At 42.1% G+C, this 288358-nt stretch overlaps 5 protein-coding genes across 17 annotated transcripts; 2 read left to right on the plus strand and 3 right to left on the minus strand.

Annotated features, from left to right (window-relative positions):
• Positions 1–9070: 9070 nt before the first annotated feature.
• On the minus strand, positions 9071–20367 carry MRPL39 (mitochondrial ribosomal protein L39). 2 transcript variants are annotated; one of them, XM_033146867.1, is made up of 10 exons: positions 20230–20366; positions 18373–18585; positions 17310–17449; positions 16599–16698; positions 16135–16202; positions 13560–13672; positions 12232–12297; positions 11352–11505; positions 9796–9843; positions 9071–9196 (listed from the first exon to the last, which is right to left on the minus strand). In XM_033146867.1, exons 1-10 carry the CDS (start codon positions 20276–20278, stop codon positions 9131–9133), a joined length of 1017 nt encoding a protein of 338 aa, XP_033002758.1. In that variant the 5' UTR covers positions 20279–20366; the 3' UTR covers positions 9071–9130. The 2 variants fall into 2 exon arrangements, with proteins under 2 accessions (XP_033002758.1, XP_033002759.1); XM_033146868.1 differs by lacking the exon at positions 12232–12297 and having other exon boundaries at positions 20230–20367.
• Positions 20368–28148: 7781 nt separating this feature from the next.
• Positions 28149–52378, plus strand: JAM2 (junctional adhesion molecule 2). 3 transcript variants are annotated; one of them, XM_033146870.1, is made up of 10 exons: positions 28149–28310; positions 37475–37540; positions 42498–42608; positions 44131–44283; positions 45024–45229; positions 46385–46487; positions 47243–47350; positions 49525–49540; positions 50827–50854; positions 52192–52378. In XM_033146870.1, the coding sequence occupies exons 1-10, from the start codon at positions 28256–28258 to the stop codon at positions 52222–52224; spliced, it is 879 nt and encodes a 292-aa protein (XP_033002761.1). In that variant the 5' UTR covers positions 28149–28255; the 3' UTR covers positions 52225–52378. The 3 variants fall into 3 exon arrangements, with proteins under 3 accessions (XP_033002761.1, XP_033002760.1, XP_033002762.1); XM_033146869.1 differs by having other exon boundaries at positions 28150–28310; positions 50824–50854; XM_033146871.1 differs by lacking the exon at positions 42498–42608 and having other exon boundaries at positions 28150–28310; positions 50824–50854.
• A 9335-nt stretch (positions 52379–61713) lies between these two features.
• ATP5PF (ATP synthase peripheral stalk subunit F6) lies at positions 61714–68094 on the minus strand. Of its 5 annotated transcripts, none has more exons than XM_033146877.1 (4): positions 67975–68094; positions 65839–66030; positions 63001–63125; positions 61714–61858 (listed from the first exon to the last, which is right to left on the minus strand). In XM_033146877.1, the coding sequence occupies exons 2-4, from the start codon at positions 66006–66008 to the stop codon at positions 61830–61832; spliced, it is 324 nt and encodes a 107-aa protein (XP_033002768.1). In that variant the 5' UTR covers positions 66009–66030; positions 67975–68094; the 3' UTR covers positions 61714–61829. The 5 variants fall into 5 exon arrangements, with proteins under 5 accessions (XP_033002768.1, XP_033002770.1, XP_033002766.1 ...); XM_033146879.1 differs by lacking the exon at positions 67975–68094 and adding an exon at positions 67754–67808; XM_033146875.1 differs by lacking the exon at positions 67975–68094 and adding an exon at positions 67702–67803.
• A 252-nt stretch (positions 68095–68346) lies between these two features.
• Positions 68347–86444, plus strand: GABPA (GA binding protein transcription factor subunit alpha). 3 transcript variants are annotated; one of them, XM_033146872.1, is made up of 10 exons: positions 68347–68432; positions 70393–70493; positions 72443–72587; positions 74342–74426; positions 75434–75679; positions 77233–77427; positions 78066–78122; positions 80360–80500; positions 81171–81363; positions 84266–86444. In XM_033146872.1, exons 2-10 carry the CDS (start codon positions 70417–70419, stop codon positions 84492–84494), a joined length of 1368 nt encoding a protein of 455 aa, XP_033002763.1. In that variant the 5' UTR covers positions 68347–68432; positions 70393–70416; the 3' UTR covers positions 84495–86444. The 3 variants fall into 3 exon arrangements, with proteins under 3 accessions (XP_033002763.1, XP_033002765.1, XP_033002764.1); XM_033146873.1 differs by lacking the exon at positions 68347–68432 and adding an exon at positions 69034–69056; XM_033146874.1 differs by lacking the exons at positions 77233–77427; positions 78066–78122.
• Positions 86445–90189: 3745 nt separating this feature from the next.
• Positions 90190–229969, minus strand: APP (amyloid beta precursor protein). Of its 4 annotated transcripts, XM_033146880.1 has the most exons (17): positions 229723–229968; positions 193811–193978; positions 170295–170424; positions 154090–154202; positions 151883–152076; positions 146891–147093; positions 138365–138532; positions 129278–129411; positions 125681–125755; positions 124038–124196; positions 117925–118053; positions 114902–115001; positions 106836–107057; positions 101817–101870; positions 97022–97122; positions 94047–94193; positions 90190–91184 (listed from the first exon to the last, which is right to left on the minus strand). In XM_033146880.1, the coding sequence occupies exons 1-17, from the start codon at positions 229780–229782 to the stop codon at positions 91083–91085; spliced, it is 2259 nt and encodes a 752-aa protein (XP_033002771.1). In that variant the 5' UTR covers positions 229783–229968; the 3' UTR covers positions 90190–91082. The 4 variants fall into 4 exon arrangements, with proteins under 4 accessions (XP_033002771.1, XP_033002772.1, XP_033002773.1 ...); XM_033146881.1 differs by lacking the exon at positions 101817–101870 and having other exon boundaries at positions 229723–229969; XM_033146882.1 differs by lacking the exon at positions 138365–138532 and having other exon boundaries at positions 229723–229967.
• Between the last annotated feature and the right edge of the window lie 58389 nt (positions 229970–288358).

Genomic DNA, 288358 nt, shown 5'->3' on the forward strand with positions numbered 1-288358 from the left:
AAATAAAATAAAAATGCAGTATTACAATCCCTCCCTTAAACTGTTTTATAATATTAAGGTAGCACTCTCTTCGGTTTGATGGAAGTTCTGATCTAGGGTAGCCACACATTGCAGAAAAAAAGGAAAGGATTTTTGTTACCATGTGTTAATTTATAAGTATAGACACACATTTAGAAATAATCACTATAAATAGAAATACAATGCACCTCACCATAACGGGGAAAGGTGTGTCCAGGTGACCTGTCTGCTGACCAGGTGCTGCTAACTGTTGATGAGCAACTTCAAGGCTCCTGTTGTCCTTTTTTTGTTTCCTCCTCTTTAACCGTACTTGGACTGGATAGTCCTCAAATAGAGGACACCTTCCAATAGAGAGCTATCCTCTGACAAACCATCCAATGAGGGGATTATCCTTTGTAAGGTAGGACACATGACCACCTTAGTCATGCATTAGTCCCATTGAAATCAACCCATGACACCTGAAGATGACTTTCCAACCTTCCTCTGTATATTTCCAAGGAAGGGAGCTAATAGGTCAGATCATCGCTTACAGAGAACCATTAACGATTTAGCTGCTTAGTTTAAGAGGTCAACCTAAGGCATATTTTATTGGCCCAAACTACCCTTGACATGTGACCAAGTATTATGTTCTTCTGATCTTTGCCCATTTATATTCTTACCTTTGGTTTTATGTACATTGCTTTGAGAACGTATTTTTCTTTTTCTTGATTTAGTGCTTTAGAAATGTATGTCTAAAGTAAATAATAAATAGAAGCAACCCATTTGTATTCATTACTCTTTTTTAAAATAGCCTACAGAAAGTACATAGTCTACAGAAAGTACACAGTACATTTTCTAACATTGCATGGGATTTTTGTCACACACACACACACACATTCTGAGAAGAGTGAAAAAAGAGGTCAGGGGATTTACTGAAAGCAAGGGGATGAGTCACCTTCATGACTTATAAAATGTCCCAAGGTTGTGAAGGGCTGGCTTTCTTTGCTTAACTTGTGCTACAAGGATGCACAGCACAGGGTCAATGCCAGCCACTTCCAGGGCACTGTTAACATGTGCTTTCTTTGTGTATGTGGGCTTTTGTTCTTTTTCTCTCCCTTCAAGAGAGGGAGAAAGAGAAAAGAAAAAGCACACTGTGTGATTTTTGGTGCGCATGAAGTGGGTCGAAAGGAAGTCTGTGGCCTCTTTGCTGAACTGCATGTATCTGAGGAAACAGCCTACAACAAACAGGTAGGAGTATTTATGTTTTTTAAAAGAGAGAGAGAGATTTTTAAAAAATACAACACACAATGAAATATAGAGTGGGCCAAGGAACTAGTGCATGGGGAAAGAGTCAAGGTGGTTAAAAATCAACCCCTGCGATTGCACAGACATATGTAGAACTGACAGTCTTAAGACAACATGAAAACATAAATATAAATAAGCTCTTAATAATATGGGACTGTTATACAAACCAACAATGTATATAATTTGAGGTGCCCTTTAAATTATATTATGTCAATAAATTACATTATGTCAATAAAGCCAAGAACTAGGGGCAATGCTTTAAAGAACTGTTCCAGTAACAGGTGGGTAGCCGTGTTGGTCTGCCATAGTCAAAACAGTAAGGTGCTACTGGAAAGAATCTTTTATTTTGTTTTAAAGAATTGTGTTAAAGTAACAAGCAACAGACAGCCTTGGGGGTCTTGCAGGTGATTTAACATTAGACCATATCTACAGAAGTGACTATGCAAACACAGCATATTTTATTTGTTTTATAAGGTGATTTTACAAGTTTGCTTTAGCTTGCTACATATTAGGACCACAAATCAGTACACCATGATCCAGTTACAAAGGATGTAACTAAGACCCATGGGAATTATTGGGATTTGAGGTAGTCGGAACTAATTTGCCCTGTTGATTTTAACAGGACTCATGCATGGTCCTCTCGAGATGCGACTCCTGGTTGCATCATTCCTTTATCAAAACCGTCCTTTAAAAACTCGTTTAGAACATGTAACCATACTTATATCTTGAGGGTGATCTTTACAAAAACATGATTTATAATATTAAAATAACCAAATGCCCATAGAGGTTTCTTATAGTGTAAGACAGTGAATTCAGTCCATAAGTGTCTTGATTTATGGGGAAAGTACCGGTTGAGCATTTACTATGATAAAGAAGGTTGTAAGTTTGCTGGTTACTCCTGAGTAAGCATGGCTAAGCCCATATTTTGTGCTTGAAATATTAATGAAAGTAACTTCAAAAGGTAAGGAAATGCAGTTTTAAGTACATTGTTGTCACATAATGTTTAATAATGTATTCAGAGACATATATTAGAGAAATATCCCCAGCAAATAACTAATGACTAGTTTATACCTGCAGCAGAATCAAGTAGTAAAACTTTTCCTGGATAATACCAATTCATGCTTGAATTGGAACTGAGAGGAGCCTGGCTGCATTGCACGTTTAAATGGGTGGAAATTGACTCCATATAAATAGAAAATTAACACGCCAGGGTGAAGACTAGGATGAATCCATCTCCCAGACATGCTGAGATTCTATAGGTGAAAAGATTCATTCCTCTTTGAAGCAGTACTGTATAGATAAATGCAGTCTTTCCATGTTGCAACCTGAAATGATATATCCTAGACACAGCTTTACTACTTGATTCTACAGAATGCTTTCAGCTAGCCCTTAAGCTTTGGTTAGCGAGGAAAGAACATCGGAAACCATGGTTTCCTATTTTAAAAATGCACTTTGGACTGTTTTTCATGGTGGATTTGCATTAGTACTGCAGCCTTTATCAACTCGGTGAACTCCAGGGGTTTTTTGAATACAATTCCCATCAGCTTCAGAAAGCACACCCTATCCTGGCTGGGGATGATAGGAGTTGTAGTCCAAAACATCTGGAGAGCACCAGGTTGGCAAAGGCTACACTTCCATTCCAAGTACAGCACATGGTTTTCAGTGGCGCCTCCTACCCATTGCAGCTCTTTCTACCTGCAAAAAAGGGGGGGGGGGAGTCAGAGGATCCTCCAGAAGAGTATGAGACATTGTGCGGAGAATTGTGGTAGGGAACAGGAAACCAGTGAAATTTGTGGCATCTGCCTTGCACATGTGCTTTTTGCTAGCACAAAAACACTGCTGGATAGAACCCTTTGGGTGCATCCAGACCAATTATACTCCAGTACCCCAGTCAAGCCCAGCCCCACTCATTTCAACAGGGCCCCAGCCAGGGCCCCTGGAAGGTGAACTATACCATTTAAACAACAGCCCCAGAGTCCATCTTTTATGAAAGGAAAATAAGGTGTTGACCTGTTTGGGTGAATTCCTATGCATCTGAGCTGCAGAACTGGTGGTGGTGGCAATTGTGGAAGGAGAGCTTCATCTTCACATTTTCTTCACTAGGACTAAACAATCCACTGTTTCCATCTCCCCCACACAGTAGTTGGCCGGTTTTGTTTTAATGGAGCCATGCAAGCCTCGCCTCTTTTGTGGGATTTTTTGTTTGCAAGCGCTGTAAGGTAGCATGAGGCCAGCTCTTTTCCTCCCATCTGCCTGAGTGAGGCGGTAGATCACCACATACTTTGGGATGAGTGTGAGGATCATCTTAGCTATACCCGAGGAAGCCCAGTGACTTTTGTTCTTAAGAGAAGCTTGATGACTTTGAGGGCCAAGTTACAGGTGGATAGCCATGTTGGTCTGCCATAGTCAAAACAAAATAAAAAATTCTTTCCAGTAGCACCTTAGAGACCAACTAAGTTTGTTCTTGGTATGAGCTTTCGTGTATCTGAAGAAGTGTGCATGCACACGAAAGCTCATACCAAGAAGAAACTTAGTTGGTCTCTAAGGTGCTACTGGGGGAAAAAAATTATTTTGTTTTGAGGGCCAAGTGATTAATGCATTTGAGTGGGGGGTACGGGGAAATTTGGTTATTCTGCTTATCAGAATAATTAATTTCTCAAGTTTCTCAAAGGAAAAACAATACAATATAAAACAGAGAAAGGGGAGGGAAAGTACCTCCTTGATCTCCTTGTCAGTGAATGGGTGACTCTGAATCCTAGCATTGACTTAGTAACTTTATTTGACACTCCCTTCAGATGCTGTGTCACCTGCAGTGCATTTGTTTACATGACTTCCTCATGCTTGGCGACAGCCTCTTCCGGGCCTTTGCATGAGTTGAGTCTTGCGACTGCATTTAGCTGGCTTAATTTAGACTGAAAAGAGGAGGCAATTTCCATTTATCGCTTAACTCACCGCATCTTAACATGACATCCACTTCCTTGTTGCTCTTCAGTCATGATTTAAGGGCTGCTATGAAAACTATATGCAATTCACTTCCTTTAGAAAAGGAAAACTTCTGAAGACAAGCATTATTTCACAACTAACTTTGTGAAAGCTCCGCACAGCAATTTAGGCGCAGGCCACTCACCCAAGAGGCAGATGGCAAGAAACTCACCTCAAGCAAACTTTGAGGTCAGCCCAGCTGCACACAAGCTGCCTTTGAAACCTGGGTCAAGATTGCAAGTAGGTTCCCAAATGCAAGACCGAAGCTGGGAAGGGAGGGGAAAAATATTAGCCCTCTATAGACTATGGCTAGCTACAACCTTTTATAGGTTGTAGCCAACTAAGTTCTATTCAGCGTATACCCACTGAAATTGATGGACCTAAGTTATTAATGTCCATTATTTTCAGGGTATACTGTGAGTAGGGAGGTGCAACCCATTCCCGAGTAATTGCAACAGGAGTAATAATTGCCCATAAAGTCTGTTCCCTGTACCAAAATTCTTTTCCTGCCAGAATGCATTTCCTCCTTAAGTTCACAGCTCTTTTTATGTTATAGGTAAAATCAAAGAGAAGACTGCAGCAGCTCCAGCAGCTCAGGACTTCATATTTCAGGCCACATGCTGTTAATGCTAATCGTGATAGGGGTTTTTTTTTATTTCTGACTCCTACGTGTTAGCATTAGTGGTGTGTGGTGCTTATTTCCAGAACTGAGATGGAAAAACATCTGCCATTGGTGGAAGAAAAGCAAGAAACACCCACTGTGGGCCACCTTGATGCTGGGAAGACAGAAAATAACTACTTCACATACAGGTTTGTTTGCTCAAATGTATGTGTTTTCCCACAACAGAATGAAACCACTTTCTCAATAAATCTTTTATTAGGACCACGGACACGCACAAGTGACTATGACTTTTTCTATTCATTTGATAAAATGTGGGTTTTATTTTCAAGTCACGTGACTGGGCATCTTTCATTTTGCCTGATGCTTGGAAGTGGATTTCAGGCACTAGTGTAACCACAGAGATATTCCCCATGACATTTCCACAGCACTTAAGACACACACACGCCAATAATTTTGCAATCATGCAACTGGCTTCTTCCTTTCTTGACCACTGTCCATCCTGGCTGGTGAAAAGTAGTTCAGGTTGGGAGATGGGATTGACCAGGTGGATCCATGAAGTGGTGAATGTGTCTTTGTGCAATGGAGTGGCACCTGCTGTCCTTAAACAGGCAGTAGTATATCCACTTTTGAAGAAGCTCACACTGTACTATATGTTTTTTTTTACTAGCTGCAATTACCCCCTCCTTTGGTAAGTTGGTGGAGAGAATGGTGGCTGGGCAGCTGCAGAAGTTCCTGAAGGACATGGATTATAGAGATCTGGTTCAATCCAGGCTCAGACATTACTTTGAGGCTTGATCGAAAGCAAGATAGGGGGAATACATCTCTGCTTCTCAGTCTCTCAGTGGCTTTTGATACCACTGACCATGGTATGCTCATGGACCGGCTCTGTGGGATAGGTATTGGAGTCACTGTTTTACAGTGGGTTTTTTTCCTACCCACATGGTCATGCCCAGACAACAGCAATGGGAGATGGTTTCAACCCCTTGGTCCTTGTGCTAGAGAGCATCTGGCCATGATCTGGTCTCCAGTGCTGTTCAGTATCCACATGAAGCCACTAGGTGCAGTCATTAGGAGTGTAGAAGTGAAGTGTCATCAGTATGTTCACAGCTCTTAATTGACCGTAACATCTGAGTCAGGGGAAGCTGTGCATGATCTGGACTGTTGTCTGGGTACAGTGGTGGATTGGATGAGGGTCAATAAACTGAGCTTAACCCCTGGGAAGATGCGAAGCACTGTGGGTGGGTGGTTCCAGTAGGTGGAAGATTGATCAATTGCCTGTTCTAGGTGAATTTGCATGCCCTCTGAAAGAACAGGTTTACAGTTTGGAGGTGATCCTGGTTCGACCTTTGTTACTGGGGTCTGAGTTAGCCTCTGTAGATAGGAGACCTTTTACCAGCTACATCCATTCTTGGACTAGGCTATTCTGGCCACTGTGATTAATACATTGATAACCTCAAGACTTCATTATTGCAATGCAGTCTAGGTGGGGTTACTCTCTTGGGCCTGCTGAAGACGCTCCAACTGGATCAAACTATCAATGCCTACTAGCCATGATAGCTATGTTCCACCTTCAGTGGCAGAATCTATATGCTTCTTAATACCAGTTGCTGGGAATTGTAAGGGGGGTAGAGTGTTGTTGCACACAGGTCTTGGTTTCAGGATTCCCATAGGAATCTGGTTGGCCACTGGTATATAAAGCTACTGAATACAAACATGTGAACATTGCAACTGCCATACTCCTCTACAATAGCACAGTATGCATAAGCACTGTTGACAGTACCAATGTCCTAAGACGACTGAACATCACCTGAAGGTAGAAGTGGATACCCACAATAGGGCACAATACAAGCACAACTACCTGTAGCCCATGTGTTTACAAAGCAGATATCACGTCTGTGGGGCAAGGAAAGAGAAACAGCACTGCTACCGAGTTTGTCTGCATTAGTAAACAAGTAACTCAGGATTTGATGCTGGGGAAGTTCTTTCAAATACTGCAAGATACGTAACTTAAAAAGGTATATGGCGCAGGAGAGTAATCTCAGGAGCTTGCCAAATATATTGTTCCTGCAACATGATGGTCAAATACAGCCTCTGCATCCCACTCACTCATATTTTTCCATCTTCTCCATGAGATAAATTAATATATATTTCCATACAATTGTGGAAAAAATTAAAGAGACAATCCAAGTGGCTGGGCTTAATGGAGCAGCATAGCAACGACTGCATTCACAGCCCCTGTTCAAATCGGCCTGGGCGGGAGTGGAGGAAAAATGCCTTTTTGCTACACCAGCTCTCAGGTTGACATAGTGAAAATGCTCAAAACACATTTCTTACCATCATGTGATAGCTGCAGAGCTGGCTCAAGGGGAAAAAAGTATTGCATATTGCAGGATTTCCATTTCTGTCATCCACCCCCTAAATAAACCCAGTTTTTCCCCTTCAACTGTTTCAAAGTTTCCAGAAACTTTACACTCTAGACCCAGCAGCAAGAAAGGCCCACCACTATGGAAATGAAGGTGGGCTTTGGGTACTAAAATTAGTGCAGATTTCAGAGTAAGCCAAGGCTTGATGCAGATGTGTGCATCTACAGTACATGTGCAACTACAACAAGTTCTCACATACATGCCCATGAATGGAAAACCACTCTGGTATGTTCTAAACGGGACAGTCTGAGCAGCAGGAGATGCAATGAGCTGTCTACCTCAATGATCCACTAAAATTTTAATTCAACCTCACAACCAGTCACCTTCCTCAGTAAGGAGGGCTAAGGGGCTAGGTGGTTAGTCCTCCCCATCAACAAATGGTGTCAGCCATGCACCTGATATATAGATGCTGCCACAATACAAGGAGGCAGACAAGAGGGATCAACTACTGCTGATGAGTCAATAGTATGTAGGGAAAGATGAGAACATGACTGGGAAAACAAATCTGTGTGGTAAAAGTGAAAGTTGGTCTGCATATATAACGAGAGCTGATTTTTACCATGTGAGTCAATGACCAGCATCAGCTCTTCAAAACCTCAGGCAGACATCTCCCTCTGTCCCACTAGCATGGATTCTATTTCCAGGGATATCAAGGGCTGCAGCTGATAACCCAGCTTGCCAATTCTGTATGCAATAATGAAGAACCTGTGGTCTTCTGGATATTGCTAAATTACAGCTCTCATCATCCTTGACCATTGGCCATGATGGCTGGGGTTGGTGAGTGATGGAGTCAGTCATCATCTGCCATTACATGGAAATGGAGGTAAAGTTCAGTCTTACTGAAAAATGGGGGCAGGAACTGCTCAAAATACACTCTACTGCTACGACAGGTTACAGCATTGCCCTTTGCATTTTTGAAAGACAGATCTGTGTTCCAGTCTCATCATTTCTTTGACTGATTGTCTCCGGCTGGATCTGAATGTGTCCTTCAGGTTTATTTAAAACACTGCAATATGCATATGTTTAATTGACTTGTAGAGAACACATCCACCATGACAGCACTGTAGCAGCAACATCTACCATGAACTGAATTTGAACTCATTCAACACAATTCCTGACGCAGAAGTTTAAGTCACCAAGTTACCACTCTAGAGAACGTATAGTTTAATGTCACTCTCATGGCCCTCATTTGGTGATGATGCTTCAGGGCTTCATATCCCATGGTAATATAAAATACATACATAACCCAGTACATACATGTATCAACTGTAAAATGTGCTCAGACTACATGCTATGGACAGACATTATAGATGAGAGGGGACATCATTATCTAACTGGATTTGAAACCAACTTTCCCAATTCCTATTGCAGCAATTCTGTTGGCATACTGTAATTTAATGGAAGCTTTCAGGTGTGCCAACACATAGACTTAGAAAACTGTAGAGTTGGCAGGGACGCTGAGGATCATCAAGTCCAACCTCCTACAATGCAGGAATATGCAGCCATCCTATATGGGGACTGAACTGGCAACCTTGGCATTATCAGCACCATGCTCTAACCAGCTCAGCTATCCAGTGAACTTTCCCATCCGTAAAACTTTCATTGATGTTTTTACATTTACTCCTTACTTCTGATTTGATGAAGTAGGAGCAAGGGCCAACAAATACTTTTCTGTCCGAGTCTATGAAAACCTACCGTCAGAAGTCCTCTTTGGGGGATTGATTCAATAAGGAAACGGTACTTTACAAAGAAAACACAATTTAATGTTGACAAGTTTTACCCATATGCAAATTAGAATGTCTTAAGCTGATTCAGTATTTGAGATTTCATTTTCATCTTTTGCTTCTTTCATTTTGTCTTCACTGATCTGCAAAACACAGTAAATAATTTACTGGAAGCATATATTCTCATATGCTACTTGTACCAGCTCCTAGTCATTCTTGCTCCTTCATTTACAGCAAATGAAGAAACATTGCGCTCATATTAAACAACCTGTCTATTAGCAGCCACTCTTTTCTCAACATGGAGATTTCTCAACAAAACTGTGCTATTTGATGTATGAATGGCAAAGACACAGCATAGCTTTTACCTCCCCTGGGAAATGCTAATTTCCTCCCTCTTAAGGCATTAACACTTTCTCACTGAAAACTGTTCTATTAATACACACCATATTGGAGGAAACTACAGTTCTGTTTTAGTTACATATGCAAATTGGGATTGCAAAGCAAAGTCCCCATACTTTTTGAAGTTGTACAAATAAGCAGCAAAACTTTCAACAGATGGGCTAATATGGATCATGTAAAACCAATAATTTAAAATTTGCATTTTTGTATACATTTTGATCCTTAGCCCTCTAAGAAATAAAACATTAAAAACCCAAAGATAGCATGTCAACAATTTAAATTACAATAATAATAATAATAATAATAATAATAATAATAATAATAATATTGCAAATAGACTTACTAGGTTTCGAGACCTTTCCCGCAACCTGTGCCATATTGTGTGATGAAGCTGGAATGTGAAAGGGTACAGTCAAGTATATAGCCAGACAGATGTCTACTTTAATGGCCTATGACAACAACTACTCTAACAAGAACTTCCGTCACTCCAGTTTCACAATTACTACTCAAAAGGGTTTTATCCAACTTAGTCATACTCTTAGCTGGCCCATTGTAATCAATGGACTAGTTAGCCATAACTAAATTAAGCCCACTGATTTCAATGGCTCTCTCCAGTATGATTTAGCAAGATAAAACCTAAAATGTAACAGTATTTCTTTATACTGCATGTATTTGGTTTATTTTGTTTATTAATAAAATATAATGGAAAAAGGGAAAGTAAGTAACACTTTGGAAAGTTAACTTTAAGTGACTGTAGAAGAGTATCAATTTATTTCAAATATCTGTATCAACTGCATCACGCTGCCTTTTATTGTAAGCAACTTTGTAAACTGAGTTTTTTAAAACCCCAAATAAATAAAAACCACTTGTGGTGCGTGTGTGTGTGTGTGGACATAAAATGATTCCTAAATGCAAGCACATGCTTGTAACAAATTTATTTAAGTATGTACAGAGAGATTTCTTTCAGCTCTCGACAAAAACTGCCAAGGGAGCACTAATCCAACACACACAAGCTGTTTAACACCTTTAACAAGGTTGTTCTCTACGCTATACAAGAAAGATCTAACTATTGTTGCAAATGGACAACCAACAAATAGTATTAAATGGTCTGGTTGGGGGAAGTGGGGAACAGACCCCTTTAGGGAAGCATCCAACATCAAATAAACATAATTTCAATTGTGTGACAGGACCTCCCCTTCTTCTCTGCTCATACCCTCCCTGCCTGCCCCCTGCCCAAAATCTGCTGCAGAGGGCATCTAGGTTAGGAACCTTAAAGAGGCTGTCTGCTTTTTATGCGTCATTAAAAGGAACAGATGGTCGTCTATATCAAATTTATATTTATATACTGAAAGTGATTCAAGTTGTTATTTATTTAATTAATTAAATAACATTTGCACCCAGCCTTTCCCTTAAAAAAGGAACAAAAACCTAACAATTAAGTTAAAAAGAAATGTAATTAACACAGGAAGGCTCCCTATGACAAAACTTAAAAAACAAGCCGTTTAATGGGGGCGGATACTCCAATTTGTTGGACTTCCCAACAGCCCCAGCCAGCACAGCCAAAAGTCAGAGATGATGGGATTTGTAATTCCACAACAGTGGGAGGGAAACAGCACTTCTATGACTGCTGTATAACAATTTTTGGTTTCCTCCTCTTCGTGCCATTTATAATTCACAGGTTTCTAATGAAAGAGTTTCTACTTACTCTGAGAAAAAGAGTAGTGGTAAACACATTGGAACTAAAAGTGCCATATCTCATGTCTAACGGGATAACTGAAGCCCCTTATGCTGAAGCCCTGATCATGGGGGGGGAAAGTAAGACAGACGCATCCACATAACAAGCATCTTTTATGTCCCTTACTTCAATCACAAATATCTATAAACAAATTGATGACTTACCTTTAAGTAAATTGGAACAGAGAGACCCTGGAATCTCCGCATAAGCTCAGACTCAGCGCTTGGAACATTATGAGCAGCTGTCACCTCATACTGGTGACACAGGCTGGTTCTGGGAATCTGCGGGCCTTCGCTAATGTCTACAAAGTCACCTAACCTGATTGAAAGCAAAAACAAAGAAAGATTAATAACTTTAATTATTATTTTTAAAGTGTATTTCCCCCAAAAAACAACATTTGTCTCATTTACTGCAAAACAAAAGTCCTGCCAATGTGATGCACCAATAGTCAGTAGATTTCAGAACTGTTCTTATAGAACACCTGATGTTGTGAAGCTGTTTATAGGAGGAACCAAGAAGTATATGTGCTATTATCTGTGTCACCTGCATTGGCAGAGGAGATGCATCTTTTGGGAACCCAAAAGGGAAGGTACCAAATTATTGTGGTAACACCATAATAAACCTAGCCTATGGAATCTAGTAAATAGGACAACTGACACGTAGCAGTTTGATTTTTCAAAGTCAGTTTAAGGCATTTTGAACATTCTAGGCAGAAGAAGTCAAAGCCCGAGAGATCTGCTCTTGGAACTCTAGATCCAACTCACAAGTACTGAATATTACATACGAACACATTTAAAATGTGATTCATTTCTATGCCGCTCTTCAATGTAAAATATTCCCACAGAGTCTCACCCCATGACTAGAATACGACTGAAAACTGTTAAACAAGTTGCCTATTTGTACCTTCATTGTATCTGGGGAAGTTCAAATAATTTTTGTGACTTGATGACAGGTAGCTCACAGTTACAAGGAATCCTAGTGCTCTCTCTCTATATATATATATAAACTTAGTTATGAAACAAAGGCAAACAGGATTTTGCTCACCTGTGCAATTTTACTATTCTTTCAGAGTTCTGTGAAGCTTGCTGTTCAATTAACTCCCTTTTGTACCTACAGAACCAGAAAAGAGGCTCATAATTCAACATCACAAGGTATAAAGTGGAAGATCATAACCAAACTGGAAGAATACACATTACACCACACTTCTTTGCATATTCATAACCTTATATTTTTCCTTCCTAACTACTAGGTTCAACTGCCCTCTTTCCAATGAGTTCTTCTCAAGGAATTGCCAAAAGAGCATCTTTCTTACAGTCCACCAGTCCTGGGTAAGCAGTAGGAGACGGCTTCCTCCTGTTAACTACTCAAATCCACAAAAAACAGCGACAGTGGAGTTAATATTGTGGCGTTACAAGCTCCACAATATTCTAGCATTATAGATACCAATACGTTCAGGCTTAAGCACATTGTTTCTCTTAGACAACACATCTCCCTTTAATTATACTCATTAACACTCTTTGTAGTAGATTAATTTAGACTATCTACTACACAGCAAAAAGTAAGTTACGTGTGTAAGCTCTCTCACAGGTATGCATGACATACCGTATATGGCTGCTTGGTTGACCTGAGTTGTTCCACATTCCTTTAATTACCAGCAACAGACTGTAGTGCCATCTACTGGCAAAAACGATGAAAAACTTCAGGTCAGTACCTTAGTAACTGAAAATTAACATAACAGTGGAACCTCTGTTTAAGAACAGTCCTGTTTACGAACAATTCGGTTTACTTGTACTTATTCCACAAAACCGGATGTAGTGTCCCAGTTTGAGAACTTTACCTTGGTCTAAGAACGGAATCCAAACTGTGGAAGAGCACTGGCAGTGGGAGGCCTCATTAGGGAAAGCACACCTCGGTTTAAGAACGGTTTCGGTTTAAGAACGCATTTCCTGAATGGATTAAGTTCGTAAACCGAGGTACCACTCAGGTTACGTACGCTTTGGGTTGCATACTTTTCGGGTTACGAACTCTGCTAACCCAGAAGTGCAACCCGACGTGCGCGCGATTTGCGCATGCGCAGAGCGTTTTCGCAGTTTTTTCCGGTTGTTTCCTGTTTTTTCGGTCTGCACATGCACAGTACGAATTGTTCGGGTTACGTCCTTTTCGGGTTACATACTGTAACCCGGAATGAATTAAGTACGTAACCCGGGGTACCACTGTAATTGTTTAATGTAACCAATTGGACCAGCTTTAAAACTCACTTAAATTATATATAAAACTTATCTTGTGAAACACAATACACAATTTCAGCAGAAGATACAGGTGGCCTGCTTTTAAACAACATGTGCTATTAAACATAATATGGTAATACTGACTTGTTATGCTGAAAAATTTCAAGCGCCACTTTTGCATCAACATCCAGCATTTCAAATGGAAGGTCTTTATGAATTAGTTTGTTAACATCTTTTGTAAGAGAATGGAGACTTTCCTTGGAAAAGAAGAAAAAATATATGTATACACAGACAAGCAAGGAATACAGAATGCAAGTTAGCTCAGATGACTGAAATCCATGGCATGTAAGGGTTAGTCCTCATCCTCCAGTGGATTTTCCAAGGCCAAACCAATTAGGATAAGTCTTGCCTATGCTCAGCCTTGGAAGACGATGCAGTATATAGACAACACATATAGTAAATATTAACCGTTCCCAGTGATTTTTCCTGGTTGTAATGTTTCATTCCCCACCCCCCCATAGACTGTAAAATTATTTAGCTTCTTTGGTTTTACAGCCACCCATGAAAAGTGCTCTCACTACTTTACTTCCAAGCAAGGCAAATAATAGTCACAATGGAACCAGCCTGAAACTGCATTTACAGATTAAATAATAGAGAAGAGCTTTACAAACTCTTCATGTTGGTGACATACTTTTTAGATATACATCATTTTGCGACATGGTAATTCAGTTTTACTAGCAAACCGGAGGTTAAACTGCAGCCGACACAAATGTGTTGTGACACGAAAGTTCAGAAAACTCTGTAATAGACCTTCTCTATTATACAAGCTCTTGCATGGGAAGGTCAATCTCAGTTTATAAAGACTAATTTGTAATTAATTAATTCTCATTTTCACTGTTGAAACTAATACAAATACAAGGGGAGGAATCATTTCTAGAGAATCATTTTTACTGTGCACATTATAAAATGAGGCATAGCTATTTTGATCTTTATCTGGGGGCCTTTTTGTTTCTGCATTTATTTAGCTGTGTACAAAATTGGTCTAAAATCAATTTCTTTTAATGCTTAGAATCATAGAATTGGAAGGGTCCACAAGAGTTATCTAGTCCAACCCCCTGCAATGCAGGAAACTTCTTTCCAACATGGGGCTTGAACCCACAACCCTGAGATTTTAATTTTCATGCTCTACTGACTGAGCCATCCACAGGGTTATCACTAATTAGAGCAAATACCAGAGCAATAACAGGAATAGGTGAGCTTCCCTATTCATCACAAGGTAACGGCCTTCCTCAGCTTACTCCAACTGCCTTCAGTCCCAGCCTCTCTATGCTCAATGGCCAGAGATGATGAGACTTGTAGTCTAAACTGCCTGGAGGCTGGGGAAAGATTGCATTTTAGCATCCAACCAGTACACTTGTGTTTCCTTGCATATATGTAATACATATTGTGCACATACACAATACCCTGTACACAATATACTGCTACCCTTGTATACAGGAATATACCCTGTATATTCCTGTACACAGTATACTGCTATCCTTATACCATATAATACAAATGCTTGAGTAATTCCAGATGCCTTGTTTTGCTCAGTCAATAACAGGTATGTTGGAAAAGGACTAGCCTAAATAAAGTTTTGCCAATGCAGACCTAAATTTCCCCAAGATGTGACTCCAAGCCTGAATTCAATGCTATGGCTTGGATCTTAAGAACAGAACAGAAGAGCTTCTGGAATTCATGGATCCAATAGAAGACCCCATGCGCTGAAGAGAAATAAGCATTTTTCACCTATTTCTCCTTCCACCCTGCAACCTTCTGTGCTGCCTCTCATATTGCTCTGGAACCTTTGGAACAGATTTTCTGGGGATGAGAGACAAGGGATGGAAGAAGGAAATGGGCAGGTCATCTTTGCTGGTGGGAGCCAACTCATGGTGGACTGCAACAATGGATAAGCAGCTTTCCTCTCACCTCTTCCTCTCCTCCGTCTTCAAGCATCCTATGTGCCCCCAAGATTTGTTTCGGAGGGTCCCACAATCCTCCAGAGCAGATTTTAAGGGCATGAAGAAGAGGAAAGGAGAGGAAGGGGAAATCCTGATGCACAAGCAGAACTCTCTTCTGCTCAGGAACAGGCAATGTTCGAGAATATTACTTGCCCAAAAGTGGAAATTACAGGAATTACCAACAGTTGGTGAGTGGCAGACGAAGATGGTGGAATATGCGGAAATGGCAAAACTGACCGGCAGGGTCAGAAACCAGGAGGACTCGAGGTTTCAAAGAGACTGGAGTAAATTTTTGGAGTTCTTAAGATTGAACAGAGGAAGTTTGAAGACACTTGTAGGATTGGAATAAACCTTTGACATAGTTTAACACTGTTTTATTGTGAACTGCGCGACAAGAATGGACAAGAAAACCTGCTGACGTGGGGGAGGGGAGTAAATAGCTCGGCAGAGCATTGTTTAAAATGTATTGCATTTTGATGTTGAATTGGCTGTAATCTGATATATTTGGAAAATAATAAAAATTTATTATAAAAAAAAGGAACAGGCAATGTTGGATACAAGCTTTAGGATCCTAGCCAACGTCTGCTGGACAGTATTTGCCGGCAAGTAGACCTGTGTTTAGTGAAAATTTTCCCTGTATTTTGTAACATTGAATAACCGATTATCCCCCAAATAAAGAGTACACTGGAACATGTCTAGTGAATTATCATCATACTTACCACAGTTGGTTTCCAGTCGTCAAGCCTGCTGTCCAAGATTACATCGTAGCAAAAAGCTCCAGATATCACTGCATGGCAAGTCAAGATCCAAAAGAAAATGACTAATTTTTGAAGTTAAGTCTGAACTAAACTTATTTTGCAATCCTAACTAGCTTATAGAATTGTCTGCTACAAGATATGGCAATGGCCATTAATGATGCAAACAGATAAAAATGATTTGATCCATTTGCGAAGCAGGTTTTCTCTTTCCCCAAATCTCCTCACATAGGGCAGGGGGCCACTACAGGGCTGGGGAGAGGGTAGGGAAGTCCATTCCTACGAGATTAGAATTACCCCAAATTACCAAAGCTTTTGAAATGCATATATTAAGCAGACCTTTAATCAAAGAAGCTTCTACATGTGTTCCAATATAAAATTCATCAACTTTCAATAACAATAAAAGTTTGCAACAGCAAAACATGTACCTGGCACTTCCGGAGCTCTAACAAGAGTGACTGGGTATTCATCTTTAAATGCCTGTTCTAATACACAGCCCAGCATCATAGCACAAGAGCGCCAATAGGCCTGTAACAAAGGATTTCAAACAAACTTTATCTATTCAAACATCATGCTATGCCAAGACAGTTCAGTTCAAGTGCAAACATAGTGTAAAAGTCCCAAAAGATGCAAGAAGACAGCTGCTAATATTCATGGATATCTCTCCACCTTGCTTCTGACATAAACAGTTTGCTTGCTGGTAGAGAAGTGGAAATGTGAGGAGTGGAGCTGTCCTCCATTTCCACGCACTGTGTAGGGCTAGTAATTGTTGAAAGATATGAAGCCCTCTAGAACAGAGCCACACATACAAGATCTTTCTAGAAATTGTTTGCTATATGGTAGGATCCAGATTTCACATTAGAGGAATGGCCAGGCACTTTCCATTTTTGGAAGGCACCAAGATCCAACAGAGACTCTCTGATAGAGAGAAAGGAGAAAGCGATCTTCAATGATTCCTCCTTTGTCCTGGCTCCTCAAGCTGCTTCCCACACTATTCCAGAGGGTCTCACAATTTTCTGGAGAGCTTTCCAGGACACACAGGGTAAAGAAGAAATTGGGTAAAACAGTAAGGTTTCATTCAAAAAAAGCTTCAACTCAAAGGGAAGAAAACACTGCGAAGAAAAATGGTACAAACATACTTTGTTCACCTCCTCTGGATCCTCACTTTTGAAAGTAAGAAACTGAATTTCACAGGAGTGAGTCAAAGGCCTGTACATATCCCAGATTTGTCCATCTACAAGGGCAAGTACCGATCTCTTACTGTGCCATTCACTTAAATCTAGGAATGGAGAAAAAGTACAAAAAGTACAGCAAAATAATTATGATAGTATAATTGTACTTTGTTTACAATCATCAGCCAAACAAAAAACCTGCAATTAAAAAAGAGTGAGCAAAAGGAGCATTCTCCATGGACCAGCTGTTGCACAGCCTTCTCTGTCAGACACTATGAGAGCTCAAAACCATCAACGAGAAAAGAGAGGACCTAGTCAGCCTATTTTTTTTTCAGATCACCTTGTAGAATGTTGTAAAGAAACTGGATGGATGGAGCAGAGTATACTTCTCCTTAGCTTGTTAGGAATTCCGGATAGATGTGAAATTAAAACTCAGACAGGCATCCTTATGATGGCCAAGGAAAGGTAGAACTAACAATATTGGAGATTAACAAGGGTGGGAAACCACTGTACCTCAGCCTAATTTCAAAAGCCTTCTGGAAGGGATCATTCAAGCCCCTGGAAGAGCAGTCTATCTCCCCATGCAAGCAACCTGTTCGGCAGGGAAGAATAGGATGCAGGAGAGAAAGACTGAACACCTGAAAGCAAGAGAGAGGAAAGGGTGGTTCTGTCTTCCATTGGCAGGTTACTCCTAAAGGAATGGAGGCCTATGACAGGGGAGGAAACCTCTACTCTCAACATACCAGACTGCTAGGCCCCATTAATAGATGATAAAATATAAAGGGATTCGTGGTAACCTATGGAGGAAGAGATTTCTGAATGGGATACAGGAGCAACTGGGTAATGGAATTGATTGTACTCCCTTTGGAACAGTGAACTAGATTTACTAAAATGGGAACATTTATCACAAGGTCATTCTTCGTCATATAAGATTAGCTGATGTGCTGTCCATCTTTTAAAAAGTGTGGTTTTGATTTGCCATTTGGCTTAAGGGTGACACAACTACAGCCCTCCATTTGCAAGTACTTACGCATAGCACAAGTGTGAGGAGTGGAAAGCCCTTTGTTCATTATAAATAAAGTGCCTGGATGAGGTTTGCCAACATATTTAACTTCAATCTTCTCAATTCGTGGATAAAGTGACAATTGTCTCTCTTTCTCTTTTGTGAAGAGCTCATTGCGCATCTGAGCAATCTCAGTTACTGAGAGTTGAGGAGCAGGAGCAGGAGCTGTTGAAACAAGTCCTGGAAATAAAAGAAGCCTCATCAAACAGCATATTGCTTCATTTTAGTAAACAAAACAATCCCATTCCAGAACAGTTCCTTGGGAGCAAGCTCTAAGTGGAATAGTAGATAATTTATATATTATCAAGAAATGTTGCAGTAAACAAGTCTTTGACAAGTTTTGAAACTAATAGGTATGTTCATTACTCACTATCAATATCTATAATGAATAAACAGCATAAGAAAAAAGTACTTCATATTTTCAGAAATTCAAACATGTTCTTTAAATATGCAAATCTATTAGACCTTACCAACAAGTCGGATCTAAAAGCAATACTGCTGTGCCAGTATTCAAGGGCCTTTCCACGTATCCGTATTTTCATAGCTAGAACTAACTTGATCCAGATTAATAGCCTTATCACCACATGCTACATTAGGGAGAGGGGTATCAGTGCTGTAGAGGAAATTACTATTAATATGTTCACTGCTGTAACTGAAGGAAGGGAGGAAATTTTCATCATGGTGTAGTGGTTACAGTATTGAACTAGTACTGGGGAGAACTAGCTTTGAATCCTCACTCGCATCATGAAACACACTTGGTGACTGTGGGCAAGACACACTGCCCAACCTAAACTACCATACAGGGCTGTTGTACGGATAATTGGGAAGTGAGAGGTATGTACCAGCTTGAGCTCTTTGGAAGAAATACATAAAATACAATTCAAAGTCCGAAAAATAGTGCAGGAGTTATGGCAAACCCTTTTAAAGTTGTGGGATGAAATAATCACAGTGTTTTTCCTCCTCCCACTTGCGCACAAAACAAAATGCATTTTTGTAAAGGCAGGCATGTCCCTGTAAATGTTTAGGGTGCCACTATTATCTGTCCACTAATATATGCCAGTCAAATTATTCAGGCCATACAAAAAGGATGGGCCCTGCTCACAGCACAAAGCTTCTGCACAAGAGCACGTCAAAAAGTGCCCTACCCAGCAGCACACACTGCCCTATCCACAAATCAGATTTCCTATTCGTCCTATTGAAACCTAGCAAAACATAAGGTTTACCAAGCTGCAATATCTCTGGAGAAAAATAAAAAATAAAAAATAAAAATCCTTCCAGTAGCACCTTAGAGACCAACTAAGTTTGTTTTTGGAAGTGTGCATGCACACTTTTTCAGATACCATGCACACAAAAGTTCATACCAAGAACAAACTTAGTTGGTCTCTAAGGTGCTACTGGAAGGATTTTTTAAAAAAAATATTTTGTTTTGACTATGGCAGACCAACACGGCTGTAATCTCGGGGGGGGGGGGGGAAGGAGCATGGCGCCACCCACAAAGAGCAAAACTGGATTCAAAGCTCAAAACCTCTGAACTCGTTATGAACCGTCAGGGTTCAGCTTGAAATATATCAGGCGCCTACCTCATTTGGCTTAAAAAATTAAAGATACAACCGGGCCTCAGCGTGCAAAGAATGATGCTTTCGAAGGGCAAAGGGGTGGGTGGGTGGGTGGGAAACCAGCATTTATCTCTTGGGAAAGCAAAGCACTGCAGCTCCCCACGTGCTGAAATGGGACGCGCAAATCAACTGGGAATGGGAAGGGGCAACGTTTCTCTCCCCCCCCCCCCACCGCCAGCCTGACCCAGCCATTCCCTGGCGCACTCACTCCTGCTGCAGCCTCGCCACAGTCCGCGGCTCCTCCAAAGAGAAGCCATCGCCAGGCAGATCCTTCGCCCCTCGAATCCCGGCGCAAGCGGAGCACCAACAGCCGTCGCCTTCCGGAAAACAGCGGCCGCGAAAGAAAGGTTCCGCCTCTCTTTCCCAGCGCGGCTCGTTAACGGCTTCTTTTTTTGCCGGCAGCTTCTGGAGGAGGGGGGGGGGGCGCTCGTGAAACGGTCCCTCGTGGGCTATGGGTTTGGAAGGAGCGGGCTTGAGGCGCCTGCTCGAGCGATTCTTTCAGCCCGTTTTGACAGCTGCAGCTCGACAGGCAGAAATGCAAGAGGTGCAGCAGTGGGCAGGGCTACTACATGCCTATTTGATTTCTGTCCGCTGTGCAGCTGCTGCAAGGAAACTGGACAGGAGACGGAGGGGTTGCAAACAGGCCCTTTCGCTATTCATATAGTGGTCCCCAACAGCGCCGGCTTTAGTATATAAGCTAAATAAGCTATAGTTTAGGGCCCCACTCTCTTGCGGTCCCCCAAAAAATGTAAAGGGGGAAAAAACTGGATGTACATTTCCAAAATATAAGATAAAAACAAATAAAATAAAATCTCCATACAGCTACAGTGTTTTGTTTTGTGTTGTGTTGTGTTGTGTTGTGTTGGCTCCTATGATGTAAGTCAGGGGTCGGCAACGTGCGGCCCATGGGCCGGATGCAGCCCACGAAGACCATTTTACCGACTCACGAGCCACCCCCAAACCGAGCTGCCCGCTTGGAGAGTCCCCCGTGCGCTGTGCTAAACTGGTGCAGCATGGCGCGGGGACTCACCAAGCGGTGCCAGAAATCGCGTCTGCACATGCAGGTACCAGAAATCGCTTCTGCACATGCCCAGACGCTGAAAATCGCTTCTGCACAGGTGCGATTTTTGGTGTCTGGGCATGGGCAAAAGTGATTTCCGGCGCTGCGGACATGCACAGACGCAATTTCCGGTGTCGCACTGCGACAGTCCGGCCCACGGACGCTCTCCGTGGGAGAGATCTGGCCCATGCCCTCATAAGCCTTGCCAACCCCTGATGTAACTAATGGACCCCGTCTGCTAGCCTGCTCCCTAAAATATCACTGGTTTGCTCATTTCTTTATATAGGGTGCCTACATTCTGCATGGACTGGTTGCATATCAACATGTGCAAATGGCTTTAGATACCTATTAGGTCCATAAATTACCATATAGCATATATTCAACACAAAAAACTGCAACAATTTGTTGTTGACAAAGGACAGCTGGGCATATAAAGGGCCCCATTACCTTCAGCAGCTTAGGGCCTCATCACACCTAAATCCGGCTCTGGTCACCAACCAGGTGCCTTGGCACCCACAAAGGCTTTCACAGATGCCTCAGGTGCCCTAGACGCTGAGCTTTCTTTAAAAAGAAAAAGTCTGTAACCCTAGAAAGTTATAGGGCAAAACGTGCAGGTACCATCTAAGTGATTTCTGTGAAATGTGAGTGTGTGTGGCATGGCCACTTTGTGTATTTTTCCAGGTACTGGGGGATGCTGCCTATTGCTATTCAACAGCAACAGTGTTTGTGGAAATCGCCACAATATTTATTTTACATGCACAACCAGGACTAGCAGAACATAGCTGACATCCCATGGTAAGCACAAGGAGCATCAGGAGCAGCTGTCTCTAATTTTGTCTTCTGCCAGGCTCCCCATGGCAACTATTTCATGTAATGCCATTTCCCTCCCCCCAACAATTATTTTGCAACTGGCGCACCCAGCACTCCCAAAAAAGTTGGCAGGGGAACTCCTGGCATACATTATATAAGCACTGACTGGTTTGTAGAGGCATACTTATGTGTCCTTGTGTCCCACCACCACCACCAAAAAAAACAAGCATAATTCAATCACAAATGACTCATAAACTGGGCATTTAACAGCACAATCCTATAAATGTCTACTCAGTCCCACCAAGCTCAATGAGGCTTACCCTCAGGAAAGCAGGTATACAGGATTGCAGCCTAAATCTGGCAAGCCGGGGAAGAAACTTCTGATCATACTGTACCTCACTTGCCTTTTTGTTACTTCCAACAAGGATTTAAGGGAGCTTGACCAATTCAGTCACACTGGACGTGGAGCCTTAAGGGTGCTACAGGGGGGTGCGACAACTATTATTTAGAATGGAGAGCAAGAGGTGGGAGGGGCACCAGATTTTGGCATCACACAAGGCGTTGCTGAAATTTTAGATCCCATGGTGTGCTGCTGACTGTACGTAGTGTGAATGTCTGCAGGGACAAAACCTTTGTACATAGAACTGTACTGTACATATGAAAGCTTCCATGTTATCCAGAGCATGAAGCAACTAGGAAAGGTAAAAAATAAATATTCAGAACAGAATGTAAATTCAAGCAGTTATATCTGACTTCTGCATTGTCACACACAGCAAGTGAGATGACACCATTAAATTGGATCAACTGCGCTGGACAGTTTTGGATATTGGAAGCAAGTTTTCAGATTGCACACAACTCTGTCAGACAAAGGCAATCTGAAGAAGTGTGCATGCACACGAAAGCTCATACCAAGAACAAACTTAGTTGGTCTCTAAGGTGCTACTGGAAGGAATTTTTTATTTTATTTTGTTTAGACAAAGGCAATGTACTCATTAGCAGTTTAAAAGACAATGAGGTCATCCCCTCCCCAAATCACACAACATTTAAATTTGCTTTTTAACATTGCTGTACATACCAGATTGGGGGGGGGGGGTGAGGATTTCTTCACCTGATGTGTATTACCTGATTGGTTGCCCTGCACCAAATTCCAATGGAGCTGTCATCTCATGCATAATGACTGTCTCAAATGTACACACTTCAGCTTAACTGTGACTTAAATTTTCAGATCAGATGAAAGCTAGTTTGAGGGGGAACACATCTAAACACAGGAAACTACAGGATCGTTTCAAGAAACTACAGGATACATATGGATTGTGGCTAACATCATGTGTACTTGGCTTCAAACCCCAGTGGTGGGAGCACATTGCAGCTGGAATAAATGTGCACAGCCTTAGTTTAGGAGACCAAAATAAACATTGAAGATGCTAGATAATGGGCCTGATCATTATCCAGTTACAAAGGTTTGCTGCTCAGTGCTGTTGACATGGAGATATCCTAGACTAAATCAAAGATGGCATTCTAATGTCTTGTATGATGTCACAAATGGGATATACTCAAAGTCATTATTATTATTATTATTATTATTATTATTATTATTATTATTAATACCCCGCCCATCTGGTTGGGTTTCCCCAGCCACTCTGCGCAGCTCCCAACAGAATATTAAAAAAACATCACACAATAAGAAACAACTTCCATGAGCCAAAGGAAGCCAATGTTTGCCCCAAATAATGACCACTTCTTCACAACTTCCATGAGATAGAACTGTTTTTGAAATTTTGACTGTTTGTCAATATTTATGTCCTGGACGACACTGAGGTGTGTTTTTTATGAAGGACAAATCTGCAATAATCAGTGGAGCATTTATAAATTGGCCTTTTTGTAGATGATGGAGAAATGTAACATCTTGAATGGCAAAAGACAAACAGCCACACCAGCAGAAAAAGTGATATAGTTGTTAAGAGACATTGTTTCACACACACACACACACACACACACACACACCTTCATTTAGGCATGCACCTCTTAATTCCATGGTACAAATTTTTTCATGGTTAAGAGTTTGTTTTGAATAGTTTGTTTTCATTATATATTTGGATTACGGTATATTATAATAATTGTAATGTTTGGAGATTTTGAATTTATATAATAAAAAATAAAACTTGTTTTTTCTTTTCTTTTCATAGACTTTTATTGTTGCAGGGTTTTTTAAAAAAATTAATTCTTTTTAAAATTATTCCTTCTCATGCTCATACACAAAAGTTGTTCATTATATTTGCCTTTTACCTTAGATTCTTATGCAGAAATTCTCCCAACACAATCTGTAAAATGACCAAGTTCCAACAGCCTTTGATCAGTTTGGCTGGTACCACAGCTGGCATATCTGACTAACCTCATAACAAAAGTCAGCCACTGATTACAGGATGGAGACCACAATAGGAACCAAAATGGCATGGTTTGATATTTTAATGTGTAGCTAGGGCAGTTTTTTAGAGGTTAGTTGTGAGTGTGCCCCGCTCTTCCTTATAAAAATACAGGAATGGCTTGCTAGTCTGTGGTCTTGGGATCAGGAGTAGATAGCTCAAAATTTCAAGTATCCATTGGATCCATGCTGGGTAAATAAATTGGCACCTCAGGTGTTTGCAGGCAACAAGTAAATATATTTATGGGGACAAATTCAGACAATGGTATCTCTCATCCTATATAGTGTCCTTTCACCACTACCCCCAGGTTGTCTCTCATGGCGCACCAGTACAAACCCATCAGTGGTTATAGTCTCAGCTCTCTTTTGTTGCTCCTCCTCTGCTGTTCTTTCTTAGCCTCTGGCTTTCTGTGATAAAGAGCCTAGTTCTCCAAATGTACGCATATATAAGCAGCTTTCCCGAATGTGCATTTTTATACCTTCTTTTCATGAATATAAAACATTTTCATGCACACTTTACCCTACCACATGCATTTTGCAGTGACCTGCATTGCCAGATTTGGAGATGTGTGAATTTCAAAGAATGGTTGGCTGTCTTTTCTCTCATGTAATGTTTTGGAACATGTGAAATAGGCAGGTTCACCTTTAAATATGAACTGAATCAAATTTCTCCCCAATCTCTAGGTCAAGGCTTACCTACTCCACAGAAGGCAGGTGGGTAGCCTGTGGCCCTTGGCTCAATTTCATGCAGCCCTTAGCTTGATTCCATGTATATGGCAAGGAGGGAAGAACAAGGGGAGAAGAGATAACATAAAGGGAGAGAATGGTGGGTGGCAGAAAGTTGGAGAGGAAGGAGTGACAAAAAAGAGAGAAAGCAAAGAGGTTGGGTGGGGAGAGAAAAGGGGGGTGCCAAACCCAGTTTTAGCTCTGAGAAGTTAACCCCAGGGGAACGGTGCCCTCGACAGAGAAGAGGTTGCCCCCAATGACAAGAACAAACATTGGTCTTTTGTTATCATTTAGTGCAGGAACACCCAATAGCAGTGAATTTCCTTTATTTCTCATCCAGGCCAAATCTTTTTCAAGTGGCAGACAATTTATGGCTTTAGGCATTTTGCCAAAACCTGATTCTTTAGGAAGGCCTTGAGCTGAAAAACTTTTATTTCCTCACTATGAATAGGTTAAGGCTATTTTCCTTTCTCTTAAGTTCTGGGGTTTTATTAGTTGCTTTCAGCAGAGAGGGCTAATTATTGTTTGGGGATTTTGTGTATTTGTTTCAGGGGGCCCTCCGGAGCAGGTTTTGAGGGTGTGCAGAAGCATATAGGCTGGAGGAGAGGCAGATGAATTCCCATCGCACAGAAAGAAGCCTGTTTGTGCAGTGTTGGATTCCACCCTATTTATATCTTAATATGTTAAAATATTAATATAGAAACTTATTTATAATTAAATTTTTAATTAAAATGGATTAAAGCACTTTGTTGCTCTGGTACAGGTGGGGCCAATGTGGTGTCGTCAAGATGCTGATGGACTACAACTCCCATCATCCCTGACCATTGGCTGGGGCTGATGAGAGTTGCAGTCTGTCAACATCTGGAGGATGCCACAGTGGCTATCCATGTTCTCTAGCAAAACATACTCACTTTAGAAAAGAAACATAGAAAAGTATTGAGGAAATGAATGAAAATGTGGGGAATGAACGAATCAAACACTCTGCAAGCAAATCAGGATGAATGCTCAATGAAGTCCAGATATAGTCTAACTTCAGGCTTTGTGCAAGCAAATTGGGATGAACGTTCAGTGAACAAGTCATTGGGAGGAGCCTTGTAAGACAACTGTACCGTTACAGTATGTGATGGCCACCAATTTGCATGGCTTTAAAAAAAGGATCAGACACAAATTCATTGAGGAGAAGGCTGTTGATGGTTACTAGCCAAGGTGGCTCTGCTCTGCTACCACAGTTGGAGGCAGTGATGCTTCTGAATACCAGTTGCTGCATTCTACAGGAGGGAAGAATGTTCTTGCATTCAAACCCTTATTGCAGGTTTCAAACAGGCATCTTGGGTGGCCACTATGGAAACAGGATGCTCAACTAGATGGGCCATTGGCCCAATGCAGCAGCAGGCACTTCTTATGTTCCTAAAATGAGAAATGTTCTCGTGTTGCATTAAAATAGCATGGGACTGAATCCAGCGCCATCAGTCAATGCAGCACTGTGCACTTCAACTAGTGCCAGCACATGGCAAAGTTGGATAGCTGCCTCCCAAGAGCTGAAGTTTGGAGAGCTAACTGAAGTGTGTCTCTGACATGTTAAAATCCCTAGTCCATTTCTGATGCAATCCTGACCATGCCTACTCAGAAGTAAGTCATATTGATGTCAGTGGAGCTTAATGCTAGTTGACAGAGGTTAGGATTGCAGCCGCAGTCTTCCAGGACCAGAGAATCCAGTCTTGCTTTCTTTATTGGAGCACCATACACACACACAAAGGAAAGGAAACTGGTGGTGTTCTAGGCAATGGGAATGAGAATTTGGTGTTGTTTTTTTTTGAAGTATTTTTATTAAAGGTTTCTTGATTTACAAAAGTATGTGCAATGTCTCTCTCTCTCATATTTTTAACATGTATTTTGATGCAAGGTGGACCATCAAAGGTGATGGGGTTTGCCTGGCAGGGTGTACTAAGAGGAACAGCAAGAATGCTCACTGGAAACAATGGGATGCAACTGAAGGTGCACAGGAGATAATGGTAGCTCCTGATCATTTGTTTCAATATATACCTGTTGCTTCTTTTATGGGCCTTAGAAAAGGGGGACTGACCTTTGGCCAGTCACCGTCTTTCAGCCTACCTCACAGGGTTGTGAGGCAAAAATGTAAAGGGAGAAAGAAGAGGAGGAGGAGGAGGAGGAGGAGTTTGGATTTGATATCCCGCTTTTCACTACCCAAAGGAGTCTCAAAGCGGCTAACATTCTCCTTTCCCTTCCTCCCCCACAGCAAACACTCTGTGAGGTGAGTGGGGCTGAGAGACTTCAAAGAAGTGTGACCAGCCCAAGGTCACCCAGCAGCTGCATGTGGAGGAGCGGAGACACGAACCCGGTTCCCCAGATTAGGAGTCTACCACTCTTAACCACTACACCACACTGGAGAAAAGCTGGGCTATAACTACATAAAATAAAACATGCTAGATAAAAATTAAGCCCCCCACAGAACAATAATACCCGATTGAATGGGAAGCTAGACGCAGCATGGTGCAGCGGTGAAACGTGTCGGGCTAAGAGCTGGTTGGCGACCAGGGTTCAAATCCCCACTCGGCCATGATGAAGCTCCCTGGGCGACCCTGGGCCAGTCACTGCCGCTCAGCCTAACCTCCCTCGCAGGGTTGGTGTGGGGATTTAATGAGAAGCAGGAGAACCACGTGCGCTACCTCGAGCTCCTTCGAGGAAAAGGTGGCATATCTATGCAACAAGGAAGTCTGGTATGGGCTTGTTGCCCGGCAAAGCGGCAAAAAGCGCTGTCTCTCCACTCTCCAGCGCCTTCAAAAAGCAGCGCGATCCCTTCACTCTCCTCGGCTGCTTCTGGCCGCCCCTTCTGCTGAGAAGTTGGCAGCAGCCTCGGAGTTAAAGGAAACACCCGTCGATGTGCAAAGATGAGGGGGAGAGGGGCGGGGGCGAGGGAGGCGAGGGGAAGGGAAGGGGGAGGTTGAGCAGCTCGGGCTCGTCCCTCTCCGCCTAGGACCCAGCGGAAACCCCTGCCCATCTACCCGGCCCGACAGGAGAGGCGCCGTCCCACTCCCCTGCTCGAGGTGCCCAGCCCAGGCGGAGGGAGGGAGGGTGGAGCAGGAGAACGCGACCCCCCGCCCCGTCCAGCTGCGTCGCCAGGCTCCCTTTCCCCGCCCCGGCCCCTTCCCTCGTGGGGGCGAAAGGAAAAGAGGCGAGCCAGCTGTTGCTGCGAAGATGGCGAGCCACCGCGTCTTCTGGCTGCTCTTCTGGCACTTGGGCTTCCTGGGCTGTAAGTCGCTTCTCTGTCTTCGCCTCTCTTTTCCCCGTAGAGCAGCGGCTCTCCCTCTTTCTCTCCTGGGTGGAGAGGGCGCTCAGCTCTCCGGAAAACCCCCCAAGCCCTTCCTCGCCTCCGCGCAGCCAAGTTCGCCGCCGCCGCCGCCTTCTCGCGAGGAGCATCTGGTTGTTTTTTTCCAGGGAGCGACGCCTCTCTTTTCGCTTACAAAGGTCCACCTTAGGGAAGAGGAACCTCGCCTCTCCCGGTTTTTCTGGGCTGTCTTTTCTTTCTCTCTGACTCTTCCCACTAGGCTGTACTGCCGCGAAGCAGAGGACGGGGCTCGCCCTCCCCCGCCCCGGCCGCCGCTCGATTTGATTTGATTAGCGAGGCCGGCTGGAAACGCGCTGGCGGCCCAGGAGGCAGGCGCACGCGTCGGGGAAGCCGAGGCTTATAGCGGAGCGGCGCCTGCTGGGGGTCTGTTAACCAGGCAGGGCAGCAGGAGGGCACCGGGGTCAACTGGTGTCAATTCCCTATGCGCGCTTTAATTGAGAAAGCTGCAATCTTAGGATGCTCATTAACCCAAGGCGTCAGACCCACCGCGTTTAAGGTGCATGGGCGTGTCACTTGACACTTGCCTTGCTTCTTAGCTTGCATGAGAATTGGTTGGAAGGAGATTGCTGTGCACACCGACTGTGGGATCTGGGTAAAGATAAATATTATGAAGAAGGAGTTTGGGGTATTTGAGAGATGGGGACCAGTGGCTCTCATGCTTTTGTCCTCCAGCTCCCATGAGCCACAGCCAACATCACCAATGGTCAGGACTATTGGGAGTTGTAGAATTGCAAAGGCCTCAGTTTCCCCAGCCCTATTCTAAAGTGTGTGTTAAAAGTGGCTAAAAGCCTTGTTTTGCAGTTTTGAGACATAGAAATCTGGCTTTATTTTTCTACTTTGTTTAGGAGAGGGGAAATCCTGTACATTTTTACTTGCGAGTTGGCTCACCTGAGCTCAGTGGGACTTAAGTTCTGAGGCAACATGCCTAGGATCTGGCTATAAGACTTATTCCAGGCTTCCTCAACCTTTGCCCTCCAGATGTTTTTGGCCTACAACTCCCATGATCCCTAGCTAGCAGGACCCAGTGGTCAGGGATGATGGGAATTGTAGTCTCAAAACATCTGGAGGGCCGAGGCTAAGGAAGCCTGTCTTATTCCTATGGAAGATTGCAGCTGTGACACACAATCCTTAAGACTGGATTTGCTCCCCTGATTACTGTGGACTCACAGCGTTTCCAGTGCTGGGTTGTAAATCCATACTCACACAAATTGAAGCCCAGATGTGAACAACTGGAGTGGGGGAAGCTGTGAAAAGCACTGTCGGGGGAACTAACTCCACTGTAGTCTAAGACTGTAAAGTAAGCACACCTGAAGTTCCACTGAGTTCAGTGGTGCTTACTCCCAAGTATAGGATTCTGCAGCAATGCACCATGAACCTAAACTTCTCACTTGGGACTAAACCTAAAGTTTAATGGAACCTGCTCTCTGATAAATGTGCCTTAGGTGGTTGACTTGGAAGTAAAATATGTATATCGAACATATTGGTTGTATGTTGTGTGAAGAAATACAAGAGAGACTCGTTGGCTTGGCAACTATATTATTTATTACTTGACCTAAAGGAATTGTTGGGGGGGAAATGCAAAGGGAAAGGTGCAAAAAGTGAGATTTTGATGTGCCTGAAACTGAAACTTTTAAGAGACTTAAAATTTTATACCGCAATTCACAAGATTATTCAAAATGATTTGTGCGCTAAAGCATTTTCTTTTGTATTTCAGAAAGATAATCAGGCATTGTTGTGATAACTTAATCTTGCAATTCAAAATAAATTCGGCAGTTTCAGATTTTGTGCTTTTCATCTTTTCTAGAAGAAACCTGTTTTTGAAAATTGAAGTTAGCCGTTTGGGGGAGAGTTGCATGTAGTTAGTCTTGCCTAGGGTTCAAAATAACCTGGCACCGGCCACTGCCTTTAAAGCACATTCAAAGCACATTATTTCCCTCACAGAATTATGGACACTGTAATTTACTCCTCACAGAGCAATTCCCAGCAACCATTAACAAACAACAGTGCTCCAAAGGACTGGTCTTCAACTCGTGGGTCACAGCCTGGTCCAAGGTGGGTTGCAACAGGAGCACTACCACCCTGCAAATGTATGGTAAAAGATTAAGAAATGGCTCCCCAAATGCATGTTTGGGTTAAAAGTCGGCCCTAGGTCTGAAAATATTGAAGATATGCTTTAAAAGTATAACAACATCTTCAAACATCCACATCAAACTGGTTAAGGAATCGAAACATTCATTCCTTTTTAGGAGGGTTATGAAACATATGGGGGGGGGGTTGTTTTTATTTTCTCTTGATAAATATAACTTCAATGAAGATAAGAGGGGGGAAGTGGAGAAAAATGCCCCACCCAATAACTGTTGAACACAGATAGGTGAAGCCAAACCACACAGCTGTGAAAACAATGTGTATTAATATGTCGGATATCTGACTAGTAAGTTTGTTAAGCTTTAATTCCCGGCAGATTTGGTACTTTGTACTTGTACACTGTCTGAGGGATGCAGGTGGCGCTGAGGGACGCTGGTGGCGCTGTTGTCTAAACAACAGAGCCTAGGGCTTGCCAATCAGAAGGTCAGTGGTTCGAATCCCCGTGATGGGGTGAGCTCCCATTGTTCGGTCCCAGCTCCTGCCAACCTAGCAGTTCGAAAGCACATCAAAGTGCAAGTAGATAAATAGGTACTGCTCCAGCAGGAAGGTAAACGGCGTTTCCATGCACTGCTCTGGTTCACCAGAAGTGGCTTAGTCATGCTAGCCACATGACCCAGAAGCTATCTGCGGACAAACGCCGGCTCCCTCTGCCTATATAGTGAGATGAGCGCCGCAACCCCAGAGTCGTCTGCGACAGGGCCTAATGGTCAGGGGTCCCTTTACCTTTACTTGTACACTGTAGTGATTTCAAATTGATGTGATTATTGGAAGATTTGATATGTTTCTGTTTTGATGGCTTAATATAATTTTAGAAATGGTTCCCCCTCTGCATTTTCCCTGTCCCAAGATCCTTCCATAAATCAGGATTACACCTATTAATGAGAGATATCTTCCTCATAGCATTTTTCACACAAGGTGCAAATTACTTTGATATTGTGTTGGGAAGTGATTTAAATCTCAATTAAGCTTTGTACAGAAAATAATTGTTCCAGAGCCATCCAAAGTTTATAAGCTCAAATTGTACTGTTATGAATCTATGGGTGCAAGACACCTTGAATTCTGGATTAAATTGGTGTTAGAATTTAATTAAGGTTGGGCTGTTGGAACAGGGAAGTCACAAGACCTGTGTGTGTTTAAGTTGTGTGTTGGCTGCTATTAATTCTCTGGAATTAGCATATGTGAAGAGTTAATTAACCTAGGCAAAGTACAGAAGTTGTGTATCAGCCACCCTCTTTAATCCAAGGCAATCAACACAAAGCTAGTTACAAGTAGGTAGCCGTGTTGGTCTGCCATAGTCAAAACAAAATAAAAAATAAAAAAATTCCTTCCAGTAGCACCTTAGAGACTAACTAAGTTTGTTCTTGGTATGAGCATGCACATGAAAGCTCATACCAAGAACAAACTTAGTTGGTCTCTAAGGTGCTACTGGAAGGATTTTTTTTTTTAACACAAAGCTAGTTTTGTTTGAGGCAATAACCTGGGGGGTAATGATCCATTAGCACAACAAAGCATCAAAGAGCTAGGTGTAAGAATGCAGATAAGTGGGCCTCTCTCTGTCTTTCTGACTGGCCTTAGGCAAGCTGCAGGGATGCTGATGCTGCTTTTGGAAGAAGCTGGCACCACTTGGGATGTGATGCACGAAACCCCCTCCACAGTAGGCACAGGTTTTATATGTGTGTAAATAAACCATTTATCATAAAGACACCACAGTGGAATGCATCCATTGTAAAACTTGAGAGTCCTAGAGCTGTATCCAGCTAAGTTCTACTCAGAGCTGTTGTTGGCATCTCTCTTTCTCGGGGGGACAATGGAGTGTGCCTCCAAAGGTGAAGTCAAACCACTGGAGAATCACAGAAATTAATGGACTAGCTACTACTATTTTTAAGAATGCTACCAACTTGATGGACACTTTCAAATTCTGCCAGGCTAGTAGTTGCCAGGGTCTTGGATGCATTGCATTGACAAGCCGTTAACTCTCAATCTCCAGTTTTTCAACTGTAAAAAAAGATATTATGATGGTAATGATAATAATGGTTGTCAAATAATGCACACTTAAAAGTGCTACATAAATATGGTAAACCAGGATAAGTCTTGCTACATTTGACAGTACTGTAGAGTACAATTCTCTTCTGCTTTGTTGAGAAGCTTCATGGGCTCTCTTAAGTACATACTAATCCTGAATCTGAACAAAGAAAAGTTCTCAGCATTTTTTGTATTGCCCAGTTTTGTTGCAAACCTGAAGTAATGCAATCTGCTGCAGCTTCCTGAGTCTAAAGCCCTGCAGGGGGAAAAAGCCATGAAGGTTGGTGTTCTTCTTCTTTGTAAGATCCTGGGTCAGCGTGCTAATATTCATGAATGGTTTTTCTACTTTACTGCCTTTGTAAGTGTTTGGAGCAGAGAGCTGCATAGCAACAGAGGCTTCCTTAGAGATTCACCTTCAGCGGCAGGCTCTTCCTTTTGTATAAAAGAACGGAAGTGAAAAATGCAACAGTTGATGCCACTTAAAAGTAGCACTGTTAACCCAACAAATGAGGTACAGAGCAAAATGCAGTGCTGCTGTGCGTTTTCCTGTTTGCCTTGCCATTGTTCTGTGTCATCTGTATCCTATCTGCCCTGTGTGCGTTCGCTTTTTGTATAAACAGTTGTTTTTAAAAAGACCTAAATAAGGGCAAGAGGCTTGAGTTGAAAGTTTGCAACTGTTAGCTTACTACAAAAGGTGCCAGTTGATCTTTATCATACAAACATTGCTTTCTGTTTTTAAATTTATTTATTTATTTTAAAAAAGGTAGATTACATGACGTTGTTTTTGCATTATTATGTAAAACTTTAAGGGTTTAATTCTAGATTCCAACAACAGTTCAGGGCTCTGCAATGCCTGCGGAAGGCAAGCTGTAGCTCCACACTGGATCACATGCTTTGCAAGCACATAGTCCAATGCTCAGTCCCCCATATGTCTCCTTCAAGGACAGCTAATGTGGCTTCCTCAAATGTTGGCAGCAGGGCCAATGGTCAGGGTTGATGGGAGTTGTGCTCCAACAATGCTTGGCAGGCCACATGTTCCCAATCCCTGATGTAGTGGGTGACATTTTGGTTGCTTAGTTATTATGATTTTTATTATTACATTTCTATACCGCCCTTTATCCAAAGATCACAGGGTGGTTTACAATATAAAAACGCAAAAATCACATATAATAAACACAACAACAACAACAACATCCAAGGTATAAAGGCCCTAGATTATTTAATTAGCCAAAGGCCTGGAAAAAGAGGTCTGTTTTTGCCTGGCACCTAAAGATATGTAACAGAGTCAGCTTGGCTGCAGTCTGTTTTGGAATTGATAAATTACTGACTACTTGTTGTAGCGTGGGGATAATGATTTCAGCAAGTGATTCCAGCTCTCTGACATAGCAGGCAGGAGACAGCTTCTTTATGTAACACTCTTTATTCAGGCGAACAAGACTGGGGAACTGAGGAGAGGGAAGCTACATTTATAGGGATCTGGCTAGAAAGGATACATTTTCGAGAGAACAATCTCAAGCAGTCACAAAGCTGCCTTTTGGTGGGAACCAATAAGACTGAGGATCCAAATGCAGCAACTTGAATGAACCAATAGTAGCTGTTCCTTCTGGAACAGGAAGGCAGTTACTTTCCCCTAATGTGAATACAGACAATAGTAATACAGATATGACAACCCTTGAATCAATACACAACACTACCAGTGCACCAACAATATCTGAAGGGCCCCATATTGGCTAGCCTTGCTCGAGTCTAGTTAAAGCATCTTCCATGGCGTAGCTGTAGAAGAGACGTCTGGTGGGTTGCTGCCTCTGAAGAAGCTGTTCTGGGTTTGATGTTTCCAATGGTATGAGCAGTATAACGTGTACAGAGTCCAGTGTACTGTGTATTGAAGCCAGAGAGCCTCTGTGCTGTGGCCCAGATGGCTTCCATAATCTAGTCAAGGGGTTTCATCAAATACTGCTGTTCCACTAGCACAGGAGACTACACTAATGGGACTTTTCTCTCCTTTTCTTCAGTTTCCCATGCACCGTCAAAATCTGCTCCAGGGAATTGGAGAACTCCATGCCCCAGAGCAGATTATGAGGTTGTGCAGAGAAGAGAGAAGAAAGGGAAACCCGATTGTACAAGTAGCATTCTGCACGCACATGTGCACACACACAAAGTACCTGGGAGGTGTAGCAATTTGGCAGTGTGTAGGATGGCTATAGTCAAATGAGGAAGTAGTTCTTATATCCGTAGCTGTTGTACAGGTGAGGAAATTCTGGCCACTGTATCTTTCCCCAGCACATCATGCACCAACACAAAATTCTTTCCTCTACACAATTATCGTACGCATGATACATGTGTTGTACAAAGGTGCAACAGGGTTTGCAATCCTAGTGGATCTTGCATTCCTGTAAAAAAAAAAATTAAAGACATGATGCATTTTAGTTTTGCAGCCATTTGGACAACATTTGCATTTTTAGGCTTCATAAATTGGCAACATTTCCAATAACTTTGTTGCTATGTCAATAAACTCTGTGCAGCTCTTACAATAGCAGTGTAAGTCGATTATTTGTGAGACACTAAGCTTTTTAAAAGATGCCTGGCCCCCATTTTCCTATTCATTGCCAAGAAACAGAAGAGGCAGCAAAAATCTCAAGCCTGGTTCAAAATTAAGTTTGGGCATTTTTATCCTGTTGATACTTACCAAAAGAATCTGAAAAATATTTATTCAATTTATAAATCAAAAGCATTGTGGGAAGAAAAAGGATAGTTGTGCAGAATCTTCAGAGTTTTTCTGTTACTGAATTGTGTCCTTAATTCATAGGTATATGTAGTACTATTGTGCTCAAGGAACTCAGTGTAACTCACACTGAAAACAAGTTGTTAATGAGGTTGGATGGGTCTTGAAATTTCAGTTTCTCATTCCACCCCCCACCCCCCCCCACCCCGGTTCCGTCTTAAATTCATTTCACCACATTCCTATATCAGTTTGTGGTGGTGGTTTTTTTTTAAAAAAAAAATTCTCTTGAAAATATGTATTTTAGTGCAGATTTCTCTTAATATACACTTTGCATGCAATTTTGCCTTATAGGGTGTCTTTTTCTTTGGCATTTTCACCAATGTAATGCATTTTGTGTATGTTTTCCCCTGATATGCACATTTTTAATACACCTTTTTGGGGGGGAGTTTGGTTAACTGCATTGCAAAATATGCAGGACTGTGAATTACAAAGGATAGCTGTGCTTCAGTTTACTTGCTCTTTTGGGAAGTGAGAATTGGGTAGATCCAGATTAAAATCCAAACCAAGCGGAATTTCTTCCCCATCCTAGTGGTTGATAGTGTGTGCTGGTAAAGGTCCAAGCCTGCAAGAACAGTGCACATACATCTCAGGTCCAGGATGCTTTTAAAATACATATATTAAAAAATGCTTTACCTTCCGTGTGATTTTGTGTGTGCATGTATTGCACTCAGAAAGGTGGTTCATGTGAGGTCTGCCCTACTGGATTTGCAAAAAATATATTTAAAAAATTGTTTTAGCTTTGAAAAGTTCTAGTCAAAATTTCCCCACCCCACCTTTGTCTGAGCTTTCTTGTTATTTAATTCTCAGTGATGTGTATAAGGACTCTTCCAGTTACGTTTTTTTTATAAATGTCTCTGCTCAGAATTCTGGAACACACCCATAGTTCCTAAAAATGTTTCCAAAGTAACTGAAGACAAAGGTGAAAGTTTGCATGCATCTGTTTTTTCTCCAGAAAATGGCAAACAGGAAACCATTTCAATGGGAGGTGGGGGTGGGGAAGAGTACTTACTAGCAACCAGCAAGAATAGTAGTAGAAAAAATGCTGATTTTTGAATATATGTATATTTATTTCCTTCTAATTTAACTGCCTATATTATTTAATAGCGGTAGCAAGACTAATGGAAAAATTGCATAGTGGAAACACACATTTTACTTAATGCACAAATACATGCACACATTTCCTAGATAATTTATTTATGTTAGATCAAAGTAGAAAAATAGTGGGGAAGGGGTAGCCAGAAAAAATGCTTCAGAACTTTAGATGAAAACGTGTAGTCATCTTTAGAAGCAGTAACCTTTAGATGAATTGCTGGTATTCAAAAAGCCTTATGCATGCAGCCCAGACTGGTTTCAGTGGGAACGAAGTGCAACAAACTTGGCCTGGATCCAACAGAGCTGTTAGCACACTCAGATGCAGAGTGTCATTAGAGGGAGGGCTTATATTAATATTCCATGTGGAATCACCACATTTGGCATGGTTTGAGCTGTAAATGGGAGCGAATCATAATATGGGATCTGAAATGCAGCACCCTAAATTGAAAGGTTCTCAAGACTTTCACCATCCCTATTGGATAATCCTCAGTCTTCCCCCGAAAAGACCAGAGAATATCATTTCCAGTTGCACAACTTGGCCGCGCAACTTAGAATCATTGTTGAGCTGTAGTCATAACATGAAAATTATAACCTTCCCCTCCCTCTGCCTTCTTTAGCTGGTTGAAGTATCGATGTTGAGAATTGTGGGAAAGGATGCTGTGTAGTGCAACAGTAAAAAAAAACTGCTTATCCCTGGTGTTGCTGTAACCTGAGTGATCCTTTTAAGGGCAATTTACGTTTCATCTGATGGTTAAATACTATAATCCAGAACTGTACCTAGAGTTAAAATACAGTGGACATTTGGCACTGATGCAGGTGTATGGAAATAAGAATCACACTTGTAGATTAAAAGAAGAATAGGACTCTGAAATACATTTGCACATGCATGGTTAAAAAAACTTAACTGTAGGCAACATGATTTAAGCAAACAGCCCAACTGTATGACTGCAGAGGACATTTATTTGATTAAAAAAAACAACAACAGTGAATGGACATTGCAATGTAAAGGATTTCTTTTCCCTTTCAGATTATAAAGCATATGGAATTGTCGTAGAGACAGACACGAAAGATGTTACAGCAAACGAATTTGAGGGTACAGTATGTGTATGACTGTGTACGTCTTATATCAATGGATAAGTGAAGGTCCGGAAATGAATTTTTAAAAGGCTATTTGATAAAAGTGCAGTGGAGTGATACAGTGGCAACAAAATGAAGTTTCTGGATTGTATTTTTTAAAAAAGTAATCCCATTTGTCCCCCTCAACTGAGTGCCCCAAATCTATTTTATTCCCAAGCCTCCGGAGCAGATTTTGTGTGCATGTGCAGTGGGGCGGGTTCAGAGAGAGAAAAGCAGGAATAACTTTGGTTGCATAAGCAGAAGTCCTTGCATGAACAGGGTGACTTTGTTACATACAAACCTGTGGGTGCTTCCAGACAGGTGTTTGGTGTGAAACTGATGTTTCACGTTTTTGCAATGTCTATACAATATAATTGGCATCAAAATGCCAGCCTGTACTATTTCCTGGGGCAAATCCAAATATATATATATTTAAAACAACAACAACATACAGTTGAGATTTCAGAACAACCCTTTTTTTTGCAGCCCATCTGATCCAGCAGGACTTAACAGTTTTTAAAGTTCCATTGATTTTAATGGGTGAAATTGCAATAAATGCTTAACCCCATCAGTTGAAACCATTAAGATTTGATAGTGCTCGACATGGGTCACATTGTAACCACTTTGGGTAAGTTTCAACAGACAAGTCCATATCATTGTTCTTTGGGAGCGTCCCACAAATTACAGAAAAGATTTCTAGGATTATAATATTAAGAATCCAACCAATTTCTGGGGAGGGGGGCAGCCATTGGGAAGGCCTTAGCTTTTTCTATGTCCCACCACACTGCCCACTACTGAATTTATTTTGCTGGAATATTCAGATTCAGTTTGGCTTTTCTTTTTTGGAGTGTGTTGTTTTTTCGTCCTTCTAGGCAACATGTACCGTGGACTCATGGTGACTGCTTGCTTGCTTCCAATGCCCTGGAGCCCAGGGAAAAGGGACTCTTAGAACTCTGTAATGGAGGCATGTTACTCCCCCCTGCGTTAGGGGAGAAACCTTTTAGAAACACCCTCTTTTATGTTCTGAATTTCAAGTGATCTAATTTTCTAATCATACCACTTTTTTTAAAAAAATTCTATCACTATACACCTCTTCTTGATTTTAACCCACTCTGCCTAACGTCACTTAAAAATTGTTATACAATACTGGTAAATGGATTATTTGCATTTCTGTGAGAGAAAGTGAGGCGCAAATGCGTTTTACAGGGCCAAATTGGGGGGAAATTCATTAATTATTGGGCATTAATTATAAGGACCTATGCTTAGTACCTACGGTTTCTGAAACTTTTGAAATACAAACAAAAGAACTGGCTCAAGCTGTGAACCTAGGGGGTAGGAAATATGAAGGATTGGCTCCAGGCCTCTGTACACATACTATTAATATTCTCTACCCGTGCACAGCCACAGAGAATGTTCATTAGGGTCACAATTCATGCAGCGTAAAGGTAAAACTGTACAGACTTGGCTGTTGCCCTTCGTGAATGGAATGTGCCCCCAGGAACGCTTCCAGAATTATCTGTAACATGAACAGCAGGGATGGGGGAACGTTTTCAACTTGGGGGCCACATTTCCTGCTGGGCAGCCTTCCAGGGGCCAGATGCCAGTGATGGGCAGGGCCAGAGGCAAAAGTAAACAGAGTGATAAATGTGAATTCTGTATTTGCACAGTAGGCTAGCTTCTTCACACACTCTCACACCCCTCTCTGTCCTCCATTTGTACAAGCAAGAGGCACAACCAGAATTAAAGAACTTACTCTAGCCCAGCAAAAACAGTCAAGGAAGGTGTGAAGCAGGGCTGACAAGGGCTGTGGCCTGGGGTGTGAGGGTGTAGCTAGAGAGGGTGTGTGAGTTGAGGAGAATCCCATGGACCAGATACAGAGTGTGGGGCGTCATATTTGGCTGCAGGTCTGAGGTCCCCCACCTATCATAGACAGACTTCATTGCAGATGTGCATGGATTCATTGACAAGAGAGGTCAATATGAAAAGCTAGGCGATGACTCTAAAATCATGTACGTGACATGTGGCATGGAGACAAAAGCAACAAGGTGCCTTTAATATAATGAGAAGAAGCTATAAAGGGAACGTGGACTTGCAATGCATGGAACTCTGTACACAACCCTGTAGAGCTTTGGGTTATTGTCAGAATCATGTGCTTTGAGTCTGTTTTAACAATTAATCTGTGAACAAATGTTTTCTCGCTCTCTCTTTCTGTATTTTTCTTTTCATTTCCCACCCATGTGTGTTTTGTTTTGTTTGAGTATCTTTATTGGCTGTTCTGCTGTGGACTGCCAAGAAAGGTCACTTGGCATCGTTTAGGCTGTTATCCCCTTCCACAGCATTTCCCCTTGCCAGAACAAAATGGGAACTAGTACAGTGTGCCAACTTTGTTCAGCTGTAACAAATATAGACGACCCGATGTGAAATAAAGAACATGGGTCCTCTATGGAAGAGTCAGTAATTGTGTTAGTCCTATCATTTTCTGAGTTAGTGGCTTTGCATTTGCTGTGATTGATTTGAAAAATATTAAATCCACACTTAACGTTTGTTGCATGATTTCTACACACGGGTCTGATGAGTTTTTCTTTCATTCTGCTGCTTTCCCTGGGAAAACCCACTGTTTACTGCTGAATCAGAACAAACATCAATCCACGGAAAACCCTATTGATGTTTGTTCTGATTCAGCAGTAAACTGCAGGTTTTCCTGGGGAAAGTGTTGGAGCAAAAGAAAAACTTCCCAGACTTATTCCTAGAAATCACATTACAAACAAAAGTGAAGATGAATCTTTAGACATTGTACTTCCTCTTGACAGTTTCTTTCTTATGTCTTTTCTGGATCTATTTGTTACTGTTTCCCCCCCAGAAATATTTCCATCTGTCCTTATCCACATTCCATTTTATCTTTATTGCCAATTCTCTCATCCACACCCTGCTCAGATTTGCATTTTTGTTTTTCTTCTTGAGTGACCACCCATGTCAGCTATTCATTTGTGTGTGTGTGTGTCCCTGTCATCTACAGTTTTGTGCTTTTATCTTTCTCCCAATACAAATATAAAAGTTTAGGAACCCTTTCCCCCCCTGGAGAAATGCCAGGGAGAAACCATCTTTGAAAAGGCTGCATGAACAAGAACAAAATATCTTCCCCACTGTGCAGATTTGAGGAAAGATTTGTAATTCTGAAATCCCATATCCCTCTCCTCGCTTTTTAATCCTATAATATTAGAAATAGGAGAATCAGCCAAAGAAAATACTTGTAAGAATAGAACACAGTGGTCTTGTAACTTTCTTTCTCAAAAGCATAATAAAACATTAAGAAAAGACTACTTGATGCAGACATTTCAGGAAAGACACCACCTATTCCGCTCAATCACAACTTCGGAAACAAGCGCATTTCCACTGCTTTGCTGTGGAAGTCTGTCATATGAATGTTGTTTATGATTTCCTGGAGCAGGAGAAGATCCCATTATTAGAACTTCTTTTAACATGCTTTTGAAATGCAACAAATGTTCTTTTGAGTGGTGTCATATGGGGCTTACATGCACATTGCATGAGCAATATGGGGTTACATCTAATTGATTGAGAAAGTTTCCAAAATGGCCACAATAGTGCGTGTGTGAATAAAGTGTCCTGCTACAATTTGCAGGCATTAATAATATAACATAATAGCTGGCCAATTTCACCACCTAACCTTGTAGCAGCTTTTATGCTCAGAATGTGTAATTGCAGAGTCATTAAGTACTGTATGTCTTTCATTCTTATTCTTTGAACATTTGCAACATGGAAAGTTGTAGGTGTGAATGAAGAAATGAGACTTTACATTGAGTTAGACTTTAATTATGGGGAGCCAGGCCAGGCCACTGCTGGTACCTGCCACTGTACACACACATCATGTGTGCATAAACAGGGAGTAAAAACTATTGGGTACAAGATCATCTCCCACTATTACCTTTGCAGGTTGAGACATTGTGGGTTTCCCCCCACACTAATAGACCACAGTCAGAAAGCCAAGAACCTTGGCTTTACATCATAGTTTGTTTGGAGTCAAGCAAACTATAATTCTTGGTTCTGACATAATCCTAAATCAGAGATTGTGGTTTGTTGCTCCTGCTTGTGATAGGAGAGGGAGCAAAGTGGGAGCCTGTCTGCATGTTCACAGTACACGTTAACCATGGTTTACCATCATGTGTGAACACAGCTAATCAGGGCTGACCCAAGACATTTTGGTTCCTGAGGTGAAGCACAAAATAGCGCCCCTTCCCTGCCTGGGAAAAAGGCGGGAGTGAAGCTGTACATTAGGAACAAGGGGTGAATAAAAATCTACATGTGATCCTTTTCTTGAAGCCCAGATCTGCTGCTGGTGTTGATTCTGCTGCCTGAGCTGATTGCCTCACCTTGCCTCATGGATGGGCCAGCCCTGCTGCCAATGAATTCCTTCAAATTCCTTGCTTCTTGAGTATCAATTGGCCTTTAGAGATGAATAATCAACATGGTCTTAGTGAGAAAGATGAAGACTGTAAAATGCTTGATGATTCACAACTTGTTTAGTGCTCTTGATGTTTAGCTTTTCTGATGTTTAGCAACTGCATGGCTTCTTTGGATTTATTTTTGTACTGCTGTAAACTTAGGGGCACTTCTCATCCCCCATGGTGTGTTTTTATATGGACTTCTTTGTGTAAAATTCCCATGCCACCTGCAGAATCTGAAAGGCTTGGGGCCAGATATCTTAAGGGTTATGCGCCAAAATCCTGAATGGGTGCACACTTTGGGCATGATGAGAAGCTTGTGCATTCTGTACCCCAGTGTACACAAACACAAAATGTATATGGACCGTTAATCTGGAGAGTCATTCTACAAAAGTTAGTTCTGAAAGTGTGCCAGTTGTTTGTAGTGTATGCCAACTCAGAGCACAAACAATGACGTATTTTTCCCCTTTGCAGAGGCATTTCTAAGCTGTAAACACAATGAAGGGAAGGAGACTACAAGAGTAGAATGGAAAAAAATCACCAAAACTGGTGTTATATTCGTCTACTTTAAAGGTTCCTTTGTTGGTAAGAAAATGCTTACATATATATTTGTGTGTGTTTACTGTGCTGTTGAGGGTTTGTTTCCTCCATGTGAAATGTTCCCATGTTCAGGATTGCATGGAGAAACCACAGGATGTACACTGTACATGGATTTATTTTTTACTGTTCTATCCAATTCTGCTCCCAAGAAGGTCAGGATGATGTACATTGTTCTTTCCATTTTATCTTCACTCAACCCTGTGAGTTAAGTTAAGCTAGGAGTTACCAGCTGGCCCAAGGTCACCCAGCAAGCTTCAAATCTGAGAGGGCATTTGAACCCGAGTCTCATGGATTGAGCTTGTAGCGCTAGCAGCCATTTCCATGATTGTGACATCACAATCAACTGCAGAAATAGCTGCTGCCTACTTTGCTGAACAAGTGGGTTCCTTTTAGTCATAGGCACATTTCTGAAGACTTAATAGATAAATCAAATAAAATTGATTTGACTGTCTGACGTAAGATTTATTTAATTGAATGACATTCCCTGTATGTGTGTGTTTGTGTGTGGAGTAACTAGTTAACAGAACATACATATTGCATTCTGCTGTTGTAGAGTTCTTGTGTGTCACTGAAAATCTCCCATCCTTTGTCCCAAGGGTTGATCAAACACTTGAAAGGCAAAGTCGCACATATGTGGCTTTCCTCCATTTTCCATTCATGTTCCTGACTGTCCTGGCTAACCCTTTTTCAAACAGCTAACATCCACACTCAAGCATCCCACTCCATCTGTATCTTGGCTTACTCTGTCTTGTAGTGCTGTCTGCTGTTGTAACGGTTTTGAGGGAGAAAGGAGAAAAGCATGCATCTCATGTGTGAACCTGCCTTTAAGTCACAAATTAGGTCTTGCACAAAATGGCTCCTCTGCTTTCAGTGGTGCCATTTTGAGTATGCTCTAAACATCTGTATGGGGGAGATAATGGGGTGGGAAATCAGGAGATGAGGAATTAAAGGGGGGATACTGCCAGCAGTCACAGCCCTGTGGCAGCAACCACAAAACATATCCTGACAACCACCAGCTGCTATTTTGCTCTGACAATTCCCCCCCAGAAAAGGAGTAATATGATTAGGATATACCGTATAACAGAGGTTGCCAACTCAGTGCCTGGGAATCATGGCACCCACAAAGGCCTTCATTTGGATTAATATTGGCATTGATAATAAACAGGGTACTTGTGCCTGTAACAGCTGTATAACTGATAGTGGCTGATAGTTCTCATTTGAAAACATTCTGCTGCAACGTATGAAAGCTTACAATATATCGAAATTGCATGTGAAATATGTGTTTGAGACACCAAATCCCTTAGTAAACTAGCTCATTTGAAATGTAGTCTTGGAAGGGTCTTCGGGAGAAAATAAATATTGTAGGGAATGGCAGGTAGAAAGCCAAACCGGCATTGTATTCTGGAAAACCAGTCTCTCCCCCCCCCCTAATTGTTCTATACATTTATAAAGCAAACTTGAGGAAGTTCCTTTCTAGCCATCACTCTCTGTCTTGATTGTTTTGCAGGTGATTTTAAAAATCGAGGAGAAACAGTGCAATCAAGCATCCGCATTAAAAATGTGACTAGAAAGGATTCTGGGAAATACCGTTGTGAAATTAGTGCATCCACAGAACATGGACAACAAATAGGGGAAGTTATAGTCTCTCTCTTAGTGTTGGGTAAGAATCTAAACAAAGCTATTTTGAGGTAACTCTATTCAGTAGTACAGCTACATTTCTTCTTACATTTTGTTTGCCACCGGATTACAGAAGGGGTACAATAAAGTACCCAGTCTTTTTTGTGTGTGTGTGTGTGTTGTCTTTAAAATAAACCCTCTTTAAAAATAATGTTTCATTTTATATCATTATTTTACTGTTATCTGAAATGTACACATCCATTTGGCCTGGGATATTTTTCGTTAAATTAATGGTATGAACCGGACTTTAAAGCCAACCATTTTGTAAAGAGAAAAGTAGCTTGGAACTAATTTTAGACATTCTGAAATAGATTATTTAAAATGTATGAATGGTGTTGTATCCAGAGTGGACTCACTGAAAATACATGACTAGGTACATTGATTTCAGTGGGTCTACTCTGAGTAGTATTATTTAGTTTGATACAACTGATTATAATTTATCTCTAGTTGTGGAATAGAAAGTCTGGACATAATGCACCTCAGATCAGTATTTCGTTTACAACTAATGATTATATTACATTTGCTGATTCATTGTTGAAAAATCTTGAACACTGGCTTACATCAAACTTCTATTGGACAATGCCAGAGGCGAGGAACAGTACGCATACAATGTGATACATAAAGCACTCAGTCTGGCTGCCTTTATTAGAGCAACTTGTGAGCAAACAGGCAGGTTTAGCCATTCAGATATTTTACTTTGAAACAGATCATGTCATTTCCTAGTCCCACCAGCTCCTCCTGCTTGTGAAGTGCCCAGCTCAGCTATGACGGGGACAGTAGTGGAACTACGCTGTAAAGAAAACAATGGTGTTCCTGCGTCGAAGTACAGATGGTATAGGAATGGTGTTCTTCTGCCAGAAAGCCCAGCATTGCGGAGCATTAAAAAAGAGAGACTTCCTTACACCATGAATGCTACAACTGGAACTCTGGTTAGTGAACCCCTGCACAATACCACTTATCATTGGACTTTACTTAGCCAAGAAAAGGCTAAGTAGTACTGAGGAAATTCAACATAGTATCAGGACCCTACTGTGTTGTTTTGGGGTTTTTAGCCTCACAGTTGCAGAGATATAGTAAAAAGGACCTCTTTCAGTCCCCTTGCATCCTAAAGGTTGTATATCTTTTGATATACAGTATAGCTCAGCACCAGTATGATGTGTTGCTGATTCACCCATAGGATGATAAAATAGATTGACGAGTATGAGAAAATGTTAGGAAAATGGGATATATTTTACAAAGCAGAGATATGTACTTATCTCACCAAATGTCTACTGCAGTAACTGAATTGGCTCATCCACACTTCAGTTTGTCTGGCGATTTCTAAGTATGAATCTAAGAGGTTTCCTCAGGAAAACCTGCTATTTACTGCTGAATTGGAACAAATGTCAACCTGCAGAAAACCCAACTGATGTTTGTTCCATGAGCACCTCTTATTTCTGCTACACCCCGATTTTCAGAACTGTTTCATTTCTCCCCCCCCCCCCCCCAAAAAAGGTTGAAAGCAGTTTGGCCAAAAATACTGATGTGCTGGCACTCCTTTGGCCACCTTCTCCCATCCTTTAGATCAGTTGTCACTGTCAGACTGGACAATCATTTTGCAATCTGGAAAACTGTGACATACAGTCATATCTTGGTTTTTGAACAGCTTAGTTCTCGAACGTTTTGGCTCCTGCACATCGCAAACCTGGAAGTGACTGTTCCGGTTTGCAAACTATTTTTGGGAGCCAAATGTCTGACGGGGCTTCCGCGGCTTCCGATTGGCTGCAGGAGCTTCCTGCAGCCAATCAGATGCCACACTTGGGTTTCAGAACGTTTTGGAAGTCAAACGGACTTCCGGAACGGATTCCGTTCGACTTCCAAGGTACAACTGTATTCTAAATCCACTTCATTGATGATGTTGGTGATAATAATAGTAATAGTAATAATAATAATAATAATAATAATAATGCTGCAATGGCATAATGTACTAGAAATGTTGTCTCAGTTTTGACTGCTCATTCCCATTTTTTAAAAAGCTGGAATATTCTACTTCTCTCTCTCTCTCTCTCTCTCTCTCTCTCTCTCTCTCTCTCTCTCTCTACCAGCTATTCAATTCTGTTTCAAAGAATGACACTGGAGAGTACTACTGTGAAGCTGACAATAAAGTTGGACGGCCTCAGAAATGTTCTGTGAAGCGAATGCAAGTTGGTAAATGTCAAATTCCAATGTGACCAACCAACCTTGAGATGAGAATGTCTTAATTACAGGACAGAGTTAGGAAACTAAAAAGTGTTAGCTCACCTTCCAGCTTCAAACTCGGTTATGTGGCACATCTTTAAAGGGCCAGTTTGGATGATTAATAAAAAAGAGAAAATATTTTAAGCAAAAAATACATTTTACAGGACACTGCCACAATTTAAAGTAAGTTTTCTTAAAAATATATACTGGGGGGGGGGGGAACCTAAGAGGACGGCCTGCACCTAAATCGTTTCCTTAAATAGGCTAGGAGTGGGCAGGTCACAGCCCCTAAACCCTTGCCTCTGATTGGCTTGGCAAGAGTTGTCCATCCTTACCTGGCAGCCTAATGCGGTTGGAAGTGGGCATCACTAGGTGAACTTCACCTCCCCCAGCTGCGCCACAAGAAGGTGGCCTCCCCAGATCCAAGTGGTCAGTGTAACACCATTTTTAGAAGGAAGGATCCAGGGTAGTGAGGATTGCAACTTGAAATGCCTTTAGATGCACCTTTGCAGATGGAAACACAGGGAGCATATATTTTCACTAACTTCTGTTACTGGACCAGCTGTGTAGAGTGATTATCCGGCCATAGTTATTGTAGTTTAACAAACAGACGCTCTTGCCAGGGCTATACCATGCCCTATTTGAGAGTGTATATATATCGTGAATATTGTCTTCTATACTCAACCTCCAATTTGAAATTTTATTTGTTTTGCTTTCCATTCTAGATGACCTTAATGTAGGTGGCATCATTGCTGCGGTGGTCATTGTGGCTTTGATAATGGCTTCCTGTGGTCTCGGGGTATATTATGCACAAAAGAAGGGCTACTTTTCAAGTAAGTGAAACTACATCCTTCCCTGATTGATCAGTAAGTCCCCGTGCTTAAATATTTGTGAACTGTGTGCGGTTGCGGGCCGGTAGAAGCAAAGGTGGTTTTGGAGCAGAGCTAGCACACATCCCAGATGGAAGGGGGTGATAGGAAAATAAAAGGAAAGACAACTTTAGTCTTGGAAATAACAGCAGAACCAGCTGCCAGAAAGCAGTACTTTTGGTCTGCATTGAAAGCTAATGTTTTTTCCATGTGGGTGGATAATGAACAGTTCCTGTAAATAAAAGATGCTGCCCTTGTAATAACAGAGTCGGAATCAGCGTTGCGTGTTCTGTTTTCAACCTAGTTTTTATTAGAGGGTGGGTAGAGAACTTATGATATACAATATTCTGAGTCTTTATTGGAAGGCTCTAATTTTTTTTAATCTTTAAGCTGGTGGCAAAATGTCTAAATATTGCAATTTCCCTCAGAAAATCTAGAATTGCTTTCTGACACCCCCCCTTTAAACAATGTTGGGTATTTTATATTTGTAACTGGTCAATTTGTGGCGAGGTTCAGCTAAGTTTTATCCAGAGTAGGCCTATCGAAATTAATGCTCTTAACTTAGTCATGTTGATTAATTTCAGTGACTGTACTCTGAGTAAAACTTAGCTGACTACCTAGAGCCAGCCCACCCATGAGGCAGGGTGAAGTAGCTGCCTCAGGTGGCAGAATCACAAAAGGCAGTATCCCACCTGCCCCACCACTTCTGGTACTTGGTGTTGCCGCTTGTCCACCCTGCCCCTGGGGTGGAGAAGATGAGTGTCAAGGCACTGTGGAATGCTTTCCCTCTTGATAAGTGTTGGCAAGGGTGGTGTTCCGCCACCAATGGAAATCGGAGGGGGGAGGGCACAGTGACAGGGGGACAAGGGGGCCACATTCCCATTTTGCCTCAGATGGCAAAATGGGACAGGCTGCCCCTGTGACTACCATTCAATAACAAACAGTCATGGGTTGGAGTACACTAAATCTTAATCTACAATAGACTGCAGAATTTTACCTCGATGGATTTTTCACAAGGTGTTAGATTTAGGTACCCTTTAAGGCCAAGATACCTGCAGCCAGTTCAGGCATCAGTGCAACAGGCTGGGAACCTGTTCTCATGGTCTTCTTTCATGCCAGTTGGCATATAACTGTATGGAAGATCCACATGGGAAATGAGAACAATGCAGCTCCCAAGCAAAGAGATTTCTACCTGGCAATATTCACATGGAAAAGAAATTGTTGTTTTCACAATGGTTGCTGTTCTCTGTATCTGATGTTACTGGCGCAGTGTGGGACTGAAGCATGGGACTCCCAGCTGCTGCTGAAGTTGCATATGAGGTGGGCTTAATGCAACCGAGTCAAGTTTAGTACATTTCCACAGCCATTGTAAAAAAACCATCAGCACACAGAAAAGACAGCAGTTTCTTGTGGGTTCATTTGCAATATGCAACGAAATATATTTCAGTTGTCTAAAAGGCAGTCAGTACATGTAGACAGTATTTCAGTAAAAGCTCAAACACCATGGTTTCTGCCCGTTATACCACGTTGCTGATTTTTGGATGCAAGTTTTGATATGACATTTCTGCAGAATTTGATTAGCCAGCTCCCTCTGCTGGGTAACAATGAGAGTGCATCTCCCTGTCCCCAAAAGATTTTTCTCTCACTTTAGAACAGGGGTCAGCAAACTTTTTCACACATGCAGCAATCTAGTGAGCTGCAGGAGGGAGTGACTGAACATCTAGTCACAAGCCTACATCAGATCAAGCAGTGAAGTAAACTACAGATCACATAATATAATTAGCTTCAAATTATTTAACCACATCTTTCTCACAGAGTAAGGAGAACTACATAAAAGGTGGGTGAATGTATGGAAATGCATGCTTTAAATTGTATTAAATTGTATGCTTTAAATTGTAATAAATCTTTTAGCCATATAACTTTTATTAACACTTAGCTGGGTGATCTGATTGGGAATATCTGGAAAACGTGATGTTTGTCTGAAAGTAAATCTCTGCAAGATCAGAAGGAAATATGTGATCATATTTTTATGGCAGTTGTCCCAGATAGAATGTTGTAAAGTGTGCAGTTAGGCAGCGTGAAGTATGGAGAATGACACTTGCTTATCTTTCTTTTCCTGTTTTTTTTTAATCCCCCAGAAGCACATTCTTCAGCGTAAGTATATTTATTTACCTTTCTGTTTGCCACTTTTGAACAGCTGAAACATTAACTAGAGTTGCAGCTATTGATCCAAGGAAACTACTATTGTGTGCAATCCCTTGCATCGGTTATATCGGGTCGGATCAAAACTTCTCCTTCCATCCACAGGTGATTTTTGATCCTGGATGGAAGGATCCAGCTGACAGTAGAGGGCGAGGAGGCAACTTTTGCCAATCCCCCTCCAGTACCATCTCCCTCACTGTTTTGCTTGTATGTCTGCCTGTTACAACTCCCTGAAGCATTTCCTCAGAAAGCACAAGGGGATGTAGGGGGGGGGGGAAATTCCCTTTCCCCCTTTTGCTAGCCGGAGCAAAATCTGGATCCAAGCCATTTCATTTCCTAGCCTATAATATCTAAAGCTGGGGTCAGTTGGCTAATATTTTAATAGAGGCTACTAATTTTAAGAAGCAATAAGGAGGCCTTGAACACTTTTCCTTATTAGGGATTCCACCATAGAATCATAGAATTGTAGAGTTGAAAAGGACCCCAAGGTTCATCTAGTCCAACCCCCTTCTCTGAACTGACTCACTGAAACCAGTGGATCAGATTTAAATGAGTGCATTCTCAGTAGAACCAAACTAAACACCGTACACATTCAGTACTTCCCTCACTGAAAATGTACAAGGCAATTTCTTTCAAAGTTCATATGTATATATGCTGATGTTTTCTTTGTTAACAAGAATACAATGCAACAGCTACTTTTGCTATAGGGCTGGTAAAGCAATATTGTCTATACTGTATTTTGAAACCCATGTAACAGATGTATCTGGATAAAATTACTTACCGGTATGTTTAAATGAAAAATAGTATAGGGTTTAATTCAATTATAATGCGATTTATAATGTGATATTGTCGGTTTTTTTTCTGTAACAGTTAGACAAAAATTAATTTAATGTTAAACCCTAAATTTAGAAATAATACAATTGACTTCTTACATGCAGGCAAATTTCCCGTGATGGGGAGCCTGTGGCCCTCCAGTTCTTGTTGAACTCTATACTCTCATCATCCCTGAACCATTGGCCATGCAGGCTGGGGATACTGGGAGTTGGAGTCCAACAGCATCTGCAGAGCCACAGGTTCCCTTATCCTTGCTCTAAGCACTGAATCAAACTTAAAAAACAAACAAACTAACAAGCAAATTCAGTAGAAACATGAATGTATGGAAAACAAAGCTCTATACAAGGTGCATGAAATGCCCAGATATAACAGTATACTTTCTCCCACTTTTGTTTTGCTAGCAGGAAGAACAAAGCTGCAAATAGTGAAAAGGTGAGCATTCTGTATCCATGCGGTAGTGGCACTGGCAGGATTCATTCACCCATTATGTCTGCTTCGGGAAGGGTGGAGATAATGTACTTTCCCTGTGTTTCTCATGCCACAACTCTAAAGTACAGAATGGCTTAGAGCACAGCTATCCACCCAGACAAAATGGTCAACTGGACTGCAGCAATTCAGATGCAGGGAGCAAGGAGGGAATTAACTTTGAACATTCTTCCATATAAAAGTGTCCCATAAAAAGGTGGCTAGCATATTAGGGAAGAAAACTATGCATGGCTATTATTTACAGAAAGTTGTTTTGAATTATGTCCCATATAATGTCCCATCTGACCTAGTAGAGAATAGCAAGAGATGCATCAGATTATTTCTGTTGGCATATTACTCAGCTGTTCGCTCCTCTATACATTATAGTTATGGAAAGGAGCATTTGCCAGAAAGAGGCTATTTCCAGCAGTCTTGTTACATACAGTACTGAATACATACCAACTCTCAGGAAGGTGCGTCTCCATCTAGTGGCAAGTTCATGAATTTCTATAGCCTTACCCAGATTACATATTAAATACTGTTGTTTCCCCCCACTCCTGACTTGTATGATCAGTGTTGACACACAAAGCAGTTATAGATGGCAGCCATACTAATGTTTTTCACACTGCATGACACCGTGAGAGCTGGCTAGATAGGATGGTTTTCACCAAACTCCCTTCCACATATAAGATCACGGGGTGGGGGTGGGGTGGGGGGACGACTTCAGTGGGAATCAGGCTGTATACATGGAGGAAGCTTTGTTGTTATTTTTTTACCATCATAATGACAGCACAGAACCACTGAAATGGCAACAAGCTTAGGATACAGTCCACATTGAGGTTTATTCAGCTGATCTCATGCTCAGGTGGGGATGCATGGATTAAAGAGTGCTTGCTTCACATATGTGAGCTAGCTTGTAGGAGGGGGTAAAGTTCTTTTCACAGCGATATGGATGACACAGAAAACTGCTAAACCAGAGGTGGATAACTTGTGGTCCTGCAGATATTGCTGGACTTCAGCTCCCATCAGCCATGCAGATGGACATTGTAGTCCAACATTTGGAGGGCCGCAGGCTTAGCTACCCCTTATGTAATGCACAGGACCTTCCAGATGTCTTTGGACTTCAATTCCCATCAGCATCAGTCAACACTGCCCATAGTTAGGGATAGTTGGAGTCTGCACCATGTTTGCTACTCCTGCTGTAATGCTATATGGGGTGCTTTCATGATTATTGGTGGTGAATGGATACAAAATCTTCTACAACTATCTGAATGATCTCAACAGTTCTTCTTTCTGTTCCTTAGGATTTCAAACACACCAAGTCCTTTGTTATTTAAAAGAAACCCACCCTCCGAGGAACACCAAATGAGCATTTTCTGGAGCAGAATATCAAAGGGATGCTCGGACTCTATTATATAAATATTAAGAGTGGTACATGCAAAAAATAAACCAACGGCAAAGCCAAGGCACTATTGCTAAAAGCTGAAGACACGCGATTGTTAGAAGTTGTTTTAACGTAGTTTGATAGTGCTTTTCTAACCTGGTGGTTGTAGATTACGCAATTGTAAGGGGTTTCTTACTGTGTAATGTCCCCAAAAGGATAGGAGAGCAGGTGATGAAGTGCACAATTCTAGTTGCCACATCACAAAAAAGTATACCATGCAACTAGAAAAGGTGCAACCAAAAAGATCAAAGGACTGGAACAACTCCTCTATGAGGAAAGGTGACAGGTTTATAAAATGGTTGAGGAAGTGGCTGAAGTACCGCCCCCCCCCTCATAACTCCAGAACTTCTGTGCCATCCAGTGAAGGTAACCGGAGAGTGAACAGAGAAAAGGAAATAGTTCTTTACACCATACATAGCTAACTTGTGGGTTTTGCTGAGAGCAAACAGTTTTGATGTCTTTAAAAGGGAGCTATACAAACTCATGGATGATAAGACTTATCAATGGCTATATACTCTTTTATGATGCCAGTTGCCTGGAAATAAGTGGAGAGGGCGATTGCCTTCATGCCTTCCTTATTCCTTATGGAGCCTTATTTGCCCCTACGGGTTCCCATTGTTGCGCCCGGTGAGAGAACATGGAAGTAAAAAAAAACCTGAGGCTTCTGGCTTCAGAGAGAGAGAAAGATTTAATTTCTGCATGCAGAGGTACCTGGGTGTTTAGATAGCCAAGCAAGTACAAAAGTTAGTCAGTTTACCAGCAGTTCTTATACAGTTTTCCAACTCATTCCCCCCACCTTCGGAAAACTTCCTCTTGTCCATATAAGGAACATTTCCTGTTGTACATATAAGGCAAATGACATTTAGCCAGAGTTGGTTCATGTGCACTCCAGCAAGGCCATCCTATCTCTTGACCTAGACAACAGTTCCTCTCAATGAAGGACAGCTACAGTACTCTCTGCGTAAGGTCTACTGTTCTTATCTCCAGACACTTAGTAAGGCAAAGCTTGCCAGAGAGAAGTACAATGCAGATCAAAGTTCACAGCTTTACAGAGCAGTTTCATACAGAAAAGCTTAACAGGGGCACTTTTATACTTAATACATTCACTGGACTAACAATACATTCAGGTAAATATATAGGTTAGCTAATTAACCCCTTCCATTCCCTCCTCTTCTTCGGACCGCTGGAATTCTTTCTCCAGCGCGTCCCTGGGAAATGACTGATATTCTCTAGCAAGGGCAATGAGCTAAAGAATCCATGACACAACTTTATAAATCACCATATGCATGCATTGCTTTAAGCAGAGAATACAGAGGCTTAGAAGCAAAATAACAATGGGGGACACAATATCAACAGATACAACTAAAGATCTTTTACATCGAATATTCCTAACACTAATTACAGAAACTGTTCAACTGGTCACATTATCTGGTAACTGGTCAACACAAATTAAGGCAATATGATCACTCAGTCCTCCCATTCAGTGTTCTTTTCCTTCCCTTTCTTCTATAGGTGTGCACAGGGCCAATGGCCCCTCCCCTGTGCATTGGCAGCAGGTTTGTTGCTTCTTGGCCTTTGTTGCTTCCCTGGATCTTCATCTTCAAGGGATGTTTCAGCACACTGTGGCAGGTCCTGTCTCTACATGAGGAGGCGGACACCAGCCACTTTCACCACTGGCAGTGTTGTCATAAAGACTCTGCAGGATCTTTGCCACTTAGGTTTCAGAATCGCTGCATAGGGATAAAACTGGCTTAGCAAAGCTACATGGCATTAGGGCACCTGCTAAAAGAATAGAAGATAGTTACAGAGATTATATCTGCCCTTGGAGGGTGGTGTCTTGGGCCCCTCCAGCCTTTCTTTTGCCTCACAGATTAACCTCACAGGTATCGATATTGATCACACCTCAGTCCTCCTCCCTGTTGGAGGTAAGCTAGAATAACCCAATCAAATAAGGACAGCCTCCCATACACTCACAAGATATTACTGACCATGCCGAATCACTATCTCCTCGAAATACAATATTCTTCCGCAATAATTATCCCATAGCTCTTTGGTTCTTTGGTCTACTTCTTTGGCCCAGAATAATAATTCAGTTCATTTTTCCAATCCATGCAAACACTCTAAACTTAGAATACACACAAATATAAACAAATACACAATACAATCATACTATCACCACAATTTCAGACCAATTTAACATAAAACTCTGCTAATGTCAGGGAACAGAAAGAAAGATACAATTTTTCCCCAAATAAGATCCATTTCTTCAACATCACCTTCCAGACACACTACTAGAGCCATTGCAATTCTCACTATCTTGACATCCTTCAGAACATTCTCCTTTTTTAAAAAAACTTTTACATAGCAACTAATCTTTTCCAATATAACATTGTACAAATGATCTAGGGTGTTTGGGTATAGCTATTTTCTCCTTACTGTCTTCTTCTCTTTTCTAATGTTCCATTTCTCCATCCCAATTATATTACCAGTTCCAACAGCCATATCAAAAACTAACTTTCCCTCCTCTTCTCTTTCCTGCATCCAAGCACCAGCCATTGATCCTTAGTACCTAATTTTCTACTTACCACCTCACCAAGCCTATCAGGACCTAGTGTCCAAGAATTAACTCACCACCAACCTATTTTTGACCCTCAGGAGGACTTAAGGTGGAAACAGGGCAGTAGGGAACAAATTCTGACAGAGTTGGGTTGTCAGACAGAATAGAACTTGGCCTATTTATCTCGCTTCAGACCCATCGGTTGGTCACTCTCATCATCTCACACATGGCGGCCAGCTTAGCAAAATTGCTAACTCCTCACAACGGTGTTTCATTAGGACAATGGAGTTGAACCCTTGATGTGCTCATTCAAATAGTGACAATTTTCAGGCTTCTTTTAGGTAACAACAAATTATGGACAGGCAATAGGGAAAGCCCCTATCCCCTTTAAAACAATCTTTGAAGGGCTTACTATATCTACCACCTCTGAAGCAGAGCCATCTTCAGGCCTCTCTCATTGTCTCATGCTTCCATGGCAACAACCTGGTGGTCCTCTCCATGGTTTGGACAATGGATGCACCCCCCTAGATGTGCTCTGCAACCTTGGCATGAAGGGTGGTGTATTGCCTTCAATATTGTTTCCTGCTGAGCAGGGGGTTGGACTAGATGACCCTTGGGGTCCCTTCCAACTCTATGATTCTATGATATGTATATCTTCACTTTATCATCAATTTTTCTTCCAATCATTCCAAAATTTCTGCCCCATTTTCCTCCTGAGGTTCAAACTTACTCCAAATCCTAACTTACACTGTCAGGGCTACACTGTCAGTTGCTAACCATGAGCCCCTTCCCATTCTACTTCAACATTCTCTTCTCCTTCATTCTACATCCCACAAACCTACTTCTACATTCCCAAATAACTTTCTGCCAAGAAGCCATTTCTTCTGTTTCAAAACCTTCCCCGAAAAACTTAAAACCTGGGATATAAAATAAAACTTTTTCCCTCTAATCAACTTCTGTTGGAAACAATCAAACTGCTCAGAAGACATAATCTTCTCCTTCTCCCCCCCCCCTTGTGGGTGGCAAATTCCCTTCCTTTGCAAGATTCACTGCTGCAAAGAGAAAAATCCTTGCTGTTTAAACTAAGGCTTCTCTCCATTTCTGTCCCCACTCTCATTGCTTTACCAAAGGTCAATTAAGAAACAAAATAAGACTGTACCAACTTTAAAAACAAACTAACAAACATTCCTGATTGCAAGAGCAGCCCTCCTTTCAATGCTTCAGACACACTTTTACATTCACCTTAACATTGCAGAGAAATACTTTTACAGCCCATTCTATTGAAGGGACATACCTTGGCACACAAACAATTTCCAAAACACACTCACCAAACCCTGGGGTTCAAACAGATTCCTTGAAGGGACAGCAAAACAAAACAACAAATACAAATTGTGCAGCCACATATACAAGGAAAAAACAGACTTCCCAGACTTCGTTGGCAATGCAGCAAGAAATGAAACAATTTTAGGAACACAGAGTTTGGGAACACACAGATTAGGGCTGCTTTCTGCACCACCTTTCCAAAATAAATGCAAGCCTCAAACAGGGACCAACACACACACACACACACAGGCACTACAGATACAGACAAACTCACAAAAATCACACTGCACAATCACTGCAAACACAGATCTCATACAACACACACATAGTGAAGGAAAAATCATAAAATTATTACAAGTCATAAATTTTTACACAGCAACAAAAATTCCAATTCCCCATCTCAGCAAGCTCAGGTTCAACCTGGGACAGTGGGACACTCCTTCCACCTAACCAGACTTTTTTCATGCACACACTCTCCGCTTCGCTAGGGACACTGAGTTCCTGCGTCTCATTCACTCAATACATCCACTGGAGCGTCCCCACACCATTCCCATACACAGAGTAAAATCACAGAAAAATTCTTAACCCCCTTCTCTCTCTGAAAAATTCTTAACCCCCTTCTCTCTCCTCAGAGAGGGCACCCCCCTTCTTTTCCCCACAGCCAACGGCACTCTTTTGCTCTCTGCTGGCTCCTTCCTGGCGGCCCTCTACGGCTCACGGCCAGGCTTCTGGCGGCCCTCTACGGCTCACGGCCAGGCTCCGGTGGCAAATCTACTTGCACACTACCGGATTTTAGCGGCGGCCCTCTACGACACACTGCCGCTGCAGGATCGATCGCATCCTGCGCTTCCCCTTCCCTGGGAAGCTGCTCCCCCTGTGGAGCTTACCTGTCCTCTGCAGATCTTACTTCCCTTCCCCCCTGCGGCCGCTTGTCTCTTTCTCCCGTCGCCACGGTGCAGTTTGGCTCTCCCCCTGGGGTAAGCCAGTCCCTTCCCACAAACAGGCAGGAAGCGCGCTTGGGGCCAGCAAACGCCAGATCAGGAGAGCCTTTTCTGCTGTGCAGCGACGCCTCGGACTCCCTGTTTTCTCAATCCCGGGGAACAGCGAAGGGTTCCCGGCCAACGCACCACGTTATGGAGCCTTATTTGCCCCTACGGGTTCCCATTGTTGCGCCCGGTGAGAGAACATGGAAGTAAAAAAAAACCTGAGGCTTCTGGCTTCAGAGAGAGAGAAAGATTTAATTTCTGCATGCAGAGGTACCTGGGTGTTTAGATAGCCAAGCAAGTACAAAAGTTAGTCAGTTTACCAGCAGTTCTTATACAGTTTTCCAACTCATTCCCCCCACCTTCGGAAAACTTCCTCTTGTCCATATAAGGAACATTTCCTGTTGTACATATAAGGCAAATGACATTTAGCCAGAGTTGGTTCATGTGCACTCCAGCAAGGCCATCCTATCTCTTGACCTAGACAACAGTTCCTCTCAATGAAGGACAGCTACAGTACTCTCTGCGTAAGGTCTACTGTTCTTATCTCCAGACACTTAGTAAGGCAAAGCTTGCCAGAGAGAAGTACAATGCAGATCAAAGTTCACAGCTTTACAGAGCAGTTTCATACAGAAAAGCTTAACAGGGGCACTTTTATACTTAATACATTCACTGGACTAACAATACATTCAGGTAAATATATAGGTTAGCTAATTAACCCCTTCCAGTGGGCTACCTAGAGGTCTCTGGCTGGTAACTTTGGGAAACAAGATACTGGATTATATGAAGCCAACCTTCTAGGAAGAACTGTCAGGAGTAAGTAGCCTGATCTGATCATTACTGCCCTTGGCTCCCTTGGGAAGGGCAGGATACAGATTTAGTAACTTAAATAAATTAACTATTCAGGGCCGATGTTTTGGGCTGGGGCATAATGCCTGTAGGGAAGATTTGTCCGTTTCTCTATTGTGCAGGTCAAGACAACTGCAACTGTTACAGTACTTGTTAATGTAAGAGGGTAATTCTACTATCAAGTCAGCCAGCGGGCTGTGGGAAAACTGTGCAGTAGGAGCAGTCTTGACTTGTTCACCTTATTTTCTCTACTCCTACATCTTGGTCCAGGACAGCTAGAACCTTAGAAGACATCATGTGTAAGAGTGAGTGAGGATTTTTCCTTGTTCTAGAGTACAAGATCTACATGTGATGTTTTGCCCTATAAACAACTTTATTCCAGCCTGCTTGTAAGCTAACTTTAAAGGCCTTAATGGCGGAAAGGCAATATATGAATCAATCAAATAAAGAGCTCCGGAGTTTAAGAGCTTTTTACTCATAATTTTTGTGGAACATGATAGGTGTTCTTATAACAGCCAAGATCAGAATAATACTGTTCAAAGCCATTTTTGCCTCCACTATTTAAATGTCTTGACACTTTCAGTTTATCTAATCAGTAACAAAATTATGCAGGTATAGGTCTGTTGAAGTGTGGTGCATTCTTACCACTGCTCATTTTTCTCCCCTTAAACCCTATTTATGATTTATTTTCTGAAGACTGTACATTTTGCCTGAGAAGAAATCCTTTCCACCACTCAATACTAATGAATGCCTTAATGTTTTTTATAAAAATTTCTTGGATGGTATTATAAATAAATAAATAAATAAATAAATAAATAAATAAATAAATAAATATCACATATGCTTTGTTACTAGTGTGATCACGATGCTGATGCTTAAGACAAAACACGGGTATGAATGTTAGGTTTCTTAAATAAATAAATAAAAGCCAGACAAATTCCTAAGCCGGATTCTCATCTCCACCCAAGAACCTTAAAGCTCTCGCAACTGGCTAGTTTCTTGCCCTAACTTTGTTCTGTCAACATTGTTAGCATCACCATATAAGTATCTTATTAGAGATGTGAGAAATGTGATTACAACTCCTAGGCTAGGATGGGGAGCCTGTAATGCTTTAGTTGTTGTTGGATTGTTGATGGGCCCAAGACAGCATGGTCAATGGGCACAGATGAGAGCTGTAGTAATGCAACATCTAGAAGACCAAAGGTTCCTCATGCTTCCTACAAGCATTAATAGTGTAATGTGATGCTTTTTGTTTCAAGTATAAAACCTTGTATAGGAAAATCTTAGATCCAAATAGAGTGGTACCTCTGGTTACGAACGGGATCCGTTCCAGAGCCCCATTCATAACCTGAAAGGTCTGCAACCTGAAGCGCCGCCTCTGCGCATGTGCACTATGTGATTTGGCGCTTCTGCGCATGACGTCATTTTGCATGTCTGCGCATGTGCGAATTGCTGAACCCGGAAGTAACCCGTTCCGGTACTTCCGGGTTCGGTGTGTTCGTAACCCGTGATGAACACAACATGCAGCGTTCGTAACATGAGGTACGACTGTATAGATCTCAAATTAATATGCAGCCAGTTCTGATCAACCAAGTAATCAATTATCTGCATTATAGGCTTGACTATGACGTAATTAAGTTGTCAAAGGTAGGCCAAAGCTTCAGGTACTATTTACACAATTTTCCTGTGTAAACTACTGAATTATTTCAAATTTCTTTCCTAATATATCAACTATTTTCAAGCACATTTGCTTATACCAGTTGGTGTGGACTTTTCAGTTATTCATGTTTTTAAAGCATGCCACCAAACTTTCAAGAACAAGTACAGTCATACCTCGTGTTGCGTACGCTCCATGTTGCGTACATTCAACTTATGGACCCCCGTGATCCGGAAGTCTTCTGCGGAGCGTGCGCGATGCACGGGTGAGCAGAAGTGTTCTGCGCACGTGCAGAAGCGCAAAAACGCACAAACCTCTGGGTTTTTTCTTTTTGGGGGGTGGCGTTCATGTTACGCATGCCCGTGTTACATAGCGCGATCTGAAACGGATTGCATGCGTAACACGGGGTACCACTGTATGGAGTTAAAAACATTTACTATTAATCTTGTGTTCCTCCAACTCTGTACACATTTCCTTAGAAGTAAATCCTACTCATTTCAATGGCATCCATTAAGTAAAGGCAAATACAGTGGTGCCCCGCTAGACGAATGCCTCGCTAGACGAAAAACTTGCTAGACGAAAGCATTCGTCTAGTGGAAAGCTGCCCCGCAAGACGAAAAAGTCTATGGGGCTGCCTCGCAAGACGAAAAAAAAAAAATTTGGCGCGAAAACCTCCGCGCTCCATTGCTGCTTCGCTAGACGAAAAATTCGCTCTACGAAAAAACTCGCAGAACGAATTATTTTCGTCTAGCAGGGCACCACTGTATTATATAAGGGTGCCAGTCAACAGTAAATCAATGAAAGGCAAAGAAACAAACTTAAAACATTTTATATATTATTTCAACTATTTGAGGAATTTTATTTTAACAAATGTAGTCTATTCAATAGTCTGAAAGACCACATTTTCCATCTACAGGATTATATAGACAGGCTCCTGACTCTGCTTGTATGAAAGAAATGAGCAGTGTTAAATGAAATTAATTACTGACTCACCCTGTATTTCAATTCAATTCATTGAGTGATAGTAACCAACTGGAAACAACCACATACTCAGAATGTGCTGGTACCTCTTTGTGTAACTCTAGGTTTTTTGGAAGCACAAAACCCTTGAGTCCACCTCCTAAAACTCCCCAGCAGTACCAGAATAATACAACTGTTGACAAAGAGGCTGAAAATGGGGTGGGAATGGAATGGCTAGAAAAATAAGATGGAGAAAAAGATGTTGAGAGAATCATCTTATCCTGAAAGGATAATTAAAAACACTAAAGCTATTTTTGAACAGCCTTGGGACTGGAGAGTAGAAGGAAAGCGTGCTGGCTTCTACCACTGGCCAGAAGACCTAGGGCCCCTGGGAAGCTATCCCCACCCTGCCTACTAGGAATAGCATCATGGTAAGAAGATGACTCACCTAGCCCTATCCACTAGCCAGAGGAGGAGCTGCAAGGCACTCACCCTCCATCCACTGAAGAATATTCAGCTCCAACCACCCAGTTGCCCTGCAGAAGCAAGGGGATATAATACTCTGACCTCATCCATTGGTCAAAGGAACAAGAGCTACCAATTTCATTTCAAGAAAGAACACCAGCAAGAGAAGATCAACCTGACTTGAACTGGATACAAGTGCCCTCTTACAGCTCACCCCTTTCATCTGGCATTGGAAAACTATCCTCTACCTTTCCCTGCTCCCACTTGCCTTTCCATGTGTGTGGTGTTCTTTTAGTTTGTAAACCTGATGGCAGGGACAGTCTCTTTTTATTGAAGTGAGCCACTTTGAGAGACCGTTTCTGTCTGAGAGTGCGATAAAAGCAGTAAATGATAATAAAAGGGGCAGAAGCAATATTTTAACACAGCTGAGACTGGAATCAACTATGGCTGCTGCCTAATCCTAAAGGGGGAAAAACCCGAAACATCCCAATGAAGTCTGAGAATGCAGACTGATTGTTGGAGGAAAACAAGGTGAGGGACAGTGGAATGAAGCTGTCTTTCCAATGAGCAAACAAGGCACAGATTTATATTCGACAGAATTCAAATATTCACATTTGAACACTGAACTGTTTATTTAGATTACAACCGTGGGCCTATTCAACACCTCCAGGCACATTGCTGCTGCTTGAGTACTTGCTATCACATCACTTCTGCTCCTCTTCAAATTTGGGCTCTGTCATATGGGAAAAATGAAAGGAAGTGTCAGTTTATTTTCAAAATAAAGTTTTATAAATAGTTTTACAACTTGATTCTATTGTCAATTTGCCAGAAATTAAGAACTGCAGCTTTAGCTACATAAATCTGCAAGAGAGGAGAGGACCCATCAGCACTCTTGGAGCATAACACTCATTCCTTTAAATGCAGGTTGTCCACAGATGAACAGAGTCTACTTCAATGTAAATGGTGCAAAAGCCACACTTGCTTCCAAGGCAAGTTCCTACCACATGTAAATATTAGCTGCTTTACAAAGAGATGCATAGAGAGGATGTGTATAGTTTATTGTTTTTGTTTCAGCCATCATGATCCTATCAACCACAGGGGAAATATATACACTAATGCAATACTGAGGAACAACATCAACAAAAATATCTATTTATATTAAAATATACAAATAACAACAACAATTTACTACACAAAATATATAATATACCAAAGATTAAGAAATAATAATAAATTAAAATACAAATGGTTCAAGGAACTAATAATTAAAATCATCCAGTTGCATAAACCTAGAAAACCAATAGGAAATAAATTGCTTAAAAATAAAGATGTTACACTGTCTTTTTGCTTGTTGATCTCAAATTTAAAAACAATGTATGAATGCATAACAATATTACTGGAAACAGAACCGACTGCTAAGATTACTATGTAGAGAACAAGAATATGAATGTATCGCCATAACATTATATATATGTGTGTGTGTGTGTGTGTGTGTGTGTAAATATCAGGTACAACATTTGGGCCCATTTACACACTCACTCACTCATTCTCACTAGTTTACTGAAATATGTCTAAAAGCCAATCCTGAATATATCTCATAAGTCCCATCCCACAAAAGTATGCTCTAAATATGTGAAAACATCTAGGATTACTGAATGCAACCAGTTAGTAAAGGTTTTTTTTAAAAAAGCACTTATTTTATTTAACATGGCATTTTCACAATACAAATGTAGGTGGAGAACAGCTTTAGTTTCATTTACTGAGTTGTAAAGTAACATTTCTTATCTGTTCTAGCGGAGCAGCCAATTTCTAATATTTCAATTATCCACTCGTGTTTTTACATTACTAAACTAGTCATAAAACTTAAAAACTTACCCTCAAATTTGAATTCTGGAAATTTGGTCATATCTCCACCACCATAAACCCGCTGGAGCCTGACCATTTGTTCATGCATGCTTTTTTCATATTCTGGACCAGCATCAACAGGGCCACCAGTTTTCCTACAAATGCAAGTGTTAATTGAGCTTTGTTATATCTAGAGTGACAGATGGGGAAAGAATCTAAATAAATCACAAACACTTGGCAATCAGAGAACTTGCAGCACAAATAGAACAATTCAAGTATAGGATCTTTAGTATACAGTGATGCCTATAATGAGTTTTCACACTACATGAATTGTAACCCTTGTTACAGTTACAATAACTTGTTACTGAGTAATTTTAAGAACTGTTATTACAAAATGACAAATGATTCCATAGGCGAGAGTCAGCAATGTGTAAAGGTGAGAGTATTTGACTTAGATCAGGGTGGTTCAACATGAGACCCTTGAGGCCTTTTTGGGTGGCCCTTGGGTGACACCCCCTGCAGCCCTTTAGCTGCCTTCTCAAAGCCAGGTAAGCGAGGTGCTGGGCTTTGAGAAGGAGGTGTGAGGGCTCTGACGGGATCCTAGAGTCCCCTCTCCTCCTTCCTAAAGCCTACCTAGTGGTTTCCCAGCTTTGGGAAGGCAGCGTGAAGTGTGTGTTTGTGTCAAATTTTGCTCTTGTTCCCTGCCCCCACATGGCAAGACAGTTTGCAGTCCTCGGGTTCTGTGCTGGAGTACTCTTGTGCCTTACTTGGTATGAAAAGTTGGGTCACCCTGACTTAGATCAAGGAGACCTAAATTCAAATCCCACTCAACCCTTATGCTGACTGGGTGACTGGGAACTGATCATATACACACACAGCTACTTTAGCCTACCTTCTAGAATGGTTGTGAAAATAAAATTAGAGGGGGATCATGGAGTAATTTCACAAAGAACATATAAATCAGGGGTGTGATATTGTTGGGATTACAACTCCCATTGTCCCTGTTCATGGGCCATGCTGATTGGGGCTGATGCGAGTTAGGAATCTGCAGAGCCACAAAATATAAACATACAACAAATCTAGGCATTGGTTGTATGATAGTTTTATAAGGTGGCCAATATTGTGACTGATGTTAAAAAATGCCAGAAAATGCCATGGATTTGTATTCAGTTTACAGCGTTATGGAAACTATTTACCAACAACCTTCTGTGGAAGTAAATGAAATCTGAAAGAACTGGAAAGGAGGCAGGAGCCAGGAAATCTTCCTTTTGATATTAGCACAGCTGCAGAAAAGTAAATATAAGCAGCTGTCCACAATGAAAGAGCATGGGGAAGATTTTCAGCCAGGTGGTATGGGTTTTTTGGGGTGGTGTAGGGCGCGTTAAGCTTTATGATGTTGCATTTAGAGCAACAACTCTGGTTAAGAGTGTCAGACTATGACCAAGGAGAGCCAGAGCAAATTCATGCTCAAATCTTAAAACTCATTGGGGTAACCTTGGGCCAGTCACAATCTCTCTAATGTACCTCGCAGGGATGTTGAGAGCATGGAAGGTGAGGAATAACCATGTATACTGCCTTTAACTCACTGGAGAAAAAGTGAGATATAAAATGGGATTAATAAATAAGTATGGCTGAATTCCCCCCCTACACTAAACTAAATCCTATAGCAAAAATACAGACAGCACAACTTCCATATTTGCACTTTATTGTTTACCTAATAATTTGTGAACTTTGTGGAAGAGCAACAGTTCAATGTTGAATAACTTCAGCATCCCATGAACACTTGTTATGGCTGACTGTAGCAACAACTGTGCGTGCAAGACCATTACGTGGGAAATAGCATTCTGTTGCTTTTATTATATGTCAGGTAACAACTTCAAATAATAAGCTGTGTGCAAAGTTGAATCCAAATCATGCCTGTAAACAAATGAAGTGGGACTCACAGAGAGCTCCTTTGGTGCTGAGTGTGTCACTGATCAGACAGTTGGCACTGAAAACATGCCTTCAAAGGGGTTTGCATTCAGTACTGACAGCAAGTGCCCTCAAATGGAGGCCCCCTAATGCAGCTGATCAACAAGTCCTGAATGCAAAGAAAAAATTTTGAAGCTCACTTTAAGCTGCCAGTTGTTCTTTTGCAACCATGTTCTTACTTGCTCTGCAGCAAACTTTACATATACTGTTATGAATACTGTAGGCGGCATTGTCATGGTAAATTAGGACCCCTGCCAGTCCTAACTGGCCCTTGCCTGCCGGTTCCTGGTGTCTGCTTTTATATATTTAAGAAGATTTACACTCTACCTTTCAATTTAAAAGATTTTTAGAGGCAGCTTAAAAGACATTGTACAACTCAATGTGGGAGGAGCTGTTAAGAGATATCAATTACAATATCATGCTATGGACTAAAGGACTTTTAAGCTACAGCCCTAATATGATGTATATTATGTGGAGGAGGAATGGAGTGCTCTGTCCATTCTCTGTGCCCAGCATAGAAATACTGCAGGCTGCTGGAGGAGAGACAGAGCTTTCCATTGCTCCTCCACTAGCCCCCACCAGGCAAGTAACTTTTGAAAACTTATTCAAAAGTCTAAATTATGTGTCAGATTTAAAGCTTTAGATAAATTTACTCAACAGTTACCATATGATGCAGAACTTGAGTACTTTCCACAAGCAAACAATTAACGTAAGAAATACATTTATATCCATATATATATATCATAGCAGGCTGTTATTACTGGAAGTCAAGTACTACAAGTCCTGTCCAAGAACCAACTTCCAACAATAAAAAATTAAATGGAAAATTATCAAAATGCCAACAAGATAATCAAATGACTGGAACCTTGAAATTCTTCATTTACTACATTCACTTACTGGCTCTTTGTTTTATATTCTCTGATCTTGTCCAAAAAGAGTTTCTGCACAGGATCAAGTTCCTTTGCCTTATTAAAAACAATGGCAGAAAAGCCAATGTTTCTATGCAAGTGGAAGGAGATTGCGGAACGGAAAACAGAAGAAAACCTGAAGAGCTGTTGGAGAATCATGATGTATTTGTAGAAGTTTCAGCTAGAAAGACAAAAGGATCTATCAGTTACATCTTACACACTTCTATTCCTATCTAAACCTCCCAACAGTTGGAATTCCACTGGGGAAGCCCACTTTCAAGTTTCAGCTGACTGGGACACCACAGTAGTTTTGACCAGATGCAGGGCATTCTAAGTTAGCACTGCACCATTTTGCGGCAGGGGTGCAATGGAATATGTACTGATTTTCTGTTTTGTTTTAATGTTTCAATATTTCTTTCTGAAACTATCTGGTGACAAGCAGCATATAAGATTTGATGAAGAATTTGTAAGATGCTTGACACTACAACAGATAACCTAGTCCAGAGGTATAGAACCTTTTCCAGCCTGAGGGCCACATTACCAAATGGGCAACCTTCCGAGGACGGGTGAGGCACAGGTTAAAAGGGGGCAAGGTTAGAAGTATAAGTGGGGAAAACAACAAAAGCAGCCCTTAACCTAATACAACATACTACATTCCAACAATGGAAACACCAGAGGTTTCCTTAGTTCATGGACACAATCCAGCCAGCCAAAACCATTTGAGAAGGGTGTGGAGCAGGTCCAGTGATGGGTGATGGCTGGGAAAGAGTACTCAGGGCCGGATGGGCCTCATTTGACACCTCCCTGCTCCCCAGGCTCAAGGTTCCCCACCTTCATCCAGCCGAAGTTAATGGGGAAAGTTAAATTTCCAACAGACTGCTCCCCCATGCTCATTAATTTGAATGGAACATTTTCACCACAGTTCGTTATTCTAATGGCTAAAATGAAACATTCTTAGCTTTTAAAAACAACGGATCAATATGAAGTTCTTTTCTTGCATTCTCCTGACTCAAACAATACTCCTTTAAAAATGCTTTAAAATTCTGTAACTGCTTTTTAAGGGTATTTAAGTCAGGGCGCCCACCCCACGCATTTGCAAACACAGGGAGAGGCTGGACGCCTCCATGGGGCCCCAATGGAGGCTTCACCTGGAGCAAAAAAAGTGACTAGCCCCTCCCCCCATAGCTATGGCTTTGCTTAAGTAAACATCTCAGTTTAGACTATGCTCATGTGCAGAGTGACATTCTGGTTCTTCTCAGGGATAGCGTTGTTTGGGGGCAAGTGGGAAACTAGGTCAGAAAGAGAGTACTAAGCAAGAGCTACAAGCAAAACAAGAGCGTTTGCATACAGGGCGGCAGCGCTGTTGGGCATCTGACAAGGCCCACTTTACAGGGGAGTGGGCGCACTTTCAATCCCGATACTGCTGCTGCATTTCCTTGCCTGTTCATCTGTCCTCTTAACAGGTGACTGCGGAGGAAATGCACCCACACTCAGAGAGCATCCTTTATAAGCTAACCACCAGCTCCCAAAAATCCCTCGGGAATCAGCACTGGTCCGTCCTTGCCCAATCTAGTCTAAATCAGATAGGTTCGCATCTTGGAGGTCCAGTAAAGCTGAGGGCCGACCCATGAAAGTACTGCGACTCCCTCACTTCGGAGACTGAAATTCTCCAGGGGAGCTGCGCTTATGGTTGATTTGCTACCATTCCCCCTCCTGAGATACCGCAGAAGCCGGCTAATTCAAGGGCCCGGGAAGGCGGTTAAACGCGGGTTAAACTCGAAGGCGGTTTCGCACCGACTGAGGCGAACCAGCAAGGCCCAAGCAAACGCACCCGCCCGCTCGGCCTCCTCACCGCCGCGCTCTCTCCTGTCCGGATTCAACCCCGCAGAGGAACCGCCGGTCACCTTGCCGGAGCCCGCAGTCACAGGGAAGGCCCCGCCTCCACCAGGCGCAAAGGGCTTCGGGAGTTTTCTCTTTTGAACCCCCGGCCTTTCGCGTTCCTCCCCAACACAATTCTAGGCCGCCTCGCCGTACTTAAGCCTCGGATTCCCTTGCACTGGCCCTTCATAAAAGAGAAAGCAAGCCCGTTGAAGGGGGGGGGAGCGCCTCAGAAACAGCGACGTACCTCCTTTGCTTCCCGTCCCCTCTCCACCGGAAACGGATGGATTCACTTCCGGCTTCAAGTAGGCGAGTGGGAAAAGAGCAAAAGCTATTTTGAGTTTGACTGAGGCGCTTTCCTCAGGAGGCGGCGGTAGTTTCGCAAGGGACGCCGGGAGTTGTAGTTTCCGCCCCGACGCGGAGGGGGGGGATATTGTGTGTGTGCGCTTTTCCCCCGCCAGGGCCCCGCGCGCAGCTTTCTCTGCCCGAGTGTGAGCGCGCTGCGGCCTTCTTCCCGCAGGGGCGGCGTGAGGGGCTCCGGTGGGGCTAATCCAGCCGTCGCGGCTGGAAAGTTTTTTTTTTATTTAAAAAAAAAGGCGCGGGGAGGGGAAGCGGCGGACGCTGCTCCGCTTGCTTTGGCGGGTTAGCGGGGTTTTGCGTTTTGTTTTGTTTTTGTGACGGAGGCTGAGGTGGCGGCGGCGGCTGGTAAGTCCTGAGGCGCGAGACTTCGGGGCGCGCGGCTGGAAAGGGAGGGGGGGAGGAAGGGAAGCGCCTCGCGCTGTATCCGGGGGGGAAGGGGGGGTCTCGTGGCTTCCTCGCTTCTTGTGTTTTGTTTCCGTTTTCTACCCCGCGCGGCGCGAGCCTCATTTCCGTTCCGAGTTCAAACAACAAGGAGGCGCCGCCGTGGGCGGAAGGGAGAGGAAGGCCTGGGCTGAGGCGGGATGGAGCCCTGCGCGCCTCAAGGGCCTCCTCGGCGCCATCGCCACCGCGGCGGCGCTCTTTCCTCTCCTCCTCCTCCTCTCAAACGGCGGGGCGGGAAAGAGAGACACCCCCGTCCCCGCTCGCCCTGCTCGTCACCCGCCATGGAAGAGGCCGCCGGAGTCCAAGACCGCCTTCGCCTCCCCTGGGAAAGAGACGGGCCCTGCGGCGGCGGCGGGAGGATCCGGCGGACATTTCTGGACCCTTCCCGCCGCCTCGCTCAGTCCGTGTAACCTGGCGGGGTCATCTCAGTCGTTGTTCGGCCTCCTGTCAAACGTCGGAGGGGTTATTTCAAAGCGAAGGAACATCACAACAACTCCATCCATCTCTCTCTCTCCATGTGTATCTGAAGTGTGTACATGCGACGGCGAGGGTTATTCTGTGCGTGCCTTAATATGCAAATAAATGGTACCATAGATTAGATCAGGAGATCATGTAGCTCGGTTGGAGCATGATAATGTACGGGACAACTACATATTCCTGCATTGCAGGGGGATGAACTAGATGATCCTTAGGCTCCCTTCCAACTCCACGTTTCTAGGATTAGGTCTCTTCATAGATGTTTTGTTACATTAAGTGAAGCAGGCAGTATTGGTACCTGCTGAGATGCAATATTTTTATTTTTGGAACGAATGAAAATATATTGATCAGTGGCTAATATACTACTATGAAGTATACAACATCCCGTTTGCCCTGGTGCAGTTCTGTATGCACTAGTGTATACACACTTCGAAAAGTGTTCCACAATTAAAACAGGAACTTACTTCCCTGTTGGTGTTTTTTAACATTGGGATGTTTTTACTTTCTTTAAAGCAATACCTTAGTTTGACATCATTATGTTTACTTTGGAACCATGATTATGTGACTACAGGAAGAGATTGTCCAAATAATCATAGTGTTTTGTTTTTGTTTTCAAGTGACAGTTACAGCAGTGTGCATAACTAGAAACAAATTGCTTACTTTATTAAGAATATCTGTGTTCTTGCCCTGAAGTGTGAAGGTTTTTACCACTTTAGCTATATTTCAATCATATTGTGATCATTTCCCCAAATCTGGCAGCAATTTATATTAAATGAAATAACATCTTGAAAGTCCTCAGCTTCTTGAAAGTTATATTTTCCAGTTCTCTTTGGAGAAACATCCAGCTGTGGCAAAGTTAATAATATAAAGTTGAATGATAAATAGTGCATTGCTTCAGTGTTTCAGACAGAAACTGCTTCAAGCTGACTTCTAGACATTACTCATAATTCATAAGTTGCATGTCCTGCCTCTGAATTCAGCAGAGGAATGGAAATATGAAAGGAAACAAATGATTAGCCAGCATTTGAGATTTACAGCAAGTTGAAAAAGCAATATTTTAAAAACGACATCTGTTTTATACTGTATAAGCCATTATTTTTTAAAAAAGGATATGAATCCACACGCTACCAAACATCAGAATAATTTTAATGACAATGTTATTTTGATATATTAGTGGTCTTAACCATTAGCTCAGCACCCAGTTGAAATCTTGCTCTATATTTAGGCTTTGGATTGTGCCCTAAACCACCTATGCAGAAACCCCACTAGACCAATAGATTGTATTTTCAAGTGAAAAGTAAATGAATGAATAAAGTGTACTTATTTTGAACCTGTTATTTCTATTTGTATGTAATGTGTAAAAACAAACAGACGCTTTATTTTGCAGGTTGCCTCTTGAAACATTTCAGCCATGACTAAAAGAGAAGCAGAAGAACTGATAGAAATAGAAATTGATGGAACAGAGAAACAAGAGTGCACTGAAGAAAGGTATATAGGTTGAATCCACAGAATGCACACATGTATTGCTGTTGTTGTTGCTGTTTTGGAGCTGCATTTCAAATTCAGGAAAGAGAGCTGAGTGTTTACTGTAAATCCAGTTTAGAGCGTTGCAGTAGAACAGGGGACAGCATACTTTTTCAGCGTGGGCCAATCCACTGTCCCTCAGACCTTGTGGGGGGCCAGACTATATTTTGAAGGGGGAAAAATGAACGAATCCCTATGCCCCACAAATAACCCAGAGATGCATTTTAAATAAAAGCACACATTCTACTCATGTAAAAAAAACGCTGATTCCCGGACCGTCCGTGGGCTGGATTTAGAAGGCGATTGGGCCACATCCGGCCCCCGGGCCTTAGTTTGCCTACCCATGCAGTAGAACAGCAGTGGCTAATCTGCTGTTTGTGGGGGCCTGATGTATCCACCCAAGCAAATTTTTCTGCCCAAACCCACTGAATTTGGTATCAAAAGTTAATACAGACATTTCTGGGAAGGCAAATATTTAAATCCAGCACCCTGATATTGATGCACATCACCTCTCCCCAGTCATCAGATGTTCATTAATGAGCAGGGAGGAGCAGTAATACCCATCTTGAGCTGTTGGGGGGGGGCGTTTGTGCATGCTTGTATGTTCATGTGAGAGTGTTGGGTGGCCACCTTCATCACTGGCATGTGGCCCATGGAAGGTTGGCAAAGGGTGAATGCAGCCCTTGGGCTCAATCAGATTAGCCCCCCTGGCATAGAATGTTGCAATAAAGAGGCCACAGAAAGTATCTAGCTGTTTTTTAGTAACCCAAATCTTTTTTCTTACGTTGGGTTCTATACGTTAAAATTCACCCACTGTGGAAAAATTCAAGTATGTTGAAGATCAGATAACAAGTTGCTGTTTGCTTTTTCTCCATTTTCTACTTCCTTTATTTCTGATAGAAACTTTTTCTTCTTTCACCAAAAGAAGCCAAACGAGGAATTTTCATTTGAAAACTCCTGCTCATTTAACATACTCCATATGAGATTAAGTCTCAATACTTACTCCACTGAGCTAATTTCTCCACTTGACCAAGGGCCAAAAAAAATTAACTTCTGGAAGTCTCTGAGCATAAATAATCACAACTTTAAAAGCATTTTCTGTTCCTTTCTTTTTTCCAGCTGTATAGCGATTAGATGTTTTCATATAGCAGAAACCAAACTGGTTTTTTTTTAATTAAGAAAACATTTACTGCATTCATGTTTCTATAAAAACTGCAAGATATCTGTGCATAATATTTCTGTTTCACAAGCTTGTGTGCAAAGATTGGAGGGGGAAAAGATGGACAGATGCTTCTCCCTCCCTACAGTTATACTGCCTATATTTTTCTTAATGGGTATACTTCTTTACCTTAAAATACAATTAATTGTAAGTCAGGTTTAGGGGCTTTACCCTGCTTAATCGCTGCCATTAGTTTTTGGTCCTTGGCCTGTTTCCTTATAACCTGTGGAATCTTTGTGATATATGTCTTGCAGTTCCCTTGATATCTTTCCATTTGTGTATCTTTGTTACATAGCTATTATCTTGATCCCAGTTGTACTCTGCTAAAAAATAAGCAGATTCCTAGGATTTTTTCATTAATTGCATGATTAGTCAGGTAGTATTCAGATATGACAATGACCTAGATGTCATTGCAACTTTGCATCAACAGTAAGATTCTTCCCACTCCCCATTAAAATCATGGTTTCTATGTCCCAATGCATTTTTAGTTCAGTGCAAGTTCAGATTACTACAGAAAAACACACAGAGCAGTTAAGGGAGTTCAAATCCAGCTTCAGATATGTACTCAAAAGTTGTTCCATTTTAAAACTTTCCAAATGAGGTTTAGGTCTCTTACTGGAATGTTTAGCACTAGCACATTGTAACAGTAGTTTTTGTTCAAATACAAGACCCCTTTTAAACTCTTTTGTTTCAGCATTGTTGAGCAAACTTACACCACTGCAGAATTTGTGAGTCAGGCTATTGATATCAATGAACCGGTTGGAAATCTTAAGAAACTACTGGAACCAAGACTTCAGTGTTCTTTGGAAGCACATGAAATCTGCCTACAGGATATACAGGTATAGCAAAACCATTACAATTAAAAGTTTTAATAGAAAGGATGGCCTATACTGAGTAGGACTCGTTTGATCTTCTGTGTACATTTTCTATTAGGTTTTATTCTTACATATATTTATCAATCTTGATTGGAACACATTGCATAGAATATACCGTATTTTTTGCTCCATAAGATGCACTTTTTCCCTCCTAAAAAGTAAGGGGAAATGTCTGTGTGTCGTATGGAGCAAATGCATGGTCCCTGGAGCCAATTGCCTAGGGGCCAAAATTAGATCCTGCTTTTGAAGGGGGTATTGAAAGGAAGTCGCTGAACAGCTGTTCAGCAAGTAATAGGGGAGAGAGATAAGGCTCTCTTTCCAGCCCCGCCCCTTGCCCAGGCCTCCATTGTTGAATGCAGAGGAAGGCTGTTTGTTTCCCCAGCGACTTGTGACTGGCTGATTAGATTATCTGTCTGGAAACTAGAAATGGCTGTAGGACTAGAAGCTGCAGAACTGTGAGTTGGACCCCATAAAAACGGGGCTTTTCCTCTTTGCAAAAAAAAGCTGCACCACTTTCAGCTGATCTTCAAAAAAGCAGGGCTTTCCCCTTTGCAATAAAAGCTGCACCACTTTCAGCTGATCCTCAAAAAAGCAGGGCTTTTCCCTTTGCAAAAAAAGCTGCACCACTTTCAGCTGATCCTCAAAAAGCAGGGCTTTCCCCTTTGCAATAAAAGCTGTACCACTTTCAGCTGATCCTCAAAAAAAACAGGGCTTTCCCCCTTTCCTCCTCTAAAAACTAGGTGCGTCTTATGTTCAGGTGCGTCTTATGGGGCGAAAAATACAGTAATAATCTCTACCAGGGGATGCACATCAGTCAAGAGTTAAATGGACATAGATACGTGGCCACCTTTTCATTTAACTCAACAAAACTTTTCCTCTGTATCATATCTAGCATATTTTTTAACAACTGAGACTTTTGTTTAGAATGATCAAAGTTTCTGAGTAAGTTCGTTCTAACCAGATAAACATATTCAAGCTACAATTTGCTCAGGAAAACAAAATAGATTCAGGTTTATAAGCAAATATGGGAATGCTCAATTACCTGTATAACAAGTAAGCTGGCCTGCCTTTTAGGTGATACATGCTAGAGGGCAGGGTAGAGCTGCAAAGAGACTGGTTTATCCTAAATAACTGTTTTGAAAGGCGAGTCCTGTCTTTGCTTTGAAAACACATAGTCTCTCAGGAGACAAAATTAGCCACTGCCTGTAAAATAAAACATTGCAATTTCCCCCATATAATTTTATATGGATAATTGATATATAATGTTAAATAATATGTGTGTGTTTGAGGAGCAGGAAAGAAATGGCTAACTGGAAACACACAGGCCATATCCTCAGACATATTAATTGAGCAGTCTAGAACTAAGCATGGTCAAAGATATTGCAGAGCATACCTCCAGTTGTGTTCAATAGGCCTCCCAAAACAAGGCTATTGTAGTCTGGAGATCGTATCTTTGATGCATGTTCAACACTAGTTTCAAAAGTGCTGTATGTTAAGGGCATGTGATATATCTACATACCATTAAGGTAACCTATCAGATGTGTGGGAAGGATTCCAGGAGAGAGGAAAGCCACTGAAGACAACCTTGGAGACTTATCCACCTGGAAAATCCCTCCCGAGGGTGTTCTCCCATCAACTGTCCTGTCCTGATTGTTGTGAACAAACTCATAATATAATAATAAGTTGACTACCTTTTTTTTGAATTTCTATTTATCAAGCTGGATCCAGATCGTAGTCTTTTTGATCAAGGTGTCAAGACAGATGGAACAGTGCAGCTTAGTGTCCAAGTAATATCAAGGCAAGGTAAAAAACTAATTATGTAGATTTATGATGTTTCCTGCATCTGGTGGAAATGTATGCTAAAAACAGTACTATTTAGTGGCAGGGTTGGTATGCAGCCCTTGTTATTGACCTACAGTAATCGTTTTTTCTGTTCAAATACCTGTTCTTTTTTCTGTTCAAATATTATTTCTCAATGGTTGGATATAAATACACACATTACAGCTTAGTTATTGTGAACTTACTGCACAGGGTAAACTTTCATAGTAATACATGTCAGTGAGCAGGTAAGAATGATTAATCTGGAAAATCGGTTTCCTTTTAGTGATTTGAAGGACTTTGTAGACTTGCAAATGCTTTTGCACAGCTTATTGATTATATAGATGTTGATGCATATGATTTTTTAAATGACCTGCATATGATTTTTTAAATGACCTGCATATGATTTTTTAAATGATGAAACTATATGGTCAAAGTAGATATTGGGAGTTTGTGGGTAGAAAATGAGATACAGTAAAAGTTGGTGAGCTGGGAATTCAGAGTTTGTATTTCACAAAATATTTATGAACGGCGTTTTTTAGAATTTTAAATGTTAAAGTGATGACACAGTATTGGAATGAAGCCTTTAAAATTGAAGTTAAAATGACATTTATAAAGATTTAATTTTTAAAAGGACTCTGAAATAAAATTATTTACTCTCTGGTTAACATATGATTGCTGTTGTTTATTAATTGCCTTCTACATATGTTCCAAGGCAATGTGCAAAATATAATAAAAACAGATAAAAAGTTATAAAACAGCACCATGACTAAGGAAGGAAACTGTATCTTATAATTGTGGAAGATAAAGAGAGGCTATGACCTTTCTCAGGACAGTATAGTTAACTTTTTATCAGAACAGTATGAAGCAAATTTTAAAAAAATATATTGTTCCTTACATTGTATTGAATTAGAACACAATTAATCTGTTCTGTTCTACTTTGTGTAGATTACATTTTGCATGTGTCTTCTCAATTATTTTTCTCTGTACAGGAATAGAACCAAAGTTAAACATCCTTGAAATTATAAAGCCAGTAGAAACTGTTGAGGTCGTGATTGACCCAGATGCCCACCATACGGAAACTGAGGCACACCTTGTTGAAGAAGCTCAAGTGATAACACTGGATGGAACGAAACATATTACCACCATCTCTGATGAAACATCTGAACAAGTAACTCGTTGGGCTGCAGCATTAGAAGGCTACCGAAAAGAGCAGGAACGTCTAGGAATACCCTATGGTAATAAATTATATACAATGGCACATGTATATCTTTGTGGTTCTTTTCTCTATCTCCCCCTCCATTTGCAGATAGCTCTGCTTAGATGTCTGATTTGTAATAATGACAAAGTGATGTTGAATAAATATGGTGCACATTTCAGTTTCTACTGTGAACGTTTCATGTTGTCAGTTCAGCATCATTGCCAAGGGAATGCCATATAAGCAGGGGGAATTCATAACCTCTTGTGCTGAGGTTTAGGTTTGCATTTTCTCTGGTGTATGCAGTAGTTCAGGGAGGGGGAACAAGCTATGAAAATGTAATTATTTTCTAATTGTCAAACTGTAGTAGCTAAACATTTGAGAGATTGGTTTGGACCCTGCGATCATCATCTGAGGCCCTTCTTTGTGTGCCTCCTCCACGAGAGGTCTGGAGGGTCAGAAAACGAGAGCGGAACTTTTCTGCCATGGCTCCTTGTTTGTGGAATGCTCTCCCTAGGGAGGCTTCTCTGGCACCTTCATTACATATCTTTAGGCACCAGGTGAAAACATTTCGTTATAACGAGATGTTTAGCTGATTAACATTCTATGGCCTTTTAAATGTTTGTGGGAGCATGGTTATTTGTTTGTTTTTGTTTGATTTGTATTTTGTGTTACCATTTTTATGTTGTGAACTGCCCTGTGATCTTCAGATGAATGGTGGTGAACAAATTTAGTAATCAATCAATCAATCAATCAATCACTGAAGCACTGGATAGTTTATGTCATTCAGAGTAGACAGCACTAGTAGAGAGCTGGATTGACTTGGCAGTCTGGTTCAGATGTAAAACTAAATCTTAGTTTACCATTTCAAGGATAAGCAAGTGTGAGACTTGGGGTTGTTTACTATCCTTTCTTCCTATATATAGAAGGGGAGGAAGTTTGAAAGATTAATGTTACTATTTAGGGTTTAACTACATCTGAATATGTGATATTGTAGTTTATTCCAGTGACACCTAGTTCAGACAAACCAGGATCAAACTGGCTTCAGATCCTGGTGTGTTGACCAACCGTGGATAGAATAAAATATATTTTCGTATATTCGGACATAAAGAGGAATGGCAATTTGTTCAAAACCTTGCCAAGAAGCTTTGCATTTTCCTCCTTTCGCATGGAAAGGGGAGACTGAAGCAGTTGGAAGCGCTTTGTTGTGACATCTGAAGTTAGCAGCTATCAGTCATCTCCATAAATTTATATGTTCAACTTAATGATGTAGTCATGGATCTTTGAAAAAAGACTACACAAGTCCATGAGTTACCACTATGTCTCTGAAAATGGTTGTCATAATAAAGCTATTTTCTGAAAACTTGATACTTAGCTAAGTATAGATCTGAAAGTAGTTGGAAAGTAAGATTTTCATAGATAATATACCAGAATTCCTTTTCTTTATTATTGCTTCAGCTGCATGAACCTGCCATCTGTTGGGCTTTTATGTTCATTTTAAGAATATTTTGTTTGAATGCATGCTGATGATGGTCTAACATAGCCTGTTGCAACATTGGGAAAAATAAGTAGAATATTTCTCTTCTTTCCTAGATCCAGTACAGTGGTCAACTGACCAGGTACTGCACTGGGTGGTATGGGTGATGAAGGAGTTCAGCATGACAGACATAGATCTCAATACTCTTAGCATTCCTGGGAGAGAGTTGTGCAGCCTCAGTCAAGAGGACTTCTTCCAGAGGGTCCCTCGGGGAGAAATCCTTTGGAGCCACCTGGAACTTCTTCGAAAATGTATGTGAGTTTTCATAACAAGTATATTGTTTGATTTTTTTTTAAATAAAAGTTTTTAAATAAAAAGTCTATATCATGGCAGTCCTAGTTATCAAGTAATGTATGCATTCAGTCACTATGACTAAAAATGCTACTGACACTTTGGGGCTCTGTACACATAGCACAATGCAAATTGTAAGGGTTCTGTATGTATCAGCTTCTAGACACGTATAATTTAAACACTATAGCAGTTTAGTTTTCTCAAGATGCAAATATTCTTAGCACCAGGAGAATAGTTACTGATAATTTAAAGTAAGATTTAAATCATTCTTCAATCTCTATTAGAATCTAAGTGCTTCTATACTTCCTATCCCTCTTTTAGTTAATATATATATATATGAGGCAACAGAAGGTGATTACTAAAAATTACCAGATATGAAAGAAATGTGAAATACAGAATTGCCTATAAATCTAATAACATTATAAATATTATAGATGTGTATTTCTTTTTTTCCTTTCCCTGCATGGCTTTAGACTTCAAGCATGTTCCTAATTCTTATATTCTTCATAAAATTAGCACTTTCCTTGGTTCTTTCCTCATTTTTTCAAGTGAAAATGTTGCCAAAGTTTAGTATTTAATATTTTTCTTGTATATCCAGATGTGCTGGCTAGCCAAGAACACTCTGGAGAAATAGCTACAGTTACTATTGATCAACGTAAGTTGTCATTCTATGATTTTGTTTTAAAGAAATAGTATTTTTAAGACAGTCATATCATAGTCTATATAAAAATGCTTGAACTTGGAAGCTGATCTTTAACCTTTTAAAGATTTGTCTCTAATGGTGCATTCGCAATGGCACTGGCATTCGAACTGGCACCTGACCAGTGAACCAGGAGATCTACTGTGAGGTGTGTTCGCATTGCTGTGGGGCTTTAAAATTGAGCAGTAGTTCAATATTAAATTATTCCTGGATTATCTAGCAGCAGCTTACTGGTGTTTCTCATGGGATACTTTAAAAAGAGAGTGCAAACAATTTGGGAGCAGAGAGTAACTAATAAGGTCTGTCCTCCTGGGCAGAGCTAGTTTGGTAAGGTTATTATTTCTATGGTGCTTTCACCCACCGTTCTTTACTTTTATTGGAAAACACTTTGGATAGTTATTTCATAGTTTGGGAGCAAATAAAGAGGAGCAACAAAAGTTTTATTGAAGTGGCACTACAAAAGGTACAGAAGCTTCAGTATCAAGCTCACCTGTTTGCTTCTCTTGGCTAGCAGAAGCAGAATACAGTCGTACCTTGGTTGTCGAACACCTTGCGACTTGAATGTTTTGGCTCCCGAACGCTGCAGACCCACAAGTGAGTGTTCCGGTTTGCAAACGTTCTTTGGAACCTGAACGTCCGACGCGGCTTCTGCAGCCAATTGGAAGCCATGCATTGGTTTTCAAAAGTTGAACGGACTTCCGGAATGGATTCCGTTCGATGACCAAGGTACGACTGTACATGCAAAATCAAAGGTATTTGCATAATTAGAGTAGTCACAAAATTTGGGGTAACATTGATGCATACTTCAGATTTGTGGTGGCAGAGTCCTCAAGCTTTTCAATAAAAATACAAAAATGATAGTATAGACTGGGGTGGGGAATAGGATTTGGCTGGCAGGCCAGATGCTATGCTCCCCCATCCTCCACTGGACACTTAGACAGGTGACTGGGGCTGCCTACTATCACATCACCTGACCATCAACATGATATCAGGTGACCCTGTTTCAAAGGAAAGAATCAGGAGCACACTCTTAAGAGTGCCTCCATGGAGGCTCAGCGGTCTGCAGAAAGAACCAGATTTTTTTAGGAATACTCTATGGCAGGCACGTCCAACTCCCAAGAGAGTGCGATCTACTCACAGTATAAAAAAACTGGCAGTGATCTACCCATTGTCATTGGAGGATGGACCAGAGTTGTTGAGCTTGCTTTTTTGGGGGAGACCAAGTTGTTGACAAGGATCGACCAGTAGATCGTGATCAAACTGTTGGACATGCCTGCTCTATGGTAATAAATTATATGCTGTGGCACATATACATATCTTTATAGTTATCTCTCTCCTCCTTCCAAATAGACTTGAACTGAAGCTGGGTTGCAGAGAACGATACTTGCTGAAAGAAGCTTGCTTATTGATACTGTCTTAACTTCATTTGGGATAAGCTGGAGTCTGCAGACTCTTGAGTAGCTTTTGTATGAGGCAGGTGGCCATGGCTTTGGGATACCAGCTTTATGAGCCCAATTACGAACCTAGGTGGGCCTACTGTAATTTGGCTCATGAGTCAAAGGTTCCCCCTCTACAGACTAGTTGACAAGCAGTCACTACTTCACAACTCAGAAATTCATTTAGTGTGTAATACAAACTCTTTAATTATACAGAGATTGGTTTCCCTAGTTATGCAGCCCAGTTGAAAGACTTGCTGTGCCAAAAATCACTGTTTCTGATGCAGCATTGTAACTAATAAAAAATGAAAATACTTTTGTGTTCCAGACATATTTCAGTAGGGAAATAACTCCATCACAAATGTTTATTTCCAAGTGCCAGGCAATGACACCATTTTTCAGATGACTTATTGATAATGCTGTTGGACGTTATCTGGTCTTTGGTTATATAATGGCTGAATAAAGCTGTTTGTATACTCTTCAGAGAAAATATTATTAAAATATCCCTTCATCTGTATAGTGCAGATTACTGGAGCTAAAGTTTAAGAAAATGATCTCATAATGTAAATTCTCCAGCATTTGTAATATTTTATTACATGTTCCTCTGTTCTTTAACTAGCTCATGATTATATTCCATGTCAATTGTCTGTAATATCTTGGGCTGTTCCTGTGTCTTGGTGTCTGACATGGGAATTTCTGCTTATGCACCTTACACCCATTTTTAATCTTATCGGTAATCACATGTTTTCTCTGTAGCTGTGCAGATTATTCCAGCATCTGTACAGCCCGCTACTCCAACCACTATTAAAGTCATCAACAGCAGTGCAAAGACAGCAAAAGTGCAGAGAGCACCAAGGATTTCTGGAGAAGATAGAAGTTCACCTGGGAACAGAACAGGTATTTTCTTTTAACTAAAACAAAAAGATTTTAAGTATCCATATAGTATGAATACTCCAGTCCGTACATAGTGCTGTAGAATTTGTTAGAAGAACATAATGTAGAATCTTAGAAGAACAAGGGTCAGTTTTATTTGAATGAGCAAAGTTCCTATTTAAATTAAAATAATTTATCTCAACCTGAAGACTCTTGGAGGGAGAACCACCAAGACAGAAAAAATAATGATTTCATAGCTGGTAGGTAAAATAATGCCCATCTTCTGCAACAGAGAGAATAGACAAAACAAAAATAGATTTTAAAATTTACATTAATGAAAAGTACAAATTCCATAAAGCTAATTTTTTAATAAGGTTGGGATATGAGGTTTTTAATACACCAGTGTATTGATTGCAGATTTGCTTCAGGTTAAGGGTAATTTTTCTACAATAGTAGGGCAATAGGACCCATTAAAATGGAACACAATGTAAGCAAGCTTTCAAGTTATTTTTTTTTAATCAGACAGGATATTTACTATATCTTGAATATATTTTATGTTTAATTTCTTACCCCAAGGAGTTTAGCTTACTGAAAAGCTTATTCACTTAAAACATTTTAGTCTATTTCACAAGTGAGGCTCATAAGAAGATGAAAAACATGGTTTTACATTTGCATTTTATTTCATTCTCAATAGGAAACAATGGCCAGATCCAACTCTGGCAATTTTTGCTTGAGCTTCTGACAGACAAAGATGCTCGAGACTGCATTTCATGGGTTGGCGATGAAGGAGAGTTCAAACTAAATCAACCAGAGCTAGTTGCACAGAAATGGGGACAACGTAAAAATAAGCCTACTATGAACTATGAGAAACTCAGCCGTGCTTTACGGTAAGTTAAGAACATAAGAACTGCTTATACTGGATTAGATCAGAGTCTGATTCTAACAGTAACCCCCAGTTGCACATGGAACTTAACAGAGCATGAAGGTGATGGCTTTCCTGTTGTTTGTCCCTGGCATGTGGTATTCTAAGGTACACTGCTTTTGAATATTCTGGTTCCATTTGCATTCCATGAATTTTCTAATTCCCTTTTAAACTTTAATGGCCATATCCACATCCTGTGGTAGCGAATTCTTTGTTAACTATGCATTATGTGAAGAAGTACTTCCTTTTGTCTGTCATAAGTCCAGTGTCAGTTTATTAAGAATAGTAAATTAGATAAATTAATTAATTAAATTGAATACTGCTCATCATACTTATTTAGACAATACAGGTGAAACTTGAAAAATTAGAATATTGTGGAAAAGTTCATTTATTTCAGTAATTCAACTTAAAAGGTGAAACTAATATATGAGATAGACTCATGACATGCAAAGCGAGATATGTCAAGCCTTTATTTGTTATAATTGTGATGATTATGGTGTACAGCTGATGAAAACCCCAAATTCACAAACTCAGAAAATTAGAATATTGTGAAAAGGTGCAGTACTCAATCCATAACATCTGCAAAGGGTTCCTGAGCCTTTAAATGGTCTCTCAGTCTGGTTCAGTAGGAATCACAATCATGGGAAAGGCTGCTGACCCGACAGTTGTGCAGAAAACCATCATTGAGATCCTCCATAAGGAGGGAAAGCCTCAAAAGGTAATTGCAGAAGAAGATGGATGTTCCCAAAGTGCTGTATCAAAGCACATTAATGGAAAGTTATGCGGAAGGGGAAAGTGTGGAAGAAAAAGGTGCACAAGCAGCAGGGATGACTGGAGAGGATTGTCAGGAAAGGACCATTCAAACGTGTTGGGGACTTTCACAAGGAGTGGACTGAGGCTGGTGTTAGTGCATCAAGAGCCACCACACAGACGAATCCTGGAGATGGGCTTCAAATGTCGTATTCCTCTTGTCAAGCCACTCCTGAACAAGAAACGACACCAGAAGCGTACCTGGGCTAAAGAAGAAGAAAAGAAGAACGGGTCTGTTTCTCAGTGGTCCCAAGTCCTCTTTTCTGATGAGAGCAACTTTTGCATCTCATTTGGAAACCAAGGACCCAGAGTCAGGAGGAAGAATGGGTAGGCACACAATGCCAGATGCTTGAATTCCAGTGTGAAGTTTCCACAGTCTATGTTGATTTGGGGAGCCGTGCTGGTGTTGGTCCACTGTGCTTCATTAAGTCCAGTCAATGCAGCTGTCTACCAGGAGATTCTGGAGCACTTCATGCATCCTTCCTCAGATGAGCTTTATGGGGATGCTGACTTCATTTTCCAGCAGGACTTGGCACATACCCATACTGCCAAAACTACCAAAACCTAGTTCAATGCCCATGGGATTACTGTGCTTGATTGGCCCACAAACTCGCCTGACCTGAACCCCATAGAGAATCTATGGGGCATTGCCAAGAGAAAGATGAGAGACATGAGACCGAGCAATGCAGAAGAGCTGAAGGCTGCTATTGAAGCATCCTGGTCTTCCATAACACCTCAGCAGTGCCACAAGCTGATAGCATCCATGCCACACCGCGCTGAGGCAGTAATTGATGCAAAAGGGGCCCAAACCAAGTACAGTGGTACCTTGGGTTAAGTACTTAATTCGTTCCAGAGGTCCATTCTTAACCTGAAGCGTACTTAACCTGAAGCACCACTTTAGCTAATGGGACCTCCTGCTGCCGCTGTGCCGCCAGAGCACGATTTCTGTTCTTAAGCGGAGTTCTTAACCTGAAGCATACTTAACCCGAGGTACCACTGTACTGAATACATATGCATGCTTCTCCTTTTCAGAGGTCCAATATTGTTCTATCTGCAATCCTTGTTTTGTTGATTTCATTTAATATTCTAATTTTCTGAGATCGTGTATTTGGGGTTTTCATCAGCTGTACACCATGATCATCACAATTATAATGAATAAAGGCTTGACATATCTCGCTTTGCATGTCATGAGTCTATCTCATCTATTAGTTTCACATTTTAAGTTGAATTACTGAAATAAATGAACTTTTCCATGATATTCTAATTTTTCATGTTTCACCTGTACCTTAAAGTGGCTTCGCCTTCTGAATGTGTGGACTTCAGTGAACTATTAACTTTAATTAACTGCATGCTGTCACATATATTAACTGTGCTTTATAGCCAGCTAAATACTCTAGGAAAGTCAGCTGAAGGCAAAATTTAACTATTGGTTGCTACTCAATATAATAAGGCTATATGTCTAGCTGTTGAAAGTTTGAAACAAACCCATAATCCCTCAGCTTCCAATGGTGAATACACATTATTATTTTCCACAAAACTATAATGACAATGTACATGCAGCCCATCTCCTGAATGTATATCCATGTTGTCCTATCACAAGCATGGTGATTCTGTTTTGCATTCAGTGGTGTTGAACTCCACACGATCCAGTTTCATGCATAAAGCGACAGCAAAGTAGATTATTTCTGCTGCATAGGTTAAATTGAACAAACAAGTATGCAAGGCTGCATGTATCAGAAGACTCATTTGCACTGACTCGCTTTCTCTAAGTGATAAAAAGTAGGCTCATGTGTCCATCTGAAACCTCCATGCAGATAGACATTCTCAAACAGTTGAAGTTGCACTGTAATTCAGGGCCTACAAAAGGAAAATAAGTTTGTGCTGGTCTCCAAAGTCATCCTTATATTTTGCCACCTTGGAAATCTTGTTAGATGTGAGGCAAGGGGCATGCTTTAAGTTAGAAAGGCAGCTTTTATCAAATATTATAGTTATCATCCGTGTTAGTTATCATCAGTTACTTTTTCAAGGACTTTTTGTTCCCTTTTTTCTAAATGAAGGTATTACTATGATGGAGACATGATCTGCAAAGTGCAAGGCAAGAGATTTGTATACAAATTTGTCTGTGACTTGAAGACTCTCATTGGGTACAGTGCAGCAGAGTTGAACCGGTTGGTCACAGAGTGTGAACAAAAGAAACTGGCAAAGATGCAACTCCATGGTATTGCACAACCCGTCACAGCAGTTGCACTGGCTACGGCATCTCTGCAAACAGAAAAAGATAACTAAGTACCAGGACCTAAAAGCTTGGGAGCATGAGGCCTTTCTTGTATATTGAGCAGTTTCTGGTCCTAAAATGGGAGCTACTTCATTCCTTGGCAGTTCAATATGATGCATGGTTTTTCTACGGAGAACTGAGACTCCCATAAATTTGGATTTTTTTCACGTAAAGGTATATATTTCATGTATGTGAAAGGCACTCCAGATTCTTCAGCATGAAGACAGACATGATGTGACAAGTTGCTGGATCAGTAAGAGAGCTCAAAATTGGTTGGTGCCATGTTATGCCATACTCACAATTTGTCCAGCGTTTCGAGAAATTGAAGTATATTTACACAATGTAAACCTGTCAATATTTTGAATTTAGTTCGCTGCACTTCTGTTTCTAAGCTACCAAATTGAAAGTAATGTATTTCCAGAGGTAAGGCAGCTTCTCTTAACCATGCTCATTATCTAAGCATGTCAGGCTGTAAAAAACACACTGAAAAGTACCATGCTCCTAAGATGATTTCTCATCACAAAAGAAGTGTACTATAGGCAGAATTGGGAGGTCACTGCTGAAGAGAAATCCAAATTTAAGTCTAGCAAGGTCAAAAACCAATTATGAGTATTTTGATAAAATATGTAGATAACGTGTATTTGAGGGAAAGTGCTTAACTATTTTGAGAGACATTGCTAAGCTTAATGTCTGGCACCAAAAGGTTTTCCACATTTTTCCTATTACGAGATTAAAAACTTGAAATGCTGTCTCTCATCCAAAGAATAGGTTTTGCTTTGTTTTAATCTACACTGCAGAGTATTATAGCTGATTCTGCTTATACTTGCAGTGTAGCTGACTTTGAACTGAAGACTTAAGTTAATCACAGAGAGAAGCCCCTTCCTGTTGAGAAATAAAATGTAATCTGCAGGTAAATTGATAAGAAAAGGAGTTTGACTTCCCAATGTTATATAGACCTCTGTATTAAGATACAGAAAAATAGTTTTCTTTAAATTACTTAAATTTCCAAGCTGTTGTTATGATGCTTTGGAAAGAAAAGGGTGTGTATCACTCATAGTTAATTAATTTGATAACATTTTTAAAAAGATAACCAAATTAAATCTAGATAAGCTTATGCTGTTTTTCTTTCCTTTGGTATAAATATCCCTTTGTTCTTAATGTAGGCTTTTTGTTGAATCATCACAATTAAAAGAACAAACTTGTTTGAAGTTGTGGTTTCACTTAACAATCAGTGAAAGTGCAGATGTTAAACAGAGGGCCTTCATCTGTAAGAGCAAATCACTCAGAGTTGAAAAACAGGCTTACAGTAAAAAGCACTGAACATAAAATGTAGCTTAGTCCTGGGGATGCAAGATTGTAGCTGTAGTTACAGCTCAACTCATTTGCTTATTTTCAGACTGCTTAGAAACATAGAAGATATTCTGGTATTTAAACATCATTAGGCAAAGAAAGTGTTTAAACCTTTGGGTGACATTTAATGTTTCTGATGGTCAGCTGATTAAGTCCATTGACTCCTGTGGGACTTTTATTTAACATTACAGGATTGCAGTTTAAGTTACACTAATATTTTATGCTGTTAGTCAAGCTGGTTAAGAATATGTTTTCTCTCAAAGTCTGAATGATAATGATGGTAAGAGGAAAACCCCACTTTAATTATATATCAAGACTTTGAACTCTCCTATGCATCGCTGGAGCCATTAGTCCATAGCTGCGGTGGGAGGAGAAGGGGAGATAAGCTGCATTCCTAAAAATATGGGTTTGGACATTTTATGTAGTGCTAAGGAAGACAAGCAACATAACTTACATTACTAGTTCATATGCATCTCTTTAAGATGTGTTTGAAGTGTACAGGAATCTAATTTTTCCCTGTAAAAGAAGGCAGCCTGTAAACCTTGGGGTAGACAAGGGTGACCACAAATTACATATATTAATGCTGTCATAAATGTACTCTCAGCTATGCACATAATTGCACATAACAGAATAAGCCATATTAGTAAACATGGCACATGGCCTTTTATTATATATACATTCGATTTGTTTTCTGAATTTTAAAATTTCATTATACTTCCTTTGTAAGTTTGCTGCACTTCTTGTAATATTTTCCCCATGTATAGTGTACTGATGTGTTTTAAAAACAGTACATACTTGTCAGATTTATTGTGGGGACAATCTAATTGAGGTCTTCAGTAAGGTATGGATTATTGTATGTCAAATAGCATTGTGTGGCTGTCAGAAGAAAAATATAGAAGGTATATTCCCAATTTTTTGTAAAATGGAGGGGTTTTGCATACATTTTTACTCTTTAAGGACACATATTCTGCTAATTATGTATTTCTTTTGTGTTGAATTTTACATAAAACAATTATTTTCTATTTTTACTCTAAAATATTTGTGCATAAAATTGTCAATATAGTAAAGTAAGAAAATAAAATTTTACACAACAAAACGTTTTGTCTTCTGTACATTCACAAAGTGTATATAACTTTTTGCAGTGTTTTCTTAGTAAATTTAGTAGATGTGACATGTAGTAGAAAAGGAAGAGATAATACAAATGATAACAAATATAATTACTCCAGCATTTCTTCAGTTTGTGCATCTCTTAAATTCATTGGCAGACATTTTGCTTGATTGTGAAACAAATGTCAAGCTGTACAATGGCGCTTTCCTTTCCTCATCTGGGTAGACTTCCATAAAGCCCCAAAATGTGCTCTGGGAATTCCCCCAGACCTAAGAAGCAGATTTTGGGGTCACACAAATGGCTACAGGGAGGAAGAAAAAAATCCATTGTGCAGGTTGAAATTGTATGAACTTCCACTGGATGTCACCCAGTGTAACTTCAGCTTAATTTCAGTGTTTGCAATAATAGTAATGGGTAATTCTTGCAAAATAATGGCACTAAGGAAATCAGTAAAGTTCCTAAGTAAAGACAACAGTGCTTCAATTGTGTATACAACAAATATATCTTAAGTTGGATTTCTTCATCTTTTTACTATTTGAGTTATTATTTTTCAGTCTGTGTATATTGTCACAAATGCTCTAATCTGCTTCTGCTGTTACTTTGAACCCCAGCAGAGCCCATCTTAGATATTCGGGAAGCATACCTGCAAAACAGCAGAATAACCTCTATTCTTGCTGGATTATTTCACTGCATGTATCAGGGGTACTTTTTCACTCCTACAGTATCCCAAACTCACAGGAGTTGTATTTAAAAGCAGCAGGATAAAATAATAGGCTGTGGGGACACAGCAGCTTGTAGATTTGAGCTATTTTTGTTAAACATCTTGTGCCTTCCTTTCAGCCTTGGTGAAACCAGGCAGCTGTCTCAGCAACAGCCAAAAGATGCAGTCCATTAGTAACTGGCTGAGTTGTAGTTCAGAGGCACACCCCCCAGAACCTGAAGATAAAAACTGGCAAGTTGCATTCATTTCTGCTTTGTCCTTGAGTGAAAGACAAGTGGATTTCAAATAAAAATCCTTCAGAAATCTAGAATTTGGCCCCCCTCCCCCAATGAAAGGTCAATCCCTACATAGTCCTTTCTGCTTCTAGCTCAACATGTGCTCAAGTTTTATCTTATGCCACTCTGCCTATCAAAATGCACAGAAGTTATGTCAACATGACCGGGGGGGGGGGGGGGAGCTGATTTCAAGGACTGTTCACCAGGCAGGTCTCCCCAGACCAGGTCTCTTCCCAGGTGCTCGTATTAGTTTATATACCCACCAAACCCTGTATCTGCAATGTATGTCTGCACTACTAGTGTCTTAAGCTAGGGCATTAATGATTGGTTGGCTTTTAAATTGTCCCAACATTTCTTTAATTGCTGGAGCCTCAGTTGACCGCTTTCCTCTAGATTCAAGAGCTACTTGACAGTGAAGGTACCTATCTGGAGCACTTGCCAAAGTCCTTTTGGTGAGCCTTAACAACTTGTGTCTGGGATTCCTCAAGTACTGCCTAATCCCTTACATACCAGTCTGGTCACTTAGATCTTCTAGGGCAGTGTTTTTCAACCACTGTTCCGCGGCACACTAGTGTGCCGCGAGATGTTGCCTGGTGTGCCGTGGGAAAAATTGAAAAATTCAAGATAATTACTTTATATATAGTCAATATAGGCACAGAGTTAAATTTTTTTCATGAAACAAGTGTGCCTTTGCCCAAAAAAGGTTGAAAAACACTGTTCTAGGGAGTTACTGTTTGTGGTCCTCCGTGTTTCAGAATACATCCTTACCAAAACACTGATTAATGTATACAAAGGACATTAAAAAAAAAAATCCATCACCAAAATGTGGGTGTTTTCTTGCCCCCGCTAATGCCTGAGATACCGCTTGGGACACTAGCTGTAGTGCTCAGATTCACAAGGTAGCATCATTGAACAAACACCATGTCCCTTACAGGTTTACAGGTTGCATGCATATGTCTGAAAGCACTTACTGACTTCTAAATTTTTGGTTTGATTTGCTGAAATAAAAATTACCATGTACAGTAGCTACAGTATGCCTGCTGGATACTGCTGAAACAGAAAAACCGGGCTGACTGAGAGTCAAAGTGCCCTGAACACTTAAGTGGATCAAGGGTCCCATCTAATGAACAGTATCATCATCATCAACAACAACAACAACAACAAATTTATATCCCACTCATCTGACTGTATTGCCCCAGCTACTCTGGGTGGCTTCCAACAAATGAAAACACAGTAAGGCATCAAACATAAAAAACTTCCTCTATACTGTGGTCTGGTTGGTGGGGAAGCAGGCAGCCGAGGACCTTGCTGAAAGTCGTACCTAAAGCCATTCGACTTGCTTAGATTCAGAAATCACTTGCCAGGCCTTTTCATCCCCCTGCGCCCTTAGGAATTTTAAACAAATGAAAACAGAATTTCAGAAGGCCAAGTTCTATACCGGATTTCATATTTTGTCACAGAAAATGAAATAACAGGACACTGTGAAATAGGCAACTCACCACTTTAAGCTCAATGTCTGTGCAGCTGGATCTTTCCTAGGCCAGTTTGGATGTCATCACTGTCATAGAAACTGGGAATTGGAACTATATTAGGTGGAAGAGGGAAGGGCATTTTATAGAAGGTAGCCCCATCAGAATTGTTCCGACCTTGTTAAAACGTTGACTGAGGTGCATGTTGACCTGCCATTTGATGAGCCAACCTGTTCTTTCCTCAAGTGTTCCTTGCGCTAAAAAGCAACCAACTTTTGAGATTCTGGTAATGACCTGACAGTGAGCAGTAGGATAAGCCATTGCATTTCCTAATTCAACAAGAAACCAATAGCGCTACACAAGTTCTAACAGAAGAGCGCCATTTAGCAAACAGTTTCCTGCTTTCTACGCTTGTTCGAGAAGCCCGAGGACTGAATTCTGAAATGAATGTACAACCTATACAAACCATCAGGCAGAAAATTCAAGGTAACTGCTACAGACTCACACCACTACAATGGAGCTCCTCCAGGAATGTATTTATTTACATTAAAACACTATTATACAAACTGAAAAAGACATTTTAGAGGGAAGGCATGCCCAAGCAAACAGCCCTCTCACCCACCACTGTTTTGTTCAAAATGGGAAATCTATGAATCAGGTCTACTTGGAAAGGAAGAAAAAGAACAAAACCCAACCCCCTACGTTTGAACATTTGATGGTCACTGTTAAAGTCACCCCCCCAAATACTTTATTCTTCATTCAAATAAAACTCTTGCCCATTGATTTTATTTGTAATTTATTTATGTAACACAGTGTAGAAAGCTATCAATTCATAAGCAATGATTCTGTACAATCATCCTGCAGAAACGCTTGTAGGATCCCTGTTAATTTTTCAACCAGCAGGCACTTCCCCCCGCCCCCCTATAAAAGTGCTCACAATTAACAAGGATTCCTTTTATTTTTTTAAAATATGAAAAGATACATGGGAAAGAAAAGTTCATCCCCTTAATGCCTAAGGTGTGCACATAAAACAGGCACAAAGAAACAAACGTGTATTCCCATGGTTTCTACATCACTAATACAGCAGAAGCAACAATCTGTACAATAAAATGCAACTGCAGAGGAAAATAATTTCAACTCATCTGGAATACTTTTCTAAAAAAAAAAGAAGAAGAAAAATTCATCTTGACCTTAAAATGCATAGTGATCAGAAAAAAGGAAACTCAGCAAAGAGAAGCAGCTCAACCCCACGTACACTGAAAGCATCCCCCATCGATTCTTAAAGCATATTTCAATTAGGACTTAATTTCCCCCCTTCACAAATCACAAGAATAATATACAACTGGCTAAAGGAGCTATATGATAAATAATTGGGAAAGAAGCTATTCATGCACTAGTTAAGTACAGCTAAACTTTACAGTACACAAAAAACATTCATTAATAATGTAGTGTAAAGACTGAAATGTAAAGAGAGAGAAGAATACATTACTGATTTTATAATTCAAGTTCAGGCATCTACTTGTGTTACAGCACAGCTGTCAAAAGGCGATAATGAGTAAATAATAAAACAAAGTGTTTGTTCGTTCTTGCTTGTTTCCACATTATTCTCTAACTGAACACCAATGGGCAGTGAAGCAATCGTTTTGCTGTCCAACTCATGAGGCTGCTGTGGTGTTCTAGTTCTGCATCTGTTCAAAGAACTTGTAGGTCGGATTCTCGTAGCCATTTTGTTGCATTTTGGACAGGTGGCGTTCTTCTGGTGTCACTGCGGCGTCCACCTAAGGCAGGTGGAAGGAAGACCAGAGTCACGGTCCCACACAGGCAACTCACAACTCTTCACGTTGACAGTGTAAATGAAAGAAATAGGGTTGTGTCCCCCCCCACACCTCCTGGTCAGCTCTTTGAAGAAGGGCTGTAGCTCAGTGGTCCTGGGTTCAATCCCCAGCATCTCTAGGTAGGGCTGGGAAAGAACACTGCCTGAAACCCTGCCTGTTAACGTAGAAAAGAGGTGGACCAATTGTCTGACTCAGTATCAAGAATCTTCCTACGTTTCTAAGCCAGCGGACCAGGGTCTCTGTTGAGGATCAGTGTCCTGACAGTTTGCAGGAGCAACCTCTTTCACAAGTCATGCTGAAAGACTCTAGATGTGTGTGTGTGGTGGGGAAAGGCCGTTGGTGTGCACATTGACTGTACATAATACAGTCCCGTCACAGAATCTCACAGATTGGCAATGGACACCAATGCTGGTGTGTACTCTGATGACACCCTTGGGAGCTACACACTCAGTGCCAGTGTGAAAAGGCAATGTGATGGAGAACAAGATACTGGACTTCATGGGCTTCTGCCATGATCCAGCAGGGGCTCTTCTTTAGGTTGTCAGGCATAGGCAAACCCGGCCCTCCATCTGTTTTGGGACTGCAACTCCCATGATCCTTAGCTAACAGGACCAGTGGTCAGGGATGATGGGAATTGTAGTCTCAAAACATCTGGAGGGATGAGTTTGCCTATGCCTGGGTTAAGTTTTGAGGAGTCCTTTGTGTGTGATGCACACCAAGAGTGTATGCATGCTGCCAAGAGGCTTGATGTTGCTGTCCCCTCACATGTTCACAGATGCAGGAGAAGAGCGGGTTCAAACTCTCTGTTTTAAACGTATCTTTTTATTTATAAAATGATTTATATACTGCATGTTACAGCCGAACTGAGGTACCTTATCAACTATGTTAGTTTGGTTCACAGAATCACAGAGTTGTAGAGTTGGAAGAGATCACAAGGGTCTTCTAGTCCAACACCCTGCAGTGCAGGAATCTTTTGCCCAATGCGGGACTTGAACCCACAAATCTGAGATTAAGGGTCTCATTCATTTGAACTGGATTCATTAAACTTGTTTTAAAAGGATGATATTCATATTAAGTAATAAAACAGCAAAATCACAATATAAAATAAAATGCGGCAAATGACGCAAAAGGCACCACCAATTAATTCCTAACATTTAACTTAAGAAAAGTCTAATTTCTATAGTCACTTGCATACATTCCCACTGGAATAGGCATTCTTGGTGTCCGCAGGGAAAAATGCAGCAGTTTATGGTGAAGCACTGCAGAGAATATACTGCTCAAGGGTTAATTTTTATTGTTCACAAAAAATGACATTGTGATCATGTGAAATTCTATCGTCTCAGCAGTCTTCAGATCAGGTGTGGGGAACCTTTGGCCCCCCAGATGCTGCTGAACAACAACTCCCATCATCCTTGGCTGCTGGCCAGCTCCTGGCTGATAAGAATGAGAGTCCAGCAACATATGGAGGGCTAAAGGTTCCCCACAGCTGCTTCAAATGTTCATTAATTCAAAAATAAAAATAAAAAATCCTGCTCTGGGAAAATAATTTCTGCATACTTAGCACAACTGATACTCTCACTAACTGCTGAAATACAGCAGATATCTGTACTACTGCTATGTATTCTACATATGCCTTTATCAGCTTTATTTTAAAAAAAAATTGGGGGAAAAGATCCCTGGATGGTTAAGTCCAGTCAAAGGTGACTATGGGGTTACAGAGCTCATCTCGCTTCAGGCTGAGGGAGCCGCCGTTTGTCCACAGACAGCTTTCCGGGCCATGTGGCCCGCATGACTAAACCGCTTCTGGCACAACCAGAAATTGTATTCCACCTAAGATGAAAGGCTCCATGTCCCCACTGACCCCCTGCCCCCTGCCCATTTCTACACTAGGAAGATGAGAACAATTCTTACATTTTGAAGAAGGTCCCAAACCTGTCAACGATAGAACGTGGTTTTCTTTCTTCCTTCCTTTTAAGCTTTTTCAAGAAGCAGAGGAATGCTCAGCCTAGCTTTATTAGCCATTCCAATCCATCAAGTTTTGGGTGTCCTTACAGAATGTCACGGCTTCCCAGCACTACACTCAAATCCCCTACATAAGAATGTGCTCAGCAGCAGCTTGAACAAATCTATATTGACAATCTTCAGCTCTTGCTCTGCCTTACCTATCAGTTCATAATGAAATAATCCATAATACTCTGCAGACTTGGTATGGATCGGTCACATTCTGCTTTCAACCCATTAGCTGTAGCTGGGGTTTTAGACTGTCTATAGGCCAATTTCTTGAATTGTTCCCATTTAAACATCCCTTAATGTTTCCCCCCCCTGCAGATGCAAAAGTTAGCATGTCACTCAACTGAGTTCTCCAACATATCCTTGGGACCTGGGAACAGGGACCATGTAAACCACACCACAAAACTACAGTTATGGCTTTATGTTTGTATCTAATGCTGTGAGAGCAAAGTTTCAGTAATGTTACAGGACCGTCCCTTCCTATCCTACCCACTGCAGTGCCCCCCCCCCAGTTCTTTGGAGCAGATTTTCATGGTACATGGATGACCACAGGGAAAGAGTCTGTTCTGGCACCGCAGCAGCATTTGATATAATTTTATAATTACAATTTGAAATCAGACTCACAGTATTATTTCCCCTGCGCCCCACCCCCTCCATAAGCCAAAATGGTTTTGCAACTGGAAAGCAAAACCCAGTCTGAAAATGGAGCAATCCAGTTGACTTCATAGAAGGGAATAAGCTCTGTTTGGCTGCTATTGTCCATTCGCAGAATAATTATTAGTAACTTTTACTTACCTCAACTACACCATGATGGATAGAGGTATATTGTTTCTTTTTTAGCATCACCAAAGTGATGACAATTACTGTAGCAATGACAACACCTCCCACCATTAGTCCAATGATGGCGCCTTTATTCGAACCTACATCCTCAGCAAAGAATACCTAAAATAAAAATTTTAAAAATGGCAAGTTAGTTACTGATTTAGGCAACTTGTTACTTGTGCATTTTACACCTTGCCAAACAAAATAAAAATTCTCCCAACAATCCAATGGTTTCTGAGCAGTGCTCAAGAAAATACCTAAACTTTGTTTCCATTTAAGAGGTAAACTAGTATCATGGTTTCTCTTCATGTAACATGGGAGAAAAGAATCTGAAACTGCTAGCATTCCATCTGCAACACACAGATATGCACATGTAAAGTTGGGATAACCTGGAGCCACAAAGCTGGTGTTAGGATGTGGATGTGGAAGTGGGGAAATAAATTTGTTCAGCTTGCATTTTAATATGAACCTACCTAGTTTGCACCTCATGGAACAATACGTAAACCAAACCAAACCAAACCAAACCCATCTATCCTTCAAAATGCACATTTCTCCACATTTTGTAATGCAGTTCTCCAGCCAGGCAATGCATACAAAGAAGCATATATCAGAGCCAACGTAAAGAAAAACAAGTGTGTCTGTGAAAACAACATACAAGACACATTATGTTAGGAGAAACTGCTTGCAAAAATGTGTCTATTAGGAGAAGGGCCCGCAAACATGCACACCAATTCTCGCCCAGGCTTTGCAAATTGATGTGGAAGTAGGGAAAACAGAATTTAAGATCCAAAAACTGAAATGGTCGGCTCCGTCCACCCCTAGCTGCATTGTAGGAGGAACTCAGGTCTGAAGAAGGGAGCTCCCCAAGCCTTCTTCCCACACAGGGCTCACAAGGAAGAACTCAATCTGTTCGCTTTCAAAAGTCACCAAAGAGACTGAACAAGAACCCAAAAACTTTCTCCTATGTCAGCCTCTTTTCTGGCACTACAAACATCAACAAGGGCTATTCTCAACTGCCAGAAATATATCTGAGCAGTAGAGTCTTCATAACAGACTGTCGGGATCCTGTCCAAAGGTGAAAAGGTGGTGGACCATTAAGGAAGTTGGTGAGGAAATTTCTACTTTCCAGTCTGACAAAACCCTCAACTGTGTGACCATCAATTGTCGATTGGGATAAGGGCCACTCTTGTGGAGCCACAGGCACCTATGACAGTAGAGGAAATCGGTTCCAAAGATAAGCCTATAATGTGCTGAGAGTATGCGGAGCTCAGGTACTCAGGTAGTTTGCCAAAGAACAACAACACACACCTATCAACCATCATAAGAGATTTAGACCCAGAACAAACTTATTTGGTCTCTAAGGTGCTACTGGACAAATTTTTATTTTTATTTTATTTATTTCATAATAGATTTAGGTTTCAGTGTTATTTTCTTCTACTTACTCCCAATCCTGCCTTATGATTAAAACCAAAACAAAACTGGTATAGAATAGAAACAAAAGCACACAGATTAATTTATTTATATCGAGGGTTGTTACTGAACAATATTGTGCCTTCAAGAAGAGTGTTTGTTTTTAAAACTGCACATTGCAATTCTGTTTGAATTGCACACACACACACAGCATGGGGAGGGAATAGGTTTAAATTCTCTTTTTAGTGTTGTTCCCCATTGCATACTAGCTCCCATATAATTAAAAGAGAATAAAATAGAAGTAAATGAACTGAAATACACTTTCCCTCCTCTCCCCACGCCTTTTCAAAACAAGTCCTCCTTTAAATGACTCATATACATGCTATCTCTTGTGAGCCTTGCAGGCTAGCATTTTACACAGGAGAGCTAATGCATTTTGGATTTTTTTTTTCTAGCACTGGGAATTTTCAATCCCCAGAATCTAAAGGCTGTTGTTGTTGCTGCTGCTGCACAGAACAATTATCTATCCCTAATGCAAATTGGATTCCCACACTAATTTTAATTTTAAGCACCATTTAGCTTCAAGAATACGTTCCAAAAAAATAATAATACATTTCAAGTTTCAGTATCTGAAGTCAAATACTTCAGTACACTTTATTCCTTAAGAAAACAAGAAGGCTGTTTCACATTTGGCTTTAGTTGATTCACATCATTTAGGTTGATTCACATTTGGCTTTAGTTCAAGTTCCAGGTACACAAGAAATGTTTCAAATTGCCTAGGTCAAAATTCTATTTTATTCTCTTTTAATTATATGGGAGCTAAATCAGTTCATTTAGTGCCAATAAAAAAGTTAAACCAATATTCATAGGCTTAATTTTTGTTTTTTAAAATGCAATGATCAAAGTGGTTCCTTGGTTGTTATAATATATTGGGAAGCTGGAATGAAGAAAGGACAGCTCTGGATGTAGGGAACAGCTCTGGGCAGGTGGAACAAGGAAATCCTTGTGAACTGCCATTTAAGGAAGTAAAGAAGCAGCATTTGCTTTTTCTTCTGGCTCTCTAACAAAGGATTTTAGGGAATCCCCCCCCCCTTTCCTCCTGCTTTCTTTTTTGTTTCAGGCATTCCCCTCCCCTTTCCACTTCTTGCTCAGTTCTTGAGATGTAACAGGTCTCAAACCTTCTTCTAAATTATACCATTACATTGACAAGCCCTGTCATGGAGTGCCAAACTAGGTATGATGACAAACAGACATGTCCCTTTATATGTGGCCTTGCCCCAGTCAAATATAAAGGGGTGGCGGCCCCTGATTTGCAGCTATTTATAAGCAGATGCCCAATGCATTAAAAGAATATGCACAGGATTTCACTATTGGTGAATGAAGGATCTTATGAGTTCTGAGGACAAGGATTTCCATAGTCACAGAAACTGGAAACATCCCCAAGCTATTTTCATGAACAAAGTTAGTGTAACATGAAATAAAACTAGTCTTAAGGAGAATAGAGCAGGATCCAGTTTAAGGAAAGAAGGCACACTCACCAGTTTCTGATGATGTACTTCGTATCCTGAATCATGTCTGTACTCTGCATCCATCTTTAGCTCTGCAGTCTCTTCTGTTTTGACATTGGTTAACCCAGAGCCTATATCAGGCCAAAAAAGAGAGAAACAAGCACCAGTTTTTGATTAGCTCTATGTATACCCTCCACCATTGCTGCCAACAATCATGAGTGCAAGGCACACATATGAAGAAGCCTCTAATGAAAGTGTGCATGGTAAGATAATGGAAGAAGACACTGCTTTAAAAAGGGGTGGGGGTGGGGAGCAAGAACAAAACCAAGCAATAGCTATTTCTCTACTACTTACGTACCGAGAGACAAGCAATGCACTTTCATTAGTAGCCACAGGGGAAAGAGATTCTTTAATGAACAAAGCATGGCGATTGTTTCACAGCCTTGTTTGTGTGCTACTTCCGCACAGGGCAGAAGCATATAGATGTGGGGGCAGGGCTGTACTTCCAGTCCCACCCCACCCTCGGGCCTTCTTTCAACAACTGCATGTTGTGTTGTTGTCTGCAAAGGAAGCCCAACATGTGAGCTCCTGCTCACATGCAGGGGCTCTGTACAATTAGGGGTCCAAGGTACCTAAAGACCCTACCCACGAGCTGCGGCAACTGAGTTGTTGAAAGAAGATGATCTGATGCCAAGGGTGGGGCTAGGGAAAATGCGGGAGAACCCAGTGGGATGTGGGGGTCTCTGCCAAGACTGGGGCAGCCGGACAGTGAAGATCTCTGCTGTTTTATCCATGTCTGCGATGAGATCCACAAGCCCTCTTCACAGCTGTCAGAGCCTCTCTCTGACACTGCCATGGTGTCTATTGATGTTCCTCCAGTCCCAGATGCCTCTCAGGAGGCAGAGCCACTTCCACCTCTCACCCACATCTAGGAGGCGCCAAAGGAGAAGGAAACAGAGGGTTCCACCTACTAGGGCCTAGTGTGATGGCAGAAATGCTTGCTGCACGAAGTGGTGGCTGTCCCATTTCTAAATACAGGACAACAACGGGGTGTGTCAGTGTCAGATCCACACCCACAGCTTGTGGAGTTTGAGAACCTGCCTTTGTTGTAGCTGTATTTGTGGCATACACACTAAAGTTGCAGATATGCAAGCAGTTCATATTTTAAAAAAATTTAAAAAATTGGCCGCATTATCTCAGGTATACTTGCAGAAGTCAGCCAAAGGCTGTTTGCTTAATAGAAAGACAATGCATATTGCCCTTCACTTCTAAAATGTAGATACCCACTCAAAACTCTTAAGTAAATGGTGAAACAGCAACCATACTGGGATGAGACCTGCAATTCATCTAGCCTAGAATTTCTGCATCTGAAAATTGCCAGCTGTAGTTATTAATAGCACAGGCTACTAATACCAATATAATTCCTGGCAGATTGCATTCACAGTTTTAGGGACACACTACTAGTCAATTGAACCAAACATCCTGTTGAATTGTTATAAATACTCTTTTTCAAGTTGTAACAAATAATACAAGATCATTGAAAAATAGTTCTGCCCCATTGATTATCAAGGAAGTTGTTGTGCTGTAAAAATGGCATATTTGATAACAGTACTGGAAATTGGCTGAAGTGCATATGATCACCTTTCTGAGCATTTTAGCTACATGTAATACAATCGTGCATCTAGGACTATAATTTTTTCTAAGAAAAGCTTGTATGATTTAAGAGTACAACTCTTTCTGGAAAAGTATACATCCTTGAGACTGTAAATAGCAGAGCTTCCAAACAAAATCTGGAAGCTAAAAATTTCAGTAAGAGTCCTATGAAATCTCTGAAATTTTAATTCCACTCTATGAAATGCAATCTCTTAGGTCTCTTTCCATAAGGCATACCATGGGTTTGTCACACGGGCAGCTTGTTATGCGCGTATCTCAAAAAAAGCTGTTAATCATTCCAGACACTGGAATGCCGTATGTTGTTTGCGCATAAAGTGCTTCAGACTTAAGTTATAAAATGGTAGCCAAATATGCAGGCATCTTGCTACTGGCATGCTACTGTGAATTATGGAAACCAGCCAACTTCCATAAATGAAGGTTTGGACAAAGCCCAAGAGGGAAGAAAAACACACACAGAGCCCATTTCTCTATTTGGTATGAATCTGTACAATTGCTAAACATATGTCACACAAACTCTTCATGGAAATTAGCTATGCCTTAATATGCTTTCATAACCTAGCACTTTTATTTCGGAATGTGAAAAGGATGGCAAACCTGCAAAATATTGCACTTTCTGTTTTATTCTTGTGTGAGGAACCCACTGGTTTTAACACCAGGAAGAATTTATTTGCTGAATTATTTAACTCTAACTGCGTAGCTGCACAGTGAGATCTAGATGCCACAGATTAACTCTGAAGCACATAGATCTAACCTTGGGACCACTGCCCTCTTTGGACATTACATCAGAGTGATTTGGGCCACTATATTAGAGGGGTTCTTGCTTCTACAAGGGTACTTCCTGTGTAACTAGCACACCAAACGATAAAACATTAATTGCATGGCATTTTTTGTTATCAGCAGTCTCTGGACAACAAGTTAGGGAAATTAAACTCTTTTTCCACCTTGCAATGATCCTCACACATCTCCCTCTCAAACTGTTTACATTTCAAGGGAAGCTCCTATGGCTCCAATGGAGGTTTCCCTTGAAACAGAAGCTGGAAAATGTCCTTATGTTGACACATCAACCACATCTTGCTTTTCCTTCCTATGAATAAAATATGATTTGAGCAAGATAGATTAAAGAGGTTGCCACCACTAGCAATCAACTGCAAGAGAGCAGCAATTTCAGAAATTTTACTATAAAAGCATTAATTAGGACAAAAATAATAATCCAGCAGTAATAAGTTAAAATTCATAATGTACAGGAGACCTTTGGAAGGAAAACACAGTATCAAAACAGCCCACTATCATCTACAAGGAAAGGCATTTCTTCCTGCTAGACAGATGAAATGTCACTGTATGGATGCTATGTCATAACGTTCTATTTCTTCGCACACAAAACTTTGAGGAAAGAGAGAGACAAGAATAGATTCCTTTGACATATGTGATGATGACTGAAGGCAAGAAGGGGGTGCAGAGGCAAAAGCGTAATCTCTAAGATGCAATTTAGATAGGCAATAGTAACACCACTTATTTTTCCATGTGTGTGGTGTCATCAATTGAATAGGCAAGTAGTTCAGGCATTCTGTGATTTATCAGGTTCTGTTTAGAAAGGCTAATAAGCTACTCTTGTTCTAGAGTGATGTAATTTTGGTGATAAGCAAGACTTGGTCTTTGTGATAAAAGCAAGGCCTGGCAAGTCATGTAACCAGACAACTGAGTAGACAGAGATTCCCTGTCTCCTAAGGATGCCATTACATTTAATGAAGGCTTTCTGAGCACTCCGGTGCAGTACAGGTGACAGTGAGCTACAAACCAGAAATATGATGTGTCATTGCACAAGTAATGAGAGAAAACACCGAGCAGAGAGCTGCATATTGATTGCCCTTTTGGCAGATGGAGGCTAATCTTTGGAGTGTGCTTATTTAGACTTTAGCGTTGTACATTAATTTGTTGTTGCTTCCGAAGTCTGGGGAAACAACTGGTGACATTTCTTTTGCTTATGGTCCCAACAACAACAAAACAAAATGTGATTCTGTACTGATGTCTGGGGAAAGGCATGGTATTTCCATTTCTTAGTGTCTTGTGAGTGAATGTGCTGTTTTAGCATTTATTCAATGCAAAAGAAACTCCTCTTCACCCTATGTTATGTGGAACAGAATATCTACCACCCACTAATTCCCTAGGCACACTCACTAGTGCAGATTACAATCTCCATTACTCACAAGAATAAAAGGGGAGACCCCAACTCTTTACCACCACTTAGGTATTCTGAGGCGTCATTTGCATGTTACAACAATACAAATTGTGCTTTAAGCAAGGACAAGCAATCATGTGGGAACCCAGATTGAAAACAGGTCTTGCATGTGCCACACTACCCAGATCTCAGCCACGATCTAGTTTAGCATTATGGTCAAGCCTGGACTCAGGGTTATTCTCCCCCAAACAAACCATGAACAAACCTTGGTTATTTGCTTGCTTGATCTTGCTAAGCTATGGCTTGGGCTTAGTGTTATGTGCAAACTGGGCTTGCTGATGAGAATAACTATTATATGCACTCTGAATATGCACACTAGATTGGGGCATTACAGATTCTTGTCTTTCTACCAGCCAGCAAGGTTACTGTAATGTTTAAATCTTGAAACCTGTCTAGACATTGTTAAAGCACTTCTGAAGGAGAATGGATTCTTTATCTTTGTTAGAAGTCATTGGGCTCGCTCCCCCCCCCCCCATTCTGAACTAAATACACTGCACTGAAGCCCCCAAAATGAAAAGTTACCATTGCCTGGCTCTTTCCCTAGAGCTCATATATTTGATGATATCACACAAAACACACACACACTTTGAATGCCCCCATGGCACTGTCTGATGTTCAAGTTACAAGGAAAATATATATAAATGGGAAAAGGGAGTTCACAAATCGTCTAACCGCTTCTCTTTTAAATCCAGCATATTCTTGGAATAAATGATTATTTTATGGGTCAGGATTTTATGGGTCAGGCAGACATGTTTCAGCAAGATGACCTCATTCAAGAGTTGGCAGGAAGTTACTGAGTTCTAAATCATGTCTAGGAGAGGACTCAGGAGCTCAGCAGAGGATCCATTCAGCTGAAGCCAAAGATGAACATGCAGGGGAAACACAGGTTAGGTAAAAGCCATGCAAATTATATACCTGGTCGTGTGGTGAGTCCTCTGTCTGCAGCTGGGCGGGCATCAACTGGCTCAACTGGGCACGTGCAGCCAAGAAATAAACAAATAGGAAAGAAAAAGAGCAAATAAAAAAATAAAAATAAACAAAAGCTTCCAAAATAAGTTGCCTTTGGTTTTGCCTGGGACAGTGCAGGAAAGTTATATGCCATAAACAAAGTAACAAAAGCGAACAGTTGAAAAAGATCTGCTTTAAATTAATCCTGGAAACAAAAGTAAAGGGTCAGGAACTACCACGTCCATCCATTTCTGGTTGCTTTACACACCACGAACCACAAACAGAGTCTAATGTTCTCCATCTACTGGAGGAGAAGAAAGCCTTCTTCAGTCCTTGAAAACTCCACCTACCTTTTGCTTAGAACTCTGTAACATAAATATCACGCAAAAACGGCTGTTTCTCATCTCTTAACCCCCGTCCTTCCCCTTCCCCTTTAGAAGAATGGTTACATTTTAAACACCAGTGAACACCATAACTTTCAAGGCAAGTTACGCAGCAGTCTGGCTTCTCACAAAATAACTGAGGGAAACTCAGTGGATAGGCATTTATCTCTTATATAGTCACAGCATTTTGTCTCTTTAAAAAGGAGATGAAAAGGGTGGGAAACTTCTACTGAATTGTAGAAATGCTTGATTCTTTAATATCAAGTGCATGTCTTTGTAATATGTTTGCCTTGCAGTCTGTGGCTTGGGCTCACCTACGTGTGTCACCTACCTGGAGCTGTGTGTTTGCTTTATTAATTCCAACCTTGAGTTGGTGGCACACTTCTAATCTTTGTGGGGCTTTGTAGAACGTGATGAGGATATTGTGTGGCAAAGGCTTCCAAGAATGGGCAACACCACTACTTTGTAGACAGGCGTGGCCAACCACCCCACCCTAAGGCCTTCAATAATCTGGTGGCGGCAATGGCAAATGCTTCTTCTTCTTCTTCTTCTTCTTCTTCTTCTTCTTCTTCTTCTTCTTCTTCTTCTTCTTCTTCTTCTATGAATCGCTCTGCTATTAGGTCCCTTACTGTGGTGCAAATATGTTTTATGTTAAGGAATTTTCTTTTTCTTTTGTCTGTCAAAAAGTTTTGGGCAGTGGCAGCGCCTCACAGAAGCTGCCATTTCCTTACCCTGAAGTGCTTTTGCAGTATTCAGGAAGCTTTGTGTCCTGGCTGAAGCATTGCTTCTGCTTACAGGAAGGAAGGAAGCAAGACAAAGTGGCAGCTATCTGGAGTTCCTGCAAGAGCATCCATCACTGTCACCTGCCCCTCCCAGGTAGCAGCAGTTCTGCCAGGAACCTATCATGACACTAAATCCCTGCTGGCCATGCCCATCCTTCCTGCCTTATACTCAATTCTGTCACCTTGGACAGCAAAAATTACCTTCCCTCCAGTTGTTGTTGTTGTTATTATTATTATTTTGTGGTGAAAAACAAACAGAAATGTCAGCAAAAAGGGGGGGAGATATGGTTAATAAAAAACCTTAAATTAATAGCAAATATGGATAAACAAGTGTTAAAAGATAGTCATACCAAAACACTTAATGACAAAATTCTATCTTTATCTATTTGACTGTGATGTGGTATGGCTTTTTGGGATCCACTTCTTACAGAAGACACATATATGAAAACAGATATTAACAAACAACTAACAATGAAACGTATTTCCTGGGTCAAACTCTGTTCATGTTCTCTCTGGTGTCACCAGACTAGCACCCCAAGCATTTAGCTTCACACTTGTTCCTAGCAGCCCTGGTGCACTTTTATGTTGTGTGGGGTGTGGTGTGGTGTAGTGTAGTGTGGTGTGTGTGTGTGTGTGTGTGTATATACTGTGTTCACCCCTAAAAAATGCAACTTGGTACCCCCTTCAAAGCACACACTGAATTTGTTCAGTTGTAAAAGGGGGGGGGCAGAGAAGGATCATGCAGTTGTGGTTTGAAACTTTTGGTTTCTGCTAGAAGAAATCAGCAGACAAAATTGACATGTTTCTTAGGCCAGGCCTGCATACCAAGTGACCCACCCACTTGTTAGCCAACAGCCACATCTGTCAGCTGCCAAAAGGTGGCTCAGTCTCCTGGTTTTGCCACCTGCCTGGGACTGCAGAAATAGGAGGGTTATCAAGAACCTACCAAGCCACCCTACGTACTTGGTTCCTCAGCTGCATTGTGCTTGCTGGGTGAACAGTACATATGGATGCAGTTCAATTCCTTCCTCTTCCCTGAAACAAGCTTTGAGGAATTGCGGGACAAATGGAAGAGACCAATTCTGCAGAAGCACATCACTCTCTAATATGGTACATAACTTCACTTGAAAGTCTCCAGAAAGTGAAATATAAATACTGACAGGTGACAGAATGCAGGACTCTAGCTGCTGATGCAGAAAGCCATGAGTCTGGGCGTATATGAACATCAACCATGACTTTGCTAGCAATACCTTCTGTACACCATCTATAAGCCAAGATATTGTAATAGGGATTCTCACTGTTGGCTGCATCTTACTACTGAATTTCTCATTCCTGGATTTTTTCCCTGACTGTATTTCAAATGGGAATAATAAGACTCTTTATTTAACTAGGCACTGAGTAAAGTTTTTGAAATAGGGAAATTAAATTAATTTTGGTAAGTTTATTAAACATTATTTTTAAAAGCAGGTTGTTATCCAATTTAGGTATTGCATATTCATTCAAATAAATACACAAAATTGGGGGGAAACACAACAACACATGGAAGAATCATATTTTAAAACAAATATCACTACCACTTTGAATGCCATATTGGAAGGAACGCCACTTATCCAACAAACATATCCAAGTGCAAAAGTTTTTGCCAACACAGATCTTTGCATGCTAGGTATTATAACTAGATTTTCTAAAATAATGATCCTCCTGAAAAGCCACAACCCTCTGACATGAATATGACAATCTGCATGGATTTCCTCACCCCCTCACAACATGCTTACCAGTGATTTATGTTTGTGGTAGCAGGTGGACTTACCAGCTAACCTATCACACACTCATTCAATCCAAGCAGAACACCACACAGCTGCATAATGAGAAAAACTCAAAAACATGATACTACTTGTCCCTTTTCCATGCTAGAGAAGACACAGTCTCTCAAACCGATATATGCAGGAGCCAGAAATGCTAAGCTACCATTAGTAGAATGCAGTGAAGCCTATTTCATAAACAGAACAGAGCCAAACCCCAGGTTGCCTTATAGTGTACACTATGGATAGACCTGCAGCCAACCAGCCCTTGGTGACTGCATCTATGTTTTATTATAGACTGACTAATTGCAATTTTAACAGTGAAGTAGCTGCAAGTTCTGGATTTATGACACTTATTTATTCAGGCAGCAAAACCACATTTGTATATTGCATTAAGAGAACCAAAACGAAGGTTTTCTCTTGAATCTGCGAAGATAACCTCTCAAAATGCAGCACTGCTGAATGCACACCAATGAAGTGGAAAGGAAAACAGGGGCAGCTGTCAGGAAAGCAGAGGAAGAAAAGGGCCCTCTCTAGACTAAGCTAGAAAGTTACTGGATCCAATCCACATCTCTTAAATATTCTTTAAGTGAGGGTGGGGAGCTATTTTTCCTACTGAGCTCTACCAGGCAAATGCAATGTGAAGCCACAAGTTTCTAATATCAAGTTTATGTACCCAGGTTTGCCAGTATGTGCCCTAAAATCTGTTAAAATGAATATAACTCACAAATTCAGCACAATCCACAATAAAATAAATGGGAGTTTCTCATTGCACAGCTTATCTGTCACACAACGCCTATTTTCACTGCTTGTTCTGAAGGAGAATCTCCCAACTGACTGTGCTACTTTTTATTTTTTATTGTTGTATAGTTTTGAGCTATATCCAGCAAAGTTGTCCCGTTTGCACAAGGACTTCTACTTGTACAATTGTGCAGGGGTTTTTTTGGGAGGGGGGGTTGCAGGGAGAAGTGAGGGAGGGAAAGTTCACAAGAGCATAAACCATTTCACTTCCTTTCTACACTGTATTACGATTTTCAAAAAGTGCCAAATTTTTGTAACTGATGTCATTTTTGCATGCTTTATAATACATAAAGGAAGTGCATATTAACTTTTTAAATGTCCCAGTAAGGCAATCATCAACCTTCTACGCTATCATTAATCCAGAAGTTACCTGTGAGTCTCACTAGCAACAAATCAATCAAATATAGTGCCAAATATTCTGATATATGTTGCTTTGGGGGATAACAAAAAAGACATAACAAGTGAACACATTTTTTTCTGATGTACACATTTTAGTTCGATGAATTCCTTTTGACACTTAAAAATAAGAAGACTGCCTTTGTAAAAAAAGATTCTGATATGGCTGGAACCAAACAAAAGCTGACTTTCCAGAAAATTGATTATTAAGTTTATCCATTTATCAACTTTACCTATTACCTTACACAGATATGTAAAGTAATACATAAGTTCAACAAATATGGCAAGTTCAACAAAGGCCACAATACTTTCCCAGCTATTTGGGAGGGGGGAATCTTTGGAAGAATATAATCATATTGATCACTTATCAAAGAATGTTTAAGAGCAGTAGTTTTGAAATAAGACTACTGATAATGACCTCGTTAGATGCAACATATTCCCAACATTCTACTTCCACAGAGTCTCCAAGGCAGTAAGTAGCTCTCATTAACAGCTCAAAGCACCCCTTTTAATTAGACATTATTATTTTGACTTGCTTCCAATTCCTGCAAGTTTGCCACATTAATTTTTTAGTGGGGGCAGACATCTCACTAAAATTTTGACAGCTTCTCTGTTTCAAGGCAGTACGTGAACTTCTGAATCTCAATGCATTTGCAATCTACCCAAAATAAGAGAAAGGCAAGTGCTTCTGGGAGACCTTTCACCAATCAGAATGAACCATTCTTTTGCTTTTGTCAGAGAGGCCAAGACCTTCTCATAATACACCCAGCTACAATCCCACACCATCTCCATCCAAGAAATTCTTAAGTCATCTTACATTACCTTCATTTTCAGTGTTGGCTGGGACTGAATCGACTGCAAAGGGGTGCCATGGCTGAAAGTCATCTAGGCTGATTTCCCCATCGACTGGAAGGAGTTCAACTGTTGTTTTAGTCTCTGTCAAGGAAGGCATGAGGGCATCATTTCCATAGCTGATTCTGGGCTCACTGATCATATTTGCCAAGATATCATCTGAGTAGTTTTGCACTTTCTGAAGCAGTTCATCTGGAGGAAAAAGAAACGAGAAACCAGCAATTAATTGGGTCCTCCCTCAAAAAGGGCACGTGTTGCGGTGAGAACTGGAGACCGATCCCCTGTGTTATGGGTGGGAAGAATGGTCAGCCACAAAACCCAATTGGTAGGTCCCTCGTTGCTGGGTGCAATCTGGCCAATGGGGCACAGTCTAAATGTATCACGGGACCTATATATACCCATGCATGTGTCCCAGAGCTTCCTCTTTCGGTGCATGCATTTGGAACACCTGTCCACCTCTCCCTACTTTTAGGGCTTGTGCACTTGACCTTGCTATGCCATCGTGTGTCATCTGTCATTGGGACAGGGGCACAGCAGGAATTTTCCCAACTTGGCTGATTGGCTGTTGCCATTTGGGTTTTGTCTGCCGCATAACAAACCATCACAACTTGTAAGGTTGCAGATAGGCTCTGGTTCAGGTGATTGGGGTGGGAGAACGCTCTCACCATCTCTATGTGAAGGGTATTCCGTTAAAGGAATCCAGGGAGTCGATGGTTTGGTCACCCCCTGAGAGGGGGTTGTGCCCATGCCTGAGTCGGGGGAACATTTGGACGGCGGATAGAGCAGGGCCTCGGCTTTCCGCTATCCAGGTGTTCACCCTTGGCTGACCTATGCTGGAACCCTGGGTCAGCGCTACCTGCAAGGGTGCAGGGAGCTAGTTGAACCAGAGCCTATGCAACCACTCACTTTCTGTAATCAATAAAGTTGTGGCCTAAATTCTGCCAAAAACCAAACTAAAATTTGGGTCAAGTGAATTTATTTAGGAGGTCTCCGGGTCTGAACACGCAAATACACTTCAGGCTACTCTAAGCACTCACTTGACCCTAACTGGCAAATTAATCACAATTGAGAGAATGCAGAAATGGTTTTAAACTTAGTTTGCAAAACAGAAACAGAGAGGCTGAAGACCACAGCATCACTGGAGGTGGGGAGGGAAAGAGAGAAAGACAAAGAACATATTTGTGGTACCTTGCAGTAAAGCTGCAGAGCAGAAGAATGAAGGGAAACAGGGCTATTGGCTCTGCTGAGACTCCAGTAACCACAGGCGGCCTTTTGATGAAGCAGGACGAAACAACCTAATTAGGTGGCAGATCTAGACTCCTCTACTTCCACCCGTACTTGCAGGTTTCCATTTTGAAAAACCATACTGTTACAACTTCGGCATGATTTTCAAATGGGAGACTCTGCAAGATCCTTTACTCCAAATTCAGAAATTTACAGTGCAGTCCTATGCATGTCTGCCTATCCAACATTAAGTCTCACTGAATTCCCAGGTAACGAGGAAATCTTATACACATTTACTAGCGCTGTAGAGACTAGGGCTTGCTGATCAGAAGGTTGGCTGTTCAAATCCCCATGATGGGGTGAGCTCCCATTACTCGGTCCCAGCTCCTGCCCACCTAGCAGTTCGAAAGCACATCAAATAGTGCAAGTAGATAAATAGGTACCGCTCTGGCAGGAAGGTAAACGGCATTTCCGTGCACTGCTCTGGTTCGCCAGAAGTGGCTTTGTCATGCTAGCCACATGACCCAGAAGCCAGTAACGCGAGATGAGCGCCGCAACCCCGGAGTCGGACACGACTGGACCTAATGGTCAGGGGTCCCTTTACCTTTTTAAGCCCCATTGAACATAGCAGAGTTTGCTTCTAAGCAGGCATTCCTAAGACTGAATTGCTAGAAGCTATTCCGAAGTTATCTAATAATGGGAGGCCTACCTGAGAGTTTGTTTGGTAGCAGTTTGCTAATGCCTGTTAGTAGACAGAAGCAGTGTGCACATTTTCTACCCCCTGTACTGATAATGTCAGTCAGTTCCGGGTATTCCCACTTCCAGTGAGTGCAGGCTACCAATTACAACATGGAAGTATAAAATCCATTTATTAGTGCCAGTTTATTGGTGAATTAAAAAACAAACAAAAAACACCCTCATCTTTAGGAAGTGTTTTGAGACAGCCCCTGAAATGTTAACAATTGGATTGCTAGTACTGGCATACTTTTACAATACTGAAGCTCTGAAATGGAATCTGAAGCCATCTCATTTTCCCCGAGTTCTCCGCTCCGTTAGAGGGAGAAAAAAAAGAAATCTCTCTCTACTGGAGAGCCCCGGCTGGAGTTCAGTCTCTCTGAAACAAGGCAGCCATACATTGGGGTGTCTTCTTGGAAATCCCTGCTCCGAAGAGCAAGGAGGGCAAGAGGGCATGGAGCCCAGCTGGGAGGGCAGGGGCAGGGCATTCTGCCCACAGCAGCAAAATGTACTGGGCAGGCCCCACCAGCCGCATCCCTTCCCAAAACTGACCTAACTGCAGCCATACCACCAGGCAACTGTTTCCAACTCAGCTGGTCTTTATAAGAGCTGTAGCTTTAAGCACTGGTGTTTTTTTAGCATGCTCCCCCCCTCTCCACCCCCTTTGCTGCTTGGTGTTCTGTGTCTTTCAGTTTGTAAGCCTGAGGGCAGAGAATGTCTTATTATTGATTTTTGCAAGCTGCTCAGAGAGCCTTCTTAGTTGAAGAGTGGGGTGAAAATATTTTACATAACTAAATGAAATGTGTACAAGCACTGGACCCTGCAATAATTCACTTTTGGTTAATGAAGGTACGACGCTTGGTGTTCTGTGCATTTCTATTTGCTCATCACCTTTAAATATGCAAACTTACATAGGGAGGAATTCAATGATGCAATATTATGTTCCTTTCATTAGTGTAAGCATTTCAGCTTGACAGATGAACAATCCCCCCAATGCTGTTCTGGGGTTCTCCCAACACTCTGGAGCCAAATTGGGGGAGGCATTTTTTTGGGAGGGACGACAAAAGCCCAGTTGCACTAGCAGGACGCATTGGACTGGCACCCGGTAGCACAAACTGTTTATCTGAATCTGAGCCAAACATACACACATGACACACACACACACACACAGAGAGAGAAAGCCTCCTCTTCAACTTCTAGATTCTATTACTTTCCTGATTTCCACTGCGAAACTACAGTGCAGATAGTATATCCACAGGGCAAACATCTATCAACGAGCAAATGACATTACGTCAGCTGTGTGGATTGCCAGTCACAAGCGTGACCCAATATGAACCATAGCATGTGTTGCCTCGATGCGCTGTGATTATCACAGGCATTGACAAAGACAGACATATCCTCCTGGGCAACTCACTTGTCTCTGCATTATCCAGCTTTGTTGCAAGGAACACATGGAAGGATCCAATTTCTCACTGGCATCCAGTGACCCCAGGGCTGGCCCAAACCAGCAGCATGCATTCACATTTAGCATCAATGCCAGCGCTCCCTTCATTTTCTAAATTGGGATAGATGCTGCACTACGTGCACGTCAAGCTAGCTGGGATATCACTGTAACATTTCATTATGTAGGTAGCTAAGCAGTGAAAAGGGATACAGGAAGAAGCTGAAAAATAAATCCTGTCAGCAAGAACACCCAAGGAATGGATTGTTTTATAATCCATTTAGTGATAAGCTGAAATGAGTAGAAATTATTTGAACTATGCCTTAATTAAGTTCTCGGTGCTTTCTTGGCTGCACGTGCTTCTGACTATTATATTTCAAAATAAGCTTTTAATTTTGCAATTCTTATCTATTTAAGATGCTTCCTAGAATGTCAGACACCAAAGTAGCTTCCCAATTTCAAGACAAAAGATGTTTCTATACGAACAGTGCAATCCTATCCTGGTCTGTTCAGAAACTAATGCTCCTGGAGTTCAAATCAATGTCATTCTCAGGTGCATAGGGTGTAAGATTGCAACCTAACTCTTTTACATTCTTGAATCTTGTACTTACCACATTTCCACATTTCTTAATTGTTTTAAAAAGGCACTGGTAATGATCCAGAGCTTTTCTGTGCATTCATCATGGCGTTTTAATTAGCACTTTACACGCCTGCATTTGTCTATCCAGTTTACCAAACAGGCAATACAGGGGTACCTCTGGTTGCGAACGGGATCCGTTCCGGGGCCCTGTTCGCAACCTGAAGCACTGTATCTGCGCATGTGTGCAGTGAGTTTCGGTGCTTCTGCACATGCGTGAAGCGTGATTTAGTGCTTCTGTGCATGTGCGAAGCGCCGAACCCGGAAGTAACCCACTCCGGTACTTCTGGGTTCTGTGCGTTTGTATCCCGTGACAAACGCAACCTGAAGCAAGAGCAACCAGAGGTATGACTGTACCCTTTTAAACTAGGACAAAGTGGCATTTCAGGAACATATATGTAAATAAGGTGGTACCGTACATGGAGCTTGCTTTTGCAGGGATCTCCAAATTGAGACAGATACCTTTTCACCAGCTCCACTTCAAAGCTTGCTACACAATGATCCACTAACTTATTCCTCATTCCATTACAAATCCATCTGACACGGTCTGTCTGCACTCTTCAAGATTGTTTAGAATTTTCACCTGATGGTCTTATTTAGACACACCAATTTCCCCTTCTAGGCACCCTTATCATCTCATAACCAGTTCACATTATTAAAATCCCGAGACATGCTGAGCTAAAGAAAAGACCAGCTACTGACCAAATTCACAAAGACAACTTGTTTACTACCTCAGACTACAGCCTTTCCACCACATTATTTTGATGCAACTGCCACTGGCTACAAAGGCTACCATTTCCACGCCTTTCTTTATTCCTTTTAAAGAAGTCTGGCTCCAGTTTTCTAGGAAGCAGTCCCCCTCTTGGTCAAGGTGGTCCACAAGAACCTAGAGTCTTTTGAAAGCAGCTATGCAGGGATGCCTGCAAATCCTCTGTGCTGACAGGCCGTCAGTCCAAGAAAACAGGATTTAGGAGAGGGAGGGAAGTGTGTGTATTTTCGTGTGCATATCTATTTATCTGGGTCAATGCAGATAAACTATTTATTTTACCTGTACTTTTACTGCCAGGGAGTTGAGCAAGACAAAAGGGAGGTTTAGAAATGGCTAAAACAGCTAGGCCTGCTCTGCCCTGCCTAGAAGGTACAATACTAGGATGTTCATTTCAGAAATGGTTCCAGGTTCTCCAAAATCTCACAACCAGGCTTGAATAAGTCCCTTATAAGAACTATAGCCTGGCATGCTGTTATGCATTTCCCTGAAGGTTTAGTTGAGCCTTTCTCATATCTTGAGCCTCTCATCGCTCATGCTAAGCAGCCCAACTCCAGAGAAAATGGGAAAGTCAGATCAGGGTGCCTAACTTGCATCGTTAGGGAAGTTTTTAAAGTTTCATGATTTATTGTATTTTTACAATCAGCTGCAGTCAGAACGGTCAGGATGATGGGAACAGCAGTCAAGCAATATATAAGGGGTTAGAGTTTAGCCACCCCTGCTTAAAATGAACAGGTTCATGTCAACATCATTCCTCTGTTCTTGCTCTTACGTAACATAAACTTCCCAATGCACTTTTAAAGAAAGATACAATCCCTGGGCTGAACACACATTTTGGTTTGTTTGCTGTGTTTTTACTCATTCACAGATATGGCATCTGTAGCAGAAATCTTTTCTGAATATGTTCAGGCAATTTCCAAAGGGCAGAGTCATTCATCATCTCAGAGAGCACAGTAGAATTTGTAAGTATACCAACACTTCAGTCTTCTATAACGTCAGAATAGATTTAATAAAATAAAATCATCCTATGAAGGTAATGTGTGATATTAAAAACTTCACCAAGAAAAATCAATTGCTTGGATCCTAAAATAAATTCACTTGAGAAAGTTCAGGAAAGAAAAGAAAAAGTTCACCTGTACCCCTGAGAAACTTCTCCAGAGCATCAGCAGGTCTTCTTGAGCAACATGGGAATGGAGTGTGGGGAGGAAAAGACGAAACGCTTTCCTTCCATGAACTTCCTTAAGTTAACTTAAGATCCATGCCTGATTTAGAGAGATTGTCTCATAGCATAACCTCCCCCACGACCATCCAACACTGATCAGGAGAGTTTCCTGATCCTCAGAATAAGTCTTTCAGAGGGCATAAGTAGAAATGCAGGGAATAGGAAAACTTCCTTCTGTGAATGTTTTTAAGTAAATATTTTTAAATGCTTGCATTTTCTAGCCTCTTTTCTGAGATGAACATACCTCAAAGTGCATATCTCCCATTGCTTGCACCATTCCCCCAGTTCTGCCAACATGCCCTCCTTTCATCCTGATTTGAACACACTGTCTTTTCCTGCACTTTTTACCAACCAGAAAGAAAATTGACCCTGCAGCAGTCAGAGACAACCACCCCTAAATTTCAGATCAGTTGAGTTTATTTGAGAAAGTTTAACCCTTGACTATTTATTAGCATTAGTAGTATGCAATAATTCTGCTAACTTTCTCTTGCCAGTGACCACACTGATCTCAAGCATTTGGTGATAATTCTCATTCTTGAATAGCAGGTCATTCTCCCAGCTCAAATTAAGTATGACAGCTGGGACAACATAAATCAGCCTTCCCCAACTTGGCATCCTTCAGATTTTTTTTTTTTTGGGGGGGGGGGAGACTGCAGTTCCCATCATCCCCGACCACTGGGCATGGCTAGCTGGCATCAATGGGATCGGCAGTCCAAGACATCTGAAGCACCCCAGGTTGAGGGATTTTACTGAAACTGTTTCCGTTAATATATATTAATGAACTGCTCACGTTGTTCCTTTGCTACCAACTCTCCCCTAATTTTATAAGAACATAATTTTAAACTTTGCTTGTGGTGACTTCACCTTTAACTAGACGATATTTCAAATACTTTAAAAAGAGTGGGGAAACCCCAATGTTTAGCAGGATCACCAAAGGAACAACCACTACTGAAGTGCTTAAGTTGCAGTAACAAACATACAGTTTGGATAGCAATTGTATGAAGAGCTGAGTAATAGAGTGAAACCCAGCATCTGTTGAGACAAAAATACTCAGCAACCAGATGCAAGACAGATGTTCATAGTAGTTCCAACCATCACTTAAGTGAAGAAATCATATATCCCAGTCATTCGTTAATAACATAGTATAGCTTATTGCCAAAAATTAGCTACCTTAAAGTATGGAAATGCCTTTGGAAATCCATTTGCATATTTTGAAATGAAAGCCTAATTCACACAACATTTGCTAAGAACTATCTAACATTTGACTACAAGGGATTAGGTACTGTTGAAGGGTAGCTTATTACCATCACTTATTTAATGTATTTTATCTCACTCTCTGAGCGGCTTACAAATGATCAACAATAAGGTTTGCAATCTAAAAGGCATGTCACTCAAAAAAGGAAAATAGACTGGAATGAAGGAGGAAAATAAGTCATTTCAAGCACTAGCTCTTTGTTAATACAGTTTTATATTTTTAAAAAACCCTTTCATCTGCTGTAATGCTTTTAAGTTACAAATAGTTTTTTATGGCTGTTTTAAATAATTTTAATGTTGCACTTTAGTGAGGTGTTGTGACCCAACTCAGGAGGGCAGATACCATGAATGGTGGTCTAGAAATCCATTAAATAATTAAAAATGTGTACCACTTTTCTGTCCACAGCAGAACCCAGCTCACTTGAAGAGTTTTGCATACTTCGGGAAGAAAAATAGCAAAAGCATTCCTGATTTAAAAGCATCACTCATTCAGGGCAGTTACACTGATAACAGTTATTTCTCTTTCCACACAGATTCCCTCCCAGATAACCAGGCATAGAATGTGTTGCATTAATTCCCCCCCCCCCACAGACTTATCACCATTTTAATGTGAAAACTACCGTCCAATCTTAATACTAAAGGGACCAAGTAGTTTTTAACTCGTCCTCTCCCCGCCATCTACCTGCTACAAATGAAAATTAACAGGCAAACTATTTTCAGGACAACAGACCTCCAAGCAAAAAGTAAAGCAACTTACCGACTTCATCCTGAATCTCCTCAGCAACCGCTGGCACATTGTAAAGCAAGGAAAGAGACTGGTTCATGCGTTCATATGTCACACGTAGGTGTGTCATAACCTAAAGATATATATAAAAAAATCAGTTTGCAGTCATGTGTCAAGGCCAATACATTCACCATGCAGTCCCCAGAGCAAGTTGCATATTTTCCCATGTGATTAAACTATGTAGCATCTTCCACTCCAAAAGGTCTGCGCAGATCAGATGTCAAAATGTATACAAGTGACAAACCAGATGAAACTCAGAGGGAGGCCATTCTACTGCTTACCACCGCCCCATGAGCTCCACATGGCAGTGGAACTGCCAAGAAGGCCTCCCTTGCAGATCTCAACACCAGACAGGTCCATATGGGAGATGCTCCAGATATTTTGGGATCAAATAGTTCTTCAGGTCAGCATAAGCATCTTGAATATGCAGGTCTTTAAAAACTGGTGTAATATGTGCCTGGCCAAGAGTGCTCACCAGCACTCTGGTGGCTGTATTCTGCGCAAGTTGCATCTTCCAAACTGTCTTCAAGACCAGACCCACATAGGGTGTGTTATGATAGCCCAGTCTTCAGCTTATTAGAGCAAGGATCACTGCAGCCAAGCACTCTCTATCCAGGAAGGGCCATCGTTGATGAACCAGCCTGAGCTGGAAATAAGCCACTGGAGCCACCTGGGTCTCAAGGGTCAACAGCAGGCCAAAGAGCACCTGCAAACTACTAACCCAATCTCTCATGGGGAATGCCACATCATCCAGAACAGGTTGTCTCCTCACTTCCCAGACCCGAGAACCCACAACACATACAAAAACTCCATCAAAATGCAGACATTGCCACTGCAACTCTATATTTTTAGAGAACAAGACAATTTGCGGTCCTGTCAACCTTATTGATTTTTTAGTTGAAAATCCATTAGGAAGTCACTAAGTAATTCACTGCTGTCATCCATGTCACAAAGAGGTACGGTTCTGTGGCAGATGTCTTCAGTGGTATGCTTTGTAGCTTTTCCCACCCATGTCAATGAGGATTAACTCTCATTAAAATTGCCTACAAAAACCAGCGTCAGCATGGTGCACAAGGTTGGGAACAGGCAGGTGAAGGAATTTCTAATCCATGTTCAAAAGGAATAATCACTTGCGTGGGCTGGATCTGCCTGCCTTGCCCTGGGGACTGAAGGGAAGGTGAAAAGGATAAAGGGGATGTTCCCAGATAAACAGGAAGCAGCAGGACAATTTTAACCAAGAAAAGACAGTTACCACCAGTGCTTTTCTTGCAAGAGCAGAATGAACTTTTGCTTGCACGATGGGACTTTACCCCTCTCCTTCTCCCCACACACTATCAAAATCTGCTCCAGAGGATTGGGAGAGTTTCCAGAGCAGATTTTTTTTTTTGGGGGGGGGGGCTGCAAAGAGGGATGTGAAGCCCCACTGCACTAGTGGAAATCAACTCACACATCATGGAATCCAACCCAGAGTTTTATCTTCCCTACCAGTGACTGACAATTTGCCGAGACTGAAACTTCAGGTGATTCTAGGTCGGCAGAATCCTATGCTCCCGTGGTTATTTTTCTTAAACGTTAAAATGTTTTTCAGTTTCACGGATTCTATGGATTGAAACAGAAGTTCTTAACAATTTTCAGACGCTGTCTGCTATTTTAATTCTTCTATATTTTCTTTGCCAGTTTTTACTCCTGCATAAATGTGCGAGGATATTATTAAATCTTTGGCACACAGTCTGTTAGGAAGCATGTAATAAGAAATTACAAATGGAAAGAAAAGAATTTTCTCAGCAGTATGGAGGTGTCCTTGGCTGCAGAGATAACTGAATGGTAAGCCTCATTGTTCTACACAGTACGCCACCAGAAAGCCTTTATTCACAGCACTACCACATACTCACAGAGATGGGAATATTTAAATAGTCCCTACTGCACAAGTTGCTCAATTGCATGCGAAACAGATAGGCTGGTGGCAATACGCCCCTGGCACCAACATGTGTATTTTGCATCTGACCAGGTCACCCATGGGGCAACATGCATGAAACGAGTATTGCTTTAATATGCATAGCCTGAACAGGTAAGGGATTTTTGGCAGCATGCCAGAAATGTCTAAAACGACCCAGAGGGGATCAGAATGCTGAACTGCTCCTAGTTTTCCCCCATGGAAATGCCTCTAAAATGGGGTGTCCCGTAAAATGGGATGCCTCATGAGAATACCATTTCAATGCAATAATTACTGGTGTGGGCCACATATATTCGTAAGTGGTGCTGAGATGTCACAATAATGAATCAATGAAAACAGTGGCACAACATAGGGACATATACAAATATATATATATAGTGAGAGAAATTGAATACAGATGAACATACAGGTAACTTGCAACTTACACTTATTTTACTTATGCAATAGCAGCTATGCATGGGTGGGAACAAACAAACAAATCCACTCTCCATTTATTTATCCCCCCCAACAAACACCAGTGCAAAGCTGTGACTGAGGCATACCTGACTTTGAGAAAGTGGCACCAAGTAAGGAGGTGTCAGCCTTTGGGAAGGAGGCATGAGGGTTCTGGAAGGGTCCTCCTTTTGGGAAGGAGGCAGAAGGACTCTTAAGATCCTGCCAGAGCCTTGTGCTTCCTTCCCATAGCTGCGTAACCAGCCCTCCATCTTGCAGAGGGCCTGGTTCCTGGCTTTACACAATTTTGCTTACACATACAATGGCCAGGAAGGTCACCCTCGTGTAAGTTGTGAGTTACCTGTACTACAAAATCTACGTACAAAGCCTGACCTCTTAAAAATTGTTATAAAACCCCATGATCCTACTACCTGACAGAGAGTATCAAATATTTAGCAGGTATCATCATACAAAGAGGGATACCAGTTGACATTAATCGACTGCAAGCTTTGCAAACTTATTTTTTTTAATGCTCTGCTTAATTTATCAGTCTTAAGAAATTAGCATGCGCACACTAATAAAAGTTGGGGATCTCTGATGGACATGTTACCTGAGATCTGATTTGGGCAGCTTTTTTGGGATCCACCATACGGACGTGCTCAAAGTGCTTGAGGGTATGCTGCCTATCTTTCTGCTCAGCACGCACGTACTTCTTCAGCATGTTAAACACGTGTCGAGGCTGCGGAAACAAAAATCAAACAAACCCACATATATAATTCACAGACCTCAGAGCATAGTGTGATTCAAAGTCATCTCCAAGGAACATGTAAAGCCTAAATTCTAAGCACTAAGGGCGCTCAGCCTGCTTAATTAGACCAATGGTCTACCTAGTCCAGCACTGTCTTCTCGCAGTGGCCAAACAGATCCCTGTGGAAAACACGCAAGCACAACAGCACTCTTCTCACGTATTTATATATATACTGGTAACTTTGCATTAATGTAACATTTTTATATGTAACTATTTTTATAATGTTTTGTTTCAAGCTGTTTTTGTTGCTTCTTTTTTGTATGCTGCTTAGAGACGGCAAAAATTATTTACCGGAATACTTGTGACCAAGTAGGGAAGCTTTTGTGAACTGGGAAATGTTTTGTTTTTTTAGGTCATCTGCAGCATTAGAAATTAGCTAGGCACCAGGCGCATTTTGCAACTGGCATGGGTCCACTTGCGACCATGTGGACGCCAGGTTTGCAACTGGAGAAAGCAAAATGTCAAGAGAAGGGATCTGAAATATTTTCCTTGAAGCTTGAATTTGTTGTATTCTGGATTGTTTCATTTGACGTTTTAATGTGTTGCAAACTGCTTTGAAATTTGTTCTTTAAAATATAAAGTGGTATAGAAATTAAAATATAAAATAATAATTCCCTGCGACTGGCGTTCAGAGGCATACTACCTCTGAACAGTGGAAGCAGAGCACAGCCATAATAGCTAGCAGCCACTGATAGCCTTACCCTCCATGAATCAGTCCAATCCACTTTTAAAGCCATCCAAGTTTGTGGCCTTCGTGGCCTATGTGAGTGAGTTCCATAGTTTTAACTATGCACTGCATGCAGCAGTAATTTCCTGAATCTTCTAACATATTTCAGCTTCACAGGATGGCCAAGAGCTCTAGTCTTATGAGACAGGGAGAAAAACTTTTCTCTCTCCATGCCATGCATAATTTTATAAGCCTTTATCATGCCACCTCTTACTTGCCTTTCTCTAAACTAAAAAGTCCCAAACAGTCACATCACTGATTTGTTTAACAGGATTATGATATCAGCAGTTTTATCTTCAGTTCCTTTCCTAATGATCCATTACACGATTTTGACTTTTTCACTGCTGCCACATACTGGGTTGCCATCTTCACTGAGGTTTCTATTTTGACCCAAATGTCTCACTCCTGGTCACTGACCACCAATGCAGACTCCATGAATGTATATGTTTAAAATTAATATCCCCCCCCCCCCCCCGCAACATGCATCACTTTATACTTGTTTACACTGAATTGCATTTGCCATTTTACTGCCCATTCATTCAGTTGGGCGAGGTCCTTTTGGAGCTCTTCATAATCTGTTTTTGTTTTAATGATCCTGAACAATTTATAAATTCTTTTTATTAAAAAAAAAAACACCTGGTGTTACATTGTCCACTTTCCAGTCCAGGTATGGAAACTGATCTTAGCAACAAGTTACATATTTCAGTTAGAAAATAAGGTATAAAATATTAATAATCCAAATCTTGCAGTATACAACAGCTGGAATGTATCTGACAGAATTATTTTGTAAATTAAAATAAAATGTCTGTTTCAGGTTGATATCTAAAAAGCCTTTAGGATATCATCAAGTCAAGTATTCTCAGCTCTGTCCTGTTATATCCTCCAGCACATTCAGTTTCCACTGCTTTTTGTGCTGCATAACTGCATTAAGTAATACAATTACTCCTTTTTTGAATAAGCACCACAGTTATTTACATGTGCGATGTTAGATGTGATACTGTTTGATCTACAATGCTTTACTCTAAACAGCTCCGAGAGCTTTGTTACAGACAAATAAAGGCATTTAACAGACAGAACTACATGGTAAAAAGCGATTGCATTGGGCACCGCAAATAACTCACACCATCCAGGTTGATTTTCTAGGTTAGTTCACAGCAGCAGCACAATGCCACAAGCTGCAATACCATGCGTTTTCCTTGGAATGAAGGACAACAACTGTAGTTTTGTCAAAACAAAAACTGTTCAGTACAGTACATTTTAAAAAGAAGTTTTGTTTGAGCAACAGCATAGAATTTTAAGCTGTACTGATGTCTCTCATGGGCAGATAAGATTCCTGAAAACAGAAATGACTGTGCTTACATATAACCAGATTGGGTGGGAAATTAGCAATTCAAAGTTCCAAGAAAGCAGAGGAACTTCTGTGTGTAAAAGCAACCCGAATTCAGTTTCTCCGGATTTATTTATGAATCAGATCACTCAAATTCAACATTTTTCAAGAGTCATCTTCTGCTGCTTTGATTACTAAGGAACGTATTTCATGTAAGTTTCTAGTTCTACAGAATGTTACTTCCCACAAAGAGGAAATAATACTAATCTAAGCAAATCTGTAATTTACAAGATAGGTAATTCTTTGTCAGTTTTTCTAGTTATTCTTGGTTTTCCTTTGGGCAAGAGATACAGAACAATTAAATCAAGAATGAATAGACTAAAAAAACAGTTTTTATCCAAGAGCTATAACTATTTTAAATGCTGTAACCAAATATGATCTTGGGGAGTCGTGATGGATGGTATGTATGTGTATGTGTGGCTGTAAATGTATAAATGCGTATATGTGGCTGTAAATGTGGGATGGCATTCAATTTTGTTGTACTATGTACAATGTCAATTAAGTATCTATCATCTATCTATCTATCTATCTATCTATCTATCTATCTATTCTCAGTGAATACTATGATTTGGATTGTGTGCAATGTAAACATTTGATTTTAACCTGCAGCCATGGAATTTAGGATGCCAAGGAGGAAGCTCTATACAGGAAAATGTATTGGATTCATACAGAGCTGCACCTATAATCTAAACTCATGGTTCTAGGATCACTTTATAAATTTTGAGATTTATCTTGTAAAGTAACAAATGCTTAGTCCTCTTTGATCTTTGCAAATTGCATTGGTGGTATTAAGGTTAAAAGAAGGATTTGGAAGATAAGACGGCCACCTCTCCAAAACCTGATATCCATTTGTAGTATAGAAGATTATTTGGTTCTTTTCTCAGGATAACTTGTGAATACAGTGGAACCTTGGTTTTTGAGTGTCTCGGAAGCCAAACGATTCGGAACCCAAACGCCAAAAACCTGGAAGTGAATGCTTCCGTTTTTGAATGCGCTTTGGAAGTCAAATGGCTTCCGAGGTGCATTTCTCCATTTGCTCCATTGAAACTGCTGACCGCCCATTGCGCCTCGGTTGTCGAACGTTTCAGAAGCTGAATGGTCTTCCAGAATGGATTACGTTCGACAACCGAGGTTCCACTGTAATATATTTTCTGTACAGTGGTACTTCAGTTTACGAACTAAATCTGTTCCGGAAGTCCGTTCTTAAACCGAAACCGTTCTTAAACCAAGGTGCACTTTCCCTAATGAGGTGTCCTGCCGCCAGTGTCCTTCCACTGTTCAAATTCCATTCCTAGAGCGAGGTAAAGTTCGCAAACCAGGACACTACTTCCAGTTTTGCGGAGTTCGTAAACCGAATCGTTTGTAAACAGGACTGTTCTTCAACCGAGGAACCACTGTATACTCATTATGTTCTTTTCCCAACCTGGTGCCCTCCAAATGTTTTGGACTCCAGCTCCTATCAGCCACAGCCCACATGTCCAATGGCCATGGATAATGGGAGCTGTAGTTCAACATTCCTGGAAGGCACCAGAATAGGGAAAACTGAATTAGAGTACAGTTTCTCCCTTGTACTCAAGCAAGAATTACACAACACCAATATCTTTGTTTGAGTCATCGACCTTTGTGATCAACAGTCTTGCTGCCTGATGAAATAAAATGCATTTAATAGCAACCCCACCAGCTGCCTTTCTATTTGGCTGCAGAAGAGTTCCGTGTTAATTTTTAAAGGCTGGAAAGAACATACTAATAGCAGAATCCAGCTTTCCACAATATAGCTGAAAGTGCATAGTGCAACAACCTTGCTGAAAATAAGCAGGTCTTGACCTATTCAGAGCTCGGATGGGAAAGCAGAGGTTGGATGGCCGCCTGCCATGGATGCTTTAGTTGAGATTCCAGCATTGCAGGGGGTTAGAATAGATGGCCCTTGTGGTGATTTCCAATTCTACAATTCCATGAAACTGGTTTGGAACCCTACTTATCCCACCTTGGGTCCAATGATGGAAGCCAGGTAGGATGCAACCACCTGGGAGACCATGACTGCTAAAAGAGAAGTCTTTAAAAATATACTAAGCTATTTCGGATTACTTATTCTCCAAAATGGATAATTGCATCAGCCTGTATCAAAGATTAAGTATGCAGCATCTATAATTATTGGATCAATATTGTGTTTTAAATATTTATAAGCACATGCAAAAATCCATATTCCAGATATGGTTTGTTGCTATCCCTAGTGTGTGTTGTGTGTCTGTGTGAACTAAACAACTGGGGGGGGGGGGAAGCATTACTCACAGAAACCAGCAGGGGCTGTCTGAGCTCTATAAAATAACTTCCCACATATACAGAAATTATTTTCACTCATCTTATTTATCTTTGTCAGAAGACATATTCGTTTTTACAATTCTGACTTTCCTTGTTTACACACATTATGTGCTCATCAAGAGCGATGGGTATCTTAAATTATTGATTGCAGAGACTGACAAATTTCTTGCCAGTCTCACATCAGATAGAATCTTAATTCTCACCTAAATACACATAAATAGCAATAACACCCCCCAACCCCACATCTTTGTGGGCCAAAACTTCTACTAACATATTTCTTCCTCTCCTATATGTAGCCTAATGTATCTTCAGAAAATGCGGAAGAATTTTGAAAATATATTTAAGTTCTTGCCTCTCTACATCAAACTGTTTGGTTCTGACAGTGCACAAGTATTCTACTCTGCGATTCTTTTATTTCCATCCTAAATATCTGTGCTTGTGCTATGTACCCACAAAACTAGTTTTGTAACACCATGGGTGCTAAATGTACAATGCCAGGTTGTTGCATTATTATTTTAATCTGGAAATAGCAACTTATGGGTGGTAGTGTCCAGTCATGACCCTTTCCTTATCTCACCATGATTCTGAGGGCAGCCCTCCCAATTAACAGCAATGGGTGCAAATTTCCAGGTGTGAAAGTACTTTTGGAAGGAGATTCCATTAGCACTATGGATGGGAGGAAAGGGGCTTAAGAATGCAGCATCAAGTCACATGTAGTTTGGGTTGGTATGCTCCATCCTAAAACAGTTCTGTACTGGTTCATCAAGTCGCTGGGTAAGATCAGCTTTTCTCAGACTTTTTCATTTGCAAACCACTTGAAAATTCCTGGGGGTCTCAGTGGACTATTAACAAAACTTTCAAACCAAATAAGAAAGCTCAGTTGCTATCAGGATTGTCCTCACAAGTATGACTAGAGTACACACTGGCAGAATAGTCATAGATTGCGCCACTTGTCACAAACACTGGTTAAGATTGATTTAACCCTCAGGTTCAACCCCCGTAGCACTTTTACAAAACTGTGTGAAACAAGTAGTGAGCTGGCACAGGAAATGATTGCAGTCACATTCATGCCATGTCATATGAGGGAAAAGAAAACAAGGTTGATTTGTAGCACATATTGTACCTTGGACAATATATTCTAGTGATTTCCCAACAGCAATAGCATTGAACTTTTAAATCCATGCCATATGTTTAAAGGAATGGCACCATTATGTGATCTCTGGTGACTTTTAAGAGATCTTTAAGAGAACTTAAGAGAAGGCTCTCAACTCCATACCAAAGTACCAGATGTACTTATAATCCCAAGCATGTTTTCTCAAACGTAAGTCTCAATGGGTTCAATGGGGCTTTTCTCACACGTGTGCACGGATTCACTTAGGTGGAGACTAAGCCCCACATGGACACAGTGGAACTTACTTCCAAAGAAACATGCATAGGACTGGGCTGCTGACCTATGCTTATGCCAATCCTTATTTTGCTTACTTTGGGAGGGACAGCCTGCAGAGCGGTGATGTAGTTCTCCAGAGCAACACGGCGACGGTCATTGAGCATGGCTTCAACTCGTGCCATGTGAGTCTCCACTAGCTGCTGTCTCTCATTTGCAGCTTCTTGTTCCAAGGATTCCACCTTCTCTTGGAAGTGCTGTTGTAGAAGAAACACAAGTTGTCACAGGAAACTTAAAACGAGCAGATGCCACCCAACTGATTCTAAAATACCCCATTTTTAAAATGACTCGGAATTGCACGAAATAAACTGGGAGCTTCTGGCATTTAGCATTTCCTGCATTTCTTATTATCGTGTGCTGCCAATCTTTCCCACTCTCTAAAAATCATGGAAATGACATTTCCGCATGATCCAGTGATATGGCTTAGTTTCCACTTGGACAGCCAACAACATAAAAATTGCTTGAGTGTGCATAATCAAGGAAAGAAAAACCATTCTTCACCAAGCTAATGATAAAAAAGCACAGATATATTTTCCTTTCCTTAAAAAAAAAAAAAGCAGGTACAGTGGACTCTCCGGATATGAACTTAATTCGTTCCAGGGGGTCCGTCCGCAACCTGAAAAGTCCATATCCGGAGGCACCGCTTCTGAGTGCGCAGTGCAGAGCACTTCTGCACAAGCGCGCATGGCGAAACCCGGAAGTATACACTTCTGGGTTTGCCGCATTCACAACCCGAAGTTTATGTATCCAGAGGGATACGTAAATAGTGGTATGACTGTAATTCTAAACTGAAGGGTTTGTAAAACAAAAAAGGAAGGAAGGAAGGAAAAAACAAAGAGGTCCCAATGAACACTCAGTTACATCTTAAGCATGCTTGGCACCAGTAGCTGGACATGTCAGGCACTGAGAAGGGCCCCAGGGGTTCAGCTGAGCCCCTCACAGGCCTGACCTGCCTGTGTTGCCACCTACTGCCACCCCATTGGGCAGCTGTTTTAGCAGTGAGTGAGTGACAGTACTACTTCTGAATGGAAACTGAGGTGTGTTGCTGTGTTGTGGCAGCAATAAATAAAAATAAAACCATGCAGCTAAGTGTGTGTGACAGAGAGAGAGAGAGAGAGAGAGAGAGAGAGAGAGAGAGAGTGAGTTCGGGGTTAAGGCTTGCCCTGATCTTAAGTTTGGAACTCACATACCCAACAGGCACAGAGAGTTTTGTATGCGCAGTGGTTAAGCTCAGACTTCTTCACAGCTATACCTCATAGGTGATGGATACCATATCATCTTCATCACAGAATTCAAAGAATATGTAAAGCATCCATGTTAAGATCACAAGGAGCCTCCACCCATGTTTCCTTCAAACTATAAAGATGTGGCAAATGGCACGAGCAAGACTGAACATGGAAGTCCTGACTCACACATTTTTCAAATTATATGGAGAAGATGTAGCAGTATCCATCTCAAAAGGACTGCCAGCTGTATTGGTAACGTGTGACCAGGATTTAAGCCACCTAGACTTGTGAAGGCAGATTCCACATTGTGTTGAGGGAGTGATCTCCAAATTCACAGTACAGAACAAGTAACCCTACATTTGCAAACCTCAAGGTACATGCCGGAACTCATTTTTGCTACACATTTATTTTTATTTTTAATCCTAATGGGCACGGGGAATTCCTTTTCTCCTTACCTGGATGACTGCCTTTTTATCAGCCTTTGGCAAATTCTTTGCTTGGTGTTCTGCCTCCTCCCATTCCCTCATGACCTGCCCAGACATAAAATACAAAACAAGCAAATTGTATTATGTTCATACTCAGAAGGTGATTTGAAATACTTGGGTGGTTGAAAAAATAAAATTAATCCAACAAAGCTATTTTGTGCTGGCACCCACAACACTTTTATCAATTTATGATTACAGGCACCTGATTTTTTTTTTAAGCAGCATTGTTTTAGAGTGTAAGTTTTTAATTATTAGCTCATGTATCCTCTCAATAAACTTCAAAGGTACGTCAGGCTGAGGGAAAGTGATGAGCCCAGAGCAACAAAACTAAATGTAATGTATACACTGGGCTCTCAAGGAAAGGTTTCAACCCTGCTACTCTGTCCACCCAGCCAAGCTAACTATGACCAATATGAAAATAAGTCAGGTTTTAAATGCAAAGCTGGAAAACAAATGGGCAAAAATTGAGTTTCCCTTCAATATACCACTTGCTGTGAAGTGTTTTAGTTTTTCTGCAACAATGGCATACGGCTAAGATCAAACTGACAAGCAAAATAACACACTTCTGAAACTCTTTCCCACAATTAGCGCTCTGAATTTTAAGGTCCTTCACAACAGGCCTTTTCTTTTTTTGAGAGGGCAGAAACTGAACAGTTATAAGAATTAGTGAGCAGATTCTATTACATATTATGCTCAGGGATTATGAAACACAGAAGGCAGATGATTTGTGAAACCATAAATTACGAGATCAGGTTCTTCATTCCCTAAATATGTCCCTCCGCCCTTAAAGACCAAAGTACCTTGAACATTACTGAATCTATAGCATTAATTTAAATACCTGTTACCTTGAACATTACTGAATCTATAGCATTAATTTAAATATATGCGATTTCATCTAACACACTTTTTATATATAAAAAAGAAAGCTTAAAAGCAGCCAAGGCATAGGGGAAAGAAGACTGAGACTGTGGGTCCACTGTAGCTCTAATTTTTTGTGTATGTATGCGTGTGTAGATAAGTAGATAGATGATAGATAGGGGTGTGTGGGTGTGGGTGTGTGTGCGCGCACGCACACACACGTGTAGTTTTGGAGGGGAATGGGGAGGTTGCCTGTTTTTTTGCAGGGTTTTTTTTTAAAGGGGGTACAAATATTTTGCCTGTTCTTCTGGAACGGAGGTTCTAAGCGCTGGAATTTTTTTCTTCAGTGAACCTGCTATTTTGTGGTAGCTTTGTTAGTTTATTAGCTGTGCCTCCAAAATGGGGGAGTCCTGGACTAAGAATCCATGCAGCTACATCTTTTGTTTTTGTTAAATTAATTATAGACACTGCGGGTGGGGGTGCATAACTGGGCTTGCAGTGTGTGGTGTTTGCCACAACCAGCCAAGGCACAACACACACTGCTAAATGTCACCTGTGCCAATGGGTACTTTTAAAACTCAGCCTCATAGCTGTGCACCCCTAATTTTTTGTGGTGTGTGTCTGGGCAAGGAAGGGACAAATCTCCCTTCCCTTCCATGCTGTGAGTCTTATAAGAATCATTCCCTTGCGGCTATAACTAAAAAAAAACCCCCAAAAGATGAGCTGAATGCTATGAAATTAAGCTTAACATCTAGTTTGACCTTAATTTCTTCCTTTATCATGAATTATGATATTTGCGTTCACACCCACACCCACAACAATAGGTTTTTCCTTTTGTCTTTTTAACCAACCTTCAAATCTAAAATGCACATGGCTAACATACTCTGTGGAAATTAGCATTATTGCCAATGTGATAAGACAGTATTCGGCTTGAGCAAGTTTTCAACATCTCTCATCCGCTCCTCAAACATTTTAAGTGAGATTATAAAATGGCAGGTCATGAGGCTGGTATGAGGAGATGCAAATTGGGAGGCCCAGAGTTCACTCTGGTGCAGGGATGATAAATACCTTGCAGAACTTGAAGAGTATGATTATTTTTTAAAAAAGTAAGACACTGGTCCAAGCTGTTATTTTAGCAGGCTATGTTTTTGTCATCAGTTAAATCTGAATGGTCTATTTACTCTAGCTGGTCAGAAAAATTCATCAGCTTCTGCCAGACACCATCCACATACATCAGTGTCGCAAGAAAAGGAAAAAATAAATACATTTTGGGTTTTTGTTTCTTGAAGGTCACGGATTTAGAAATAATATATTTTTTCAAAAAATCATCTGTGGGGGATGGACAGACCCAAGTGATAGAAACAAGAATAAAAATCACTAGATTAACATGCATTCATTGAAGAAGGGCTCCCCAAGAACCATGAAGTTGTCCTATAAGTGCTTATAAAGCTATTCTCCTTCACTGAAAATACAAAGCTATCACAGCCATACAGATTTATGATACTTCAAAGACTTGGCTGTTTCATGCCGAGAAAATGACAACTTCTGGGCTGAGATTTAAAGAAGGCCGCCATTTCAAAGTCAAACTGTTCTCAGAATTCAGGACACACAGCATGATATAATGCAGGGGAATGGATGGGGAGAAGAGACAACATATGCCATCCATTATTATCAAGGCATATTCTAATCACACCAACCCCATTGTACTTCAAAAAGGAGATTTTATCCTGAGTAGGTATTCTACACAGCGAGTTTTACGATTATCAGCAGTTCTGATATTTCAGGGAAAGGGCATATGGAAAACACCTGCCAACCATGCGGTAATTCTCAAAAAGGCAAAACAAAAACCCCAAATGTCTGTACTAGTTATATGAAGAACACTGTAAAACCTAAGCAAGTGTTATGGCATGACTGCCAAGAGATTGGGTATTCTGCCTGCGCCTGGACAGTTGCTACACGGCCAGTCCTGAGAAGAAGGGAGCTATTTGCTTCAGACCACAGAGACAGCTGTCCGGAATGAATTTGTATGAGGACATGTTAAAAGAAGCTACAAAGCAGGCAAGCTTCTATGTCCTGGGGGGGGGGGGGACTTAAGAAACTGATAGGGTGAAATCAGTGTGCATGATAGGGTTTTGCTGACACTTTCAATGAGGATTAAAAACAAAAACAAAACTCTATACGAAGATTTGAAAACCCACCACCACAAACCCATAACAATGAGGATCTCCTCACCCCTTTCCTAGAACAGCAGTGCACACGTAACATTAGAGCAGTAAATGTTTCAAAAGAGGACAACCAAGATGATCAATGGGACAAACCAGTTCCCCTTTGAGGAAAGGCTAAAACAGGGCTTTTCAGTTTACAGAGAAGGTGAGTGCAAACAGGTGAATAAAATTATGAATTGTGTGGAGAAAGTGCATGCCCCATTCACCCACCCAAACATCCTTTCAGCTCAAAATGTGTCACTGCACTTTGCATAGGACCATACTATAATTCCTGCATACCCACCCACCCAAATTGGTTCTATGAAAAATGCCAGTCTACTATGTACCACTTTTCTTTCACTGCATTGTCAGTAGATTGACTGTCAACAACAAAAACTTGTGCAGTAAATTATGCAAGGAGAGGTCATCTGAACCATTTTAGGGAGGAGAAAGGACACCAAACTCCAATAGGAAGATCAGTTTATAACACCAACTTGCAGCTCACCTGAGACATTCTTTCACGGTGCTTGGCTTCAAGCCTCTCTTTTGCTTTTTGGAAATGGGAATGCTCATTCTCATCACCAGGTGTCTCCAAGTACTTGTCAACAGCATCAGGAGTGCTGGCAGCTGTGGTGGGAACTATGGATGGGGATTTACAAAAGGAATAAAGAGGCAAAAGGTTCACTTTAAAAGTGAAATATAGAAGCATCTGTACATTTCCAATATGCAGCAACTATTTAAAGCAACTAGCTACTAGAGGAATATAAAAAGAGGATGGTTCATAAAGAGAAGATTTTGCTTCATGGCAGTGGGGGAAAAACCCCACACAGATAAAAGATTTTGCCCACATTAGGAATTAAGAAAGCATGCAAAGATTCAAGTTATTCCAGTTAAATGCAAAATATATAAACAATCAGATTAAAAATAAGTACAGTACTGTGGTTTGAAAACAAACATGTGCCCCAACACACATGCACATATTTCAAAAACATCTCCAGAGGCAATTTAACCCTCAAGCCACAACACCTAAAGTCCAGAGGGAGCATATTACAACTCTGTTGCACAAAACCCTTTTCTTATACATAACGTCCAACAACACATTTGCATTATCTGACTGTTCTATACACCTAACCATTTTTATCATCATGTTAGAACTGCTAAGATATACTTGGGTTCTATGTTTTCTATTGTACTGGGAGACAGAAATGGTGTACTAACAACGATTTGATATACTGTATGCAGATCCACAAATTTCTAACTTCCAGAAAAAGGCCACACACTTCTGTTTCTCATTATACAACTAACATTAACAATTCCTAATGGTCAAATGTCAAATTTCACTGCTAATAATTTGGGGTTTGACCAAACTTGCTTTTAGTTTTAAGTGGAATTAGGAACAGCCAAAGCTGCCTTATATGTTTTTCTAGGTCACTGTTGTCTAACCTGACTTCCAGAGGCTACCTATGTTCTCAGGAAAGGTCTTTAACTCTCCCTGCTACCTAACCCTTTCAACTGGAGTACTAAACCTGAGAGTTTCTGCAGTTTCCTGACTACCACCACATTACAATAATTTCTTAAAATACAAATAAAAAGATCAAAAGCCTATTTAAACAAGAAATTGTAATGTGTACACATGCAGATAAGCACTCAAAGTGTCTTCCCTGGAATTTTATTTCCCTATATTATTGTTTATCCAAAACTCAATTGTAAAGTATATTTTAAGCCCTTTTGCAGCATTCTGAATTTTCAAGAACTGCTGGAGGAGTAAACTTCCCAAATGTAAGAAATGAACATGAAATGCATTCAACAATCAATCAAAAAATGCATTTCCAAACTGAAAGATGCTACATATTTCACATTTCAGTGTTTCTGCAGAAGCTGTTAGATAGTTGTATGTGGCACAACCCATATATGACAATTTTAGAGAACCTCTGAAGGCATAGTACATACACAAATTAGGAAAGTGTACATTCCTGTGAGCATGCATATTTGAGTACAGCTTCACAGTTTTAGTTTCGACAACAACCAGTACCAAAGATTTAAGGTACAACTACTTGTGCGATGGCTCTTTTTTTAAAGAAAGACTCAAAATTACCTGCAGAAAGTGCCACCCAAATTACCTATCAACAATAGTCAGAAAAGTTTACAGCAACATCTCTCTACTGTCACTATTATAGCTAGGATGAAGACGCAGGTGTTGTATTCCTGCAACTGTTGACAGAAAGGTTACGAGTTCCCTGTTAGACAAACAGCTAGTCTCAGCATAGAGTCTATGTTAGGAATGGTACCAAAACTAATTGAACAAGTGGGACTGCACAAGCTGTAGCTGTGTCCAGCAATGGCAAATTTCTGTATGTCGCACAAAGCAAATTGATTCGAGGCATGTCCAATTTGTACTGCTAATATTTTCCCACAAGGCAAAAGAACCTGTTTCTGAACTGATTTCTGAGAGATAAATGCATAGCCCTGGCTCACCCCACTGGGGAATGCAGATGGCTTCTTCAAAAGAAAGCTATCACATTTTGCTGACATCCAGACTACAGTACTTTGCACCCGGGAAAATGTTAAGTCCCTTTGACAAAAAAAGAAGAAGAAGAAGGAAAAAAAGAAGTTGCACAGCAATCTTAGGCACTCAGTGGTTAGTGCTTGTGAAACTCATGATGCAATGCTTTCAATTTGGCAATCGTGTCATTTTCTGACTTTTAAATTTCAAACTTTTTTAATGAATAGAAGCTGGCTGCTCCAATACCATCCCTGAAAATAAGAGCACACTGCAAGTACAGCTACACGGGGGGGGGGGGGGGGGGAGGTAGAGGCAGTTGACCCCAGGACACTACTGTATGGTAGCAAGATGGAAGGACTGCTGCAGCAACTGCTGTTCACTTTAGGCAACATATTGCATAGCTGTGTCAGAGAACAACGTAGCCCTGGCAAGGAGAGAATAAGAGACAAATGAGATGTGTCAGCAGCAGATCAGATTGCTTAACTTTTATGCTTCCCCATTCACATTTGAGCAGGGGAATACAGGGTCAGAGGAAGAGGAGGAGGAGGAGGAGGAGGAGGAGGAGGAGGAGGAGGAGGAGGAGGAACTTGCTTCCAAGTGGTCTGCTCTCCTACTCCCACAAATGTCTTTCTTCCGTATGAGCTCACTTCCAGCACCAAAGACTGTCTGAAGAGAAATGTCCCAGTGCCTATATGTGGGGCTGGAGGGTTGGATGGAAGGCAGTTTAGCACAGGGATGGGAAGCAGGTGACCCTCCATATGTTATTTGACTACAACTCCCATCATCCCTGACTGACAGGTGGAGCTAATACCAGTTGGAGCACCAACACCACCCTACACCACTGTCTCAGAATGAACATATATTTCACATCACCAACAACTGGTTCGCATAGCTATCCTTTACAAGGTGAATCTGGTTTGATACCCAATAAATTTATTCTGTCCTTCAGATTAGGGATTAGGAATCTGTGGCCCTCTAGATGTTGATGGATTACAACTTTCATTTTCCCTGACCACTGAATGAAGTTGATGGGAGCCCAAAGCACATGGAAGTTCATGGGTTCTCCACTCCCAATTTAGTGTCCCTAAAATTATCAGCTAAAGGCAAACTGAAAATTGGATTGGACAATGTGTGCCCTGAGGCATGCACACCCCACACCCCTAACATTTCACAGAGCACAGGATGTGCACATCTGCATTATGCCCTTCAGAAGTAGGGCTAGATGAACGAGCTCACCTAGAATCAAACCAACAGAGCAGCTGAACTGCAAGATCAGGGAAGCCCTGAAGTTCAGCAGCCTCACACAATAGCATTTCTTTCAAAGCTCTCTTTCCTTGCCTGTTTTCTTACCTTACATGCTAGCATTAATTCTGCATCCTACTTAGCACCAAGATGCTAAGGAAGCTCTAATTTGGGACATGTGCTAGAGTTTTAATACAGATAAAGGTAAAGGGACCCCTGATCATTAGGTCCAGTCGTGGACGACTCTGGGGTTGCGGCGCTCATCTTGCTTTACTGGCTGTGGGAGCCGGCGTATAGCTTCCGGGTCATATGGCCAGCATGACTAAGCAGCTTCTGGCGAACCAGAGCAGCACACGGAAATGTCGTTTACCTTCCCGCCGGAGCGGTACCTATTTATCTACTTGCACTTCGTGCTTTTGAACTGCTAGGTTGGCAGGAGCTGGGACCAAGCAACAGGAGCTCACCCCGTCAAGGGGATTCGAACCGCCAACCTTCTGTTCGGCAAGCCCTAGGCTCTGTGGTTTAAGATAGAGTGCCACCTCTATCTTAATACAGATAGAGCACGTTAAATACATAACGTCTTCTTATTGCGTGACATTGATTGTAGTGGGGGGGCTACATTATGTAAATTTTAAGAGGTTACTTCAACATCAATTCTGTGAATACATTACAAATACAACACAATACATTATCGCTGTAAAAATGAGCATGTTTATGCCCTATGTAAAAGCCAAAAGAAGCCAAACAAACAAATGTATTTTACTTTTGTCCACCTTTTTAAAACTGGATTAAATTGCTAGTTTAACCTCAGACTAGCTCATATGTCTGTCTCGCTTTTTGACTTTACCACACTTTCCATTTTAAAGGTGACGGAACAGTATTTTAATGCAGGTAAGTCCAGCGTGATTTTATTTCAGCCGCTCCATGGCACCTAGCTAGTTGTAAATTGGCTTGACTGAGTACTTTTTGTCACCTGCATCTGGGGATCAATATCAACTCACACACCATGGGGCAATTTCAAACTGACATGCACTTGAATCATTGCAGCAAAAGGATTTACTACTGTGTGGATTAATTACAGCTCCTCGTTCTGCCACTGCCAGGGCACTAGTCCACTGCAGAAACGTGCAGACTAGAATTAAATGCTGTAGTATGAGGCTTAACCTTCAAGCCTCTCAATGAAAGATATTTTAGCACAACTAAATGCTAGTTTAACTACTAGTTGAAGGGTCCACTTTCAACAGATAAACAATACTCAAAGTGCTCTATGATTGTATTTGTCAAAATAACACTGATATATAATCATTACTGTTTGCTTGTTACAATCTTTTCCTGGGAAACAAAGGTAGGGACGGTATATTTCAAAGACAATCCTGTGATCTTTAACTCTGAACCTAAGTTTTCAAAATTCAAGCCTCTTATTCTTTTCTTTCCTGTTCTCTTAAAACTATGTGTATGAACCAAAACAGCTAACTTATTATAATTATTATTATTATCGCTGAAACTTCATAAAATAAAATGTTTAAAGCTTTTAGCCTTTGTAGCACTTCTGGGTAAGAAGAACACACTCATAAGCACACTGTTGGAGAAGGTAATGACTCTTTGAAACAATGCATCTGCAATTTCAAAAGAAACTGTTATACAAACCTAATATTTCCAACCAAGAATACTGCCTAGACTATTCCACTATCAGCTATAAAATGGTTAATGCCAACAAATTTTAAGATATTGCTAAACCACTCAACTCACTAATGAGACTGGCAAAATCCCCAAAAAATTGTGTTTCATTTTTTGGCAGCTTGAGGAAAACATCCGAGCACTAGAGATAAGGAAGATTTTCTTTTAAATAGTTTTTGATTTCTCTGGAACTGGATGGTGCCAATAAAGCAACAAAAACTGGCTTGGTTGGATTCTCAGAGGAACAAAACTAAAGCAGAATGCAAACCTGGTTTTGCTGAAAAATAACTGCAAAGAGAGAATCAGGTAAAGTTGTCTGTGAAATCACCAGCCAGGTTACACCTTGATTTGGCCAAGAAGCAGTGCCAGTTCTTCACTCCATCAGTACATAAGAGGTGATGTGTTCAATGCTCTTATGTTGATTGCCAGTTCTTACAGACAGCAGGTGCATTTGGGACATTGTTAGAATAAAGGGAATGAGCTGCAGTTCCATGCTGCTCTCCTCCTTCAAAAGTTTTTAATTCAGTTTTTGATTAACCAACATTCAGCATAATATCCAAAACAGTGGTTTAACTTAACTATGGTTTCTTGAAGCAAGCCATCTTCATAACAATTGTTTAAAGTGGTCTTGTTTTAAACAAAGTCAAGAAGAACTACTGTTTGTTGGGTTTGGACAAAATTAACTAGAGTTCATAAAAAATTGGAAGTGAAGGTTTCTGAACTCCTGCTTGTGGACATGCTGGAGAAGAGGGTGTGAGCTGTGATGTGCAAATGCAATTCTACAAGGGCAGCACTGAGATGGAGGAGGAGGAAGCTGGTAAGCAGGGCCAAGAGAGAAAGCAGAAAGATGGGGAGGGGGGCTGGCTGAAGTTGGTGGGGCAGTGCCCCATTTACTCTGATGGACCCGCCTCCAGGGGAGAGGCCCTAATCTGATATATTCTGCCCACTTGAGAGTGAAATGAAATTTAACAATTAAAAATGGCAGCTGTGCCATAAATCATTGTTCCACGATACAAATACGTGGGCTAGGATCCATCAGAATAAATCCTGTGAGACTAAATGGTGTGTGTGTAGATTTGCTTTTTTAAAACAGCAGCTATTCCAGACCGCACAGCAACCCAGGCAATTCATAAACATTGGGATTACAGGTTTTAAAGGCAAACATTTAAGTGTGTGCAAGCCCCATTATTGGCATCCAGCCATGTTCTAGGTTAACCCAACCCCTTTCATAATTGCAACGTTATTAACACATACAAAAAACAACAATGTGTTACCCATACAATTAATCACACTTAAAGACTGCACAGCATGCATTTCTTTTTAAGATATCTTTAATTATGCTGTGCTTTAACAGTTGTGGGGGGAAATCCACCCTGAAATATATTGTTGAGATTTCCTCAACTCTAAATTCTACTGGAGCGGGTGGGGAAGAAACTAAAGGTTAAGTGGATTCTATGCATGCATGCAAGGTAATATTTAAAGTAAGTTCACACCCAGGTCTGACGTTATCCCATTTGTTTGCTAAAATAAACCTTGCTTAGCATTTCTAATGCCTGATGGCTAGCTAATTTCAACAAGACTAGAGAGAGAAATAACAGTATAAAATTATGAAAAAGGTTATATTGCTTGTGTACATCCTACTTTTCTTTATATAAACTAAATGCAAAAAGGTAATAAAATAAATATTGCATAGTAAATACAATCCAAATGACTAGAATCAATTTCATACAATAAAACCAAGGGGGGAGGGGAAGATATTCCTCATGAAAATTGGGATACAAAACTTTTATCTACATTAAAAGATCAGCAAAATAAAAAGGTCCTAGCCACTCACCAGAAACTTAAAAGACAGGATGTCCATCAAAAATTCCAAGGAAGTTCTACATCTACAACATGGGTGCTACATTAGAAAAGGTGCTGTCTTATACCCCAACCAATTATGCTTCTGAAAGTGGTGAGATGCACTGTGGGGTCTCTAGTGTTGAGCACAGTAGGTCAAGATTGCATGAGGGGTGGTTTTCCTTCAAACATCATTTCACTCTGATATGAAGTTTATGATGTATGATGGTGTGTTCTTGTTTAAATGGTTACTATCTCACTCGGTAACATTTGAAACACTATGCTGAATAAGCATCTGAGGTGAGAAACTACCTGAAATTGTATTGGTTTCTAGGCCTTCTTCTTCCCAAGGGAGAAGGAAGTACGTTGAGCTGAAAAGGAAGCAACTCAAAGTTCTTTCATTAGTCCAGTGTCTTGGAAACCAAGAATTCAGTCTGCCATACATCGGCTCCAGTAAATGGACCTTTGAGATTCAGGGCAAATTCACATTTGCAAAAACATTAATTGGTGCAGCCGGTCTTGAATGTTACCAGTTCATACTGCAGATTGGATGACTGATGCATGTTTGAATTATCTCTCTAGTTTCTGCTCAGATTTGACCCAACAGTGCAACTATAACTCATTTTCTTAATGAAAACTGGTTTGGTTGAATTTAATTTGATGTGCTTCAAGATTTGGAGTCTCTTCAGAGAGTTTACCTGAGGGGGCAACTTATCAGGCTTTCCTTTGTCACGGAAGGCATGAAGTAGTGTGACATGTTTTAGTATAAAAGTGAGAAGCCTTAACCTTTAAAGTTATCTCAGATGAAAATGAGGTGAAATATCCCTTGCTAGATAGAAGACAAGCGAGAAAGAGAAGCAGCCTATATTTCATGTTCTGAAGAAAAGGCTGGAATTATATCATATGTTTATGAAATTCTATTTGCTCTCTCTCTTCAGGTCCCCTCGCCCATGGGAATTCTATGAGACAGAGCTGAGACAACAGGACGGTTACTTCATAGTTATTATATACCTTATTTGGTTCAGACCACAGTTCAGTTTTTCGGCTTTTAAAACTATAAAAACTATCAATTTTTAATCAATCCTCCTACAATACTATATGATGTCTGCTGTGTAGCTACGTCAAACATATTTCTCAAATATACATTTTAGTTTGTTTAAATCTTGTACAAATTTGCTGTTGGTTTTTTTTTTTTTTTTTTGCTTTTGTCTCATACAAATATTTTTAAAAATATATCCCAGGACCTTTGGTTTACATCTTTGGACAGATCTTTGCCAGCCTTAATGGTCAATATTTAAACAATTTGAAACCTCTGCTAGAAATTGGGGTGGGGGAAGGATGGTGTCAATAGAAGATTGTGTTGAAAAATGGGACGTACAACGTTCCAAAAAATAAAGCAGTCCAGATGATCTGAAAATTAGTCCAACAAAGCACACTATAGCAAATGAATCCTTGATGTTTTTTTACAAACCAAAGACTTACCATAGTTTAGGGTTTGTGCAACATACTAAACTATGGGTAATCAAAAGAAGTAGTGGAAATTTTCAATCTCTTCCTTGTGACCGTTTTGAAAGAGAGGTGGGGGAGAATTCCATGAACCAGAGGCTTGTTCCCATCACAATAAACACTTTATTGTGATGTTCAAACACAAATGTTCAATTGTTTGCTAGCTACCCAATGTATGAAATAACAAAAACAAAGTGCACACATGTGTGAAACAGACTCTTTCCTTATCACCACCGGGGGGTGGGGGGTGGGGATCTGTTTTATAAAAGGAAAAGGAAAGATATAAGCAAACTAAGTAACTTTTTCCATTGGAACAATTTTGTTGTTGTTGTTGTTTATAATGTGAATATATGCATCCTGGCATTTTTATGCATGTCTAGCGTTTTCCCAAAAGAGGACAGCAAACAAAATAAAACCAAAGGCAGCTTTACAGGCTTGTGGGCTGTTTCTGTTTTAATTGTGCATTGTACGTGCATGAGAACGAAGGCACACAAGAGCAAATGTATTTCTACAGCAAGTCCTACAGCAGAGACTCTCATTCCAAGTGCCTCATCTCCCTGCTTCCATTACCTTGTGCCTATAACAAGTCACAGATGGGAAAACAAAAGTCGCCAACTGTCAAGCTTGAATAGAAAGAGAGGGACACACGTACTAATGGCCAAACACACTCTACAAGACGTGAGCAATCAAGAGAAGCTGACAGAGAGATGTACGGTTAGTGGTGGTACAGGCCCACTCCCAGGGGAATTAAGCAGCAGAGCCAAAGTGGCACGAGATAGAAAAGAGAGAGATAGAGACTGCCACAGGCTGGAGAGGTCCACTTACTGACGCTGCCACAGACTGCCATGCAGTATTCCTCAGTGTCAAAGTTGTTTCGGTTTCCACCGCATCCGCCGTAAAAGAATGGTGCACATTTTCCTTCAGTCACATCAAAGTACCAGCGGGAGATCATTGAGCGGCAAGGACCAGTCTCAGCTTGTTCAGAGCACACCTCTAATTATAGGAGATGTGGAGGAACTATATTTAGCGTTTTCAATGCTCTTCTACATACCTTCATTTGTAGTTATATACATAGCCCTAGGAGACCAGGAATTGCCCTAGGAAGAGGTTAATCTACTAGGTGTCTTTCTACATGTTTGTTACATCATTCAAAAACCAACTGCTTTTAGTCCCACCATTTAAATTGGATTCAAGCCATTCAAGCTATCGGTTCTTGTCTCAGCGGAGCGCTGAAAGCCTATCAGGGAGGACCTGAACTGTACACTATTTACTTTGGAAATGCTCATGCATTGCCACATTATAAAATCACCCCTCAGAAGACAAAATTGAAGTACAGTGAAAGCTATTTCTCCCTATGCCGAAAGGACTGATACACCTATGAAGGCAGGACAGCTGAAGTTCCTCCCAATATACAGTAGTCCCATTCTCAATAACGACCCTTAAAACAAGAGGTATCCAATTTTGTATGCTTCTGTGTATGACAGGAGGCCATGTCCTAATGGAACACATCACACATCTACAAGCTTAAATAGATTTTGTTATTTAGGTTAGCTACTGTATCTGCCTCTGAACTAAAAATGTAAAAAATAAAAATAAAAATCTATATGCTCATCTTAGAATCCCATTATGCATCAGTGTACATATCTGTAGCCCTTTACCAATAATGTTCCAAACAGGAAATATATATACATATATATACAGATACACATTCTCCTTTGTAAATCTGCAGAACATTAAATGGCTGAACATAAAATGGCAGTTCTTCGGTTGTCTTTCCTTTCCCCTTTCCTCATGGAAGCAGAGTTTGCCATCATCTTTATCCTCAACATTTTTAGGAGCATAATTTTGTTATTATTCCATCCTATCACTGCATGTTTCTAGGTAATAACCAATCTGCTAGCCAGTATGTCTTTCAAATCACTTAAACTGTAAATAAGCCAAATTTCCCTTCCCACTTACAAATTGTTGCTGGGACTTTCAATGCAATTTGCACCTAGGATATTTATCTTACCCCATACAAAATGCATTTGGTCTTACAATTTTTCAAAATTACAAAAATTACTCTATAAGCAAAGTCATTCCACATTCCTCCAGTACTCTGAAGATTATCTTGGCTAGTCTGCTCACATCAGCTGGGACCATGGTGAAGGGCTACTGTGCCTGGAAAGATTGTATGTGGTCAGGTTCACATGTAACAATAAGCAAATAACCTTGGCCTAAGGTTAAACCCAATTACTGCTTCCCTAGCTGAGTAGGCAAACAATTTAGGAAGGGGATAGCTTAAGAGTTGCATCCAAATCCAGGAGGGTGGCTTGTTTTCCCTTAAACCATGGTCTACTGTTGGCTTAGAAAGCTTGGCTTGTTAAGGCAGAATAAACACAATCCCAGGTTCAGGCACAACACTAATCTATCCCCTTCCTAATGGTTGGTTTATTAATGGTTGGTTTATCAAGTCAAGGTTCTTGGATCACTGCTACAAATACTAGGAAAATACAGAACACTTGTGTTCATCTCATATAAAAGCAGTAATGTTATGCCACCTTTTTCTGGTGCTGCCCAGTTGGCACAGGACCATAATGGGGCCTTCTCTGTGACCATTTCACACTTCTGGAATGTCCTCCTTAGTGAACTGCATCTGTCTCCCTCATTATTAACTTTCAGGAAGAATTAAAAAACATTCCTGTTCACCCAAGTGTTTTATGACTGTTCCTAACAACCCTGAGATTATTAGCTGTGAGGGTATGTGAGTATCTTGCATGTTTTTAGATATTCTTAGTATTTGTAGATGTTTTAGTTTTTAATTTCTGTGGTGGTGGTGGTGGTGGTTTTTACTTTTTTGATTATTGCTGCCATGGACTCCCTTGAAAGAAAGGTGGAAAAGACACAGTCAAGAAATAAAATTAATATTGACATATTCAGCCCTAAATGGTATGTGGCACCTCTGGCACCTTAGGGTATATTGGGTATTTGATAGACTGCATTTTGCAGAGCAACTGTGTCTACATCCAGGGGCGTCTTGCCCATAGAGGCAAGTGGCGCGGGGCGCCAAGTTCTGGAGGGCGCCAGGGAAGAGGTGGAGGCTGGATGCGGCGCCTCCTGACATCAGCTCGCTGCCCTCGCCCACCTCCGCCATCCCGCATGAAAGCAGCGCCGCGCCCGGAGCCTCCACCTGCCATGGCCACCGCAGCACGGGCGCCAGGAAAGAGGCAGAGGCTGGGAGTGGCGCCTCCTGGCATCAGCTCACCGCCCTCACCCACCTCGCTGAAGCAGCGCCGCGCCCGGAGCCTCCGCCTCTTCCCACCAGAGCTGCCCTCCAGCCACTACCCGCCTCCTCCAGCCCCGTAAAGCTGCTGGCAGCACTGTAGAAAGGTCGCCAACTCAGGGAAAGGGGGGGCGGGGCGCCGGAGGGATCTTTGCACCACGGCCCTGTCTACATCTGGTCATAAGAACCATCACACTGCTCTGATGTTTTATTTACTGATATTTTACTGAAATGTTTTATTGATAGATTTCTGTTTAAAGCGATGTATTCCTTTGTTTGTTTGGTTAGAACACTGTATCTATATATTTTTCTTTTACATTTTTGTTATGTGTAAACTGCTTAGGGATTTTGCAAATGAATCAGCATAGGAATATTATGAATACCTTAATTGGAAAATCCAATTGGCTTTGTGTTTTGTATGTCTAACTGTACAACACAAGAGGACAAAAAAATGTAGATGTCTTGGCAGAACCACACAACAGTTTTGAAAATATATAAGCCTAAGTCTCTTAAGTTGGCAAGCTAGTACCTGACTGTGCAGGAATTTTATATGGTGTATAGTATAGACAGTTACCTGAGAGTAAGTTGGTTTCAACTCAGCAGGCGTTACCTTTAAGCAATAATGCATAAGACTGTACTGTGTATAATTTAGAGCACAATCCTATACATGTCTACTCTGATGTAAGCCTCACTAAGCTCAATGGGATTTCCTCTAGGTAAGTGGATATAGAATTTCAGACATATTTCCTGAACAGAACTTCCAAGTTTAATTTCACCAAGAAGAAAATTAGTTTTTTTCTAAAAAATACACTTAGAATCAGAAGCCAAATACTAATTTTAATACCCAAAGACAAAAGCTAATTACACAAGAGGCATTTTCGAATTTATCTGGAGACAGCTGTGAAGCTGGCACACATTTTTAAGAATAAAGCTTAAGCATTAGCTACACCATGGCAATATTCTCCCAGCAGGCAACTACAGGAAGGAAAATTAAATTATTCGTTTCGACTCCAGTCCAAGAGAACAATTATTTCTACGATGGTAAATACCTTAAAACTGTAATCTGTACCCACAAATAATTAAAATTAAATTTCGCCTCCAAATGTTTATTTTTAATTCAGTGAAAAAGAATAATTAGGACATGAATTTAGCAGTTAATATAGTGCACCTGGAATATATAGGGCAACATCCAATTAAGTCATACTTTCAATCAATCTGTTTGTATGACTCACGTTGGCTATCACCCATGGCCTTCTAGTTAGCATATTATACTTTAAGAACTCCTGTTTGATTTTCCTGAAATATTCATTTCAAATCAAGGGATCAAATAGCTCCAGGTAGCAAACGTTTTGCATGGGGATTGTGCTCCCAGTCCCTGTCAGCATTGTTGGTGTGCGGCCTGTCCAGTGGGGGAGCTTCATGCTCTGACACCGGGGTGGTGGAGAGCAGGTGGGGGTGGGGTTGTCGCACGTCCTGGGGGTATGGCACGCGTCCTGGGGGTGTGGCGCGCCACCCACAAGGGCGTGGCGACCAGCGTGGGCGGGCAGCCGTGATGGCACCCCTCTGCCAGTGGTTCTGCCCTCTTCTGGGTCCAAAAGGACCCGCATATCCACAAACATGTGTCGACTAGGTGTGCCTAAAATGGGTACCGCCTGCACTGCACAAAGGGCACTACTTCAAAGGTTTTTTATTTTACCTAAATCGGCAGACTTACATAATTTGACGGCCAGGAGCATTACATTCATAAATTGCTCTCTTGTTAATGGATTGTATACACCCTGTTTTTTTAAATGCGTGGATCCAGTTCTGCCCACATCAAACTTTCAGATGGTATGTGAAATCTCTCCCTCAAATTTGATGGAAATACCAGTGTCTTTATGTAAGCCACTTGGGATATGGACCAATTGTTGTTGCTACTCTGCAAAAGTGCCCTGTAAACTCATGGCATTATATAAATCAAGCAACAGAAATGACCTTCCAAGACAAACTGGATAGAACTGCTAACAGCAATCCCATTTACTCTGACAATATCCATTTCCTAATGTTCCTGACAGACATAAAAGGAGAAAAGAATGGTAGTAAAAAAAGGAGAGTGTCTAGAACTATATTTACAGTAGTGGGAATAAAGAATAATTCAAAAATATCAAAATACCATATATAAGCACCAACAGGTGAATTATAAATGACAGATCTACAGGACTAGCGGCATTAAACAAGGATAGCCCAGTAAATACAAATACATGACTCAGACCTTTGTGAAGTCTCCTGCTGCAAAATGGTTGCTTACAGGCTGTTGTGTTTACAAGACATCTGGATGTCCTGTAGCTTCCTTTCAGTATCTGATTGTCTCCCTTTAGGTGAACATTAAGCTTAAAACAGCATATATATATATATATATATATATATATATATATATATATATATGAGAAAGGAAGCATCTCAGTAACAACTATCACGAAAGAACAAGAGAACTCAGGAAATGGCTGCACTGAGACTGCTCAGCTTCAGCCAGACCTTATAAAATGGCATTCACTTTTTTCTCTCATCAATATTCCTAATACCAAAGTGACATGACATCTAACAAAGTAGCTGTGACACACAGCAGAGCTTTTATAATGGCTGGTGATTAAAGTGTGATCAGAACACAGGTAGGCAAAGGTACAATAAATAGCCCTAGAATCAGTATGAAAGATGGTCATTCAGTATTAAAAAATGTTTAATCTTCTGAGGACACTTCCTGTCATTTTTCTTCCTTGCAAACCTATCTGTGAACGCATGGGGAAAAGAGATCGTCTCTGGAAATGTCATGCCAATATGACTTAGATCTGTGGCGAGAACACTGTTTCTCAGCATGCACCTCTGCTTCCTTGCTTATCATTTCTCTAGGTCAGGGGTCAGCAACCTTTTTCAGCCGTGCGTCCCTCAGACCATGTGGTGGGCTGGACTATATATATTTTTTGGGGGGAGGAATGAATAAATTCCTATGCCCCACAAATAACCCAGAGATGCATTTAAAATAAAAGGACACATTCTACTCATGTAAAAACACGCTGATTCCCAGACCATCCGTGGGCCGGATTGAGAAGGCGATTGGGCCGCATCCGGCCCACGGGCCTTAGGTTGCCTACCCCTGCTCTAGGTCTTCTTGCCTTGTCACTTCCAGGTCCTTCAAAAGGCTTCAGAGGGTGTGACAAGGGCTGTGGGCAATTGTGTTATCTGCCATAGGAAAGAAATTAGCAACCTGCAGCTCACAAGTAATAGCACCTGTGCAGATTGACTGCTAGCTAAACATACAGACCCAAAAGAAATCCAATGCATTAGCAGCAGAGACTCAGTCCTCCCGATGCTATTGTTGTTGTTGTTGTTCAGTCGTTCAGTCGTGTCCGACTCTTCGTGACCCCATGGACCAGAGTACGCCAGGCACGCCTATCCTTCACTGCCTCTCGCAGTTTGGGCAAACTCATGTTAGTAGCTTCAAGAACACTGTCCAACCATCTCATCCTCTGTCGTCCCCTTCTCCTTGTGCCCTCCATATTTCCCAACATCAGGGTCTTTTCTAGGGATTCTTCTCTTCTCATGAGGTGGCTAAAGTACTATATGCTATTGAGAGCCTCTAAAAACAGATATACGCTTGTCTCATGACAATGCTTATAGAAATGAAGAGTTGTACTACTAGTCTCCCAGGAAAACATTCTTACGTGAAGCAATTCTCTCCTCCTCCACCACCATCCCTGTTTCACTGAAGCAGAACAGCTGTTAAGAACACACCTTTCATATAATATGTTTGCCAACGGGCAAGAAATAACAGGCTGCCACCTGTCATTCTCCAGGCAGGATTTAAACTGCAATGTTCCTGAAAATGGAAGCATTTTGTGTGTGTTCCATTCTAGCAAGAAGAAGTTTGGCTCCTGCTTATTAAATATGAAGAGAAATTACAGTGAAGAAAAATATACTGGCTACAATCTTTCCCTGCGTGAGTGCAGAGTTACAGCATGTGGAGGGATCTCCATTTGAGCAACGCCTTTGTTTCCCCTCCTCTCTTGGTGCTCCCATATGGAGAAAAGGAGGCGGCCTGTGAGCACTTTCCTTCTTCAATATCCAGCCTACCTTCTCCACACTGTCAAGGAAGACAAGCTCAGACCCAGATTATTTGACTCAGCAAAGGAAGAGAGGCTGTATGGGAGATACATACAATTGTGTTTTCTACTGAAGTCTCTCTAAAACAACTTTTTGATGGGAATGAGGGAAAACACTTGCTCTGTTTTTGCACCCAAGGTGCTGAAGGTCCTTTTTGCAGGAGATCTGCATCTGTCCTAATGGAATATATTTTTGTTTATGTCAAGCCTGATCACTGGCCAAATATAGTTTTTGCTGCATTTGGAGTTTAAAAGTAGGATAAAAATATATATCCACCAACAAAGCAAATGAGGAGTTCCACTGAATGTTCTGCTGTCCACCGGATAGTTCAATACACATAGAAGTAATAAAAGAGGTCTGAATAAGTAATACCTATTTGATCGTTTTTCCACATTTCAACTAAAATGCAATTAGGATCTCCTCTATTCAAAGCATACTTGCTGTAAGTTACTTTCCCATCACTGCTTTATTTAATTGGCCTAGTGCAGAGGTAATGTTGCTAAGCTCAAAACTTTGGCTAAGTGACTGGGAATGGACCAGACTCAGAAATGTCTTCCTCCATTCCCCGGAACGAATCTATTGCCTCCTTCCTTTCTCAGCACTAGTCGTGATTTATCAGCACACCTGCATCAATGCTAACTTCAGTTAATGCTAAGCAGGAACAAGATCTGAATCTTGATTGACAACACTATGGAACCTGGTAATTTATTTGTCATGCCAATTTGTATCTCTGCTCTTCTCCAATTACGTACTCAAGGCAGTTAATAACAATGCAATACAATGTAATAATGCACAACATAGCAAAACATCTATAGGAGACATATTGAAAAGCAACTAAAACACTTGAGTTCTTAGGTAGCACCAACCATGGTTACCCATTGATACAGGTGCAAAGAGAAATCATGGTTAAAGCCAAGAAGGAAAAGGAAGGAGGGGGGAGTCTGTATGCTGCCTTGAGCTCTCTCTCTGGTGTGCTTTCGCCCTCAAGATGTTGCTAAAACACAACTCCCATCTTTCTCAGCAAGCATGGCCAAAGACCAGGGTTGGTGGAAGCTGTAGTTCAGCAACATCTGAAGGATCGGGGGGGGGGGAGGTCCCCACACCTGAGCTACTTGAAGGAATGGAAAGAGATAAATGTGACTAATAAAATAATAATAATAATAATAATAATAATAATAATAGCACTGAAAGCTCTCATTTCTACATATGTGTTCCTTCCTCTCTCATAAATACTTAAATAGTATCCAGAACACAGAATAGGTCATTCTGTTATGGAAAATATCCATGCTTCTTCAACTTTCTAAGCATCCTATTTCTGAAGTGTAAATCCCCAAAGATTTTTTTTTTACAATTAAGTGCTATACAAATTCTGCTAACAAAATAAACATTGCGGCCATTCTTCTATCCTATACTTGTTTCTCACTATATCCTGTAAATCTAAATTTGTATCATCATCTACTGGCTTCTAAATGATGACAGCTTAAGAATATAAAAGGCAATTTACAGCTAAGGCAGTGGGGGGTGTCATTAAACCACCAGTCTATTTTTGTTACCCCCCAAGAACATTTTTCATTCTTAATATAAGCTGATGACCCAGCAAGCCAACCCCCTCTTGACATGCATCCTTTCCCATCTCATACCTTACTAAAACTGTTCACCACATGGTTGACACTATTTTAAATTAAAAGTTCACATCTATTTTAAATCACTTTTTATCCATGCACACAGAGATGACAATAATCAAAGCATGATTTAGCTTGTTACCAGGAGTCTGAGGAGAGCAAAAGGGGGGGGGGGAGTATCACACGAATTTGGCAAATCACAATGGAAAAGCATGATTGGTATAGCAACTTGGAATATTTTGCTGTTTGGAACATTTTTTGCAGTAATGGGCATATGCACACTGTGAAGATCAGTTCCTTAGACCTCATGCTCTGTAAGTAACAGCTTACCTCGAACAACCTCTTCTACAGACTCTGTAGTTGTGGTAGTGGTGGTGGCGATACTGGTTGTTCGTTCAGTGGCTTCCTGAAACTGATCATCTACCTCTTCTTCAGCTTCATCCCCATCTTCATCGTCGTCGTCAGCATTTTCATCCTCCACATCTGTAATGTCCTCTTCCTCTGTCAGCTGTTCTTCTGCTATCTTGTCATAACTGAAAGCAGCAATGGAATCTGTTAAACTCACAGTATGTTTTTTAAAGCAATTAATTCACAGCTTTATGCAGATACAGCCTTTATTAAACTGATCACTGAGAAAAGAAAAGAACTTTTCTTCACTAAGAACTAGGGTGACTTAATGTGTAATAACAGCCGTGCTAGACTACGTGACCTCCCATTGCATGGATGACTCTATGACCTCTGCTTAAGGTTTGGAAATCACTGCTTCGTGTTTGGGGAGGCTGAACATTTGGAAAACATCTGGCCAGGTCAGAAAGTTCATTGCGCTACACACAATGAAAGTTACATAAAATGGTATTCACAAAAGTGAATTTGTTTCTAACTAATTAAATGAGCCAGGCAAATGCTTTGCAGTTGGGGTTCTGTTAAATTGTTCTCATGTAAAAATCCTGCTCATGCCATACAACCAACATGTGTTTGTTGTACTCATGTCTTTTACAGGCAATTTCAGCATAGGAAGGTATGTAAACAGAATGGAGGAACAATGGAAACTGACTTACACAGAGATAGACCACTGGGTGCATCGAGCTGTGTATTGTCTACTTTAACTGGCAGCAGTTCTCCAGGAATTCAGATAGGAGCTTTTCCCAGCCCTACCTGCAGACACCAAGGATGAAGCCTGGAACCTCTGCACACAAGGCAGGCGCTCTATCATTGAGCTAAATTGGGACAAGGAGGACAGTGCTACATCAGGAATGGGGCACCTACAACCTTCAGGAGGCTATTGGGCTCCAACTTACATCAGGCCTAGACAGCATGACAGAGATAGTGAGATAACATCTGGAGAGTCATAGGTTCTTTATACTTGCATATCCAACTGCAAAGTATGTTTGGGCCAAAAAATGAACTAAACATAACTGTAAGTATGCTGGCTTTGTTGGCAAGTAGAATCATGATTCCAGGTGGAAAATAACTTGGGGGGGGGGATCACACTTGCTTTGTCATACATCTGAACGTGACGAGCTGGACAAAGCTGTACTGTATTTTGAACTTCACCATTGTCACTAAGTAGCGGGACGCATATTAAGTGCCCAGACCCACCCACAAAAGGGCCAGGTTTTGCAACCCACAAAGCAGTAGAAATAGATAACACAGAAGGCAGACATCAGTACCATAAATAATAAGCCAGTAGTTATGGAAGAGAGAGCGGGGTGGGAATTATATGATCTCATATAAGGCCATAATGGAGAAAAAAATAATTCAGAATTAAGAAGGAAGCTGACCATTGGTCTATCTGCCTCACTATTATTTACCCTGGCTGGCAACAATAGGGCTAGAACAGGCACCCTGCTCTTAAGGAAAGAGCGCTGACTTGCCAGGAAGCCAGAATGTTTGCATTTTTAACATACAAAATCCAGTTAAGCTATAAATATTATTTACATTGAAACAGAAGATGGACTTTTAGATACAACAGCTCAATAATTTTTTTAAAAAATGGGGTCTGAAGAGAAGACACCTGGACAAATATACAGGAATCATTACCAGGTTTTCCAAGATTCCTAATGCCCATCATCCCAGGACTCAGATCTTTAGGCTAATTGGTTTACCCAAGCCATTAAGTGCATCTCTAAGTCCACTGATGTGTCTGTGTTATCTGTCAGCTTATGTCCATCTGGAATAATAACACATTATCTTCTTGTTTACTCAGTTAACATTTGTGCATTTAGAAAAACTGGAGAGGACTACTCCAAATATAGCATCTTTGCGTGTTTCCTTTTAAAAGCAGCTTATTCAGATATACTCTGAAATGCGCAATGGCACAGGACATAATCCATTAGAGGTAAATCTATTGGTCTTTAAATGGCGCGGCAGTGAGCATTCATATGGGAGAATACTAACCTAAACTTACATGGTGGCACCTCTTCTCTTAAAGTAAACTAAATCTGTGCATCCTTCTTCTATGAGATTTCTCAGCTATTGCAACAGCTACTTCCTGTACATACGTACACCAGTACAGTTTCAACTCAGGAATGCCCTGTGGGGTTTTTTTTTTGGGCGGAGGGAGGATTCACACTGGCTGGTAGCTTTCATCGGTGTTCTTCATGCTTTCAGCAGGTACAGTGAGATCTCTGTGGTGGCAAAGTCCCTCTACTGGCGGAGTCAACTCCAAACCCCCTCCACCAAGGCAGATTGAGGGTTTCAATTGCTCTGTTAAGTGCTTCATCTGGAGATAAATTCCTTCGGCAGATATTCCTAAGTATTCACTCTCCAGCAGATAATAATCACAGCTTGGATTAGAGTCGCAGGCAACCGCATCTAGTTTACAGTAAACTGGCTCAACCTGCTGCTGCTAGTAATTAGTTTTCCAAAGCCTATTAAACGTATTAAATGATGCACGGGGCAAATGCTCTCCTCATTATTGAGGGGAAATAGGAAGGAATCTCAAGTATCAGCAATGTAATGACAATGGACCCTATCCAGCTTGACCCTATCCAGCTTGACTATCCAGTGTTGTTTTTGGGATGAGTATTTTTGCTTCAGAGAAGTCTTCCCTCACAATCACCTCAGGAATGATTAGTAAACTGGAGACTGTGGGGGTTGCACACACTGGAAGAAAAGTCTGAGCAGACCAGAAGCAACTTATGGGCCTCATTTGCTAGCCTGCAATAAAACCGTCCCCACTTCTCATACCACACAAACTTCTAAGCAACTGATATATGCAAAATCAATGCCAATCTTTTTAGGGTTCCAAATGGCACAGCAAGCAGCAACGAGAAGTGAGCAGAGCTGGCCATGCTTGCTCCCACTCTTGCTGAAGGATCCAGTAACTTGCATTTTTTTCTGTTTTCCTGGCACTGAATTTGAAAGCCAAAGGGGGGGGGAGGGGAATAAATATAGCAGCAGGAAGCTACGTAAAATGAATTATATGGTCTATTAAATTACCAAGAGGGGTCTATAAATGGATTAGGCCAGTTTTCAAAATCATCAGATGACTTAATTCACTCATCTGAGCTTGAACTTTTCTCCTGAGATTGGGGTGGGAAGGAGTTCCTGTTCGTCTCTACAAACACACCGCGAGGAATTTATGACTGAGGAATTTATAATTCCAGAATTGAAACCTTCCCCAATCATTCTGATAACTCTTTCCAGAACTTTCCCCAGTCTGCAAATAAAATTTTCTAGCGGGAGTGTGAAGGGCATGAGGTAAACACTATCTTCAAGCCATCAGAGCTAAACACTGTTAAATATAACATCTAACATCTAACACCAGACAGAACATAAAACTCAGATCTCTTAAAATATCTTGATATGACTGAGGGCTGCAGTGCAAATATAAAGTCCACACTTGAGCAAAAGTCTATTTTTCAACCTCTGAGATGATGAAGCAGACACAAATCAAGGTAACGTTCTTATGAACATTCCACAAGAGCATTCCTGTTAGCATCTTTAATAAATAAACTACCATCACAACATCCCTTGTGCTATGTCACACTGAAAGAGCCATATAATATAGCCAAGCAACTCCTCTGTAACAGCATGTTCAGAAGAATATAGCACAGCACAGGGAATCAAAGCCCTTTACCATTCCTCAGTTCAAGCCCAACTTCTGTTTCCTAGAAGCAAACCCTGAAACAATTTCTCCAAATGTGCAGATCAAACACAAACAAAATGTCAAATTTAAGAGCTTAAGCACATTTGTCTGGCTAATGACAATTCACTGTATTGAAGCTAAAAGCCAACCCGAATGAATTGTGGTTTACGATTCCATTATGAACACAGGCTAGAATCTGTGGTTTTTTTTTAAAAAAAAACCAAAAACTGTCAGCTTAACAAAAAATAAATCCTAAAGCAATATGTTCCTTCAAAGTTCTTTTTTCTAAGTTAGCTGTCAGAATGAGAAAGCTTTTTGCATGTCTAGTAATTGGAATATATTTTAAATCAGACAGCAAAAAGTGATAGGTTTTTTTGTAAACCGCTTTCAGGTTTGTTGTTTTTTTACAATCAAGCAGTGTATAAATTTTATGAAATAAATAGAAATAAATAAGATGCAATGACTCTCTAAGAAACAGATAGATGTTTTCAGCTATTGAGCTGGAAGTAGTAGGGTTGTATCTAAAATCAATTACCCCTTCTCCAAACTTCTGATCATTTAGCATGAGGCAGGGAACAACATAGAACTACTGGTAAGTCACTTCAAACATTACACCAGCAACATGAATAAACTGTCTGTGTCCTCCGCACTGATACAGTTCAAAATTTGCTTAAAGACAAGAATTCTATGCCTTGCCAATTCCACTGAACAATCTAAGACATTAGTAGGCAAACTAAGGCCTGGGGACCAGATCCAACCCAATCGCCTTCTCAATCCAGCCCGCGGACAGTCCAGGAATCAGCGTGTTTTTACACGAGTAGAATGTGTGCTTTTATTTAAAATGTATCTCCAGGTTATTTGTGGGGCCTGCCTGGTGTTTTTACATGAGCAGAATGTGTGCTTTTATTTAAAATGCATCTCTGGGTTATTTGTGGGGCATAGGAATTCGTTCATATTTTTTTTCCAACATATAGTCCGACCTCCCACAAGGTCTGAGGACCAGCAGACCAGCCCCCTGCTGAAAAAGTTTGCTGACCCCTCATCTAAGACTTACTTCAAAGTAAACATGCTGTGGACTGAGCTGCATGTTTGTAATTCAAAGAAGATCACAATCTTTCAGTCAAAGACTTTCAGCAAAGGATTCGTCTGCTGAAGTTTCTCGCAAACCTTTTCTTCAAAAGAACACCTTGGCTTAATAAACTGCCTAATGATGGCAGGAGTAGCAGCCTTACCTGCCATCTGCATAATCTGCATCAGCGCCTCCCCACCAAACATCAGAGTCATCTTCTTCAGCGTCAGCTGAATCTATGTTGTCACTTTCGTCTGCTACTGGGCAGCAAACAAACTCCACACCCCGGAACTTGTCAATTCCACAGGGTAACAGCATACCGTAGTCATGCAGATTCATGCCCTTTTCGCTACAGGACTAAAAACAAAATGGGGTGGGGGGAGGAGATAGAATATATGGTTACATGAGAAAGATGCTATTTAAAATATTTATAACAACAAACAACAACAACAATTTATTATTTGTACCCCGCCCATCTGGCTGAGCTTCCCCAGCTACTCTGGGCGGCTCCCAAACAAATGTTAAAACAATACAGTGTTAGATATTAAAAACGTCCCTAAACAGGGCTGCCTTCAGATGTCTCTTAAAAATAGGATAGCTGCTTATTTCCTTGACATCTGATGGAAGGGTGTTCCACAGGGCGGGCGCCACTACCGAAAAGGCCCACAAAGTGTACATGAATACTAATATATAAAGGTTTTATCAAGGCGATACCCCCATGTTAAAGGATTACAGATAAACCACACAGAATATAATATACTTTCCATTTGTATCTTCTAAGCAAGTAGATGGTGCATTGCAGATATAATTTTGAAGTCAAGAGCACTTGGAAGTCAACCTGACACAGCACTTTCCAAAATATACGGATGTGCCTTCAGACATTCACAGAAAAAGAAAGCAACCACTTGTGAAAGGAATTAAAAATGGGACAAGTGGCCTTAAGATGTTTAAAAGTTTCCTTTCCGTGATTTTAAATCTGCAGTATTTCTCACTGACAGAATTAGATAAGAACTACAAACAGCAAATATACACAAATCAGGTGGGGTATTCAAATTTGGACCATCGCTGAAAATCACCATTGTAATCTCACTTGTGGAATCAAGGACAGTGGGTTTGTTTGTTTGCTAAAAAAAATAAAAAATAAAGATGTTTGGTCCATTAAAAGTGGACTTTTTAGTTTAAGACAGTAGACTACACAGTTCACTTTCCCAGATGTTGAAACCAAACAAGCATAGAAGAACAGCAGTTCTCAATGCTTTTAAAATAGAAAAGGAATCCATGGTGCCTGTTCAGACCTCAGATTACACAATTACATTTTGTATTTATTCTTCTTCTGCCACCTCATTTTCCACCTGTCCACCTGAATTAATTTGTTTGAAGAGAACCACTTGGAGGTCCTTGATGGCCAGGTAGGTTAAAACATGTTCCTCCATAAGTAGAAGAAGGAGAAGAAGAAGAGTTTGGATTTGATATCCCACTTTTCACTACCCGAAGGAGTCTCAAAGCGGCTAACATTCTCCTTTCCCTTCCTCCCCCACAACAAACACTCTGTGAGGTGAGTGGGGCTGAGAGACTTCAGAGAAGTGTGACTAGCCCAAGGTCACCCAGAAGCTGCATGTGGAGGAGTGTAGACATGAACCCGGTTCACCAGATTACGAGTCTACCGCTCCTAACCACTACACCACACTGGCTCTCGGTTGATTGTATTCCTGTTCTTTTCATGCCTGATTTATGATCAATGTCTTTCTTGAACAGAAACTTTTCTGGCTTATGTAGACTACAGCTGGACAACACTGAGAAGATGCAAGAACCTTGAATATTGTAAATCATATTGTTAGAATGATGTAGCCAATGCTAATCAAAGGGCATAACTGATATTTTGGTTTCTCAAGGATCTTGTACCTTCTGCAATTTGTTTGCAACTCACAGTAGTTTCAAGAGCTCTCAGTAGGCTGTCTGTTATATCCTTCAAGGTGCCATTACTCTCAAGAATGGACTGAAGGTCATCAGTAATAATTTACTGCTGCAGCACCTTTAGAGTGAACCTGAACACAGGAACCACAGAAATTCATTATGTTTTGTTTGTCTGCTATAAGTTGTTCCCAGAGTATTTTGCTGGCCTTTGCAATTTGTTTGGCAACTGTTCTAAGCTGGTAGCACCGAATTGTGTTTTTTTTTGTGTAAGATTTTCCAAGTGTTTGTCAAAGCCACTAAAATCTGACATGGAGTTCAGCTGTGCCCACAGGCTTACAAAACAATAGATAGGAATATAACCACACGTTCCCCTTTTCCCCATAATACCTTATTGCACTTATTTTTAACCATAAGAGAAACGTAAAAGAAGCTTCAAGGTACTGATTATAAACATACCTCCTTAGCTACTGTGTGCCAGTGCAGGTGAGTTTCACATATATCCATCCTTTCCTGGTGAAGGAACTTGCACTTATCTGGCACCAGAAGAGCATCACTCACGAATTCTCCAACTGAAAGAAAAATTACGTGACATCTTCATTTTATTATCACCTTGAATGGATGCTTTTCAGAGCAACAGCTTACAAGCAGACATCTTACAAACTGATACTGGAAAGAAAATGTTCCCTGTGGGGCAACTCACACCTTAATTAACAGTTAGATTTTTTTAAAAAAATAAAAATCCTCACTTAATTAAGTAGATTTCAATATGTGATATTATTGCATAGTGCCTGTGCTTTAAATACACAAATCTAATGGCATGTTATCTCTTTTGCTCCTGTGGTGTCAATACTTACAAGCATCACTTCTGAAACATTCCCAACTCGCTTATCTTTGTGCCCAAAGGGTAAGAAATTTGATTGTTCTAAAATGAAAACTGGTACTTTCAAGTTATCAAATTTGGTTCTTTTGACCTTGTGTGACCAGAACACAGTGGAATACACAGCCCTAATAGATGGCGGATCCAATATCCCTACTTTAAGAATAGCTGGCTGAAGCCATCCCTTTCACTATACATTAAAAATGATGAAAATACAATCTGATTAATACAGGAGTCAAAATGATAGGAAAACTCATATTGTCTAATGCCAAGTCAGATGTTCATTTCTTTATAAGATTTCTCGCCTGCCCGCCATCAAAAGGACCCAGAACAAGTTAGAACAATAAAATGCACAATTATAAAAATAAATCCATTATAAAAACACGTAAAAACATTTCAAATGGAACTAAGCAATATAAATTTAGCAAAATGGATGAATTCTAAAAACCCAAATGCCTTAAACTGTCAAAGGATACAGGTTTGCCTATAATTGGTTTTATGCAAGAGCAGTCAATTCTAAGCACCTTTTAGTTCTTTTCTTGTCATGAAAAAAGGCTTGCAGGAGCACTTTCAAACAAACATTCGGATGGACCAAAACAAATTGCTTCTGTGAGCCAAAGGTGCTACAATGGATAGAATAAGTTCTGATCATGAAAGGGGAGGGGTTACTCTTGTGAGCAGAACCCTCTTTCCATCACCAGGAACACTGGAACACATATCATGGACCCTAACAGGAGACTGATACGATTTAGCTCTCATCAGTATGTTTCTTCACAAACCATTTATTGTCTACTGCGCAACAAAAAACACTTCAGTGCAAAAGTATGGCTCCCTGCTCCAGAGTGTGGTAAGAGCGATGCCCACTCTTGAGCACTGCGCTTTTAAATGGCCAAAAGAGATCCACATGCATAACTATAACAATGTAGGAACGCCAATATATCACCTGGGAAGAAATGTTTACTTTGCTTTGCGGTTCTTGAGATTATTCATTGATAAGCAGTATGATTTATTATCCGACAACTGTTGTCATTCTCTGGTAAGTTTGGCGCTCGTGGCACATCTTAATTATCCAAGTGATAAATGGTGAAGAAACAGGCTTATAGAAAGTTTACATGAAGATGAAGAAAAAACACTATCTACACATGCATTTGAGGCTAGACAGTAAGAAGATGACATAAATGTAACGCACAGCTCCTTATGCAGCATTTCGTACACCTGTTATTCATGTTGTGTAGGATACCACATTCTGATTTCAGCTATATTCATTTCCACCTGGTCACACTGGCTTCATTTGGATGCAATATTAACCTACCATTTAGAATTATGTGAACCCCTGAGATTTTCCTCCTCTCTAGCATGGTCACAATATATATATATATATCTTCCATTATTAACTAACAATAGTTTAACATTATGTCCGAACTTGAACAAACTATGGCTAGTCTTAGCTAAAGTTTACAGAAACAAGCCAATTCCAAGCCATTGTGCCATTGAGATCAACCAGTGTTTAGGGTTCAAGTGACACACTAACTGTGATTAATTGAAAATGGTGGTGAGAATCAGTTCACTGCGTCCATCCTTAATGGATACTTTCAAAAAACTGTCCTTCGACTTTTGTACATTTCAGAGGATGAGATTAAAAGCATCCACTTCCTGTTTAAATTAACCACTATTTGTTTTTTATGAAATTTGTTTTAAACCTTTTGGGTTTGGTCCTGACTTATACCAAGACATCATAGTTTAAACAAACCAGTGCTTGGCCTGTCTGCAGTTGTTGGCATTGCATTTTTATATTCTTAGTCCCAATTCTGATTGCTTAAACATCTGCATCACAGTTAACTTCTCCTTTAACTCACCTGGAGCATAAGATACAGCAAGTTAGTATCTGATCTCCCAGACTCCTGATTTTGCATGCCGATGTGCCACATGGGTGGCAGACTAAAATAGTTTCATTTTTCATTTGTATCTAGCCAGCCTTGTGCAATTTTTACATGCAGCTTTCTATTCTGCCTGAATAAAAGTTGTGTTTAACCCCCCCCCCCCAATAGTATTTTTGCAGCTGTACCGCAGCATCACCTGATTCTGTGGGGCATTTTATTATTTTATTATCATCAGTGTATTTCAGGTTGTGTTTGGATTGGAGTCCTAGTCATTGACAGCTGAATAAGATCAAAATTCATTTGTTTTGAAGTGTTGACTTGTAATGATAGGGAATTACATCAGAATGAACTTATTGATTTAGGTGTAAAATAAGCGGTCTTGTGAAACCATTAACAAAAACGTTTTCTCTGCTAAGAGGCATTCCCGTTTTCTTTAAGTAGTCCTATAACTGCTAGCAATCAATGACTTGGTCAGCCCACTGTTTCTCAACAAAGGCCTGATTAAGACATAAGGGCTTAACTACAGTTTAGCATTACAAGAAGCAGCCTTGGGTTTGTCAGCTCCTGCTTCCCTCACCTCTTTCAGCTTGGCTGTGAGGAGTTCAGAAGCATTTCTCTCTAAAGCTGCTAGCATATTATGCTTTTCAGGACTGACTATGCAATCTGTAACATGACAAGCTTCTCTTGTGGGCACATGCTGACAGAAATATATTTTACAATACTTTTCTGCCATTAGACAACAAATAAGCTAAAAGCAAATATATAATGTTTCAAGTAAACTAAAACAGCTTCAGAGGTTTTGTTACATTTTCCAAACACTCAAGCACAATTATTTTGTGCCTTGGGAACTTGGGTACTTTTATGTTCATACCAATCCCACTTTGAGGTTATCAATGCCCTGTATATTTGAAGGAGCACCTTCACCCCCATCTTTCCAACCTGGACACTGAGATCCAGCACCGAGGGCCTTCTGGTGCCTCTCTCACTGCAAGAAGTAAAGCTACAGGGAACCAGGTAGACCAGGAGTCAGCAAACTTTTTCAGCAGGGGGCCGGTCCACTGTCCCTCAGATCTTGTGGGGGGCCGGACTATTTTTTTTGGGGGGGGGGGATGAATGAATTCCTATGCCCCACAAATAACCCAGAGATACGTTTTAAATAAAAGCACACATTCTACTCATGTAAAAACACGCTGATTCCCGGACCGTCCGCAGGCCGGATTTAGAAGGCAATTGGGCCAGATCCGGCGCCCGGGCCTTAGTTTGCCTACCCATGAGGTAGGCAGTCTTCTCAGTAGTCGCGCCAGATGTCAAGGAGATAAGTAACTATATAACCTTTAGAAGACACCTGAAGGCAGCCCTGTATAGTGAAGTTTTTAATGTTTAATATTTTATTATGTTTTTGTATATGCCGGAAGCTGCCCAGAGTGGCTGGAACAACCCAATCAGATGGACAAGGTAGAAATAATAAAATTGTTGTTGTTGCATGGACAACTGTGGTCAAGCTATCCAGGAATGGCTATAGTTGTCCCTACCACCCTTGGCTGGTAAAAGGCACTCTGGGCCACCAAGAATACTTGTGCCTCCAATGACAAGAGCTGGACTCAGAAGCACCCTTAGCTATGCGAAGAGAGTGTGACTCCCTGCCGCTCGGGCAGGCAGCTTACCGGCTACCTGGATACAACCACTCAACCATACAGCCTTCATCTTGCCAAGATTGAGGCTCAGTTTTTCAGCCCTCATCGAGGACCTGCGCTCACAATAATTGAATTCACTATTAAATTTCATACTTTTCTGCAAAAGTTTACATGAAAGCGCAATCTATAATAATTTTAATAAATAAAAATAAATGCATTGCCTGATTTATTAAACCAAATTCACTTCTTAATTATAAACCTGCACCTTAGCATCATTCACACTCTGCCCAAATTTAGGCAAACTGTGACTCCCTATAGATTTTGGAGCTGGCTTTCATTCTCTATGTTAAGAGAATATTAAGGTTCCCATAGTAAGCTACTGAAAACAATGGGAGTGATATTAATTCTACACAGGTTATGAGCTCTATGGAAAGCACTGGGAAGCTGGCCAGAGAGTTAAAGAATAACTCTGTGCTCTCCAGTTCACCACAGGCTTGAACCAAAGAGTGGCCATTTTGAAGAGCGTTTGCTGGTTTTTATTGTATTTTTAAAAATAGGTTGGGACTCTTTCTGCTCTTTGCCTGAAGCATGTAACTGAAAAGGAAGGATAAAGCAGCGCTACTTTCCTGAAGCAGAAGGATTCCCTCCACCTCCAAACATCTGTTTTTTTGTGTGGAAGGGATGTAACACTACTGGCATGGAACATGGACTCGCTTGCAAGACTTTCTTTCAAAGGATACATGTGGCTGGAAGTATGCTTTCGACTCAGTGTTTATTTTAGAAGGCTCTCAGAGACAATATTAATGATATTAAAGGACATGTAGCCAGTCAACTGTAGATAATGTTGTCAGGCCCCATATACACCACTGGATCCATTTTAATGCATAATTCAACAATATACATTTCTCTCAAATTAGCTAAATTGACAAAAACATGAAACGTAATTAAGATACACAGGAAAATATTATAAGCAGCCGCATGGATGGATCACTTAGCAATTTAAAGCAGAAACAACTGAATGCTGTTTGCATATTGCTATATAGTGCCTGTGCAATTAAAGCAGAAATCTAAATGTATCCTATTCATAACATAGACTCTTAGCCCTGTTTAAAATGGAAGTGTTTTCTAGGTTGATCTTGCTTATTTAGAGTAATCTAAACATTTAAGTTTTAAATATAGAAGAATTCAGCAAATGTTGCTGCTTTTCTGTCTGGTTACATCTTATTTATTTATATTTAACAAAATGTATAGACCACATATTCAGCACAGCATAATAATTTCTAAGCTGCTTACATTAAATGGTATAAAATATTTATAGGGAAATACCAGTAAAATAATTAGACTTTATGGGGGGAAAGCTAACATAATAAAATTATCAAAAAATATAAAACAAGCAGAGTTTAAAAACCAGTATAAAAGGTAAAGGTAAAGGGACCCCTGACCATTAGGTCCAATTGTGTCCAACTCTGGGGTTGCGGTGCTCATCTCGCGTTACTGGCCAAGGGAGCCGGCGTACAGCTTCCGGGTCATGTGGCTAGCATGACCAAACCGCTTCTGGTGAACCAGAGCAGCACACGGAAACGCTGGTTACCTTTCCGCCGAAACAGTACCTATTTATCTACTTGAACTTTGACGTGCTTTTGAACTGCTAGGTGGGCAGGAGCTGGGACCGAGCTCACCCCGTCGCGGGGATTCGAACCGCCGACCTTCTGACCAGCAAGCCCTAGGCTCTGTGGTTTAACCCACAGCGCCACCTGCGTCACTAAAAACCAGTATACACAATAGAAATTGTATGCCTAGGTAGGCTTGCATAAACAGAAACCCTTTTAGCAGGCATCAAAAACAGAACAGAGGTGGCTGCCGAATATTAATGAAAACACATTATTTTTCCAGACACACTAAGTGTTATTCATATCTTACTCATCATACATATAGATACGGGGGATGCATTTGCTTAGGAAAAGCTTCTTTAACATGCTTCTTTAACATTTGCAGATGCCCATCTAAAATTCCCCTGAAGTACTGTATTATTTTCTTGTTGCTTATTCAGGTTTTGAATAAAAACCATTTCCCAGTATTTTATTCCTTCACGGCTGGAGTTTCAAGTCTAGGTGTTTACGTGAACAGGCCTGCCGTGCAACTTTGGATTAATGGGTGCAGCAGGAGAGCCACATCACCATGGCTTCTGATAGTAAGTCAATATGTAACATCCTAAACATTTATTTTCTGGAGCACCGAAATTCATAAATGGATATTATTAAATCTCTCAGGAAGTGCGCAAGCTATAAGTGTTTCTTCCATCAAGCAGCACAGGGGTCCTCTAAGCTTATGAAGACACTTCAATCTTTCCCCAAGGGTTGTTTTGGTTGGCTCAGGAGACAAGTACCAACACAGTTGGACTCCTACCAGGCCAATGGGTAGAATGACACCCCTAAAAAGACTAGGCACAGCCAGTAAAGAAACATCTTTGTCTGGTCACCTTACTGTTTCCTTTTCACCAGAAGAACTGAATGCATGCTATGACTCAAGCACAGTTACATTATTTTAACCTGCACTTCCAAAACCATAAGCTGTTGGCTCTTCGTTATGACAACATTACATGATGAGAGGAGGCTTTAAAAAATAGGTTATGGCACAGCTGAAAAGCCCCTGTGATAGAGGAACTGGGTTGCTCAGCACCTCATATCGTTCCAAAGCAAGATGACTGAAAACTTGTCCAATAAAAAAGTTTCTCAAAGGAAACACAAATGCATAAACTGATATTAATATTGTATTCTTTATATTGCTGGGACATACCATAGAATATTGTGATTTGTTTATGGCCAACAAATAGGGTAGGAGGGGAGACAACAAATGAACATTGGTTTTAAAACAACCTAACAACCTGCAGTTTCTTTGCTCCTCTGGAAGACAAATCCTGCTTGTCCAACAAGCCATGGTTAAAACAAATGGTTTGTGTTATGTCCAAATGGGGCCTATGTCAACAACACCCACAATGCTACTGAGCAATGCAAAAATGAACACAAACATATGTTGGGCTGGACAAGACATTGGTCTGTTGTATATGCACCTGAAAGCCTATTGGTCACCACAGAGCCATGTTTAAACAACAAAAGGAATTTAAGTTGTTTTGTAGCACCCTGATTGACTAATTATTATGTCAGGCTTTGGTGAAGTATAGTCCACACAATTGGATCCTCAGTTTGTAAGTGTTTTTCTACAAAGGTGTAGAAGGAATAAAAAGTTGCAGACTGTGGAAATGGGGAAGATGTGAAAAATTGTTTGTAACAATTCAATTAGAGCTTAAAATGTATCCAAAGTCAGTGCAGCAACCATTCACAGCTGTAGTAACTGAAGACAAATATGTTAAGATTATAGTGCTAAGCAAGTAACAACTTTAGCAGACCTGAAAGCCACTGTACTTGCCTATCTTAGTTGACACATCTGCATCTGACTCACATACTGTAGCAAAACTGTTATAATGGGAACACAGAACAACACATAGAACATTTGCCTTGAGTAAGATGATTCTCTGGGGACGCCGACAGAAACAATCCCAGAGATGCATATTTATGAAACTGAAGTATATAACAACGCCTGAAAGTTCCTTCTACAAATGTCAATTCAAATAACTGCTCCGTCCAAACCACCAGTAGAAAAACAAAGGATCACATTACCTTTTAAGAACTATCCTAATCGTATTAATCCCATAAACAAAGAGTAGTATTTTAGAGCATCTTTTCCTTTAGTATTCCCAAAAGGTACTGTTGCTGAAAGGTACTGTGTCAAAATGGAAGTCAGTGAGCTATGAAATTAGCACCTTGCTTGTGTTTTCGTTGCCTTTTATTCTCCTGCCTTAAAAGGGAAGCTTAATTCTTATACCCAGACATCAATATTAAGTCAGGCTGAAATATACATGCGTATTCCCAAAATGCATGCATATTATGCATAGAACATATCGTGCAATCTCAGGCAGAGCAGAAATTAACAACTAAAGAACATGACTTATTTTTGAGGATTTCAAGTATATAATCACCTAGCTGTAGACCAGTGGTTCTCAAACGACTTTCTCTGGGCCACACCAATTTTTTTTATTGATAAGAAATACTTTGGAAATGAAAACTAGGATTGTCCTCAATATCACTTGATGCTCTTGCTCTCATTCTGAAAAGATCCTTATACATATTTTGCAAAGAAAATATATGATACTATATTATGCAATATACTACACTGAAACATTTAAATGTTTCTTTGATTGTTCTAGCATCTTCCCACCACACTTGCCATCCTCTCCTGCCACACCAGTGTGGCGCGCCACACCCTTGGAGAACCACTGCTGCAATCATTGTGATCCATGCCCCAGATAACACAGGATCTCTCTCTTTTATACTGCTTCATTCTAAAATAGATGCTTGAAGAGCTACCTGCAACATGATACTATTTAGTGGTATTTTTTAAAAAAACAATAGAAACAGGTCTAAAATTACACAGCCCAATTCCAGTTGATGATAATCTTCACCTTACTAATCATCCAGACCATGTCACTGCTCAACAACTGAAGAAGCAACACTAGCATTTAGCAGCTGCTGCGGAATTGAACAGTTCATACTACATTCCCAAGGGGAGGGCTGGCGGAAACTGCATTCCCACTGAGCCTAGGGAACCTTGAACAGGAAGATCAAGAAAGAGATAAGAACAAACAGCTGCTCAGCTTGCACTCACTTAACATTCTTTGAAGCACTTGGAAATTCCTTCACCTAGTGCTTGGTGTTCCATAGTTTTGCACTGTTTTAAGCCGGTCTCTCACTATGCTGGGGCTGATGGAAGTTGCAGTTCAAAACATCTGGAAGGCACAGAGGTTGGTGAAGGCTTTAAGAACTGTATTTTGTACACACATTGAGGCCTTTCCTGGAACCTGTTTCACAAGAAGTTCTACCCTTCTGTAAATGTAAACCTTCCCAAACAAGAACTGTACACAGTATTTGCTCCAAGTCAAACTAACAAGGACTGCCATCTTCCACATGAAACTGTCTGACTGCTTAGATTCTACTGGTGCCAATGGAAAGTTCCCCCCCCCCAAAGTCTTGTAGTTGCAAATTGAGGGGGATCACAACTGAGAAGAGGTGAACCTCCCCTCTCTACACACTGGGATCTGATGACAATCACTCCCCTCCCCAACAACACACATGAAATTAAAAGAAAACATGAGATGTAGCTACATGCTATGCATTAAGAGTAACATGCTGTTTGTCTGCTCTCTGGACTTTGCACAGGTTGTCCTTTCTATCTGCTTTTGACTTAATTTGCTTAAGCTAATTTGCTTAATTAGTTTTTGGCTGAGTGTTGTGTCCAACTGTGGCCACCATGTATACTATATTGTTAGCCTGTTGACCCACAACACAATGACCAACACGCAAATACTGCTTTACATTTTGAGGTTTGAATTTTTTTGTGAGGAAGGAACACTCTTGACATCAGAATTTATTTATTTTTTTCAAAGGTAGTTGCTTACTCATAAAAAGGTTGATTTTGCAATTAATGTAGATTTTGCAGTTAATGCAGAAACAAGAACATTTGAGATTTTACAGCTCTGATACCACTTGCATAAATGATTCGTACATAATTAATTGTGTGTTAGTAAAGGTAAAGGGACCCCTGACCATTAGGTCCAGTCATGTCCGACTCTGGGGTTGCGGTGCTCATCTCGCGTTACTGGCCGAGGGAGCCAGCGTACAGCTTCCGGGTCATGTGGCCAGCATGACAAAGCTGCTTCTGGTGAACCAGAGCAGCACACAGAAACGCTGGTTACCTTCCCACCGGAGCGGTACCTATTTATCTACTTGCACTTTGACGTGCTTTTGAACTGCTAGGTGGGCAGGAGCTGGGACCGAGCAACGGGAGCTCACCCCATCGCGGGGATTCAAACCGCCAACCTTCTGATCAGCAAGCCCTAGGCTCTGTGGTTTAACCCACAGCGCCACCCGCATTATGCATGTTACTTTGACATAATTATCTTGTTCTCTACTTTTCTCTTGAAGCTCCAACCATGCCACCAATATTGAGATGGACTGGAAATTTAACAAACCATCTACTCCATTTTCTCCAGTCCAATGCCACACCATTTCCTTTTTCCACACTAAACCAGTGATGGGCTACGTGGCCCTTCAGCTGTAGCTGAAATCTTACAATCTGGATCTTGCAATTTTTCCCAGGTCTATCTTGTTAACATAATTATATTATTCCATTTTATAGATTCCCAGTAAGAAATGCTAATACTGCACAAGCCTTAAAAGAAATATTACTGGTCATACAGCTCGGTTTCATGTAAACAACTGCGCAATTTAACAAGCTCTAGTTCCTGTTCCATGTCTAGTTTTCTGACTGGCTCTATAACCCAGGTACAATGACTAACACCCCAACCAGCCACGACACTAGGAATATACCCTTTCTGTAGAAGTACGCCTGTCACCATTGCAAAAACATACCCTAGAACCTGTGCTGAAAATGTGGATGAATGAAAAAAGAAGTGTTATTGTATGCTTGACCTTCAAACGTCAACATATCCATCTTGTAAAAATATTGCACATTTTCACATCAACCAAGTGCTGTAACCTTCCCTGGGGAGATGTTCTGAGCTAAGCGATCATATCAGCTGAAAGCTGGCAGGTGCCATCATTGTGCTGCTTTATGGAAATCTACTAAGAATTGCCAGATTCCAAAATGTGTCATTTCACATAATGCAGTCCTGCACAAAACCATTCCATTAGTTCACAGCTCTTTTTCTCTCTCCAAGTGTTTCAACAACAAGAGCTGCTAAGCATAAAACATTAGCTTTTTCTATTGCTACTCCAGCAAAGCACAAAGAGCCATCTGAGAAATCTTTTGTCATAATGAAAATGGAACGGACTGTTTCAAATATTTGATCGTAATCCTAACTTGTGACGAGGAAGAGCTAAATTCCTGCAAATCGACATTAATGAACTGGTTCTTGCAGGGTGAATGTGTCGACTTTTGAAGGTCAAGAGCACAAACAGTCAGGCTTTCTATAAAACTGAAAAAGGGAAAGCAAGTAATACAGAAAAAAATGGGTGTCCAAAATTACACATTGTGTTTAAATGCATAGTTTGCACTTGCATCTTTTCCAAACAGGAGCCACTAACTTTGGGGGGGGGGGACAGCCCAGACTGTGGTATGAGGTTAATGCCCTTGACCAGGGGTCCCCAAACTAAGGCCCAGGGGCCGGATGCGGCCCAATCGCCTTCTAAATGTGGCCCGCGGACGGTCCAGGAATCAGCGTGTTTTTACATGAGTACAATGTGTCCTTTTATTTAAAATGCATCTCTGGGTTATTTGTGGGGCATAGGAATTCGTTCTTTTTTTTTCTTTTTCAAAATATAGTCCAGCCCCCCACAAGATCTGAGGGACAGTAGACCGGCCCATGGCTGAAAAAGTTTGCTGACCCCTGCCCTTGACACTATGATCCTGATTTTTTAAAAATTGCCGCCTCCTCCTATTGGCTGGGAAGGAGGTGTTAATTGGGGCCAACAACAGCTTCTCTTTTAGCACAAGGATGTGAGGGGACAATTTTCATTAGGCTAGAAAGTTCAGCCTTTTCTCCAGCCCTACCACAGTCCCTATTATCATCACCTTGCTCCATATGGCTGCTGTTGTTCTTCTTAAGGTGCAACTATAAGCTATGTGTTTAATGTGATGGGAGGGATTCAACGTCACGCTAAGTTAAAGCCTCTTAGCAGTGTGCCAGTTGCACAAGAGAAGGAAAGGAAGCCAGCATGGTTTCCATGACTGGTTGCACAACAGACATGTTGTAGCCATGATACAACCTGTTGCACAACCAGCTTCTGCTAGTACAACTGTTGCACTGGATTTCAGCTGCACACCCATTGCTCTTCCTCTTACTCTAGTGCAACAGCTCTTGCATTAGCAGTCATAGAACCAAGAATCTGGGCCTAAGTAGTTTCATCTTAAGTTCCATTGAACCTAAGTGTGCAGTTCAGAGGCACTTTTATATTTAAGCCCCACTGATGTGAATAAGACAAAAAAGAACACCTATTATAGGTGCTGCATTTGGAAACATGAAAGAAGGCTGCCAATCTAGCTTGCTTTCTTCCTATCTGCAGCAAGAGTTTTGACTTTTGACAAAGCCATCTGCTGGTGTGCCTTTTACATCATACCAGACTGTGAAAGGACCATACCAGACGCAGTTTGTCTGAAGGGACCATCTGGTCAGAGAATCTGAAAAACTTCAAAGGCCAGACACTTGTAGACCTCCATCTTGTCAATAGCTGAGGAAAGTGATTATGCACCTTCTGGGTCATTCCTGTAGGCCCCTTGCCATGGTTTGGCTAATGCTGCCCACCACTCTGGCATGCCCCCGTTGGCATCATCTCATTGTACCAGTGCTGTGTCCACTACCAATGCTAGGTTATCCCGTAACTTAAATGCAGTTCTGTTGACCATGCCGAGACTTAATGCATTCTTTATTTAAAAGCAAAATGGAGCTCTGTAAGGCTTGTCTCTCTCAATCACACATCTAAGTGGAGACAGAACCAATTTATGAGAGCACGATAAGCTAAATCCACAGTGACATTAAAATTCTGAGACACAATTAGTTAATCTTGTCTCATCGATCAGGCAGTAGATAGGAAAGCTACTATCTGGATGTATGGCTCTTCGTAGGGAAAGCTCATTTGAAAGGAGAGAGGCGACTCCAAGTAAGGGGAAAAGCCAATAATTGCTTCAAGAAACAAGCTAACAATAGCAACATCTGAGTTGTATGGACAACCCTTAAATGGAATATTCTTAATGTGGATTTTTTTGGTTTACACCTGTGCTTTTTTATGCCCAGAGCACATGTTAAAGCTGTGGCCCATTTTTAGTCAAAATAAAATAAAATAAAAAATTCCTTTCAGTAGCACCTTAAGAGACCAACTAAGTTTGTTCTAGGTATGAGCTTTCGTGTGCATGCACACTTCTTTAGATACTGAAGAAGTATCTGAAGAAGTGTGCATGCACACAAAAGCTCATACCAAGAACAAACTTAGTTGGTCTCTAACATCCTCACACTGACACTACATGTGAGGACTAGCCCCACCCATACCCCTGTGTAATAAAGGAGATGGCAGCAAAAACCATTCTGAAACTTGGATATTGAATAAAAAGATTAATGGGGTAACCTTTAGAGAGTATCTAGCGTAGAGCTAGTTCTGTCTTTGAATCAGATGAAAGTGAAATACATTCATCATGTGAAATGACCTGACATTTTATAGTACTAGCAATTTTGACAACATTGCCGCTTGTATGAATGGCATATTTTAAAACCATAACTGATTTTATCTATAAATAAGGGAAGAAAGAGAAATAATCTCTCACCTTTTAGCTGCAGCTAAAGCTAAATATTGGAAACAAAAAACAAGATACCACAAGTAACTATTTCTTACTAAACTATTGGGATCCTACTAGTGCAGTTTCGAAATTCATTATTCAATTTAGAGATGTATCTACAAGAGATTTAGGCTCCAAGCTTACACCCATGTAGCTGGGAGTAAATCAATATGGTCTGACTGTGATGTCAGGTTCATGAGGAAGATACTATTCTTTGAAAGAAAATATTAAAGATTACAAGTGAGATCAAAGGTTATACCAGTTGATGCAATGGGATTTTCCTTTCTCCCTGTAATTCCACCTTCCCTCCAAATCTGCTTGAAGGCTCCCCAACTTTCCATTGCAGAGGGTCTGGGGGAGAGAAGGGAGGGAAAGTCCCATTGTTGAAGTGTCTGTTGCACAAACAGAACACAATTACTGCATGCCACCCATTCTATTATATCAGGAAAGTCTTGTTAGACAAGATTATTGTAACACTGTGTCAAATTCAACTTAACAGTTGCACTACTACCCAACACAATGGGACTTCCCCACTCCCCACCACCACCCTTGCAAATTGGCGCGGGGGGGGGGGTTCAGGAGAACCCCCAGAACAATGTGCAGGGGCAAGAGGGAGGATGTTGAAGTGACAGAACTGACAGAACAATTGTAATAACATGACATGGAATTCTACCCACTGCTTCCAGGTGTAAAGCAATGCAAAACTGGCATTTCTCTTCACTGATATAAATCAGGATCTCTTATAAATTCAAAATAGTCACAGAATTAGTGTACAGTTTTCACAGATTACAGGTTTCGCTTTTTAATTGTTTAAATAATTTCTACTTTCCATGCTCTAGCCCCATTAACTCGAAGCAACCCCTGTAAGCTAATAAACTCAATCGATATTGCTGGATCTTTTGCTATGTGCAAGATGCTTGCCTGTCATACTGTATAAGCCATTTCACTAAGGAATCAGTCAAGTGTTGAAGGGCTTCTCCGCAACAAATCCCCAAAGGGCATTGCTGAAGGCCAGCACAAAAATGGATCATGGATATTCTCTGGCATGAGAGCAGACATACGTCTGCTAGTCAAATAGTAATTCTCACCCCTGTGAAAAAGCCAAGCATCAAACAGCATAAACGGACTGAAGGAACTTCAGCAGCTCTTGAACTAAAATGTAAATGTAGCTGAAAAACTAAAGTTGAGGGTGAGTAATGTGCCTAAGAACCCTCACAAGCATGCCCACTAACTAAACTTTCATTAAATTGCTCCATAAAGTCAAGCAAGCACTGTGCTTTCAACAATATTATTAAGTTCATCTTCTTCTATAAAAGTTATCCACCATCTCACCATTCTGTTCTGCTGCGCTACAGTCAGAGCATGGACCTAGCAGCCTATGACCTATAGACATTCCATGGAAGCATCATGTGGGGGTGTCTTCCTTTTCCAAAAATGCTTCCTAGGCTTCCCAGCTGTGCACCACAACCTGAATTTCAGGGACTTGCTGTTGAGTCAAGAACCTGGACACAACCAGAAGCTGATCATTTAACCACACTGGAAAAGGAACCTCTGTAGCGATGGAAGAGGGGAAATGTATCCTCCTTTCAACCTTCAGGCAAGCAGTTGGGAGGTAAATGATGTAATTGGGGATTGATGAGCAAGACAAAAGAATGAGGCCAGTGGGGCATAACCATTTTGTACGTAGAGGATCACTGGAGAGTAGTCCCATTTGCAAACATATGATTTTTTATTCCCAATAACTTACTACTCTCGAAATCATCTAACCCACAAGACAACTGACTCCTCCAGGCATCAACTTACATCCACTACTTTCCATCTCACATACAGTATATTCTGGCGTATAAGACTACTTTTTAATCCAGGAAAATCTTCTCAAAAGTCGGTGGTCGTCTTATACGCCGGGTGGAAAATCTGTGGTTGAGTATATCTCAAACTCTATATTTTAACTGGAAAAGCTGGGGGTCGTCTTATACACCCAGTCGTCTTATACGCCGCAATATACAGTATTCTAGAAGCTGAAAAACAAAGCAATGTGAGAGATGAAATAATGTGAACTAAGACCCTGGCAAGCAAAAGTGATACAATTTATTGCACATAAAACTGCAGCAATTAATCTCACAACAAGCCTACTCGTCAAATTAGGATGAAAAGATTGCAACTTGTTCAAGGCAATTCATTGCACTCCATAGCAGAATGGGGCTTGGAATCTAGTTTCTCCATGTGCAAGCCCTGGGACATTATCTAATTTATTATAATTATCTAACTTATTGACTTGAGTTATAAGCCAGTTCACCACACTACAAACCAGCAGAGAAGGAAGGAGCGGCTGCTTGCTACTCCTCCGCCAACAGCAGCAAAGGGCTGCTCATCCCTCTGCCGCCACCCGCCTCACCTGAGTATAAGCCGAGGGGGGCTTTTTCAGCATTAAAAATGTGCTGGAAAAGTCGGTTTATACTTTATATACGGTACACACAATCCAGCCAGTTTAACACCTTTAAGTCCCACAGATATCTATGTAAAAAGTTAAGCAAAGGTTTAAATGGTTCCTACCTGAAACCAAACTACCAGTAACTAGAAATGCTTGATTCTGCCTCAATCCTTTTCCAGATTAACTGCACAGGGAGGTAGTGAGAACATTTTGTCTCAGGGATTTTCTTGCTGGTTTGTTTAGAGTAAATACCACTTAGTCCACATATACTATGCAATTTAATTATTACGTTTCCAAAATGCAACACTTAAAAGCAAAGGGAAAAAAGCTTGCTCAGTGGAAAAGCGGGACAGGGGGGTGTTTGTGGAGGAGGATAGAGCAAATATATGCAGTTAAAAGTCATAGAAAATATTCACGAAGTATTTGACAATACTCACCTAAGCACCTATATGGAACTACAATGTGAGGGTGACTTCTGCATTGTTTCCATCCCCGCTTGCACCAGTTCTGGATTGTTACAGGTTGATTGGCTTCAACAACATTGGTAATTTGCAGTTCAGGGTAAACCTGTTAATCAAAATGCAAACAACACAGTTAGAGACACATTATTATTATTATTATTATTATTATTATTTACAGGGATGCATATTTATTTAGAATAGAATGCTGAAAAACATTTCCTAACTTACCGGTAGTTCCTCAGGGCAAACACTGCCTAAAATTTTGGAACCTCTTTTTCTTGATTATTTTCCAAGGAAAGATTAGATAAATATTCATGCAGGAGGCACTGAATGCAGGAAATGAATGAATGAATGAATGAATGTGTATTTGGAGCTGGGGGTGGCATAGTTTTGTTTTGTTAACATTTTCATTAAAGTTTCCTTGGTTTTCAATCGTTTATGTGCAATGTTTCTTTTTTCAAGGTATATTTTGTTATGTTTTCTAAAGTTTATGTGCAATGTTTCTTTTTTCAAGTTACGTTTTGTTATGTATTGAAGTTCTCACCCTAGACCACCAGGGGTGTTGTGTATACAGGTGAAACTCAAAAAATTAGAATATCGTGGAAAGGTTCGTTTCTTTCAGTAATTCAATTTAAAAGGTGAAACGAATATATGAGATAGACTCATGACATGCAAAGCGGGGTATTTCAAGCCTTTTTATTATAATTGTGATGATTATGGCGTACAGCTGATGAGAACCCCAAATTAACAATTTCAACTTTGGGGTTTTCATCAGCTGTATGCCATAATCATCACAATTATAACAAACAAAGGCTTGACATATCTCTCTTTGCATGTCATGAGTCTATCTCATATATTAAACTCCAGTAGCTAATGAAAACAATTGCTTACATAAATGGACTTTTCCACAATATTGTAATTTTTTGAGTTTCATCTGTATAGTTTTCACTCAGGTCCACGTCAGTTAATTTAGGCGGGAAACCCTGGGCTGTTGTTACAATGTTGTCAGCCAGCTGGCTATAAAAGCAGGCCGGCTGAGCTGTTTGTGTTCAGTTCAGTTCCAGCTTAAGAATAAAGAGCTGCTTGAAGAAATCTCTGTGTCCACCCACTACTTAATACATTTTCTACAGATCAGTTTCATTTGTTGAGACATTAGTGTTACATTAAGAAGAAAAGGGGGAAAGAGTTGGAGGGGGGAATTATTATTGAGGTTTGTGAAAACTTTTTAGCATTCTAATACACACCAGCCTATCCACAGTGCATTTTGCAAACAGGGCGTTGTGGAGTTATGTTTGCAGGGGCGACTTTCCTGTACTTGTTTCTAAACACAAGGGGAGTCGTTTTATTGAATTTACATACCATTTACATGCAACAAAGAAAATAATCATATACCTCCGCAATTAAATGTTAATTTATAGCGAAATAAATTTTGTCCCCAGATTTAGATAACTAATTCCTTGTACCATCTTGTTGTAATGACCTTGTCCATACATTAATGATACTGATTTCTTGTAGTTTTCTGTAAGAATGATCCATTATGTTTACAGCTTGTGTGTTTATAAAGGCCAATACATCTATTTTCAAAACCACAAAGGCAGCCAGTGCTGTTTCACATATCCAAGGAAAGCAATGTTATTAACATCAATTCATCTTCCCCCCACAATCAAAATTATTAACCAGCGTAATACATCTCTTCCTTTCTTCATCCCATGTTTTGGTTTAATAACTACAAAAGTAAGAAACTCTCCAGTGGGACTAGCAAACAGGAAGGCAGAAGCCATGTGGATGCAGTAGGATCACATAGGAGGAACCAACATGAGCATCAGAAGTCAGGCTGGGGGTCCAACCTTCATATGCATATCCAAGGTATTTATTCTGAGACCTCCGGGTATAGGGCAGTATATAAATTCAATAAACAACAAACAACAACAACAACGGACCACCATAACAACAACAACGGACCACCATATCAAATTCCTAAGAACTGGGCTGTGGGAATGGCTTATCAAGTGGTGGGTTACATCACAATTAATTACCACTCGATAAAGAGTAGTCTGCCCTCACCTACCGAGATCGAAGGTGCACTTTGATGATATGGATTACATACTGTCCATCTGTTTCAGTGGCCAAGGAGTGATTTTAAAGGACTAGCAATCTATACAAAATACTTCAGAGAGAAAAAATGTTTCCCATGATTTTGTTCATGTACAAAATGAACAAGTTTTGTTAGAAGGAAGATTACCGGCAACAACAATAATAATAAAAAAAGATTTTCTTACCAAAAATTTGAAGAATGTTTGGAAGATACAGCTAGTGAAAAATACAGCATGTGCCAGCTGTTGACAGAAGTGAATTATGGAGCCTGAATTTGCTTCTTTGTAGTGTTCCAAGCACAATTCAAGTGGCTGCTATTAATCTGTGAAGCCCTAAATTGGTTGGACTCCACACACCTTCCGTGTACTTAATTTCTGAAATGGGAGATGCCCAATTCTAATTTTTCAGCATATGCTTTATTATAGTTCCTTCTCCTATTATTCATTTTCCATACACAGCAATGTATCATCAATCACACAGACGCACCTACTTTAAGATGCAGTAAAATATACGCATTCTGCCAAAGCTGACTTTGGCTATTAGAATTAAATTTCCCTCCCTCCATGTCACCTTTTACCATTAACTGATGTAGAAAAACAAAACAAAGACAGGCTCCATGTTGCAGATTGGACAAAACAGATTAAGGGAACATACTCCATTTCTACCTGTTGTATGCTGTTGGAGTAGCCTTCTTTCACCATCCACTGAATGAACATTTATAGGATGAAGAGCGGATTCTAATTCTAATCCAAAAATGAGCTGCAACATACAAATTGCAGACATCACAGAAATTACCTCAATGTGGAAAGTGTTTTCTGCCATGGCCATAAGATTAGAAAACTTCTTGTGTGGCATGGAAATGGAAAATCTATGGCACAGATTCACAGGGTAAATCGTTCAATATATTATAACTAAGGCAGAAGAAGTGGCTGCTTTTAAAAAATGTGTGCCTGTGTGTGTGTTTGCCATATACTCCATGACAACTCTAAAATCAAGCTTGGGTAGCTGGTCAAGCAAGTCAATTATTTCACAGCAGCAGAATGATTTTGTATATTTCAGATTTTGTACAATTCATCTCCCAGATGTTAAAACGGCCGTTGTAATCTTTTTTAAAGAATAAATTCTCTCCGAGGTGCAATCTCTTAAGAGCAGCATAGGGGCTGCATTTTTTCTACAGCAGACAGTAAAGCGCTTGAAAGATTACTACTCCGTTAAGATATCCCTGTAGACTTACTGATGCACTGCTTGGTTCTAGCATTCACCATTTAAACTAGCATGAATCAGAAGTCTGTATGATGTAATATTTCTGAAACACATGATGTCATGGCAGCACTTAAAAAAAAATTACTGTTCACAAATAGTAAGGCCCATCGTGAGAAGGTTTAGCTGCCAGTTTTAAAAGCTGTGTAATAACACTGAGAAAACAAGACTGCATATTCCGCAAGGTCTTAAACCTGGGTGACAGCTTCACAACACCTCTGAACCTGGTGAGCTGCACAATTCTTTTTACTACCGTGATACCTCGGGTTACAGACGCTTCAGGTTACAGATGCTTCAGGTTACAGACTCCGCTAACCCAGAAATAGTACCTTGGGTTAAGAACTTTGCTTCAGGATGAGAACAGAAATCGTGCTCTGGCGGCCCGGTGATAGCGGGAGGCCCCATTACCTAAAGTGGTACCTCAAGTTAAGAACAGTTTCAGGTTAAGAACGGACCTCTGGAACGAATTAAGTTCTTAACCAGAGGTACCACTGTACAGTATATATTCTTTGCCTTGTGCTGGCAAGCAAGATTATTCCTGCATCTTACATGGATCATTTGATGAAGCTACACCAGGGATGGTGAACAGGACCTCCCACCTGTCAATCCCCTAACACTGCAATGACACCCATGCTGAGGAACAGCCAGAAGCAATTTAATGCTCCTTGGCAGACAAGTTGCCACCTGCCCCACACTTGATGTCACACAGGTGGGCATGGTTTGGGGGAAATGGCCTCATGGGTGAAATTAGCACCTAATTAGCAAGTAGGTTCTCCATCCCTGAGCTACATATGACTGTATAGAAGGCTCTCTTCGCATGTATTGAAAAGTGGCAGTTCATTGAATAAAGGTCTCTTCCAGCCAGCCAGCCTTGAGGTTCTTAGGACAACAGCATCTCCTACAGAAAGCAACTGAACATTCTACTCCATCATATCTATCTTGTGAGTTTGGAACAGGCTTAATTTTCTGCCTGTGCTACTTTCTTGTCTTATTACGAAACCTAAGTATTTTAACAAGGTCATTTAAAAAAACTGAATCATTTCTTTATTGAACTTAACATTTTTGGCCTACACAGTCTCCCATCACCTGATGCATATTGAGATCATACTGTCCTGCCATCTCTGTAGGCACAACCATCTTATTTCACTCATCTTCCATCTTGACTAGAGCACGGAATGTCAAGTGGCAGGCATGTAACAAATATCCCTTATTTAGTGCCGAAAGCCCACCCCTCACCTAGCTTTAAATGGCTGCATGGTGGGTTCTTCACTATGTATTACAACAACGCCACCCACAAATATCCTTGGCAGACACAGAAGCTCTCCAAGGAACAAAAAGGATCAGTGTGGTAAGCAACACTGTTTAACAGAAGTGGAATGACAGTCACAACAGAGATATTGTTCTCATGAGTCACCACATCACAGCCATAACAAGTTGAATATGAGTAGGGCTGGGCGATATTAGGTTTTCAACATTCCGGTATATCACCAGCCAAACAGTTTGGCGATATCCTGCAATGTTGAAAAGAGCTGCATTGGCCCCAGCCTGCGAGGGCCCGGGTGAGACTGCTTCAGCTCTCACCGCACAGGAGCTAAGGTGCTTTCACCCCAGCCCGCTGCTCAACTGGGGGGGGGCACGAAGGCTCCCAGCCTCCAGCTGAACTAGCCCTCCACTCCCCAAGATGGAGGCAGCCCTGCGACAGAGCCTGAGAGGCTCTGTTTGCAAGGCTCCCTTCGCTGGCAAGGTAAGAGGGTGGACAGCTGCCTCCTTTTCTTGGGAGAAAGAGGCTGCTTGCTCTCCCCCCCCCATGCCCAAAGATGGAGGGAGCACTGTGATGGAACCTGACAGGCTCCAGAGTCAGGGCTCCCTTCGCCTTCACTGGCACAGCCCTCTCAGCCGGGGAGCACAAAGACTCCCGCCCCCCAGCAAGACTCTCCCCGCTGAGCCTCCCGCTCCCCAGCTGAGGGAACCCAAATCCTTCTCCTGCTTGCATGCTGGCAGGAGGAGGATCAGGGCTGCTCAGCTGGGGAACGCAAAGCCCTCCCCTCAGCTGAGGGAGCCCGGATCCAGAAGAAGAGGGCGAAGAATTGGAGTTTCCTCAGCCAAGAGCGGTTACAATTGAACGAAGTCCCCACCCTGCCACTGGCTCATGCAAGCTGGTGGCGGGTTGGGGGCTCCATAAAACTGCTTGGCTGAGACGAGGGCAGCCGCGCTCTCCTCAACCAAGCACTTTAAAGAAAAGGAGAGAGGAGCAAGCTATATCGGCACCTGGCTGATGCAGCTTGATTCTCTCTCTGCGCTGGCATGAGGAGCAGACCACAATGGCAGTTTCACTGAGCAGTATATTGCTGGTGAAACTGCAGTGGCTCCGAGTCCCTCTGCCTTCAGCTGCAGCTTGTTTCTCCCTCGCTATGCTGGAGGGACTCAGGATCAGTGGTGGTTTCACTAGCAATATACCACTGAATGAAACCACCATTTTGGTCTGCCCCTCCTACCAGTCCTGGGTGATACATCAATATATCACCCATGCCTAACTACGAGTGGCAGTCATAGCTTCATGGGTAATTTTTGAGGGGCCACATGTCAGCAGTGAGCAGGCCCAAAGCCACTCAGCCCTCCCCTCCAATTCACGCTAATACACCCATGCCACATTCACACATACAACCACACACACTGGCATGGCCTTTTAAAAACTCTGGATGAGTTTCCCACCCCAAACTCAGGCCTTTTCTCCTGGGAAAGAGTGATAAAAAAGTTAGTGGAGATTCATAAATAGAGAATTGCTACAAGCAAGCAGTTTTTGCAATTACAGCAGTCACCACTGCTTGAATTCTGAAAATTCAACATCTTCCCTCTCGTATTTCTAAGGCTCCACCAATGAAGGCTTAGTTAAAAGAACAGTAAATGGAAATAAAACAACCAAACACAAATTCATAACATCTCAAGGTTTTTGTGGAGCAGACTTATGATTCTTACATATCTGTAATTTGGATTACCAGTGCTTTTTATTGCCCCAATAAATTGACTGGCAAACGCAGCTGCAAAGAGAAGGCCTTTTTTCAGACACTTCCCGAACGTTAAGAAAATTGCTCATGAAAACATCATCCAGGGTACTTCTTCAAAGACACTCATATTGGAGAAACTTCAAGCAGAGCTTGAAGGGAAAGTTCTCTACAGACAGAAAGGCTTGTAGTTAAAAAGGAGAAAACCACAAGTTCTATTCTGGTATTCCAATCTCCTCACATGTAAACACAAAGGAGAAGCAAGGCTGTGCTGCCAAACCCCACCCCCTCCAAGAGTTTAGAGCCCTCCAGGAAGGTGACAGTGACTGTCTGAAAGAGAGAGCCTCCTCTTCTTCTGGAGGCTTCTCACACAATTATGAAGACTGCACAGTTAGGGTCGTGTACTTTTTAATTCCTTCATCAAAGAAATGAGATGCATTTCATGGGCCTCAAGTTTCTTCATATAAGTTCTAGGGACAAATTCATATATGCAAACTCCTGATCATATACAGCAGAACATCAGCTTAAACTGGACCCTGAGACTACACCTAGAGACAGCCTTCAGCAATTTCCTGGGCTGCACTCCAGCTAGCCTGCTTTATCATCTGTACATTGGTTCACACCAATATTTCTCCTTTCAGAAGTGTGCCTGTGTATGCGATACTGTGAGGAAATGAGATTTTTGGTGGCAGGAGCAAAACAGCAAATACCTTGTTCCAATCTCTTTAGCTTGCAGGTTTTCCTCATAGTGCAACACAAAGATCACAAATTCTGCCTTGTTTAAGAGATGGCCACACAAATGCATTTCCAAGCCTGATCTCCCTCTCTATGAAAGGTTCCAGAGTCCAGGCTTTGTTTTGCCACTTCCTTCTAAATTTAGAGATTCCATGAGCTGAGCCCCCTTCATATGCAAATCAATTGAAAGGGGCATCACACAATTACTGGGAAAGCCTCTGTGATACATCTGCATTGAGAATGCCAGCAGAACATTTCCCCTCCCAGTCACTTAGCAGTCCCTAGTATTCCAGTGGGACAGCACAGGAGTGAGTCCAAATCTATTACAGCTTTATAGAAGCCACTGGTGAATTGAAAGAAAGATAAGCACAGCAGAATTGCAAATTATAAGGATGTTGGCAGCTAATCTATCTAACCATAAGTGCTTCTCACTGGAGGAATTTTAACAGGTACCCCAAATGCTCTCAGCAAATCCTTGCCCACATGGGGATTGCACAAACCCAGTGTTGACCCTCATCACTCAAACTAGCTTACATGGCTTTAACAGTAAGTATTGAAAGTGGAAAGGATTTTACTCTAGGTCAGTGTTTTTCAACCTTTTTTGGGCAAAGGCACACTTGTTTCATGAAAAAAATCACAAGGCACACCACCATTAGAAAATGTTAAAAAATTTAACTCTGTGCCTATATTGACTATATATAACAGTGGTGGCGAACCTTTTAGAGACCGAGTGCCCAAACTGTAAACCAAAAACCACTTATTTATCACAAAGTGCTCAAACTTATTGAGCTTTTTTGGGGGGAGCTGCCGACCAAAGTTTTGGAGTTTTTTTGGGGGGTGCACAAAAGTTGCTTTGCTTTTGGGGGGGCGCCCCAAAGCTGCTGAGCTTTTTTGGGGGGGGAAGGGAGTCGATGTTGCAGGGTGCAACGTTACCGTGAGCTGCATCGAGCGGATTGGAAAGATCGGGGGGGGGGGGAGAAGATTGCCACCGATTGTGCTTTGTGTGTGTTTGTGTTTTCTGACCGAGGGGTGGAGGAGAGCCCGTCTTGTGAATCAGACCGAGGAAAAAGTGTGAGCTTTGTGGCGGGCAAGGAGGAAGCAGGAGTGATGAGAGAGCAAAGGCGAAAACTAGAGGAAGGCGCTGTTGCTGCGGGGCTCTGCCGGGAGGACCGTCGCCTTCGCGACTCACACTCCTGCGCTCGGGAAGGGCTCGAGGAGCCTCAAGTGTCCGCCCCTCCCTGGCGTCTTCTTAGGCAGCCGGGACTATGGAGACTTTGAATGGCACCAGCCTCGGCGAGCCTCTGAAGTCGCCGCAGAGCCTGCACCACTCCTTCGCCGAGAAGAAGGGGCTCCACCGAGCTCCTTCCCCAGCCAAACCTTTCCTCAAATACCTCCACGCCCGGGCAGCTTCTGCCAAGCCCCCGCCGGTGCCCCCCAAATTCCCCAGCCTCTCCAGCAAGCCGCAGTCCCCGCAGGCGGGAGCCCACCCGCAGGGGCGTCGCTATGGGGGGCGGTACGCTGCCGGCCCTTTGCTGGTGGCGCTCGAAGAAGGCGAGGCAGGCTGAGGGGCGACGCCTGGCCCCGGGGGCAGAGCGGGCGCTGGCTGCGGCTGCTCGCGTTCCCGATCGCTGGAGCCGGTGCTGGATTCCGCATCGCTGCTGGCGGCCTGAGCCAGCCTCTGCTCGTCGGAGAGCGGCTCGGACGGGCAGTCGGACAGGTCGGAGCTGCTGTCCATGTGGCTGATCCTGGCGCCGGATCCGCTGCCCAGCCCAGCGGCCGGTGCCAGGGAACCCGGCGGGGCCAAGGAGGCGCATCGCTTGCCCTTCCTGCCTTTGCTTGGCTCGCCACCGGGCTGCCTCCCGCCGGCCTTGGCGCCTGCTTGATCCGGGGCCCGGGCTGCCTTCTTGCTCGAGAGGGTGGATTTGGCGCTGCTCGCCTTGCCAGGCGCGCCGGCAGCGAGGCAAGCCGCCGCTGCCTTCGCACCCTGGGAGCAGCTCCGCCGGGAGAGGCGGCTCTGCGTGGCCAGCAGCCCCAGCGAGTGCAGGCAGGCAACAGTGGACGCAAGCCTGGGGAAAAAACAACAACAGCAGCACAGATGGGCCGATGGTGCGCGTGCTAGCAGTGAGGGCTCTGCGTGCCAAATCTGGCACGCGTGCCATAGGTTCGCCACCACTGATATATAAAGTAATTTTTCAATTTTTGCCACGGCACACCAGGCAACATCTCGCGGCACACTAGTGTGCCGCGGAACAGTGGTTGAAAAACACTGCTCTAGGTGGTGGTTGGAAACCAATCTAAAAAGGGCTTATGTAATGAAGAAAGGCTCAAGAGTCAACCACATTGCCTATGGCCCAACTCAAGTGGGAGTGAGACTCTGGGTAGAGTCAGAGATCTTCAAAACCTCTCCTCTTCACTGTACCAATCAAGAGATCTGAGTAACTTTATTAGGCACCTTAGCCCCTCACTCTGAGGACTGATGTCTACCCCCATCAGAATGGGAGTAGCAGAATGGATTGTATAACATCAGCATAAAGTAAATGGGGTGGAGTGTGAGTTCTCAGAAAAGCTAGCAGAATAAGGGGTGGTGCTCACAGAGCCTGTCCCCAACAAGTCAGTTGTTACTGTTTTGATTTAAACCAGCAAACTTTTAAAAAAAAGATGTGGAAGAGTGATAAAAAGTGGACTCCTTCACCTGCAGTCTGAAGGGGTATGGAACATGCTGCCAACTCAGAATTTTAACATTTCATTTTGTTGCAAGCAAGTGGGGTGTTCTCCCCACCCCCAAAAGCACTTCAGCTACTGTGAAATTTGCTTGTTTTGCCTCACAAATGGAATGAATTGCTAAACTGTAAAATAAGAGGAGAGTCTTGAGTTTTGAAACTGAGATGGAGGTAATAAAAATAACTAAATTAAGCTCTCAAGGTGCCTGTTTTCTATTTCTAATTTAAAGTGGTGGGAATCCTCAGTACAGTACTATGAATTTACAAGCCACTTCAATCAATTGTTTATTATACAGCCACAGACCAGTTTAAAAAGAACGAAGAATAATAACACAATAATTAAAACATACACATCTAAAATAAAACATAATGCAAATAATAAACAAAAAAATACAAATTGCAATTAAATTGAGGGTTATAAGCGGCTTTTGCACACATCTGTGAAAGGTCCGATTAACCTTGTCTGCAGCCTCAACAATCCTGAGTGAGAACCTCCATGGTTTGAAAAGCATTTTCACTTTGCTAAGGTCTTTCTGGGCCACAAAAAAGGAAAGAAAGTGAAACCTGGGTTACTAGAAACATCTGTATGTTACAATGTAAGACAACTTCAGCTGTTTAAAGTTGCACAAAAAGTTTCATGAGGTTAAAAAATGATTAAAACACAAATATGTTTGGAGGCAGGGAGAGGAATTATTAGAAACAAAGTTTCCATTAAAAAAATCCTAACAAAAATGCATTTTCAAAGGTTACATCAGATTGCCTCCTTCCCTCCTATGTAGACTGCTTCTCTCCCCCTCCCCATGTCCTATTTCTCAGGCCTTCATGAGAACACCACAACCGCTACTGCTATGTACAGATTCTCCAACAATATCGGAGGGCCTTATTACATACCACTTCACTTGTACTTGCCCATCGTAATTTCATAAAGTCAACCTTCTATTATAAACAGCAAAATATTCTTACAAAAAATGCTGATTGACATTTTCCCCCGACTGTCTTCCTGACAAACACATAAAACCCCCCATCCTTTTATGTCTTCTTCCATCAAAGCTTAGCAATTAGTTTATGTATCAATCCACACATTGTCTAAACGAAGAATTCCTGAACTAGTTTCAGTGCAGAAATGGCCTCTAGATACTGTTGGGTAATGTATTTTTTACTAGGACCAATAGCAGAACTAGCCTACTTTGAACAAATGTTGCATAATGACAAGAGAAAGCACAGAGTATAAAGAACCCTTCTGTTCTATTTTGTTTCAATGACTAGCCTCCTAATTTCTTCTGACAGGGCATAGAAATGAGGCTTTGTGCAAACCTACAACAGAAAAGCAGTTTTGAGTTTCTCAACTTAATCAAATACCAGTAGCACAGATCTTGGGAAACAAAGGTTCCCATAAGGCATTTCAACCTAAGTGACATTAGGTCATCACGATCACAGTTTGTAATAAAATAAAATCCCTGTTTACTTAGAGAACAGTCAATGGTATTGGGCTGGCCCAAGACATTTGGCTAAAAGACTCGAACTCTCGGCTTGGGAAATCCCAAAAGCTTTATTGATAAAATCAGCACACTGTCTCATCATCAGCTCTAACTACAGGATACATAGTTCAATGGTTCATACGTAGACCTCTAGGAAACATGGCTAGCCATAAGCATAGATGCTGTCCCAACCACGGTTCAAAATTAGAAGGGCACCAGGTGCACTTTGCACCTAAAGATTCTCCATTTGTGAGCACCTCCAAAAGTCTGGGCGCCATTTTTGGCGCCTGACTGACACTCAAGGATTACTGAAATGTGTGTGCTTTGAAGTTTAGGTTAAGGATAGACAATATGTTAAGGAGTTTAACAATAAAGAGTAGAGTGTTTTGAAAACTGTTATGGTACCAATATTTTTATTAAACATGCATTAAACAAAACAAAATTTAAAATTTAAAAAATCCTTCCAGTAGCACCTTAGAGACCAACTAAGTTTGTTCTTGGTATGAGCTTTCATGTGCATGTGCACACAAAAGCTCATACCAAGAAGAAACTTAGTTGGTCTCTAAGGTGCTACTGGAAGGGGGAAAATTATTTTTATTTTCTTTTTAATATGGCAGACCAACATGGCAACCTACCTGTAACATGCATTAAACAAGCTAATAAAACATGCATTAAAAATTTCTGCTAAAAACATGGTAATAACAATGTGTCACTTAGGTGAATTGCTTATCAAAATAATAGTATTAGTTCATGCTCATCAAAATAATAAATAAAAAGTGTTGCCACACATACCCCAGTGACGACTAGACATTCTGTTTTGGCGCCCACAACCCACGTCCCACAAGACACTTGGCTCCTAGCTTTTCTATCCCAGTTTCTAACACTGACTCACAACACTTGGCATCCCCCCCCCCGCTCTGCTTTTAAAGACACGGGTGAAACCAAACAGGTGTGCAGTTCTTGTCCCAAGTGGGAAGTCAGTGCTTACAAGTGAGCACTCCTATGGAAAGGAGGGCATGTCCTTGGTGATGAGACCAAAACCCAACCCTCCGACTCCTGCCAACTGGACAGCTGCCTCTATGGCTAGGAACTTCATTCTCTGGAGGCAGAGAAGAGACTGACTGAACCAACTCTGAGTAACAACAGGCACTCACCACGTTACAACAGCTGCAACGCAGTGCCTGGCTGGGTGCAAGGTGTTGTGGCATAGCAGCTTCCTGGCTCCCAACAGCACCTGTGCCATGCCATGTTGGATAAGCATGCTGGGTGAGAAGATACATGGTGGCTGGAACTGGAACTGCTGCTCTAGACACTGGCAGTGGCATTGTTTCAGTAAAAGACAAAGCTAAAGTTATGTCTCGTCAAAGGCGACTATGGGGTTGTGGCGCTCATCTCGCTTTCAGGTCAAGGGAGCTGGCTTTGTCCACAGACAGCTTTCCAGGTCATGTGGCCAGCATGACTAAGCCGCTTCTGGAACAAGGGAACACTGAGCTGAGTAACAGAGCGCATGGAAACACTGTTTACCTTCCCGCCCTTCCCGTTGGGAGCTGTAGTTCAGCAATATTCCCATTCCCCATTCCCAACCTAAACAAATCAAATCAAAATGTTTCTCTCTCTCTCTCTCTCTCTCTCTCTCTCTCTCTCTCTCTCTGTGTGTGTGTGTACACACACATAACATACATACATACCTTTTCCCTTCACTGATACATCATCAGCACAAAGAAGCAAGAATGTGAGCAAGTTTTAATGTTGCTTTTAAATTACATTTAGTAATTTAGTATAACCACAAGGCATTTGATCCCTGAATTCAAACAATCATGAAGAACAATATAAATATTCCTTATACATTTTGAACTTTTTTTTTACATTTATTCATCTGCTATTCTAAATCCTAGACTGTTTTCTACTCTATCACTAAAAGAAGAAAAGAGCAACAAAGAGTTTAAATGGAAATGAAATCAGGTTACCCAACAGACTCAAGACTTGCCATTTTTGGGTTGTTGTTTTTTTGTTTTGTTTTTTTGTTTTTTTGCAAGCACAGTCTTGGAATCAGCTCTGCGAAATGTATAAATTTTTATTGATACAGGCATTTCCTAACTCTTGAGATTGCCTCAGCCACTTGATATTATGATAACTTCCTTTAGACCTTTACGGAAACTCTCTCTCTCTCTCTCTCTTTCTCTCTCAACTTCCCTCTCTTGCCAGTCTGGAACACAGCTGTTCAATTAATCAGTCTGTTTATTTGAGGATGCCAGCCCTCAGAAAGCAGGAAAATTGGGATCTTTTGCTTCTAACTCCATATGCAATTTTGCTTCAAACTCCTCCTAAGCACCATCATATGCACCGCTTTCTAGTAATATGTTTACCATATGAACATTTTCTCACTTTCTTGTTTTCATAAAATAAATTGCTCATCTAATAATGGGGGAAAGGAAATTATTTACAAGAAACAAATAACCTTCCATTTTTTCCTTCACTTTTATTTCCTAATACATTTTATGCGTTTACTAAGTCTTAACACCCTGTCTCCCAATCAGAATTTGATTACCCCATGGCTGACTCTGCACTTAATTTTAAACCATAGTTTAATACTATGTGCACATTTCTTAAGCACATGTGTTCTCCCTCTCCCCTGGCACAATATATCTGAGCTCAGACTAACGATGGCTAATGTGAACTATAGTTCTTCATGGTAGGAGTGGCTAACCTTTTCCTTACACAGGGACACACTTATCCATGGTCAACCTCCATGTCTAAGTGGGTGTGGCCATTAAAAAAAAAGAAATAAGAACATTTTTAAGATTTGGGTGGAAGGCTGTCACAAAACACCTTGTGGCATCACAACCTATTGGACCAACAGGAAAGGCCAATATTTTTTTTTTTTTTAAAAAATAGTAATATGGTGGTAGTTTTGAAGGCCACAATGTGTGTGTCTGTCTGTCTGTCTCTCTGTGTGTGTAGCATAACAGGATGCATATGAAAATAGTCAGTTGGGGGGGGCATTTTTTGAAAAGGAAAAAAATTGGGCCACACCTGGTTAAAAGAAATAAGTCAGTATCAGAAACCATGGTATGAAGTTAGCCTATTTCCATAAACCACAGTTTGCAAACAAATAACACTTAACAATCAGATTGGATTAATTACTTAAACTAATTAACTGCATTGTAGATTTTATTTAAATAAAAACATTGTAATATCTAAAAATATTACATTGGGATGTTGATGTATCTCTAGCTGAGAAAGAGGAAACCTGTCTCAGGAATATGGAATCTGCAATATCCAAATATTATTGGATTATAATTCCCATCATCCCTGCCCATTGGCCATACTGACTGGGGCTCATGGGAGTCCAGCAACATACATATATATGACTGCAGGTTCCAGGAAAGGGAGAAAAGTTAAAATGCATGCTGCACCTTCTATCAGTGAAAACAATTTCTTTATAATAATAAATAAAGATTTCCAACTTTTTATAAAAAGGATTGGGTGGAAACAATCACTAGGGTCTATGGCTGCAAGCTGCTGACTACCACCTCAGCAGTGAAGACTCCCTTGGAATACCTAGAGGGGATGGATAAAATTAAATAGGGACCCATAATTGAGACGTGTGCTTGTGGTTCCTCACTTCTGCTGTAATGCCTGATACGATAGCTTAAAATGGACATTTTTTTACCAATATAATCCATGTATTCAAATATATATGCTTGTATATATAATTTTCATGCAGTTTTACATACTTACTTTCTCTCCTACTTTTTCTTCTACATTTCTGCTACCTTTACATTTCCCCCAGATATTTATTGCAATCTATGTGAGAATGGACATGTTTTGTGTAGTATTCAAGATGTATTTAGCCTAAAAACAAACAAACCTCAAAGCACATACTACTGATATATCAAGTTAGAAGTTAGTGAAGTTAAAACATCCCACTGCTAAGTGGCAACATTTTTGGTAGATCTTCATCTAAAGAGAGAACAGTCACTTGATAATTCAACAGCTGTTCCAACATCACCATTTTATACAATGACCTACTTTATGTCAACGTTCGCCTCTGGGCCTTGTGTGAGCTGTCACAACTGCACAAGCCTGGAAGATCTTTTTTAAAAAATAATAATAATAATAATCTAATTAATTTATGCATTCCTGGTTTTACTACAGAAGTTGCCAAAGGCAATTCACTAATCTAAGAAGTTGGATTCAGTTTAAAGTATCACCTAGGCAACAGAAACAGCTGTTATTTCCCCTGCTTCTGAAACCTACTTTAGAGTCTAACATCAAAAAATATGAAACTTCAAGACGTAGCAACACTCAGACTTTGAAATGGTGATCCAAATAATTAAAAAATGCATCGATAAATTCAAAACCAAGGCTGTATTCTGAATTTGTCTTCTATTGCAAATAACCTAACATGAAATACACAGGGTTATCCAACCTGGCAAGAGAAAATCATAGGCAAAGTGGACCAAACCAGCAGGGGAGCTGTCCAGCCAAAGAATGCAACAAAAGAGGATGGGCATAAAAAGATGTTGCACAAGCAGCCACTAGGCAGGAACTGAATGGTTTTACAGTTGGACCTACTAACTCACACCCTTCCAAGGGCATAACTAAGGTCATGATCCAAAACATCTATTAGCTCTTATCTCTTCCATGCTGCCAAATGGACTGTCTCTCTATTAGTGGGGTAGGAGAGCTGAAAATTTATTTCACATATGGCAACCAATGTGCCCCTTTGGTTTCAGATATTACACAGATAAGGTAAAGGTAAAGGTACCCCTGACCATTAGGTCCAGTCGTGGATGATTCTGGGGTTGCGACGTTCATCTCGCTGTATAGGCCAAGAGAGCTGGCGTTTGTCTGCAGACAGCTTCCGAGTCATATGGCCAGCATGACTAAGCAGCTTCTGGAGAACCAAAGCAGAGCACGGAAACTCCGTTTACCTTCCTTCCGGAGCGGTACCTATTTATCTACTTGCACTTGACATGCTTTCGAACTGCTAGGTGGGCAGGAGCTGGGACCGAACAACAGGAGCTCACACCATAGTGGAGATTCGAACCGCCGACCTTCTGATCGGCAAGTCCTAGGCTCTGTGGTTTAGACCACAGCACCACCCGCATCCCATCAGTACACAAGTAGATGAGTCTAAAAAGCCTGGTACACACATTTTTGCTGCCCTCTAGCGGCTATGCTGGCTCATTTACGAGAAGTTATGTAGTGTTAACTCTGGAAGTGTATACTTGATTCTGTCCAAACTAAGCCTCCTAGGACTGGATTTGATCCTGGGCCCATAATTGTCTCTGGTCCTGGTGGAGAATGCTGAAGAGTCCAGAGTTGTGTAGAAGTTGATGGATAATACATCCCCTAATTCTGCAACCTCCCACCAAAAGGGAGACTCTGCCTTCTAGAGTTGCAACCTCAGGCTATCCGTCAGGGTTTGACAACTCCCTCTGGTCCCAATCTCTGCTAAGGCCAGTGCTGGGGGTTAAACACATCTGGGTCACAATATTTGGGTTTAACCACACACGTCTGTATTGGACACAGCATGTGACCAGACCCTGATCCAGATAAGACATGTTCACATGTGTCCCGTCCTTCCTTGAAGAGCTCAGGATGGTGTAAATGATTCATTGTTTTGTTTTAATCCACACAATCCTGTGAGATAGATTAATAATAATAATAATTTCCCCACCCACACTGGGTGGCTTACAGTACATATAAAAATAAAGTAAACATAGATTGAGAAATAGTAACTGGCCCAAGGTCACCCATATAGTTTCATTGCTGAGTGGCAATTTGAATTCATATATTTCTAGCACTCCAGCTACTGCATTATATTGGTTCCCAGGCAGTGGCGAACGGAGCCGCTTGGCTGCCCGGGGCGGTAAACGCGGAGGCACCCCCCAGGGGCAGGGTGCCGCTCCGCAGCGTGCATGCGTCATGACGTCACGATGCACGTGCATGACGCCTCGATGGCCCGCCCCTTGCCTCCACCGCGGCTCTGCCCAGGGCCCAACAGGAAGGGAGAACTTAGCAAAGCACGCGCCGGCCGAGTAAGCCAGCTGCCGCTGCGCCAAACTAGGTTTTTGCTGGGCGGCGGGGCTCAGCTTGCTTGCTCAGCCGGTGTGCGCTTTGCTAAGTTCTCCCTTCCAAGTGAGGTTTTTGCCGGACAGCAGGGCTCAGCTTGGGAGTCGCCGGTCATGGGGGCGGGGCCCCGAGTGTCACCCCCTCCAGGGTGGAACACGGGGCGGCCCGCCCCCAACGCCCCATCCTTGCTCCGCCCCTGTTCCCAGGCCATGCCTGATCTTCTCCTAACTGTCCACCTCGCCTTGAGTTCTTGTTCTGTGCTGCCCAGTCAGCATTCCCTGCCACTTAGTTTCCACTTCTTCCCACAAAGGTTTTGGTCCTGATCCCAGTTTTTACTGGACTCAAACAACTGACTTGGCTACAAGCTCAGTTACTTTTGATTTTGTCACCTTGACTGGGCTACTTGCCCAGTTCCCAACTCATATTTGCAACCAACTCTGACTTAGTATATAACTTTCTCTGGATCTCCTCCAACAATCCATCCAAACCCATGTAGAGACTCACTCTTACAGTTCCCTTGTACTGATCTGTCTAAGGCAAAGCATTAACACAGGACATGCAAGACTGCTTCAACAACTCTTAGGATCCATTGCAAGAAACCGCAGGCTGTGCAGTCAGACAGAATGGCCTGAGGGCAAACAGTCACTGTGGACAGTCACTTAATCCATGAGCTGTCGTTTTACCACAACATCTCAAAATCTCAAGTTGTGTTTTAATCCTAACTGTGAAGAGTCTGGAATCCCTGAAGCAATTAAGTGTTGCTGTCATATTCATTAACGGTTTGCTCGGAGTCCCGGTCTTGATGGGAAATATGTTGACGTTCATGGTTAACATCAACTTGACATTTTGTCTTAATTTCAGCTCTTAAACACTGCTCAAAGATTTCTAAACACATGTACCGCATTAAGAATGTGCATTTGGAATCACACATTCTGACAACTGACCTCTAAAGTATAAACCCATTTATAAGCTCATTTATCTTAGGCATGCCTGAGGTAGCTCTTTGGATTCTGACCCACATTTTGGAGAAATAATGGTTTAGAGTAACTGGTTTAATCTCAGTGAGCCAGGAGGAAGAAATAAGTTTTAAGATTATACAGTATAAAGGTTTTTTAATTTACAGGACAGCAGCTGAAATGCTTTCAGCATCTATGCACCGATGCAACTTGATTACTAATATCAGAAAAGCGGTGGTATAAGTCACTACCCTTCTACATGTTTTGCTTCCTTAACAGAACAGGATGCCTCAGGGTGCACAAGCTATAGCGATCACATATTCCAATCAACTAAACATCACAACCGAGTATTCCTGGGTTCAGACAGTGCTTTATTAACCCACAATGTGTGTCGGAAAGTCCTAAACTATGGTTTCACTGTATACAAATGAGTCTCAAGCTAACAAGCTTCCAACTAGACTATATATATATGTGTGTGTGTGTGTGTGTGTGTGTGTGTGTGTGTGTGTTATTCGCTTTACTGGAGTGTGCTATTGTCTAGCTGCTTCTATATTCACCAGCTTCTAAATTCATCACAAGAAGTGACGTCCTGCTAGGGCTGAGAAAGACCTCTGTCTGAAATTCCGATGGGCCGCTGCCAGTCAGTAGAGAGTACAGAGCTAGTAATGGTCTGGCTCAATATAAAGGCAAGTGTTCCAAGCAGCACAAATAAATACAGAATATGAGCACGATACAATCAACATGGGGCATGACTTATTCTCAGCTGGGGTTGTTGATGAATAAGCACAGCAAGACCAATTGTGTAGATCACACACCTAAGGAGGGGGAAATACTTTCTTTAGTAATGTAGGCATTCTAAGGATTTGTCAAGACTTACAATCAGCATGGGGCATGACTTATTCTCAGCTGGGGTTGTTGATGAATAAGCACAGCAAGACCAATTGTGTAGATCACACACCTAAGGAGGGGGAATTACTTTCTTTAGTAATGTAGGCATTCTAAGGATTTGTCAAGACCCTGATTCCACAGCCCTTAATTTGCTATAATCAATTCCAATTCTGTGGCTTCACTTTGCTTAGAAGTATGGCAAGTTTAAGGTGTGAGGCTGAAATGCTCTTCCACTGGATTCTCCATGCATTTGTACTCTGCCTAGTACTGGGAAACACTCGCTGCTATGACTTGCATTGCTTGATTTTTTGACCTCACCTTATGCATATGTATGCGTAATACATTTTCTCCTTCTCACAATGCTCGGGGCATTTATATGCCTCTAATTGCTTTAAATGTGAAATGCGTTATGGCAAATGAAAGCTTATGCCACCAGTGCTTTGTCAGTCTTCAAGCGCTCCAAAACCCTCTGCTGCAATTGCTGCAACAGACTATGTGGCTACCCCCTGGTATATTTCACCCTACCCCAACCCCCCACTGAACTTAATCGGAGGTACTTCTGAGCAAGTCTGTCCATTTTTATTGGGCGATGTGTAACTAAGCTATACTCAGAACAGACCGATTTCAGTGGGTTTACTCTAAGTACAGTATCTGTCACAAATGGTTTATACCTGATGGACATCTACCATATATTGGTTCGTCTGTCAATCTGCTTGTTCTCTATACTGTTTGGGGATCTGAAAAGTAGCACATACCGGTACCTTTCTTGCTGCTAGTGCACATGAACCTACCCTACAGGAAACAAACTTGTCTACACAGGCTGGCAACCATCTAATTAAAAAATTGTCTGACTGACCTAGAAAATTCAGAAATGAAAAAATAAATCTATTCCCAAGTGAGTTACAAAAATACAGAATATAGAGCATAATGTCTTCAATCTGTTCTGATCTGCACACAGAGAGATGGTGAAAAAACATTACCAGCTAGGAATTCCATGTTTGGAGACAGAGGCCACAATCCTGTACCCATTCAGCTGGGCGTACACTCCACTAAACTTAATGACGCTTACTTTTTAGTAAACACATCTAAGATTCCACTATTACTTGGTCTATTAACAGCACAATCCTATCCATACCTATTCAGAAGCAAATTTTATGGATTTCAATGGAGTTAACTCCTAGCAGGGTTAGAATTGTAGTTTGGGGTATGCGGAGCTGTACATACTGAGGCCCCCAGAGCTATATGAGTCGATTTTCTCCAACAACATTTGTGTGGGCAAGGTATAGACGCTCTGAAAACAATCACTACCTGCCTATCTGGCCAATCTTTCATTTATATTAGCAGCAGCCATCCGTGTCATAGAAAGGAGATGAGACTTGGTGAGAAAGTATTGTGACTGAGGTGAGGAGGGATGATTTTGTTTGTTAATGCAAAGTTGGGGGGGTGAGAGATACATTTTATGCCTACAGTTACTCATCTGCTTTGACGCTATCACGCTCCCTGCTAACAGGAAATTTGAAAACTTGCACAAATGTCCCCATCTCTGATCTGCAGCACAGTCCTGCTAGCTAGATAATAATTGGCAGAATGAAAAGGACAAAACTGGAACAGGATATAACATTCCTCCCTCTCTCCCGCCACTTTCCAGAATACAAAGCATGTATGATGTGCGTCAAGCAATGAACAAGAAGACATAGGCTGCCTTAGTGTTCCTGTTTGTTGGTATCAGTGTGGTTCTTTTGATGTTGTCATTTAGGCTAACCGGCTTCCTATTCTTTTCAGTAGAAGCACCCATCAGTTTCCATGTTCAATCAGCTGTCTCCAATTACATACAAAACAAACAGTAAATAATAAGTCATGGGCTGTGTTTCAGTAAAATTCACTTCAAATGTGGTTTTACTGGGGGGCAAGCTATGCACAGAGGCAGAGCCCTCCCCTCAATCACTGCAGCTGGTCCAGAAGCTGTCTATGGTGCAGGATGGAGCATATTATCATGCACATCTGGCACAGCTGCATGGGCTACCGGTGCACTTCCAGGCCAGGCTTGAAGTTCTTAAACAGAATTACAAAAGCCTTAAATCAAGGACGGGGAGCCTCAGACCCAGGGGCAGCAGCAGGGCTAGGGCAGGAGTGAATGCTTGGCTTTGTATTGTGTGCAAACCAGGTCACTTCATTTTAAACATATTTATGATTTTCACACCTTTTGGACTACAGAAACATATGAGCAAGACACAAATTAAGACATAGTTGCCTGTTCCATCTGCAGCAGCCATGGGAAACATGTGGCTATCCAAATGATGTTGGGTTACAGTGCCAACCATTTTTATGCATAAAAATACTTATAAACCAAAATTTAATTTGAAAAAGCATGTAACTTTTACACAATAAAAACTATTTTCTTCTTCTTTAACTGTCTGCAAAGGTTGCTGAGAGTTGCTAGCAGACCCTATTCCTCTCTTCCAAAGGTACAATTCCCAGAGTATACAAACAACCAATCCCTCTTCACGGGGAACCTTGGGAATTGTAGTTGTGAACGCAATAGGAAGCCTCTAACAACTCTCAGCACCTTTAACTACAGCTCTGAGAATTCGGGGGGGGGGGAGAGTCACGACTATTTGAAGACGTTTCTTAGTGCTTTAAAGGTCTAGTGTGGATGTGGCTCCCGTCTGGGATGTAAAAACCGGTATAGCTACTATCCATTTCTTAGCATCAGAAATTCTCACAACCTTGTTCATAATTCATTGTTTGGCTGCTGCAGACAAATTGCCCACCACATTGCCATTCACTCCTGCTGAGAATTGCTTGTAGCTGAATTTAGGAGATGTACCTTTTCTTACTTGAGACTACATTAAGAATGCATGATTCCAGCTCCCAGTGGACAGAAGCAGCGTTGACCAGAAAAAGAAGTGGATTTCCTAGGGTCTTCTAATCATTACTGCCACAAACCTGTCTGACACATATACACAGTATGCTTTTGCACCGCATCAACTAAATGCAATACTACTGCCATGAATTAAAAACCTTTTGTTTCTTTGTGTGTTGCACTTATAAGGCTATAAGGCCACAATGTGGTTAAAACTGAGAGGTCTTGGGGGATTTTGCGTGTGGATTTCATTAAAGTCCCCCTTCCCTATCACCTCGTAACTTGAGCACGGTTTTTGCCTTTTTCTCCTTGTGCTCACTTCTGCCCATTTCAAAGGAAAGCATCAGATGATTGGATATATTACCATAATTTCCACCTATAGGTTCTCAACCTCATTGGTTTCTTACCATTATTTTTAAGAAGTGCTCTGTTTAGAAGTCTGAAAACTTTTTACACAATTTCATACACATAGAAAAGAAACAACAACAACAACACAGCTCTGAGAAGGTGAAGCATGAAGGAGGTTGGCTGTGCAATACAAAAAAGATCAGGCTTAAAACAATGACTTGGGGGGGGGGGAAATCACTCATTTCCAAAATTCAATTACAAACCAAAATGGGTATTAATACTTAGTCTCATACTGGGAAATCACAGTATTTAGTATTAAAACTAACTGTCAAAGTGAATAAATCCATCCTTTGTTGCTTCACTGCCACAACCAAATTATCAACCACCTGAGCTCTAACGCAGCCTTTCTCAACCTTGGGTCCCCAGATGTTTTTGGCCTACAACTCCCATCATCCCTAGGTAGCAGGACCAGTGGTTAGGGATGATGGGAGTTGTAGGCCAAAAACATCTGGGGACCCAAGGTTGAGAAAGGCTGCTCTAACGGGATATAGAATCACAGAATTGGAGAGTCAAAAGAGACCCTGAGGATAATCTAGTGCAACCCCCTGCAATGCAGGAACATATGGATGATAAACCATTATTTTTCTTGGCCTGCTTTGCAAGGTGAACATGCTGTAGAAAACCAACAAAGCTCTTTGTAATGGAGAAAGCAATAAACTAGGACTTGACACTGTGTCCTGTTATGACATGAGGAGCAACTTATCTCCATCTCTCCACGTTCCTTTGACATGAACTAGGGTCTTGATTAAACAAGCACACTTCTTATCCTGAGGAGAGCTCTGCAAACTATTAGCCTGAAGAGACTGAATGCCTTTTGTTAGCTTCAGGCAGAACTCACTGGCCACAACTTGAAAGCTAGAGAAATGTTCATTAAATTGAACAAAAGGACAAGACAATCCAGAGGATTGGGGGGGGGGGAGTAGATGACAAAAGATTCCACTTTGAAGCTGGAAGATTTGCATTCTGGGTGGTTGTTAAAAACTATTTATGTTCAGGCAGAAACTTACATGCTGGCAGTACTGCAAAATCCCTTCTTTTGTCGCAATGCAGCTCTTGGTTCCAGAAGGGTCAGATTCCCATTTTCCATTCTGAACATTCATATGCATATTCAGCTTGCCACAGAACATGGCCACTTGGGGCTCCGCCAACAGGCCGGCATTTCCATCAGTAGGCACCTAGAAGAGAAAAGGTAGACAGTATTACTTCATTATTGAAATCACAACAACCTAAAGTAACAAACCTGTGTGTGTGTGTGTGTGTGTGTGTGTGCACAGACATGCACACTTGAGAGCACCTGCAAAAGTTCAAAAAGTGTAAAACAAATCATCACTTCACACATCAAGGCTGGCAAAGCATGCATTTCAGATTTACTCAGCTTGGGCTACAGCTGTTGTCAATAGGCCTTTTGTGACATGGCAACTAGAGAAAGCATAGATCTGGCTGTGCACCCACCCACTCATATGCATATGGCAGTCACCCAGAGATTTCAGAAGGCAAACAGCTGACTCTGGTGTCATAGGGAGAAACACAGAAAGAGCATCTGGGAAGGAGCCACCAGCATCTTAGCAGTGACAATACTATAGGGAAGGGCCGCACCTATAGCCAGTTGTTTCCTAGCCAAAAGACAGTATTACTCCTCTCCAAGAGCCATTTGTCATGCTGTCTGACACTGAGTAAAAAGCTTACCTGTGCCTTCACATAGCAATGGGAGATGCCCCCTCTCTTTTTTTTACTGGTAACTCCCAAATGCACAGATAGTTTTTTTCCCAGCTACAGCAGCTAATGTTTTGGCCTGCACTTTGAAACCAAAGTGTAGGTAGAATACGCTGAATATGCAAAAGCATCTTGGAAGCCTAGGAGCTTAGTGACCTTGAAATGTACTGCTAGCAGAATTTGTGCTCATTATTCAGGGTTGGAAAGGAAAAACTCACAGGCTTTCAGCATCTGAACATCTAAATGTTTTCTCAAATGCAATGCATGTTCTACAACCTTCTTATATCTGGCATGAAGGGAAGAGCCATAGCTCAGTGGTAGAGCATTTGCTTTGGGAATCAAAGGTTTTTCCATCCCCAGCATCTCCATGTTGGGGCTGAGGGTGTCCTGTATCAGAAGCCCAGGAGAGTCACTTCCAGTCAGTGAAGATAATACTGAGCTAGATGGACCAAACTCATCTGAGTCAGCATAAAGTCACTGCTTCTGTTTCTATGAACTACACAGTTCCAATGCAAAAGAATGCACCTTGTATGTAGAAAGTCTCAAGTTCAGTTCCTGATATCTCCAATTAAAAATCTCAGGTAGCAGGAAAGAAGTTCTTTCTTATATTTTGGGTACCCCACTGACAGCAAAGAGTGAAAAACAGAATGCAGGCCCAGGTATACCACTGCACAACTTCAAGTACAGCTGTTTGCACAGCTGTTCTCACATGTGAGCAGTTACAATCACAACAGCATTCCTCCTTCAGAAGTCAGGAAGGAATAAAAATGCTTCAAAAGTCCATGCAAATCTGATGGGATCAGTTTGTGATGTGAACAGGAAACGTGTGCTTCCAACTTTACATAGACACAATTTTTTACACACTTGAGTTGTATCCTATGCTGTGTCTGTGCATGAGCAGAACTTACTTATGCTTGTGCAATAGGCCTCGACCTCCTTCTCCTTCTCCCCTCTTCTTCCAGCAGTCCCCTACACACCATCAAAATCAGTCACCCACCCCAGATCCTCTGGAGGGACTCTGAAGGTGTGCAAGGAGGAAAGCAGCAAGGCCAAGTTAGTTCACCCACTAGTTATAACTTTTAACACTTGCTTTGCTAGGACAGGCTTCCATATTATCTGATGGTACAGATCTCTTTGTTTACATTTTCATCTCTAAAAAACACATTCATTCCACCTAACCCCACATTTCCATATATCTTACATTTTTTTTTTTTTGGATGAATCAGTTCATGTGGCTCAGACAACATTCACTCAGATTATTAAAACTGGTCACATTTTCAAAGGCTCTTAGAATGCAGCATCTACTTTCAGGTGCCTTAAAAGGAGCTGCCATCTGACACAAAGGCTTTTGGTAACTTAATATTAATCATCTTCAAAAATCAAATTAGCCTCAAGATGCTTAGTGAGCAATAATAAAGCCGTGTAACAGTAGACTCATTTGCTTGAAGTGACAGCATCAGCAGATACGTGAAACCACAATGATTCTGACTGCAACTGGCATAAATACAATGGAAACATGTGTTATACATCAGTATGTCAAAGAGTATCCATTTCCAGGAGAAAGCGGGGATGTCTCATGGAAGATGTTCCATGTAACTTTAGAGAGAACGTCTGAATATGTTAGGAGACTAAAAGAATAGTCACGTGAATGTGTTTAGCATATAAAGGCAAAAACAGGCAGCATCCTGGGCAACTTAAGACAGTATTTCCAGACAAGGGCTGGATGGAACAACTATCATATCACAGTCCAAAATCCACATACTCAAAACTGCATTAGGCTTTCAAGAACCTTGCCAATTTTTAATCAAGGGCTGGTGAAAAGATTGCACTCAGAAATATGCTGCCATAAGGAAAGAATAAAATTTGGAGGTCTCTTATAAACCGAGACAATGCCTACCAAATAAACACACATCACGGTAAAACACAAGCAACAGTGTACCCATAAACACAGAGTGTACAATAAACACATACGCACCACAAACTCAGCTCCATTTATATCACATTTAGCACAACTTGGATGTGACATGCATGTGAGAAAACTGTTCTAGTTTATTTTGTCAGTTCGTCAGAGGGGATGACATTTGGGAGTCCTTTGAAGGTAGTAACCAATGTATTTTCTTCAGCATCACACGGAAATGCTGAATGAGAATGTGCTGTCTGATGCCCTAAATTCATTAGAACAGAAATGTTACACTGACATCTGCTACCAACAGCTGTAAATATAGGAAATTCATTAGCTGCCTGTCCAATACACAAGAGCCGCATAAGAAAACACATCAACTGTGGAAGTTATACATCTATATTAATCATGATTATGATCTAAACTTTTCTTACTGCTTAAAGTGTCCCTTAATTGCATCCACAACTCCATATGACAAGAAACATTAAACTGTCTTCAACAAATAAGTAATGTGGAATACTAAATATGCTGAAGGCTTAATTAGCAAACGCCTGTCAACTCCAGTGCTATGAAGAAGTCTCAATGTGCTCATGACTTGTCTTAATAATTCAATTAACCAGGGAGTGGAAAGAAAATACGATATTGCCATGATTATGGACAATGGACTATTTAATAACTAAGTCAATGACTAAATCTGTAGTGGCTAATAGCCCAATAATAATACTAATAATAATAATGCATAAAAGTGCAGCATAACTGTGCAATGCTTTACATGTCTACTCAGTAGTAACTGCCACTGAATTCAACAGTATTTATTCCAAGTGGTATACGATTGCCGTCTAAATAATCTAAGAGAAGCACTGATTTTTTCATGTGGATTCCACTTAGCTTCTCCCCCAGCATGAACAGGAACAACAAACCAAGATTCCTGACTCAGCCTGACATCTGAACTGGACATAATGGGTTATTGCCCTCCAAACAAATCACAATGCAAAGCCAAGGTTTATTGTTGGCTTCCCAATCTTGGGTTAGTTTGGAGTGAAACAAGCCACAAGGCACAGTTAGACATAATGCTAAGCCAGGGATTGTTGGTCTCACTAGAACAGAAAAGCTGGAGCGATCTCAACATCTGCAGTGCAGCATTAACAATGGTTTACCCAACATCCTCCTCCTGCTCTTGTGCTGATTGTCCCAAAGGAGTTATATAAATTAGATGAACATGGGAGTTACAGAGAGCTGTTCTAATTTACGACTAAGAGGAAGATATGCATATAGATATGGACAGATATATTTCAGGAGCTTGTTCACTCATAGGACAGAGGATGGCCCAGTGGAAAAACCCACCTTCAAATATTGTTAGTCTCACCCTTACTGTGCAAGGTTGCTAAGAGTTAATCATTCCAACACAGGCTGTAGACATTCACCTCTAATGAAAGTTTATACAGACTCAGATCTTATTTATTTAGCAGAGAATCAATTTGCACTCTGCCTGCATACAATATGCAGCATTACCTTAAAAGAGATTAATCATGGATCACTTAATACATCCCTATTAAATTTAACAGGACTACCACAGTGTTGAGCTGTCACCTAACCCTTCAGAATTAAAGAAGCGGAAAAGTGAAGAACCTATGGGGAAAGTTAGTCAAGGTGAAACATTTTACTCCTGACAACCCTAAAACACTTGATGTCCAAAAGCTTCTCGCCAGAATACAAATGCTGACAGCAGTGTAAAAGGGAAGGAATGCTTGAAAAGGTCAGGTGACTCTTGCAAGAAGGATAGGAGGTGCTTCTTCTGAGTTTTCTCCAAAGCACCAAATGAGGGACTAAAGAAGCTCCAATGGCTACCATTATGGGTGATTTAGGTTATACCGTATTTAAAATGTGGTTCTCAGATAACTAAACATTTCTGTGGGGTGTCCTCTCCTCTCTCAGACAGTTCAAATCTGGCACACCATAACACTCCAAGCTTGGGAACCTGTGCCTTAACTGGATATCAGTTAAAAGGGTCACGAGAAAAATACTGCACATAGCAGTCACAGCCCCCTTATACAAAGGCAGACCACCAGTTTACACACTGACTAGCAGCTACTCTCCAGGGTTTCAGATAAGAGTTCTCTCCCAGCCTTACCTGGAGATGTTAGGGATTGACTCTGTGACCTTCTGCATCATCCTACTTACCACTTGGTTTGCGCCTAGTCCATTCTGGATCCCAGTGTCCCCAAGATAAGAGTTCTGAAGAAAAGTTTCTCAGAGGAATATTTGTGACCTTCCACATGTTGCTGGATTACACCTTCCATAATCCCCCGCCACTCATCATGCTGCTTGGTGCTGATGGAAGCTGGAGTCCAACAGCATCTGAAGGGTCACAGGTTCCCCCTTCCCTGCAATAGGTACTTGAAGCTTTCTCATGTGGTCAGCCTGTCTTCTGAGACTGAGCATGGCCACCCCCTCCACTTCCACGCACCCACAGAGAGATGCTAATGGGCGATTACTTCCTCCCTGTGTGGCCACCCATGCTATGCAGTATGTCTATAAAAGAATCTATCAAGCATTGCCAAATGTTTAGGGGAAGTGGGTTTATTCAGGTATCTCCAAGTTTTGGAGCCTCTAGTTTAATTCAGAACCAGGCAGTGGGAGGAAGAAACAGCAGCAGTAACAACCAGGGGTGTTGTTGTTGGTTTTTTGTAAAGTAGGGCATGGGCTTATGGTGGCAGTGGTGAAACAGGAAGTTTGCAAGTGGTAAACCATTTGGTTGAAAGCCACAGCATTAAGTCATGCAACTGTAAATAAACACGGATGCAAATTTATGCGTATTCTGCGGCTTTTTCAAGCCTCAGAATTGTTTGGTTTCATGCAAGTAATCCCTCAGAATGTGTCATCCATCACTTCTAAAGGTAACTTTCTTTAACCAAGAAACTTTACACATCTCTGAATCGTCAGAAGTACTACCACGTGGATTGCAAAACTGAGTATTCCCACAAATGTAGACTGGTTAAGAAAAAATATGGGATGCTACAATGTTAATCCAGCTAACTTGTTTTTTCTAGCACAGGCATAGGCAAACTCGGCCCTCCAGATGTTTTGGGACCAGTGGTCAGGGATGATGGGAATTGTTGTCTCAAAACATCTTGAGGGCCGAGTCTGCCTATGCCTGTTCTAGCAGCTGATCAAGAAAAACAGACAGACCCGTTGAAAATGTGTGTTTATTAATTTTTAGAACACATCTCAATATAAAAAATCAAGCATTAATGTGTGTTTTTCTTTGCTGCAATATTAGTTTAAGGTTTTATTACAGTTATATCAAATACATAATACTTGCAGTTTTGATTAGATCTTATATTTCGTTTGTAAATACTTCTAGCTCGTTATGTTTCTTATGAGTGTAAATTTATCTTTTTATAATAAAAAGCTGTTTTTAAAAATCACTGGATAGTGTGTATCTTGCTTCATTGCTAAGGGCTTATGCCCCTGCTAATTCCATTCTCACCAACCTGCCAATCCCTCCATATTAAACCCCCCTCCCAAACATCCCACCCCATGCACCCTTTATCTCTCTCACATATTATTTTTTACATGTGAGGAAGCTGAGGAGCAGGAAAGAGGGGAACTTATCTTGCCTCTTCCTTGCAGTATCTACAGTATTTCACAGACCAGCTTACAATTTCCTAAACCACCAATATTTTACCTAAACTAAAAATGTCACTGTTCGTTCTCTCTCTCTCTCTCTCTCTCTCTCACACACACACACACACACACACACAAATGATCAATTTATTCTGCTCATCAGAGAGCCTTGAAGAGGTTTTCCTGCAAAGCCATTTGATAAAACCAAGCACACAACATAATTTGCAAGTCTGTCCTTGGAAGAGCACTCGCACCTTGGAAGAGCACTCGCTTAGGGCAAATCCAACATGTATTAGTGTAGGATGTGGGGGCAAGGTTCAGAAACACATCTTAACAAACTTGAAAATACTAGGACAAAAATAGTTGCTTTATGTTTCAACCCCCTAACTCTAGTAAGATTTGAAGATGTGCAACTGCTACAAATAAAAGGCTTGCCCCATGCCCAGAGAGATGCAGTTCGGTTGTGTCAATGGATGAGCCAAAGGATGCCAAGCAAACAGCCAGCTTTAAAGGAGGACACAGGCTGGGTAGGGAGCAAAAGGTTGAATCAATTAAATAAGTGTCTGCTTACTTTCTTTGCTGCCTGTTCATGGCCCTGTTGGCACTTGTGCTGCCACCTTCCCAGGCACCAAAGCAAGACAGGAAGCATTAGTCTGACTAAAATTTGGCTTCATGACAATGCCACAGAGCCAATCAAAACTGCAATGCCTTAACAATGATTAAGAAGCAACACTGGCCCAGCCAGAACTCTAACCATAGTTAATGCTAACCAGTGTTCAAACCCAGGGCTTGATGTGGGGGAAATTATCATTATTATTAAACTTATTTACCACCCTTCATCCAAAGATCTCAGGGTAGTGCACAAGACAAAACTACTGCTTTAGTCACATACAAATTGATGCAGTTTTAAAAAGAGGTATATCAAACTCAATTTCATTTATTTAATCAATTTATTTAATATGTGGCACTAATAAGCAGAAAATGCATCAAAGCTTTTATTTTAGGAGCACTGGGGTCACACCATACATTTAAAGCACATGAAACAAACATGACTTCCCTCAAAGAATCCTTGGAACTGCTAAGGGTGCTGGGAATTGTAGTTCTGTGAGGAGTAGATGACAGTTCCCAAGAATCTCTGGAGGAAGCCATGTGCAAATTCCCATGTATAAGAGGAGTGGAAAAACACAATCTGGCAGCCCAGACTCTATCATATTTTGTCCCTAGTTAAGAGTTTGTGGACATTATGCCTGCATGAGCTTTCTATTGGCACTAGCCCTAAAAAGATCCAACTGGCAAATCAAATTTCTTCCAATAAATTCATTGCAAGCTGTAAATCCTAGGAGCTTCAAAAGAACTTGCCACAAGACAGTGAGGTTCAAATTAGCACACAAAGCACTCCGGATGCCCTTATGTCAATCATTTCAACCCAAATAGGCCCATTTAAAATGCATTCCAAATCACAACGTGCTGTTTCCATCCACAAAATAATTGTCATCTGATGTACATTTGACTACCTCAAACCGGCTGAAGCAAGAAGGTGTAAAGCCCGCAGGAACTGAATATGACCATACCTCAGAAAGCTACGGAGTTGGCATATATAAAAGGAAACCACCAAAACAGCTTGCATGGCAACCCACCCACCCGAAAGAAGAAATAAAAACCCAACCAAGAGGGACAATGACTCATTGAAGAAAGGCAAAATCATGCATTGGTGGGGTGGGCGAGGCAGATCTTTTCCATCTTCACTGCACCAGGTGATCTTTTGTTTGCTCCCATTAAGAGAAAGTTATTGTCTGCTAAGAATTCTTTTCTTCAATAGAAAAGAGTCAAAATTATAGGGCTGCACCTGTATAGCTCAGCAATCAATGTATATATACCTTCTACCTGAAAAAAAGCTACTGTGGAAGTTACAAACTCCACAATTATACGTAGTATGTGTCTCTCCCAGAGATCACAGCAACCTGCTTTTCTCTATCAACCACAATCCTATATTTCTATTAACCAAGTGGCTGAGGCTCAAGGGAAGGGGCACTGTGAGTTTGGCAAGAATGCATGCAAGACCCAATTGTTCAATTGTGTAATGTTTATTAGGAATAAAAAAGGCAAGGAAGAGAACTAAGGGACAAAGCAGAATACAGTACTGCAAATAAAAGGGCCTCTTTAGCTTAAGTCTTTGTATCCTGATCTTACTACAGTCATACCTCGGGTTGTGAACGCTGCGGGTTATGTTTTTTCGGGTTGCGCTCTGCCCCAAACCCGGAAGTACCGGAACAGGTTACTTCCGAGTTTCGGCGCTTGCACATGCACAGAAGCAGCGCTGCGTGTTGCGAACGTGCCTCCCGCTCGGATCACAGGCAAAGCATAAAGCAGCATTTAATGTTTAAACAGTGGCTATAAACATGCAGGCATAACACAGAGGTTATATGCTGTAAGCACAAAAGCCTCACACTTAAAGGAAACACAATAATATAATGGATTGAAGAAATCCTCTCGCTAGTTAGAGATGTGACCATGTGCCTCAAGGCAGAAATCTCAAACAGGGTAGCTAGGAAGCAAAGTTATCTGAAGGGGGTACACAAAGGAGCACTTCAAAGCGCAGGCTAGTTTAAAGGAACAAAACTATTTAGGGCACAGTAGCTCAAAGGTCTTTTGATACATGGCAACTCAATTTAGCTGACAGATATACAAAGAAACCAATTCACATGACAGGCCATTCAGTGGCAGATGGCTGGGGGCTATTTCCCTGCTTGTAGCTGGAAGGGTAAAACAACACAGAGACACAATCCAAATCTTGAAGCTCCTGCAAGTCCTGGAATACCCAGCAGGGGCCATCATGTTTCAGGCACCTGGGTTTACTCATTCTCTGCTGGGGAAACAAATAAGACATGACACAGGGAAATAAGCCGCACCTTCTCAGAGCGCCTCTGTGAACTGCTAACTAGTGATAAGCATCACTGTGTATCTGAAGAAGTGTGCATTCACACGAAAGCTCATACCAAGAACAAACTCAGTTGGTCTCTAAGGTGCTACTGGAAAGAATCTTCTATTTTGTTTCAAGCATCACTGGGACTTCCTTGCCTTTCTGTCAATCAGGATTAGATCATGAACTTTTGGGTATTAGAAGGAACGTACCTTATTCAGAGGGACACAGGTGGCGCTGTGGGTTAAACCACAGAGCCTAGGGCTTGCCGATCAGAAGGTCAGCGGTTCAAATCCCCGTGTCGGGGTGAGCTCCTGTTGTTCAGTCTCAGCTCCTACCAACCTAGCAGATCGAAAGCACGTCAAAGTGCAAGTAGATAAATAGGTACTGCTCCAGCGGGAAGGTAAATGGCGTTTCCATGCACTGCTCTGGTTCACCAGAAGCGGCTTAGTCATGCTGCCCACATGACCCGGAATTTGTACACCGGCTCCCTCGGCCAGTAAAGCGAGATGAGCGCCACAACCCCAGAGTTGTCTGCGAAAAAATCCCTTTAATCACTTTCCCCTACAAAATGCTACCCCTCCCTCCCTCCCAATCCTAGCTATCCTCCCCTGATTCCAGAACTAGAAATACCCAAACATAGAAGCTTTTGGTGTGTAGGAAAGAGAAAAAAGGTTTAATTAAAAGAAATACATCATAAGAGGAGGTTAAATTAATTTCCCTTTATTTTTTAAAACAACCGAACATGAACCAAGCAAAGTTCAGTCCTTTTAGGAATCACTGGTTTCAGTGGGAACGTTAAACATTTGGGCATAAGTTTCCTACTGAAATTAAAACAATGTAGGAGTACTTAACTTTAGAGGGTTTTGCTCAGTTACTTTTTGAACACCACCGAATTGTCAGTAATAATTAAAATTCTGCAATTCTGCATGTTAGCACTAAACTTTTATATTTCACCAGGCAATTAGGAATACATCTTTCCACCATGGTTAACTGACATCTGTTTTCATTTTTTAAATATGGTTTTTCTTGTATGTTTTTGTTCTCTCACTGTAAAACACTTTGTTTTTTTATGACCAGGGAGGAAGAAAAAGTGGCACCTTTTTTCATTTCCCTTCATTTTTGACCATTGGACATGGTAGATACGGCCAATGGAAGTTGAAGTCCAGCAATGTTTGGAGCGTCACAGGTTTCTCATTCCTGTCCTTCAACATTCCTGCCCTAGGGCACTTATTTGTTAGACTTCTATTTCAGCCACTATTTCTCAGGTCAGAGACACCATGTAAGGACAAGGCAATCTGATGCACATCTATTCAGAAGTTAGTCCTCTTAATGAGGCTTCTTCCCAGAAAAGTGAAAATGGGATTGCAGATTTAGGAAGGAAGTAGGCCTTGTCTGAGATAGTGCCTTTAACCGCACATTGGGGGTTTTCTCCCCAATTATATGCTGGAACAGCAAAGACAGACAGGTGGAAAGGAGATTAATGACAAGCTGTTTTTGAAGGAGATTTATATGTTTGTGAAAAGCTGCATAATACATACACCACAGCTCATTTGTGTCAAAGTGTTCAGCTGTGGCATTCTGGCAGCAAAATTATAAACAGAACCCTCCACAGTTCCCCGATATATACCCTTTTTTGTTTTCTTATTAGGACTTAATGAGATGCAGTCACATTGCGAAAGGGGTCACGAATTCCACTATCATCCAGGAAGGAAATGTCTAGTCCATTTTGTCTCCAGCAGTTCATGTTTCATTATGTAGAATTCCAAAAAACCCTAATGACACCACACAGCAAGAGTGCAGCAGCTAGTGCATCACTCACTAATGATGAGCTGGTGGAGAGAAACTGTAAGCAGAGGGGCTTGTGCCATTTTTTAATCCATCCATCCATTTCATTTCAGGTTATCAGACATTCTTTTCCACATTCAAGAGCAATCTAAGTTTCCATCTCTATCAGGGTAAAAAAGGTAACAGGTAAAGGACCCGGGATGGTTAAGTCCAGTCAAAGGCAACTATGGGGTGCGGCGCTTCAGGCCAAGGGAGCCAGCGTTTGTCCACAGACAGATTTCCGGGTCACATGGCCAGCATGACTAAACTGCTTCTGGCGCAACGGGACACCCTGATGAGTGCATGGAGCGCATGGAAACGCCCTTTGCCTTCCCACCACAGCAGTACCTATTTATCTACTTGCACTGGCGTGCTTTTGAATTGCTAGGTTGGCAGAAGCTGGGGCAGAGCAATGGGAGCTCACCAATGCCACACGGATTCAAACGATGGGGGAGAGAACGCTTTCCCAGGTAAAATTTGTGGGATGTAAACAGAGAGCAGTCAAACCCAACACTGCTAGAGTGGACATGAAGGTAACTCAGTCCTCCAGGCTTAACTTCCTGTTTACCTGGACTGAGTTACAGGAACCAGAAGTAGGTGTGGTCTTACCTGGGAACAAGATCCCAGGTTCATTCACCATTTTGTCTATGTCTGTTCAAGAAGCAACAAAGATGTTCTCCTTGGCTCCCAGCCAAGAGAACAAAGGAAGCTACTTTTCCCTATGGAAGTAGCAACCACATGTAAATACTTTTTACTAAGCAAGCCTGCCATTCTGAGAAACGCTGTGTAACTCAGGAAGTAATGTGAGTAAACTCTTTTTATTCATCTAAGATATATTGTGTCGTGAGCAGTCTTTTAAGAGGGATAAAGGAGAAATATATACAGTACCAGGAACATATATATTATAGAGGCTTTAGCAAGCCTGTGCAAGCACGTCTGCTGTGTGTGTTTTAAAAGGGAATGAAACTCTACTAAGTTTGGAGCTTAGTATATATAAAGTAATATATCATCATCCACACTCCTAAGCATTCCCACAAAATTCCAATGCTGAATTTTTCCATAGAAACAAAATCTCCATTACATAAGCTCTTTAAGCAACAATGAGTGTGTGCCAACTGCTAACACACTATCAGGCGAGCTTGGCAGTTTCAACTTCATTGGTTTGCTTAGTAAACACAAATCAAATAAACATGCAAAATTTGATCACTCTCTGGGACATCCAAAAAAATTGCCAATGCAAAACTGTCCAAAACATTACTGATCTCTAAATCACAGAGGCTGCATTTCAGCTGATTTTCTGAGCCAAGGATGTAGAACCTGTTAACAGATGGCCTCTTCCCCTCCCCTCCTATTCACATGCAAAAGGCTCCAGTCCTGAAATCCTGTTTGAAATACAGTATAGCAACACAGAGATTTGTGCCATCTAGCCCAGTCAGGAATCCAAACCATGTTTTGTTCTTGTTTTACAATTCAGTTTTGGGGGGATCACTCAAACACAGCATGCCGGTTTGGGCATCATGGTGAACTGTGGCTTGGGCTCAACAAGAAGGGGAATTAAGTCCTGTATGCAGTGGCGGAGTAAGGCTCCGCGGTACCCGGGGCGGCAAAGGAAACGCCCCGGGGGGCGGGGCGTCGTGACATCACATTGTGACGTCATGACGCTCCGCCCCCAGGGCGTTTCCGGGGGTGCCGGCGCCGCTTCTGCAGCCCTCTTTTAAGCCGAAGAGCTCGCTTTTAAGCTCTCCGGCTCAAAAGGAGGCTGTGGAAGCGGCGATCCGATGACAGAGTGCGCCTGCGCGTGCAGGCGCACTCCGTCGTCGGGCCGTGCGCTGCCGCTCCCAGGGTGACGGAGGGAGCGGCAGCGCGTGGGAATGGTGGGAGGGGCTGCCTCTTGTCCCCCCCACGTGCCGCCGTTCACTCCGTTGCCCCAGGAGCAGCAGCACCGCACACACCGTGCGCTGCTGCTCCCGGGGGGACGGAGCCAGCGGCAGCGCGTGGGGCTGACAAGCGCCGGCCCCTCCTGCCACTCCCCACGCTGCCGGTCACCCCGGGAGCAGCAGCGCTGCACGGACGGGGTGCTCCCTTGGCCGTGCGCTGTTGCTCCTGGGGTGACGGAGGGAGCGGCAGCGCTTGGGAATGGCGGGAGGGGCTGCCGCTTGTCACCCCCATGCGCCGCCGCTCGCTCCGGTCGCCCCGGGAGCAACAGCGCACGGCCGAGGGAGCACCCCATCCGTGCAGCGCTGCTGCTCCCGGGGTGACCGGCGTTGCCTGGGGAGTGGCGGGAGGGGCGCCGCTTGTCGCCCCCACCCGCCGCTTGTGGCCCCTGTCGCCCGGGGGCGTACCGCCCCCACCGCACCCCCCTAGCGACGCCCCTGCCTGTATGAGAAATAAGAAGGAAAGGGTAAAGAGGGAACACATGAACACAGCAATCACCACAATCCCCTAAAAGAGTGTTTGAAGGCTTGTCTGAATGTGAAACCTGTTTGTACAGACACTGTACAGACACTGTACAAACTAGCTAGAGATTCCAAACTCAAAGATATGCATCACCACAGGTGAGTATTCTCTCTTTTTAATTACTTTTCCATGCTGTACCTAAAAATGGTTTTTCCCTGATCTTTCACTGTCTCGACCAAGAACATTGATATTATAATATGCAACAATAACTACACAAAGCAAAGACGCATTGTTGGTCCGGAATAAAGTGGAAACAAAGTGTGTATGCACTCTACGAAAATGAGAAAACAAAACAAACAACAACAACATTTGTATGCCACCCATCTGACTGGGTTGTCCCAGCCACTCTGGGTGGCTCCCAACAGAATATTAAAAACATGATAAAAGATCAAACATTAAAAACTTCCCTCTACCTACTTCCATTTGTGAAAGCACAAAGCAACTAAAATTGATGGCCAGTAATTTCTCCATTAGCTATATGAGAAACAGGTCATTTATAGACCTGACAACTGTGTACAGTTTACCTTTACAGCATTTCTCTTGCTTGCCCAGGAGTGGTGATAGTAGCACCTCAAAGCTGAAATCCTAAAGCACGAGTTAGGGAATTAAACCCACTGAACTCAGTGGGGTTTGTTGCAGAGTAGATGTGGTTGGAGGCTGTGTCTTTTCATTCATTCCGCCTAACATTTGTTCATAATTGGCAGTGACGTGTCAACTCATGAATAGAATTAGGGGGGGGGGGGAGAGATGCATCTATATACACATTGTTACTATACAGAGGTTTTACATGTGTATTAATTTATCCCTTCTGAAGGGACCCTCAAGTGAACAGAAATAAGATGCAGGTCTCCAACCTCTGTATATCACCAGATGTCATAAAAGGGTGGGAACCATACGTATACAGCCTTTGGTCCCATGGCAGAAGAAAGGCGGAGTGTAGCAAATATAGTAAAATGAATTTCTCAGCATGCATGCTGTGAGCCTGTCACATTCAGAATAATTAGAATTTTAATATGAGACGGTATAATGCCCCTTATAAGATGGGTATTTAGTCAACACAACTTGCAGGAAATGGATGTGATCCTATACATACTTACTAGGAATAAGCCCCATTGATCACAATGCAACTTACTTCTAAGTAAACATGCACAAGGTTGTAGATCAGCAACTGTTGTCTGGCAAGAAACTCCAAGTAGACAAAATAGGAAGAAAGGGTCTTGAAGTAAACCACTAAATATTATTTTCACTTCAAATCCAAGCAATACTCATGACCGGAGGATATTTTATTACTAGATAGGGCACCCTTCTCCAACCCCTATCGATCTCAGAAACTGTGCCCCTTGGTCAGGAGAGATGGGAGTTGTAGCCCAAAACATGCATGGTAAAACTGACAAGGTAAAACCAGAATGGGAAAGATCATGACCCAGTTGTGCTGCTTATAAAAACATTCTTTTCATATCATAAGCTTCATTGCTTGTTTAGACTTCATTTTGATTGCCAAGACATGCATTGGGCAAATTACTCACTTAAACCGACTTAATACGTTTGTTCTTTTCATTCAAAAAGAAAACTGTCAAAACAGTCTAGCCCTCTGGAGCACCATAACACCATTTACTATCAACATACCAATATTTCAAGCACAGACAAGTTGATACGATATTCTGCACCAGTTCTTCCTCAGAATGACAGTTTGCAATAACAGTCATATAAAAGCACAAATTCTTCAAACTGATGTGAAGGAGAGAGAGAGAGAGAGATTGAGGGCAGAGAAATAAATCTACACTTCCTCTTCCTTCTGCCCCAACTGCTTAAGGCTGCTGTTACAAAAAAGAGAAAAAGTCACCTTTCATACATTCATTTTTTTTAAATTCAGAACAAGTGAATACAAGTGAATACCAGGTCACAGTATTGCCTCCAGTGTGGTGTGGGGAGTGTATCCCTCCAGGTGGTGTTAGACTACAACTCCCATCAACCCAAGCCAGCATGGCCCATGGTGAGGGATGATGTGATTTGTAGTCCAGCATTGACTAAAGGCCACAGGCTTCCCACACCTATAATACTGAATTCTCTCTAATCCCTAATTGTTTTACTTACATACATACATGCATTTTCAGATTGACTATCCCTGCAATAACATCCTTATTTTCAATTCAACTCCCTTTTTTTCTTTTTCTTTTTTGGTAACATTTGAATGGAGATACATAAGCACATGGCATGTAACAATTACATAAAAAATAAACACTCAGATAAACATTTCTGAATTTATTAACAAAGTTGCAGCAAAGTGTATTTACCAAAATTATTACAAATACGAAATGATGCACAGTAACATGAGCTCATCCTCCTCTATCCACCATTAGCTTCCCCCTTTCAGCATCAAAAACCTCTTTAAGTCCTCATCCTTTCCCTGGACTCTTCTGTCTAACTGCTGTTCTGTCATCATTGTTTGCTAAAAGGAAAATAAAATTACTCACACTGCAAGCCTATAAATGTCTACTCAGAAGCAAGCCCCACTGAGTTCAATAGAACTTACTCTTGGGTCAAGGTATACATAATTCCTGTCTAAGTCTGTTCAATATGTGAACAGCCACAGATTAGCCACCTACAATTTTTATCATGAAAAATAGTGTGGCATATTAAAATATTCCTCCCCAAGCACCGCTGCTTCAGTCAAATTAGGAATTCCGTTCAACTGCTTTAAAAAGAGCACTAGTAGAGCTTGCAGTTTCAAAGCCTTTTGCTTTGTTCACTAAATGAAAGTTTAAAGAAAAGCTACATGACTATCATGTAATCCAATGACACATGACTATCATCCAATCTGTTCCCCACAGATGATGCTGAACACTGCTCCCATCACTCAAGACATAGTACATGCTTGCTGGGGCTAATGGGAGTTGTAGTTCAGCAACAGTATGGATATGTTTACCCTAGAAAAGAGGAGACTGAGAGGAGATATGATAGCCATCTTCGAATATCTCAAGGACTGCCACTTGGAAGCTTGTTTTTCCCCCTGCTTCATAGGCTAGGAACCGAACCAACGGATTCAAGACACAAGAATGGAGATTCCTACTAAACATCATGAAGAACTTTTTAACAGTTAGAGCTGCTCAACAGTGGAATGGACTCCCATGAGAGGTGGTGGACTCTCCTTCATTGGAGGTTTTTAAGCAGAGGATGGGTGGCCATCTGTCATGGATGCTTTAGCTGAAATTCCTGCATTGTAGGGGGTTGGACTAGATGATCCTTGGAATCCCTTCCAACTCTACAATTATGATTCCGGCAGGCCAAAGGTTTCCCATTCCTGTCCTAGTGCACTGAAATATTTTCTGATTCAACCTCAAAATTACCCGTTAAATTTACCAGCAAACCCATGCCAACCAATGCAAACTTCCTGGCATTTTAGAAATCTCTGTACTGCACTGATAGCAGAATCAATGGTCTCTTGTTAGCAGAGGGACGCCTAAGCAATAAGGTTATAATTTTCAGTTTATTTCAGCAAATTAAAAATCATAATATTGAAACAAAATGAAAAAAATGACAACGTACGGTTGTTGGACATACTGCAGGTCTTTGACAACAGTATTATTCTTCCATTTTAAAATAAAGGCACATTGAGTCAGCTGAAAAACAGCACGTAATGTATATATAGTAAGTAAACAGAAACAAGGCAGGTACCAAACAATACCTAGGTACGCTTCTTTTCATTTGCTCTCATTTTCCCATTCATTTTTGGCAGCACAGTTTGAAGTTTTCCTCTGCAGTGTAAAGTCTTAACTAATTTTTCTTTTATTTACATTAAATACAAAGCTCAACACATTTTGAAACTTCCAAAATATTAGCAAGTCAAAAAAATTGGGGGGGGGGTTGCTGTCGAGTCCTTTTACTCTCATTTTTTCTTTTTCAAAGTGGGGGTGGGAGACCTGTTTTGAAAAGTAATACAAGTTTTCCCCCACCTTCCTCCAACAGACCAGATTACCGGTACTTGGATTCATTCTGGAGACATTTTACTATTGCAATTCAGTCCTGCTGCTTTCAAGAGCAAGACTGAGTGAAACAAAACATTTCCTCGGCCACAATACACTTACTGTTTCCAGAGGGAAGTTAAGAGGCCCTTCTCTTTTGTCCTATCTTTCTCAAAGATCACTGAAGAGACTTAAAAAACAGTCACAATACAGTACAATACTAGTTAGTTCAAATGAGTGACTAGTACCCAAAATTCCACTTCAATTTAACTTATAAAGAAGAGAACAGATGTTCTTCCTGGTCATTTTACAGCCTGGCATGCTTCCAGAGTTCACAGCTCAAATATAAGGATAACATAGGCTCCTCCTGGGTTCAAACCCAGTATTTAAAGCAGGCTAACCAACTGCCCTCCAGATGTTGAGCTCCTATCATCCTGTGCTGGCTGGGGCTAACAGAGTTGGAGTCCAACAACATCTGGAGAGCCACAAGTTTGTAACCCCTGCTCAAAACGCCCCCAAAAGGCTGGCAAAAAAAACTCCACCTGAGACCCTGAAGAACTACTTCCAGACAATGTAAACCAGGGTTTCCTAAACTTGGGTCTCCAGCTGTTGTTGGACTACAACTCCCATCATCCGTAGCTAGCAGGAACAGGTGTCAGGGAAGATGGGAACTGTAGTCCAAAAACAGCTGGAGACCCAAGTTTGGGGAACCCTAGCTTAACAATTTTTAGGTGGACCAATAGTTTGATTCAGTACAAGACAGCAGGTTCATTAAGTTTGTATCCTTGCTGCAATCAAAGCCATTAGTGACCCACTGAGAATTTTCCATTCTAACTTGGATGACTTGGGAGCGGGGAGATGAGCTCTTTGGACAGGTGAGCCCATTCTGCCTACCTCCTCCTGCCTAACATTTGACTGCTTAAAACCAGAACTATTTCACACAATGGCCTTTCATTGGCCCTGGTTTTCAGTAGTCAGAGACATGCTCAGAGCTGTGGGTGGGAGGGATTCTTGCTGGTTAGGTTCTTAACAGAGTAATGGAAAGGCAGAAAGCAAACTTCACTCACAGAATGGCAAAATATAATAAGCAAGTCTCCTTTTGTTGTGTATGTGCAAAACGGCTTTGAAATGATGAAACTCCTCCTGTGACAGTGTGTGAATTGTGGACTCAGCTATTCACTTAATTTAACACAGGAATATGCTATCCATAAGCTGAAAGCTCAAATCAACACAGTACCCTCTTTTTTTTGTTTTTGTTTTTGAAAGTGCTGATCAAATCCAATATGTCTAAGCATGCTGCGTGTGGGGAAAGATGAAGGGGGGGGGAACACCTCTGTGAAAACTGCACGCCACTTCAAGTTTTCAATGTAATCTATCACAAACAAAACTTAACGAGAGCAGCTGCTAAACCTACCGGTATCAAATGGGCATCAAAATATTTGGAACAAGCTACAGGATGTGAGTAGTAGAATATCGCACAACTCAACATCTGATATGGACACAGCCATGCAGAGTTCACCAAGAGGTCTGCAAGCTTCCCAGCATGGAACATAGCAGCCATAGAAAAATACTATAAATGCAACAGTTCAGCACTGAAAAGAGGCATTGTGAGTTATTCTGCATTACCGGACTAGATTAAACAGATGGCATTAAACACTGTCTTTATAACCGCAGCCTGCATCAATTCACACGGACAAACTCCTAAACAACTTGGACCTCAAATAACTGAAGGAGCACCTCACCCCCAAAGTGCTGATACAGAGGAGGCCCTGCTGGAAGTTGTTCCACCCTGCAAAGTTCTGTCAAATAAATATGCTAAATCAGATCCCAGTCAAGTCAAAACTACTGGAGCATTTTCAAAAATGTTTCCCAATTCATAATTTGCCAGAAAGCCAAGACCGCTTCTGGCAATGGGAATGGAAGGTCGTAGCTCAAGGCAGTTTTATGGCATTTTTAGCTGGCAACTCTTCTGTTTTGCCTAAACTGCAAAGTTTTCATCGGTTGTATGGCATTATGTCTGTTGTATCACCCTGCCCCCCCCCAAAAAAATCCCTGGATTACAATTGTAGATAATATTTGTTACCTTCAGTGCTTTTTTCTTTTTTTAAAAAAAATGTTTAGGGCTACTCTCATTTTCCTACTCATACTGAAATACTGCCCCACGACGAGACCAAACTTAGATTCACAAAATGTTCAGGGGTATGCGTACCCCTAAGTCGTCGTCGTCGCCCCCCCCCCCAAAAAAAATAAGCACTGGTTACCTCTATGCTCTTCATCCCTACCTCTGAGAACAGGAAATGTCCATTTGTCTTTAGTACCAATATGCTCCTGAAGAAATTAGACATCAAAAGAACAAGCATCCATTGAGATGCACTGAGCTGGATTCAAATTCCTAAATATTAAATCCCTGATGGGCAGTGTGTATTGCAACATTTGAATGTCACTGTGCAAACTGCCCCACAAATTGTGGTTTATATTAGTCAATAAAAGGTAACAGTTAGTGTGACGTATTTCCAAATTTTCTTTTACCGCCTGCTTTAAATGTGTACAACTGCTGATCTTCTATACACAAACACTTAGTTTTGAGAGGTGACCAACCTTTGTTCTGCACAAAACATAGCACACACTATAGGATCAAAACAAGGGAAATGAGTATTAAATCAAAGAATTCCGACACCTTCCCTTGTCAGCTGTCTCAAGACAGATGGAGAGCCCATGGGGCTGTCCAAGCATAGACGCCGTTCTAAGAATTCACCTCCTATAATGCAAAATTAAGTCACTCTTGTATGTCTGCCAAGTCATTCCACAAGGCTGTGGATTTTTGTAGGTATGCAGTCACTTCAGAAGTACTGTACAGCCTGCACATTATAACTTATGCATCGGTTGTCAAAGTGAATTCAACAATGAAGTTTTAAAACCATTTCACACATCTTGTATTCTCACTGAGTACAGAAATCATATCTATCTACGGATATGGTGCAGGGCGAAGAAACTAATACAGGACGTAAGTGACGTGAAAGGGAATGGTATGACCAGACGCAGGGGAGCAGCATTCTTAGCACACTAGTTTTCCACACAGGATAAATGGCTATGAAAATAACACCCTGCTATTACCTCAGCTATGCCCGGACTCGCCGAGTTCAGAATTCAATGAAAGCACAAAGGGAGACCGAAGACTGCACACCCAAAGATACCACTGAGACACCCATCCAGAAACTGCTAAACCGAGAACCTGTTATCTTAGCCACAAAGCAACAAGCATCTCTTTTCCAACGCACACTGTGGGAGCACAGCCCCTGCTTAAAAACAGCTGAATAAATGGCTCTACGTAAACTGAACGTTGTAACCTCTTCGTTTACATGAATGCACTTCCCCTATTCAATAATGAACAACTGAAATGTGATATATGCACTGGGAGCAAAGCCCTAAATAATTATCACTCGGGGCAGAAAATTACATACGCATTGGATTCAGGCTAAGTATGCAATAATGCCCCTCTCTGCCATGCTGATGACTGGGGAAGGGAGGTGCATATAGGTGCCTTTCTGCTGGACTGCACCAGACGTGCAATGGGGGACGACGACTCTGCAGCAAAGGTATGATCTGTGATCAGGTGGGTGGAAAGCTAATGCAGACACTTTGCCTGACAGTGGTAGAGAATGGGGCATTTCTGGGTTGTGGATCCCAATCTCCAGGCCCTTTAGCTACACCAGCATGGAGCTGCCATTGCACCTTCCACTCTGGCCAGAGGGAGCCAACAGAGCTTTGGCACCCAGCAGTGGAACCGAACCACATCTCGCCAGCCCCACACGACTGCTAACCTGTCACAGTCATTTCAATGGGACTGTAAATAACAAGCCAGGCCGACAAGGCACCTCTCCCTAAGGAAAGACTTCATTTCATTTTAAAAAGTCGTTTTAGTGATCGTCTTGTACTATTTTTAAATGATGTTTTATTTCTGTAAACAACGTTGATGTTGCCGCATATAAATGGCGTCATGTAAATACTCTTATATAAATAAAGCAAACACATTTCACCACAGCACCTCCTACTCCACCTACATCACTGCAGGAGCCAGGATAGGAGGCAGGGGGTGGGGGGTGGATGGGCTGGAGAACAGCTAAATTGCTCTCAGATTAGACAGTGCTTATTTCTGATTTTAAGAAGCGGAGTGCATTCTTGGATGCCAAAAATTTAAAATGCCAGAACATAAAGAATCAGCACATATATAGGGGATATATTTCCTATAAACATAATTAGCATTGACTTACAAATTTTATTTTTCTCCCTCTTCAAGATAACACCATCTAATTACCGGTCTGCATCATCTGTAACAACACCGAAACCTTTTTTCTTCTGGAGGAGGAATCTACTCAAGAGCAGTTATTAAGTTTGGGAAAGCAGCAATTGTACATACAAGGAGTGGAATGTAATTTTACCACCAGGAGAATTTATATGTGAGTTAAGAGCTGGGAGGGGGAGATGGGGGGAGCAGAAGAGAAACACAGCCTTTGCTAGTTCTGCATCTGACCTGAAAATGCAAAAAGGGGGGGGGGAGATGCCTGACTGCTAAGAGCTGAGCAGGTGCATAAACTGCAGGGGATTTTTCTTTCGAAGCTGCAGCTTTCAAATAAAATGGCACCTTGAGGCATCGGTAGGTAACAAAACAAAGCTGTGCAAACCAGCCATATGGTCATGTTATGTATTTGTTTCCCCCTGCAAAGCGCAGTTCTGCTTCCAGTGGAGGGCATTTATTAAAAACATGCTTCCAGATAACATAAAATAACAAGTTTCCAGCAATGCACATCTGGGGCAAACGCTTTATTACTCTGAGTCCTTTGCTCTCTTTGTCTGCCTCCCAGGTAAGAAGACGACAAATCTCCCTACATTCCCTGTCGACGCAGCTCTGATAGCTTTGGACCTGCAGCCAGTTTCTGAGCCCTCCACCTGACGGACAGTAGCACCAGCAAAATTGAGGAATGCATCGCAGCAGCAAAGGAATCAATGGCTGCATTATGTTCACAGTATTCGTAATAAAGGAGTTCATTTAAAACGATCATAGCACTAAAAGGTTTTCGAAAATCTGTAAGCAGCTCTGCGCCATGTTCTTATGTCGATACGATTATAAAGGAATATTAAGTTACACAACATCACCCTGAGATCGAAGCCCAAATTTCAAAGGAACCAGCATTCCAAGGCTGGCCAAACCTTCCCCAGAGGCAACTCGAATTGCTTTAACAGATAAAGGGAGAGAGATCCCTCAAAAACCCTTAAAAAAAATATCACTGTACTGAAATCTGTTTCGTTCTATTCTACAGTCTTGCGTCCCCCCACCCCACCCCCACTTCCCCCTCAGCATTCAGCTGCTCCATTCAGAAGTCACTTTGTCAACTGAGAAGGGCTCCTAATGCCAAGTTATGCCGTGGGATAAGATGCCTGGAACTTGAAGCATCTGGAAATATTCCCTCAAAGACACTTAACACTATTCAAGATGGTAATGTCCTCTACACACTCCACTATAAACAGAAAGAAAGATGAGAGAGGGGCAAAACAGCAGTTTGCTCTTAGGTTTCTTGGTCATACTGGGGCTCCAGAGCATTGGGGGGGGGAGGCGGAGGCACACACTGAAACAAATTTGGTTGCCATAGCAAACAACTCGCTCATTTTTGGCCACCTCCATGAAAACGATTGCCACTCAGCCTCGATGCTCGTCTTTCACAAGAACCTTTTAAACCCAGCCTGTCCCTAGCTATGCTCACTGGGGCTGACAGAAGTTGACAGCCAAAACATGTGGAAGGGACCCTGTTTCAGCCTCTTGTCACGCTGCAGAAAGGGGAAGCAAACCACTAGAAATAAAGCAATAATCAAAAATAAACAACAAACCATGAGGACAATAGTTCTGCTTTTCTGTCCCTCTGACTTAAATAACTAAAATACAGGGTGGGGGAAATCCAGTTATTTCAGCTACACCTGCCCCCCCTTGCAGAGCCTCAATGGCGTTCCCCCAACTACTAGGCTGAAGGGTCTCTGCCCAGCTCCCCCTTGGAAGCGGTGCTTGGACAAAATGTTGGCTCCAGAGGTAAAAAGAAAAAGGTAAAGGACCCCTGGGTGGCCAAGTCTAGTCAAAGGCAACTATGGGGTTGTGCTCATCTCACTTTCAGGCCGAGGGAGCCGGCATTTGTCCGCAGACATCTTTCCATGTCATGTGGCCAGCATGACTAAACTGCTTCTGGCACAACGGAACACTGTGATAGAAGCCAGAGCGCACAGAAACGCCGTTTACCTTCCCGCCACAGTGGTACCTATTTATCTACTTGCACAGGCGTGCTTTCGAACTGCTAGGTTGGCAAGAGCTGGGACATAGCAACGGGAGCTCACTCCCATTGTGGGGATTCGAACCGCCGACCTTCCGATCGGCAAGCCCAAGAGGCTCAAGCAGTGGAGTTCGAAGTCCACCGCCTGGTCCCCACATGCCAAACATCTCTCAGCCCAGGCTTTCCACAGAAGGAGCCATATGGTGCTTGCATCATGGTCAGGCAGGAAGCTTCTTCATTGAACTGAGGCAGAAGAACTCCAAACAAGTCATTCGTGACACAATAGCTTTGGGGGAATGCCCCCTTTTGATTCCCAAGAGTCGCACATCTGCCTGGTCTCTTTCTGTATCAACAGCTTAACATTTAATAATCTGAATTATTCTTGCCTGTGTGTGGCAATGCTTGCCCTCCTTGGCCAAGCCAGCTGCTTTACTCTTAACACACTACCATTTACAAAGCCCTCTCTGTGTATCCTCAGCTCAACTCCTCCTCTATTCAATGAGACTTAACACAGAGATCATTTTACGGAGAACTTCAAAAGAAAGACGCCTATAACTCACACCCTCCACAACCCTCATTCCTGTTCGCGCTACCAGAGGTTGGCTACCGGAATAATCAAGAACAGATATTCAATTAGAGATGGAGTTCTTTTCTCTGAACAGGAGGCAGGAGCCACTAATACGGAAATAATGGATTTGACAGAAGGTGCGGTGTCTTCAGACTCTAACGAAACCTTACTATCAAGACAATTTAGACTGCAAAACTACATATAGCATCTGAGTACAGATCGGCTGAAAACAGAACTAGCCTAAGGATAACTTCAGCATGTAAGGTGACAAGACAGTTTAGCGATTATAGAGTAAACAAGGTTAGATATGTTGGGAGCGCGTTCGGATCAGACGAACAAGAAGTGCTGTTTATGTCACACTCTCTTACAAAACAACTCTAACTGTGGTATGAGACATTTCCTCGTTGGCCCTTCTCTATTAGAACAAAGTTACAGCAGTTCAAAGCAATGGTATATCTCTGCATTCTTCCCAAAGTACAACTTGTCTGGTCTCAACCTCAGTCGTAACATCAGCAACTGAGATGAGGGCCAGCTTGATAAAGACTATAAAGTGGGGGGGGGGGTGGGCACTGAACCTGTGGCCCCCAGATGTGTTGTGCTCCAATTCCCATCAGCCCCACCTTGCATGGCCAATGGTCAGGGATGATGGTAGCTGTAGTCCCACAACCTCTGACGGGACACAGGTTCCTCATCCCTTCTACATAGTTCCAGAGGTGGGGAGACTTCTTGCTTGCGGGATCTACTTTTATTCAAACCCCAAGATCCATCAATCAGGGATCAGTGCAACCACCATTAAAGAATTCCAAGCTGGGGAATATTTCTTTAGTACCAGAACTGAGCAGAGCATACAGTCCTCCCGCAGAAATTTCAACTCATGTGTACTATTTTAAAAAAAACCATGTTTTGTTACTCCAAGCTTTCTTCACTTCAGGAGTATAATAAGCAGGCCACTGCTGCTATACAATTGTATATCATAAATCTACTGCTGGCTACCCATAGATTTACCAGTACATCCAGAACTGCTTTTGGTAAAGACTATATATATGAAGCAGAGACATCACCTTGCCGACATAGTTAAAGCTATGGTTTTCCCAGTAGTAATGTATGGAAGTGAGAGCTGGACCATAAAGAAGACTGGTCACCGAAGAATTGATGCTTTTGAATTATGGTGCTGGAGGAGACACTTGAGAGTCCCATGGACTGCAAGAAGATCAAACTTATCCATCCTTAAAGAAATCAGCCCCAAGTGCTCCCTGGAAGGACAGATCCTGAAGTTGAGGCTCCAGTATTTTGGCCACCTCATGAGAAGAGAAGACTCCCTGGGAAAGACCCTGATGTTGGAAAAGATGGAGGGCACAAGGAGAAGGGGACAACAGAGGATGAGATGGTTGGACAGTGTTCTCGAAGCGACTGGCGTGAGTTTGGCCAAACTGCGGGAGGCAGTGGAGGATAGGGGTGCCTGGCGTGCTCTGGTCCATGGGGTCACGAGAGTCGGACACGACTGAACGACTCAACAACAACAATATGAATATTCTGGTTTCTTAATTTCACAATAAACATTTCAGGAAGATGTTCAGTTCTAGAACACATGATTGTACATACATAACCTGCCAGTAATTTTTAATTCAAAGTAGATGTTCACATGGCAAAGGGGTCAATACATTTCTTTGTTCCTTAGTGTGCACACATGCGTGCTAAAAAAACCCTGCATGTTTTGTTACCATATGCGGTGATATTCGGAACTGCTATCTATTATAAACCCCAACTTAGGTTATGTTATGCAGAGTACACAACTCATTATCACAAGCTATCCATACATCAAGGGAATGACTGCAGCAAATGCTGTTGATACTTTGAGAATTGTATAACAACTATATACATTAGAAATATTCCATGTCAAGATAAAAAACCAACAAACCTTCGCAAGGTAAAATTCACTAAGCCTATTCATACAGTGTTTCACATTAGGAAATTTGTCTTGGGCCTATACTACTATAAAAAAGAGAGCCTGTACAACCATTCTGACAAAGCAACTTTTCTGATTCTGAGTATCTAACTATTTTCTGATCCTTGGCTGAGAAATCTTTAGCTTTTGCCAGTTATGTGGTTCATACAAATCTATTCAAAGTAATTATGCTTCTTTAGAATGCTAGAAAGTGTAAATTGAAGAGTCGAAATTATTTGCATTCCAATCCCAAATTAAGATATGCACTCTTGGGTAATTTACTCTGCCCAATGCTTTATTCTATTTTCTTTTAAAGACCCAGTAACACACATTTAACTAAAATATAAATATAGCTCTGGGTGGAATCCACACAAGCTGTTCTTCCAATTATATTTATAGTTATAGTAATTGCAACAGAACGAAGAAAATAAGGAATTAATACAGAAAGAACCAAATCCTTAGCAATCTGTTATTGCAATCATGGGTGATTTGCATACAAAAATTCAATGTAAAAGTTCTACAAGAGTGTCCAGCTGCATTATTGCTAAAAGTGAATAGTCAGTGGTTTTTAGGAAGTCCACAAACAGATTGTGAAGACAACAATCATGTCCTTGTGTTTGACTCTCAGCAACAAGGGTTCAAAATTAGCAGGGTGCCAGGCATATTTTGCGCCTAAAGATTCTCTATTTGCAAGCACCTCAACAGGTCTGGGTGCCATTTTTTTTGCCTGGCTGACACTCAAGAATTACTGAAATGTATGTACTTTGAAGCCTCAAAGTATATGTTATGGATATACAATATGTTAAGGAGTTTAACAATAAAGAGTAGGGTGTTTTGAAAACTGAAGTAAACACCAATTTAAACATGTGTTAACAATTTCCCAGTTTCTAACACTGTCAGCAACCAATATTTGGAGACTGAAACACAAATGCAAAACATCTACCGGTAGTTATCCAAACACTTAAGAACCCATAACACACATGCTATAACTATGGAGGTTTGAAACTAACAACCCATAAGCCCTTTCAAAATAAACATACACAAATTGCTCCACATTCGAGAGAACAACCAACCAACTAACTACAGTACCAGTGGTCCTGTTTGCAAATCATAAAATCACAGACATGTAGAACTGTAGAGTTGGAAGGGACCATGTGGGTCATCTAGTCCTGCAATGCAGGAACATTTTGCCCAACATGGGGTTCAAACCCACAACCCCTGAGATTAAGAGTCTCATGCTTTACCCAAGTTATCTTCATATCACATATTCATGTATAACTGGTAAGTGGGCACTGCTACTAAGCAGGTGGGGGCCAATAAAAGCAAGTACCCATTCACACTGAAGCCAATATAAAAACTCACTATCTCTACTATACAGAAACTTTCCTCAGGAGTTTCTTTATGACAAGCATGGCAGAATGCCTTGTTTTTAAAAGGATTGCATGCTATTCCAGAATATTAACAGCTCCATAAAACCCAGTGAATGATCAGATGGCTTCAAGTTTGAAGACTGTGCATGGTGTTTCAGCTTTCCCAGATCTGGTGTTTCACGAGCAGCCCCCATCATTCCAGATGCATTTACTTGGAGGAGCCCAGGCCTGATGTCAGCTGCTGTGCCATGCGTCACCCGGCTCACTTCCAGCAGGAAGCATGAGACTCTCCCAACAGGAAAGGGCTTTGCCTTTCTCCAGAACACTTTTCACTCTCCAAAATCAACATTACAGTGCACAACTGGCAGGGCTGAACCAAAACACTTTGCCATTCCCAACAGTGCTTCAACACAATCTTACAGCTTTGCCAAGGATGGTAGGGCTGATTTATCATATTATTCTCTGCTTCCCTGGGACCTCTAAAGTTGTTTATTTTTATTTGCATTTCTATCCCAGCAATTTCCCCCTGCCCCAGGAGCTCCAGAGGGTATTTATGGTTCTTCCCTCCTTATTCAATCCCTACCACAACCTTGAGCGGTAGGTTAGGCTGACAGGCAGTGACTGGCCCAAGGACACCTAGATGCCCAAGTGAGGATTTGAACCCTGAGTCCCAGCAGTGTTCAAGATAAGCCAGGCATGTTTTGCAACTGGTGCGGGTCCAATTACAACTACATGGAGATCTCTGGATGCCAGGTTGGCGGCTGACATCTCCATCTGGCTGGCCCCTGAAGCTTTGGAAATTGATGGCAATCCTACATTCTCAGTATTTAATTAGAAGGAGCGTTGGAAGACACCAAACAGCAGGTGGAATACAGCCTTACGAGTCACTTAAGACAGGTCATGCCTGCAGGTTTGAACCAAGCAGGGTCTGAATTTGTTTTAATCAATCACTTTGGCAGTTCAAATATTTCAGACCATGAAAAGTCTAAATACATCGGCAATATTACCATTTTTTTAGTGGCTATGCTAAAACAGACTCTGAATTAGTGGGACAATGCCTTTATTAGTCCAATTTATCTTTAAAAAATCTAGGATGTGGATTTTAATGTTATACAGAAATCTCTTTTTCTAGGTATTGTTCTGAAGAAAAGAAATAAGCTGAGCACCGCCTGTCCAGCCTTTGAACATAACCAATGAATCACACTGCCATCTCTGAATGTTAACAAGTCACCACACAGACTTGACTGGCACAAATAGCTAGTTCCCAAACACACAGCAAATTCTCAGCCTACGCCTGACCTCTGGGGTCTGGGATATCAACATGTGGAATCATGGTATAGGTACCAGGCTTCAGTCAGGGCAAATAGGAATCAAGAAAACCACAACTGATGACCACATAACATAGACCTGTATCAACATGTCCTCAGATGTAACTATATAGTCCTGAGGCAGTGGTAAACGTACGCAAAGTATTTCAAATGCTATGAGGAACATGACCACATACACAGGCACTCAGAGTCAACTTAAGATCAAGACCCATAGATAACAAGATTAGTCACAGTGCAAAATATACAATTAGGAACAGGTAGTGAAAGAGACGTGCTCTGGTCCATGGGGTCACGAAGAGTCGGACACGACTGAACGACTGAACAACAACAAAAAGTGAAAGAGAGGGAAGAGTGACTTTTGCACGTCCTGAACAAGAAGTAAAAACAAACCAACAATGTCTCTGGTTCATCTTTAAATCAGTCAGTTCTGTTGAATACAACCAAGCTGTCCTGAGGATTATGACTATGTTACGGGCTCTATTTAAGCAATCGTCCAAACCATGGTTTGCAAAATTGGAAATAAGCAAAGGTTTGTCTGTTCCCTCTTCCCCTCACATACAACTTCCTCCTGTTTCCTGCTTAGCACTAACCATAGTTTGCTGGTACATTCAGATCAGTAACTATAGCCTTTGTGACCTGGAATATATAAAAATGAACTGGAGTAGGAAGTCACATATAAAAGGGTAAGAGAAAGGAGTACAAATTCCAGATTGTTGGCCATGGGATTTTAGTTTTAGAGCACAAAAAAATGTATTTAGCATTGTGCCAGCAAATATACCCAGTGCTAGAAATAGCACACTTTGGACTTCTGCAACCCTATACTACCAAAGAACATGTATTTTAGTTTCTGACATCCGAGAAGCAGGAAAAATTAAAAGTTGAAAATAGAAACCACCAATTTTGTAGTAAACAAAAGAAAGTATATCATTTGGACACAAACAGTTGCATACAGTCACAATTCTGATGACTAGCTACATATTTGGATATTGAGTCTGGTTTTATATTACAATATTAAAACCATCAGGCTCATAAAAAAACATTAAAAACCCAACAGGCAAAATATTGCTATACTAGTTATTGTTGCAGATCAAATAAAACTGATGCACTTCACGTCTGTAGCCAAGTTTATTTGTTGTGTCAACCTGTAACTTTCCCAGTCAATAAGCAATGTACAAGGCACCATTTTATAAAACTGTAAGAAATATGGTCATGTATTCAGTTTGTTAAAATATGTAACACAGAACACTCCGCTAGCTAGTACAAAAGTTCTACTTAGTGAACATGTTTGAATACTTATACCATATAACCAATAAGCATTTTTGGGGGGAGATAAAGTACATACATATGTGAAGCAGAAAGAATGGCCAAGACCTTTCTCTCCTGGCAACTGAAATCATTTTATCCTGCATCTTAAAAATAATCACCTAATACACACCGCTGCATAACATATCTTGTATGGACACCAAAGGCATTTTAAGAGGCATTCCTGCAGCAAGCTACTCCCAGTCACTGGAGAAAACCTGCAGCTCTCCATACATGGTTCGACTACAGCTCATATCAGGGGTCAGCAAACTTTTTCAGCAGGGGGCCGGTCCACTGTCCCTCAGACCTTGTGGGGGGCCGGACTATATTTTGGGGGGAAAAATGTGAACAAATTCCTATGCCCCACAAATAACCCAGAGATGCATTTTAAATAAAAGGACACATTCTACTCATGTAAAAACATGTTGATTCCCGGACCGGATTGAGAAGGCGATTGGGCCACATCCAGCCCCCGGGCCTTAGTTTGGGGACCCCTGGCTCATATCATCCCTGACCACTGGCTAGGCTGGCTGGGAGCTAGGGAAGCAGTGTTAGAAACTCAGATTTATAAGCAAGGCGCCAAATGGCTCCTTAAACCAGGGTCACAGTCGCAAAAATGCAATGCCTAGTTGCCATTTTCGGGTGGGACAGCTCGAAATTATTTCTTCAATACAACTTTTTGGTTCCTGAAATTCATCTGATTGTGCAGATAAAATATAATGCATAGAATTCTACAGGATGTGAAAACAGGCAAGATCCAGGAGTGCACCACCAGATGGTGGAGATGTCAAGTGGCAAATTTCAAACGCTGTAGGGAAGTTGTAATCCATTAAAATCTGGAGGACCACAAGGTTTTTATCCCTAATCCTGAGTCTCACCAAAACTCAAACCTGAGCAACTTCCACAGACAATAGATTTTATTTTGGCTGAAAGACAGCACTCAGCGATACCTATACAAAAGTCCCATACTCAAACCTCAGGTTTGGAAATTAAATAAGCATCTTTATTTTCTACAAGCTTACATTCTAAGAGTTACAACTTCTTTTGTAAACATTGGCCTTGGAATGAGTTCAACATTCAACAGAAATAATAAATCTTCAGTTAAGGCTGTAATTAACATCTTCAGCACATAATTTTGTTTTATAAAATGAGCTTCACAAAGGCAATTTAATTATGTCCAAATGGGTTAACACTGAAATCTGACAATGTGCAGCAAATGATGCCAGAGGGTGGGGGGAGAGAGTGAAAAGAAAATCTATCCAAGGCCATAATAACTGAAAGCAGAGAAGGCTTTGCAACTGTAGACAATTCTATCCTAATGGATCTGGCATTCTTCAGAACAAGGCCAGGTAAATTAGTTCAGTACAGTGGGATGGTTTCATTTTATAAAACGTAAAGCAAGTGGGATGTGCAACAATACGTTGCAAAGTAAATTCTCCCCCTGGGGAAGGTGTGGCTCTCCAGATGTTGTTGGAATACAATGTTGTGTTTTGATTGTTGTAAGCCACTCTTGGAGCTTGGGGTGAAGGGTGGGTAATAAATTGTAATAATAGTAATAATAATAAAAATACAACTCCCATCATCCCTGACCAGTAGCTGTGCTACCTGCTGTCCTGATGGAAGTTGTCCAATAATATCCAGAGGGACAGGGACTCCCAAACACTCCTCCAACAAGACTACTTCTGTCCCAGTTGACATCCAGATAGCCATGCCTTCCTCCAGGATCCTATAAGCCAGGGGTAGGCAACCTAAGGCCCGTGGGCCAGATGCGGCCCAATCGCCTTCTCAATCGGGCCCACAGACAGTCTGGGAATCAGCGTGTTTTTACATGAGTAAAATGTGTCCTTTTATTTAAAATGCATCTCTGGATTATTTGTGGAGCGTGCCTGGTGTTTTTACATGAGTAGAATGTGTGTGCTTTTATTTAAAATGCACCTCTGGGTTATTTGTGGGGCATAGGAATTCATTCATATTTTTTTTTCAAAATGTAGTCTGGCCTACCACATGTTCTGAGAGATGGTGGACCGGCCCACGGCTGAAAAGGGTTGCTGACCCCTGCTATAAGCTGTCAAAGGCTCAAACCAGCCAATTCACTTTTTTCTCTGGTACTTCTGCAAACCTCTGAGCTTCCCTCATCCTGCTGACTTTGTTTCAAAATGGCATCATTTTGTCTCCATTTCTCTCGGTACAAGGGCACCAAGTTCACCATGAGAGGGACTGATGTTTCCCTTGTCTTAATTCTTATCCACCCATGGAAAAGGGGTAACAATATTACTGAGGGTTCAGTTTGAACCAAGGTACACCAGTGTTATGCTTGGGGCCAGATCTTACATGCCAGAGATGGACTCTGTCACATATGAAGGAAGCTTGTAAACATCCCGGTGCAGGTAAAAATGGGGTTCTCCAAGACAGCCCTGGCAGGAAAAAAACAGTTCTCTCCATTTCTGAGGCCAGCACGGACTGACACTGTAACCTAACCCACCGGCACACCTTTGTGCTGCGCTAGGTGTGTGTCACACAACCAGTCACCAATTTGGATTAGAGGAGCAGATTCACGAAGGATAAGGCTTTCAAAGGCTACTAGCCCTGATGTTACGTTCTACCTTCCACTGTTAGGAGGCAGTGTGTATTCTGAATACCACTTGATGAAACCGCAGGTGGAGGAAAGTGCCGTTGTGCTCCGGGGTCCTGGAAGAACAGGACCTGGACTAGAATCAGTGTTAGAAACTAGGATAGAAAAGCTATTCGCTACATGGCTCCTGGAACTTAGGCTATGGGTGCAAAAACAAAGTCTTGTCGCCATTTTGTCCTTTTTACAAAGGTGGCTCGCACTACGGCAGGGGAAGTGCTACTTCGTTGCACAGCATTGATCCTACTCTGGAGTCAGTAAATTAAATAAATAAATAAATAAAACGCACTGTGCAAATGATACAATTTATTTGAGAGGATTGGAGTAGATGACCCTCAGGGTGCCATTCAATTCTATGAGTAAAACCAACATTTGAATTGTGAGCTATTCTGGTGGCTTAGTGACTTGACTTAATGCCTGGTTCATTGTAGATTTGTTAAAGCAGGTTTGGGCAAATGATTTGCAGTGGCTGCTCAAGCTGCCCTGTGGGTGGATTGCACTCCTCCAGGAAAAGGCAGGCAACTCATCCCACCTTAAAAAATAGCATTCAGAAGATGCTCGAAGGCATTCCTGTCTTAAGGGTGACGCATGAGGCTATGACTCCAACGCTAAAAAAAAAAAAAAAAGGAATCAGTGGATTTCTGGCTAGCTGCTCTTTTGCAGATTGCATTTTGTCTAGATGTTCCACCCACTCCACACAAGTGAAGCATCATCCATCAGCTGCTTAAGACCTCTTTTTGCACAGGCTTTCCCTAACCCATAATAGTGGGCCCTGCTGGTACTGAATTCCTGCTTTAAGATAAGATTTTTTATGCTGCACAGTATCTGTTTTTAGTGTATCATTTTATTGTTTTTAATGTTCCATTTCTGTGTGGCACTGAGAAATTCTAAGAATTACCAGTAAGCAGTTTAGAAATGCTTTTAATTAAGCAAACAAACAATACTCTTACAGCCCCTACACAATGACTCAGAACTAAGGATGCAATCCTTGCCTCACTGAACTCAGTGGGACTTACTTAGGAGTAGGCACGTTTAGGATTCCACCGCAAGTCTCAACAATTTCACTTGGACTTGGCTTGCGTAGCATAGGATTACAGACTACACCCTGTGAGTAAGTCCAATCGAACCCTAGGAGACTCACTTCTGAGCAGAAGCAGACAGAACTGCACTATGAATTGCAACGAAAGAGAGGCAGCTAGCCTGCAAGAAGAAAGGTTTGCAAAAACAAGCAAAGAAGAGCAAGAGATAATGGCTAACATCCCTCCCTGCAAAAAATAAAAGGAAAGGAAAGGCAACAGTATTCCTCCTTACTCTATGTGAATGGAGATATTTTTCTTTTCCCTGTCTCTTCCAGACTGACATATACAGAGATTTGCACATTATTTTTAATGAGCAAAAAATTAAATCCTAGATTCTTTCCCCAACAGTCTCCAAAAGAGGTGTGGCATATTTAGAGCGTCTTCTGCCACTCCCCTATAATCTCCCCCTTTAAAATAAGAGGGGAGCAGACTGGTCAAAACCGCAGCTTCCACCACAGAATGATGTCTGGACCTAACAGATTCTTTGTATAAGCGCAAGTAGAAGAAAAGCAGACAACCAAGCCAAGCAGAAGGCAGACCCCAGTTTAAGGAAGAAGGGGAAGAGCACCCCCCCTTACACTGCCTAGTCGTGTGCCCAGGCTCCAGTATGTTGCACCCAGCCCTGGCTGCCTGACGGGCAGTTAGATGAATGGGAAGGGAGAGTTGTTTCCAACACCTAGCGGTGAGAGGGTTGCTCCAGGCTGCAGCTCGCATTATTACAGCGCTTCCTTGCTGCACTGCAGAGGCGCCATCTTCTTGCTCTTAATCTTCCCCGCCAACCCATTTCCTTTCCATCAGCTCCCTAAACGCCCATACTAAGAGGAATCCACCCCCCTCCTTGTAACGCGTGGAGGTGCCCCTGAAAAACACGCACGGCCAAGGCTATTTCCTCCCGCAAAACGGTGGGGGGGGGGGAGAGAAGTCACCCCCACGAGACACACACATACCCCCCTCTCTCTATCGCATCCAAACAAAGTCTGCAAGGCGCTCCCGGATCAATGAAACGGGGGAGACTGGAGGGTGCTCCCTCCCAGAAGCAGGTCCTGCCAGTTGTGGGAACAGACGGGGGGGCGGGGAGGCTGGCTTCTGCTTTTTTAGGAAGCTGGGGGCTCCCTTGTGCAAGGGGGGCGGCTATTCCGCAGGAGCCGCCGTCCGCTCTCAAGTTACTCAGAGGCACCTGATCCAAAAACTTGACTCCCGCACCCCCTTCTCCCCTATGGACGGCTGAATAGACGGGATGGTCCTTAACCGCCCGCCTGCCGTTTGCTTTCCGCACTGGAGCGCAGAGAGAGAAGAGGAGGAGGAGGAAGAAGAACGAGGCTAGGCTACCAGGAGAGGCGGGAAAACCGGCGGGATGCCTGCCGTCTCCTCTCCCGATCTTCCCCGCGGTGGGTCTCTCACTCCTCCCCCTCTCCCCCACCATCCTTCCCGGTTCGGTTCCCCACCCCCCCACCCCCAGGTACGCAACACAGGACAACCCAGATCTCTCTCTCTCTCTCTCTCCAGGAAGGCAACAAAAGCCACGCAGCGGCCAGGAGACGCGATCGCGGCTCTGCCAAAGCCAAACACTCGGCAGGCGGATCGCCAAGACGGCGCACCTCGAGGGAGGGAGGGAGGCAGCGGCGCCCTCCTCCTCCCCCCCCCCCAGCTTCCCGGAGACTGTCGGTCGCGAAATCCTCCACCAGCACCGAGGAGGCGCACGACCCGGGCACCCCCCCCTCCCTCCAAGAAGCCTCCAAGTCGGCGCGTCCCACCTCCCCGCCCCACCTCTCGGCGGAGCCCATTGTTCAGGCGGGGAGACAGACAGAGAGAGAGAGACCTCTCGTCCAGGCGGGGGGCCGGGGACGCCCCCTCGCAAGGCCCCCCCTCCCACGGAGCAAAGATCCTGGAGGGCAACAGCACCAACCGAGAGGGCAGCCCCACCCCCGCGCCCCTTCATTATGCCGTGTCTCCCACTCACCCCGGGCCCCCGCCTTACCTCCAAAGCGTCGGCGAGCCACGAGGCCGCGAGCAGCAGCCCAGCTAAATGCGGCAGCATCGCGGTTGGCGGAGGAAGGAGCGGAGGCTCCCGCTGGAGAAGGGAGAGCGGCGAAATCCAGCCGGCGGCTCGGCTTCCTCGTCCCCGCCTCTGCGCTGCTGAGGAATGGAAGGGGAGCTGCAGCAGCGGCACCAGCCGAGCTCCGCCGAGGAAAAGGCGAGTCAGCTGATGATATCCCAGCCCACCCAAAGCAGCGGCGGCGGCGGCGGCGGCAGCAAGGCCGGCCCTCCGCAGAGACCCCTAGCGGAAGCGCCGCGCAACTACAACCACCCTCCGCGCACGCACAAAAACACATACGCGCTCACCCCCGAGGCGCCTGTGATAATAATGGGAGCGAATGTGGGGCGGGGGGAGGAAGGAAGGAAGCCGAAGGAGGGGGCGCAGGAGCCCCGGTGGCTGTCTGATGGCTGTCTGGGTGGGGCGGGAACGCCGATAGGGCTGTTTCATCCCTCGCTCTTCCTTGTTTTTGTTTTTTTAAAACTATTTTTAGAAGCCGCGCAGCTTGCCTGTGGATTCGCGACCAGACCTGGCGTCTCTCCTGCTTTCGCAGGTTACTACCAGGTGGTCTGTTTTCTTGTTAGACATGGGGGGTGAGGTAGCGTTTTGTCAGTAAGATGCGGTTGAGGTTTGGTTACAGGCGAGCGGGATATAAATCTTGGGAAATAAATAAAGGAAATAATGTAACAATAATATTGTGCTGTGAGTTTTTTTGGGGTGGGGGTCATGGGCGTAACCCAGGGGGGAACTGCCCCCCCCCCAATCAATACAAATCTGAGGTTCTGCCCCCCCCCCACGAAAGCCTGTCCTCTAACAAAAATCCATGGGTGGGGTGGGGTTAGACTGTATTATGCCCGCTGCCCTTCTAAACCTTGCATCCAGCAAGGGTTATAGTCAAATGAATGATCTCATTGTTCATATAGCCTGGCAAGGGACACAATGCCCCCTAAGCATGGGTCGTTAATATAAGAAAGGGATTTCCTCTCTGCCGGAGGACATGGGGGTGGGCCCCCTCTCTCACCTGGCTGATAGCGAGGTGGATAAAAGCCAAGAATGTGAGAGAGAGCTTGTCTAGAAGCAAGCAGAAGCCAGAGAGAGAGAGAGCCATGCTTGATTTCTGTTTGAATCCAAGGCTGCGGCTGTGGGAGAAGCAAGACCTTCTGGGCTGTTAATGCTGTGAGCCCCTCCATCATAGGCTCAGATTGTACATAAGCCATATACTATAAAGACACTGCAGTCTCCTCTGCCCCTCATTCCAAGGCAATGGATCCCTGGGTAAGTGCCTGGAACCCCTGGAATCACTGCTCAGAGATTGGGGTGGCATGCCACAATATAAACCCTGCAGCATGTGCATTGTTGCAGTGGATGCAATTTCCTTCAAGATAGTTTGCTTTGAAAGGCTTTCATCCTACCCCATATTTCCATACCGCCCCCCCACCCCCACTCTTAACAGCTAGCTTTCTTAAGGAAAATCTGTGCCACTATCCGTATGCTTGTATGTGTGGGAGTGACAGGATTTGATGTGGAAGAGGAAATGGTGCTTTGAACTTGTGGAACAGCATTTTGAGAGTTAGATGTTTCTAATTAACCCTATTGTTTGCCATCTCTGAAGTGAAAACCCTCTAGATGCAGCCCAAAAGTGTTAGAACCATGTCAATGTCATGTTTTAATCACTTGAAAGAGTATTTAAAGGACAAGATGTAATTACTGGGTATGATTTTTATTTTATTTTAGTGCTTGATGCAGGTTATCCTTTTAATTCCCCAGGAGAATTTCTCACCGTATCCAGAAGGCTTTGACTGCTGTGTCTGATCTTGCAGAATGACAGCTACAGCCATCTTGGAAAGCAGGCCACAGAAGTCAAGACCCAGAAGTATTAGTGCTCTTGGGCTTGCCAATCGGAAGGTTGGCAGTTCGAGTCTGCACGACGGGGTGAGCTCCCATTGCTCTCTGTCCCAGCTTCTGCCAAGCTAGCAGTTCAAAAGCATACCAGTGCAAGTAGATAAATAGGTACTGCTGAGGCAGAAAGGTAAACTCATCACAGTCCTCCATGCACCAGAAGCGGTTTAGTCATACTGGCCACATGACCCAGAAAGCTGTCTGTGGACACATGCCAGCTCCCTTGGCCTGAAGCGAGATGAGCACCTCAATCCCATAGTCACCTTTGACTGGTCTTAATCGTCCAGGGGTTCTTTACCTATTATTTACAGTTCATATGCAACCACACACTTGTGCCTTGTGTAATTTTGCCTCTAGTACAGACAGCCAGGGAGTAGACAACAGCAGCAAAGTGCAAGAGATATATGCAGGAGCACAATCTGATTTTTTCACAAGTAACATTTACTTATTTAATATAATTTATATACCACTTGATTGTTTAAAAAAAACACGCCAAGAAACTAAAATCTGTTTATTTACTTTTATGCATTTCTGGCTTTTGTTATTTTGTTCTTTGTTTAAAATATAGTCCGGTCAGCAGCAGTGTTCTCAGAAGGAACTTTTAAGAAATGCAAAATCTCCATTGCCTCAATCGGGTGGGAAATCTTTAGTAGCCCAAGGGATGTGTTCCAATGGCCTTGAGTAACATGGGACGTGGCAGTGATGGGTGTGGCCAGAGGCAAAAATGGATGGTGCAACAGACGTGGCTCCTCTTACCATAGGCTACATACTTGCTATTCAGAAGGAAGGAACATATACCGGTACACCAGTGTCTGCTTCCTCCATCAAGGCAAGCAAGAGACATGGTCACAGGTCAAGGGCACATTGCAGGCAGGCAAAGTACTTGACAAGAGCTTGGAGCAGGGCTATGAGAGCTATGGCTTGGGGAGGGAGTGTGGTCTGAGCATCCATCAAGGGATCTGGACAAAGGGGCCCAGGTAGCGCTATAAGTGAGGTTGCCCATGGATAGTGTAGATTGTGAAATCTTTTAAGAATGGCTCTGGTGTGCTTTCTTTTCCACATGAACAATATGTGCAAGTCAGAACATAGGAAGAGTCTGCTGGATCAGGCCAATGGCCCATCTAGCTCAGCATCCTGTTCTCCCAAAGGCCAGACAGGTGTCTGTGAAAAACCCACAAGTAGGATTTGAGTACAGCTGCACTCCCAGCACTTGTAATTTCCAGCAAATAGTATTCGGAGACACTCTGCTTCTGACAGTGGAGACAGAACATGGCTTCTGTTGCTAGTAGCTCTTGATAGTCTTATTCTCTATGAATTGGTCTAATCCTTCTGAAAAGCCACCCAAGTTGGTGGCCCTCACTCCATCTTGTGGGATTAAATTTTACAGTTTAATTATGCACTGTGTGAAGAAGTGCTTTCTCTCTCTCTTTCTTTCTTTCTTTTTTTCTTTCTTTCTTTCATCTGTCCTGGATCTTCTGACATTCAGCATCATGCTACAGGCTGTAATGGTTTTCCCATAATGCAAAGTATAGGTTAGGACCCCAACCAATGGGAGCCCTTGTTAAGGTTTGAAATGTTGCATGGATTTCAAGAAGTCTTACCATGGCTCTCTCACTGGGCTCCTTTTTAAATTCCTCCCAGTTTGTAACATTTCATAGACTGGTCTGATCCATGGCCACCTATCAGTGAATCTCTGAACTGAATTGGTAGATTGATTCAGCTAGCCAGAAACAGAGCCATTTCATTTTATAAACTATCATGTGAATGTTCTGAGAGCATGATGGTTGCTTACACTCTATCTGCGAAGTTATGCAAGTATTGGTAGAAGGTGCAACAAAATGCTGCAGTGTGGAATGCTCCTGCTCTGAATACTCCATTGCTTCTCCCTTCCACTCATTTTTCTGCCCCTCCCCCCGCCAGCCCAATCAATCAGTCAGTCAATCAGCATTCTGTAGCCACAGAGGAAGCTAAGTCTTTATTGAGCTGTGCTTGGGTCTCTCCTGCACCCTCTACTTCTGGTGCTCTTGCCCCACAAAAATATTGCACCTTTACACCTGCAAATCTGGTAGTTTCCCCAAGCCAGCTGTTACTTCCTGCTTGTGCATGGATAATGCCATTTTGGCTACAAAGAAAACTGCACTCAGATCCTTGAGATCATTCTGGGTATACATGATACATAGCTAGCCTCATTTCTTATCCATATCTGATCACATTATACATTCAATAGAAGAACCAGTACCCCAGTATCTCCAGCTCAGTTCTTCTCAGTTGCTTGCTACTCTTAACAGCATGTCTTGAAGATGAATAGATTTGAGGGAATCAAGCAGTGAGATCTGATAAGCTTCCGTAAAAGGGAAGAATAAAATGGTAACTGAAGGAAGATTGCTCATCTGTTAAAATATATACTGCACAAGAGCTCAGATCTTTCAGAGACACTGGATTTTTCTGTTTCAGTTAATCGGCTTTGTTGTGCCTTTGATGTCTTCCCAAGGCTCTTTTTTCCTATGGAGTGTATAGATGGAGCTAGATAGAGTATCTGTGCCTGTTTCCTAGAGGCACTTGAAAATACCTTTAGGCATACTTTTTCAACCTTGACATATGCAGAGTTGCATTGCACATCATTTTAAGAACATGATGACGCATTCCTTCTGCTAATGAAGATGGTTTACTCTCATTAAGCTAAGGGTGAGTTTTTATTTATTTATTTAGTTATTCATTCATTCTAGAGTTTCTAATCCACACTGTGCAAAAGAAAACCCAAGCCGTGTACATAAATGGAATAGAAAACACAGTACAAATCATAGAACAATGTTTTAAAAATCCCCATAAAACCAGCAAGAATTCAAAGCTGCATAAATAAGATAGACTTAATTTGGCAAGGCGTAAGGGGAAATAAAAGTTTTCAACAAAAGCCATGATAGGGCTTGCTGCACTTCCAGAGTGCTCTAGTCATATCACTGTATGATCATTGATGACAGGGGAAAGCCCAAGGATGTTCCCATCCTATGAATTTCTTCACTGAGACAATTTAGTGCAAGGTCCCAGTGTTGGCATGAGGATGCTAGTGGTCGTAACTCTGTCTCAGGAACCAGAGCTGGATCTGCTCTACAATCAGATCAGTTATTGGCTTCAAGCTGCACAATTCCAGGAGTGCCTACTCTTCTGGGAAGTTGTGGGTGGGCCTCTGCTCTGGTGCCGTTTTCAGCATGGCTATTCCCTACGCAAATGAAGTCTACTCCGCTTTCATTCCTGCAGGGATGCCTCTGTGCACCTAAAGAAGAAATACTGTCTTTGGACTGGACCTGATGCTGTTGCCACTGTAGGAGCAGTTAGGAGGTCCTCCTCTGTGTCTTTTTACTCCATTTTGTTTTTCTCTGGGCAATGCAGAAGTACTTACACTGGTCTTTAGGGGACAAAAGAGAGGCTTGTTGTCATCAGCACCTTGGAGAGCATCCTAACTTGCAGTGGAGGCTGGTGTTCAATGGGATAGGTAGGGTGCAAGGCAGGCAGGCCAACAGTAGGTGGAGTGAGAGCCAATGACAGGGCCTCATCCTTGCTGAATTACACAAAGGCAGCACTGAGATGGGGGGGGGGAGCTGACAGCCAGTGGCCACCCCTTGACTGGCTGTAAGTAAAGAGGTAGGCTTCTTAAACTGGCCTAGATTAAACAGCTTGGTGGGGTAGATACCCCATATGCCCAAATAAATTAGCCTCCACTGATCCCAAGGTGGCCTTCTTGATGAATGGAAATGGGGGACAGCAGGGAAGAAAGAGCATAAGATAGTGTTCTGAGTTTAGTAATGCATATTATTGTTTGCTCCATTGCAGCTAAAACCAACCTGAAGAATGGGTGGGTGGGTGATTTGCCTGTTTGTCTCTTGCATTTGTTTGGGAAAACTTAGCCTATTCTCTTGTTAGCTCATTTGGAAAACCTTTCTATGAGGCTTGACTTGTTGCTGGGTTTCAACTGCTGTTCTGGTGGGGGTGGGAGGATATTTTTAAACCAGTCTGGCTGTTGCTCTTACTCTTTTACATATGGTATTTCAAAGATGCACCCTTGCTCACAACTACTACTTGTTGAAATTGTGAGCAAACGTCTGCAGGACTACAGCCTTACACCCCGAGCCTCTAGAAACAAGCTGTTGTCATAGCTTACATTGAGGGAAAGTCCCTCTGGTATCCTTCCTTGTGGATCAGGGCACACCTGGAACACCATTTTATAATTCTGCTGTTTTGTTTTTCATAGAATCATAGAATTGTAGAGTTAGAATTTAAACTGCTATTGTCAGAGTTCCATATCCAAGAGTAGGCTTTCATTGACAATGTGTCTTGCTGACCTTTTAGGATGTCACAGTAGATGAATCCTGCCTCGGACGGACCCCTGCCCTATCCCCACCACCAAATTCTCTGCTGTACAGTGCAATCTTTTGACATGCCACCATTCATCTGGTGAGGGTGGTTCTTCCCAGGGCTGACTCCAGGTTTTGGGGACGCTTAGGCAACATGCCCTGAATGGGACCATCTTCACCACTGTTGCCCGGTCAATTCCCCTTTCCCTTGTTTCCACTTGCATGCTCAGAGAGGGCAGCAGACAGGCAGTGGCAACCAAGAGGAGAACAGGATTTTCTGGAGGTTATCTTCAGGATAACATACACATCCAGATTCAGTTATATGCATGTCATTTATTCATGGCAGACAAATGAAGGCATAATTTGTTTTCAAAAGAAGTCGAAGTGGAGACTTGCTGCATTACAGACCTGTTATATCATGTTAGCAGACAAATAGCTGCTCTCTGCCTGTCTTCATAATTGGACAAGAAAATGCATATCCACCTTTTCTAATGCACTGAGAGAATGGAAACATGCTATAACAACAGAGAATGCAATCCACATCTCATTGAAGCCAGTAGCAATTTCCCACTAATTTTAAATGTACCCATAATACCCTTATTATTTCTCATCCACAAAGGATGCTTTAGCGGCCTTGTACTTCAGGAGCACTACACAGTATTTCTTTAAATAAATTTAAAAAAACCACAAGTTTATTGTGCTGCATTTTGAAGTATAGCAATTATAAATCAATCTAATCTCGTACTGGGTAACAGTAATTTATCTCTTTGGTGCCAGAGGACTGGGAAGAGTAAAGTTCCAAACTTTACTGTGACGGATGGAGAAAAACTCAATGCTGTACTTTATCCCACAAATGAAACTTTCTTGCTTGGGGATCAAAGTGGTTTTTATTAAGGATAGAGTTCTGTATAAAGAACAGAGAATGCTGACCTCAGTTCTACAAAAGAACTTTATAGTTTGGTTCCAGGAAATGTAGGGGGGGGGGAAACAGGTAACGTTGTCATAGCAACAAGAGAGAGAAGTTCTATTTCAGAAAAAGCTGAAATAGTCATAGCCTCAAATAATACAATATCCATGTAGTCCTTCATGTCTTCAGGAGTGGGCAGAAGGTAGACCAGGATCTACAGGTAGATCCCTGGATGTTTTGCTATAGATTGGCAACAGGTTCTGACTCTCAATTGTTCAGGAAAACAATTCTCCTCCCATCAAATTTAGGCTGATGAAATTAGGAAAGCTAATCAGAAGTAGGGACTGGTGAATTTCTGCACTTCAGTTTCTCTCCCTTTTTCATTTCCGCAATCTTCAGTTCTCCACATTTCTAAACCAGTTTGTAAATTATGTTTTTTTAAAGTCCTCATCAAAATTTAGCAGCATTTTAGTGTGCATTTCTCCTGAAATACATCTTTGTCCATGTCTACCCAATATACAAGTTTTTGCAAAAGCAATTTGCCCCTAATATAATGCATTTTTGTATGTTGTTTCCTTTAAAATATGCATTTTTATGAAAACTCTACCCTAGTATATGCATTTTGTACCTATTACATGGCAAAATTCAGAGAAATTTGAATTTCAAAGGTTGGCTGTGTTTTTGTTCACGTGCATTGTTTCAGAATGTGTGAATTAGGTAGATTCATCTGTAAATGCAAACTGGCTCAAATTCCTTCCCCATCCCTAACCAGAAGTGGATTTTTATGTGAAAAGACTGTGACCACACTTCAATTCTGGTACTGAAAACTAATGCATAGTTTAATAATGTTCTTAGAGGCATCCTGCTCAATAATTCTAGCAAGGTAACTTACCAGATCCATCATGGTTTTCCAATATGAGATACTGTGGATAACTTTTAAGATTCTTTTCCTGGTCACTAATTACATTTTTAATAATAATAATAATAATAATAATAATAATAATAATAATAATAATAATATGACTATATTTGGTTATGCTTGAATCTTGATCCTTTGTGATTCAATCATTATGTGCTATATTGGTTGAGCTATAACTTTGAAATGTAATCCTGTTACTAAATTTGGGAAGACCTTAGTTAATATAATAATCTCAGAGGGCTGGGAAAGTAACCTTAAGTTATGGCAGGACGCAAATATACACTGTAGACATAAATAGCTCATTTATTCCTTTTCATGAAAATTTCATAAAAGAAAAGCACATTGGATTTATTGATCTTTGTGCCAATAAAATACTGCTGTTGGCAGATATTCTGGTGATCTGTTTCTTCAGCAGCCTGGTTGCGCACAGATTAATAAAGCAGTGTTCTCATTACATTTTATTTCATCAGACACATATGAGGCCAATGGGAAAGCTTGCTCTCTTCAGCTGTAATAAAAATCTGCCCAGTAACAGCATCTGGTCCTGCACTATGCAAGCCTTTTATAAGGTATGTCTTGGGTTAAGCATGTGATATATAAGTGCATAATCTTGTACTTTAAACATCTAATATTATCTGTGCATCTTAATAAGCATTAAAAGTAAAACAGTATTTTCCATGCAAGTCAATCTTGTCATTGACATCTAGCAACAGGGGCCAAAGTAGATGTGACCTTAATTGGGTGAATGCAATTAACATGCACATTTTTTCCTATATACCGGTAAATAGCAGCCCTGGTGATATCCAAGTAGCCTCAGGACTGTGGAGTGGGGCTGGATAGGCACAGTTTAACTATTTCTCTCTTTACCACAGTCATGACAAAAATCTCCTCCCTGAAGCTGCTATTTGCATTTCAAGTGAAGCATCCATTGGTGTCAATGAGAGCTTCCATTAGAATGCAAATAGCAGCTTCAGAGAGAGTTCTTCTTTTGGACCACAGCAGAGAAAGTTAATTTTCCTCATGGTATCAGTGATGATCAGACTTTCCTGCATTCACACAACCAACATCGCATCTAGTTTGGCCATGAGGATCTCACCCATGCCTTTTAATGGACCTTCAGCATTGGCCTGGTATGCTTTGCATGCCACAGCAACATGCAGAGAGACTCCATTGACATGAGATTCCCTGACATATGTCGCTCACTGAAATCCTGTCTACCAATTGTCATTTGTACCTTCATAACTGCACAAACAGACTGCTGCAATGTACTCTCTGTACATTACTGCGGATGATTGTTTAGAATTTTCAGCTAGTACAGAATGTGACAGACCATTTCCTTGAAATGACTGGCATTGGAAGCATGTTATATTATGGTTCTGGTAACTATGCTGATTGCATATTGCTTTCCAGGGGAAAATCAAGATGCTGGTTTGAGACACAAAGCCTTAATAGCCTAAGCTCAGATTCCCCAACCAGTCCACATGTGGAAACCAACCAGACTGGCAGCTAAATCTTACTGCAAATGGGAGATGAGGCAGGCAATGTTCTCTACTCCATCTGAGGGCAGGAGGCTAGCAGGGGTGCATGTGGCACGCACAGCTTTGTGTCCTTTAATACCATGCTGCTACTCACTATACGTACAGCTGCCTCACTATATGTGCATAGGGCCCTGAATGTTGGCTTTGTGTAGAGTTGCCAGACCTCCAGGTCTGATCTGAAGCCTCCAGCTTTACCTCACCTCTTCCAGGTAGCAGGTTGAGCACTTGAATCTCCGGGTGGGCAAGAAAGCCTTTAATTAAAAGAATATTTTAATTCTTTGCACAGCTTGCAAGCTCTAGCCTGACAGGAGCTGGATGCAAATTATAGGATAGACACTAAGGGAGTGGATGTCCTCCCCTCCCCCATTCTTCTCTCCCTATTCACCTCTGTCTCATTGAATCACCCAATGACAGCACTAGGAGTCTCCCCCTGTGACATCACACCACAAACTGCCCCTAGTTCTTGGGTTTGGGCCCTCAAATCTCAAGACCTGGGAATGCTGCTGACCTGCCAATCCTAGCTTTGTAGAATACAGGCAACAGAGCTTTCAGCTGTAGGCTCCTCTCCTCTGTTGCGAGAGGAAGAGTCTAGACAGAAACATTGCTTTTGCACCAGCTCATTGCAACTGCTCATCTATCTAGACTTGCCATACAACAGGAAATGACCGCTCGCCACATCAAATGGAGGGCGACGTTTGCGTGGTTGCGCGCAGCACCCTGAATTCTTGGGTGACACCTGGTAGTTCGGACTGGCTTTGCCTTCCCCCAAAAGGGATACCTGGGGTCTCCGCCTACCCAGTTAACTGTCCAATCCCGCCTGGGGGAGGCGTAGCCAAGGGATTGGCCAGGTAAGGGGAGGGACTACCCAGCCCATACAATAGAGTGTGTAGCTTACCTGAGAAGCAGCAGTCGGCTCCAGACATGTCAGGAAATTGGTCGCCTAAAATGGCATCCTGGGGAAAAATTTGAATTTTAAGAGATGTCTGGAATTTCCCGTACATATGGCAACCCAGGATTTTTTCCAGTTTTTGCCCCCCCCCCCCCCCCGCTGAGCAGCAGAAGGAATGTCCGCCCTTCCATGGGAGACCCAAAGCATGCTCGTGCCTCCCACCTCCCCTCATGCAGCAGCCCCAGCTGAGGAGGAGGAAGAGGGAAGCGTGGAGGGTGGTGGAAAGAGGTTGAGAGCAGCCCCAAGTGCCCACCAACCGCCCAGAGAGGAAAATAAAGTTATCCTGCCCCCACCTTCCTCCCTGCTCAAGAGCCGCTGCGTTACCTTCTCAAAGCTGCCACAGCTGCTGCCTCGATGAGTACAATTGCTCCCCTTTCCAGGATGCAGAGCAAGAGGCGAGGAACCCGGCTAAAAAAGGAACGGGGTGCCTGTGGCTACTTGCTTGGGAGCAGGTCCACAGGAACTTATCCCCTCAGTCCCACCCTCCCAAAGCGGGGGGTGGGGACATCAGCAAGGAATCTCCCTTTCTTTCCCTGCTAGTAGCAGAAGAAGAATTGGCTCTTGGAGACACTGGGGTGTGTGTGTGTTGATTTTTTGTTTGTTTGCTTTTGGGGTGCCTGTGCCTTCATTATACACTTTTAGGTGCCAGGCAAAAACGTTCCTTTTTTAACCAGGCCTTTGGCTGATCCGATTTACATCCTATGCCCTTTTAAAATGTGTTTTTTGGTGGGGGGTATTGGGTTGCTGTTTTTATTTAATTAGGTATATTGTAGTTTTATATCTTGATTTTATTCTGTGAACTGCCCTGAGACCCCCCAGGTATAGGGCGGTATAACAACAACAACAACAACAACAACAACAACAACAACAACAACAACAACATTGCCCCCTCCCACATGGGAGAAAGAAAGAAAGAAAGAAAGAAAGAAAGAAAGAAAGAAAGAGAAAGGGTTGTCAGGAATTGAAATATTGCAAGCCTACTGCCCTCATACCAGTTTACACTGCTGCTTTCAACTTCCTGTTGATTCTCTCTCTTTTAAAAGTCAGGAACAGAACATCAAAACACATCCAGAAATTAATTCAGAATAGAAAAGCAGATTAATCAATTATGCACACTGAGAATCACTCTTGTTGCTGCACTGTTAGAATGGAGGGTCTGCATTTAAGTTTCAAATGAGTGCATCCATTGTTTACAAGTCAGTAAGTCTGAAAGGGAAATAATGAGAGCTGATCAGAAATAATATTGTATTTATTACTGCCCTTTATGCATGCATGGTCCCAGCTTATTTTTATGCGAAAGAGAGCAACTTTGCCAAGCACTTTTGAAACATAAACAGAGGACTGGCGAGTATTTGGAAATAAATGATTAATAACTATTAGGGACAGGAAGTAGGATGACAATTGATCATAGTAGTTACTTTATTAGTAACTATTAGTAGTTAGTAGTTAGTTTATTATTACTAGTTACTTTATTATTCAGTTCTCGAATATCTCCGTTGACGAACCTTTCGGAAACCCGAACACCAAAAACCCAGTTACAGGTGGGTAGCCGTGTTGGTCTGCCATAGTCAAAACAAAATCGAAAATTCTTTCTAGTAGCACCTTAGAGACCAACTGAGTTTGTTCCTGGTATGAGCTTTCGTGTGCATGCACACGAAAGCTCATACCAGGAACAAACTCAGTTGGTCTCTAAGGTGCTACTAGAAAGAATTTTCGATTTTGTTTTGACCAAAAACCCAGAAGTAATTGCTTCCATTTTCAAATGCACCTTGGAAGTTGAATGGCTTCCGCTGTGTGTTTTTCAGTTTTCTCAATTGAATTTGCAGACAGTCCTTTGTGCCTCGGTTTTTGAATGTTTCGGAACTAGAACGGTCTTCCGGAATGGATTGCGTTCGAGAACCAAGGTACCACTGTATCATGTTACAATAGGGGCCATTATCCCCAGGCTTCTTTTAGGTATAATCAGGGGCAGATCTGCTATGAAACTAATGAAGCTTAATCTAATCCCAGAGGGGCCCCAGAAGTGACTTTACTTCATATTGCTTAATCATTTTGGTTCTAGGAGACCCAATTTGAGTTGCATGACTCAAATTGATTGTTGATATTATATATATAAAACAATCTCAAAGTTTGACAGTAGCACAGATGTTGTAAAGGTGTGATGATCTGTCATGGAACAACTCTATTGAAGAAGATAACAGTGGTGTGGAACTGGCAAAGCTGACCAGGAAAATCCGAAACCAGAGCGACCAAGCGTTCCAGAGAGAGTGGAGTAAATTTATTCAATACATAGACAATCATTGTACACATATAAAGACACTAGACTAGCGGGACTGAGATAAAACTCACAACATTTAAAAGAAGGAACAATCTACTTGTGATTTACCGTATTTTTCGCTCCATAGGACGCTCCGGACCATAGGGCGCACCTCATTTTTACAGGAGGAAACCAGGGAAAAAATATTTTTCTGGTTTTCCTCCTCTAAAACCCATGTGGTTGTTTTTTTTTGAGAATCAGCTCAAAGTTTTGCAGCTTTTTTTGCAAAGGGAAAAGCCCTGCTTTTTGAGGATCAGTTCAGATTTGTGCAGCTTTTGCAAAGGGGGAAAAGCATTCCGTACAAACCAATAAGCACCAGTACAAACCAGTACAAACCAGTACAGACCAGTAAGCACCAGTACAAACCAGTACGCACCAGGAAGTAATAGGAAGCAAGAGGAAAGCAAACCAGTACAAACCAGTACGCACCAGTAAGCACCAGCAGGTAATAGGAAGCAAGAGGAAAGCAAACCAGTACAAACCAGTAAGCACCAGTACAAACCAGTACGCACCAGGAAGTAATAGGAAGCAAGAGAAAGCAAACCAGTACAAACCAGTAAGCACCAGTACAAACCAGTAAGCACCAGTACAAACTAGTACAGACCAGTAAGCACCAGTACAAACCAGTACGCACCAGGAAGTAATAGGAAGCAAGAGAAAGCAAACCAGTACAAACCAGTAAGCACCAGTACAAACCAGTACAAACTAGTAAGCACCAGTACAAACCAGTACAGACCAGTAAGCACCAGTACAAACCAGTACGCACCAGCAAGTAATAGGAAGCAAGAGGAAAGCGAACCTGTAGAAACCAGTAAGCACCAGTAGAAACCAGTACAGACCAGTAAGCACCAGCAAGTAATAGAAAGCAAGAGGAAAGCAAACCAGTACAAACCAGTAAGCACCAGTAGGTAATAGGAAGCAAGAAGAAAGCAAACCAGTAAGCACCAGCCAGTAATAGAAAGCAAGAGGAAAAGTAACAGAGAGCCTCAAATGGCTGAAAAACTCAATTTCCCAGGATCCTCAGCCCTCCCAAAGGGCTGTGCAAGGGGCCTGGGCGGGGCAGGAAGGGAGCTAGCTCCCTTATCTCCTTCCCCGATCTCCTGCAATCAGCTGTTGAGCGGGTTCCTTTCAACACTCTCTTTCCCTCTTGTTAGCCTTTAGCTCTTTCTACAACAGAAAAAGCAGGATCTGCCTTTCCCCCCTGGGCAGTTTGGCTCCAGGGACCATGCATTCGCTCCATAAGACGCACAGACATTTCCCCTTACTTTTTCGGAGGAAAAAAGTGCGTCTTATGGAGCAAAAAATACGGTAAGTTTTTAATAATTTAAGACATATGTAGAATCAAGATGTTATAAATGTGGGGCATAATAATGTGTTATTTAAAAAAAAACAGAAGACGGGTGGAGGGAAGTCGCGAGCTCGGCAGAACATAATATTTTATAAAAAGTGTTATGATGTTATAAAATTGTTAAAAATGGAAAACCAATTAAAACAAGAAGAAGAAGAAGAAGAAGAAGAAGAAGAAGAAGAAGAAGAAGAAGAAGAAGAAGAAGAAAACAGTGGTTACCCAGGCCTGATTGCTGGCTGCAAAGGGGCCCCCATAACAGTTCAAGCTTCCAAAGAGGAAGTGTCACCTGTCACAAGCCACCACCTCACCTCAGATAACAGAATAACTTGCGGAAATGCTTCCACTGAAGATCTTAACAACCAGTCAGGTTTGTATGTAAGTAAGTAGTTATTGAGATAGTCTAGCCTTAAGCCATTCAGGGCTCTAAAGGTCATGAAAATGTTGAATTGGATCTGGAAATAGATTAGGAGCCAGGGAAGTTGATGTAAGATCAGTGAGAGTCTTGCTCACACTCAGGATGAATGAAGCTGTCAATTGAATTTCTATCAGCTTCTAATGTTTTTGATCATAAATTCAATTGACCAGATTTCTACAATCAACGTGTGATTAAAAAAAATAATCAATGTTTTAGTGCCTATTTCCCCTAATATACATATTGTTGCATGCAATTTTGCCTTATTGGTAGATTTTGTAATCAATTTCCCATAATAGGTCCATTTTAATGGACACTTTCCTGTAATACATGAATTTCTATACACGTGTTTTGGTTGGAGAACTACATCAAAAAAATTGGAGAAGAGTGAATTTTGAAGGATAGTTCCACTTCAGTTTGTGTCTTGTTTCAGGAACTGCAAATTAGATTTCATTAAAATGTGAACTAAACTGAATTTCTCCCCCATCCCTCACTCATACCCCTTTGATTTTCAATCGTTTTTCACTCTTTCCTCCTATGATCACTTGTGTGTGTGTTTTCAACTTTGCATGACTAGATCCTTTGCGTTGTAGGTTTGGATTAATATGTTCTATCTTAGATTGACATTTCTTGTGGCTGTAGAATGCCTCACAGCAGTTTCATAGCTGTGTAGTTCGCTATACTGGAACAGCATGATTGTGACAACCATCAGATGACAGCATCTGATTAGACATCAACTGTGCAACAACCAAGCAAGGGAAACAATTCATCTTGAATATGGAGAGATTTTAGTGCTATAAATGAGCAGCTGCACCAGTTCCTGGCTGTGAATGCACACAGGTATGCTGTGCATTAAATAGGCATTAATATGCAGCAAAAGCACCAGGGTAGAGAAGTATTGAGACTCTCACTGTCACACTACTTAAGATCATTGTGATTCCAAGTCAGGCAAGGACTCCTGTCTCAAGCTAATAATGCTAGTGGCACCCCAATGATGTTGCAATTAATGTGAAACAATTGGCTTTATATAGTGCCTTGATGATGAGATGATGAATAATCAAAAGAGCCTCTTGAAGCAACAACAAACAACAAAAAACTATCAGGAAGACAGCATGCTAAGTGACGGTAGCTGTTGTGTGTGAATAAACAAAATTATTCCCCTTTGCTGGCTGAGACAGAAACGGTAACTTGATGTGACAGAAGAGTGGAGCTTTTCAGAGAATGATGACATGGTCACAATGATGAGTAAAGTAACCTTGACAGCAGCATCTTGTATGGGTTACAAAAAGTTAAGGAGTAGCAGAGGGCAGGATGAAGGGATTCAGAGAAGACAAGATGGGCAACAGCCAACATAAAAGATAAAATAGGACTGCCAAACACCCGGATTTTCCTGGACATTTCAAAGGTGGAATTGATGTTTGGGGGAATCTCAGGCAAGTCAATTGAAAAGCTCAACAACCTGAGGTTTTTAAAAGTCAGACCAATAATAAATTCAATCAGCAACAACACAAAATAAGAAGTGTGTATGTACACGAAAGCTCATACCAATAAGAAACTTAGTTAGTCTCTAAGGTGCTACTGGAAGGATTTTTTAAATTTTGCTTCAAACACAAAATTCAGTTTTTGTTGTATTAAGGACTTTCCATGTTTGCACAAGCTCCAAGATGCTGTGAAATTAACAGACATATTATTTTGGAAAAATTGATATGCCCTGAAGGCAATGGTTCTTTGGTGACAGAAGGCGGTGTTTGAGTCACCTCAACTGACACATTAGGAACAAACAATAATCTGAAAGCACAAGATGAGGTTCATTTCTGATTCTGGTTAGTTCCGAATGTGGGTCCAGAACAAATTACCAGTAATGCAGGAGGACTTACTTTGCTGCACACTGAGAAAGGAGGGGGGAAGGGGCAGCATGGGCAGGCACAGAACGCATGCATATCTTTGCCTAACAAGCTTTATTTACCAGCCAACTGTTTTCATGCTTTCTAGCCAAAGAATAGCATAATGCTTGCAGTGTACCTCAGCAAAAACAAGGAAACAGACCAATAGCCAAAAAGTGTGCAAAACGCCTTTTTTAATGTGTTGTATTAAGAATAGCCAGCGCCTCAGTGCTATAAAAATAAGCAGACTTCAAATTCTTTTGAGATGATTAAACAAGCAAAGAGATCTGAACAAACCAGCACATGGCCCCCAAAAAGAAACGTTCTCACAGTGGGAGGAAAAATCACAAAGACATCCAGTGAAATAATAACTGATTTTCACAGAACATTGCTCCAGGTCTGATTTAAAAATGAAACTGACAATTTTGGGGTCATTTAGTACTTCAGGTAAGAACTCTGAAACCTTCATTGTGAATACTGGAAGTTCCTTTTCACTACAGAATTGCCATCAAATGAATAGCTAGTGATGACCGTGAGTGATATCTCTTTCTCCTTACAGGCAGATACAAATATAGTTACAAGAGTTAATGCATTTTAACCACAATGGGACACATGGCTTGTTTGTTAAACAGATAACTTAATTGCTCTAAACTTCTACCCACACAGAAGGATATCGATAGGGACCAGTTCATAAATTCAACCATCTGTGTAGGGAGTTGCAAGAGACACCATTTTATGGAAGCTGCTCTATGTGGCAAGCCATTGTCAGCAGCCAGGTAGTTTCCTGGGCAGTTGTTTTTCAAGTAGCCTGTGACTAGAATTATGCCCCTAAAATCCCCCTAATGCCCCTAAAATCCCTAAAATGCCCCCCTATCCTTTACCAAGTAGGCTGCAGAGGGCTGAAGTTGTGGTAGGGCACAGAAATCTGGTTTTCCACTTTAGTATTCATCATGAATGGTCCTTTCCCCCCAAGGGAACTGTTTACTTTACTAAATTGAATACTGTAGTACATGGTTTATCCAGTGGAGTTCTGAGGTTAGGTTAGGCCTGTCAAGTTAAACAGTCCACCTGCTACGTTTGGTGACTCCTCAAGGCAAAGGAAGGAAAAATTTGGTGGGGTAGCAAAGGACACATTCCAGGGCAAGGCTTGCTTGCTTATTTATTTATTTATTTAATACAATTTATATACCACTTAACTGTAAAAAAAAACCACATCAAACCTCAAAGCAGTTATAATACCCCCCCACCCCCAATTTATGTTGTTAGGCATAAATGGGGGAAATATAGCTGTGGCCTCTTAGGAAATATCCAGCATCCACAATTTGCATTTATGCCCACACTAACTGGAAGATGTTCAATAGCAACCCAAAGGACATGTCCTCTTGAACAATCAAAATGGAATTTGTCTTATTTGAATTTTTGGTAATTTTAATGAATTATCCTCCAAATCTGCTTCCTTGTGTGCAATTATTTAGAATGGCGGCAGCATCCTCAGACAGTGAGCATGCTTAATATTTCACAATATTAATCAGTATTCCCTTGGATGTCTTGAAATCAACAAGGAAGGAATAATTTGTAATTGTATTAATGCAAACATATGGCATCTTCTGAATATCAAAAAATATTCCTAGTCTCCCAGGTGAACTCTAAGAAAACTGAATGTTCAGGGTTTCACCACAACAGCTGGTGGGTGGTGGGTGGGAAGTATCAGCATCTGAAGGATGTGCTTGATTTGCTCACAGTGAAATATCCGTCCTTCCAGTGTTGATGTGGGGGATGAAAGGGGGAGAAAAGCAGAGTAGGTTGACTTCTGCTTTGCACAAAATCAAGATTGCTTTGACACATCACAAGGTTAGCTCCTAATTTGTCCAGTGCAAAGATAATGAAATTCACACAACAGCCAATGCTCATTCTGTTCAGTTTCATGGTGTATACTGTTGTAAGTTGGGGGGTTGGTTGGTTAGTTGTTGTTTTGGTTTGGTTGGGGGAAGGTCAGTCCACTTGGTGCTTCAGGCCCCTCTAATTCCTCTTTTATCCCCAATTATTTTTATTAATTTTACAAATTATTGCAAATCAAAACAAATTAATTTAATTTAATACGGTTTCTTAAAATCAGGTTTCCTGCTCCTGTTCCGAACATGTGATCATCGTCATTTCCTCAGATTGCCACATCATTTCTTATTTAGTGTCCAGTTGACATCCTTTACTTGCCGTTAAACATTCTTCCAGCTGGACACTTTTTTCACCTTACAAAAAGCACCTGCCTTACACGAGGGCCCTCTAAGTCTTGGAGTCATGTATCCAAGTAAGGATTAAAATCTAGTGGAGGACTCCATTGTTGAACCCGTCGGGCAAGTTTCTTTGTGAGATAATGGCCATAGATGCCACTTAAGCACTGACCTTGTGTTTAGGCAAAATGGATGTATGGTCAAAGGTTAAGTACCATAATCACAGGCTACTGTGTGGGCCTTTCACCACCACCTTCACCTGACTGAGACCTAGAATGACAATTGTAAGGTGTATGTGAGAGAGAGAGCTGAGCTGGAAGCAGGCTGCAGGCAGAAGCTGAGAGACAGGCCCATGCTTGATTAATGTGTGATTCCAATGACTTTGGGGGCACCAATACTGTGACATGCTCCATCTTAGGCTCAGGTTGTATATGTGTGTGAATAAAACGGCCACAGTCTCCACTTTTCCTCATTCCAATGAAACCTAACCCTGGGGCAGTGCCTGGAACCCCTGGAATCTCTCACTACTCAGAGATTGGGTTGGCGTGTAACAATACATATCAATAAATCCTCTTGGGTAGCTCTTGTTAGTTCAATTTAGGTCATTGATTTTGCATTGTGCAATGAGAAAATTTAAAACTCAACAAGATTTCAAATCACACTGATCCTGCCTGCTCCATCTCAGCTCTACCTCAGACCACCGGCTACAAGATTGTTTAGACTCCAGTAGTAGTGTGATCAGGACAGGACTTTAGGGCAGACATCCAAGACACCATTCAGCTGAATGAGCAGGAAAGGTCCCAAGCACAACAGAGCTGGCTTGCCACATTTTGAAGTAAAGGAAGTCATACACATCTAAAAATTGAGACCCCCCAGCAAGATCTTGAAGTCAAGAGTCTAAAATTGCCTATCTGCACCACCAGGTTCATGTACAAATGAATCTCTAAGAAAAGAGTTCCATTTTGTGGATAGTTCTGTGCATACTCTTCGCCTGTGCACTTGGAGAATGAGTAGTCAATATTTCCTTAGGTGCTAATATATTTCTATGGAGAAGGTGGTATCTTACTTGAAAATACAATATTAAAACATCTATTGAGGAGGAGGAGCAGAAATACTTCTGCCTTTGGCACTTGATAATAATCGGCTCTAAATTTTAATTCAAGAAAGAAAGAAAGAAAGAAAAGAAAGAAGGAATCCAGAAGTGGTGCTGTTAATATGATATTATGCTTGTAAGAGACTAATTTCGTTGAGTCCTGGAAGGAACTAGGCTTCATCATAGTAGATGACTCACAGATGCAGCAATATTTTTGAGACTAACGGTCTGAATAATGAAATGCATATATCAGGGTGCCGCATGTAAAACTACTGGAGCATATTTTGCTTAGTTCTCATCAAGATTGAGCTGGCACTGCAACCCAAACCCCAATCAACCAAGGATGGGCCTGAATGGAACTGCAGAATTACCGCCACACCCACAGGCCCATGCCAGCCAGGGCGGGGGTGGGGACTGTTACAGCTGGGAACTGTTGCAGCAATCAGGCCTGTACTGAGCCCAGTGTGATCAAACTCTGATCCCCAGTTAAAGTCTCTCAAAATCAAGTTCCAACTCCACACAATAGCATGAGAAGAGGGGAGTAGCATCTGGACAGTGCAGCATGTTCCTGATCTCAAGGCAATCGGAAAGATGAAGGGAACAAAAGGGACATGCATAAAAATAACCCCCTGAGAATTGTTGTCCAGGGGTATTTTACTTGGCAAACATCTTATTCAAAACATGACAAACACACAAGTTCAAAGTGTGTTGAGAGTTCATATTACGCTGCCGTCAGCTTCTGACATGTAGATCTTTTGAAGGTGACTATTGATTTTCTGCCTGACTGCAGAGAGATAAACACGGGGAAATGTTGCTTATTTTTGTTGATTGAGGAAATGCTGGTTCATATTTTCTTTCTCTCTAAGGAGATTGTAAAATACAATCAGCTGAGAAAAGACACAAATATTACAGCAAAATGTTATAGTGAAATTAGTGGAGGCTGGTCCACTGGGACAAATGGGGTTCTGCCCCACCAAGACTATTCTGCCCTGAACTAGCCCCTGCCTGCCTCCTTCCTTAGAGGTAGTTTGGTGCTGTGTAGAATTCAGCAGGGAGGGATACAGGGCCAAAACTAGAATTTAGTTGGCTGTTCCAAGCATTGGGTCTCACTCCATCTCCTATTGGTTTCCCTCACTTCCCTCCCACGAGCTGTCAAAAGGAAGAGGGAAGGGAGGAAGGCTGCTGGCAAAGTGGCGGGGCTCCCTCCCCCCCCCCGCCTAGGAAGCAGCCTGCCAGGGGCTCGCTCCACCCCCATGAGTGGCTCACTCCGCCCCCATGGGCGTCTTGCCCCCTGGGATGCTCGCCCCGCGCCATGGCCCCGCCCCCAGGTACACAACATGTGCACTGCTCCGGGTGGGTGCTGGAGCAGGTAGCTCCGCCTCTGGTACTAGAATCTCTTTGTGCCTTTCCCATACTTAAGGAAAATGTTGAGGAGAACGCATCACCAGTTTTGACTCAGTTACAGGTAGGTAGCCGTGTTGGTCTGCCATAGTCAAAACAAAAAAATAAATAAATAAAAATCCTTCCAGTAGCACCTTAGAGACCAACTAAGTTTGTTCAAACTTAGTTGGTCTCTAAGGTGCTACTGGAAGGAATTTTTTTTTATTTTTTATTTTGCTTCAGTTTTGACTCCTGAGTGTTCTTTTCCTTCCTGAAATATAATTTGAAGCCATATTCATGGCTTAATCCAACTGCCTCCACTAGTCTAATCAGGAACTATCTAGTCGTCAAGGGATGAGAGAGAGACAGAAGAGCTGTCCCTCATCTAGCTCCTAGCATTCCAACTGAAGTGCACCTCTCCCTTTCAGCTGCCACACCAGAGCTAATCTGTGGTTAGAAGTAGAACCTGGGAGACTAGGGTTCAAATCCCCACTCAGTCATAAATGGGTGTCCCCAAGCCAGTCACTGTTGCTCAGCCTAACCTACCTGATAGGATCATTGTGAGGATAAAATGGAGAGGGGGGGAAACATGCACATCACCTTGAACTCCCTGAAGGAAAAGTGGTGTGTGTGTGTGTGTGTGTGTGTGTATGCACTGAGGGGACAATAGATTTAGTTTTCAAAACATTTTTCCTTGTTGTTTATCTATGCTATCTTATTATATAGTTACGGTATCTAGATTGAGACTTAAAAATAATAATTGTAAACTGTTTTGTGAGTCCACTTGAAAAGTGGTATATAAATATACAAAATAAACAAAAGTTTACTTATCTTTTCCCTCTGGGAAAAGTAGTCCCCCCCCCTTCCTGGATATGGGTAGATTTGTATTTTCCCCACACTGGCTCTACTTGTGTACAGCTGCTCAATTGCATTACATTCAGATAATCTGTGCAATTGACCAAATAATTAGGAGACCAAGCAATCCCCAAAGCAGCCCTTGTGTTTCTTCCAGTAATGTTAGATGGGGCAGAAGAGCCACAATCATGTGGTAATCTGTAGCTCTGGTTGTCTAATAACAAGATATATGAACATGGAAAGCTATTTTACACTGAGTCGGCCTCTTGGTTCATTTAGCTTGGTATAGTGGAGAATATTCACCAACAAAAGAGTTTTTCAACTTCTTATGTGCATGCAGTCTTTTGCTTAATAAGCATGGCACAAAAACCTTGGGTGAGGGAACCTATCAGGAAACCCTGTATTGATTATTTCTCAGCTAGTGCAGATCATTGGTGTCTATCTTTCTGAATCTTTTGAAGAAACAAATTATATTTGAGAATCACCTAAATATCTTATTTTTCTTTTCTAAGGCATTTTTTTAAGCCACAAGATTTTTTTTTAAAAAAATAAAATAAAAAGTAAGCATATATTCTTCCCCTTGTGTGATGGCCTGGGAGTCAGACTCTGATGCTGAACCTGAGGGATCCCAGCCTGCACAGGATTCCCCGCCTCCAGAACCAGCTGAGCCGGGGCCAGGGCTTGAGCCTGAAGGATCCCCACCTGTGCTGGATCCCCAGGTGCAGGCATCAGCAGAGTCTGCTCTGGCTCCTGATGGGAGGGAGGACCCATTGCCTGCAGGTGCTCCACTCCCAGCCTCTTCAGAGGAAGCTGAGGCATCCCCTGGGTCCAGTAACCCACCAGCCTCTCCTGAGCTACAGAGGCTCAGGGCAGAGAGGCGAAGGGAGTTAAGTGTCTGCAGGAGGAGTGCTCGCCTCCAGGCCCGGAGGAGAGGCGAGTCTCCGGAGGATCGGGACCGCCCTAAGCATAGGGCCAGATAAAAGCCAGCCAGACCCAGCCCAAGTTGCGTGAGCAACTTAGTTGCAAGCGTGTGCTCAACCTGCAACCTTGTGCCTGAACCTGCCTTGGACCTTGACCTGCTCCCTGCCTTGCTCCCCGCCGGATTGACCTCCTTTGGACCCCTAGACCCAGGACTGGACTTGGACCTCGCTTCATGGACAAACCCTTGGGGCCAGCACAGTTTGCTCACGCCACACCCGCACTCCCCCTTCGCTGGGGTGCGTTCGGGAGGAACTAGTAGCCATGGCTGACCAGGCGGCTGCGCTAGTGGCATTGGCCCAGGAGAACCAGGCCTTGACCCACACCGTGCAGCAGCTAAGCAATGCGGTTACGGCGCTTCAGCAGCGTTTGGATGCCCTACCGGCTCCTGGGGCCGCCGCCCCAGCTCCTGGCAAGTACCCAGTGGCCCTGCCAGAGAAATTTGATGGGTCCCCAGCCAGCTTTCCCATGTTTCTCGCCCAGGCCAAGCTGTATATTCAGGGGCGAGCTCGGGATTTCCCTGACGACCGCACCAAGGTGCACTTCCTGATCAGCTTGCTGAAGGACCAGGCGGCCAAGTGGGCGTTGCCGCTGCTCCGGCAAGACTCCCCCTTGCTGACAGACTATACGGGGTTTTGCAATCATCTGGAAACCACGTTCGCCAACCCTCAGAAGGGGAGTCAAGCCAATCAGGCAATTCGGCGGTTGAAACAGGGCAAGTCCACGGTGGCCACCTACGCCACGGAATTTCGGCTGCTGGCGCAGGACTTGACCTGGAACGACTCTGCCCTGCGGGACCAGTATCTCGAGGGACTTTCAGACGAGATACTGGATCAGCTGGCCACGTTGGATCGCCCTGCCACACTGGATGCCCTCATCCAACGGAGTCTGCAGATAGACGATCGGTTGGAGGACCGTCACCAGGCCCGGGGCCGCCGGCACTCCGGGCTCCCGGCGCCGGTGCTTCCCTGCAGTTCCGTGGCCAGAGCTGAGTCATTGGAGGAGCCGATGCAGCTCGGGGCAGCGCGGCCTCGCCTCTCCCCCTCGGAAAAGACTCGGCGTCGGGAGGGGAACCTGTGTCTCTACTGCGGTGGGAGTGGACACTACGCCCGAACCTGCCCTGAGAAACGCCAGCCGCAGGGAAAACTGCCAACCCCAGTAGCCGATGGCCCAGGCTACCTGGGGACCCAAGCATCGCATGATGGGCCCTCACCAGTGGAATTGCAACACCTCATGATACCGGTGCGTCTATACCCCCCCGGTGGGCCCTGGATTCTCACCCACGCTCTGGTGGATTCGGGGGCAACCCGCTCCTATATGGACTCTGCCTTCGCCACTCAGCATCAGGTGCCGCTTCAGAACAAGCCGGAACCAGTACAGGTGGAGGCAATTGACGGACGGCTCCTACTCTCGGGCGCTGTTACTCGGGAGACCCAGCCCTTGGTCCTGTGCTACCAGCAGCACCGGGAGGTGCGAACCCTGGACATTGCCACCATGCCCCGGTTTCCCCTGGTGCTTGGGATGGACTGGCTGGAGTCACACAATGTTCAGATCGACTGCGTCAATCGGACTGTACGCTTCCCAGACCCGGGTTCCCGTGCTCAGTCCGAGTTAGTAGCAGCTGCCCCCATGGGGCAGGCTGTGTCAACGCTCCCTGCCGTGTACCAGGACTATTTAGACGTGTTCGAGGAACAGGGAGCAGACAAGCTGCCGCCTCATCGGTCATTCGACTGCGGCATAGACCTACAGCCTGGGGCGCCCCTGCCTGTGAGCCGCCTATATTCTCTTTCGGAGCCAGAGCGTGAAGCCTTGCAGGACTTCCTTCGCAAGAACCTGGAACGTGGGTTCATTAGACCCTCTACCTCACCCACTGCCGCTCCTGTACTCTTCGTTAAGAAGAAGTGTGGGGAGCTTCGCCTCTGCCATGACTACCGGGCCCTGAATAAGATCACCATCCCAGACCGGTACCCCTTGCCCCTTATTGCAGAATTGCTGGAGCGGGTGCAGGGGGCGCAGATGTTCACCAAACTGGACCTCCGAGGGGCCTACAACTTGATTCGGATCCGTGCTGGGGACGAGTGGAAGACTGCATTCGGGACCCGGTATGGGCAGTTTGAATACCTGGTTATGCCGTTCGGATTATGCAACGCGCCCGCCGTGTTTCAACGGTACATCAACCACGTGTTCCAGGACTTGCTAGACAAATACGTGGTGGTGTACCTAGATGATATTCTGATTTATTCCCGTGACCCAGCCCGTCACGAGAGTCATGTTCGGTCCGTGTTGCAGCGCTTGCGGGAGCACCGCCTGTACGCCAAGCTCAGCAAGTGCGAGTTCCACCAGCGGTCAGTGGACTTCCTTGGACACCGACTTTCCCCTGACGGGGTGCAGATGGACCCTGGGAAGGTGGCTGCGGTTCGAGAGTGGGCAGCGCCCCGGAACCGCAAGGACTTACAGCGGTTCCTAGGGTTCGCCAACTATTACCGGACCTTCATTGCAGATTATGCTCATCGCACCACCCCATTAACCCGACTGCTGCGCCCCAAGACGCCCTTTTCCTGGGATGAGGAGGCTGAAGTGGCATTTCAGGGGTTGAAAGCCTGTTTCCAGAGGGTGCCGATTTTACAGCACCCTGATCCCTCTCGTCCCTTCGTGGTGGAGACTGATGCCTCCAGTACGGCTCTCGGTGCCATCCTGTCTCAGCAACACGGACCCGATGCGCCACTGTTACCCTGCGCTTACTACTCCCGGCAGCTCCTTCCGGCGGAGCGTAACTATACCGTGTGGGAGCGGGAACTACTGGCCATCAAGGTGGCCTTTGAGGTCTGGCGCCATCATCTGGAGGGGGCACGACACCCGGTGGAAGTGAGAACGGACCACCGGAATCTGGAGTACCTCCAGACCACCCGCAAGTTGAACCAAAGGCAGATCCGGTGGGCGCTGTTTTTCTCCCGGTTCCAGTTCCGGATCCGCTACATCCCAAGCTCCCAAAACCGGAAAGCGGATGCCCTGTCCCGGAAACCTGAGGACGTCGCAGACACTGTACAGCAGGCAGTACCGACGACTATCTTACCACCAGCCGCATTCCTGGCCACTCAGGAGGCCAAGCCGCTGCAGGCTCGGGTGCAAGAACAGCAACGGGTCGATGCTTGGGCACAGGAATGGCTCCGGGAACTGTCTGACGGGTCATGCTCTCGATATCCGGGGCTGGCCCTGCACCAGGGCCTACTGCTGCACCAGGGTCGTCTATACATCCCACCAGGACCATTGCGGGCTGAGGTTCTCCAGATGTCCCACGATGCCCCAGCAGCAGGGCACTTTGGGCGGTACCGGACCACCCATCTGGTAAGCCGGGAGTTCTGGTGGCCCCGCCTGAAGGCTGATGTGGCACGCTATGTTGCTGGTTGCGACGTCTGCCGGCGGGCCAAGGGTCCTACCGGGCGACCCCCCGGTCTGCTCCAGCCATTACCAGTCCCACCGCGTCCCTGGCACACGGTCTCGCTGGACTTTGTGGTGGACTTGCCCCCATCTCGTCACTGTACCTGCCTCCTGGTTTTCACGGACCATTTCACTAAGATGGTGCACTGTGCCCCCTGCCCGTCCATACCCACAGCTAAGGAAACGGCTCAGCTGTACTTGCAGCACATCTTCCGCCTGCATGGCCTGCCCGAGCGTGTGGTTTCTGACCGCGGCGTCCAGTTCACATCCCACTTCTGGCGAGCCCTGCACCAGACCCTTGGGACGGAGGTCTGTCTATCTTCGGCCCACCACCCGCAGACCGATGGCCAGACGGAAAGGGCAAATGCGGTGCTGGAGCAGTACCTCCGGTGTTACTGCAGCTTTCAGCAGGATGACTGGGTCGATCACTTGCCATTGGCGGAGTTCGCCTACAACAATGCAGTGAACGCCTCCACCCAGCAGACCCCGTTCCAGGCCTCCTACGGCTACCATCCACGTTTGTTCCCGGACGTGCTGCCAGCTTCCGCGGTCCCCGCAGTGACAGACTGGCTTCAGGAGCTTCAGTCCCAGCAACAATTATTGATGGAGCAACTGCGCCAGGCCAAGGACGCATACAAGGCCCAGGCTGACCGACATCGTCAGGAGGGGCCAGAACTCCATGTTGGCGATCGGGTGTGGCTCTCTACCCGTCACCTGCATCCTTCTCGGCCCTCACGAAAGCTGGATGCACGGTTTGCCGGCCCATTCACCATCACTGCGCAGGTGTCGCCGGTGGCGTTTCGCCTCCAGTTACCTCCATCGCTCAAGGTTCACCCAGTATTCCACCGGTCCCTACTTAGTCCAGTCGCCCCGCCCGACGAGTTCCACCCGGACAATCCACGACCGCAGCCAGTTTTGGTTGAGGGGGAGCCTGAGTACGAGGTGGAGCGCATTCTCGACTCACGATACCGCAGGGGGAAGCTCCAATACCTCATCGACTGGAAGGGGTATGGGCCTGAGGATCGTTCATGGGAACCAGCGGGAAACGTCCACGCACCTGCCTGCCTCCGTGATTTCCATGCAGCCTACCCCAGCAAGCCTGGTCCGGCCCCTCGGTTGAGGGGGAGGCCTGGGAGGGGGGATGGTGTGATGGCCTGGGAGTCAGACTCTGATGCTGAACCTGAGGGATCCCAGCCTGCACAGGATTCCCCGCCTCCAGAACCAGCTGAGCCGGGGCCAGGGCTTGAGCCTGAAGGATCCCCACCTGTGCTGGATCCCCAGGTGCAGGCATCAGCAGAGTCTGCTCTGGCTCCTGATGGGAGGGAGGACCCATTGCCTGCAGGTGCTCCACTCCCAGCCTCTTCAGAGGAAGCTGAGGCATCCCCTGGGTCCAGTAACCCACCATCCTCTCCTGAGCTACAGAGGCTCAGGGCAGAGAGGCGAAGGGAGTTAAGTGTCTGCAGGAGGAGTGCTCGCCTCCAGGCCCGGAGGAGAGGCGAGTCTCCGGAGGATCGGGACCGCCCTAAGCATAGGGCCAGATAAAAGCCAGCCAGACCCAGCCCAAGTTGCGTGAGCAACTTAGTTGCAAGCGTGTGCTCAACCTGCAACCTTGTGCCTGAACCTGCCTTGGACCTTGACCTGCTCCCTGCCTTGCTCCCCGCCGGATTGACCTCCTTTGGACCCCTAGACCCAGGACTGGACTTGGACCTCGCTTCATGGACAAACCCTTGGGGCCAGCACACCTTGATTTGTTATATCTCCTTCTGCCTAAGCCCTTGCTAAGGACTTGCAAAGAAGTTAGGAATAATGAAGAAATTAAATAAGATGCAACAGATCTACTAACAGTAGCCGTGTCGTGTGGCCCAAGTTAGATTAGGTTAACTATTCTCCCTGGCTACCACCATTAAAATTGTCACACACACACCCAAACTGCTATTTGTTCCACATACCCATATGTTTTTCATCCCTTGTGGGGCGCGCAGAAGTTTGGAGAGAGAATTTTAATTGCAAAAATGGCATGGAGCAAATGGATTAACCATTTCTTCTTTTCAAGTTCCATGTTGGTTGATCCTTATAGCAGCTATTCAAAACTCTGAAAACCCCTATTCACCGACTTATCATATCACCCTTAGGTTTGGTCTGAATATGTGTATTGCAATTATAGTTTTCTTTTTCTTTCCAGCAGATAACTTTGTTCCACAAAGGGAATTTGGTCATATTCATAGACTACTGTAATTGATGATGATGATGATGTTATTTATACCCCGCTTATCTGACTGGGTTTCCCCAGCCACTCTGGATAGCTTACAACATATATAAAACATAATAAAGCATCAAATATTAAAAACTTCCCAAAACAAAGCTGCCTTCATATGTCTTCTAAAAGTGGTATAGTTCTTTATTTCCTTGACATCTGAAGGGATTGTGTTCCACAGGCAGGGTGCCACTACTTAGAAGGCCCTCTGCCTGGTTCCCTGTAACTTCACGTCTGGCAGTGAGGGAACCAACAGAAGACACTCAGAGGAGGACCTCAGTGTCCAGGATGAGTGATGGGGGTGGAGACGTCAGGGTTTGTGCTTGGATTCCTGGCAAGAGCTTTGCAAAGGTACTGTATGATATATGGCTTTATTTACATATCAAAGCAACCTGCATCTAGTTGGATTGACCACCAGAAGGTGCACTCTTCCAGTGTCTCCTGAGACAGATGGATGCCAACCAACCTAGATGGAGGGATTGCAAAGCATTCACATCCTATGAGGATTTGGTTTCCCCCTTAAGGGGAAAGATTCTCTAGGGAGTACAGTGGTACCTCAAGTTACAAATGCCTCAGGTTACAAACGCTTCAGGTTACAAACTCTGCTAACCTGGAAGAGTTACCTCAAGTTAAGAACTTTGCCCCAGGATGAGAACGGAAATCGTGTGCTGGCAGTGCAGTGGCAGCAAGAGGCCCCATTAGCGAAAGCACGCCTCTAGTTAAGAAACGTTTCAGGTTAAGAATGGACCTCCGGAACGAATTTAGTTCGTAACTAGAGGTACCACTGTATGTGGAACATGTGAAGTAAAAATGGAATAAAATGTCCCGTGACCAGAAAGATATAAGAAGGCAACAGAACACATCTTTGGATAGCAATATTAAATCAACACAATTCAGTCCCACTTATATTGGGATTTTTTGTTTGGTTTTGTTGTCTTCTGAACACATTTTATTTAGTAGCTAAATGAGAAGTAGGGCTTTGTGCAACTTAAATAATTAAAATAAGACTCCAGATAAATTACTGTATTGATTTTTTCTTTGTCAGGAGTATCACTGTAAGAAATACACTTTATAGACCAGACTTCATTATTTTACCTAATATTGCTTTAATAGGATTTTACTCCTGTGTTTATTTTGTTTATCCTACTTAGAATATCATTTATTTTACTGAACATAACTATTATGAAGTGAAGATCGGTACCGTGTAACAGAACTCGAGTTGCATCAAGGCCAAGTACTTTATTGGCATTCTTTACTCTCATCTTTTACATCAAAGATGTGTAGGACCCACCCTATTTCTTTTGATTGCCTGGGGCTGAAAGGCAGGTAATAAATTAAAACAAAACAACAACAGAGGGCTAGATCCAGAAGTGGACATTCCTCCATGGGGCAATTTTACAGGTGAGTAGGGCCACTCACTTGTAACCTGTCAAGCTCTAGGAAGAACTGCAAGGCCACTTTAAGTGCACTCCTAATTCTTGCTTTACAATCTCATCTTAAATTTAAAAAGAATTCAAGCCAGGGTTCCAAAGATACTTCCTTTGCAATTCAAGCCCAAGTCTTCCTGGGCTTGAATTCCAAAAAGAATTCTTGCTTTTGACCTTGGCTTTACCTGTTTTGTGCCTGATGTCATGTGATATCAGGTGATGGGGAGGTGGGGATGGTTTGGGCCAAACCATGCCATGGGTTAAATGCCAAGGCTAAGAACAGATTTAAGGAGGAGCATCATGTGATGCAGGAGATAAATTACCTTACATTCCAAACTTCATATTATTATGAGTTTGTGGGTGCCAGAGTGACACACATAATTCCTGGATTTAGTAAGTGTTAGAATTTAATCAACGCTTGGAAAGTTAAACTGGAAGTCAGATATATGTATCTTAATAAATGGACTCAACTTCCCATGTTCAGGAGATGCCTGAGAGGTGGGGCATCCCATTAACAGAGAACAAAGACAGGGAAATGAGCCATCAGACTCTGTGCCAGCTGGAAAATGGGTGGAGCCCATCCCCGAGCTCTGAGATAGCAGAACTAAAGCAGAGTGGCGAGTTTAGGATTGCAGTTGGGGATGATGTGGGCTGGAGGAAAATAGTTGCAGTCTGTAAAATGCAGCAAGCTGGAGAAAGGCTGAGCCATGGCTGGTGACTTTTTAAACCCAATGCTGCTATGACGGAAGAAGCAATAACCTCTTTTGGTGTCAGTGCTGTGAGGCCCTCCATCATAGGCTCATGTTGTATATATGTGTAAATAAACCATATCTCAGAAAGACACCACAGACTCCGCTGTGCCTCATTTCCAAAGGAAACACGAACCATGGGTGAGCTCCTGGGCCCCTGGAATCTCACAGTACTCAGAGACTGATGTCGCTTGTAACAATATCAACAAACTGAGCATCACCTTCATTGCCTACTGAGCACGATCACCTGAGACATGACTGCTGGTAACGGTTTTATTATTTGGAAAACTTGCAGCCACATTTTCAAGTTAGATAGCAGCAGGAGACTTTCTCCTGCCACTCCCCCCCCCCCCATCCCCAGCCGAAGTATTAAGACTCATACATTTTAAGAGCGGCATGAGGCCAGAACTGAATGACTGTATCCAAATTGCATTTTCACCGCCAGAGCCTGCTAAAAGCAGGAGAGAGTATTAGCAGATTTTCTGCTGTCTTTTAAATGGCAGAAATGCAGTGAAACTAGGGGTAGGACCCATATCGGTTGTTGTTTAGTGTACAAAAACGGAAGTAATAGGAAAGGGCACAGCGAGAAGAAGGAAGTTAAAGTAGTAGCCATGGTTTGCGTTTTTCATTTTTCCAATCTTATGTACAATTTGCCCCATTTCTGTATCAATCTGCACACATTTCTTTTGAAAACTCCGCATGAAAGTCAGCCTGCATTTTTGTGTGATTTTCCCTAATAGTACACGGTTTTGTCATGCATGCATATATAGGCCCCCCTCTCTCTATATATATATTGGGGGGAGGCAACCATTGCCCCTAATATGCTGCAGGATTGTATGTTATGCACACTAAACTCTCATTTCTGTGTTCGTTCTAGGATGAGGAAGTGGTCGCCCTACAGATGTTGTTAGACACCATCTTTGACCATTGGTTATTCTGGCTGGGATTACTGGGAGTTGGAGTCCAACAACATCTAGGAGGCCACAGGTTTCCTATCCCTGTGCTAAATGGAACCTAATTTTTTGTAGCACTGTGACACAGTGACCATGAGCTAGATAAGTGTGTGGCAAATTCCAGGTACCCACCAGGGCTGTCTGTAGTCATTTCTGAAGTGTAGTTATACCCACCCCAAATCTCCAGGGGCCTTAAGAGAAAGAAAAGAAAAAGCCTTGTGCACTGTGTACAGAGGAGATAGCCTGTAGTTTTGGAATGAAAGTTTTTTTTTTTAAAAAAAAGTTCCCTTATGTGTGTTGAAACCTGTAAATTCCTATTAAGGATGTCTTGGAATCAGAGCCCTTAAGTCTAATTGATTTCAGTGGGAGTAACTATACAGGATTGCAGTATAAAAGACAGCAATAGTTTGCCTACTTACTTATGGATAGGTGAGACACACATTGTCTTTCAAACAGCCAAATAAATGAAAAGGGAGGTCTATTAATATTAAATATATGTATCATTTTGATAAAGTAAAATGAAATAGTTATTTGCAGAGACTTATTTCCAACTAGGGTGGTTAAATAAACCCACGGATAAGCAAACAAAGGGAAGCAGAAAGTAATTGGAAAGCCACACCGCTGTTTGCAATAAATGGTCACTTGTGTTAACGTTTATAGTCAGTTTGTCTTCCTGAGGGCAAAAATCCTGGTGCTGTGTCCTTCATTAATATTAATGAAACCTTTAATTAAAAAAAAAACACCACACAAATTCTCAGTGGTGGGATAAAAACTACTGCAGAATTGTGTTGTATGACTAATGGTATGGTCAGAAAACTCACTGGTTTGGTGAGCAGGGGAAGGTGTTGCGTGGCTATATCCCTCCCTCCCAAGTGAATAATGACACAGGACACATTGAATCGAATTAAATGGGCGAAAAGGCCACAACTTTATTGGGTACGGATGTTGAGCGGTATTGGCTTAGGCATTGGATCCTAACCACTATATCTGACCCCCAACCCGAGTGTTGGAGGTCCGTGAAGGGTTAACCACCAAGGGCAGCACCCCTGATGTTGATCAAGGGGAGCTGCCCCCGTGATCACCGTTGGGGCGTGGCTTAGGCCCTGACCTCCCTAGGCTTCGGACAGGACCACGCCCCCGGAAACCTTTAAAGGAATACCCTTCCAATGAGGGGCAGGTGATGGCGCTACCTCCCCTTTGAACCTCTATTGATGTTATCCAATGCCTAACCGCCAAAACCAAAGTTGTGACAAATTGCTACGAGGTAGGTGAAAAAAACCCGATTTGGCTAGTCCAATGGGAAAAAGTCCTACCCGGCCCCCCAGCCAAGTGAGGCGACCAACCGGAGTCCATAGCAAAGTCAATACCTAACCTAAAGCAGTGTTTTTCAACCACTGTTCCGCGGCACACTAGTGTGCCGCGAGATGTTGCCTGGTGTGCCGTGGGAAAAATTGAAAAATTACTTTATATATAGTCAATATAGGCACAGAGTTAAATTTTTTAACATTTTCTAATGGTGGTGTGCCTCGTGATTTTTTTCATGAAACAAGTGTGCCTTTGCCCAAAAAAGGTTGAAAAACACTGACCTAAAGGGTGGGTGGGCGGGAGAACCGATGCGGCTGGGGGCAGCGAAAAGAGAGGGGGAAGGATTCCCACCATCTCAAATTAAAGGGTCTGCTGGCCCCTCCCCTCGGCCGACCGGATTGGTCGGCTGCTGGGGAGAAGCCCCCAGGAATCCACCAATCGTGCAGGGGCTGTGTATCAGCCCCTGCACGCATGCTCGGGTCGTGATGCCCACAACGCCACCTCCTGCCGATAGGCGGAAGTGGCTTTATTGAGGAAGCATTAGAAGGTTCAGAGAAGATCGGTCATTTAAGTTGGAGAACTGAAGTGTGAATTTTCATTGGAAACAGCTGTATGGGAAACTGTATGAAGCGCAAAGCTACCAAGCACCATGAACCAGGAGGTCTGGGCCTCCATGTCAAGTTTGATCACCAAGTAAGACAGTTTGGGGGGGGGGGCTCGTTCTTTCTGCTCGCCAGCAGGACTGCTGCTAATGATTCAAGAAATTTCCCCTAAAATAATTCATTTTTGTATCTTATGTGGCTGCAGAACTGCACCGCAAAATTTGTTGAAGCATGATTTTTGAAGGATGGTTGTGTTTGGTTCACATACGTTTTTGCAAAGTGTGAATTAGGTATGCTCACCTTTAAAAGCAAATGGAATCAAATTTCTTCCCATCCCTGCCATAAGCTTTTCCTTACTGTTTTGGCCACTTGGAGTCAGTTTTTGCTCCCGTTAAAACCAAATGTTCACGTCCTATGCCAAGGTCAAGATCTGTTAAATATGTCTCTGTTGCCTCAGGCCTATCTCTCCCCCCACATTTAAAAGAATAGCTGCACTCTTGCATGTTAATTCCTATGTGTGAATCAAAATATGTGCAAATGTAATGTGAACACGGGGACAACTACCTAGAACTTCTTAAAACTGTGAGATTCTAAAGGTCAATGGTTGAATTGTTTTCTGAATTTCATATATTTTATTTTTGTCTGATTAAGTACAAAGTCATTAATCTTGGTGTCTTACTATTGATTTTTTTGGCTGCAAAGGTGACTTGCAAGGTTTCCCTGACTTATTTTCCCACACTGAGATCTACTATAAGTGATGCTTAGTTAGGGTTTCTGGACTGTCGCCATCATGTGCCACATTTTTACATTGCACTTTACAACACATTTTAAATGTTTTAGTTGCAGCTGTGTAGCAGAGTCCTTGCATTCTAGATTCTCTGTGATCTTCTGTCATCTCCATATCTTTTCCCCATTGCTGAGAAATCAGCTGAGAGGAGGCAGTTTTACCAGACAAATGACCAGAAGGGAAAGAATTAAGCAATTCCCCTTCCAATGATTCTTTCACACTGAAATGCAGCCTTCTAAGGCTATTTTTCAGGAACTCATCCAACTCCCCTCTCTCAAAACCCAAACCATCAGAAATGCACAATTTCACGTCACATTTAGTTTGGCACTGATTATCTTGGAAATGTAAAAACTTTCAAGAATATAAGAACACATTGTCTAAGCAACCACAGGACATTACTATGCCTGTCAGATGACTAGCAGTAATGCTTTTTTACACAAACAACAGGTATGTAAGGAAAATGCTAATCATAAGGTGGGGCGGGGGGAATTTGTGTGTTGCTTTAACTGGAAAAGCCAGCGACTTGGCTGTGATACAAAATACATTTACCAGGGAGTAAGTCCTGTTGAATTCAGTAGGTCTTGCTTTTGAATAAACAGACTTAGTAGGACTACATCCATGAAATCTATTTGAAGTGCTCTACAGTTATCTTCGACAAACTAAAGCAAGTTGAAAATCTCACTTGCTAGCATGAAATCTTTCCACTAAAATGATTATTGGAAGAACTCTGCTTCTATCCTGTCATCAAATGGACTAGAAAATGCTTCTACCAAAAGATTGCTTACTGTTTGGAACAGAAAAACATGGTTTCTTGAAATGTTTGTTTTATCTCTCAGCCCAAAACCATAAAGCAAGATAACTGTGGGAGTGGAATGGTTGCATGATATATATTTCCCAGCCCCCCAATAAAACACGAGTTAATACTCCTTATAGGTTTGCACAATGGATTATGAAGGGCAGAGTTTCCCATATGACTCCAATGAGGATTGCTACAATAATAATGGTTTTAATTATTCAGTCTATTTGGCCAGATGTCCAAATCCAGGCAACCTTTCTGTGTATTCTCTCTCTCTTCTCTTCCCCTGCCTTTATTGTTCTCTCACATACAGTGGTACCTCGGGTTAAGAACTTATTTTGTTCTGGAGGTCCATTCTTAACCTGAAACTGTTCTTAACCTGAGGTACCACTTTAGCTAATGGGGCCTCCTGCTGCCGCCGCGCCACCAAAGCGTGATTTCTGTTATCATCCTGAGGTAAGGTTCTTAACCCGAGGTACTATTTCTGGGTTAGTGGAATCTGTAACCTGAAGCATCTGTAACCCGAGTTACTACTGTATATCACTTTAGCCCTATTCAAGGGTTTTAAATCACAGGATTACCACTGTGTGAAGTAGAAGGTGGGGTCATGGCTGCTGTCCCCATCTTCCCACTGCCCACACAGGGGAGGCTGCCTGTCGTCCACAGCACCCTCTGATGACTTGGAATCTGCATTGCACACAATTCCAAATTACAGTGGTACCTCAGTTTTTGAATGTAATCTGTTCTGGAAGACCGTTCGAGTTCTGAAACGTTCGAAAACCGAAAACTCAATAGCCAACAGCTAGGCCTCAGGATCTTGCACTCAGCGGAAGCTGCGTGGCATGTTCGACTTCCAAGGCGTGTTCGAAAACCGAAGCATTTACTTCCGGGTTTATGGCGTTCGAAAACCAAAATGTTCATCAATGGAGACGTTTGAAAACCAAGGTACCACTGTATTATGGCGGGGAACCCAAGTGTGTAGAGCAGGTTCCCCACTTCTGACTCCCCCCCCCCAAAGTGCAAACAGTGGCAGAAGTGCAAACTTGAATAAAATATTGGGGATGGGAAGCAGGTAAGCCCCGCCCCACATAATCAATCACATAATGTGGTGCAGGCACACCCTTTGAATGGAAATGCCCCTCAAAGATTTTATTGGGGGGGGGGGGGCAAAGCCACCTCAGCCCCTAGGAGTTGACTCCTATGAACAGTGGGAAGTTAGGAGATGTGACAGTAATGGTCCCAACTTTCCTAATTTACTATCTGTACATTCTGGAAACAATTGAATACATTTTTGTTCTGACAAGTTTTCCAAGATGGATGAATAGGTCTCTACCTTGGGTGTCCATTTTGAATTGTTTTTCAAATTCACATTCTGTGGTTTTTAACAGGGCTTTTAAAAGCCATTTTTATTATATTTTGTGCATGCTCACACATACATAGTGATTTATAACATCTGGGCAAGGCTATTCTCCAATAACAGTATTTGTGAATTGATTTTTACCGGTATGTGTTGGACAATGAACTGGAATAAATGCATCTCAAAGTGATCCATGAAAACCTAATTTTCCTAAGGAGCATTGGCTCAGTATGGATTTCTCCAATGAATCAATTTTGTGTTGAGAACTATAGTGGCCAACTAATTCTTCCTGATTGATCAACTAATTCCTTCTGATGGTATCTTGAATGTATCTTGAAAATGTTAATAAACATTGGGGGAAAAGATTATTCAGCAAACATGGGCTACTTTCATGTCAATGGAATAAGTGTCGCATCGCTCTCCTACACTAGACTTTCTTGAGCACTCAACTTCTTTGCAATGGAAAACTAAACCTCTGGATCAACAAACGTGTTTGTGCCAAGCCACTATTTTTATTATTTAAACTGCCACAGTTCTGTGACATCACCAGTGCTGAGCACAGCTCACCATCACAGATAACTAATGTAGTGTAATAATGATTATAGATTGGGAAAGTGTTGTGTGTTTTTTTTTTTTTTACAAAATAATTATTGTTCATTGTAAGACAAATAGCTGAGTCTGATCAACATAAGCATAAAGGCAACTTGGTGTCCGAATGCAGTGGCGGATTGGATGAGGGACAATAAACTGTGCTTGAATCCTGGGGAAACGGGGGCTCTTTGGGTTGGTCGCTCCCATGTCTAGGAGATTAGCCTGTTTTGGACGGGGTCACACTCCTCTGAAGGAGCTAGTATGCAGCTTGGGGGTATTCCTGGATACTTCTTTTTCACTAGAGGCCAATGGCATGCCTTTTACTGGCTTTGTCTGGCTTGCCAGCTATAGCTGTCCCTGGACAGGTACAGCCTGACCACTGTAGTCCAGGTGCTGGTAACCCCTAGGCTGGACTACTGCCATGCAATCTTTGAAGCTGCCATTGGAGCTTGTCTGGAGACTCCAACTGGTGCAGAATGCTGCTAACCTACAGCTCCATTGTTACACCGTCTGTATTGGCTGCCCATTTACTACTGAGACAGGTTCAAGAGACCTTGGGGACCTCCTGAACCCTTCTATTCCAGCTTCAATCATCTGCAGGATTGTTGCTGGCTGTCCCCCTCAGTTGGCAAGGCTCATCTGATTCCGACAGCAACAAGAAACAGCCTAATGAAACAGCCCAATCTAATGAAATCAAGAGGCTTATACTTGACATTTCAGTTTCTGGTCTGTGTTGTTTGGGATATAAATTAGGAGAAAAATATATGTATTTTGTTTCCCTAAAAAGGAGGAGCATAAGGCCTGTTTGCTCTCTTGAGAGCTTGAGCATAAAGTAGACTGTCTTGCAAAGCAAAACCTTTAACTAGAGTCTATGAAAGCCGATTTTAGGTGATGACTGGTACTTTAGAGGATACAGATTTAAACAGAAAAGACTCCAGCTCTTTGCAACAGTGGATTCAATTTTATCGGGGAAAGATTCCAGCAGGGCAGGGAAGCCATTACATGGATCATCTTCTTTCATCCCCTTGCATAAACTTAATACTCTGAGATTGCAGCTTTTAAGATTATTTTAGTAATTTCCATTTTTCAATGTCATGCAGCATTTCTTTGAGGAAGAATTTCTTCTGTGAGCTTGCACCAAATTGAGTTTAAGATTTAACAATAATACCACACATTTCACTTACTCATTCCATTTTGATTCATTAAGCATGCTTCAGGAAAATGTTGTCTAGCTATAGATAATATATTGGGGTTGTGGTTTTTTTTGTATTTTGTGTTCTCATGTTGCATGTTTATGTCGTGAACCGCCATGTGATCTTTGGATGTAGGGTGATATCAGTAGCTATTCAGAAAGAAGACTGAACCCTATAACCACAGAGCAAGCTTGGTAAGTTGTGAAAGGCAATATCAATTCATTTTGCTTATCAACCAATATGTTGATCAACTCTAGCTCTAAAATTCTAAGCAACACACTGCTCACCACAAACCCCTCCCCCCATTATGCACCAGTGTCATTGTATCTGGTGGGCAGGCATTTGAGGTCCCCTTGGCTGTGGGGGTCCAGACTTAGACCTTGGAAACCACTCCAACTGGACCACTGCTTAGAAAGAAGGACAGTGTGATCTAACCAGCCCATGCGTTTATTGTTTCAGAGAGCTAGATATCAAAGTATGCACTCTCTAGCAAAGAAAACCTGTTCTCCATTTTTAATAGGTGTGAATCCCAATTGAGGAATTAAAGTGACGAAACATTCAGAAGTGTTAAATCTTCTTAAATATAGGTGCACTTTCCCATTATCTAGGTCAGTGTTTTTCAACCTTTTTTGGGCAAAGGCACACTTGTTTCATGAAAAAAATCACGAGGCACACCACCATTAGATAACAATAATAGTAGTAGTAGTAATAATAAAAATGATAATTCTTCTCATGTCTGAATTGAGCATGTGAAGATGGCGCACCTTGCCCCGCCCCCACCAGGCTAATAATAATAAATAACAACTATAGTACTAGTCAGGACTCTCCCCCCAGCCACAGGAACTCAGTTCTGGCACCTCTCAGGTGGGCGCCTTCGCCATTATAAGAGAACGAGGGAAGGCATCCGTGATGAGTTCCAGGCTCCAGCACCTCTTTTTCTAGAAAAATAGCATTGGTAGCAGCGATGCCCCAATGCTAGGTAGGCAGCAGAGGTAGGAGGCGGTGTCGTAGCGGCGGCCGCCTCGCCCCGCACGGCCCACGGGGGTCAGCCAGTTGCTCCACTCGCGCAGTGCCCAGATGTTGGGCACGCAGCTCAGGTGTTGGCACAGCTGCAAGAAGCTGCCGGGCTGCCGCTGCACCCGCAGCCGCCACTCAGCCTGTCCCGAGGACGGCGGGAGGCGCTCGGCTGGCAGCAGGCGGGCCGGGCCCGCGGTGGTAGCGGCGGCGGCGGCATCAGCCACCGGGCCGGGCAGTACCAAGAGGACTCCGGCTTCTTCGAAGGCCTCGCGGATGGCTCAGAGGCGGAAGGCCACGTCTCCCGGCAGCGGCGAGCCCAGCTCCGGGCGCTCGGCGGCGAAGAGCGGCGCCCTCGGGCACTCGCCCTGCACCGAGCCCAGTCCGCAGTGCGGCCCGCCTGCCAGCAGCTGCAGTCAGTTGGACGAGAAGTCGGCCGCGTCCGCCACGCCGCCCGCGAAGACGTGAGCACTGGGCAGGAAGGCCCTCCACGGGCTCCGCCACAGGAGGAGCAGCTCATAGTCAAAGGCGCCCGCCGCCGCCGTGGGCCGAGGGGGAGACGCGCCCAGCCCACCTGCCGCTAGCAGCAGCGTCGCCACCTCCCGCCAGTGCCGCAACCGCCAGCCCATGTTTTCCCACGGAACACCAGGCAACATCTCGCGGCACACTAGTGTGCCGCGGAACAGTGGTTGAAAAACACTGATCTAGGTTCAGTGTTTTACCTTCTGTACAACTCCAATAAAGATTTCAGGGTATCCCTTCGGATTATATGTTTATGTCCTAGCAGGATTGAAAATGCTGTGTCTGACATGCATTGGCTGTTTTGCACAGAGAGTAGATAAAACTTATTGCTAGATTTAAGGAAATCATTGCATGAGTTAATTGGGAGTTTTATTTCTATCAATGACAGGTATCAGTCCTTATGTGCAAGGAAACAAGTGTGCAAGTAAGCATGTGATGTTGTATTATACTACTGGGTATACTTGTAAGTAAACATGTGTAATTGTATTATAGATAAGCTATGTGAATGTCATTGCTGTCTGCAATTATACACACATCTGGCTATCTGACATCTGGTCAGGCAACCAAACAAGTTGTGTCATAGAAGGGAGCAAACATATGGTAATCTAGAAAATAGCCCATAAAGAGAAGGCAGCAGCATATGCATGGCAAAGGAAATAGCATCTGACTTCTTTTTCCCAAGATCAATTTATATTTCCAAACTGAAACACGGATCCTAGTTACTCCTGAGAGCAAACACTTAAGAAATATTTAGTGCTAAGTTCTGACTACAAAGTTTGCTTTAATGGTTTCATTATTACCTGCCGATGTGGCAGAGTGAATGCTTTCCACAGCAACAGGTCAATAACAATAATTCCATATATTTTAATGAGGAGCTTTTGTGATCTTGGCAGATATTTGCTTAAGACTTCAGAGTGTTACGGTACATTGACTATCTCATAATGTTTAAGAGCTCAGGGACCATTTTATTTTAGTCTTTGCTTCTGAAACAGAAGGCCAGACTTCATATTTTCCGTAAGGCAATTAAGCAGTCATTCCAGTCATAGCTGCTAGACCAAGGAATTACGAAATGCATACAATAACGTTGGTGAGAATTAAAGAAACTGTTTCTATGTGCTCAACTGCCTGCTATTAGCAGCTATCAAACTGGGACTGCAGATGGCAAAAGTTTCCTTTGATATTTTTTCCCCCTAGGTGAAAGTAGGTCTCCTGGCCTTAAAAATATAAAAGTCAGTTCAAAGTTATTAAGCTTAACAAGAGACGTTTAGCTGAATGCAGACTCAGAAAGATTTATTACCGCATTTAACCAAGAGGTCAGGAGTCTGGGACCCTTCAACTGGACTCCAACTCCCATAAGACCCAGCTGCCATTGTCAATGTTCAGGGGTGATGGGAGTTGTAGTTCAACAACATCTGGAGGGCCATTGGTTCACCATCTTCATTTTAACTTCTCCCTCTGTCATAGAGCTTATGAATCTGTTTGATACCAGGTCATACCCATGAAGGCAAGTACCTGTATTGCCTATGCTGATCAACAGCAGTTCTGCAGGTCTTGCATATTACCTTCTACCTGATCCTTCTTTTTAAAAAGACTGGAGATGCTACTGATTGAACTTGGGACCTGCATACGCTCCGTCGCTGAGCTATGGTCCTTCCCATTGTTACATTAATTATATGTGTTACCTGCCCCCCTCCCCCATTGTCAACTGATTAGGGGGGTGCAGGCAAACAGCCTACCCAGTCATTCTGACCTTTGAGCCAGTTGCCAGACATTTCTGTGCAAAAATTAGAAACTGTTTCCTCCCACTGGGATCTTTGCTACACTGGAAATTCCATATATGTGCCATGGTACAAGGAGAACACAGTCTGCTGGACTGAAATCCAGTAGTATCCAATGTGCTAACTCTGACTTCATTGCTGCACTGCCTTCCTTTAGCTCTTTCCTGCTAAGCTGTAGCAATGCTGGTTCTGGGTGAGGCATATGATCTGTGGCTCTAACTCACCACACCAGTCATTCCTCCAAGAGACTTGTGATGAGTTGGCACTGAGATATATAAGACGGGGGGAGGGGGGTTGGCACAGAGACTGCTTTTGTTGTTTTGGATTATTGTGTTCCGGAGCTAGACAGGGCAGCAAGATGGTGTTGATTGTCTTTGCCCTCTCAGCTTCACAGGTAATGTTGGCTATCTATCCGCCTATTGAACAGACCTTGTTATGGCATTTGCAGTAAATATATTTATATAATAAATGGGAAAAGTGTTACAAAAATAACCCTAGTCCAAAAGCAAAAGAAGCAGCCCTTCACCACCCGTTGGGGTATAATTCTCTATTTTATGCTACAAAAAAGAAAATAAATATATCCTTAGTGACCATGATTTTGCTAAATTTGGGGGGGGGGGTATGGAGAAGAGGCTTGTGGGTTTTATTAAGACTCCAGATCTTTTCCACTCTCAAATTCAAGCCCTGCCACTGATGATGTCTAGCAGGTTCACATCAAATATTGTTAACAATCTGCCTACCCTTCTATCGCCAAAGGCATTCAATGTACTTTTAAGCAACATGGAAAAATCAAGCTTTTAATTTATGTTTAATGGTGCATGGAAGTAATTGAAGGCCTAGTTCTATTTGACCGTCAGAACATTAAGGCAATGAGATGATAGTGGTCTGGAGAACAGGTAAGTTAACATTTTGAGCCAAGGTTGTCACCAGCAATCGTTTCATCGTTCCACCAGGGTGATTTGCAGAGGATTTCAATACCCTTTTCTTCCTAAATGCCCATTTAGGGGAATTTAAACCTGGTGAGACCAAACATAAGCATGGATTGGAAGTCAGTATCTTAAATAATGTTTATTAAAGATCCTGCATTTTTCCAGAGAAAGGTAGATGGAAGAGCCTTGCTGCATCATCTCTCTCCATAAAGTCCTTACTAACTATAGCTACAGGAATTCTTCATGTTTCTGTGCAGAGAGTCATTGCCTCTCCTTTCCTTTCAAGGGCCTTGCGATGCTGGATTTGGTATATGCAAAACTTCTACAGAAAAGGATGGCATATGGAGCATGTCCAAAAGACATAAGATGAATTGGTACTGGCAAAAATGGGAAAGGCAGGCAGGGCATGTAGAGGGGGTGCTTTCCTTTCCACTCTAGTCTACAGGCTGGGGGCAGACCAGAGTGAAGCCTGCTTCACTCTGCTCTACTCCCAAGCCCTGCCCACTCACCCCTGCCGGATGAGCCAGGATTCAGATAGTTGGATGGTGGGAAAGCCTGCCAATCCAAGTGGCTGGCCTGGGAGTTCCACAGCTGCTGTCCGCCTAGCCCCAGCATTGCTCCCTTGGTATATGAACCTGCCACGATGAGCTACAACAGCTGCTCACCCCATGACTGGGTAAACAGCCATTGTAGTTCATACAAAAATCAGCATCTGGGTGATTACGCTTTGGGCTGATTTAGAATTTATAGTTCACAAGTAAAGCCTACGGGCAGTTTATGGCCAGTTCTAATAAATGAATTACCTTAAGTGTACACTTGAGAAGAATTTGCAAATATTATTCTATCTCTGACATCAAAACTATTTGGAAGAGTGTCGCATGCCCTAAATCCAAAAATACATTCTATTGATCTTATTTTGATATTAACTCCAGAGCTTCAGACTTCTTAAAATAAATATATTGAACATTTGACAATAATCTCTTAATTGGCTCCAAGTCAATTTTAAAAGCTGTTTGCTTCCAAAGCAGAGGTTTACCTTGGAAATTATTGTGGTTATTTTGATGACTACTCTACTGGAAGAGATCTATTTGTTATATGTCCAGAATAAGCTAACTCAATGAAGTTGCTTGTGTGTGCACGGATGTAGGGAAATGAAGTATACTACCTTATACAGCAGGAACACTTTTCCCCACTGTGGTGTGTGTTGATTGAATGAGGAGGCTTTGGTTTGATCCGCTCTTGACATACCTCTAAGAAACATTTTTCTCTCCATCATCCAAGCACTGATGGTAGAGGACCATCATCAGCAGTCCTTTGTGCACCAGCAGGGATGGGGCTTCTATTGAAGAGATGGGGAAATGTGTGTCACACTGATTTTGTGGTAAAGGGGTCTATCCAACTCTGTTGGAATATCAGTTTAACACAGCAATCTCATGCACACATAGGTTTCAAGACTGGTTTGTAGACATTCCCCCTTTTACCATTACACATAACAATAAGTCATTCTAGTATCTTGCACCATGTGTATGCCGATTTTCATATTTCTGTATGTTAGAAAAGTAGTGCAATGATTTAAATATCTGCCCTCTCAGTGAGTCAGCAGGTGAGCCGCTTTATATGTATAATTTTGCCTCAGGGTAAGACAGTATCTAGCTTTACGCAATTTAATATTTTACTTCTCCTTTAAGGGGGAGCAGAATGGCCAGTTACAGGTCTATTTTTGGTGTGCCCCCAGGTAGACTTTCTGAAATGATCTTGTAGGTGGCTTGTAATTCCATCTCTGGAAACATTATGTGAAAAACATTTTCTTGTTTATGCAACTTAGTTGTGCATTTCCAAGGTCATTTCAAAAAGGCATTCTTTGAGTGCCAAAGGTTATGTCAAAAGAAATGTTTTTTTGTCCTACTTTTTCAGACAAACTTAAAGCCATCGTAACTAATTGATGTGCTTAGCAGCAATCAGGATCACAACAAAGCAGAAGCAGAAATCAAATTTTCACTTACATTTCAAAAAAACAAAAACAAAAAACAAGCAAAAGCAAAAAACACCCACATCTGCTATTTAAACAGTAGACCATTCAGTTTTGCATATTGTGTTTATTATCTGCATCTTGGTCTTAAAGAGAAGACTATTTGACTATGTGATTTGTTAAATCATAGGAGGTATTTGGGGAGGGGGATACATTGTCGTCCTTCTAGGGTAGTTTGTCCACCTTTGGTCCACACCCTGCATTCATATTTCACCTGTAGCTCCTGGGAGCTGTCAGCATGCAACAGTGGCCAAACCCTGCAAATGGCCTCAACTGGCTGGCTAAACCAGGTGAGGGTAGCCTCAGGGTCTCAAAGTCTCAGTGAGTTAGGGACTTTCCCTGCATGAGAAGAGCTCTCCAGTGGATTGAGCAGATGAGACCAATAGTGGGTCCAACAGTCAAGAAGGCAGTTTCTGCACGTGCTGTAGAGGGAAGTGAGGAAGCCACTGTGGTTCTCATCACCAGTTGTGCAACAGCTTGCTTCTGTGGTCCCAGTACATCCTGTTGCACAAGGTCCCATTAGCGCAACAGTTGTGCTGTGTTTCATATTTCACAACCTTTATTTGTCCTTACGCTAGTGCAAAAGCCCTTGCACTGGTGACCCAAGAACATTGAATCCCGGCCAAATCTTTTATCTTAAAGCTAGTGTGAACTAGGTTTTCATTATCTGGGTTTTATGTTTGTTTTGTTTTTTCACAAAGATCTTGGCTATCTTCTTACCGCTTCCTCTGAGAGATGACCTTCCCTTTATTCACAGCTTCACAAGCTGTATTCCTGATTCAGTCAGACCCAGCTTAAACAGGCAAAGGAAAAAATACCCATGCCCCCCTCCTCCCCACCAACGTTCTTTCAATTTTTATAACCCAAAGGCAGAAGAAACATTAAAAAGTACTTTCAAGGTCAGCATCATGTAGTCAGCATCATTTGTATCCACCAGACAGTACAATGATGTTTTATCTCATGGCCATTATTAAAATATTGCAAACTTGATATCCTGTGCATATTTAGTATTTCGTAAATCTACATTTGCAAGTTTGGCTTTTAGGAGTGTTTGTCATATCTGCACAGCAACATGCAAACATAACAAACATGCTTACTTTTAAAAATCCCAACTTGAAAAACAGTGGGAAAATATAACTGACATAGATGGTGGAGGTATATGTATCTGCATATGGGGCAGTGTTAGCTAAATATGAAAGGAGGGGGCCATGAAAACTGGCAGTTAACTTGGATGCTAGGACAGAAAGCAGGATTAGCGCAAAGCAGTACCCTGACAACTCATTCTGCTTGTGATTTATAAAGTCTGGCAGGAATTAAGAAAAGCATAGGGCATTCCCAGGGCTGTTGCTAATTTTGGTTGGGATTCAATCACATATTGGCAAATTCAGATGGCACAATTAAATTGGGAGGTGTTGTGCAAAAAGCCAATTGCCCTCAAAGACTGGATTTTTTGCAATAAGTGGCAAGGAAATGCCCTGAAATTGTACCATGATGCTTGCTTTTATGCATCGTTATCTAGGTTTCCCACAAACATTTATTTATTATATAAATTGAATTTGTATACCGCCTTTCATTTGCAGAGCTCAGGGTGGTTATCAACATAAAATTACAATATAAAAATGACAAAATACATAGTAGATAAGAACAGGAGGAGGAGTCACAGGCAAGAGAGATGAAGTAGAGAATGAACAAGCTAACAGACTTCATACATGACTGATTTGCTGGCATCCTTGTCTGTCAGTTTAAATTATGCAACCAGGAAGCATGAAGTAATCAACTGTGGAGGTTGGTGTATTAACATGAATGGGGCAGTCTGTTAGATGTGCATAGACCCCTTTTTCACCAGTGCTGAATGCCTAGAATATTGGGGGCAGGGCCATCAGATGCAACCTCACTTCAGCTCCATGTATTATGTGTGGCAGGGAAATCTGCATGCATGAAATCACAGCTTCAATTCAGTCTCGTTTCCTACATGTGGATGTGTGTGAAGCGACAAGCCTCAGGCTTCCACGATATCTCCAATTACACATAAGCCCAGTTGACACAATCTGTGTGCTGCAAAAAAAGGGGCAGCGGGGTCACATGAGTGGCATCTAGCTCCATATGCAATAGTAGTTCATACTCAAGGTTCTGGGCATCCTGAGAGAAGGTGCATGAGCATGAAGTACATTTCCTTGCTCCACCATATGGGAAATCGAGACATTGGAACCATTTATGAATCAAGACTCATTGTGCCAATCTGGATGGCATGCCCGGGTGGATGGCCCAAAACAAGCTCTACACAGATTTGGATTTTAAAAAATATTTAAAGCTGAGATTCTGTGCCTTAGATTCTGAGATCTAAAGCTTCTCAGAATCTAAAGTGCAGAAGTTCAGCCACTTCAGCAAAGACACTGATCGAAAACTGTTCTTTGCCCACATGTAAAGAGGGAGCATACATATAGAGGGAAAACATTAAATGTTCCATAACCCCCAGTTCTTATTTAGAAAGTATAATGGCTGAAATCATTTCTGTTCCCTTTTCACATTTACATTTCTCTAGCGAGAAGGATGGAAAACAGCAACAATCATGTACTCAAGTTTCCTCATTCCAAGCAGCCATCGTAATATGGGAATGAAAGTGGCAGGCTGTAAGCACTGATCGGAGCATTTGAAATGACATGCTGTCTTATCCCCTGAAAGCATGATAAGATACTGTTCTAAATAAGCAGCCAGTCCCACATGCAATATTAATTATTAGAGAGGCATAATAAAGGAAATTCAAGTCGTATTATTAAGGCTTTCCTGCACCACAGCTGAGAAGACAGAGGACGGCTTCTAAACAAACAGATTATATGTGGCACAGGGCAGAGCTCAGCAAGCAATCTGCAATTATGTCTGCCCACAAGAGTGCTGTATTGAGTTATTGTGGGCAGTCCCAAAGGGAAAGGCTCTAGTGGCATAATGATTATTACAGATGCATTATTAAATATCCACATTTTGTTCATTTGATCAAGGTGCCAATGGAATCCTTCCTTTTCTTTTCTGCAATTAATATTATGTGCTACATTAAAGAAATGACAGGCGGAATGTACAATTCCTTTTGAAAGCTGAGACAAATAACCATGAGTGGGGAAAGACTAAACATAAATAAAAGTGTTAAGCTTTTTTTGTTTTTGTTTTGAATGTGTACATTGATTAAGTGCTACCCGAATAGATCAATAAAGATTATTTTTTAAAAAAAAATTGAGGGGAATTTGAAAGACACTTTGTTAATGTTTTAATGGACCATGGCTTTAGCATATAGCAAGGTATAAAAACAGATTGTGAAAGAAAATTATGCAGATTTATTTGCAGGTAATGAAGAGTTTTGTGTGTGCAGTTAAAACAGAGCAACAAGGATGTAAAAAAATTAAAAGGAAACTAAACTTTTTTAAAATAATAATAATCTATGTTGCTGTGCTTTAACAAAAATAAAATAAGAATATGTGTTAATTTGCATCATGCTTTGATTTGGGAGATGACAAACATACCACACCAGATCACCCCAGTTGGCCTTATTCAGCTCCCATACAGAGCTGAATGAAACCCCTAGTTTCTGCTAGCAGAGGAAGCCTGGAGACTGGTTGTACTTAAAAGTTAATATTTTCTGCCAGAATGCAACACAGGAGTTCTCCTCCTTGTCCTCATCCTGTAAATAAGCCACAAAGTGACAGAATGCAAACCTCACTTTTAGAATGCTGTATTCAGTAAGCTTTGGGCTGCTTTGGTCTGGTTGCCTTGCGGGTAAGACAAAATAAAATAAAATATTCACATATGATTTATCCATATTGTAAGTGACATGACAGGGTGTCCATTAGGAAATCAGAGGCATAAGTATACACATCTTACACCCTGGAGAGATGTCAGTGTCCCAGCTTCCCATCAGAGAATTATTTTAAAGCCTCAATTTAAAAGCGGGCACCATCTGACATGGACCCATTCCAGTCATTTTTTAATAACAAAAGAATTTTGAAAAACTTTATTCTTTTCCATACCCTGTTAAATCTTGGCTATTGTCATACCCTGCAAGTGTCCCAGGAAAAACTGGGATATCCCATTTTTTTATTGTGAGAGAATGGTGGCCATTGGTTTTGCAGGCAACAAAACCAACACAGCAGCAATAGGAAGATTCTCATGTTTCTTCTTCCCCCACCTCCACATTTTTGAAAAGTTTCTCAAGCAGGTTCCTGCTGACTGTTCCATGTGGCCAGCAGACAACAAAATGGGTGAAAGACAATTCTTGCATTTCTTCCACTACTTCCACAATGCGTAACATTGGGCCACTTACTATCTCTCAGGCTAAGCCTACCTCACAGGATTGTTTTGAGGATAGAAATGGATCCAGGAGAAATCCATGTACTCCTAGGACTGGAGAGAAATGTTAAAAGCAAAGAGACAACTTCTGTGGCTGTATATTTTGCTGCCCCCGGTCATTCCCCAAGCTCTGGAACCTTATGGGCTATCTGCAAGTGCCATAAGATACTCTTGTAAAAAAAGAAGAGAGCTTAAAGTATCAAGGTAACTTTTAATCTCAATATCTCTTAAGATATGTTGTGCCTCTGTGCATGTTCTTACACTCTATATTTACTTCCATTTGTTAAGGATCTAACCCCATAGTGCCTATTAAAGGGCTTCCTAAAAGCCCAGAATCACATAAGGATTGCTTAGTCCTACCTCAAAGCAAATAACATAAAAAGGAGTGTGCTTTTTGACTGAATTTCCCCTAATGAATAGGACCCATAAAAAGGAATTATGTTCAATGTAAATTATTCATACTTCAGCAACTAAACGATGCATCCTCAAGTTATGGCTCCCATCCACCAGCAGCCATAAACAGCCATTTCAGTAAGATTGCAATGCATGTTTCTCACTGTCAATTAGAATATATATCATGCACAAAGCAATAGAATGTGACAAGAAGAGGCGATAAGGCACAGTAGCCACGAGGGAAATGCATAGTCAAGACAAGGCAGGATTGTGGTGTTGTTGTTTTTTACAGGACTCTTATCTACAAGCTGCTTGTTTTGAAACAGTGACCTCAGAGGGACAATGAAAAAAGGCAAAAGGAGAGCCACTCTGTCATTGCTTGTTAAACATATTTCTGAACTGACTCATAGTTTTATAACTGAACATAGTAAAACAATAACAACAACAATGAACTGAAGATTTGTCCCATGTGGGGTTCTGAGGAAGGACTTCCTGTGTCATTGTCCCATGCCATAAAGCTAGATTGCTCATTATTTTGAACATGGTCAGATAGGAACATTGGAAGCTGCTTTATACAGAGCCAGACCATTGGTCCATCACATATTGTCCATGCTGACTGGCTCTCCAAGACTTCAGACCCGAGTCTCTCCTAGCCCTACCTGGTGATACCAGGAATTGAACTAAGGGCTTTCTGCATAAAAGTATGTACTCTATCACTGAGCTATGGCCCTTCCCCAAGGATTTCTTCCTTTACTATACTATGATGCTGATGGAAGGAAATATTGAAGTAATTTCAGGAGAAGGAACTTTGAATTCACTGAAGTCTACCTCACCAAAGATGCATTGCAGATTCTGTTAAAAATAATCAACCTCTTGCCACACTTTTTCCTTCCATAGTGCTGTGAGTGGAGATGGGAGCAGGCTGTATATCCAGGACCCTTGCAATTCCTGTATCCAGCCAGGACTCATTTGCTAGAATGGTCAGTCAAGTTTCTTGATAACGGCCCTCTAAGTACAGTATGGGCCTTTAAGGTAACAAAGGAAGTGGCTCCGTACCAGAGAACAAATGGGTAGCCCCCCCCTTCCTCAACTGTCTAGTAGTTAGAAAGATGAAGGTCACTAATTGTGACTTACACCAATGTTAACTGTGCTAGAACAACAACTCATAATAACAGGCCATTATTTAGAAGAATGTTTATTGATGAAAGATGAGGTATAAATATCAAGAGTGCATAAAACATGAACATATATTATGATGATCTGAACATATACCGTTTTTGCTTCATAAGACACACTTTTTTCCTCCTGAAAAGTAAGGGGAAATGTCTGTGCGTCTTATGGAGCGAGTGTGTGGTCCCTGGAGCCGAATCGCCCAAGTGCGGCAAGCACTGTTTCCCTGCCCTTCTGGGTTGCCAGCAGCCTCCTCTCTCCCCTAAATCCCTGGGAAGGTTTGAGAGCCGCAGGCAGGCTGTGCGACGTTATCTTGCGCTCTGGGCTGCTCTCTTTGAGAGAGGCTTTGCTGACAGGGTCCCCTTTCCCCTGATGGCTCCGGGGATGTTGGCCAGAGGATGGCGAGAAGAGGCAGCTGCCAAGAGAGTGAAGGAAGAGGACAGAGAGGAGGGAGACCAAGAAGTGGGGTGAAGGGAGAGGAAGTAGGTTGCCATGAGTGGAGAGTCATGGTAGAGGGCAGAGGAGAGGCAGCAGTGAAGGGGAGAAATTGCAGGCATCGCCTGAGGAGTTTGGCTGGAAAAGGGGCCTGTGCTGCTTGGGGAGGGGAAGAAAAAAGTGGGGAGAAGGAAAGCCTCCCAAGCCTCCGCAGGAGGAGAGTGATCCCTGCAGAGGCTTAGGATGGAAGCTGTGCCCCACCAACCACATGGCTGGCGGGTGTGCAGCTTACCTCCCAAGCCTCCCAAGCCTCTGAGGGGATTGCTCTCCTCCCGATGAGGCTGTGATTCAGAATATTTCCCCCCTTTTTTCCTGCTCTAAAAACTAGGTGCGTCTTATGGTTGTGTGCATCTTATGGAGCGAAAAACACGGTAAACGGCTTCAGCCCTGTATACCCAAAAAAGTGTCTCCACCCCCATCATTTAGCCCAGACACTGATGGCCTTCTGGCAGTTCCCTCACTGCGAGAAGTGAAGTTGCTGGGAACCAGACAGAGGACTTTCTCAGTAGTTGCGCCCACTGTCAGGAGCACCCTCCCATTAGATGTTTATTTCCTTGACAACTGTCTGACTTTTAGAAGACATCTGAAGGACAGCCTTGTATAGGAAATTTTTTCCATGTTTGATATTTTACTGTGTTTGATGTTTTAATTTGATGGAAGCTGCCCAGAAGGGCTGGGGCAACCCAGTAGGATGGGAGGAATAGTGATGATGATGATGAAGACGACAATACATCTCTGTTCTTCATTCACCCAAGGACCTTAGGGCCATTAAATATTTTAAGTTATTTGAAAGAAATTATGTTACGATTGCAATTTTATCTTCTGCTTCACAAAAAAACTGCCATCACTGACTATACTAAGAGACAGGTTTTATTTTTCAAAATGTTTGGAACTTTTAATGTTTCATTTATTTGTTTTTCTTTTTTACAGGTGTATAATTACCTTAAATATCACTTTTTATGAACGCTGGTAAAGCCCCTCAAATGGGCCATTAGAGATTCAATAAATTTCTTTTACGGAAGTGAGAGCTGGACCATAAAGAAGGCTGATCGCCGAAGAATTGATGCTTTTGAATTATGGTGCTGGAGGAGACTCTTGAGAATCCCATGGACTGCAAAAAGATCAAACCTATCCATTCTTAAAGAAATCAGCCCTGAGTGCTCACTAGAAGGACAGATCCTTAAGTTGAGGCTCCAGTACTTTGGCCACCTCATGAGAAGAGAAGACTCCCTAGAAAAGACCCTGATGTTGGGAAAGATTGAGGGCACAAGGAGAAGGGGACGACAGAGGATGAGATGGTTGGACAGTGTTCTTGAAGCTACTAACATGAGTTTGGCCAAACTGCGAGAGGCAGTGAAGGATAGGTGTGCCTGGCGTGCTCTGGTCCATGGGGTCACGAAGAGTCGGACACGACTGAACCACTGAACAACAACAAATGTGCTTTGGGTTTAACAGGCACATTAGTAGCTAAAGACAGGCATGTGTAGCAAGTGGCTCACTCATTCTGAATGGAACTCTTGAGGAAGACCTTGAGAAGCATCTAGGGGGGAAATCACCTTCATCACTGCTATTCAAAATAATCTGATCTGAATCCAGTTGAACACATTCATCTGCCCACATAATATTAAAATACATTTGGAAGTCCTACTTGCTCTTAATCTCCCAACCCTCCAGGACACGATTTGCACCTTCAGTGTTGCTTCAGAATACCAGATCAGTCTCTGACAGTTGCTGTATCAGGTCTTTGAAAGAGGCACTAGAATTCTCCACTGACAGATGACTGATGGAGAGAACTGCATATTCTTTCCCTGTGGCTAGATAGTTTGGTGGTGGTTCATGGGAGAAGGTGCAGGAAAGTAGAAAACAAGTCATTAGTCAAAAAGACCTAGTACAGGCAGTAAAGGCAATAGCATAATTGGCAGATGAAGTATGAAGACCCAAGGTCATTAGTGGCACCAGTAAATTCAATGCCAACTGGAAATATGAATTGCAAGCCACAATGCCATGTTGTGTTATTCTAGTTTAACAAGCAACACACCATAGGATAGGAAAGCAGATGTGGCTGATCTTTGGAATAATCTATTGGGTGGCAGATGAATCTGAACTGTTGAATAATTATTTCTAAATTGCAATAGCAAAACTTGAAGGATTTGGCAATGGAGTTAGAAGATATAGTTATTATCAGTGTTACAAGCTCCCTGGCTGCCCCCTAAGTCTGCCCCCGAGGCCAGCTGAAGTGAAATCACACTGGGGTAAAAGACCCTCTTCCACCATTCCCTAGAAAAACAGATGGCAAAGTCATAGCTTTCATCTACTCTGAGTAAAACTTAGTTGCATACCAACTAATACCAATATGTTCAGAACTGAAACCCTGACTCAATAATATTTTTCTTAAATCTTTTATTTAAATCACAAAATATTCCACCTTTCTTATTTTGACCACCCCTTTACACACACACACACACACACACACACACACACACACTTTTTGACACCTGTTGTCACTTTCTAGAAAATTCTCTAAGAGATCCAGTTGCTAATTTATACTAATCGTCAGGGGAAATAGTTCAACCATGACTGACTATGACTCATGTATTTTTGTCTAGTTCTATTCAGCCAGATAAAAGGATACAGTTGAAATAAGTGACTGACACACTGATTTAAAAGTGCATTTAGAATTGCAATCTGAAACATACCATTTGCATATGTAGGAAGGGGGGGAAATTCCAAGAAAGGGGGTGGAGGGATTTTGTAGTTAATTCAGGGAGACTTTACTTTCCCAAGGGCAGCCCTCTTGGCACAGAGGTGTCAGTAGGCTTAATCAGCTGTAAAATGGCATGTGGCACCATTGAAGCTGTGCTGCAGTTCTGCAGGGACTTTATGCACAGAAAATGAGGCCTGCTACGTTCCACAGGCTGACCAGTAGTTGAAGCTGGTATATTGGCAGAGGCACAGTCATTCTAACAGATGGCCAGAAATGTTTCCAGACCAGAGTCTATAATCAGAGCATCCAATGTACAATCCCAGAATGACAGTCTCTTGCGAGAATATCCACGTTAACGGCTAATGTGACATGACATCATTACTCGAGCCTGTCACTGGATTATAAACGAAACAGTTTGGATTAGATTTCACATAGCAGGAGCAATGTGAGATAAAGGACATGCCATGCTTTCTGGAAGACTCCAATAGAATTGACTTCGTGAAAGGATGGTCCGTTTTCTGTTTACAGGTTAATTATCGCAAAGTAGTGTTTTGCCTGATGAACATTTGGCAGAGACCTTGCTTACTATTTCTACAGCTGTATAAATTCGCCCTGACAGGATATGTTTTTTTCTTCCTACCAGTCAGCTTCATGACAAAAATTTAAAACTCAGGCTGCATGACTTTTAAACATAAGTACACATCACAGGCTAACATACTTAACAATGCTCTGAATCCCTCCCTTAAAATAAGAAAGAAAGAGGTGCTTTCTACTTTTAACAGTAAATGCTTGACCACTGAAGTAACTATATCAGTATTGGAACTATAGTTACTACATCTTTACTACCTTGGTATCCCAGCTAATTTTGTTTCCTTGCCAGATATGTACTGTGAGTTCAGTCTAATGCAAAAGCACTTATCTACTCAAAACTATTATTCATTTAAAATAGAATAATGGAACCATAGGGTTGGAAGGTACCACCAAAAGTCATCTAGTCCAACCCTCTGCAAAAAAATTCTCTAACCTGCCAAAAACTGTAGTAATTATAGTTTCTGAGCAAAACAGATTAAAAGAGATCCTTTTGTATTGATGTATTTGATAGAATTCTTAATGAATGACATTTACCACAGTGTCAGAAAAGTAATTCCGAAGGAGAAGGGAAGAGCTGTTTGTGCTTTAGTGTCAACTGAAAACTCTTAAGCAGAGCAGCAGATCTAATTTCCATATTTTCTGTTTCCTTTCTTAATCTAGGGAAGCAAATCACTTATATTGCCAGAGAAAAACAATCCTATATATATCCGGTTGACAATTATTTCAATAACATTGTGGCACAAGATAGGACTAGAACCAATTCCAGCCTCATCTTCAGGAAGTGGCTCATCATATGCAACCCATTTACATTGTATAACTTGCGTATTATTCAGATGGACTGATGTAAAATTAGGATAAAGAATGCAGGAAGTACTATTAAATGTCATTTAAAAAAATGTAATCCAAATGTGTATTCAAAACCTGTTTTGATTTATGTAACATGAATCCACAGTTGCACCCAATGGCTGTGCAAGCAGACAGAAGCTTGCAAAACCACTCCCTTCTCCCCACAGCATCCATGGAAAAGGCTCTTTGGAGACCCTGTGGGTCATTCAGAAGAACAGGTGCTATGCTCCAGTAGGCTGTAACAGAATGGTGGAATCTCCTAAAAGCAGACATAGGCATAAGATGCTTCTATGGCATTTTGAGCAATTCTCCTTTCCTTCTGTAGCCTTTCACATAGCAACACCTGAACCCCCTGTCTACCCAGAGTGGTTTTTATTTTATGTCTTAAAGACCATAGCCATTCCAGATTACTTAATTCATATAAAAGTGAAAACTTGAATATGTGTCACCAAAGTGGCTACTCTGGAGTGGGGAGGGAATGATCGCTCCCCACATCAAATGGGGTCAACATTTGCATGGTCACGCACAGCCCCTTGAGCTCCTAGGCAACACCTGGTAGTTCGGACCGGCTGCGCCTTCCCCCAGGAGGGATACCTGGGGTCTCCGCCTACCCCAGCTAAGCGCACAATCCCGCCTGGGGAGGTGTTGCCAGGGGATTGGCTAGGTAAGGGGAGGGACTACCTAGCCCACACAATAGAAGGTAGCTTACCAGGAAGCAGCAGTTGGGCTCCAGAGCTTCTCCCACCCTCCACTCCCTCAATCAATGCTTATTTTTGCAGGTTAACCTCTTTTCCATAGGTACACAGGCGCTGCTATGTCAAGGCCTCTGTTGAAGGGCCAGAAAGGAATTTCCCTGCATTGGCAGGTTTTGCCTTTCCTGTAGCAATTTGTCACAACTTTGGCAGTTTCAGGCCTTGGGCGGAATCCTTTAGACATCTCCCTAAATTGGGGGGTGGTGGTGGTGACTCCACACCCCCAGTGCAGCAGTGATACCAGGGTTCCCCTTAAAGGGGTATTGGGGGAAGGCATTGACCATACACTGAGAGTTTGTCATTGCTCTCCCCCACCAGTGGCGGCAAACGGGGGGCAGGCTATATGCTTGAACATATGTTCTCCAGAGCTAGCCCAATCCCTGCACATTCTGGATAACCCTGAAGTTTTCCAAATCCCCATCTGGGGGCTGGGAAGGATGAACGCCCAATGCCTGAGCCAAGGTCTCCCTACATCTGAATCTTAATAAAGTTGTGGCCAATTTTAATCCCATAGCATGTTGTCTGGTGTCATTATTCCACTCGGGGGTCGCCTGGGGGTTGGGGGACTCCGCCTGTCCACGCAATGAAAGTCATTTTGTCCTCTGGTCAAGTGTAGAAAGTTCTGACAATTCCTACACATCTTATTTATAGAAAGCAAGGGGAAAGCAACTTCCCTTCGACACCTCCTACGGGAATCTGGAAGAGGAAGCAGCATTTCTTCCTGAGACTTTTTTTGCCCCTGAGATTTTTGGAGCCTCTTTTATTCTTCAGCTTGCAGCTTCTGTGGCTCTTGGGATTCTAAAGATGCTTCGTCAGCAGTTTTATGGTTGTGAATCCTAATGACTTCTCTTTATTGCTCGTTCTCTATCTGGCAAAGTAATGCTGCTGTAATGAGGATGATTACAACCAGGTTTACCAGAGTGGGGATTGTAAGAGAGAAGGAGGGAAAGATAAAATAAGCAGAGACATAAGAGTTGGCAATAAGGTTGCAAATGGATATGCGAGCTGCATAATTGAATGGGAAACTTGCCCAAAACGTATAATAGTGGCTGGGGCAGTGGTGACCAGACTAATGACCAGACATAATTTTATGGGTCAAACCTAATATGCCTTGTTATTTGAAAAATAACAGCTGGTGGGCTGTAGTGGCAGAATCAGAATTATTGTTATTATTTATTATTGTTAGCAACTCTGAGAACTTGGTTGAGGGAGCTCATATGCTTTATTTTTTATTAAAATTAAAATTCATTAAACATACAACAACAATAAATTAAATCCAGCAGTATTAACAGTCAATACAAAATTTAACTTAAAAAGTTATGGTAAATGGCTGTCAATTAGTAGCCAATAAAGCCCTCAGTAAATACTTAAAACTGTTGTGTTTGGGGTGTATTTTCCCTATGCACAAACACTAAATAAATAACAGACAAATATATTCTGTGGCCCCAAATCCATGTCTCATCAAAAAATTTCTATCCTGCCTATCTTTTTACCACTGGATATATTTATTAAAATACAGTTGTACCTTGGAAGTCGAACGGAATGCATTCCGGTAGTCTGTTCGACTTCCAAAACATTCGAAAACCAAATCATGGCTTCCGATAGGCTGCAGAAAGCTCCTGAAGCCAATCAGAAGCCACGGAAGCCCCGTCAGACGTTTGAGTTCCAAAAGAACATTCACAAACTGGAACAATCACGTCCGGGTTTGCGGTATTTGGGAGCCAAAACGTTCGAGTTCCAGGGCATTTGGGTTCCAAGGTACAACTTTAGTTTTATAACAGCTAATTCACATATTTACATGTGATTTAGACATGCAAGCCACCACTTGATGTGTGTGCATGTGTGAACTGGCTGTTAGATTTTGCATCCTTCATTAGGACTAAATTGTATTGCAGCCTGGTGCTACTGGTTAAGCATTTAAAGGATTAGTAGTTAGAAGTACCTCCGCTGTGATTTAGAGTGTAATATATGGGATCATCCTATATATCAGCCTTTGTCTGTCAAAATTCAGTACAAATGAGCAAATCCTCTGAATAGGTGGGAGTCTCAACTGAGCTACCTCTAATGCCAAAAATTGCTGCACTCAATTTTTGCTGCATATCAATCAGTGTGTTACATAAATTACCCAATGTTACATAAAGTAACAGTTATACTATGAAGGATGATAATCAGTGATGCTCTTAAATTATGTGATTGTCTGAAATTGGCTGTCATAGATAGGTGAGTAGTTTATAATGCCAATCATTCAATAAATTTACTTTCTGCTATTGCATGGTCTGTCCGGGAAAACAAGTTAGTTTGGGCTCTTCATGTGGCATAGAGAGTGATCATTCTTTGGAGCTTGGGGGAGACAGCCTTTCAGATACATGCTTACAAATACAAATGCCACAGGCGCACAGCCCATAAGGAACCTCTCTCTTTCAAACTATTCGGGAATTCTACAAAGTTGAAAACCCCTCTATTGTCAGATTTCAGAAATGTAATAGAAAGAAGAGCATGACAATACAAATTCAA

Source organism: Lacerta agilis, chromosome 4 (assembly GCF_009819535.1).
Source record: "Lacerta agilis isolate rLacAgi1 chromosome 4, rLacAgi1.pri, whole genome shotgun sequence".
Taxonomy (NCBI): Eukaryota; Metazoa; Chordata; class Lepidosauria; order Squamata; family Lacertidae; genus Lacerta; species Lacerta agilis.

Excerpts from the sequence above, each read along its gene's own strand:
- ATP5PF (XM_033146877.1), bottom strand. The coding sequence starts at position 66,008 with ATGATTCTCCAACAGCTCTTCAGGTTTTCTTCTGTTTTCCGTTCCGCA. Across the intron at positions 63,126-65,838 it reads GAATATAAAACAAAGAGCCA|GAAAACTGGTGGCCCTGTTG; the intron begins GTAAGTGAATGT and ends TTGCATTTGTAG. Across the intron at positions 61,859-63,000 it reads TCCAGAATTCAAATTTGAGG|AGCCCAAATTTGAAGAGGAG; the intron begins GTAAGTTTTTAA and ends CCCATATGACAG.
- APP (XM_033146880.1), bottom strand. The coding sequence starts at position 229,782 with ATGCTGCCGCATTTAGCTGGGCTGCTGCTCGCGGCCTCGTGGCTCGCC. Across the intron at positions 170,425-193,810 it reads TTTTGCAGTACTGCCAGCAT|GTTTACCCTGAACTGCAAAT; the intron begins GTAAGTTTCTGC and ends TTTGATTAACAG. Across the intron at positions 152,077-154,089 it reads GGCACACAGTAGCTAAGGAG|TCCTGTAGCGAAAAGGGCAT; the intron begins GTATGTTTATAA and ends TTTTGTTTTTAG.
- GABPA (XM_033146872.1), top strand. The coding sequence starts at position 70,417 with ATGACTAAAAGAGAAGCAGAAGAACTGATAGAAATAGAAATTGATGGA. Across the intron at positions 74,427-75,433 it reads CCAAGTAATATCAAGGCAAG|GAATAGAACCAAAGTTAAAC; the intron begins GTAAAAAACTAA and ends TTCTCTGTACAG. Across the intron at positions 77,428-78,065 it reads CCTGGAACTTCTTCGAAAAT|ATGTGCTGGCTAGCCAAGAA; the intron begins GTATGTGAGTTT and ends TTGTATATCCAG.
- MRPL39 (XM_033146867.1), bottom strand. The coding sequence starts at position 20,278 with ATGGCTTCTCTTTGGAGGAGCCGCGGACTGTGGCGAGGCTGCAGCAGG. Across the intron at positions 17,450-18,372 it reads TCCTCACACTTGTGCTATGC|ATTTAAGTGAATGGCACAGT; the intron begins GTAAGTACTTGC and ends CTCCATTCCTAG. Across the intron at positions 11,506-12,231 it reads AGAATAGTAAAATTGCACAG|GTTAGGTGACTTTGTAGACA; the intron begins GTGAGCAAAATC and ends GCTTTCAATCAG.
- JAM2 (XM_033146869.1), top strand. The coding sequence starts at position 28,256 with ATGGCGAGCCACCGCGTCTTCTGGCTGCTCTTCTGGCACTTGGGCTTC. Across the intron at positions 44,284-45,023 it reads AGTCTCTCTCTTAGTGTTGG|TCCCACCAGCTCCTCCTGCT; the intron begins GTAAGAATCTAA and ends GTCATTTCCTAG. Across the intron at positions 45,230-46,384 it reads ATGCTACAACTGGAACTCTG|CTATTCAATTCTGTTTCAAA; the intron begins GTTAGTGAACCC and ends TCTCTCTACCAG.